The 288,358-nt window shown below is 45.3% G+C and overlaps 1 protein-coding gene and 1 long non-coding RNA gene across 3 annotated transcripts; one reads left to right on the top strand and one right to left on the bottom strand.

Annotated features, from left to right (window-relative positions):
• The first annotated feature begins 48,333 nt into the window (after positions 1-48,333).
• Positions 48,334-176,737, top strand: FBXW9 (F-box and WD repeat domain containing 9). Of its 2 annotated transcripts, none has more exons than XM_085654456.1 (11): positions 48,334-48,418; positions 89,872-90,307; positions 91,109-91,248; positions 100,606-100,734; positions 100,941-101,053; positions 101,791-101,882; positions 124,843-124,991; positions 125,776-125,889; positions 145,092-145,181; positions 147,337-147,402; positions 173,794-176,737. In XM_085654456.1, exons 2-11 carry the CDS (start codon positions 89,878-89,880, stop codon positions 173,866-173,868), a joined length of 1,398 nt encoding a protein of 465 aa, XP_085510582.1. In that variant the 5' UTR covers positions 48,334-48,418; positions 89,872-89,877; the 3' UTR covers positions 173,869-176,737. The 2 variants fall into 2 exon arrangements, with proteins under 2 accessions (XP_085510582.1, XP_085510581.1); XM_085654455.1 differs by lacking the exon at positions 48,334-48,418 and adding an exon at positions 73,797-73,916.
• A 57,598-nt stretch (positions 176,738-234,335) lies between these two features.
• On the bottom strand, positions 234,336-267,555 carry LOC146856345 (uncharacterized). Its single transcript, XR_014981468.1, has 3 exons — positions 267,367-267,555; positions 259,914-260,034; positions 234,336-241,305 (listed from the first exon to the last, which is right to left on the bottom strand). It is a non-coding gene; the product is annotated as an uncharacterized LOC146856345 (long non-coding RNA).
• Positions 267,556-288,358: the final 20,803 nt, after the last annotated feature.

The raw sequence follows: 288,358 nt of genomic DNA, 5'->3' as shown, positions 1-288,358 counted from the left end.
ATTAGATCTGTGATCAGTTTGGTGACAGTCTGGCCATTGTCTCGACCTCCAGGGATCCCAACAAAGTACAAATTGAAATGGCAAGATCTATTTTCAACATCTTCAAGTTTGAACTGTAGCTCAACTAATTAGGATTGGAGCTTCAGAGTTGTGGAGTCTTGAATATTCTTAGAGTCTTCTAGATCTGAGACTCTTTGCTTTACTTGTGTGACCTGTGAGCTGAGAAGCTGAATGTTTGAATTGATCTGACCCAGTCGGTTGTTTGTCTCTTTATGAGCCTTCTCCTGTGAGACTTTCAGCTCCCTAATTTTGCCAAATATTTGCTGCAAGATCTCCTCAATTGAGGGGATCGGCCTAGGAATGGCAAGTGCAATTGGTCCACTCACGTTGGCTGGGCCTGAAGAGGTGTTGGGCCCGAAAATGAAGCTTTGCTTCTCCCACAAGAAAGTTCCACTGCCTTCAATGGAATCATTCTCTCCTGAGGATTTTATAGAGCATCAGTAGTAGAACATATACCGTACAGACAACTAGAAGGAGCTAGAGATTGAGCCTTTCCTCACTCTCCCAAGTAAACACTTGAACTCACTCTGCGAGAAGGTCTATAAGGCCTCCCCACAACTAGGCAGCAAAAAAGGGGAAGAACCTTACTGGGAAACCCATAGGGTTGTTAAAATTGGCCTCACCCACTGGATAGTGGCATGCTTCATCATATGGCCGCTGACTCACCCTCGCGCAGACCAACGCTCAGGAGGGAGTGCATGTTTTAAGAATTGTTTTCACTTGAGGGATCCCTATTGCAGAGAGAGAAAAATAAATAAAACTATCTAAGTGAGTATCCCCGTATTTTTATTATGGGCCCCCCTTGGCAGGATTACAAAAGTGATAGAGTATATTAGAGAAACAACATCTCCATTACCCTGCCTGCATGTACCGACATGTTTCAGCCTTTACCAAATGCCCAACTGGGTCTATGGCCTTCCTCAGAATAAAAATAGCTTATATTTTGATCCTTCCTCGTTATTGACTATATGGTAGGGATAGGTATTTGTCAATACTAGCCCTTGGTAGACACACTCCAAAGGCGTACCTAAATATCCAATTGTTATGAACTCATCTTCCATCAGTAAGGATCGCCCCTCAACTATAACATCATTATTCAGATTGTGATTTAGTGGTAGACTCATACTTAGTTGAAAAAGGAATTATTTTGAGTATATCACATTTCACAGAGTGTTGGGTGCCATCCCCGGCTGAGAGCTCAATATGGAAGTGGACCACTAAAAGACACTGCAGCTCCCCAATGTAATGTAGCACTGGAGCTTTGACACTCAATTTTGAGTTTTGAAGGCCTTCCAGAGACTCTTTAGCTTTGCAGACCCTCTGACTCCTTACACTCTTTCCACTGCTCACCGCTACGGCCCGCTAGCTTCTGCTCCAAAATTAAACCTGCACCGTGTGCCATACTATGCCCATGCCATCTGCATAGGGGTACAGAACTTTTTGCTTAGCAAGCACATTAGCTTAGCTCACATCTTTATCATTGGCCCCCTTTCAGCAGCCACCACCTTTTGGCGCGCAGGGGTACTGCTATCAAAAAATCTTCCGGATCCAGCATGACGCCTGGAAGTTCACAGGTAAGGAATCTGTGGTTAGAGCATGTCTCTACCACATAAAGCGTTACTGAAGGTAAGTAACTTGTCCTACAGGTAGTGTATATACCAACTATTATGAGTCTGTACTTGAGTAGTGTATGGACTCTGAAGGAACAGTAATAACCCCTGACACTTTAGAAACTGAACACCAATAAGGGTCCAGGGTGGTGTAACTTGCATCATCCCACTCACTTACTTGCAATTATACATTTTCCTATCATTTCAGTGGCTGATCAAATCAGGGACCATACAAACTTTGCATTGTCCCTGATTTGATCAGTTACTGTTGGTGGGACTAGGCTCTATAAACAAATTAAGGGGAGTGAATAGGTGCTGTAGAGCATGGGCTAAACCTCCTCTGACACAGAACTTTACACAAACTACAGAGCCCAGCTCGATTGGATCAATATAAGAACCCTCCCGTCCACCTAAAGAGAAAATAATCCTTTTGCTTTAAAGAACTGTCACCCTCCAGGGGTGCCCTGTGGTGGCATGCTTCATCATAGAATTCCTTCTTGTTCCAGAGCATGGAGTGCTACAACCAATCAGATGCACTGGAACACTTTGGCCCTACTTACGATGTCGGTCGGATGAGTGTCCGACCGACATCGTAGCTGAAACGGGACCGCCTGACAAGGTTGGCGCTCCTGCTTCCATCATTACGATGCAACTGCCTCCACGGCGGTCGGAAAGTGTATATTTTCTTTTGAGGCTTGTGAGGGGGCTGCAGCACAAGCCTCAATAGAAAACATACACTTTGAAAACATCCCATGCCCCCTGTAGCAGGCACCATGTGGTGCCTGCCGCAAGGGACATTGATGGTTGGGGAAGCACAACAGGTGCCCCCCATCCCTCATAGCGGAGGCGACGGGGGATGAGGGTCCTGCTAGGGGCCACCAAAGTCACTTTCTGACAACCTTTCCATGTCGGAAAGGCTAACATGGAAAGGCTGTCGGAAACGGACGACATGATCCCGACGCCGGTGCCTCGCTGGGTTGGAAGATCCCTGCACTACCCCCTTCAGGTTCACACCCCAATGCCTCCTCAGACACCCTGGTGATGTCTTCCTGGGGTAAATATACTTCTAGCTCCTGTGAAGCTTCTGGTATGCTGCCACCAGTGTCCTCGCTGGACACACTCATCTGGAGGGCACGCAGCTTCATCTCTTTCAGTCTTATCTCATGAGCCATCCTCTGTTTCTCCGTCTCATGAGCCATCCTTTTCTCCTCCATCTCTTTCTCCAGCCTTGCTAAGTCCCATGTGAGCTGTCTTTCCTCCCTCCGGTCTGTTAACTTCACTTTAGACAAGCCACCGCTAGAGGCACTGCTGCCCTTCCTAGAAAGTGTCCTGGGCCCTGCTGACAGGTTCCCCACCTCAGGTTGGTACATCTCGCCCACTCAGGTTAGAGGACAGGTTTTGTGTAGTAACAATGTAGGGGGGTACCTTTAGTAATACCTCCTCCCACCACCAGAGTAAATTTGGAAAAAACAAAAACCCACAATTAGGAAGGCCGCTGTGAGAAAACTCCCGGTGTAGGCCTATGGACTACCCACAGTTATTGTTGAGTATATGTAGGCACAGCTCTATCCCACCACTGAACACCAATTTATGTTGGAAACTGCCCACTCCCACTCCGCAGGGTGGTGGTGGACCTTCCCGACACAATGGGGTAGCTTGGCTCGAGTGGTCAGGAAACAGGCGCAGTGCTAAGCATACAGTATACCCATACAATAACCATGCGTGCATCCGTTCCAAAAACGACTCTACACCGTAAAAATTATGAAAATATTCTTTCTTTATCTTTCTTCTCTTAGTTGCTGATTGGGAAAATAAATAACAATCACAATATACAAATTCTTAAATAGAGCAGGTCAAATAAATATTGGCTGTTTGTTGAAATAAATAGGGGTGATCATAAATAGCAGGGCATAAATACAAGTGCAATATATACAGACAATTAAATACTTTGAGGCAATAAATACTGTATCAATAAATATTGTACACCAACCAGTCCTGTGGACCTATAAATATAGTGCAGCAATAAATAGATAAAAATTCAATAAATACAGTATCCCCAATAAATAATTACAAGTATACAGCACCCCTCATATAATCAGATGACACTTCACTTCTTAAGGGCTGATTTGGCCCAGGCACAGCTTGTAGGGTTGTGGAAGGCTTGAGGGGGGGAGGCTACTCCCTGGCTGGGACAAGGCTGAGGCCTAAACTGAGGTAGATCAAAGGGGGGAATACCAATGCCCTGGCTTTCCTTCTCCACACAACCTCTCTAGGTTAGTCCCAGTTCACCCCAGGCACAGTCAGGTGGGTTTCAGCACCTCCCTAGCCCCTTAGAGCAGTCTCTCAGGTCTCCACAGGGCCTTAGGCGCCCTCTACTCCACTTACTGCCCTTTTCTGATGTTCCGACGCCGCTGGAGTCGTGTCGACGCCGTGAGGCGGTTCCGGTTCGGTCTCGGCGGCCTCGGCACAATGTCAGTTCCTTGACGACGCCGGCAGGCGGTTCCGGTCCGATGTCGGTGGCCTCGGTTCGATCTCGACCTCCGATTCGACGGCGTCGGGCAGTCTCCTCACGATGTCGACTTCGGGCGGCTCCGGTCCGATGGCGCTCTCGGCTCCGATGACGTCGGCCGGCCTGGCCTCGATGTCGACTTCCGGCGACTCCGGGGTGCGATCCTCACCCCCGACCTCCGGTGCTCCTCCTCACAGGCTCCGGGCGACTCCGGAGTGCGATCCTCACTCCCGACCTCCGGTGCTCCTCTACCTCGGTCTCCGACGACTCCGGAGGGCGGACTTCACTCCTCCGATGACGCCGCTCGCTCGACCTCGGTTCACTTCCTCCTCGACCTCTGGTATTCCTCACGACCTCCGTCGGCGCCCTCTCACGACCTCAGGCGGCTCCGGGTACGACGTCTGCTACTTCAGTCAGCGCCGCTTCTCCACCTCGGGCTCCAGGTCTCAGGCTACACGACGCCGGACTCCAGGGAAACCAGTTTCCAGGTCAGGATCTTGCTGCTTTCTTGGTTCTAAGGCCTGTTCCTGCTGTCCAGGTCCTTAGGATAAGTTTCTTCTGTCTTCTTCCCACACAGGGCTATAGGCTGGGATCCATCAGTAGGGACAAGTATCAAGGGTGGGTTTATGGACCCCACTCCAGGCACAAGTTTCCACCCCTGCTGCTTCACTCCTTCCTCCTTCACTGTTGTGCTCCTCTCTCTTCACCAGTCAGGTGCCAACTGCCAGCTCCAACTGCCAACTGCCTCTCTTATCCTCCCAACATTCTAAACGGTCTCCAACTGTCACAGAGTTCTGGAAGCTCCTGGAATGTTCTGGAAGGTGCTGGTAGGTTCCAGTGGATGCTGGTGATGTCACAGGTGGCCACCATTTTGTGCTTCAGGCCCTCAGACAGAAGTTTCAGGGGTAGCTAAAATGGTTCCCTGAATCTGTAGCAACACGAAAAAGTCTGGTGGTTCCCAAAAAGGAAAAATTCAAACAGGGTTTGAGGCAAAAGTGGGACAAAATAAATAATGATGAGGAGGGACCACCCAAAGGGCTGACAGGTCTAACACGCGTCCCCCCCAGCTGAAAGTGGGGAGAGCTACCCAACCCCTTGGGAGTTCTCATCACTAAGGCGGAAATACCTTGAGAGACCGTCTGCATTGGCGTGGTCCACTCCAGGCCGATGTTCCACCTGAAAGTCCATCCCCTGTAGGGAAATAGACCACCTCAACAACTTGGGATTCTCCCCCTTCATTTGCATCAGCCAACGAAGGGGTCTGTGGTCGGTCTGAACAAGGAAGTGCGAGCCAAACAGGTATGGCCGCAGCTTCTTCAGAGCCCATACCACTGCAAAGGCTTCACGCTCTATTGCACTCCACTTCTGTTCCCTGGGAAGTAGTCTCCTGGATAGGAAGACCACGGGTTGATCCAGACCCTCTTCGTTGAGTTGCGATAACACTGCCCCAATGCCATGTTCTGATGCATCTGTCTGGACAATGAACTTCTTGGAAAAGTCTGGGGCCCTTAAGACCGGGGCCTCGCACATGGCTTTCTTCAATTTCTCAAAGGCTTGCTGACAAGCCTCCGTCCAGACTACCCGTCGAGGTTGTTTCTTGGACGTGAGCTCCGTGAGAGGGGCTACGATGGTACCGTACCCCTTCACGAAGCGGCGATAGTATCCCGTGAGGCCCAAAAATGCTCGGACCTCAGTCTGTGTCTTGGGGGGTTCCCAGGCCATGATGGCCTCGATCTTCGCCTGGAGGGGTTGCACCGTTCCCCTACCCACCAAGTGTCCAAGGTACACTACCGACCCCTGCCCGATCTGGCACTTGCTGGCCTTGATCGTCAATCCAGCTTGTCTCAGGGCCTGGAGAACAGCTTGCAGGTGACGCAAGTGATCCTCCCAGCTGTTACTGAAGACGGCTATGTCATCCAGATAAGCAGCAGAGAAACTCTCCATCCCGGTGAGGATCTGGTTTACCAGGCGCTGAAACGTGGCAGGTGCGTTCTTGAGCCCAAAGGGCATCACACAGAACTGGTAGTGGCCATTGGGCGTGGAGAAGGCTGACCTTTCCCTTGCTCCATCAGTCAAAGAGATCTGCCAGTACCCCGAAGTAAGGTCAAAGGTACTTAGATATTGGGCAGCTCCCAGCCGGTCAATCAATTCATCCGCCCTAGGGATCGGATGAGCATCAGTTTTTGTCACTGAATTCAGTCCCCGGTAGTCCACACAGAACCTCAGTTCCGGTTGGGCACCCGGTGGTGCAGCTTTTGGTACTAGTACCACCGGACTGGACCAGGGGCTGCTAGAAGGTTCGACCACTCCTAGCTCCAGCATCTTAGTGACTTCACTGTGAATGCTGGCCTTCACCTTGTCTGACATCCGGTAGATCTTGGACTTCACAGGTGGGCTGTCTCCTGTGTCCACGTCATGGACGCACAGGTGAGTCCTACCCGGGACAAGGGAGAACAACGAAGAGTACTGCCCCAGGACCTGGCGACAGTCCTCCTGCTGTTCAGGAGTTAGAGATGGGGAGAGAATCACTCCCTCCACCGACCCATCCTTTTCTTGAGACGCAAACAGATCAGGGAGAGGCTCGCTTTCCACGTCCTCTCCTCCGTCAGTCACCATCATCAAGATGACTTCGGGCCTCTCGTGGTGGGGTTTGAGGCGGTTGGCATGCAGCACCCGCAGGGGCTGACGAGGGGTCTTCAGGTCCACCAAGTAGGTAGCCTTTCCCTTCTTCTCCAACACCTCAAAGGGTCCTGACCAGCGATCCTGGAGGGCACTAAGCTCTCCGGGTTCGATCACCCACACCTTCTGGCCAGGCTCCAACTCCACCGGGTGAGCGTTGTGGTCATACCACGCCTTCATTACTGCTTGGCTGGCTTCCAAGTTGTCAGAAGCTTGCTTCCACAACTTAGCCATTTGGCTCCGGAAGGCCAGCATGTAGCTCACCACATCCTGGGGGAGCTTTCTGGGAGTTCTTTCCCATCCGTCTCTCACCAGGTTAAGAGGTCCACGTACAGGGTGCCCATACAGAAGCTCGAAGGGGCTGAAGCCCACTCCCTTCTGTGGCACTTCCCTGTAGGAAAAAAGTAAACAGGGTAGGAGGACGTCCCATTTCCTCCGCAGGCTTTCAGGCAGACTTCTGATCATGCCTTTTAAGGTTTTGTTAAACCTCTCCACCAGACCATTGGTCTGGGGGTGGTAAGGAGTTGTGAACCGGTAGGTCACTCCACACTCCTTCCACATCGCCCGCATATATGCTGACATGAAGTTGGTCCCCCTGTCGGACACAACTTCCTTGGGAAAACCCACTCGGGTAAAGATTCCCATCAGGGCCCTAGCCACAACAGGTGCTGTTATGGTCCTCAGAGGTATTGCCTCTGGGTACCGTGTGGCATGATCCACCAGAACCAGGATAAACCTGTGACCAGCTGTAGTCGGTGGATCTAATGGACCCACAATGTCGATGCCCACCCTTTCAAAGGGGGTGCTAACGACAGGAAGTGGTTCCAGGGGAGCTTTCAGCTTCACCCCTGTTTTCCCACTGGCTTGGCAAGACACACATGTCCGGCAGTAGGTATCGGACGACACTTTCATCTGAGGCCAATAAAAGTGTGGGACAAGACGGGCGAAGGTCTTGTCTTGCCCCAGGTGTCCTGCCAATGGTATCTCATGAGCCAACTCTAAAAGGAAGGCTCGATAACGTTGAGGGACTACCAAGGCTCGTGACGATCCATGTAGGGGTGCCTTGAGTTCACTGTAGAGGAGGCCATCCTCCCAGTAAACACTGTAGTTCCCTTCAACGTTCCCTGCTGCCTGGGCTTCGGCCTGTCGCCTCAGCCCCTCAAGGGTAGGGCACTCCCTCTGGCCCTGGCAGAATTCCTCCCTGGACGGGCCTCCCTCCACGTGCCACTCGGCCGGGATGGGTAGGTCCTCCAGGTTGGTAACGTCCCCCTCCGCAGACTCCTGGTCCACCACCTCCGGTGGCCTATCCGTCCTACGGGGTGGAGACGCCGAGGCAGGCTCCTCCTGTCCTCGGTTCTTCCCTTGACTGGCAGCTGGCTGGGCCTTTGTTCCAGGCTCCAGCCGGAATGAACTCCCTCTTCGGGTAGTCGCGGACCTTGTGCTAACACAGGCCCAGTCAGGTGTACCCAGCATCTCGGTATGAGTCCGGTATTCCACCTCCTTCCAAGCGTTGTGCTCCATGTCATTTCCCAGCAGACAATCGACTGGCACGGCAGGGCTTACGGCAACTCGAAGTGAACCTGCAACCCCCCCCCATTCAAAGGGAACCTCGGCCACTGGATAGTGACCTGTTCTGCCGTCAGCCATCGCGGCTGGGTGGAGTACATCGGGAATTACCTGCTCTGGAGACACCAGTTGGCTACGCACCATAGTCATACTGGCTCCTGTGTCTCTCAGAGCCTCCCCTCTTTGGCCGTTGATGGTGATCCACTGCCCATACTTTGCAGTATTTGCGGGCACCTGGATCTTAGGAACCATCTCCCGTTCTCCCAGGGACACTAAAGTGACACCCGCCCACTCCCTTCCCTTGGTTAAGGGCATCTCCTCCCCGAGCACTACACTAGCTACTCCGGGGAGCTTTCCTCCAGTGGGAGGGGGTGATCGTTTCTGACACTTCGGATCTCCTTTATAGTGTCCAACGCCACCGCACTCGTAGCAATGGACAACCCTTGGCTGCTGACTCTGGCCAGGATTAGGGTTTCTGGGTGGGTTAGCCTTAGAGGTGAATCCTGTTCCCTTCCCTTGGAAGTTATTTTGGGGGCCTTTGGAGAACTCCTTTTTCTTTTCCCCTCCTTCTTTCTTCTGGGGGGCGCCCTGTCCGGCCTTTTGAGTATCCCCTCCAGTCCCCCTTGTGGACACCCGGGTACTAGCCCAAATGTCCGCCTCCTCAGCAAGCTTCCGGGGGCTGGTCAGCTTGCTATCCACCAGGTGTTGCCGCAGTTCAGGGAAACATTTCTCGAGTAGGTGTTCCTTCAGTACTAGGTCAAAAAGCTCCTCGTAGTTCCTTACTTCACTGCCCTGAATCCAACCTTCCAGTGCCTTCTTTGCATAGTCCAGGAAGTCCACCCAATTCTGTGTGCCCAGTTTGTGACTACCCCTGAACTTCTGTCTGTACTTTTCCGGAGTTAGTCCAAACTTCCTGATGAGCGCCAGTTTCATGGTGGGGTAGTGGGTTTGCTCTTCCTCTTCGAGGGCCAATAAAGCATCCCTACCAGCTGGAGGCATGTATTTGTACAATCCCCCCCCCCAATACTTCACTGGAACCCCATGGGCCCTCAATGAGACCTCATAGGCTGCGAGCCACTTGGCGATGTCGTCACCCGCCCCGTAGCTCGCTACAATGTCCTTTGGCAGGTAAGGTTTGGATTCCCTGGTGGACTCTTGGATTTGGCTGCCACCATTGGGAACAGGTTGTGCCCCGATTCGCAAAATCTGAAGATCTATTTCTTTCAGGCGCAATTCATGGGCCATCCTCTGCTCCTCTTTCTCCTTTTCCAGCCTTGCTAAGTCCCATGTGAGCTGTCTCTTCTCTCTCCGGTCTGCTAACTCCACTTCGGATAAGCCCCCACTAGAGACAGTGCTGCCCTTCCTAGAAAGTGTCCTGGGCCCTGCGGACAGGTTCCCCACCTCAGGTTGGTACATCTCAGCCCCCTCGGGGTCAGGCTCTCCATCCCTGTCTTCTTCCTCAGCCTTGCTTTCCCTGCGTGCCTCCCCCCAAGCCCTTAAGCTGGTTTGGAGTGCACCCTTCTTTGCTCCTGGGGGACAGTACACCCCCTCTCGCTGGCAAAACTCCCTGAGTTGGGCCACAGTGTACGTGTCTAGATTTTCAAGAACAAACTCCATCTTGCCCACTCAGGTTAGAGGACAGGTTTTGTGTAGTAACAATGTAGGGGGGTACCTTTAGTACTACCTCCTCCCACCACCAGAGTAAATTTGGAAAAAACAAAAACCCACAATTAGGAAGGCCGCTGTGAGAAAACTCCCGGTGTAGGCCTATGGACTACCCACAGTTATTGTTGAGTATATGTAGGCACAGCTCTATCCCACCACTGAACACCAATTTATGTTGGAAACTGCCCACTCCCACTCCGCAGGGTGGTGGTGGACCTTCCCGACACAATGGGGTAGCTTGGCTCGAGTGGTCAGGAAACAGGCGCAGTGCTAAGCATACAGTATACCCATACAATAACCATGCGTGCATCCGTTCCAAAAACGACTCTACACCGTAAAAATTATGAAAATATTCTTTCTTTATCTTTCTTCTCTTAGTTGCTGATTGGGAAAATAAATAACAATCACAATATACAAATTCTTAAATAGAGCAGGTCAAATAAATATTGGCTGTTTGTTGAAATAAATAGGGGTGATCATAAATAGCAGGGCATAAATACAAGTGCAATATATACAGACAATTAAATACTTTGAGGCAATAAATACTGTATCAATAAATATTGTACACCAACCAGTCCTGTGGACCTATAAATATAGTGCAGCAATAAATAGATAAAAATTCAATAAATACAGTATCCCCAATAAATAATTACAAGTATACAGCACCCCTCATATAATCAGATGACACTTCACTTCTTAAGGGCTGATTTGGCCCAGGCACAGCTTGTAGGGTTGTGGAAGGCTTGAGGGGGGGAGGCTACTCCCTGGCTGGGACAAGGCTGAGGCCTAAACTGAGGTAGATCAAAGGGGGGAATACCAATGCCCTGGCTTTCCTTCTCCACACAACCTCTCTAGGTTAGTCCCAGTTCACCCCAGGCACAGTCAGGTGGGTTTCAGCACCTCCCTAGCCCCTTAGAGCAGTCTCTCAGGTCTCCACAGGGCCTTAGGCGCCCTCTACTCCACTTACTGCCCTTTTCTGATGTTCCGACGCCGCTGGAGTCGTGTCGACGCCGTGAGGCGGTTCCGGTTCGGTCTCGGCGGCCTCGGCACAATGTCAGTTCCTTGACGACGCCGGCAGGCGGTTCCGGTCCGATGTCGGTGGCCTCGGTTCGATCTCGACCTCCGATTCGACGGCGTCGGGCAGTCTCCTCACGATGTCGACTTCGGGCGGCTCCGGTCCGATGGCGCTCTCGGCTCCGATGACGTCGGCCGGCCTGGCCTCGATGTCGACTTCCGGCGACTCCGGGGTGCGATCCTCACCCCCGACCTCCGGTGCTCCTCCTCACAGGCTCCGGGCGACTCCGGAGTGCGATCCTCACTCCCGACCTCCGGTGCTCCTCTACCTCGGTCTCCGACGACTCCGGAGGGCGGACTTCACTCCTCCGATGACGCCGCTCGCTCGACCTCGGTTCACTTCCTCCTCGACCTCTGGTATTCCTCACGACCTCCGTCGGCGCCCTCTCACGACCTCAGGCGGCTCCGGGTACGACGTCTGCTACTTCAGTCAGCGCCGCTTCTCCACCTCGGGCTCCAGGTCTCAGGCTACACGACGCCGGACTCCAGGGAAACCAGTTTCCAGGTCAGGATCTTGCTGCTTTCTTGGTTCTAAGGCCTGTTCCTGCTGTCCAGGTCCTTAGGATAAGTTTCTTCTGTCTTCTTCCCACACAGGGCTATAGGCTGGGATCCATCAGTAGGGACAAGTATCAAGGGTGGGTTTATGGACCCCACTCCAGGCACAAGTTTCCACCCCTGCTGCTTCACTCCTTCCTCCTTCACTGTTGTGCTCCTCTCTCTTCACCAGTCAGGTGCCAACTGCCAGCTCCAACTGCCAACTGCCTCTCTTATCCTCCCAACATTCTAAACGGTCTCCAACTGTCACAGAGTTCTGGAAGCTCCTGGAATGTTCTGGAAGGTGCTGGTAGGTTCCAGTGGATGCTGGTGATGTCACAGGTGGCCACCATTTTGTGCTTCAGGCCCTCAGACAGAAGTTTCAGGGGTAGCTAAAATGGTTCCCTGAATCTGTAGCAACACGAAAAAGTCTGGTGGTTCCCAAAAAGGAAAAATTCAAACAGGGTTTGAGGCAAAAGTGGGACAAAATAAATAATGATGAGGAGGGACCACCCAAAGGGCTGACAGGTCTAACAGGGATTATCTGTCCGACCGACGCCCCGATGGGATCTCCGATCCTGTCATAAGCGTCAGTCTTTCCCCCAGCCTGCAGCGGTCTGACCGACTGCATCGTAATGTGGAGGTCGGACCGCAGCTTCCGATGTCGGGCGGATACCCACCAACAGCCTGTCGGTGATCTGCCCGACATTGTAATTAGGTCCATTGTTGGAAAAGGAATAGGGTAGTGAGTGGTGGTAGAGTTACGCTTTAAAAATAACTGCCTGGTAGCCCTAACGTTTTAATTTGGATGCCAGAAGATATGATTAAAAACAGGAAAAGTTCAAAAGTTCCAGGTCTCTAGTTACCCCTACTTCATCTTGGGGTTTACATCTTTCTGCTACTTTTGTTCCCAAATGCTTGTGGCTTTCGTCAGGACCCATTATACTACATTATATATTTTAGGCAAGTCTCTGTGACAACAGGCTCGCCTCTCCTCTGTGAATCTATGGAGCACTATTAAGTGTCTTAATATATACCCATTTATGGGCACCAAGTCAATGGTTTGGTTCTGCTTGACATATGTATGGTATATTCACCAGTTACATCAGCATTATGGAATAGGTACGGATTGTGGTAGTATAATCGTACCTGACGAAAGCCATGCGATGGACTAGGCTCACCTGCACAATTGGGGTACTGTTTTTATTGGGAGAAGTGTTTGAATGCTGGGTCTTAGGAATTTTCTGGATCTCCACATATTTTGGAAGTTTCTTTCACAAAAATTTGAGGAGAATGAGTGTCTCTAGCTAAAGGTTGAGGTTTGCAGCCCATTGTGGGTAAGAAAAGGTAGAGATATCCACACAAGCTACATCACTGTGGACACCTCTGTGTGTCTGGTTTTCAAAAATGTCTGTATTTGGTAGTTGCCAAGGTGGAGGGCGAGCCCAGGCCCAAAATTTAAAGCTATCCACAATGCAAAAAAGAGGGTTGGTTTTGAGTGCAAAAATTTGAACTTTCCCAGCTGCGTTTTGGAGCCTTTTCTGTTTAAAACACTTGGCCCACCCACACAATTAGGGTACCTTTTTGATTGGGACAAGTGTGGGAAACCTGTGTGTTAGGAATTTTGTGGATACCCGCAGATTCCAGAAGTTTCCACCACAGAAATGTGAGAAAAATGTGTGATTTTAGGTAAAGTTAGAGGTTTGCACGGCATTATGGGTAAAACAATGAGGTGTAATCCACATAAGTCACAACACCCTGGACTCTCCTGGGTGTCTAGTTTTAAAAAATGTCTTGGTTTGGTAGGTTTCTCTGACTAGTGGCTGAGCCAGTTCCAAATACTGCAGCTACCTCCATCGCCAAATCTGGTTATTCTTTTGACAGGAAATGCTGATGTCTCCACGTCGCGTTTTGGGGCCGTTTGTGTCACAGGCACGTACCCAAGCAACACAAGTGGAATATTGTTTTTATTGGGAGAGTATGGAAAAGCTGGGTGGTAGGAATTTTGTGAATCACAGCAGATTCTGAAGTTTCTATTACAGAAATGTGAGGAAAATGTGTGATTGTATCCACAGTTTGAGGTTTGTAGTATATTGTGGATAAGAAAGCCTCATGGGATCCACACAAGGTGCAGCAACCTGGATTCCATTGTGTGTCTAGTTTTAAAAAAATGTCTGGGTTTGGTAAGTTTTCTGTGGTGGCGCCTGAGCCTGGACCCAAAAACTACAGCAACGCTCATCGCCAAAACAGGTAATTTTTTTGAGGAAATGGTGATGCCTCTTCATTGCTTTTTGTGGCTTTTTCTGTCGTGGGTGCTAATCCCAGCCGCACAAGTAGGTTAGTGTTTTTATCTGGAAAAGAACAGGAAATAGACCAGTATAGCATTTCTTATTATGAACTGAATTTCTCTTATTATTTGCTTCCAAATGTAAGCCAGTGCGCAAGAAAGATCACATTTTGCAAATTGTCCTCTGAATCACATTTTGCAGCCAGTTTTATATAACACAAACTCAGCTCAAGGGCATAGGAGCACTTTACATGAGCACCAGATTACATTACACAAGATCATATTCATTTTAATTTGCTTTAGGCATGAGGATATAAAATGATTTGCCCAAAATCATAGGATTTTGAGCTGATGCCAGATGCGAAGCTAGTTCCACAGTTCCACGGAGAGGCCACATCTCCTCTCTACTATATCAATAGTATCAGTAACCCAAATTCAGAGGTTTACAGTTGCCCACTATATTTTAACCGGCCTGGACTTAAAAATACAGGCCAGGTTGGTAAAAAAAATGGCCATGAGGCAACCATACATCCAAAGTCGGGGTGCATACATGCCAACAGACCCGAATCAGGTAGGAAGGTAGGAGATTGCAGTGTTTTATTACTATTTATTGTTATGTTGCATCATAGAGTTCTATATTCTTAAATGTAAAGAAGGTGGAAAGCGAAGGGAGCGACTGGTTAGTTTTCCTGCTGGTTCAACCATGCTTAATAATATATATACTTGTTCACTTCACTACTTGTGTGGAGTAATCATTGCAAATTTGGTGAAAAGCGTTGGACCTGATGAGAGTTATTGGACCCACTGCTGTAACCCACTGCTGTCTACGAAGAGTCACGGTCACTGGATTAAAGTAGTTGCTGTGTTAAGTATTGTATATGGATTAAGGATGTGACACTGGAATTCTTAAACACTGGACAACCTTGTGCACCTACTTTAAGGTAATTGACACTATTGAAAAGTCTAAAATTGTGCAAACCTTGGATTTACCATTGTGTGGTCCGTTGTTGGCGCAGGCAATTTGTCCAACATGAACTTACTTGAAGAAGCGCATCACTTGTGACCAGCGCCATAGCAATCAGTGAGTAGCGTTTACTTCAAGACGCTTTATGGAAAATTAGCTGGGAGCTACCAATGTTGCAGTGCAACGTGTGAGGTCAAATGTGTGACCTAAGTGCCGCCATTTTGTAAATAGTAAACCGCTGTTTTCTTCAGGAACTACCGACACTTAAGCGTGATATTTCCCAGCCATCTTTCTGGTATCTCCACACATCATTGGAGTTTAGATCATATGGTAATTTTGCAGGATTGAACTGGTATATTGATATACGGTACGGTGAACCTTTATTATTATTTTTACTGTACTGCGAAGGAGGTGTTTATTGGTTTGAGCATTATCACATATTGCTTCACTATGAGTGTAAACCAGACTTTAAATCACTCTCCACCTCAACCTTTTATGGTTTCTAGTGATACTCCGTCCATTAAATGGGAAGACTAGAAGCAGTTCTTAAATTACATTCCAACTTTCAAATAGTAAGAACTTAAACATGAAAAGAAACTGAAAATAGTAGTGCATTGCTTAGTTCCTGGAGGGTTGAAAATATACCAGAGAATGGAAAAAAACCTAGGTTGGAGGGACAAGGAAATGTTTTTGATAGTACACTTGAGGACTTGGATTCATACTTCGCCCCTACAATTTTTGTTGCTATTGATCTTCATGATTTTTTCCAAGGGAAAAATGAAACTGGAAAGGACTACATAGCTGCACTGAAAAAGTTAGCCTTAACGTTTAGCTCGACTGGCCGTAGCGGGCACCGGGCGATTCCCCGGTGGGCCGTCAGGTAGGGGGCCGTTTTTGTTACCGGGGGTCAGCAAAACCGTTCCCTGTAACAAAATCAGCCGAAACCGGCCCTCACAAACAGTTCGGCTGCACCTCCCCTAACCCCAGGAGAGGCCTGCCGAGCTGTTTGCCAGGGCCTGTTTCGGTACCCAGTCCAGCCCTATTTGGCAGTCTACATGATGAGTTGATAAAAAATCAGATCATTATGCACACTAATGACAGCAATATTTAGGATTGGTTATGGGTTAATGGTGACTCTTCATTGAAGGATATCATTGCCATAGTGCAAAAAGCAGGAATAGATGTGCCAAGGTGATGGTGGGTGGAAAGGAGAGTAAAGTGGTAGGAAAGCTAAAGTCAAATAAATCTAAAACAAGTGCAGGGTTAAAAAATGTCAATCAAGAAGTAGGAACAAAAGATGGTGTTAATAATAAAAGTGGAGATAAATTGTTTGTGAGGAGGGAAAAAACAAAATGTTTCAGCTGTGGTAGCCTGGATCATGTTGTGTATAGCACAATGTGCCCAGCTATAAAATAAAGATGCTCTGGGAATGTCCCGGTAATGGGGAGAGTTCCAAGTAACATGCCAGGGACCAGTATAAGTGCTCTAAAGAAGTTTACCCCATGTTACATCTGCAACAAGGTGAGCCATTGGAAGCAAGAGTGCCGTTACAATGCAGACTGAAGTATGACAACTCCCCAAGGTGTGAGTCCAGCAAGGCAGGGAGAGCTTCCCCTAATACCTAGACCCCCATGGCCACCCAAAAGTTCCTAAATCTGATGTATTGCCAAATTCCTTCAACCCAATGCAGATGCAGGGAGACATTCCACACCCCCAACTGAACCATACGGTACCCCAAATTCCAATAATGTTCTAAAGTGGTCCAGTCAACATGATTTTCGAGATTCACCTAGATTTCAGCTAGGACCAGTGACAATGCCTGAGGAGGAGTGCATACTTGACGCAGTCCTGGAAGTAGATCAGAGTGGACCATATGTAGATGGAGAGGTTAATAGACATCTTGTATCTTTCCTAATAGACACAGAAGCCACTTGTTCAATTGTTAAAACAGTTGATGGCCCTAACCTACCCCTCTTGGGAAGGGAAGGCCAAGTTGTAGGCATTATAAACCAATAACTTACCAACCAAATTTCTCCCCAGTTCCAGTACAAATAGGAGACATCAGAGAGCAACATCAGTTTCTGATGTGCAATTCTAACCCAGTGAACTTGTTGGGCTGTGATCTTCTCTGCAAACTAAACTTCATCATCTATTGCACGCAGGATGGAGTCGGAATTGAAACCCAATCAGCTGACGCTGAATTTAAATTGCAATCCGTGGATCCTTTTGTCAGGTTATACCCGGCCATTACAAAGGAGGGCCTACCAGCAGGTCAAGAGGGAGACAGTCAGGGAGGATGTCTGGGATTTCACAGAAAGCGACATTGGATTGATAAAAGGTGCTGCACCTATAAAGATCAAGCTCCTGCCCAATGCTGTTTTTCCACAAGCTCGTCCTTATAAAATGACCCCAGAAGCTATCACAGGGATTATTCCCATCATTGAGAGCATGATAGAAAAAGCCATCTTGAACGAAGTTATTAGGAGTTCATGTAACTCCCCAATCATGGCCTTACAGAAAGCAACCAAAAAGTAGAGATCATTGAAGACCTCCGAAAGATTAACCAAATTGTCATTTCATGCTATCCTGTGGTACCGAACTCTGCAGTGATTCTGTTCCAAGTTCCTCCAGAGGCCAAAGGGTTCAAAGTCATTGACCTTTGTCAAGCCTTCTTCTTGGTTCCATTACACAAAGAGAGACAGTTTCTCTTCACGTTCCAGTTCGGAGAAAATACACTTGTGTGGTGTTGTGCTCCATAGGGTATACTGAAATCGCATCCTATTTCAATCAGATATTTAAAAAGAACTTAGTGTCTCTGCAGCTACCATGTTATTCGATCATGATACAATACATTGACGATCTCTTAAGTGCCTCCATGACCAAGGAAGCTTGCAAACAAGACATGAATGCTCTGCTTAACCATTTTGCTGAGAATGGGCATAAGGCTTCTTCTGAGAAATTGTAGTACTGTCAGAGGGAGGTTATGTATCTAGGACATCTCTGGGAGAGAGGGAGTGACACGAGTGTTCCATGAATGCATTGAAACAGTCCTTAGATGAAGTTTGCAACTACCCAGAGAGAAGTTTTAATGTTTTTGGGCATGGTTAGCTATTGCCGACAATGTATCCTGAACTCTTCCTTTGTGGAAAAGCCTTTACTGAGGCTGACGCACACTGATGTCAATGACGCTGCACCAAAGGATGATGAAAGCATGGAGGCCTTTCAGGATCACAAAAATCTGTTTTGTAGTGCACCTGCTCTTGGACTACCAGACTATGTGAAATAATTTGTACTCTTTTGTCATGAAAGAGATGGGTGCGCTCTTTCTGTACTAACACAAGCCCATGGGGAAACTAAGCTACTCATTGTGTACTTCTCAGCTACTATTGACCCGGTGGCAGCAGCGTCGCCTGGTTGTCTGAAAGTGGTTGCAGCGGTGAGCCTTAGCATTCAGCAGACTGACAGGATTGTGATAGGCTATTCCTTAATTGTAATGGTACCCCACTCTATTGAGATCCTCAAGACCCTTACCAGAATTCCACACTTGATGAATAGCCGCTATGAGAGAATCTTTATGGCAGCGGACCATGTTTCCATTTGGATATGTAAGACACTAAATCTTGCTTACCTGTTAACAGACCGGACATATTGGATGTACCCCTTCCAGAATCTGACCATACCCTCTTTGTTGAGAGGTCCTGTTTGGGAGAACAAGGCGGTATTTTAAGAGCCGCTTATGCTGTATATACACTGAGTGGAGTAGTGGAAATGTCTTACTTGTACCATAAAACGTCTGTGTAAGTAGTTGAAATGATTGCCCTTACTAGAGCCTGCTGTACTTCGAAAGGCTTGTGAGTTGCCATTCACACTGACAGCCTGTATGGTTTTGGAGTTGTGCGCGACTTCAGCCAGCTATGGTCAGAGTAAGGATTCTATACCTCTGCTGGCACCCCCATTCAGAATGGCCTGTATGTTTCAAACTAGGTCGATGCTTTGCAAATGCCATGGGAAATTGCTGTAGGGAAGTGTGCTGCGCACAAAATGGCAGTGATTTTGTTACCAGAGGCAACTATTACGCAGATGAAATTGCTTGATATTGTGGTCTTGAGTACAGCACGTTCAATTTCGATGAACCATGTAATACAGAAGGAGAAACTATATTGAACATGTTACTAAATACTGTACACACCTTCTGTGGACTGAGGAAACTGCAACATACTGCCCCATAGCTACAGAAAGACAAATGGGAAAAGATGGGATGTGAAAGGGATGCCTGTGACATTTGGGTATCCAGCGAGGGAAAGCCAGTTCTTCCTGATTCTCTCCTGCCCGCGAAGGTACAACACAAGTACGGTGCAACACATGCAGGCAGGGATGGACTGGTGTTCACCTTCCGAATATATTTGTATAACCCCCATTTCAGATCACTGGCTGACAATTTGTGCCAGCGCTTTGATACCTGACAAATTCAAAATGTGAGCTAAAGAGTAGTGGTGACCATAAGTCACACTGGAAAGTCTGATGGTCCGTTCAACCAACACTAAATTGATTTTGCGGTGATGCACGATGTAAACAACTGAGGTATATCCTTGTCATCGTGTGCCTGTTATCGTGGTGGGTTGAGGCATATTCTACCCAAAGATGTGACAGCCTAACATTCGCCAAACTATTGCTGCTGGAGTTGATACCATGATTCGGGATGCCAGTCCATCTTGAATCAGATCAAGGAACTCACTTTAACAGTGAGATAATGCAGCTGCTGTGCATAGCCCTAGGATTTGCCAGCGAATCCACTGTAGCTACAGGCCTGAGGCATCAGGTGTCGTAGAGTGACTGAATGGGATATTCAAATCTAAATTGGCTAAAGCCTGTGACTCCACATCACTCAAATGGCCTGATACCCTTCCTTGGTGCTAATGAGCATTCAAAGTATGCTTTGTAAGGGAACTGGATTGTCCCCTTATGAGGTGCTGATGGGGAGAGCTATGTGAATTCCTTCCATCCTAGCAGCTGCTCTTCTGAATATCACAGATGACCTGGTCCTCGAGTACTGCAAAAGATTATCTGTGAGTTATATCACTCATCAGTTCAACACAGTGCCTCCAGCTGTCCAAGGTTCTCCAGGACACGATATGAACCCTGGTGATTGGGTTCACATCAAGAAGCACGTCCGCAAGTCTTGCTTAGAGGAACGCTGGAGAGGGCCCTATCAGGTGATCCTAGTCACCAACACGGCTGTCTAGTGTGCCGGTCTACCAAATTTGATACACGCCTCCCATACCAAGAGGGCAAGGCACAAACTGGAAGAGGCAGAGCCGACATCCATGGATTCCTCGAGTCACCCCAGGTTGGAAGATGTTTGAGGTCTCAAAAGAAGACGAGGTAGACTAGGCGGGGATCAACAGTCTCCATAAGATGAGCATCATCCGGAGCAAGGGACTGATGAGAGTGCTGTGGTTCTAGTGACCACTGTGATACCGACCTCTGGATTGAGAATACGCTTCCACCAGGACAGCGAAAACTCATGGAAGGCTGAAACAAATCTATTGCAGCTGAGGCCACAAGAAGTAGAGATTGGTGCGGGACAAGGAAGCTCCACCTCAGAGAGCGAATCAACTTCATCAGAACCAGAGTTTGCAAGCACCTTCAAAGACAAAGGTCTAGGGGAGGAAAGCTGGCTCAAAACTACAACTGCTGAAAAAACTGTTGATGGCTAAAAAGAGACCACACATGATTAGGGAAGATAGTGAGTTAAAAGAACCGGTGCAGGCTGACCAAACTACATTGTATATGAGAGATTGGACTTAGTCAGTACCAAACAACCAAAGATGGGAGAGAAAGAAAAATCGGAAGTATTCAGTCCCAGACTGTCCGAATCTTGAGAAAATCAAGTTTGACTCTGATAATTGCCACACTGACATTAAAAAGCCTCCCTGAAGACTAATACAAGCCATAATAAGAACCTATTCACATTGAGCTACTGACAAATGTTGAAAGACTGTTGCGAGAGCTAGGATAATGATCAGAGGATGCAAGATCCTTTAGGCCTCCAGTCGACACAGAATAAAAATCCTAGTAGCATTCGAGGTAGGGCAGCAACAATTGAGTAGCAGCTAGAGAAGTAACTGGTATTTATTTAAGATTGCCTTCATCTGATTTAACTTAACGTGGTGCAGCAACGCTGCAAACGTTTTCTTGTAAGCCTGGCAGTCACCATTCTGTTTTCATGTTTGAATGGATGTTGGTTGTTTATGTTTTTGGAAGAAGATATCCCTCATATTCCGACAAACTCCACTCTTGAGCCTGCAATAAGACCTTCCCCACTCAAGAGTAAGGTGTCACGTGTTCCTTAGCATGAGAGTGTGTATAGTTATAATGTATATTATCAAACGTTAGCTGAATATATGAAAGTTATGGAAGTAGAGAATTGCTTTGTCTGCTCTTATCTTCCAGCCTCTCCAGCCAATGGAGCAGCACATTTTGACTTATTCTTTCTCCTCCACTGTCTTCTTAAATATTTTCTATCAGCAGGATTCAATCAAAATGTTTTATCCCAACTTTGATGATTCATTAAAAAATGTGTAAATTGCCATTGGGGACAATCTGTATTTGTGGGCCACTAAGTTTCTCATTCTTACAAAGGGTTTAAATCAAGGGAGTAGCCAGAAAATTTAAATACCTCCCACATAAAACCAAATCTCCAAAGACACCAACACAGTGAAGCAAGTGAGCTTCAACTGCTCTAGAAAAGCTCCCTTCTCTCTTACTTCCAAGCCTCTATCTATTAATCTTTTCACCCTTCCATTTACCCGTTGATATCAACCATTTCACCTACACATTCTGCCATCTATTCATTCTTTCATTCATAATTAAATATTTCACCATTCCATCCATCCATTGGCCATCTCATCCATCCATTCACACATCCATCATCTACGCAAACATCCATCCATACATCTATTCACCCATACATCCATAATTTGACTTAACCATCCATCAATTGATCCTTTTGTTTGTTAATTCTTCCATCCATCCAGCCTCTCAGATTTCCATTTACTTTTTCATCCATCCATACTTTCAGATTTACATTTACTATGCCATCCATCCACCCTCTCAGATTTACATTTACTCTGCTGTCCTTTCACACACTCACCCATCCATCCATTCCCTCTGATTTCCGTTTGCTCTAATGTCCTTTCACCCATTTACCCACCCATCCATCTGTCCTCTCAGATTTCCATTTACTTTGCCATCTATCTATACCCTCAGATTTCCATTTACTCTGCCATCCTTTCATCCACCCATTCATTGATCCATTGTCTCTTCCTATTTACTCTTCTGTACTCCCATCCATTCATCCTCTAAGTTTTCAGTTCACTCTACAATCCTTTACCCCCACCCAGCCATCCATTCTCTTAGATTCCATTTCCTCTTATCTTTTCATCCAACCACTCATCCATCCATCCTCTCACATTTCCATTTAGTCTGCCATCGTTTTACCCACCCATCCATCCTATGAGTTTTTCATTCACTCTTCCATCCTTTCACTCACCTACCCATCCATCTATCCTCTTAGATTTCAGTTTACTATGCCATCCTTTCACTCCCCCATCTATCCTCTCAAATTTCCATTTACTCTGCCATCCTTTCACCCATGCCCATATCCATCCATCCATCCAGTCAGATTTCTATTAGTTCTCAGTACTTATGATCTATATATTTGCTGCTAATTTACTGATGGCATCTTTAATATAATCGCCTATAAATTATTTTCATAAAGTCTTGAGACAATAAACCTTGTCTGTCATTTTTACAAGAATGTTGCAACTTCTGTTATTGAAGCCAACCTATTTGCAATAGATACGGATTCAATCGGGGAGCACCAAAGTCTGCATAGGAATTACACTACTCCCAGCCTTAACAGTTGGCGTGCCCCAATGAGCTGCATTTTATGATAAATGTGCCCAAAATGTTTTGTGAGGTATTGTGTGATGTGTGAGGATGCTGACAAGTCACAAGTTACTTCCGACCTCCGCTGGTTTCTATCAAATGTCCTAATAAGCCTTGGGAAAAGGGGGTAGTTGACATCATGGGCCTTATTTGGCATGAGATAAGGGTAACACCTATGCTACTTTTATGGTTGATGTTATTTCAAAATGCCCTGAGGTGGAGTTTGTTAATAATGTGGATGTAAATGTGGCTTAGCATTTTTTGGATAGGGTTTTTTTGAGGCAAGGTCTAGCTAAACTGGTAGCCAGTGGTAATGGGCCACATTTTGTATCTAATCTTGTTCAGGAGTTTTTTTAAAGCAATGGTATCTTGCACAAAACTACATCTAATTATCATCCAGAAGACAATGGCAGTGTGGAGCGATTTAATAAAGTGATCAACGGAATTATACAATGGGGCAGGAGTAATAACTTGGAATGGAGACGGGAGTTTTTGAAGATAATTTGGACCCAAATAGTCCTGCCTAGTGTGGTCATGCGTTATAGTTCATTTTTACTCATGAAGGGAAGGACACCCCTGATGAAAGATAATGTAGGGTGGATATCGGAGTCTAAACAGGTTAAATGGTCAAAAGAAAAGGTGAAGGAGAACATTGGAAAATCGCAAATGAGCTATAAGAGTAGATATGATTTTAAACATGGAGTGAAAAAAGTTGATCTGAGGTTTGATGAATGGGTGAGAGTCAAGAAGAGTAATGTGTAGAAGAAAGTAAAAAAGAGATTCATGGAAGATATGATTGTGAAGGATTTATTTTGCAACTCCACACGGTTGAGTGATGCCAAGCTATGGCATCTGGGAATGTTAGCCAAATGCAGAATGAACGTGCAGGGAGCATACATGCCAACATTTAAAAAAAGGAAATTGGGAGGTTTTAAAAAATAATTGAAATAATATATTTCTCCTATAGACCTGAATCGGGTCTTTTGTTGTGTTGGACTTGCAAGTGTGCTGCTGCTGGATCAGATAGCAGAAATGCAAATGTATGTTCTATTTTCTCTTACCTGTTAGGAACACTGAGAAACCACATTCAAAACCGGCTCCTTCCCCGACTACTGGAAACGCGCAGAAGTCAGGCCCCTGCTCAAGAAGTCCTCAGCAGACCCGACGGACCTCAAGAAATACCGGCCCATCTCGCTCCTCCCTTTAGCAGCTAGATTCGCTGAGAAGACCATCAATGCAGAACTGTCAAGGTTTATCAAAGACAACGCCATCCTCGACCCCTCCCGATCCGGTTTCAGAAGCAGCCACAACACCGAGATCACCCTACTCGCCGCCACTGACGATATCCGCTCCCTCCTCGACCAAGGCCACACCGCGGCCCTGATTCTACTCGACCTGTCAGCAGCCTTTGACCCGGTCCCTACCGCACACTCACAGACAGGCTCCACAATGCCAGCATACAAGGTGCCGCCCTCGGCTGGATCAGATCGTTCCTCACCGGCAGAAGCCAAAGGATCAGACTGCCACCCTTCCTCTCCCAACCCACTGAAATCAACTGCGAAGTCCCACAGGGATCATCACTCAGCCCTACCCTTTTCAACGTCTACATGGCCCCCCTCGCACGCCACCATCCGATGGCACGGCCTCAGCACAGTCTCCTACGCTGACGATACCCAGCTCATACTATCCCTCACCAAGGGCCCCACCACCAGACTCAACTTCCAGGAAAGAATGCAGGACGTCGCTGCCTGGATGAACAACAGCTGCTTAAAACTCAACTCAGAGAAGACAGAAGTCCTCGTCCTCTTAAACACCCCTTCGGTGTGGAACAACACCTGGTGGCCCACTGTCCTCGGCAGCCCCCCGACCCCAAGAGACCATGCCAGGAACCTCGGCATCATACTCGACTCCTCCCTCTCCATGAATTGACAGACGTGAAAGAGACACGTTAGTGATAGATTCCTTACCTTAGAATGTCCCCAGGCGTCAGACTGGATCCGGAAAGTTTTCGTCAGCAGTACCCCTGCGCGTTGGTCAGTGTCGTCGTACGGCTCCGTGTACGTCGCTGGCGTCGTAGCTGCTGAGACTACGTCATCGGAGCTACTTAGACATGCCCACGCGCGCTGACGTCAGTTCTTTTTCTGCGCAGCAGCGCAGATCCGAGAGAGAGTGGTACCCCTAGTTAAAAGTTTTAACTTGGTTTCTGACAACTTGTTTTGTCGAGTACTCGACTCCTGGTGCAGTAGGAATGCCCGGGTTTAAGTCCTGCAGGGCCTGCCGCTGGAACATGTCGGTAGCGGACCCGCACTATGTGTGTCTCTTTTGCTTGGAGCATGCCCATGACCCCGAGGCGTGCCCCGATTGTCGGGCCATGGCGCTGAAAGCTTTGCGGGAGTGTTCCTGAAAGTTGTTGGAGGCCCGGCAATCGGTTCCGTGCCGATCGAGGTCCCGCTCCCGTGGGAGGTCGAGGAACCGGCCGCGGAGCCATCAGCATCGCTCACCGGAATCGGGGACAGGTAGGTCACGGCAACATAAAAAGTCAAAGAAGCGACGTCGCTCTTCTATCCCTCACCGGTCGCGGGACACGGTGGAAGGGGTGGTCGGTCACTCCCCAGCGGCTCCGTTAGAGCCTCCGTTGTTGCCTGTGGCCTACCCACCCTTTCCAGGCCCGCACGCGACTTTGTACGAGGTACAGGCCTTCGTGTCGGCCTTGCGCCATTTGTTTGCCCCATCGGGTCCCTCCGGAGCGCCTTCGAGCCCCGCGGACCGTTGGGTGGGTCTGCCCCCGTGTCGACACCTTTGGCCTCGGCTACGCCGGCACCATACACTGCAGCACCGCCGGCTCTGGCCTCAGCACCGCTGCCGGCGCCGGGCGCTGCGCTGCTGCTGAGGCCGGACGGCACCGAACCAGGATTGGTCTCTTACCCCCCGATTCCCTTTCTTGGTGGGGAATTTGTCCCGTTTCCCCGGGCACTTCGTCCTTACCGGCCTCCACCATAACAGGTGGATGAAGGGGAGTACTGGGAGGGGTCTGAAGACCCTCTTGCAGCTCAATGCGAGGATGAGCCTGATTGGGAAGGCGACATGGAGGGTCCAGTGGATCTGGATTTTTCTCCACACCCTGGTACACTGTCCCCCTTCTTCCGTGGCTACGGAGAAGGTTGGGACTTTTTCAGTGGTGTTGCGTAGGGCGGCTGAGGCTCTTAACCTCAAGCTCTCTTCTGTGCCTATCAGGACGAATCTCCTGACTGAGGTGCTGCAGCCACCGTCCTCCGTGGAACCGCTGCTGCCCTTCAACGAGGCATTTACTGACATCCTTTTGAGCACCTGGACCAAACCTAACTCAGGGGTTCCTGTAGATAAGGGTGTGGCATGCCGCCATCGCCCGACTCCGGGCGACCCCAGCTTTCTCACACAGCACCCGACGCCTGAGAGTCTGGTTGTCTAGGCTTCTGCCTCGCCGAGCGCATTTTCTTCTGTTCCTCCAGACAAGGAATCTAGGAAACTGGAGCAGTTTGGGAAAAAGATTTTCACTTCTGCCAGTTCCGGGTTGTGAGCGGTGAATACTGCGAGCCTGTTGGGCCGCTATTCCAATTCTGTGGGACAGGTGCTGCCTCAGTGCCCTGTGGAAGCACGGGCGATTCTCTCCCAGGCCATTACCGAAGTGAGGGATGCTGCTAAATTTACTATACGTTGTGGGCTTGACACGGCCGATTCCCTCAGCAGGGCACTTTCCACAACAGTGGTGCTCCGCCGTTACACTTGGCTAAGAACTACTGGCTTCTCCGGGGATGTCCAGAACACTTTGTTGGACATGCCCTTTGATGGCACTCGCCTCTTTGGTGACAAGGCGGATAGCACCCTGGAACGCTTTAAGGACTCTCGGGCTACGACCCAGTCCTTGGGTCTCGCCACCACGTGTACTCCCTCGGTGTCCACTTTTCGCTCCTTTCGAGGTCAGGGTCGAGGTGCCCAAGTGTGTTCCTTTCAGACCCGCAAGCCTGCGCAGCCGCAATCTCAGCACAGCCGTGGATGTGGGACCGGCCGTGGTGGGTCCCGAGGGCAGTGGGCAGGTCAATCCACCACGCACCTGCCACCGCCGCCTCAAAACCTTCCTAGTCCGGTGTTTCAGGCCCACCTGACGCCAGTGGGTGGCAGGATTCGCCATCACCTTCCCCACTGGCGCACCTCGGACAGGTGGGTTCTGCAAATAGTCCGAAGGGGCTACTCCCTTCCCTTCGAGCCATGCCACCTCAGTACCACCGCATGTCGGGGGATCACTTTCCACTTCTCCAGCAGGAAGTTGCGGCCCTCTTGGCCAAGGGGGCCATCGAGTGCGTTCCGATGCCAGAAGTAGTTTGTGGTTGTTATTCCCACTACTTCCTGGTTCCAAAGAAGTACAAGGGCTTGCGTCCTATCTTAGACATCCGGAACATCAATTACTTCCTCCGGAAGGAGAAGTTCAAGATGCTCACGCTTGCTCAGGTCTTGTCTGCCCTAGGCCCGCAAGATTGGCTGGTAGCGCAGGACTTGCAGGATGCTTACTTTCGTATACCCATCCTGCCGGCCCACCGGCGTTACCTAAGGTTCACGGTAGGCCACAAGCATTTTCAGTTCACCGTGCTCCCTTTTGGCCTTACCAGTGCCCCTCGGGTGTTCACGAAAGTGATGGCGGTGGTCGCAGCTCATCTGTGCAGATCAGGGGTTTCAGTCTTCCCCTATCTCGACGACTGGCTGTTGAAGGCGGGCTTGCCCCAGGCAGTCGTCTCCCATCTCCAGACTACGGCCGACCTCCTGTATTTGCTGGGGTTTTCCTTCAACGTGCTGAAGTCGCACCTGATTCCCTCTCAGAAGCTCCTCTTCATTGGAGCGCTTCTGCATACAGCGCAGTTTCGGGTTTATCCTCCCGAACAGCGAGTCTGGGACATTTGGGCTATGATTCCGATCTTTCTGCCCTGGTCCTGGGTTTCGGTCAGGAAGATCCTGAGGCTGCTGGGCCTCATGGCCTCCTGCATCCTGCTGATCTATCATGCCAGATGGCATATGCGGGCTCTGCAGTGGGACCTGAAGTTCCAGTGGACGCAGCATCGAGGGAACCTGTCCGACTACGTCCAGATCTCGGAGGGCACTGCACAGGACTTGCAGTGGTAGCTCACGAACCAGCGTTGGGTCAGTGGCATATCCCTCTCCCTTCCCCAACCAGAGCACACAGTAGTGACGGACGCGTCCCTCCTGGGATGGGGCGGCCACATGGGAGAGGCGGAGATCAGAGGGCTCTGGTCTCCGGCGGCGGAGTCCAAGCTCCATATCAATCTTTTGGAGCTCAGGGCGATCCTACTTGCACTGAAAGCATTCCTTCCCTCTGTCAAGGGGAGAGTAGTGCAGGTGTTCACAGACAACACCACCGCCATGTGGTACTGCAACAAACAGGGCGGGGTGGGGTCGTGGACCCTATGTCAGGAGGCTCTACGTCTCTGGACGTGGCTGGAACGTCAAGGCATTTCCTTGGTGGTTCAACACCTGGCAGGTACACTGAACACCAGGGCGGCCGAACTCAGCCGCAGGTGCATGTTGGATCACGAATGGCATCTTCACTCGGAGGTGGTGCAGGGTCTCTTTTAGCAGTGGGGAGAACCTTGGTTAGATCTATTCGCCACTGAAGAGAATGCGCAATGTCAGCAGCTCTGCGTGTTGGAGTTTCCAAGGCGGCACTCGCTCGGAGACGCTTTTCGTCGCGAGTGGAGTTGCGGTCTATTGTACGCCTTTCCGCCTATACCACTTTTGCCCAGAGTGCTGAAGAAGATCAGACGCGACCGGGCCCAAGTCATTCTTGTGGCGCCGGACTGGGCTCGAAGAGCTTGGTATCCCGAGCTATTCAGTATGAGCGTAGATCCCCCGATCCGACTGCCTCTTCGGGAGGATCTCCTGTCGCAGCAACAGGGGACGGTCCTCCACCCGAACCTGTCCAGCCTCCACCTCCTTGTGTGGAGATTGAGCGGCGACAGCTGATTCCATTTGACTTGCCTCCTGAAGTCTGTAATGTAATTCTGGCAGCCAGGCGTCCCTCCACTAAAACGGTATACGCCTGTCGGTGGAAATAATTTGTGGCATGGTGCACGGCGAAAGCTGTAGATCCTCTTGCTGTCCCTCTTTCTGAGGTCCTATTGTTCCTTCTTTCTGCTCTGGGCACTAACAAGGGCTACCTTTCTGCTCTTTCAGCCTTTCTTAGGCTACCTGATCAGCCCTCTCTTTTCAAGTCCCCGGTTGTCAATAGATTTCTCAAAGGCCTTACTCACCTTTTCCCTCCTATTCCTTTTGTAATGCCTCAATGGGACTTGAGCCTGATTCTCACATACTTGATGTGCACTCCCTTTGAACCTCTTCATAACTGTCCTTTGCAGTTATTAACCTTGAAAACTGTCTTCCTGGTGGCCATCACCTCCGCTCGGCGGGTGAGTGAACTCCAGGCTCTTTTCTGTAAACCTCCTTTCCTGGCGATTCATCCGGACAAGGTTGCGCTTCGACTACGTCCCTCCTTTCTACCAAAAGTAGTCTCTGTCTTTCATCTCGGGCAAACTGTCACTCTGCCCACTTTCTTTCCGCCTCCGCACCCTTCAAGAGAAGAGGAGAGGCTCCACTGTGTGGACCCAAAACGTGCGCTTTCGTTCTATTTCAACCACACACAACAGTTCCGGGTGGATTACCAGCTCTTTGTTGGCTACGTGGGTGCCAAGAAAGGTCGGGCTGTACACAAGCGGACTATCTCCCGATGGGTTGTCTTGTGCATTAAAGCCTGTTACTCTCTGGCTAAAAAGGAACCTCTGGTTGGGCTATGCGCCCATTCTACCAGGGCGACAGCAGCTACTACAGCATTGGGATGCGTTGTCCTCCTGCAAGACATCTGTCAGGCAGCCACTTGGGCCTCGGTGCATACTTTCACTAAGCACTATTGCCTTGTCAGTCAGGTCCGGAGAGACGTCTTCTTTGGCCGTTCGGTTCTCCATGACTTTCTGGTGTAATCTCACGTCGCAGACCCACCACAGGGGTTGGTATTGCTTGGGCATTTATTCTAAGGCAGTGGTTCCCAAACTTTTGACTCCTAAGGACCCCACTGAGTCACCACTGGAACTCGTGGACCCCCAAGCAATTTGTATGATTTAAATTTCAAACGTTAAAACAGTAATTCGAAAAAATAAACACGTGTGCACACAAAACATATGCTCGAAATACTAAGGATTTTAGGCGCATATTTACAAACCCCTACCACCATGGAAACATCACTTTTTGTAACGTTTGCGTGTCGATAGGGGCTTCGCCTTATTTGTAAGGCAGCAGTAAGCCACTTAATATGGCTTAATGCTGCCTTGTAAATAAGGCCACCTTTCGCGCAATGCTTAGCGTGAAAGGGGTGGGTAGTGGGTTTAGCAGTCGGCATTCCACCGCAAAACCCATGGATTTTGATGCTGCCCCCTATTCACAGGGGCAGCGTAAATAGGAGGCAGCGCCAAAATTAACACCAGGGAAAACCAGGTCTTAAGTTGGCGAAACGAGGAGGAATGCTTTATTTCTCCTCATTTTTGCTTTTTCCATGTGTGCTGCCTTGTGCAGCACACATGGAAAAAGCAAAACCCCTTGGATTGTTTATGTTCAGGAAGGGGACCCTTCCTGCACATAAACAATCATTAAAAAAAATGGCATTGTGTAACTTCCATGTGTGCTGCATTAAGCAGCACACACACAAGTGACAAAACCCCATTTCAAGATTGTTTATGTGCAGGAAGGGGGGGGCCTTCCTTTACATAAACAATCTTCCCCTGCACACAGACACCCTTGCACTGTGTTGCAAGGGTGCCTGCGTTGGCACTACACTGCTAAGTGTAGCACCAGCACAGGGCAAAATGTAGGGCTGCACCATATTCTTGTAAATATGGTGCAGCCCTGCGTTTCTGAAGTGGCGGCGCGTGTCGTTAAGCCACAGAGGCTAACGACACGCTCCACCACTTCTTTTGTAAATATCCCCCTTAGTATTTTATATTGAAAGAATTTGCAAAAAACTAAATTTTAATGGGAAGGTTGGTGTTGCATCTCTGTGACTAACTTTTAAATGGTTGGTTTTATTTCGCAGTACGAGGCTCCTGCTCCTGCCAGGGCCAGACTGGAAACCCAAAGCAACTCTGGCAAATGTTCTCAGACCAGTCCCCATACAGTGCACACCAAGTGCATTGAGTGTGCCTGACCACTACAAAGGGGGCTTTGGGAGGCTCTCTCCCAAAGAAATTTAGGAAACAATGGTGCAGTCTACAACACGTTTATCACTTTACATCACACACATATAGAGACAATTAATCATAAGTGTAAATCAGTGTATAGAAAATGTTACATAAGGCAAAGAGGACTACAAGGTGTAGGATTCACATGTCATTTATACTGGTAGTCATTTTTAAAGAGTGCTTGGTCTGGAGAAGCACAAACAACTCGGGATTCAGAACATAAGACAGTGGTTAGCATTAACTTTAATAATAAAAATGTATTTCCACCCTAATAAACATTTTTAGCAGCATTGGGATAATGAAAGACAGGGAAAAAACATAAGTTACTAACTTGTACCATGCAATTTGCAAGCAGCTCTTAGATGACAGTTTATAGGTCACTGTGCTAGATTACGGTTGTCACTTATGTACTGCACAGTAACAAAATAATCTTTGTGACAAAAGCAGTAACCCACTCGCCTATGCACATAAAATACTGTTATTTAAAATGCACAGTACACGTTCTTTGCAATAGGCAAATTAACCCTCTGTGCTACATTAGATAACTCAAAGCTGCCACAGGACAAAACTCTCATCTCTCTCCAGCAGGTACAATAATCACTGGTGTTATCTTGGCACTTTTATTGTTGCTGGAAAACTGCTAATTATACAAGTGCAGTGCTTTTTAAACTGCTGTCCGCGGACCCCCTGGGAAAGTGTCAGGGACGCCTGGGGGTCCCCGGACCACAGTTTGGGAAACACTGTTCTAAGGTAAGGAATCTATCACTAACATGTCTCTTTCAGCTGCACAAGTTACTTGTGTAACGATATATCTGTAAGAGACGTTAGTTAGTGATAGATTCCTTACCGCCCGCCCATCCTCCCCGTTCTGTGAACTGTTCTCTAGGGTTCAGGTCATCCCTTTCGGGGCCCTAGTTCTATTACACCAGTAGTCGGTCTCTGGCATGGCTCTGCGCTCCTGGCGCGGAAAAGTTGTGTACAGAACTGACTTCAGCGCACGTGGGTGCGTCTAAGTAGCTCCGACGACGTCATCTCGGCGGCTACGACGCCAGCGATGTATGCGGAGCTGTATGACGACGCCTACCGATGCGCAGGGGTACTGCTGACAAAAACTTTCTGGATCCAGTCTGATGCCTGAGGATATTCTAAGGTAAGGAATCTATCACTAACTAATGTCTCTTACAGATATATCGTTACACAAGTAAGTAACTTGTGCGTCAATGCCATGACCTCCAGCTGCTTCAACACCCTCTGCATCCTCCATAAGACCTTCAAATGGATCCCACCTGAGGCAAAGAAGACAGTCACCCACGCACTCATCACCAGCAGGCTGGACTACGGAAACGCCCTCTATGCCAGTATCAACAAGTCCGTACCCCTCAAGCACCAGACAATACAGAACACTACCGCCAGACTCGTGCTCGGGGTCCCTCGATGCGAACACATCAGCCAACACCTATGCAAGCTCCACTGGCTCCCCATCAAGAAAAGAATCACTTTCATGATACTCACCTACGCCTACAAATGCCTACACAACACCGGACCCCAATACCTCAATGACAGAATCACCCTCCACGTGCCCAAACGCAACCTCCGCTCTACCAACCTCCTCCTCGCTGAAACCCCACGCATCCGCAGAGCCATAGCAGAGGGAAGATCCTTCTCCTATATCGCAGCCAAGACCTGGAATGAGCTCCCCATCGACATCAGACACGTCCCCTCCCTGAACACCTTCAGGAAGGCGTTGAAGACCTAGCTCTTCGACTGACTTGAAACTGCGAACCCCCTCCCCCCCCAGTGCCTTGAGACCCTCACAGGTGAGTAGTGCGCTAATAATTCTCGGATTGATGGATTGATTGACTATGGCATACAGAGAGAGCGTTACAAAGATGTTGTGAACTAGCCTGCGGGATGCTTGTTAATTCCAGTGCATACTCTGAGTCACACCAGACCAGTCCCTGTCTGCAGAAGCTCACCAAGCATTCGTGTTATTGCCTTCAGGAATCAGGAAGTGGGAGACTAGCCTTGGAATAGGCAGTCTACCACCTGAATTGGGAGGGTTGGCATGTATGATAGAGGTATGTTGTCCAGTTGTAATGGGTATTGTGGTGGGGGCATAATAAGTACTGCGGCCCTTCCGCCTGGCAGGCATACCCTCTGACACAGTGAACCACACCTTACAATGCAGTCGGGCAAAGACCCTGTGCGGTCTAAGACCCTTTTATTTATAACCTCTGGCCACGCCCGACCAAAGGATGCACTGCAATGACATCCAGGGCAGAAGTAACCTACATAGAGCAGGTTGGTTCATTATATCTCTTCCCCACTTGACTCTGAACCACATCCTTGGACATGGCTCACAAAGTCCTTCAACTTTGTGTTCGGCTTTGGGTTCGGTCTTAAATTATACAGCAGATGACATGAGCGGCCAAAACCCACTTCACTGTCTTGATCTTTTTTGGTCTCTCCATTGTCCATTTCTCTGGCCAGAGGTTTCTCCTGGGTTTCTCTTTTCTGGGATTGGCTTATGGGCTCCTCTGCCACAGGGACACCATCGATCCCTGCAGACTTGCCTTCCTCCAGACCATCTAGCTGTTGCACTTTCACCTTCCGGAACCATGACACATTCCAACTTAAAGTATCTCCCCCTTCCGTGCTGTTACCATGGTGCCGTCGACACTCAGCACTGTCCTCACTCCAGGTTCAAACGGCGTCCTGCACCAGCGGATGCAGCATTGCTTGCCTCCTGAGGCTTGCCTTTGTAATGTTCTGCATGTAACGTGCCTGTGTACCCACACAATCATACTCTGGAGGAGTCTGCTCTGGGTGAACTGGGATTGTGTCTCTTCTAGCCCCCTTTAGCATCAGTGACCACTGGGGGCACTAAATGGTGCAGTGTGGTGTTCCTCGATATTTATTCAGGAATCTTTGAAGGCTGAATTCCAGGCTAACCACTTCGACTATAACAATCCAGAGAGACTTATTCAGGGTCCACATGAAGTGTTCAACTTCTCCGTTTGCTTGTGGTCACTGTGATGTAAGGCTGTCATTTCTGATCCGCAGGTCTTAAAGCAGCTCATTCAACTCCGACCCTTGAAGAGGGCAGCCCATTGTCTGTTTTGATTTCTTGTGGCAGGTCAAATAGGGCAAAGTCCTTTTCCAGTGCCAGTGCCACATTCGCAAATGCTGATGACTCTACCAGTTCGACTACAGGGTATTTGGAATGACTGTCCATGATAACCATGGTGGCCCAGCCATCAGGGAGGCTCCTGAAGTCCATGCTGACTTTGGACCATGGTGTGATGAATGGTTCCTCTGTGATTAAAGGTGCCCGGGTTTCCAGCCTGCTAGGAATTTGACAAGCGGGACACTGTCATACCAGGTTGTCTACTACAGCTTCCAGACCTGGAACCCACACCTTTTCACGCATCCTCAACTTCATTTTCACTGTACCTTGATGTCCACCATGGGTTAACACAGCCACTTGATGCTGCAAGCTTTCAGGAATTACCAGCTTGTAGACTCACAGAACCAGCTACTCTTGGGTGGCACTCAGTTTGTCTCAAACTCTCCACATTTGAGTAAGTCTTTCTTTGTCGGCCTGTTCCTATTTTTGGCGTTGCATAGGAAATTGTGCTATGATCCTTGTTGTTGTGCCTCCAATACCCTCATCAGCATCGTGTCTCTGGCCGTCGCTGCTTCAATTTTGCTTAGGCTCAAGGTTCTTGGGCAAGCCTATTAGGACACGATTTGGATGTACTCTTCCATTGGTTGCACCTCTCCTTCCGTCTGGACCTGGATTTGAGGTGGGTGACGTGAAAGGAACTCCGCTGGGTTCTTGGACCCTTGCCAGTAGACAACTTCGGACTGGTAATGTTGCAGCTGAATGACCTAGCTTTCGATGCGAGGTGGCCGATGAGGCTCCATACCCCGGAACAGAGGAACCAATGGTTGATGATCTGTGATTACCCTGAAGGACCTTCAATGGAGGTACACATGGAAATGGCCACATGCCCACTTGATGGACACTGCTTCACTTTTAATCTGGGCATTCCTGGCTTCTGTTGGCGTAAGTGCTTTGTTTGCAAATACTAATGGTGCCCACCTCCTGGGCTCAACCTCCTGCGTGAGCACGGTTCTGAAGCCTACAGGGCGTGCATCAGCCAGCAGTTCTGTCCTTTTTTGTTGGTGAAAGTACGCTATGACTGCTTTACTCGGAAGGGCCATCTTCACTTTCTAGAACGCCTGTTCTTCATTTGAGCCGCACGCCCAGCAAGTATCTACTTTCATCAACACTCTCAGTGGTTCAGCGACAGTTGCTAAGTTGGGGATGAATCTTCCTCAGTACCTGGCCATGTCTAGAAAGCTATGTACTTCCAAGGGGTTTGCCGGTGTGGGAGCCTGCTTGATGAACTGAGACTTCCTGGGGTTGACCTGCACTCCTTCTTGGGAGAAAACATACCCAAAGAATTCTATGGAAGTTTGAAAGAAAGAGCACTTCTCCTTGTAGAGGGTGATACCACGTTCCCACAGTTGTTTCAGTGTGGTTCTCAGGCGCTTGTGATGCTCCTCCAAAGTTCTCTCTTATGGCAACGTAGAAAACTTTGGCTGCTGACGAAATGCCAAAGTTCGAACGTTTGTTCCTGCGCAAGCCTAGGTGTGTTGAAAAAGTAGTTATGTATTGGCTTTCTTCTGACAACCGAAGTTGGTGGTGTTCTGCATTTAAATCCAACTTTGAGAACCACCTGGCTCCATTTAAATCAGCTATAATATCAACCATTGTGGGTGTAATGTGACTCTAGTTTAATGGCCTTTTTCAGAAGGCGCACATCAATGCACAAACACACCTTACCAAGTTGTTTTGGTTTCTCAGCTATTACCATGAGGGACAGCCAGGGCGTTGGCCTGACATCGATTACGCCTGGGCTCTCGAGCTTGTCCAACTCCTGTTCAACCAATGGTCTTAGATGGAACAGCACTCACCAATGATGCATGGTTACTGGTTTGATGCATTTGTCAATGTTCAGCTTGATTGGTGGGGTTCGTAGACACCCCAGGCCAGTGACCAGTTCTGGTAATTGGCTGAGTAACTTGTCTACCTGATGGGCTTACCCTTTCCGGGCAAACAACACTAAACTCCGGTCCTCCACAGTGTGGCTTCCTAGTAGGGTGTCGGCTTCCTTGTCAACCACATGGAAGTAGAAGTTTTTGACCATTTGACCGCACATGCACTTTCAGTCCTGTGAGGGGCAATAGGGTCCGGCCCCCATATGTGTAGATCTTCGAGTGTGTCGGGGATAACATGGGCCTCGGGACGAGGTGTCGATACTATTGTATAGAAGAGGGAACAGAAGAATCCAATGGGAAGAAGACCGGAGCTCAAAGAATACAAGGAGCAACACCAGGGGCCAACAGCCGAGCACGAGCAATATGAAGGACTAGTGGTGAATTTGACAGATATCATTCTCACCACAGATGAACAAACAGTCCTGGAAAAGGGCTTGGGTTTTGTCCCAACTACCCACTTGGACAAATTCCATCTCCGCTGTGAACTGGGGGAGTTTTTCAGAAAGATCCGGTTGAAGACCTTCTTTTTGGGTAATCAAATGGACTGTACTAGAGAAGGTCAAAAACACTGGTAACCAACAGCGCAAACTCCTTGAGCGAGAACAACGATGGGTATATCGATTGAAGACCCATGAGAAGGGCCTTAATGATTGCATACCCTGGAGTCAACTAAATAGGTAAACCTTTTGGACAATATAGAGATTTGCTGCTAGTACATAGCGTTCTATCTGTCCGCCATCAGTTACAGTCTTGTTTCGTACTATCCAAACAGACCTTAATTACTTTATTATAATATTGGGTGAGCACCCTCACTTTTGAGTGATCATCTGTCACGGGAGTTCTAACATCAAGACCCCATGAGTACCGCAGGGCTCTACGCCGCTTATTTGATTTATAATTAGTTATGTTCTCTCACATCAAGCAACATTAATACCTTCACTGTCAGGTTTTTTCGACACTCTTTACATTAGTGAAAGTGGTCTTAGTATTCGGACCCATATTTGTGTTTCCCATGATGTTTTCAAGGATACTTATATTCCGTGGTATGATCCACCTGGAACGTATCCCCTTTGGTAACGCTATGTTTTCCTTTTAAACCACCTCTTTTTACGGGACTCACTACACTTCCCATGATTCTGTTGACGCGATTACGTCACGCGCCATGCGCCATAGAGGATCAATTTCCTCTTTGCCGCGCAATATGGAAGTACAATCCACCGATGACCAATCTAGCGGTGCATAAGCCGGGGATCGGAACCAACTAGGTGGACAGGCGGGGCAGGACTCTTGACGAAGTAAGTTTGGGGCATGCAGATAGGGTTTTGGACACGCACGCGTATGGGATGCCACCATTGATTACACCCGCTTAGCCCCTTTTTCGTTACGCCGCATTTTCCAAATTTCTCTCCTACTCCGGGGGTCCAACGTTAGGGTTTGACTATAGAGCTACCCCTACAAGCCCTGCGGTCCCCTGAGAAACGGGAAATCTCCGAATTTCGGGTAAGGATACATGTATATGTGCACTTGTTATACCTCTAATATGTGTGTTCAGAACTATCGCACATGTCTGTTTGTTTTATGTTCATTCACGGATACGGTATGAGTGGTACACGCGAGTGAGATACGGAGATGTTTACTTTGGAAGTACGCACAAACTGGCAGGAATCACCAGTCAGTATGCGAGCAAAATCGCCACCACACGATATATCTGTCATGTTCACTAATTGTGTACATATACGGATACGAGTGGCACACGTTTGGAAAGAGTAGCACACCACAATGTCATAGACTCACTTGGCACATGTAGGTGTTCTCTTTCCAAAGCACGATTAAGGGACACAGTACTTTGGAATTACCACGGAGCAAGCATACAAATATATGTTGTTGTTTTGTTGTTTCTGTTCTCTTTTTCAGATGGAGTACGACGTGTGACAGATTAAATAATCGGCCACTTTCACAAGGAGCAGCTACTCTGCCCTTGTCTCACAGACAGGATAGGGAATTCCCTCTTCTGTCACCCAGGGTGGCCTACTTTGCCCTGACGAAAGTCCTGGACCTTTACGGCCTTGCACGGACTGAAACATGTTGGCACTAGGGTCTTAGGACCATAACACTCCCAAGAAGACCCATATTTTTAAGCAGACTTTTTATTTAACCCAGACAGACCCAAAAATAAAGGGAAACTGGGGATCTGCCTGAGGTTTTTTAATCTTTCAGCCCCCCCTGGTCTCCAATTTCTTCAAAGAGCTCCCAACACTGTGGTCGAGCCCACCCCGACTTATAGGCGTCGGGGTGACCTGATGATGAAGCATGACACCACTAGGGTGTAACTAAACCAAAAGGAATTTTTTCCTTGCTCACCTATTGGTGAAGTTAAACATTCCCTTACTATAACCTTCATATCTTCCCATCAAAGTGCACTTACACCGACCACTGGATGGTTAGTTAGAGTAATTTGTGTGTGATTAATAGAATTGGGAGGAATTACTCTGACTCAGAATCCTCTCCACCCTCTAGGCAATTAAAAAAAATTTCAATAGCCTCTTGTGTATACATAACTAGCGCAGCGCACAGCTGTAGGGTTTACTCACAGTATTTTCCTGTAGAAGGACTCACTATATTGCCTTAGTATCTCTTTTATTCTCTCATTCTCGCGCGACACTTTTTACCGTCTTCAGAGCAAACATAATAAACGCCCTATTTTGCATAAATATGGCAGAACAATTCGGGATTGGCTACTCTGATGATGTAGCATCCGCCATACTAGCAGGACCATCCCTTTTATCTGATACAAATATCAACCAGAGTCTTACCCAAGCCCAAAATTGGGATGAACTTAAAGAACTTAAACGATGCCAAATGAAAATCCTATTACACGGAGCGATTATGACAGAATACCTCCTTGGCAACACAGCACCCACAGGATTACTAATGACTAATGCACCAAGGATCTTCCTCGATGACCCACAATTTAAGAAAGAGTGGTCTTTAATCGCGTGGAGATGTTCACGGGATTGGCTTATTCTAATAATTAATACAGCCAAACACCTTTCTGATGCGCTAATGGTAAAAATCAAAATCAGTGAGGACTCACTGATAACAGAGATTAAACTAACCCTATACAAAAAGAAACTTGAAGAGGTGAACAAGGAAATAAGTGAACACAAGGATTACCTTATGCAGAGTAAAATTAACAAATTACAAAAAGATCTGAAGAAATTCAGTCACGAGAAGGTATATCCTTATATTAGAGACGATTACAAAAGTCAGGAACATTCTGACTCAGGATCACCACTCAGTGAACAAACAGCATTGTCTGACTCTGAATATGATGACTGGTCAAGTGACGGATCAAACAAAAGTCAGCGAGGAAGGGCAAGAAGACCACAAAGAGGAAATTACAACCAAAGATACGGACATCAGCAGATGTATCCCTGGCCCGGCTCTTTCGGCCCAATCAAATTTCATGGTCCCCCCCAATTTCCCACAGGCCCATACTATCAGCCCGACTTTAACCAGCATTTTTTAGGTCAGGGCGGAAGGAGAGGCAGACGAGGAAGAAGAGGGAACAGAAGAATCCAATGGGAAGAAGACCGGAGCTCAATGAATACAAGGAGCAACACCAGGGGCCAATAGCCGAGCACGAGCAATATGAAGGACTAGTGGTGAATTTGACAGATATCATTCTCACCACAGATGAACAAACAGTCCTGGAAAAGGGCTTGGGTTTTGTCCCAACTACCCACTTGGACAAATTCCATCTCCGCTGTGAACTGGGGGAGTTTTTCAGAAAGATCCGGTTGAAGACCTTCTTTTTTGGTAAAGAAAGACCCACGGAAGATGATACCCATACCGACTTAAGACCAAAATCAACTTTCCCCCCCCCACCAACATGATGCCCCCTGAGGTACTCTCATTTGAAGAGGCAGTGACCAAGGAAGTTGAGTTACTCCAACCCAGAAAAGATGGGTTCAATAACCTGAGTAACAAAGAACGCACGGCCATGGTAACCCTTCAATCCAGAACTGACATAGTCATCAAACCAGCAGATAAGGGTGGGGCCACGGTCATTCAAAGCACCAATGCATACAGGACTGCTTGCTTGAACCTACTAGCAGACACGAGATATTACAAAAAGATCAACAGAGATCCAACATCACGGATCAAGACAACTATCATGGCACTCACAGCAGATGCCTTGACTAAAGAATGGATCACCAAAAAGGAACACGACTTTCTGAACCAAGAGGATCCTAGAACCCCTCTGTTCTATACGATCCCGAAAATACACAAAGGAAAGATTCCTCCACCAGGCAGACCCATTATCTCTGGCATTGGGTCTGTCCTGGCACCACTATCAAAATATACTGACTGGTTCTTACGTCCTTTGGTGACGAGTATCAAATCCTACGTCCAAGACACCAAACACCTCTTTAATCTCCTGACGCAGGTTGAATATATTCCAGAGGAGAATATTCTGGTATGTCTGGACGTAGAAGCGTTGTATACAAATATACCTCAGACAGAAAGCATCAGAGTGGTTCAAGAAATTCTCAAACAAGAGGATTGGATGTGGGCAGCGCCAATTGAGTGGATCATTACACTCATACACTTGGCACTCACAGAAAATTTCTTTAAATTTGAAGATCAATTATATCTACAGGTACACGGTACTTCAATGGGCAGTACATTTGCCCCAAGTCTGGCCTGTTTGTATGTTAATTTCTTTGAAGACCAATATATATGGACACCCAACCCATTCAGTACCAATATATGTAAATGGTACAGATACATCGATGATGTTCTGATGATTTGGAAGGGAGACATGACTAGTCTCGACAACTTCAAAATATGGATCAACACCCTGAATCCTCACCTTTATTTCACTATGAATATGCATAAAGAAAGAATCTCCTTTCTGGATGTTACCTTTACAGCTAAAGGAGGTACCCTTGAAAGCTCCCTGTACACAAAACCTACGGATAAAAACAGCTTGTTAAGATTTGATAGCGCACATCCACGCTCTTTAAGGGAAAACCTCCCAGTAGGTCAATTCTTGAGGGAACTCAAACAAAAGAAATACCCTATCAGAATTATAGAGAGAGCCAACAAAAGAGCACGCAACACACCAAGAGAGGCCCTTTTAGAAACGCATGTAAAAGAACAACCCGACCACTTAATATGCGTCACCACATACAATTCTTCATCAAATGACCTAAAAAAGATAATAAACAAGAAATGGTCAATATTGACATCTAATAAACTACCTTTCGAGAAACCAATGTTTTCATTCAGAAAAAAACACAAGTTTGAGAGACGCCCTAGTACATACCAACACATTTACACCCAGAACCACGAATCAGATGACACTATGGGGAACTCCATCTGTCACGGGACATTATCCCTGCGGATCAAGTGTGGCCTGCCCATTCACAGAACACACAAAGACATTAGAACTAGGCTTACACTCACCGTGGGAACAGAGATCACATACTAATTGTAACTCTGAGTCAGTGATCTACTTGATCAAATGCCCGTGTAATATGATGTACATCGGAATGACGAGTCGCAAAGTTAAAGTTTGCATTAGCGAACATAGAAGTACTATACGACGAGCAGTAATAGCAACTAGACTCACAGCACACTATCATGAGAAAAATCACAAAGACACAGAAATCAAATGGACTGTAATAGAGAAGGTCAAAAACACTGGTAACCAACAGCGCAAACTCCTTGAGCGAGAACAACGATGGGTATATCGATTGAAGACCCATGAGAAGGTCCTTAATGATTGCATACCCTGGAGTCAACTAAATAGGTAAACCATTTGGACAAATAGAGATTCGCTGCTAGTACATAGCGTTCTATCTGTCCGCCATCAGTTACAGTCTTGTGTCGTACTATCCAAACAGACCTTAATTACTTTATTATAATATTGGGTGAGCACCCTCACTTTTGAGTGATCATCTATCACGGGAGTTCTAACATCAAGACCCCATGAGTACCGTAGGCCTCTACGCCGCTTATTCGATTTAGAATTAGTTATGTTCTCTCACATCAAGCAACATTAATACTTTCACTGTCAGGTTTTCTCGACACTCTTTACATTAGTGAAAGTGGTCTTAGTATTCGGACCCATATTTGTGTTTCCCATGATGTTTTCAAGGATACTTATATTCCGTGGTATGATCCACCCGGAACGTTTCCCCTTTGGTAACGCTATGTTTTCCTTTTAAACCACCTCTTTTTACGGGATGCACTACACTTCCCATGATTCTATGGGAAGTCTGTTGACGCGATTACGTCACGCGCCATGCGCCATAGAGGATCACTTTCCTCTTTGCCGCGCAATACGGAAGTACAAATCTACCGATGACCGATCTAGCGGTGCACAAGCCGGGGATCGGAACCAACTAGGTGGACAGGCGGGGCAGGACTCTTGACAAAGTAAGTTTGGGGCACGCAGACAGGGTTTTGGACACGCACGCGTCCCTTTACATATGGGATGCCACCATTGATTACACCCGCTTAGCTCCTTTTTCCTTACGCCGCATTGTCCAAATTTCTCTCCTACTCCGGGGGTCCAACGTTAGGGTTTGACTATAGTGCTACCCCTACAAGCCCTGCGGTCCCCTGAGAAACGGGAAATCTCCGAATTTCGGGAAAGGATACATGTATATGTGCACATGTTATATCTCTAATATGTGTGTTCAGAACTATCGCACATGTCTGTTTGTTTTATGTTCATTCACGGATACGGTATGAGTGGTACACGCGAGTGAGATACGGAGATGTTTACTTTGGTAGTACGCACCAACTGGCAGGAATCACCAGTCAGTATGCGAGCAAAATCGCCACCACACGATATATCTGTCACGTTCACTAATTGTGTACAGATACGGATACGAGTGGCACACGTTTGGAAAGAGTAGCACACCACAATGTCATAGACCAGGGGTACTCATATTACGGCCCGCGGCCCGGCAAGCCTTCCTTGGCGGCCCGCGGACCTTGCAGACATCGTATCTGTGCAAGCACCGCCGGTTGCAGCAGCGCGGAGCTATGGGGGCCGGGCGATTCTTTTAAAAGCCATTCACTTGTTAATAAGGCTTTGTTGTATTTCACCTCTTCTTTAGCGCCCCTGCATCTCCCCTCTGAATGAGTGGAGATGCAGGGGCGCTAAGAAGTAGTGAAATACAACAAAGCCTCATTAACAAGTGAATGGTCTTTAAAAGACCTGTGAAGTACTTGGGTGCGGCGGCTGAGCGTTCCAGGGAAGCTGACTCAGCGCGGGGTGAGGTGACGGACAGGGGGGGGTGGCAGGTGTACAACTGAAACCTATTTTAACTTACCACTTTTGAGATCCGAGGGGTTCGAATCCGACGGGGACTACTTTGCCGTTTAGCCTTTTTATGTTGATGAATAGGATACTCTTGCGTTTGGTAAAACGAAGCTTAGTAAGTTATTCTGGAGCACCGACTAACCAGAACAGTGGCAGCGAACGCCATGTTAAAAAACATCTTATGATACGGTCACTCCCACGTGTATGCAGTTATAAATGAAAAGGGTAAAATGTTCTCGCACGCAGTAGTTCTGTACTTTGTGCTCCTCACCCGGAAGCGCAGCCCATGTCTCCACTGTGGTGAAATGACTGCTCATATCTAAGAAGCTCAACCTGGTGCTCCTGGGGAAGAAGGGTGCACGCCGGGGCAGAAAGATCATGGGCAATTGATTGATGGGTGGGTTTGGGGGGAGGTATTGGCATGAGGTAGAATTTAAAACACTAGGCTTAACACGGTTGATTAGTGTAGGCTTATGAAACGCATCTTAGCAGGAAAAGGGATGCGATTCTACTCTGAGTCGTTCTGTTTTTGCATTGGCAGCGTGACACTGTTTCAAGGAGCAGAAAGGAAAACTTACCCATCCGGACCATGTGAACAGAATGTGTCTTTGCAGTGTCATGTGTGCTCCCTCTTCAATCTAGCACCTCTTTCCTGCCTCCTTCGCCCTACCCATCCTATTTATTATTCTATTTGGGTCATTCATTAGGGTTGGAGAGTATGTCTTCCAGTTCAAAGTTTGCAAAAAGCAAGGAAAATTCTAGCCAGAGTTGGGCGGACTTCTTGTTTTTCTAAAGAACATGTTGCCCTTGCTGCTGTTAAGTTTGGATTTACGACGAACACTGCCTGTGCTGTATTAGTCTGTTGAAACAGATCCAATAGGGTGAAATGCTAGCAGTACACTGAATCTCATGGAGGGTGAGTGTTGATCCATCCCTTGTTGTTGGCTTGAAACCACGAATTCCATTCTGCGTTGATATCGCCAATACAATACAACTGAAAGGGCACACAGTGGCAAGAGAACTTTCCAGCTCTTAGAACACACATCCAGGACCAACCTCGTGTGGTACTTCTCCTAGATTGCTTAGATAGGGAACCCCAGGGAAAGCGAAAGCAAACTGGTGCAGCCTTCCTGCAACTTATAACTGCACACCAGCTTTCCTAGGTGACAACAACACTGTTCATATTCGTGGGCACGGCGTGTGAAACGTGCTGGACACGCGGGTTCTTTTATGCCTCTTCTCAACAACTGCAGAGAATGAGTGAGCTGCAGAGCACAGGGGAGAGCCACAGATAGGAATGAGGGACTGATTGAGAGAGAGGGAGGGAGACAGGGAGAGAGAGAGGGAAGGAGAGAGAGGGAGGGAGGGAGAGAGAGGCAGACGGAGAGGGAGGGAGAGAGAGAGAGGGAAGGAGGGAGACAGGGGGAGGGAGGGAGACAGGGAGGGAGACAGAGAGGGAGGGAGACAAACGCAGTGAGTGAGGCAGAGGCAGAGGGAGAGAGAGAGGGAGAGGGAGGGGGAGAGGGAGACAGAGAGAGAGGGAGACAGAGGGAGACAGAGAGAGAGGGAGACAGAGGGAGACAGAGAGAGAGGGAGACAAACAAAGTGAGTGAGACAGGGAGGGTGGGAGACCGAGAGGGAGGGAGGGAGACAGAGAGAGAGGGAGGGAGACAGAGAGAGAGAGAGGGAGGAAGACGGAGAGAGAGGGAGGGAGACAGAGAGAGAGGGAGGGAGACAGAGAGAGGGAAGGAGACAAGAGGGAGACAGACAGACAAGAGGGAGGGAGACAGACAGACAAGAGGGAGGGAGACAGACAGACAAGAAGGAAGGAGACAAGAGGGAGACAGAGAGGGAGGGAGACAGAGAGGGAGGGAGACAGAGAGGGAGGGAGACAGAGAGGGAGGGAGACAGAGGGAGGGAGACACAGAGGGAGGGAGACACAGAGGGAGGGAGACAGAGGGAGATAGAGGGAGGGAGATAGAGGGAGGGAGAGGGAGGGAGGGAGGGACTGAGACAGAGAGAGGGAGGGAGACAGAGTGAGTGAGACAGAGGGAGACAGAGACTGAGGGAGGGAGAGAGAAAGGGAGACAGAGGGAGAGAGAGAGAAATAGATAGAGAGAGAGGGAGAGTGATAGAGGGAGATTGATAGAGGGAGGGAGGGAGGGAGACAGAGCTAGATAGATAGATAGATAGATAGATAGATAGATAGATAGATAGATAGATAGATAGATAGATAGAGATGTGTGAATGCCGGGTCTGGTGGCTCAGTGGACGAAGGCGTCTGCTGCAGGGGCCTGTGTTCAACCTCATGGTCACAGGTTTTTTTTTTGCTCTAGCCCCGCCCCCTCCCCCACTGCCCCCGCCCCCAACGGTGCGGCCCTCGGCCACAAACCACACTGTAAATTTGGCCCCCGAGAGAAAGTTTGTGAGTACCCCTGTCATAGACTCACTTGGCACATGTAGGTGTTCTCTTTCCAAAGCACGATTAAGGGACACCGTACTTTGGAATTACCACGGAGCAAGCATACAAATATATGTTGTTGTTTTGTTGTTTCTGTTCTCTTTTTCAGATGGAGTACAACGTGTGACAGATTAAATAATCGGTCACTTTCACAAGGAGCAGCTACTCTGCCCTTGTCTCACAGACAGGATAGGGAATTTCCTCTTCTGTCACCCAGGGTGGCCTACTTTGCCCTGACGAAAGTCCTGGACCTTTACGGCCTTGCATGGATTGAAGCATGTTGGCACTAGGGTCTTAGGACCATAACACTCCCAAGAAGACCCATATTTTTAAGTAGACTTTTTATTTAACCCAGACAGACCCAAAAATAAAGGGAAACTGGGGATCTGCCTGAGGTTTTTTAATCTTTCAGCCCCCCCTGGTCTCCAATTTCTTCAAAGAGCTCCCAACACTGTGGTCGAGCCCACCCCGACTTATATGCGTCGGGGTGACCCGACGATGAAGCATGACACCACTAGGGTGTGTGAGGGTAACTAAACCAAAAGGAATTTTTTCCTTGCTCACCTATTGGTGAAGTTAAACATTCCCTTACTATAACCTTCACATCTTCCCATCAAAGTGCACTTACACCGACCACTGGATGGTTAGTTATTGTAATTTGTGTGTGATTAATAGAATTGGGAGGAATTACTCTGACTCAGAATCCTCTCCACCCTCTAGGCAATGATTTTTTTTTTCAATAGCCTCTTGTGTATACACGATACTATTGTATGCCCATCACATTTACTGATGCCCTGGTGTCGATAAGGGCTGACTTCAGACCCAGCGATCTCAACTACATACATGGGATACGGTCTTCTGTGTTGCTGCAGGTCTCCTGCAAACGAGATGAGGAAGACTTCTTCTTCTTCCTCCAATGGTGACACTTGTTGCCATCATCCGCTCAACCATTTGTGTTTGCCTGTATTGCACTGCTCCTGATTGCTCAAGGACAGCTGCTGCACAGCCTTCGCGGGAATCCACCTCAAGTGGCGTCCTCTTCCTCTCAGACCACTGTGACACACCTTCGCGAAGTAGTTGATATTTCAACAGTTTGAGTATGTGTGCCCTTGCACTGGACAGTTGTCTAGGGAGTGGTCCTCCTGGCCACAATATTTACAGTGAATCCCAGCCCCTGAAAGTGTGTTGGTCCCTTGGACTTGAACGCTTTTGCTTTCATGCACACAGAATCTGCACATTCTAGTTTCAGGATACGTTTTTTTTTTTTACTGTTTTACTGGTGCTTGGGTAATTGCAATATCCATCTCTGTAGCTCTTGCAGCAGATAAGTCATGAGATCTGGCCATGATTTGGATATCACCCAGGCAAATGTTCAGCTGCCATAAAATGAGATCTCCAAGAGTCTTGTTCCGGCACCCTTGAATCATCTGTGCTCTTAATTCTTTGGGCTGGTCATCTGCCATGCATGTGCTGGCTAGCTCACGGAGGCATTCATAGAAGGAGACAATGGAATCACCCTCATACTGGCTAGCCAAAAGAAGCATTATGCTGATGATTGTGCTTTGTTTCGTCAAAAGGGAAGGGACTCCAAATATTCAAACCTTCCACCACACTTCTAATCAGAGGCGCAACTAGAGCCAAATTTCGGGGGGGGGGGGCTAAGAAAAATTTTGGTGGGGGGCTGAATCTTTAAGAAATAAGCAGAGTGGAGCGGGGCTCTTAGAAGGGGTGAAACAACAGCGAGGCCTCATTAACATGCAAATGGTCTTTTAAAAACCTGTGAAGTGCTCGGGTGCGGCTGTGTATGCGCCGGGAAGCTATCTCATCCCGGGCTGCCACACACGACGGTGGGGGGGGCTGAAGCCCTGTGAGTCCAATGGGTGTTGCGCGCCTCCTTGTAATAGTCACACTGTGGATACTTGTACAGGTTAGTAAGGCCTGCCTGACCAGATAGTATGTTTACTAATCATGTGTTTGATTGCATTTTTTTTTTAAAACAACAGAACGTAACTGCAATGTCATATTTAAACATTGCCAATTTAATAAATAATTGTGAACAATTCTGAGGGAGGCCCGATGATTTTTTCCCCCCACTGGAGTGGTTGGGGGTGCAGGGGGGCGGCATTAAATTGTTTAAAGACCGCTACTCTAACTAGTGTTAAATGTTGTCGAGTATTAAGGAGTACAGTGATGCTCCACTTCTCTCTAGTCCAAGATGGCGTTTTCTAATGCTTATCATCTCCCCGATCCAAAATGGCTACATTGGCGTAGGGTTACGTGACGTCATCATACCGTGTCGGAAGCGTTGAGCTCCCTTTTCTAGCCGGTATCCTTAGCGACGCGAAGCTATTGGGGAGGAGGCAAGACGAGCGGCTGAAAGGTATTTATGTGGAAAAGAAAAAGGGAGTGTGTGTAATACGGGACTGTCGGCTTTGAGAAGTCAGAGACAATTTGGATGATGAGGAGGGATCTAAGACATGACCGGAGGTTAAGTAGAGGAACAGTCCTAAATCAGGATGAAGAGCACCACTACCCCAGAATATTGAGATATGACACATTTGGATATTCTCGTGGTATTTTGGCCCGTCAAAATATAGTGCATGTGGGTATTCTGCTTTCAAAGCTACTGTGTTGATGGACAGTAGATGTTAAGTATTCTCTGGTGCCTAGAAGGCATTACGTGTAGAAAAAAACTGTGCTTCACTCTTTAACGAACTCGCGCATTTACCATTCCACAATCAAAAGCATATTTGTTTTCTAAAAACATAGGCTGATCTGTTACGCAGAGCATCAGTTTAACACACCACTACTTCATTAACTTACAGAGTACCCCTTCACACTTTTTCACAAAACATCCTGTCTCTCACCTCCCTTCATACACTTATTGAGCACCTTTTTCTCTCTTCTGTCTCGCACAAAATACTTGTTATACTCTCGTGCATTTTGCACAACACCAATTTCCTATTGACCTAGATGCCACAGTGATCTACGCTTTGAATGTTCAGGATTCTCCATCGATGTCTATTCGTATTTTTGTTTTAGTCTGGACGACTCACTGAGTTTACCCGATGTTGGGCTGTCATAGACGAATTTCAGACTTAATGAGTCCGGACTCAGTGAAAATACATTGTCTCAATAATGAATTATACGCGGGGTCAAAGGATATAGCAAGAGGTGTAATATGGGGGTGTAGTAGCTGCTTCACATAGATCACGCAATCCAAAAATAAACAGGAGCCACGTTGTAGTTAGATTAATAATCCCTTAATGAAAAAGACCTACGACCGCCTCAACTACCGACAGGTCCAAAGAACAGCAGGCAACACTGGCAAAAGGCTGAAGTTCCAGAACCAATACAGCACTTGATATCATCATCGTTCCCAGAAGGAATGCCTATGACATACCAGACAACAATATAAAGAAAGCATATTCTACTTTTCTCAGATGCACATTCTTATGCCAAATACTACATCACTTCCTTTCCTTACATCACCACCTTTCCTTAACCAAAAACAAGATTTAAGACATAATGTAATCACACAATTCGGAGGGTAATTTAACTATATGAGAACTAAATGTGTATACAGGTTCCTGTTTTGTGTTCTCCACTATCACGTTCGTCAGGATTGTTGTCAACACACAACTTCTCAGCAGACCTGGGAAACCAACCACAATCTTTGTCACTAGTCACAGTGGTAGTAGAGTTAGCATCACTACCATTACTGTTTCCATTCACTAGAGCCCTGCATGAAGAACTGTTTTTGCTGGTTTGAGAATTGAACTGCCTGGTAGTCTGTGCACAGGGTGATGAATTCTCCTTTATTTATCCAGAATATTTTTTTTAATCAGAAACCAGTCATTCACATTGTAGGACACTGGCTCTTTATATAGTGCACTAAAATGAAGTACACTGTGCTGAGAGTCCAGCGGATCCCCAGTAGATGTGCAGAGGTAAAAGCAGATAATTCTAATGCTCTTTTTGTGGTAGTGTGGGCAAACAGTTGGGCAAGCAGCATTTCGCTCAGCAGCAGGCTTATCATTAATAGTTTTAAAACCAAAAGGCAGTCAGTAAGTAATGATTTAATTTTGGTAACATGCGCTAGTAGTGTGATGCAAGTATGTCTTGTTCAATGGTTGAGGTTGCTGCCCGGAAAACTGCAACCTCTCATTTCTTGTGCTTGTTTTTATGTAAAAGTAGCGTGGGTTCGTTTGCAAATTCCATTACAGATGACCTGCCGTACAATCCTGATTGCCGGGCTACTCAAGTGATAATAAATAATGTGTCTGCGTGCTATTACAACAGCAGCCAGGTTTCCAGCTGCCTGCCCTCTTTCATTTCTTGATCCAAACCATGATGTGTTCTTTCTTCCTGTATTTAGCAGACATCTGAAAAAGCACGCTGAGCCGAGAGGTAGGGCTTTCTAAACATGAATAGAAAGTGAAACCAATGGTGATAGGGGACGAGGAGGATGAGTTTGCTTGAAATGTGGATGCTGGAGATTGCAGTGGTTGTGACACAAGGATGTAAATTACTAAACAATAAACCCCATCATAATTGCAGTTAATGTTTGAACTATGCCCATAAAAGAATTATATTACATTGTAATAAACAATACACACAATTACTAGACATGAGTGCTTTAGAGTATGTAAAAAATGTGTCTTGAAATCGGTTTATTGAAATCGCAGCTCAATACAGGGCGAATGTAATAAATTCTAAGCACAATAACTTCCACTTTGCGATCAGGAATTAAGCTTCAGAATGAAAAAACTCCTGCTTTACAGTGTCCGGTGTAGTATAGTTACCAAGGAAGTGTTTTCTCCAGCAATGGTAACCACGTTAAAAATGTTCCCCAAGCTATTCTCGTTGCTCATTCACCAATTCTAAATTTTGGAAAGGTGGGCAACTGGTTCGATCACGAACATCTGATCGAATGAACCTGCTTTCTTCCATGAGGCCCACAGTGCTCAGAGGCATGGCTGAGGCATTCATACAGTTCAATGCGTGGCCCATGTGTAGGAGATTTGGATGACATCTTGAAACTTGTGAGACAAGACTCCCACCTTGGATTTTGTTTAACATCACATTGCATTCTGGGGTCTGTAGTCTTGGTTTACTTTAATTTAATTATACCCCTTGTACTAAAATGAGATTACACAGTTAACTGAAACTAAAGCACATGACTGGATTCGCCTGTTCCTAATGAGGAAGAGCCATGAAGTTAATGCACAACTGCGTCCCTTCAGATGGCTTTTTAGCAGCACCAGTAAAGTACCTTGGTTTCCATGGGTGGCGTGGGGGTGATTTGTCCCTGCGATTAAGGCAACCCATCAATTGATCTGCCCATCAACATTTGCTCCATACAAAACCAGAGCGCACCACATCATGAGCATCATTGTTTACTTTTAACCAGCATTTCACCGGAGCAAAAAGGGCATCAACATTCTTTACAAAAATGTTGTTATTGGCAAAACAATAAATATCTTTCCACTCCATTCCTGTTTATCCGCCCCTTCTTTACTTTTTTTGTCCATCCACTTGTGTCCATATGTCATTCTATGCTGGCTCAGCTTTCCCCAACTTCCATTTTTTCCGACAGATGTACTCAATTTCCCTCTTTTTAGATCCTCTTCCTCTTTCTTCCATATGTCTCTATCTCTCTCTTTTGCTTGCCCCCTTCATAGCACTCGCTTTCTCTTCATGCATCTCATCACCTCGATTTCTTTCTGTTCTTTTTGTTTGTCTCTCTCTATTAGGCTCTGTCTTCTTCTCTCTCTCTTAATCTCTATTCGCATTCTGTGCTTCCACCTCGTTCATCTCACTCATTCTGTCCCCTTTATTTCATTCCATCCCCTTCTGGCTCCCTTTAATTCATTTTCCCGCCCTACATTTTGCTTCCTGTTTTGCTTTTTGTTCCGCGGTACACATCTTTGTATCCTCTTACATTAATTGTACTTTCAGGTACCTGTTCTGGTGCACATGCTGTTGAAGCTCTTTCAGCAGCACTACACCTTCAGAGTCAGAAACCCTTGGCCTACCCAGCAGCAGAGACGTTTTAAGGCAAAACACCTTAGAAATCAGTGAAGCCATCATTGAGCTAGGAAACTCGTGTTAATGAGTATCCTGCCCATGAACTCTTTATGGATTACCTGTTCACTTAGAACATCACAGAATAGGTGGACATTGTAGGGGCCTATCGGCTCATGCAGATAGGCCCACGCATAGGCTATAATGCACCCTGCCTTAGGGCTGAAGGCCTGCAGTATGGGTGGCTTACCTATACCATAAGCAGTGCATGGGAGGAATGCCACACAGGACTGCGTGCCATATCCACTCTTTGGATTTTCCTGCACCAAGACATGCAGTGCATGGCTTTGGTGAGGTGGTCCCGGGGTGGCACAATAGCGCTGCAGCCCCAGAGGGCCTTTTTTTCAGCACCCATGCCCTAGGTACCAGGGGTACCATTTACTCTGGCCTTATAGGGGTGCTGAAGTTGTGCCAATCAATATACAGTTTTGGGGAAAGAGATCTAGCACTGGAAACCTGGTTAGCAGGGGCCAAGTGCACTTCCAGTTCGAAATCACACCAGGCACCAAGCAAAAAGTGGGGGCTAACCATACAAAGAGAGTCCCTTTTCTAAACACATTCATTTGGACAATCTCAACACATTTCCTGTTGTCATAATAGTTTTTCGTGCTTGTTGTTTATCCAACGCTGTATGTTTCAATAGAGTCATGTCATTACTCTTAGCTACACTAGGTCTGCCCACCAAAATCTCAGACAACAAGACTGGTACTAGTTTGGTCCTGGCATCCCTACCCGAGAGAAGCTTAAAAGGGGTCACTCCAGTTGTAGAATGTGCAGTAGTGAGATACACCCACATTTTATCTTGAAGAAACTGAGCAACATCAATATTGGCTTCTATCGTAGTTTGAATACAATCCTTCAAAATGCGATTAGCCCTCTCAACCAAACCATTGAATGACGGGCTATATAAAGCCATTTGAAAATGTTTAATATTTCATGTTTTCATAAATTCAGTAATTTATCTAGACACAAAATGCATCCCATTGTCAGTGACAATACTACACAGGGATCCCTCTAACAAGTAAATACTTTCCAGGAAAGCAATGAGTGTATCAGAATTGGCAGCTTCCACAAAAGAATAATAGATGCATTTTGAAAAAGAATAGCCACTATTAGATACCTCTTGTCTTTGGGCAACAAACTAAATGGGCCTGAAAAATCCAAGGATAGTTTTCCCCAGGCTTTTTCTGAAAAAGGAACTGTGAACAAAGGTTTGGTAGAGGTTATCCAATGTTAATCGGAAACTATGCAATGTGAGTATCAATATAGTTAGATACTTGTTTGTCTAAACCTGGCCATCAGTACATCTGCCTTCACTTCTTGCAAGTAGCAGAGACATCCATGTGTCCCTCATTAGCAATTCTTATAATTCTGTCTCTAACTTCAGAAGGTGGAACAAACACACACCCTCTTAAACAAATATTGTTCTTGTGCAACAGTTGCATGGCTATTTCACCAAAACTCCGGAGTTCTCCTGTGAGATTTTTCTCAGCAGGCCAACCCGTCTTTATAAAATGAAGTTCCTACAACAAATCTTCATCTTTAGCCATAGCCTCATTCTAATGTGTGATGCTCCGATTACAAGCCAATATATTTTTGCCCCCTTTTTATATACTTGACAACCAAATAATATTCCTTCAGTTTTGACAGCAAATGTATTAAGCATGCAGATGCTTTACCCAAACCATTACCACTCAAAAGATACACCAAAGGTTTATGGTCTGTCTAAACATCACAAGTGGTACCTCAAATGTAAGTTTTACATTTCTGGACGGCCAATGTACATGCTAAAGACTCCCTTTCTATTGTACTGTAACTACTTTCAAGTCAAGTCAAATATAGCTTTATTTCAATATAAATATCATAAAAGCATCACATTTCTACAATATTTCAAGAGAGATAGGAAGAAATACAATTTGTTACATTAAAATTGTTGAACTGTGGCAATACGATACGATCAAACGGTTAAAAGGGTTAAAATATAAAGCTGATTTCTGCTTATAAAAATTTCATTTTGATGAATGCAAATTAAAACAATGAAATATGATTAAAGTGAGGTATATGGTATTCCCTGCATGGGACAGAGTGTAACATTGCAACTACGATTATCCTGTATAGATGCTCGTGGGCGTTCTAAATCAATTTTGGGTCGTCCTACGTATAGCCCTGCGCCTGATTAGCCAGGCTCGGCCCAGAAACTTGGCAACTCCGCAAACATAAGTGGTACTTGGATCAGTTCTCCGTATACGTAAGGCGACTCGGTGGTCAAGAGTGCCTAATTGTTTGCAGATTGGTGTAAGCCAACAGGACCTAGCACTTATGTAAGCAGGGCAAACGAACATGAGGTGTGCAATACTTTCTTTTAGAGCCCCGCAGGATGGGCATTCTGCAGTAGTCTGATGGGAGGAACGCCACTTTGCAGTGAATTCATGAACTGGGAGTGAGCCAAATCTGAATTGAGTATATAGTGCCCTATCCCTAGGGATCTGGATTATGTCCAGGTACGGTTTGAGGCCTCTAGATTGTTTGTGTTGGAAGAATTCTTCCGTAAGCCTTCCTGCATTTGGGGTGCTGAGGTCTCTAACATCTATCCAATCCCAATAGATGCTTTTGAGTTCCGCTTTACTTGGTGGGTTGTGAGTGTCCCATAAATCTGTAAGACCAAGAGTTTTCATTAATGCCTTGACATTTGCGATCCATTTTATCCTCTTGCAGGTGTCTAGCCCCATTACTTCTTCAAAAGCCTCCGCATAATTAGCAAGTTCGGGAGTACTCCTTAGGCGTGCCCAGTAGAGCAGTGGGCGAAGTTTGGCCAGGTCTTTAATGTGGCGCCTGTCTAGATCATATATCAAGGGAGTTAAGGGGGTGCCCTGAGGTAACACAATCAGGTCCCTAAAGAATTTGTGTTCTGATCTACTAATCTCATCGAGATTGTCGAAACCCCACAATTCGGCTCCGTAAAGAGCTGAGCTAAATTACTTTCAGCATCCGACAACGTTCTAGATGCAAATACAACTGTGTTCTCCAGCCCCTTAACCCACTGAAAAAAAAACAACTTCAAGACCTCTGAGACTGGCATCAGCTCTTATAAACTATTTTCCCAATTGTAAAACTGGGGCAGTGAATACTAACCCTTTGATTTTCTCAAATGCTGTACTAACTTGACTGTTCCACTCAAACGTGTTACCTTTTTTTTAGCAGTGCTCTCAAAGGTTGCACAGTCAAAGCATAACCAGGTGCAAATCTGGCATAGTATTCACAGAGCCCCTGAAAATAACGCAGGGCATCTTTACTACTAGGCAGGTGAGCATTAATAATAGCTTCCAAGTTACAAAACATAGGTTTTATGCCATACTCCGTAATCATGTGGCCTAAGTACTCCACATCTCTCAGCAAAAGCTCACACTTATAAGGTTTCGCTGTCATACCCCTGGACTATAAAACTTGCAACACTCATTCCAATGCTTGCATGCGTTCTTTAGTTTAATTGAAAACCGATATATCCTCCTAGAAGGCTTGGACATGAGGCATATCACAGAACAGGGCGTCTATCATTTTCTGAAAGAAGCTCGCCGTGTATGCAAGCCTGAATGTTGGGTGTAAATATTTGAAAGCACCATACAGAGTTACAGTTGTGTGTCACATTAGTAATCATCTCCTGTGTGTGAGGAAGGGGATGACAATCCACCAAAATATTCTGATTGAAGGAGCTCAAGTCCACACACAATGTCGGGTTTACGGACCTTTTTTTAGTAAGAACAATAGGAGAAACCCATTCAGAGGAATCTGTTGGACCAATAATATCCTGTGAAAAATGGTGCAAAGGATCTCAATTTTTGGGAAGGGCAATGTTTAAAAAAAATTGTAAAATACCCCTCATACACTGATACCTGATTCAGTGTCATGCTTCATCATTGGGGTCTTCCCGCCCCTCTACGGGACGGGGCGTGCTACGACTTACGTAGACGCAGGAGCACTTTATTCAGTGATTGGTGAGTATGTGTAGTGCGTGGGATCGTGAAAAGAAAATGTGAGATGGTTAAAAATTCTCTGGCTAGTGGAACGAAAATACTTTATTGTCTTCCCTGGCTGAGAATAGTAAAAGTGGGGAGGTGTAGATGGTGTACTATAATGAGTCACCTCCTACAAGGTCGACATGTTTCAGAAGCCATCCCCTTGGCTTTCTTCCTCAGGACCAAAAAAACGATCCCTGTTACACCTCAATGGGTGATAGAATAAATGTACATATGCCTGATAGTCACAAACACTGTCCTTTGTTCCCTGTTATGGGAGTAGAAAAATATACCACTTGTATATCTTAAGAACTTTAGAATTTTATCGTTATCGCTCCATGAGCTCACACGAGCGGTGTTGGGCGCCTTCAAATAGACAATGCTGGAAGGAGTGCGATCACCAAAGGAAGTACCTTCTCGTGGCTCGTCGGAATTGTGGTGTGTTCTAAGGTGATTTTACCATGTGAAAAAGCCTTCTGCTGGGATATCATGAATCATGTTTGAGAGAAAACTATTTTCTCATGCTTTTCCCACAGAGGTTTGGAAGGTGATCTATAAGCTAAACTGAGAGCATATTTTCTGTAAATTCACATTATCTTTCTCAGCCATGTGAGAATGAAGTCTGACATTCTCAGTAAAACATGTACATCCAACAAGGGCAGAGACTGTCAGTTGATTCCTTTGTGTTCTACTGCAGCTTCCCAGAGTGTTCTAAAGAACAACTAGAGCGCTAACAGTCCTACTTATGACAAACGTATGGCACACCTGAAGCCATCTTGATTGGAATAAAGTGGTAACTCTTAAAACATTTAATTTAAAAAGGAACAACATGAGTAGGTTCATTTTGCCATAGAAATTATGATTAGTGCTGAAAAAAGAAAAATTAGGGCACATTTTGACTTCTCAAATCCTCTTCTATTTCATTAAAAGATTCTGACATGCAGACTGAAACATGCACTTTCAATACCAGCAGCAGACTTCCCTGGTGAGCAGTAGCTTTACTACAGTGATCTAATGAGCAACTAGAGTGCTAACATTCTGAATTTATGGCAAATGTGTGACATATCTGAATGCCTTCATGATGGAATCAAAGTAAAAAACTGAAACTATTTCCTACTGAGGAGACTGTAGTAAATGAGGAAGTTGGGAAACTTCATAACAAATAAGTCTCCCAAGATGGCCACCAGAGACAAAAGAGCCCAAATGTAGCACAAATATCACCCAGATGTAGCCCAAGTATAGCCCAATGACAGAATGTCCCAGAGTGTTCTAAAGTACAACTTGAGCGCTAACAGTCTTACTTATGACAAAAGTATGGCACACCTGAAGCCATCTTGATTGGAATAAAGTGGTAACACTTAAAACATTTAATTTGCAAAGGAACAAAATGAGGGGGTTCATTTTGCCATAGAAATTATGATTAGTGCTGCAGAAAGAAAAATTAGGGCACATTTTGACTTCTCAAATCCTCTTCTATTTCATTAAAAAATTCTGACATGCAGACTGAAACATGCACTTTCAATACCAGCGGCAGACTTCCCAGGTGAGCAGTAGCTTTACTACAGTGATCTAATGAGCAACTAGAGTGCTAACATTCAGAATTTATGGCAAATGTGTGACACATCTGAATGCCTTCTTGATGGAACCAAAGTAAACAAGCATTGAAAATGCAATAGGTCTCGCCCTCGTTTAAGTTAAAGCAATTCTGTTTGTAATTGGGTGGCTTTTTAGCTATGCTTGTATTAGTGTTTTTCAAGCTTTCATGTACATAACATGCATATGTATGCATATATATATGCATGCATTTATATTTGTATTTATATAGATATGCAGATTATATATATATGTTTATGTATGTATATATATAGATATACACATATATAAATGGATATGCATATATATGCATATATGTATGTGCATATGTGTGCGTGTAGAGAGAGGTAGAGGTGTAGAGGTAGAGGTGGAGAGATAGAGGTGTAGAGAGGTAGAGGTGAAGAGAGGTAGAGAGAGGTAGAGAGTAGAGAGTGAGTAGTAGAGAGTAGCAGAGAGTAGCAGAGAGTGAGTAGTAGAGAGTAGTAGTGAGTGAGTAGTAGAGTAGTAGAGAGTGAGTAGCAGAGTGAGAGTAGTAGAGAGTAGTAGAGTGAGTAGTAGTGAGTAGTAGAGTAGTGACTAGTAGAGTGAGTAGTAGAGAGTTGTAGAGAGGGAATAGTAGAGAGAGAGTAGTAGAGAGTAGTAGAGTGAGTAGTAAAGAGTAGTGAGTAGTAGAGTGAGTAGTAGAGAGCGAATAGTAGAGAGCAATTAGTAGAGTGTGTAGTAGAGAGTGATTAGAAGAGAGTGAGTAGAAGAGAATGGCAGAGAGTGAGTAGTAGAGAGAGTAGTAGAGAGTGAGAAGTAGAGAGAGCAGTAGAGAGTAGTAGAGTAGTAGAGAGTGAGTAGTAGAGTGAGTAGTAGAGTGAGTAGTAGAGAGTAGTTGAGAGCGAGTAGTTGAGAGCGAGTAGTGGAGAGTGAGTAGTGGAGTGTGAGTAGTAGAGAGTATTAGAGAGTGAGTATTAGAGAGAGTATTAGAGAGTGAGTAGTAGAGAGTGAGCAGTAGAGTAGTAGAGAGTGAGTGGTAGAGAGTAGTAGAGTGAGTAGTAGAGAGTAGTAGAGAGCGGATAGTAGAGAGCAATTAGTAGAGTGTGTAGTAGAGAGTGAGTAGAAGAGAGTGAGTAGAAGAGAATAGCAGAGAGTGAGTAGTAGAGAGAGTAGTAGAGAGTGAGAAGTAGAGAGAGTAGTAGAGAGTGAGTAGTAGAGAGTGAGTAGTGGAGAGTGAGTAGTGGAGAGTAGTAGAGAGTGAGTAGTAGAGTAGTAGAGTGAATAGTAGAGAGAGAGTAGTAGTTGAGAGTAGCAGAGAGTAAGTGGTAGAGAGTAGTAGAGGTAGAGAGAGGTGTATATGTAGAGGTGTAGAGAGGTAGAGGTGTAGAGAGGTAGAGAGTAGAGATTGAGTAGGAGAGAGTAGCAGAGAGCGAGTAGTAGAGAGCGAGTAGTAGAGAGTGAGTAGTAGAGAGTGAGTAGTAGAGAGCAGTAGAGAGTAGTAGAGAGTAGTAGAGAGTGAGTAGCAGAGAGAGAGAGTAGTAGAGAGTAGTAGAGAGTGAGTGGTAGAGAGTAGTAGAGAGTGAGTTGCAGAGAGTGAGTTGCAGAGTGAGAGAGTAGTAGAGAGTGAGTAGTAGATAGAGAGAGAGAGAGTAGAGAGTAGTAGAAAGTGAGTAGTAGAGAGTGAGTAGTAGAGAGTAGTAGAGAGTGAGTAGCAGAGAGAGAGTAGTAGAGAGTGAGTAATAGAGAGTTGTAGAGAGTGAGTAGTAGAGAGTGAGTAGTAGAGAGTGAGTAGTAGAGAGTGAGTAGTAGTAGAGTGAGTAGTAGAGAGTGAGTAGTAGAGAGTGAGTAGTAGAGAGTGAGTTGTAGAGAGTAGTAGAGAGTGAGTAGTAGAGAGTGAGTTGTAGAATAGTAGAGAGTAGTCAATCAGTGTCAGTCAGTGTCAGTCAGTCAGTGTCAGTCAGTCAGTGTCAGCTAGAGCAGCTCTGCTGACCTGGCTCTCTGGCTCTAAAGCAGCTCTGCTGACCTAAAGCAGCTCTGCTGACCTGGTTCTCTCCCTCTAAAGCAGCTCTTCTGACCTGGTTTCTCTGGCTCCACAGCAGGTCTGCTGACCTGGTTCTCTGGCACTAGAGCTGCTCTGCTGACCCGGTTCTATGGCTCTAAAGCAGTTCTGCTGACATGGCTGTCTGGCTCTACAACAGCTCTGCTGACCTGGTTCTCTGGCTCTAAAGCAGCTTTGCTGACCCGGTTCTATGGCTCTAAAGCAGTTCTGCTGACATGGTTGTCTGGTTCTAGAGCAGCTCTGCTGACCTATTTCTCTGGCTCTAAAGCAGCCTTGCTGATCTGGTTCTCTGGCTCTAAAGCAGATCTGCTGGCCTGGTATTCTGGCTCTAAAGTAGCTCTGCTGATCTGGTTCTCTCCCTCTAAAGCAGCTCTGCTGACCTGGTTTCTCTGGCTCTACAGCAGGTCTGCTGACCTGGTTCTCTGGCTCTAGAGCTGCTCTGCTGACCTAGTTCTAGGCTACAGAGCAGCTCTGCTGATCTGGTTCTCTGGCTCTACAACAGATCTGCTGACCTGGTTATCCGGCTCTAAAGCAGCTCTGCTGACCCGGTTCTATGGTTCTAAAGCAGTTCTGCTGACATGGTTGTCTGGCTCTAGAGCAGCTCTGCTGACCTGTTTCTCTCCCTCTAGAGCGGATCTGCTGACCTGGTTCTCTCCCTCTAGAGTGGCTCTGCTGACCTGGTTCTCTCCCTCTAAAGCAGCTCTACTGACCTGGTTTCTCTGGCTCTACAGCAGCTCTGCTGACCTGGTTCTCTGGCTCTAGAGCAGCTCTGCTGACCTGGTTCTCTGGCTCTAGAGCAGCTCTGCTGACCTGGTTCTCTGGCTCTAAAGCAGCTCTGCTGACCTGGTTCTATGGCTCTAAAGCAGCTCTGCTGACTTGGTTTTCTGGCTCTAAAGCAACTCTGCTGATCTGGTTCTCTCCCTCTAAAGCAGCTCTCCTGACCTGGTTTCTCTGGCTCTACAGCAGGTCTGCTGACCTGGTTCTCTGGCTCTAGAGCTGCTCTGCTGACCTAGTTCTAGGCTATAGAGCAGCTCTGCTGATCTGGTTCTCTGGCTCTACAACAGCTCTGCTGACCAGGTACTTTGGCTCTAAAGCAGCTCTGCTGACCCGGTTCTATGGCTCTAAAGCAGTTCTGCTGACATGGTTGTCTGGCTCTAGAGCAGCTCTGCTGACCTGGTTCTCTCCCTCTAGAGCGGCTCTGCTGACCTGGTTCTCTGGCTCTAGAGCAGCTCTGCTGACCTGGTTCTCTGGCTCTAAAGCAGCTCTGCTGACCTGGTTCTATGGCTCTAAAGCAGCTCTGCTGACCTGGTTCTCTGGCTCTAAAGCAGCTGTGCTGACCTGGTTCTCTGGCTCTAAAGCAGATCTGCTGGCCTGGTTTTCTGGCTCTAAAGTAGCTCTGCTGACCTGGTTTCTCTGGCTCTACAGCAGCTCTGCTGACCTGGTTCTCTGGCTCTAGAGCAGCTCTGCTGACATAGTTCTTAGGCTCTAGAGCAGCTCTGCTGACCTGGTTCTCTGGCTCTACAACAGCTCCTCAGACCTGGTTTTCTGGCTCTAAAGCAGCTCTGCTGACCCGGTTCTATGGCTCTAAAGCAGTTCTGCTGACCTGGTTCCCTGGCTCTAGACCAGCTCTGCTGACCTGGTCCCTTGGCTCTAAAGCAGCTCTGCTGACCTGGTTCTCTCCCTCTAAAGCAGCTCTGCTGACCTGGTTCTCTCGCTCTAAAGCAGCTTTACTGACCTGGTTTCTCTGGCTCTACAGCAGCTCTGCTGACCTGGTTCTCTGGCTCTACAGCAGCTCTCCTGACCTGATTCTTAGGCTCTAGAGCAGCTCTGTTGACCTGGTTCTCTGGCTCTAAAGCAGCTCTGCTAACCTGGTTCTATGGCTCTAAAGCAGTTCTGCTCACCTGGTTCTCTGGATCTAGAGTAGCTCTGCTGACCTGGTTCTCTGGCTCCAAAGCAGCTCTGCTGGCCTGGTTCTCTCCCTCTAAATCAGCTCTGCTGACCTGGTTATCTGCCTCTAGAGCAGCTCCGCTGACCTGGTTCTCTCCCTCTAAAGCAGCTCTGCTGACCTGGTTCTCTGCCTCTAGAGCAGCTCTGTTGACCTGGTTCTCTGCCTCTAGAGCAGCTCTGCTGACCTGGTTCTCTGGCTCTAAAGCAGCTCTGCTGACCTGGTTCTCCGGCTCTAAAGCAGCTCAGTTGACCTGGTTCTCTCCCTCTAAAGAGCTCTGCTGACCTGGTTCTCTGGCTCTAAAGCAGTTCTGCTGACCTGGTTCTCTGCCTCTAGAGCAGCTCTGCTGACCTGGTTCTATGGCTCTAAAGCAGCTCTGCTGACCTGGTTTTCTGGCTCTAAAGCAGCTCTGCTGACCTGGTTCTTTGTCTCTAGAGCAGCTCTGCTGAGCTGGTTCTCTGGCTCTAAAGCAACTCTGCTGACCTGGTTCTCTGGCTCTAAAGCAGCTCCGTTGACCTGGTTCTCTCCCTCTAAAGAGCTCTGCTGACCTGGTTCTCCGGCTCTGAAGCAGTTCTGCTGACCTGGTTCTCTGGCTCTAGAGCAGCTCTGCTGACCTGGTTCTCTGGCTCTAGAGCAGCTCTGCTGACCTGGTTCTCTGGCTCTAAAGCAGCTCTGCTGACCTGGTTCTATGGCTCTAAAGCAGCTCTGCTGACTTGGTTCTCTGGCTGTAGAGCAGCTCTGCTGACCTGGTTCTCCGGCTCTAAAGCAGCTCTGCTGGCCTGGTTTTTTGGCTCTAAAGCAGCTCTGCTGATCTGGTTCTCTCCCTCTAAAGCAGCTCTTCTGACCTGGTTTCTCTGGCTCTACAGCAGGTCTGCTGACCTGGTTCTCTGGCTCTAGAGCTGCTCTGCTGACCTAGTTCTAGGCTATAGAGCAGCTCTGCTGATCTGGTTCTCTGGCTCTACAACAGCTCTGCTGACCAGGTTCTCTGGCTCTAAAGCAGCTCTGCTGACCCGGTTCTATGGCTCTAAAGCAGTTCTGCTGACATGGTTGTCTGGCTCTAGAGCAGCTCTGCTGACCTGGTTCTCTCCCTCTAGAGCGGCTCTGCTGACCTGGTTCTCTGGCTCTAGAGAAGCTCTGCTGACCTGGTTCTCTGGCTCTAAAGCAGCTCTGCTGACCTGGTTCTATGGCTCTAAAGCAGCTCTGCTGACCTGGTTCTCTGGCTCTAGAGCAGCTCTGCTGACCTGGTTCTCTGGCTCTAGAGCAGCTCTGCTGACATAGTTCTTAGGCTCTAGAGCAGCTCTGCTGACCTGGTTCTCTGGCTCTACAACAGCTCTGCAGACCTGGTTCTCTGGCTCTAAAGCAGCTCTGCTGACCCGGTTCTATGTCTCTAAAGCAGTTCTGCTGACCTGGTTCTCTGGCTCTAGACCAGCTCTGCTGACCTGGTCCCTTGGCTCTAAAGCAGCTCTGCTGACCTGGTTCTCTCCCTCTAAAGCAGCTCTGCTGACCTGGTTCTCTCGCTCTAAAGCAGCTTTACTGACCTGGTTTCTCTGGCTCTACAGCAGCTCTGCTGACCTGGTTCTCTGGCTCTACAGCAGCTCTCCTGACCTGATTCTTAGGCTCTAGAGCAGCTCTGTTGACCTGGTTCTCTGGCTCTAAAGCAGCTCTGCTAACCTGGTTCTATGGCTCTAAAGCAGCTCTGCTCACCTGGTTCTCTGGCTCTAGAGTAGCTTTGCTGACCTGGTTCTCTGGCTCCAAAGCAGCTCTGCTGGCCTGACTCTCTCCCTCTAAATCAGCTCTACTGACCTGGTTATCTGCCTCTAGAGCAGCTCTGCTGACCTGGTTCTATGGCTCTAAAGCAGCTCTGCTGACCTGGTTCTCTGGCTCTAGAGCAGCTCTGCTGACCTGGTTCTCTGGCTCTAAAGCAGCTCTGCTGACCTGGTTCTATGGCTCTAAAGCAGCTCTGCTGACCTGGTTCTCTGGCTCTAGAGCAGCTCTGCTGACCTGGTTCTCTGGCTCTAGAGCAGCTCTGCTGACATAGTTCTTAGGCTCTAGAGCAGCTCTGCTGACCTGGTTCTCTGGCTCTACAACAGCTCTGCAGCCCTGGTTCTCTGGCTCTAAAGCAGCTCTGCTGACCCGGTTCTATGTCTCTAAAGCAGTTCTGCTGACCTGGTTCTCTGGCTCTAGACCAGCTCTGCTGACCTGGCCCCTTGGCTCTAAAGCAGCTCTGCTGACCTGGTTCTCTCCCTCTAAAGCAGCTCTGCTGACCTGGTTCTCTCGCTCTAAAGCAGCTTTACTGACCTGGTTTCTCTGGCTCTACAGCAGCTCTGCTGACCTGGTTCTCTGGCTCTACAGCAGCTCTCCTGACCTGATTCTTAGGCTCTAGAGCAGCTCTGTTGACCTGGTTCTCTGGCTCTAAAGCAGCTCTGCTAACCTGGTTCTATGGCTCTAAAGCAGCTCTGCTCACCTGGTTCTCTGGCTCTAGAGTAGCTTTGCTGACCTGGTTCTCTGGCTCCAAAGCAGCTCTGCTGGCCTGACTCTCTCCCTCTAAATCAGCTCTACTGACCTGGTTATCTGCCTCTAGAGCAGCTCTGCTGACCTGGTTCTATGGCTCTAAAGCAGCTCTGCTGACCTGGTTCTCTAGCTCTAGAGCAGCTCTGCTGACGTGGTTCTCTGGCTCTAAAGCAGCTCCGCTGACCTGGTTCTCTCCCTCTAGAGCAGCTCTGCTGACCTGGTTCTCTGCCTCTAGAGCAGCTCTGCTGACCTGGTTCTCTGGCTCTAAAGCAGCTCTGCTGACCTGGTGGTTCTATGGCTCTAAAGCAGCTCTGCTGACCTGGTTCTCTGGCTTTAAAGCAGCTCTGCTGACCTGGTTCTATGGCTCTAAAGCAGCTCCGTTGACCTGGTTCTCTCCCTCTAAAGAGCTCTGCTGACCTGGTTCTCCGGCTCTAAAGCAGTTCTGCTGACCTGGTTCTATGCCTCTAGAGCAGCTCTGCTGACCTGGTTCTATGGCTCTAAAGCAGCTCTGCGGACCTGGTTCTCTGGCTCTAAAGCAGCTCGGCTGAGCTGGTTCTCTGGCTCTAGAGCAGCTCTGCTGAGCTGGTTCTCTGGCTCTAAAGCAGCTCTGCTGACCTGGTTCTCGGCCTCTAGAGCAGCTCTGCTGACCTGGGTCTCTGGCTCTAGAGCAGCTCTGCTGACCTGGGTCTCTGGTTCTAGAGCAGCTCTGCTGACCTGGGTCTCTGGCTCTAGAGCAGCTCTGCTGACCTGGGTCTCTGGTTCTAGAGCAGCTCTGCTGACCTGGTTCTCTGGCTCTACAATGGCTCTGCTGACCTGGTTTCTCTGGCTCTACAGCAGCTCTGCTGACCTGGTTCTCTGCGCTCACGATGCACGGACCCGACTTCGCAAAAATATATTTAAAAATAATATGTTTATTAGAAGTACAAATATAATATTTTTAGGAATATCTTAGATAATCTCTTGCTCTAATATGTATATTAAAGACACATACATATCATTTTGGAACATACATTTTTTTTGCGGGAGTCACGCACCCAGCGCGCCCCTGCGTGTATATGAAGTCACGCGGGACCCGCCACCGCGCAAGCATCTCGTACTGTAATGTGCTTGTGTCGCAAATGCGCGGGAGCAGGAGTCGCGGATTGGTCGCATACCAATCGTGCACATCACGTAATATTAAATGTATATGATGTAACTGAAAAACACGCAGCCGTCGCACACCGTACGCGGATCCTTCACAACTTTTCTAAAATGGCGGCTAGAATCCACGCACCCACCGTGATGTGTACGCTTTGAGTGCGCGACTCCGAAAAAAAATTGCTAACATTTAAAAAAAAAAAGAAAATAATATAAATATATTAAAATAAACATAAAATGTATCAATATTTCAGTTTGAATGTTTTTAAAAATTAAATTTTTTGAAATTTTCTGAAAAATATATAATGTTATAATAATGAATAAAATATTTATAAATAAACAGTTAAAAAACTATAGAAAATCAGTACAAAAAAATAGGTATAGCTACTATCACACTTAAAAATTAACATTTAAAAAAGCTTTGAAATTCACTGAAAAAAAACATAGGTTTCAGAGACGTTATAGTTAGAAATTAGCATTTAAAAAAGCTTTGAAATTCACTGAAAAAACCATAGGTTTCAGAGACGTTATAGTTAGAAATTAGCATTTAAAAAACCTTAGAAATTCACAGGAAAAAAACATAGGTTTCAGAGGTGTTATAGTTACCTGGCCATTTCACTCGTACAAAACCATAGAAATTCCTCCGTTATAGTTAGTTCTGCTAACTATAACTCGCGCGCCCGCAATGCACTGCTGATGATGTCACATATTGCATCATTCATTACATGGTCAGTGGCATCACTGATGACATCACTGATGACATCACTGATGACATCTCAAATGACATCACTGATGACATTATCCACGTGAGAATCTGATACACCTCATCTTACACTAATATAACCTTTCATCACTCACTGTAAAATACAGATTGCCATATTTGAAACCATTGACACACCAATACCAGTTACTACATACCCACTCACTGATTCCTAAGTCTACACACACAACTCCCCATTCAACAACAGAATCATTTATACATGCAGTCACTAATTAATAGAACACTATCAAATGCACTTATACACATATATAGACATTGACACATCAGCAGTCATCTTAGTCGGTTATGTAGTCATCCTACTCACTCATGAAAAAAATTAATCACACTTACATTTACTCACTTACACAATTATCCAACAACACCTCATTTATTAAAACACATAGTAACTCATAGTTAATATGTTAAAAAATCACCATTACAATTATACACTCATTCATATAGTTACTCTCACAATCACTGACTCTTACACATACTTATTTATATACACCAACTCTCACATACAATGCCTTTTATTTTTTTATTTTGTTGAAAATGTACAACTAAAAAATATATTCGCTCACCAACACACAAATAAATACGCTCAGTCACCCAAACAACTGTTTCCACAGGCACTCTTAAACCTATACACCCAGTCAAACAACCATTCACACATCTATGCATAGAATTACACACACCCCATCCAACCACACACAAACTCAGTGTCCCATACAAATACTCACCCAACTAATCAATAACTAATATACACACACATGTAGTTAGTGACCAACTGATGCAGCATGTTATACAACAACAGAGACAGTGATGCACATATTCACATAGTTTAGTTACTAATCCATGTATCAAGTGAGACACTTTTAATTACTCACTTAAACAGACGGTCAGACAGCTACTAAATCCTCCATCCAGACAGTTATATATCCACTCAAGCTTCAATACAGATTGGTATATATAATACATATTTAAATTTCAAACTAAACCAAATTCACTGGATGATGTCATCAGTGATGTCATTTGAGATGTCATCATTGATGTCACTGACCATGTCATGAATGATGCAATATGTGACATAATCAGCAGTGCATTGCGGGCGCGCGAGTTATAGTTAGCAGATCTAACTATAGCGGAGGAATTTCTATGGTTTTGTACGAGTGAAATGGCCAGCTAACTATAACACCCCTGAAACCTATGCTTTTTTCTGTGGATTTCTAAGGTTTTTTAAATGCTAATTTCTAACTATAAAGTCTCTGAAACCTATGTTTTTTTCAGTGAATATATATATATATATATTTTTTTTTGACGATAGTAGTGTTTCCCTACCGTGACAAAGGCTGCAAAGCCGAAACGCGTCGGTTGACAGATAGGCTCTGTTCTTGGAATAAAAAGTGTAAAAAGTAAGGATTGGTGTGTGCGACTAAACTTTGTTGAAAAATTGATTTTTGGCCCCTGATCTGGCCCGTAGTCTGCACCCGCTGCTGAGCGATCTGGCGATCCGACCACATTGTTGTTGAAACTTAAATTCAGCCAGAGGCGCCCGACCGAGAGAACGTGGGATTGACGCGGAAGGAAATCGAAAACTCACCAGGTAGAGCGCTGACGGTCGGAGCGGAACTGCCCCACCCGGACAGGAGTCTCCCTGAGGTGAGTGAAGCTACCTGAGCGTTAACTTTTTTCTCTCGCACGAAGCGACTTGAGTGGGAAACAAAAGAAACCCAAACCATGACGACAGCTTGGCATATGGTGTTTTCCCCAAAGTACCAATCCCTCCTATGCCTAAAATCAATTTGAATTGAGAGCCTGTAAACATTTGTGAAAAACTTTGCATTTGGGGTCAAAACAACTACAAAACTAATGGAAGCGCGAAAAGCAAAGCGGGCTCAGAAACTCGCCACAATGTTTCAGCCTGCCACAGGTGAATGCACAGAAGCCATTGAAATAGCCGATAAACAGCGCGATGAAAATCCCTCGCTGAAATATCTCTTCTTACAACTTGAGAAACAATATAAAAAGGAAACTAGCAAAAGTTGGGAAATTATGGCCCTGAATAAATATCTTGAAATAGATAGAATTCCCAGAGGTTTACGTATCTTTACATTGCCAACACACCCAGATACAAGAACGGACATGTTGGAAGAATGGGGCCAGAATAACATGGAGTGTTCAAAAAACATGTTACGAATCCTCATAAAATATGCAGAAATTGATTTGGAAGAGGCACATGCTCAGATCAAAGAATTGGAAACTAAGATTGGAATATTGAACAAAGATGAAGTAACAAAGCTAAGAAAAGAGATGGAAACACGACTAGAAAAATATGAGGATGAGGTACAGGAGCGAAAGCACAGGAAGTTCATCAGAGATGAAAATGATTACAAACAAGGCAAAATTCTAACGTTTGCTAAACGCTTCGACAATTTGAAAATAAACTACCAAAGAAATCCACAAAAGAGAACAGGAGAAACTACAAGTGAATCAGACATCAGCGAAAATGAAACAGCCACCAACACAGATGTCATCAAAAAGACCAATTTTTTAGAGGAGATGCGTTTGGTGAATTTGGATCAAACCTTGTCAAGGAATCGGGCCCAAGGAAGAGGCAGAGGGCGTGGAAGAGGCAATATAAAATCTATACCAGCACCAGAAAAACCAGAAGATCCAAACGCAAAAAGGCAATATCCTTTAAGGAACAGAACATTCAAGAAATAGATGAAACAAACGAAAAAAGAGAAGAAAAAAATCTAATCATAAACCTCTCAAATTATGCTTTATCTAAAGACGAATGTTTAGTACTAAACAAAGGACTGTCATTCTGCCCTGAAAGACATTTGAATTACACCGATACAAAAATCGACATATACAAATATTTACGAAAATTAAAATTAACAAAGATACATGTTGGAAAGCCCAAAAAATTAGAAATTGAAAAAAACAATGAGGGAGAAATGACATCAAATCCCGAACTAACAAGTGAACAAATACAAGATGTAAAAAATCTTTTTGATCTAGCACACAATTTGTATGAAGAGGAATATACAGCAAATCAAGTTCTGGATGAATTGGGAATAGAAACATCACAGTATGTAAGAAGTGGACTCAAGAACAAGTCCAAATATTGTCCTCAGCTAACTCCGGGAAACAAAATCAACTTATTTTCTGAAGCAGTTATGAAAGAACTAGAAGGAATACAAAAAACACGAAACAATAAAAAGAAAGAAAATCTTACGAGAAAGGAAAATCAAGCAATAACAAGTCTAAAAGATAATCCCCTAATAATGATAAAACCTGCAGACAAGGGGGGAAATATAGTCATTCAAAATACATCGGACTATATCAAAGAAGCGCAAAAACAACTAGGTGACAATACTAAATACAGAAAACTGACTTCGAATCCTATCAATAAAATGATTGTGGACCTCAGAAAAAACCTGGATGAATGGCAGATACAAAATTTGATCAATGAGGAAGAACGACAATATTTGTTTAAAGAGTACCCTACAATACCAACGATTTACTTTTTACCTAAAATTCACAAAACTTTAATGAACCCTCCAGGGAGACCAATAGTATCATCCTGTGACTCTTTATACGAAAATATGTCAACATATGTTGACTATTTCTTGGCACCTATTGTGAAAAATCTAAGTTCATACATACAAGACACGGGGGAGTTCTTAAGAACACTTGCACACATCACATGGAACCCGAATTTTATCATGGCCACGATTGATGTCGTGTCACTATATACCTCTATAAAGCATGACATAGGCCTACAAGCATGTGCATATTTCCTAAAGCAAAGAAAGATTACGGAACTTCAACACTCAGCCATGTTGCTGACAATGATTAAAACATGTCTAAGTAACAACATTCTTCTCTTCGACCACCAATTATACCAACAGCTCTGCGGTACTGCCATGGGCATTTCCTTTTCCCCAAATTTTGCTAATCTCACGATGGGATGGTGGGACAAGGAAATAGCTTGGGGTCCTGAGAATCATCTATCTTTGGAGAAAATCGTATTATGGATACGATATATAGATGATTTATTCATAATTTGAGACGGAAGAAAGGAAGACTTCATGAAATATTTTAACCAACTGAATGAAAATCAAATAGGATTATCCTTCACTTGCACAACGAGCAAAACAAGGATAAACTTCCTAGACACCACAGTGTATATAGATGAAGGAAAAATACAAACTACCTTACATCGAAAGAAAACAGCCACAAATAGCATTTTACATGCTAAGAGCTTCAATCACCACCCCCTTTTGTACCGCTTTGTTCGCCATAAGTTGGCAGGGTATGCTCAGACGTGAGTCCCTTGCTCACTTTGCCACTGGGTTCAAGCAAGCCTGGCTGAAGACGGCTGAAATGCCAGAAACCGGTCCTAGGAAGCTTGTTTCCGGTCCAGGGGAGGCATGGCTTGGCAGTTCGGGCTGGACTGTTCCCATGAGGCACAGGGTCAGACTGATTTGCACATGGCCATGTCTGAACTGGGGTGGCAGAGTGGGCTAAAGAACGGTGATGAATCAAACCCAGATCTGTTGACTGGGTGTGAGTGTTTGATTGGTTCTGATGCTCCGTCCATCACCACCCCCTTTTGTACCGCTTTGTTCGCTATAAGTTGGCAGGGTATGCTCAGTCGTGAGTCCCTTGCTCACTTTGCCACTGGGTTCAAGCAAGCCTGGCTGAAGACGGCTGAAATGCCAGAAACCGGTCCTAGGAAGCTTGTTTCCGGTCCAGGGAAGGCATTTTGTAGCCTGAATATTTCCGTGACCTCACCCTCACGTTCCAGCGGAAGATTAGCACCCGCCACGAGTTCAGCAGATCAAGGGTGAGACCTGGAGCCACAATTTAATCACTGCTAGAACCACCGAGTGAAAAAATGAGTAAGCATCCTACCAGCGCTGCTGACAATTATTTAAATGGAAGATAGAAGTAATACATACCGAATCCTGTAGGACGTTGTAACATTTGAGACCCTGGCCGGCGAGGGATGGCAATATCACATCATGGCATTGACAATTGGAGGCACCATGGCCGGATTAATTCTGAGGGGCTGTATAAGCCATGCAGCGTGAAAGTGACATTGCATATCACATCCAAGCAATCGTACATGGGAACTTTGAATAACAAAAACGAAATGCTTTCCATCAGGCTGTGAAGAAAGTAACACGCAAACATGGCAGCCAAGAAGAAAGGTATTTGACCCTGAACTGCGTTTGTCCCTCATCTCTGGCTATGAATATGTGCCTCTCCAATGAGATTGTTTCAAAAAGTATTTAAACCTGCGCAATGTTTAATGCCAAGTTGACATGCACTGAAGAAGGCTAGATGTCGAAATGCATTTGCAATAAATTATTTCAACTGACTGCATCCTGTGAGTGCTCCGCATTTTGTAGCCTGAATATTTCCGTGACCTCACCCTCACGTTCCAGCGGAAGATTAGCACCCGCCACGAGTTCAGCAGATCAAGGGTGAGACCTGGAGCCACAATTTAATCACTGCTAGAACCACCGAGTGAAAAATGAGTAAGCATCCTACCAGCGCTGCTGACAATTATTTAATTGGAGGATAGAAGTAATACATACCGAATCCTGTAGGACGTTGCAACATTTGAGACCCTGGCAGGCGAGGGATGGCAATATCACATCATGGCAATGACAATTGGAGGCACCATGGCTGGATTAATTCTGAGGGGCTGTATAAGCCATGCAGCGTGAAAGTGACATTGCATATCACATCCAAGCAATCGTACATGGGAACTTTGAATAACAAAAACAAAATGCTTTCCATCAGGCTGTGAAGAAAGTAACACGCAAACATGGCAGCCAAGAAGAAAGGTATTTGACCCTGAACTGCGTTTGTCCCTCATCTCTGGCTATGAATATGTGCCTCTCCAATGAGATCGTTTCAAAAAGTATTTAAACCTGCGCAATGTTTAATGCCAAGTTGACATGCACTGAAGAAGGCTAGATGCCGAAATGCATTTGCAATAAATTATTTCAACTGACTGCATCCCGTGAGTGCTCCGCATTTTGTAGCCTGAATATTTCCGTGACCTCACCCTCACGTTCCAGCGGAAGATTAGCACCCGCCACGAGTTCAGCAGATCAAGGGTGAGACCTGGAGCCACAATTTAATCACTGCTAGAACCACCGAGTGAAAAATGAGTAAGCATCCTACCAGCGCTGCTGACAATTATTTAATTGGAGGATAGAAGTAATACATACCGAATCCTGTAGGACGTTGCAACATTTGAGACCCTGGCAGGCGATGGATGGCAATATCACATCATGGCATTGACAATTGGAGGCACCATGGCCGGATTAATTCTGAGGGGCTGTATAAGCCATGCAGCGTGAAAGTGACATTGCATATCACATCCAAGCAATCGTACATGGGAACTTTGAATAACAAAAACGAAATGCTTTCCATCAGGCTGTGAAGAAAGTAACACGCAAACATGGCAGCCAAGAAGAAAGGTATTTGACCCTGAACTGCGTTTGTCCCTCATCTCTGGCTATGAATATGTGCCTCTCCAATGAGATCGTTTCAAAAAGTATTTAAACCTGCGCAATGTTTAATGCCAAGTTGACATGCACTGAAGAAGGCTAGATGCCGAAATGCATTTGCAATAAATTATTTCAACTGACTGCATCCCGTGAGTGCTCCGCATTTTGTAGCCTGAATATTTCCGTGACCTCACCCTCACGTTCCAGCGGAAGATTAGCACCCGCCACGAGTTCAGCCGATCAAGGGTGAGACCTGGAGCCACAATTTAATCACTGCTAGAACCACCGAGTGAAAAAATGAGTAAGCATCCTACCAGCGCTGCTGACAATTATTTAATTGGAGGATAGAAGTAATACATACCGAATCCTGTAGGACGTTGCAATATTTGAGACCCTGGCAGGCGAGGGATGGCAATATCACATCATGGCATTGACAATTGGAGGCACCATGGCCGGATTAATTCTGAGGGGCTGTATAAGCCATGCAGCGTGAAAGTGACATTGCATATCACATCCAAGCAATCGTACATGGGAACTTTGAATAACAAAAACAAAATGCTTTCCATCAGGCTGTGAAGAAAGTAACACGCAAACATGGCAGCCAAGAAGAAAGGTATTTGACCCTGAACTGCGTTTGTCCCTCATCTCTGGCTATGAATATGTGCCTCTCCAATGAGATCGTTTCAAAAAGTATTTAAACCTGCGCAATGTTTAATGCCAAGTTGACATGCACTGAAGAAGGCTAGATGCCGAAATGCATTTGCAATAAATTATTTCAACTGACTGCATCCCGTGAGTGCTCCGCATTTTGTAGCCTGAATATTTCCGTGACCTCACCCTCACGTTCCAGCGGAAGATTAGCACCCGCCACGAGTTCAGCAGATCAAGGGTGAGACCTGGAGCCACAATTTAATCACTGCTAGAACCACCGAGTGAAAAATGAGTAAGCATCCTACCAGCGCTGCTGACAATTATTTAATTGGAGGATAGAAGTAATACATACCGAATCCTGTAGGACGTTGCAACATTTGAGACCCTGGCAGGCGATGGATGGCAATATCACATCATGGCATTGACAATTGGAGGCACCATGGCCGGATTAATTCTGAGGGGCTGTATAAGCCATGCAGCGTGAAAGTGACATTGCATATCACATCCAAGCAATCGTACATGGGAACTTTGAATAACAAAAACGAAATGCTTTCCATCAGGCTGTGAAGAAAGTAACACGCAAACATGGCAGCCAAGAAGAAAGGTATTTGACCCTGAACTGCGTTTGTCCCTCATCTCTGGCTATGAATATGTGCCTCTCCAATGAGATCGTTTCAAAAAGTATTTAAACCTGCGCAATGTTTAATGCCAAGTTGACATGCACTGAAGAAGGCTAGATGCCGAAATGCATTTGCAATAAATTATTTCAACTGACTGCATCCCGTGAGTGCTCCGCATTTTGTAGCCTGAATATTTCCGTGACCTCACCCTCACGTTCCAGCGGAAGATTAGCACCCGCCACGAGTTCAGCAGATCAAGGGTGAGACCTGGAGCCACAATATATATATATATATATATATATATATATATATATATATATATATATATATATATATATATATATATATATATACATATATATATATACATTTTCACTGAAAAAACCATAGGTTTCACACACGCTATAGTTAGGAATTAGCATTTAAAAAACCTTGCAAATTCACTTAAAAAATCATAGGTTTCACACATGTTCTAGTTAGCTGGACATTTCACTCGTAAAAAACCAATGAAATTCCCCCGTTATAGTTAGTGCAGGCAACTATAACTCACGCGACCGCAATCCTCTGCTGATGACGTCAGATATTACATCACTGTATTTACCCATGTCTTCTTCCATTAATCTTTAGCTATACATATATTACAAATATTTATTTTTCATAAAGACACATATGTCATCAGTGATGTAATATCTGACGTCATCAGCAGAGGATTGCGGTCGCGTGAGTTATAGTTGCCTGCACTAACTATAACGGGGGAATTTCATTGGTGTTTTACGAGTGAAATGTCCAGCTAACTATAACATGTGTGAAACCTATGGTTTTTTCAGTGAATTTGTACGGTTTTTTAAATGCTAAGTTATGTATTTATAATTTTTTTTTTTTTTTCAGGTTTTTCACCGAAAATCACTCAATAAACACAAGGGCGCTTTTTAGAGCCACCTAATATCTAAACACTTAAACTTGATTTTTATTTCTATTTTATGTAATGTTTTTTTTCGGGTGCGCGCAGAGTGCGCGCACCTCGCGATGTTTTTAAAAAAAATTAAAATCCTTTTTTTTGCCCTTCGTGGTCCTACTGTGACCCCCTGACAATGGCTAGGGGGTCAAGAACTCCCTACTCTGCCCCCTATTCACGTTCTCCACCTTTCCTTTTCAGTGCGACAGACAAAATGGCGGCCGACACTTCCTGATTTCGACCGATTCGAATGTTTACTGACATCTAACAACCAATCAGAATTACGCTCGCGCACGGCAGGGTGCGCGCACAGGGCTTGCACAGTGCACGCACCCTGCGCGCGTATAGATATTGATATGCTTTTAAATGCTATTTTCTCAGGAAATACTGAACAGATTTACACCATCCCTGCGAAAGGCACTTCCTTGACCTTATGGCTACCTCTCTGCCAAATTTCAAGTAATTCTGTTCAGCCGTTCGGGCTGTAGCTGCGACTAAAGGTCCTATGGAAAAATGCATGGGGAAAACGCGTTTTGGGACCCCCCCTTTTTCTCGGCCCCCGCTTGACGAATCACCCCGAGACTTTCAGGGTAGGAGCTGAGCGGACCGCCCCATTAGTTTTGAAAATTTCGCGAGGATTCGTCAACCGGCGCCAAAGTTATTCAAAATAGAATTTTGAGATTTCCTATGGAAACACGGTCCTAACTATAACTATCTACTGGCGACCGCCAGTAGATAATATATATATACTCCACTCGTGCCTCGGTGAACCCACCACCTCCAGAACGAAGGGCACGTCGGCGTTACGGACCTCCGAGACTCGGTCCAAATATGCCACAAGATCCCAAAAAAGGAGAGTCGACGCCCTGTCGTTCAGTTAATCCGCTTTAATGTCAGCTGTTGATGTTAGACGCGTTTCGCCTGTCCAGCAGGCTTGTTCACTAACATTTCAATAAAGTTTTTCCTTCATTTTAACTGAAACTTTTGCGTGTCATGTGAGAACTACACAAACATAAAGGGTGAAGACAGACTTGTAGTTTTGACTCAAACTTCGTCATTTTACCAAACAGTATCGAGCCTTCAACAAATTATTGATAAAAATCAATCAAACAATACGAATGCAAGTGCCATCGATGTCTTAACTTCAGTACAACCCACATAATAAATACTGGATTATTGGCATTACTTAATTATAAATTTTCTGATCATTTGCGACTTAATTAATTGCGCCGTGCGCGAGCAACATGATTTGTTCATCTATATTTTAGAACTGTTACTAATAATAAAACAACTCCATTCACTGCCCCAGTGGGCGATATGTCAGTTATTCATTGTCAACATGCAACGGTCACGTGACCGAATCACCGTTGTTGCTTAATTTATCCACAAATAATTTCATTTTGTTGCCCAACACCTGGCCATATTGAAACCAAATATTGTATTAGTATAACCCCAGTGGGCTGATATTGAATTCCAAAATTGGGTGTACTTTAAATTGTATGCAAGAAACTGATCTTTACAATACCTATTTGCTGTCTGTTTCTACCCTCTTGTGCATAATGTGAAGAAAATAAAACAGTTAAAAAGAATGATAGAATCGAAAGGATGGTTACAGATATGTATGGAGATCTTCTTCTATGTTCAGCCCCATTGGGGTCTTCGTATTGAGTTTTATAATGTAGCTAGATTCTAGCCTGCGAAGTGCTTTTTGGCGATCGCCTCCCCTGATGTTCACTGGTACAGCATCGATCACGAAGTATGACAACCCTTTTGTGTCACTGTTATGGCATCTCTCAAAGTGACGAGCAACTGGATAAGCTTTATCCACATTTTTAATTGCTCGTATGTGTTGCAACACTCTCTTGTGTACTTGAAGAATGGTGCTGCCTACGTACTTCAGGCCACAAGGGCACTGAAGCACATAGACAGCGAACTCAGTTTTACAAGAAAATTGACCTTTCATTTTCTGTTCTTTCTTCATAAAACTTGGAGTATAACTATAGGTGTTCTTTCCAAAGGTACATGCCTTGCATTTTGTGCACTTAAGGAACCCGTTTTTTCTGACTAGCCATGATTTGCTCGTTGTCGTCTGAGTTTTAGTAGTTAGTGTATTACTGACTAGAGCCTGTTTGAGGGAACGAGCCCTTCTGAAGGTAATAAGGGGCCTTCTTTGCACAAATTTTTTCAAGATTGGATCATTGCGAATGATGTGCCAATGCTTTTGCAGGATGCGTCTCAAGTCATTTTGTTGGTTATTGAATGTAGTAATCATCCTGCATTGAGAATTCTCATTCTTTTTGTTATTATTTTTGCTAGGGTTAAAGAGTATTTCTTCCCTAGATTTTTGAGTTGCCTTCCTCATTGCTTCTTGAATACACTCTTGGGAATATCCTCTTGTAGAGAATCTTATTTTAAGGCACTCCAATTCTGCGTCCAAATCTTTTTTCGTGCTACAATTTCTCATTGCTCTAAGACATTCCCCATAGGGGATACTCCTGACTAGATTGGCCGGATGGAAACTCGATGCATGAAGCAGCGTGTTCCCATCTGTCGGTTTGCGGAACAGTTTTGTATGCAATTTTCCTTGGTGGGTGTAGACTGTTAGATCTAAGAAGTTCACCTCTGAGCTGCTAATGACACTGGTGAACTTCAAATTCAACTGATTGATCTGAAGCTTGTTGACAAAGTTTTGGGCACTATTTTCATCACCCTTCCATATAATGAAAAGGTCGTCGATGAATCGACTCCACATGATTATATTTTCCTGCTCTTCATATTGGAAATGGGATTGGACCACCTGCTCCTCCCACCAGCCCATATGCAAATTAGCATAGCTGGGGGCGAAGCAGGTGCCCATAGCTGTCCCACAGAGTTGATGCTAAAGATCACCATTAAAAAAGAAAAAGTTGTTTTCTAAGCACATGGTGATCATAGTGAGTAGCATCTGTGTATGGTGCCAAAACTTAGCTGGTCTGCTACCTAGGAAATGCTTAACAGCATTCAGCCCGTCCTTGTGCCGAATGCTGGTATACAAAGTTGTAACGTCGACAGTCATTAAAAGGAAATCAGATTCCCATGGCACATCATATACTCTTCGTAAAAAATCCCCTGTATCCTGAATGAAATAAGGAAGCTTGCTAGCCAGAGGACACAAAAAAGAGTCAACAAATTTAGATGTATGTTCGAATGCACTGTTGATTGCTGAAATAATAGGACGACCTGGAGGGTTTATGATGTCCTTGTGGACTTTGGGGATTAGATAGAACACTGGGGTGGTGGGATTCAAAATTGTTAAATAAGACAGTTCATCTTGGCCAATAAGGCCCTGTCTGCGCCACTCTAGTAATTGTGTATTATATATGTCAAAACTCTTGATCATCACCTCTTTTTGTACCTTGACATAATTACCTTTGTTCCCTAGCTGTTTGTAGGCTTCAGTGAGGTATTGCTGCCTACCCCACAGGACTACATTGCCCCCTTATCAGCGTTCCGTACAATGCAATCATCATTATTAGACAGTTTCTCAACCAGCCTGTAATAATCTCTAGCTTGTTTCGTGCATGGATTTTTCTTTGCATTTATAAGTGTACATAATTCTTTCACCTCATTGATAACCAAATCATTAAAGACATCCACAGAGTCCCTTGCTGTTATAGGTATGAATTTAGAAGGCATCTTGAACTTTGTCAATTCACTGCTGTCAATTTGAATTGCTTCAGAAACTGCCAATTGTGTAACTTTACTGGATGTGTTTGGTGGAGCTTGAGTGGTTGTATTGGCATAGCTCGCATCATTTTCCGATTGCAGTTCTTGTAAGTCAATCATTAAGTTAAAATCACTCACAGCAAAAGTCTCTTCTCCATCACTCACAGCACTTGTTGTTGACTCTGTTGTACTTTTAGGAGTGACTGCAAAAAACTTTTTCAGTTTAAGAGACCTTACAAATTTAAACACATCTACTCTCGTGGTGGTATAGTCCATGTCGATTTGTGGACAGTAGGAAAGACCTAATCGTAAAATCTTTTCTTCTTCATTAGAGAGACTAATATTAGTTAAGTTCACAATGGTTACGTTTTCTTCTTCATTTACTTGTTGCCTTTGAATTTGGGTTTCTCTCCTAATGTTGCATAGCTTTGCACCTTTGCGCCTCTACCTCCTCTGCCTCTTGCTCTTTGAGGTCTGGAGTTGACTGGGGGTCTTGGACGCAGATTGAAACGTCTCTCTTCCCTTAAAAAATCAAATTCATCGATTACTGATGGAATTGATGTTGGTCTGTATTAGGCGCTCCCTCCTCAAGATCGGTATCGAGTTCAGAACTCTGTATACTACTGAGATCCGATTGTTGAGCCTGTGTTTCTTGACCACTGATGTTCATCCTTTGTCTCCTCATGTTGTCAAATTTATTGGCAAAAGTATATATTTGTCCCCGATCCTAATCAATTTTATCTCGTAGAAATGTTTGCGCCTTTCTCTCTTTGATGGTAGCCTCCAACTTCCTCAATCGATCTTTCATTTCATTCATGAATTTCATGATTGATTCTTGTTCGCTCTCTTTGCTGAGCATATCTACAATTTGTTGGATCTCTTCCATAATTTTGGCGCGATCTATTTCCGCGTATTTGATCAGAATCAATAGCATTCTACTGGAGGACTCTTGATTATTGTCAGCCTATTCGGGTTAGGGTCTTTATATGTGGGGGCCACCAATATTCTAAGTCCCCGTGGAATTCTCTTGACTTCCAGATATCGATTTAAAGACTTTGCCTCCCACCACTTTGATAATTCTGCCCGCTTCAACTTCTCCAAGCGTTTCAAGCGGGATGTTACATCACTTGATTTGGTGTTTACACTTGTTGCCGCCGTTCTCTTACTGTGACTGGGAACATTATCATTGAATATTGATAGTGCTGCTTCCTCACGATCCTTTAATTCGGCAGCTGACATGATGTTTTGAAAAATGCAAGCTTGTTGATTAAATGCTCTGAACGAACCGCCAGTTACCGCATCTGGTCAATGCCTGCGGTGAACAAGGTTTCACTGGCTTTCCCTTCTCCCCACTTCCATATAAACAGGCGCTTACCTCAGCACTGTCCACGTACTCCCCGGGTCCTCCGACTCGACGGTGTGCGCAGAAAGGCTTTCCGGCAGTCTTGCGCTACTCTTCCAGATTCCGTTGTCGCTTTCCTGCAACCATGGCTGGGGGGTTGGTGGTATCAAGTAAACTCCACTCGTGCCTCGGTGAACCCACCACCTCCAGAACGAAGGGCGCGTCGGCGTTACGGACCACCGAGACTCGGTCCAAATATGCCACAAGATCCCAAACAAGCATTTACAATGCAACGGTCTCGGCATTGTTAAAGTTAGAGCTATTGGAATTGCTCATGACATTATTTTTGTTTATGTTTTTAAAACATGTAAAGAAACGGCATTGTTATTTACAATGTCAATAGCTTAATCTGTGTGTGGGTGCAAATGCAATAGGTCTTGCATTGGAGAGTGATTAAGCTATTGACATTGTAAATAACAATGCCGTTTCTTTAAATGTTTTAAAAACAAAAACATAAACAAAAATAATGTCATGAGCAATGCCAATAGCTCTAACTTTACCAATGCCGAGACCATTGCATTGTAAATGCTTGTTTTAAACACCCACCTGGCTGCCAGTGACTCAGCCCTGGGCACGCCCGCCTGGTTACAGAAAGACTGCACTCTGTGCTACGGCTAAGGGTTGAACTGTGCACACGGGAGCCAAGTTCATAAAATATTTGGTGGGGTCCGGTTGATCCAATTTTTAATATAATTTTGGTGAAACCTGCAAGTGAGACCGAGGCAGGCTCATACATTTATTGTAGGTTTGCAATTTGGTCCATTTTTAAAACTGACCTTGCCTTTAACTTTATTTCCAGATCTCTGCTCCTTCCCCGCAGTGCTTAATTTAAGCCGGTGGTTTCCGGTGCTCGGCACTTATGACATCCTGCTGCTTGGTGGTGCTCTTTGTCTCATTTAGAGATGAGCGTAACAACAGTGGTTTATTAATTCAATGCACTTTAAAAAAAAGACTAATGCCTGCGCCAAAGCCATTCGTATAGCTTTGGGGGTCTGGAATAGTCAGAATTGTCAAACTCGCATGTGTGTGATAGTTAGTAGTTGAGTTGTTCCTGTTATTGGCAGCACTGGCAACGGCAATGGGCGGTGCAAGCGGAAGTGGCCTCCTGAAGTGGGCCCGGACACCAATTGTACAAATTAAGTACTGCCTGCTTGTGTGCTCCCACACTACCCTTCCACCTCTGCAGTCTCTGAACACTCAGCCCCCCCTGCTCTTTAACCCTTCAGCTCACAAACGATCCCCTCTGCTCACAGCTGGAAGAGAGTTAACGCAGCGTGCACAGTGCACACTCGCACTCGTAACCTTTTCTAAGCGCCTGGCAGGAGTGTCTGACTTGAATGTTCAGTCATCCGAATTCGTTCAAAACAAGACAAGCGAGCGTGGCTGGATGGGGTGGAGGGGAGAGGGCAGAGAGCCCAGGCTCTGATTACAGTACAGTATATCGATGTTTTTGCAACATTAATCAATGTTCTAATAATGTATACTTTGCAGTGTGTATGCAGTTCTGGGATGAAAGTTAATAGCTCACTATTCTATATTAGGATTTTAAGTTATAAATTGCAAGTAACAAAAAAGATGTATCTTTTGAAAGCAGTAACCTGCTGATCTGTTTACATCATACGCACTCTGTAATCTACTTGGTACACGTTCTTTGCAGCAGGCATATTAACCCTCTGCACTAACTTCACCAAAGTCAAAACCTCAACTATACAAAATGCTCATCTCTCTCCAGGAAGATAATTAATCACACAAGTTATCTTGACATTTATGTCGGGCCTGGTAATTGCCGGGGGAAAGAAACGCTGCAGCAGGTGCTCAAAAGCATAATAAACTTTCAAACACGGCGCCTCCAGGAAGCCAGCACCCGGTGCGGTGGCACCGGTCGCACCGCCCTAAAGCCGACCCTGTTCTGGAGCTTGTAGCTTCAACTTTGCTTTACTAGTGAAAGCCTACTACTAGCCCCAGAATGCAGAACGGTAGTTACTACAAACTGTGAGCGGCTAAAAGATGAATTTAGCACACTTGGCCCATGGATAGGTTCCGCCAGAGAAAGTTTACAACAAGACTCCGTTGTCACCTGGGACACCACGTTCCATTTCCTCAAAAAACATAGAAATTAATTCTAATGGATTCAATTGAGAGGCAGAACCACAACTCCCAGAGTACACTGGGTTGTTAAGGGAGAGAGTGCATTATTGGCCGAAAGGTACTAGGCAACGTAAAGTTCCTAGGGTGACTTGATGAAAGAGCACACTACGGGGGCGCACGCGCACCCCAGAGACAGCAGGCCCCTAAAGGGGGAGGGGAGGGGAGTGGCGGAGGGGAGGGGAGGGGAGTGGCGGCGAGAGGGGGTGCAGTGTGCACAGACGGCCTTTCTGCTAAAAGTCCGACGACTTCCCACCAGGGCGCTCACAGAGGCCGGTCCGAGAGCCTTTCAGCGCCGTCGGCTCCTTTCCTCGCTCCCGTGTTGTCGCACAAAGAAGTCATGTCGCATTTCTTGGACAGAAAGACACAAAAAAGAAAAAAAAACACCAGAACAAACCAAATCCTTCAGAGACTCCTCTCGTGAGAAGGGGGTCAAGGGATGGATAATTGAGGGAAAAGATTGGGTTGTTCTGACAACCTCACTGACGACAACGTTATCCTGAAGTGGAGCCGGGCGCTGCATTTCGCCCCTCCCCCCCGGCAGCTCTGCACATTGTGGAGACTTCCATCATCTTTCCTGGATTCGACTTTGGCATCCTGGGATCCCATGTTTTTAAACACCCACCTGGCTGCCAGTGACTCAGCCCTGGGCACGCCCGCCTGGTTACAGAAAGACTGCACTCTGTGCTACGGCTAAGGGTTGAACTGTGCACACGGGAGCCAAGTTCATAAAATATTTGGTGGGGTCCGGTTGATCCAATTTTGAATATAATTTTGGTGAAACCTGCAAGTGAGACCGAGGCAGGCTCATACATTTATTGTAGGTTTGCAATTTGGTCCATTTTTAAAACTGACCTTGCCTTTAACTTTATTTCCAGATCTCTGCTCCTTCCCCGCAGTGCTTAATTTAAGCCGGTGGTTTCCGGTGCTCGGCACTTATGACATCCTGCTGCTTGGTGGTGCTCTTTGTCTCATTTAGAGATGAGCGTAACAACAGTGGTTTATTAATTCAATGCACTTTAAAAAAAAAGACTAATGCCTGCGCCAAAGCCATTCGTATAGCTTTGGGGGTCTGGAATAGTCAGAATTGTCAAACTCGCATGTGTGTGATAGTTAGTAGTTGTGTTGTTCCTGTTATTGGCAGCACTGGCAACGGCAATGGGCGGTGCAAGCGGAAGTGGCCTCCTGAAGAGGGCCCGGACACCAATTGTACAAATTAAGCACTGCCTGCTTGTGTGCTCCCACACTACCCTTTCACCTCTGCAGTCTCTGAACACTCAGCCCCCCCTGCTCTTTAACCCTTCAGCTCACAAACGATCCCCTCTGCTCACAGCTGGAAGAGAGTTAACGCAGCGTGCACAGCGCACACTCGCACTCGTAACCTTTTCTAAGCGCCTGGCAGGAGTGTCTGACTTGAATGTTCAGTCATCCGAATTCGTTCAAAACAAGACAAGCGAGCGTGGCTGGATGGGGTGGAGGAGAGAGGGCAGAGAGCCCAGGCTCTGATTACAGTAGATCGATGTTTGCCTTCGTTGAGCTGCAGAGGAGAAACTGCTCCTCGTCCCAGCAGAGGTTCCTGAGGCCCAGCTGATGCCTACAAGCCGTGGGCACCGGAAGACACCACCGCCTTTCTCCGAGGCAGAGCAGATGCCTCGGAGAAAGGCAGCCTCCTTTTCGGATTCGGGGGCGTGTTTTGCTGTTGTGTCCTCCTTGAGACTTTTCGCAAAAAACACGCCCCCCGATCCGAAAAGGACGGGGCATGATTGGAGTGACGGGCCCTTTTCTCCAATGGCTGGCCAGCATTTACGAGGCCAGCCAATGGAGAACAGGGGAGAAGAGGGGCGGGTTCAAGCCCCTCTTCTCCCAAGTCATTAAATCTCCGGACTTCCGGTCTGCCGACCGGATGGTCCCGAGACCTAAAAAGGAGAGTCGACGCCGTGTCGTTCAGTTAATCCGCTTTAATGTCAGCTGCTGATGTTAGACGCGTTTCGCCTGTCCAGCAGGCTTGTTCACTAACATTTCAATAAAGTTTTTCCTTCATTTTAACTGAAACGTTTGCATGTCATGTGAGAACTACACAAACATAAAGGGTGAAGACAGACTTGTAGTTTTGACTCAAACTTCGTCATTTTACCAAACAGTATCGAGCCTTCAACAAATTATTGATAAAAATCAATCAAACAATACGAATTCAAGTGCCATCGATGTCTTAACTTCAGTACAACCCACATAATAAATACTGGATTATTGGCATTACTTAATTATAAATTTTCTGATCATTTGCGACTTAATTAATTGCGCCGTACGCGAGCAACATGATTTGTTCATCTATATTTTAGAACTGTTACTAATAATATAATTTAATAATAAAACAACTCCATATACTTTGGCACCGATTGACGAATATATCTATATTTATATTTACGAAACTGATGTTTAGCAGCTAATACCCGTAATGTGGCTATATATTCTTCTACTGTCTCATCACGTTAGTGCTGGAATAGGAGGTAATTTGTCAAAAACACATTGACCGGCAACTCCCAAATGATTGAACTGAAGTGCGATTTTCCTAATAGGTTCATACCGATTCGCTTTCATTGCTGTGAGATAGTTCTCAAAAATATGCAACCACTCACACCACTTTATCTCTGGTTTTCCTGCTTTTTAAAGAAATGGCGGAGGTTAAACAACCCTTTGATTTTTGTTCATGGCAAAGTAAGTAGTTCAAACAGAACAGCAAAGTACTGCGGGACAGCCGAGTACTGCCAATTGTGGCCGAAAAAAATAATAAGGATACCCAAACTCCAAGGTAGAACGCAGCCCTTAAAACAATAAATATAGGTAGACACTCTTTCCCGCACAGCATCGCAGCTGCAGTTACCTGGTGACTTCAAATTCAAGTCCCACAGGTCACTGTGGGACGAGCGCTCTGCGCCACACATGCAGAAACCTCAGTTAAAGGTAGGAGGCATGATGTGCTCCAAAAGAAACCCAGCAGGATTCCGGGTGATGGACACTAAACACAGCGCTCGTGAACACTCACACTGAAGCGCGAATATTGAATGCGCTTCAGAAAAATGCAAGATGGCCACCTGGAACGTGACACAGTGATGTCACGCGCCCACTCTACCCCTGGATACAGTGAGCCATAACACAGAACATGATGGTGTTAGGATCCTCTGTGCCACTGCTATCACGCCTAGCCCAACGCGTCTCCTAAACAACGACCGGCAAGCTATGGGCCGCGGGATAAGATGATGACATTCCAGCCATACCAGGGCCAGCATAGTGCAACGACGTTTCTGCAGTTACCCAGGTAATCAGCAACTGTTGCTTCTTGCCGTTAAAGCCAGGACAGTGTAGATTTAACAGGAAACCCACTGAAAAGCCCTGACACATAGGACCAGATCAGGAAACAGTTTCCCACAAAACGCAAATTCTGTAGGCACATGTGCCCTCAAAATGAATTTCCCAGCGTTATTGGTGGGTCCTCAAAACGGCTCAGTAACCCCACTCCTGGTACCAAAATGTAGTAGCCGCTTCAGAGAGGTCACCCGATCCACACAGGCAATCCAAAGATGAGCGGCGGCCATGTTGTAGCTAGATGAACAATCCTTTTAATGAAAAGGAACCACGACTGCATTAACCACCGACCGGTCTAAAGAACAGCAGGCAACTTAGTAAAGCCTGACTTTCCAGAACCAGTACAGCACTTGATGTCATTGTGGTTCTAAAAAGGAATGCGTATGACATCATAGGCAGCAATATAAAGAAAGCATAATTTACTTTTGCAAATACACATACTTATTCCTCATACTACAGAGGGCAAGAGGAGGATGGTTTTCACGTTTCTCTAGTCTATGCATAAGTAGCTTTGACAGTCCAGGGCTGGTCTTTGCAGTCTTGTCCTTGTGGTCCCTGATTTATATTTGTATTCACAGCACCACAAGACCTAGGAAGCTTGAGACGTCTGAAGCAGACACTGAGAGGGGCTAGTTGACTAATAAAGGTAGGCAAACTAAACTAAGAGGAATTAAAGGGGTAATTTGACCACATGTAGGATATACTGGGTGTGGTTAAAATAGTAATAAGAGAATTAAACAAATAATACATTTGCCCGGTTAGGGGCATTTTAATACCCTATAGCAAGAGGTAGGCAGAAGAGAAAGTGTGATAGAATGTACGACAGCGGTACTGAAGCAAGGGGAAAGGTTGATTGTTTAAGAGATGGGGAAATAGGTTACTTTGGGAGTAATAAAGTGGTTACATGCATTCACAACCCTAGAGAGTGAAGAAGAATAGGACTGAAATGGTTATGTTAGTTCAAGTAACGAGAGCATAGAAGGATATTGTTAAAGGACCTAAAGTGATATATCGACCACCAGAGCTGGGGAGGGTGTTGCGGGTAGAAAGATGGTGCTAGGGAGTTTATGGTTGTCATTGTCCTAGGTACTAGGGGCTTCTTGGAGGACAAATGCATCAGAGTTCAGGAGCAAAGCCCTCTATGGGGAATTAAACAAACTCTGCATTCTCCTAGTCCTGAGTAGCCTGGTCTAGGCTACCAGAACTGTAGCCGTTACCACATGCTGTTGAGGTGCTGCTCTGGTGAGGCTCAAGTTGTGTAGGCCCACTGATGTTTGTGTCTGCATTGGCCACATTCAAATACGCATTTATCCTCCAGTACTTGAAAACCTTCACCATTTGACTTCACTGGGCTTGTCTGCTGTTCTATGAGCAAAAGAATGAAAAGGTCAGAATACACCCAAAGGCAAGTTGACACATAGGCAGGGGATACTCTTCAAGGAACTAGAACAAGTGTGGGAAAGGGATAAGTGAACTGGAATGGTGATTGAAGTGTGTGTAGTTATGATAAATAGGTATGAAGAGAGGCCCAAAGTAGGGCGAGTAAACAGTGCAATTTATTTTAATTCTAGATGAATGTTTTTAGCTTCGTTTTGCATGACCCTGCCACCTTTGGTCTGCTTCAAGATATTTCAAAGTCTTGGAGAAACAAGCATTGGCAAAGCCAATAGGTCTCGCTTTTGGGACCTTATAAGTATTTAGTTATGCAGCACAATATCCTATAACTGTTGCATGGCTAAACACTTATAAGGTCCCAAAGGCGAGACCTATTGGCTATGCCAATGCTTGTTTCGATATGAGACCTTAATTCACTTTCCCAGTCTGGCGTCAAGTTTCGTGTCATAAACTACCTACCCACTGCCTGGCAAAAAACTTGTCTTCTTCACATGTCGCATTGAAGAATCACAGGGAATGGCAGGAAATAAAATTACGGCCTACTGTGGTATCGGTTCACATTTAAAGGAGAAAATGTACATGCGTGTGTTAAGTGTTTTCTTGTGAAAGGCAGTCCACAGAGGACGATATCTGTGTACTGTTAAAATGTCATAGAGGCAAAGGGTACATACTCAATCAATAGCACTCACGGTTTAGTACATCACCCTGTACTGGCCGTGCAAGTAGCCAGTAAAGATACTCAGACACAGAATTTTGAAGACTGCAATGCAGCCCGATTAGTTCATGGGTCAGCTGCATAAGTCTCTTACTGTTACTGTTTACAGACAGCCAGTGGCAGAACATTTGCTCTGCATTCCTGTATCGAGCTTTATGGCGAGGGCATTATAAACTACCAGCACAGTCCTCCATCTCCGACCACCTGGCTGCGCTGGGAGGTAGGCGTAACCTGGAGTCCCGTGACTGATTGGAAGGGAGGGGGGGAGAGCAGACTGAGTGGGATGAAGGGGAGATAAGACAGTGAAAGCAAGAGCGCTGGGCCGATACAAAGACCTCCTAGTAAGAGCCCATGCGTGCTGTTCTTCCCGAGACCAGAACCAGTCCACGATCGGGGCACAGACTGCATCCACCTCCAACATGCACACGCACCAGCTTGCATCCTTAAGCAAGCTAGTTGTTGGTGTTATTAGCCTGTCATTCTAAGTGCCGACTGGATGTGGGCGAAAGTCCACACGGGCCAGTGTTAATTAGAATAATTACATGCTGTTAACCAAGGTGACCTCCTAACAGTGAGTGAGACCTGCTAACTGTGCTTTTGTTATGCGAAACACACTGCTGCCCTTTTCCTGGCACACATTTGCCAGCGCCACATCCAGTCTAGCACCTCTAGCTGTCTGGCTTTTAAAAGTGAACATGAGGTGTATATTGTGCGTGCTTTAAGTCTGGCTGATGTGTTGCCTCAACAGGAGTCAGTCTCTGACAGGACTAGACTGGGAGGTAAAAGCAGCCCGGTCAGATATTCGTACAACTGCACCACTTTGCACAGCGTGAGCGAGGGCACCCGCTTGAAACGTAATGTGTTTAGAGGCAGGCGCCCCCACTCCCCAAGTTTGTTTACAACATATGACCATTCATTGTATAGCATAGTTTTTTCAAATAAATTAAAGACTAAAATGCAGTTTAGAAGAGAAACTCGTGAAAAACGGAATTCTACAGGTCTGTCAGTGTACTTAGGAGCATTCTTTCTCTGTAGCAGCAAATCTTGTATGCACCTGTAAAAAGTCTGTGTGCTGGTCCATCGGACATGCTTTTCGGGTGGTGTGAGCTGAGATGCCATCTGTCCGTCCAGCCATGGCAACTGCTGAAACGTGGTCCCTGCAGGAGGGGCAGGGGTGTATTATTTTGCGTTAAACGGACCACTGCATGACAGCAGAAAGCTGGCCCACAAGCCTCAGAAATTTCCGCCTGCAGGTCGTTAGCCGTAGACTTTCTGCAATGAAAGAAGGCTATGTGTAGGGGGCACTCCAGTAGCCAAGATTATTTAATCGTCACCCTACTCTGGGAGTGGCTAGTAATTTAACCTACATACCTGTGACCTTCTCAGCTTGAGTCCTGCATTTCAATTCAACAAAACGTAAGGGGTATCGTGAGTGACAGTCTGTCGGCAGTGTTGTGACGCTTCATGTATAGCAAGGCAGTACCACACCTGCCCTGAATGCCCCGGGCGGAGGAGCGGAACATTCTTTTAGAAAGCAACGAAAAATGCTTCCAAATGGTTATAAGCACGTACAAACACGAGCATTTGGGGTGGTTTTTTTTACATTAAAATAGCGAGGGAAGCAAATGCAGTCCTATGTAGAGCTAGCGCGCAAGAATGCCCTCTAGGCCCTGCTAATTGAAGCACACACTCGCCCATACTAACATTCAGCCTGCCCTGGGGCACATCTGAGTAGGGTGGGGTGTTAAAGGACTTCCCATGATCATTTCGCGGCCGCTTTGATGTCCTCAGTGGCCGCGCGGCTCACTGAGAACATCAAAGCGGCCGCAAAATGATCACGCAGGCTGCCAAATGGTGCGCGCGCCCGGCGCACATGCACTGTATTTGGAGGCCTGAAAGCACTGGTTTGCACTTTCAAATCCCCCTTTTACAAAAGCTCTCGCGAGAGCAGCGCTAAAGCGCCGGCTCAGGCGAGACCTAAAAAGGGAGGTTGGAAGCAAAGATGGAGGGTCTGGGGAGAATGGTAAAGGAAACGGTTTAAATGAAAATATCTAGAGTGGAAAAGGGTAGAGAGTTTTTTAGGACTCTTCAGTGTTAAGCAGTGACAGCTGAAAGGTAATGGGGTGCAGAAGGAAAAGTTTGACAACGGAGAAGAAAATATCAAGGGTTGGAGGTAAAATATGGGGAGCAAACAAAAAGTATGCCTTTATATATACTGGTCTGCTTCTTAGATGTACTGATTTTTGTTTGACATTTTAGGGTATCATGATGGATGGTGCACCAGAACTGCATGACAATGCCCAGGGGTCTGACAATGACTCTGACTCTGAGCTCAGCGGTGACCCGGATGCACAAGCCCAAGAATACCTCAGCCGCGTGCGTGGCTTCAACCACAGTGAGAGGGTGTGCCCAAACGTTCCTGGATTCCTTCCTGTTTCTGGGCGCCTCCAGGCGCTAGACCCCAGCTCTGCAATGGATATGAAGAAGTCTCCAGCCAGTGAGGATGCCGGGGCCTCTCCATTATTGCTCCTTCCACTAGAGTTGATTTTGGAGATTTTTAGCCACCTGCATGCTAGGTTTGTCTTGAGTGTTTTGCCATTGGTGTGCCGGACATTGAGGGACATTGTGCAGGACAAAGTGACCTGGAGAATTCGGGTCCAGAAGAGGGTCCATGGCTACTATCCTGTGGTGGAAGGTAAGTAAGTGCCTTTCACCTGGAGCACAGCACTTGGCTGCCCAGCGGTAGGCATAGTCCCTACAGGCTTGAGCGTTGGTGACCATCTGGTCACCTAATACTCTATATCCTACTCTGAGTACTGACTTGCTTCATTGTATCTGTTTAACCAACTTGCTTGCGGTCACACTCTCCAAACTCTTCAAATGCACTAATGACATGACATGCTTTCTTTCAGTCGTTTGGGCTCTCTCTTCCGTACAGTCTTTAATTGTTAGCACTTTCTTGTTTTCTCCATCCTTCATGTTCTTTCTCCCCCACTGCCCATTCCTTTTTCTGTCCCTCAATTTTGTTCTCTTCTTTTCTCCCTTTTAGTGTCTCTTCGTTATGGTTTAGCACTTTTCATTCACAATTTTGAGCAACTGTACTTCCCTAGTTTACTTTTTGTGTTGCTCCTGTATCTCTAACATGACAAAATAAAAATGTGATTATGTCCATTATTGTACATTCTTCTATGGCGTTTACCTCAGTGGTATGCGAGCACCTGCTATGCCTTTTTGTATATTGAATTGGACCAGACTAACCTAACTGCTGTCAGTGACTTGACTGTCATTCGCATGATTGTGAACATCCGTTGTCTATCTCCACAGCCTTAAGTCAGCACTTTCCTTCCATTCCTGGGCTAGCTAGTTCAAGATGGTTAAGGGCAGGACTGGGCACAGGTTTTACTTTGTGGTGTGTGTTGCTTTGCTAAGTGTGATACTGGAGTGGGTTCACATAAAGGGATTTCTTAGCTAATAGTTCTTGCCCCCTTCTCTGCAGATGCAGATTTGGACTGGGCAGCTGCCTGTTTGGATTTGGAAGAGTTGCTGGATCACTGGGCAGATGGCAAAAAGAAAGCAGAGCATTTCTCTTTGGCAGATGGGCACTACGCCTCGGTGGACTCTGTGCTTCTACTGAAAGTAAGATCCCCTTTTTGTAAGGCATAGCACATTTATTTAATTTTTATGAAGCACTCATGCTTCCTCGTACAGCTTCAAGGCACTGTACCTGTAAGGGAATCAGCAGAGAGATTTTACTTTTGTATCTTGGCATCTACATCTTATCCATTACTTTTGTTTAGTCGGATCCCAACCTACTTTTAAAATATTTAAAATCTGAAGTAAGTTTACAAAATGAAAATTAAACTATAAACTTTTTCTTTTCTTTAAAGAAATAAGGAACTAGTTGTCTGCTTTTTAATGAGGCGAGGGTTTATGCACCAAAAAAGTCTTGCCCCAGTCAAGTCAATCACTTCTATTTTCAGCTTCACCTGGGAAGCTCTGCATTCAGACCTTGCTTTTGCCTGGACCTGTTGCCCCCTTTTTTCTGCCTTTTGCCTTCAACTTTTTAAAAGTATTCCCATGTTTAAAAACTTGAAAAGTGCTCATAAGATCTGCAGACAGGGTGACAACTCCCAGTTCCTTTTCTGCCTTTCTCAGACCGTGTAAATACTACAAAGAAGCGAAAAATAAAACTACTAGAGAAGATAGGCTCTCCATCATAGAATGAGCCACCTCTGAGAGAAGTTCAACCGAATTAGCTACGGCAAATTAGTAAATAAAAGATGAGCTCAAAGCCCAGCCACCTGCCAAGAAACCAAGCCATAACTCATCCCTAGTCTTGTTTTCTACTGAGTCTCCTTGTACATAAAAGTACCGCTAAAGAGTGTCATTAGCTCGTCAGTTGCAATTGTCTTCAATCTACGTTGGGGCATCTTAATCAACAAGACCACCTTCAGCACTGAGAACAGCTGTGCAGCAACCTTCTACGCTGATCAGGTATTCACCATCTAGAGGCTCATTTTCTGCATTGGCACCCTTATGCTCCTGGTTGAATTACACAGATAAACCGATTTACACCCAGAAAACAGCCACACTTGAGGGTTCCAGTTGCAGTGAAAGCAATTCTTCACATTTTACAGTCCCTCCAGGCAACATAACTGAGACTTTTAGACACCTTGGGACAATATCTAAGTTTTTTTTAACAGAATTAGACTACAACCAAGAAGGGTTCCCTCTTTTCTTTTCTGCCTCCTAAATTTGAAGTTCCCGTTGGATCTGGCTTTTCTTTATCTGCAAGTCATGCAAAGTTACAGAAGCCCGAAGAGAGTCCAGTCAGTCTTCTTTTTTGGAGTGTAGGAGAAATTTATAAAGAAAAAGTGTGAACGAGTTTAATCAGATGTAGGGAGGGACTTCTTAGCTTGAATTACTGTTTCACTGTTTGTTAGAAGGAACGTCTTTTTAAGTAAGGCTCCTATTTTTGTCACTATTTTCTGTTGGGATTTTAGATTCTGAGCACGGATAGACTACTGAACATCCCCATAGTGCATGCACTGTGATCCCAACATCATCGTGCAACCTTGGCACTCCCTGGAAACGACAGGGGGAGGCCTGTGTCTCCTAGTAAGAGAAGGGGGGGGGGGGGTCTGTCTTCACAACCAGCCAGGGTTGGATTTCCAGGTGAGAAAGGTTTACCAACCTCTGGGAGGGCAGAGGGAGATTTACCCAGAGCGAAATATACTCTGACATCTTTAAAGATCCATGAATGGTGAATTCTAGAATAGATTTGCAGCTAAGCAACAGGAACTACTGTATAAAAAAGTCTGGTTTTACTGTGATAAAGTTTAGTGATGGGATTAGGAGCCATCCCCAGCCACTGGCTGGTAGTCATTGAAATGGAAGTTTCCCAGCACCAGCTCCTCAGAAATGAACTGGACTTGGAGCAGGACTTAAAGAGGGAGGAACTGTTGTCCATGTGTTTGCGGGAGTATGTAGGCTGGGTTTGTTGCCCACTTATACTCTGGGACTACAAGGTATTTACAAGGGTCAAACTAGCCTACCTCCTGTAACCCCATGGATCGAAAAGGCATAGAAGTGCACCTTGGAAGAAGAAGTAGCCGAAACTTGTCACTGGCATCTGAGCTAAGCCATTGCTGGAGTAAGTTGTTGACAACAACACAGAAAGAGCCCTTTAGGCAAAAGTATATGTGTGTATTCATGGAAACAAAAGGTGAAAAGATCCCAAAAGAGCATAAACACTAATGGAAAGGAATGTGGGGAAAATAAGAGGAAAATGCATACTCCAAATAGTGCTATTCATTATCTAAAAATAGTAAATATATAATTCATACTTCAATATTAAGACTCTATTCCCACTAAAATATCAACCCTTATATACAAAACACAGATCACAAAATAGACCTTGACCAGACATAGGCAGTGAGCAAATTCCTCGAGATCCTTTCACAAGGACGCCCAGAGAGATATTCACACCACTAGCTCAACCCTTTCAGTGATCTAATATGTCGAGTATTCGGTCCAATTTAGGTAGTACATAAATGCGTATATATAAGTCAAGGGGCTCTGTTTTTGTTATACGTATCACCTCAGCCAGTTCTTGTCACTAGGGAACATTCTATGTTTTGTATTTAGATGGAGTTAGTGGTTGAGCCTTCCTTCTACTGTTTTCTCTGGGCTGGTATTTTAGCAGCTTCCGCTGGAAGTCGAGGAGCTTTGGGTGAAGAAGATATTCCGCAACTGGAGAATTTCAGGAAGTTTGAATATAATTGTCTTCTAGATAACTGGCCTTGTCCTTTCTTCCTGTGTTAAGTAGAACAGCTGGCTTGTAAATATATTTGTTTTTAGTGCAAGAGTGCCCTCTGATGGTTGCTTTTGGGAATACACATATCCACTTGGCAGTTTCTTGGTGGTTTTTGATGTATACTTTCTAAAATCTTTAGGAGCTTATATTTTTGTGTTGATTTTTAATTGACTTAAAACAATAATGGCATAAAGAATGGCCTGTAGAAAGCCTTCTTGGCTAGGGAGGCGGTCCGACAAGTACATATTACCTCAGCAGTGAGTAAACAAACAGCCAAAGAGCAAGGTAAAGAAGCCAGAAAGGGTAGTACAGGTGCAAGAGTAGTCTTGAAGTAGAACTTAAAAGGATTCCTCAACTACACCATTCAGGGCTGCGTGCAGTGTGTTAGTGCACAACATGCCCTCTGGAGTGTTAAGGCAATCAGTAGGGATTTTGTGCATCCACTCAAATTCTGGAACTTTCCCTCACAGAAATGGGAGGAAAATGCTTTTTATTGCAAATGTTTGAGGTTTGAAGTGCATTGTGAGTAAGAAAACAATATAGAATGCACACAGGGCAAATTACACCTTGTGTGCATTTACACCAATGGGACCTTGCAGAACTCAAAATGTTGTCTAGTCTTCAGAAATGTATAGCTTCCTTGGTTCACTGATGAGTTTCGCACCTTTTTCCACCACAAATTACATGTAGGTTGGAACAGTAAAAAATAGGAGCAATGACTTGCCAGTTAGAAAAATTAAAAATAGTGTTTCTTGTACTTATGTTTAGTTCAGGCAAATGCCCATAAAACACATCAAGCATCATAAAAGATACATCACATAGAGCAAGTTATCAAATAAATGTTCCCACTAAAAACATCCCACAGTATAATATAGATTCTATAAATCAAGTAATAAAAATGCAGTGGCAACAAAAATTCCATAAAAATAATCATACAATTTTCAGAGCATAGCACCCATCATTTTATAGTATAGTGATATATAGCAGCCCAGAAACAAGGCATAAAAATAGTGCATACCGTATTTAAAACTTAACTTCCGACTTTTTCCTGTATAAGCAAACTGCATATAAGTATCGGCTGATTCCTAATGTCTGCAAAATTTGATAAGCCTCCCTATATTGTCTCATACCAATAGAAATGCATAAATGTTTGAGCCAACTCTGCCTAGGCCTATCTTACTTAGGGCAAAATAAGTGTGCAACATCTTCTCTTACATGATTACAAAATACACAAGCTGCCGCGGTAAATTGGTGGGATTTCCAACTATTTGTAACTTTATTGGCGAATAGCGTGCCCATCTTAAATTGTGTGAATAATGTGCGAGCTATCATGTGGTTGAAGCATGTCTAAGTACATTTCTCTTGCAGTGGTGGGCTTAAGAGATAAGACATTTTCCACCAGACCCCCGGATTTAGCCTTGAGACGGCTCCCAATAACATTTTTATTTCAAAAGGCAGCCATAACGCTGCCCTTGGCTCCAATAGCATTTGTTGATGGATTGCTCCAGTACACACCCAGGCCTTGGTCATTAAGATGGAATGTGACATAGTCAAACCAGGGTGAGAGCTGCGATTTACCCAGGCTCAAAGCTTCAGCTGTTGCCAGCCTATAATGATGAAACTCTGGGGTGGACCACAGCCTAACCCAACATAAAAGGAGTTTCAGCGACTCCAAATCACCCACCCCTTTAAGGCCTGTATCAAAAAACAGCGGTAACATAGGGGTGCTCTATGGTAGGCTGAATAAAGATCTCAAAAAGAATTTTCTTTTGTGGTCAGACTTTGGTGTTTACAATCCTCAAAACGTCTGCCTCATAGAGTCCCTCAGCCTGAGCTTTTGCCCTATAAACCTCAACGGCAGGGGATGCTGTTTTGGGGGTAATTGCCGTGAATCTCTTAGTAATTGCTGAGGCTGAGTCTAACAACACTATTTCACTTTTCTTCTGATTTCCAAATTCTGCTCTTATCAGTTCGGATCCCCAGATAAGAGGCATCCCCTTCAATGAAAATTTACCGTAGCAACTTCTATGTGGGTCAAAAATCATAATCTTGTTTTTTTTAGTATTCACCTGAAGGTCACGGATATCACAGAACTCAGAGTTTGACGCCCAGATGGGGTTCGAGAAAGTAAAAGAGTATTGTGGGGATGGAACAACCACCTAGCCTTGGGGAATCATGAACACAGTCGTTTATGTACAGTGAGAACAGTGTTGGCGCAAGTACACGCCCATGGCGCACCCCTCGCTGCAAAGCAATGTGATCAGTTAGGTCACCGCCCAGCCCCCACCTGACCTGTGCAATGGTACTATCATGTAATCTAATGAGTAGGTTCAACAAAGTATGATCCAACCCCATAGCCGCTAAAGACGACCAAAGGTGCTGCATAGGCACTAAATCAAAGGCTGCCTAAGGTCTAAAGAGGCCATATATAGGTGGTCCCTAGAGATCCTGAGATATTTTGCAACAATAAGCTCAAAGCAGAAGATTTAATCTATTATGCTCATCTTGGAGCGAAAACCAGCCTGTAACGGGGACAGGATAAGAGGCATTGTCAATCTAATCCAGTAATCTAACCAGATCTTGGCAACAGAAAACCTTCTGGAGGTTATCTGTCAGCTAACAGGCTGATAATTATTTGGGACTTCTCTATCATCCTTTTTGTAAACTGGGATAATCTCGGCATTTTTCCAAGAGTCTGGGACTTTCATGCCTGCCAGGAACTTATTACATGGTACCAGAGGCGTAACTAGAGCCAAATGTCAGGGGGGGGCTACTAAATATTTAGCGGGGGGCGAGTGGAGATGAAGGGGTGAAAAACCAACAAAGCCTCGTTAACACGTAAATGGTCTGTGTGTGTGCCCGGGAAGCTGTCTCAGCCCGGGCTTACACACACGATGGGAGGGGGGGGGCTGAAGCCCTTTGAGCCGAATGGGATTGCGCGCCTGCAAGGTACATTTATATATGGCCCCCATACAGATGGTTCAGATCGAAACAAGTCACTGAGAACTCTTCCAGGGCCAGGTGTCCTTCCCAGGCTGCATAGCCTGGATAGCTCCAAGGGTTTCTTGAAGAGAAAAACAAATTGGGGTGATTACAGTAACGTTCTCCAAGTCGAGCACTTTTGTCACAGGTACAACCAACTCTGTACTAGGTTGAGCTTAAATTGCAGAAAAATGTTCCACCGACTATTGTGGTTATATTATTAATTCTACACGGTTGTGGGATCAAGGGTAGCCGTGTGCAAAGATGTGGCAAAATGTCTGGGGAACTTTATTTTTTGTTGCCTTGACCAGACCAAGTAGGGTCTACCAGCTCTGTTTGGTGGAAACAATAGTACGATTGTAGTGCGTACGAGCAGCACAAATTTCCTCACAGGCTCCCTATTTGACAGCTCCCATTAGTTGGCCTTTCACCTTACGACACTCCTTGGAATACCATACCGGAGACTGCTGAAAAGGGTCTTTTTTACCGTTTTGGGCCTTAGTACAGTGGAACCTCAGAGCAAGGGCAATAAATAAATCAGCGTGATGGTCCAACAATAAAGATGTATCCCAAGGATATTCAGTTAATGATTTAAAAGTATTGTGAAAAGCATGATCAATATCTTTTAGAGTTCCCATATCAAGACACAGTTTAGACCATTTGATTGATTTCCTGTTATTGCCCAAGGTTACAATTGTCTCTGACTTAGGACCCAGGGTGGTAGGGTTCCTCAAAAAAAGACTACCCAGTGTAAGCCTCATTGCATTTTGATCACTACATAGTGCCTGATTTAAATCTCAGCAGACGAGTTACGCCGTCACAACGGATATGGATATCCCATCCGCCGAAATATAAGTGCCATAGGATATCATGGGATTTATATTTCGGCGGACGGGATATCCGTCCCCTTCGTGACGGAGTAACCCGTCCGCCAAGATGTAAATCAGGCCCATAATCAAGTCTACTTTGTAAAAGGCCTCGGACAAATCTATAAGCACACATTGTATCAGACAAAAACCTCCCATTTCATGCACGCATACCATAATTCAATATTATTGACAAGATGTGTAGCTACAGCTGGCCAGGATGATACCAGTTTGCTCTCTAATAAGGGCATGCCTCTAGCTTCATCTTCTAAACCAAATACAGAGGCTAAACCCTCTAACGGCTCAGAGGTGGTATTAAAATTACCAGCATTTATGAGTGGTGAACTACCTACTCTTATGGCAAGATGATGGGCGAGTAAATGTAATGTAGGAGATTCTGTACTGAGTGGTTGTAAACATTATAAGGATCTTCTACCATTTTTACCCCAGAGGGGCAGTCCTAAGATGTCATTACCATTAATATCCATTTTTTTTTATAGTTAGGTCTGGTATGTTTTTAATCCATATTAGAAGACCACCTGACGGACACCCGGCTTTAGAGGGTACAGCTTCAATACTGACATGAGAATAACCAAACAGAAAAAAAAATTCCACAGCCTATCTTTCTTGCAGAAGTGCGATATTGTGTCAATTGATGAACGGTCCCCCCTCGGGATTAATAACTTTCCCCTTCAAACCCACAACATTCCACGACAATAACCAAAAAGGGGACACAAGTTCATTTGGAGTTGCGCCCAGCTCATTAGGGGGAATAAGTGGAGTTAGCTTCTCACAAATAAAATGAGCAATATGCTCGTGATCAGGAGGGTTTGGTACACGTGGCATGAGGGGCAGTAATAATGGGAGTCAAAATTGGGCTTTCTGGATCATACTCTGTTAGCATAAAGTTTCTCTCTAGTTGAGCACCCTCACCACCCTTGCCTTCATTCATCCCTTCAAGCATAAGTCTCCTGAGAAGTATCAATTTGGGCTGGCTCCGAACAAACAAGGTCTCTCTCCGAATTGTTTTCTTTTACAACTTCGCTTATCCTTGAAAGCTGGCAAGATGGTGATATTGGCACTGCATACCTTTAGTTGATGCCATATTTTAGGGGAAAAAACACATTCTTTATTGCACAGCACATTTTTCCAACAAGAAACAACATTTGGCTGCAGAGGTAAAATATTTGGCTACAGATCATAAGGTTATGATGCCATCCTCAAAAGAGCGTGATTGTTATTGTATTTCTTTTTAAATTGTTATTTTTTTTTATATATGAAATATTATCTGCTCTATTGTGCTTTGTTGATGTCTTTTGAGGTCCAATCCATACCAAAAAAGTAAATTTGAATAAACAGCATACAAGATGTTTTTTCTTTCTTCTTTTTTTATGCAAGACTTGGAACTTAAGATCAAGAGACAAGACTGACCTGTGAGGGTGCAGAAGGCTTGGGAATGACAAAAAACATATGTTTTCACAGCTTGAATGCATGAAAGGCTTTGGCTGCTTTGGTGCAGGCAAAAACTGTGCGAGGTCATGCAAAAAAGGTCCTGCGACAGAAGCAGTACGAAATAAGGAATTGCAACATTGAAAACCTTATCTGTGTGTTGAGGAGTCTACTTGGGCAAGACAAGGGTCATATTTTCTGTTCCTGGATATCTTTTACTCTCCTCATATTCATATTTCTGATTATTTACTTTTGCTATGGAGTAGGATATGGTATTGAGAATAGATGCACTGCTGCAGAACACCGGGCAGTTTGCTGTTGCTTTGACAGTGCAAGAAAAGCTGTAACATATTGTAGAATTTAACATGAGTGCAGGCACTGGTGCAGCACATTAAGGAATTGATTGTTGTTTTAAGAGTGCAGACAACGTTGCAACACAGAATGATGTTCGTTGTAGCTTTAAAAGTGCCAGCACCTGTGCAGCACAGAATACAATTTGCCATGGTTCTGAGAGTACATGCTCCATGAGCCACAGCATGGAACCGGCCCTGGTTTCAGTCTAAGCACCGGCCCAACAGTGTGGAATTGCCAATGGTTTTGAGAATACACTCACCATTGTAGGGCAGTATGGTTGTGGCTGTGGTTTTGAGAGTGCCCGCTCCAGCGCACCACTGCATGGTGTTGGCTATGTGTTTGCGAGTGCCAGTACCAGTGCGTCACAATATGGTGTTGCCAGTGTTTTGAGAGTGTCTGCACCAGAACAGCACAGTATGGCTTTGGCAATGGTTTTGAGAGTGCAAGCACCAGTGCAGCACAGTGGGGCGTTACCTGTGGTTTTGCTAGCACAGTCGTAATGACACACAGTATGCAACTGGCCATAGCATTGAGATTGCAGATACCTATGCAGCAGAATATTGAATTGGCTTTAGGTTTGAGAGTGCAGGCTCCTTTGTAGCACAGTGTGGGGCTGCATGAGGGTCAGAGTGGACCAGGCATACACCGGTGTAGCAGTGACTTCTGGTCATTCCTTAGGAGGTTAACATTGGCTGAGGTGCTGAAGAATAATACATATTGATCCTGCACTGACTCCTGGTAGCTACTCCATGTATAGTACTGGAAAAGGGCTTGGTGAGCTTCAGTACTCTTGCACTTTGCAGGGCAAGTTACTGTGCTGGCCATCTCTTCTGTCTGAAGGAGACATTGCCCAATGGCCCAGCAGAGAGTAATAACGTGCTGGAACAGACGGCCTGTTTCTGATCCCTGTCATCTGCTACCAAACTACAGGGTCACAAATGAAATAAAGTGAACAATACTGCCTGAGCTTTAACTCATGATTGTTGCTGTTGTAGTTTCTCACATTGTTTCATTCTCTTCTTCCAGGGAGGAACACTCTGTGTTTCAGGTTCGAGGGATCGAAATGTCAGCGTCTGGGATCTGAGGAAGTTGGGCCGGGATGGAGAGAAAGTCCTGGTGAAAGCCCTAGGTGCCAAGAGTAGTGGTACCCACAAGGTACAGTATTAACTACTAGAGTGTCTCTGGTATTGGGTGTTTCAGTTCCATGAGAGGGCGGGGAAAGAGGTCTGTTAATTCCCAGGGGCATCAGACTCATCCTTTCGCCTCTGAAGGCCTTCCTTCAGAGGTACACTGCACATAGTTTATCACCTATGGCACCATGAACCAATAGGTGTGACCTCCTTTCCTCTCCTTGTTCCTAGGGCTGGGTGTGGTCTCTGGCATCACGTGAGAACAATCTGTGCTCAGGCTCGTGGGACAGCACCATCAAGCTCTGGGACATGGGGGCAGAGGGTCAGCTGTCTAGGGAGATCAGGTAACTGCACATTGGCACGTCCCTTTGATACCCCACTCCCTTTATAGCTAAACCTCGGCACCTAGGGGAGTCTCCAGTGATCCCTGACCTAAGGCAGGGTCTACTCTTGACGAAATTGCTTTGTGAGGTTGGCTTGACTCATTTCCCAGTGTACCCCAAAGTGCTGGACTTCAGTCAGTGTGCTCATCTCTAACTGGCTTTAGTACTGTACCTTAAATTCTAGAAGCAGACGCTGGCTTATTAGGTAATTAGACAGGTTGGGCCCATTCAGTGGCCTGTGGTTATTTTGCTCAGATTAAATTATTTCTATACATTTAATATACTTATTATTTCATACAACTTGTGTGGCCAGAGTCTCTTTGTGTTCCTATACCATATTATGTCTCTGCATTTGGGCAATGAGGCCCTAACTCACTGCACATATTAACATCCTCCTTGTTATTGAACATCCATTTGCCCAAACTGGGATTGGATCTTTCCATTTAAGGAAGCGGAGAAACTCTGCTCCTCTGTGTTCAAAACATAGTGAGGAATGGAAGCTACATTGATGGAAGGTGAGATTTTAAACCAGAGTTGGAGGGCAAATAGGGAGGAAGGAGTTTTTCTGTGCATGATTAAAGTACTCCATTCACCAAGAAGGGATGTTTTCCAGTCATGCAGAGCAGGTATTCTATGCTCGGAGGATAGGATGTTCTCCATTCCAATCTGATGTTCTTCTCTCTTCTGCGACTTTTTAGAGGGAAAACTGCTGTGCTGTGCCTGTCGTACCAGCCGGATATCCTGGTAGCAGGTTCTTATGATAAGCGGGTCACTGTGTATGACCCCCGAGGTGAGGCTTTTTACTTTCCAGTGCTGTAAGTTTAAAAGACCACAAATTGTTTGAAACGGAGCAACTTGTTTGAAAGATAACACCTCCTAAAACTGAAATGTTAACCTAAAGCTCCTCTCTGACCAGCTAGCTGTGGGCGACGACATGTGTATTTCAGATCAATAAAGAGTTAAACCATAAATGTAATACTCCTGAATACCTCCACATTCACTGGTGGTGATTCTTGCCAGAGGAGTGCTTGAGTGCATAAACCCTCTTGGATCCTTCTGTAATAAAACATTCTTGTCCAGATATGCTTAGCGTTTCTACTTCCATTTTTAAAAGTCATAATAGCAGCTGGGGTATCCACTTAGCAACAGTCTGCCTGACTTGGAAGTGTCCCTCTGCACATCTTGCTAATTTAACCCAATGAAACTGTGATTTCTTGGGCTTGCTCTGTCACCATTATATTTCAGAAAGAGAAGCAACCCTAATGGTCTGTGTCCTGTCAAAAAGTTAATTGCCATGTTCACCTCGGAGCTGGCTGTTCCAGTGAGCTGAAAAACATGGCAGGAGGTAGTCTAATGTGTACTTTCTGTTCAACAAGCCTCAGTCACACAGTATTGTGAATCTGTGGAACTTTAAAAAAAGACAGAAAATCTTATTAACCTTTATATTGTGAGCCCCACTTTAAAAATTTAACACCCTTTTATATTTTTACTTCGCACCTTCACAGAAAAAAACGGTGACTGGTCAATACATATTATATTTTACACCAAGCACTCTGTTGCCACCGTATTTTGCTGTCATGATAAAATGTAGGGCGAATGTCTGGTCGACCAGTCTAGAGCTGACCTAGAGAAAAGGCCTCTGCTATCTATACCCCATGTCCCAGCATATCATTGATGGTTAAACATTTACAGTTCAGATAAGACACTGGTGTAATGTATTGCTTTTTATAGTACATTGGTTCAACAATTGGTATGCAAGAATTGTGCTTTTATTAGAAAAATGCAACTGAAGGTTTTCTGTTTTTGTTAAAGAAAAAATCAAATTGGACATTTGTTACAGGAGAGTAAGTGGTATTACTGATGCTTTTTGTGGGTTAATGACCTATTGGCTAATTGTGTTATGCAAATTTCTTGAACTATGGCTCAGGCTATTGAGATACATGGTGTTCAAGATGTGGGGAACATACACCACTGATCTATTGCATCATAAGAACATTGCAAATCGAGTTAAGCCCTGACGTTATTTTCAGGGCCCCTGGACTTATAGTGGAGGACCACATATTTGACAGGGTTGACTAAATTATCCTGTAAGAAAAAGAAAAGTATGTGTCCTTCTGCGGCTGATTTTTTTTTTTACCAATATTATCTTATTATTTTGTCTTAATAACAACATAGATACAAAAGGGATCCCAAACGTTATCCAAAATGCAAAGGTTTTTTAATTAAGAAAAGTATGCAATTTATTTTATGCATCGCCCATACTTACAACTGTATATGTCATAAGGCCATGCTTTACTTTCTGTGTGCCTATGACTGGAGTGATTGGTGAGCCCTCATTTTGTTGTCTAAATCCATTTAATCATCTAATGATTATTCTCATCTGTTCTTTTAGATTTGCAAACTGATTTTCCCTACTGTTTATAGGGTGAAAACAAATCCCCAAATACCCATGCTCCTTTATTTGGTCAACAGGTCTGTCCACAGTGGAGCACACAAATGTATTTAAGACTTTCTTTTTAGTTTTTTTAAGTATTGATCTTGAATGTGTTAGCATGAGTTAAGCATTCGAACACTGAAAGTAAGTATTGGAGCCCACTGGCACTAAGCACAAATATGAGAACCCCCAAACTTGAAGGGAAACTGGGACTAAGTCTACCCCCTTCTGCCCTTAATCGGGTTGTATCGATATTGTGAGATTATGCATAGTGTTGTTTTATCCCATTGTCTGTTGGTTTTTGGAATACAGCTGACAACCTTTGCTCAACCATCACCTAGCATAGGTATCACAAGGCAACTTGATTAATAGTGATTAATAGCGGCAGGTGCAAGTGATGCAAGATCGTTGAACTTTGAACTTCATTTGGCACTGGGTTAACACACATTATTGTATTACTTTTTTAATAACATATCTTATTACGGTTTTTCATTTTTTAAAAAAAACTTTACAGAATGCTAGATACATGTGTAGCAATAATCATATAAAAACAAGCATGCTGATCAATGCAAATGCATAGATTATTTAAATGCATGCAGGCCGGTTCACCATGGATGAACAAGGTATTGTGACTGTTCTTCTTCTCTTATTTGCCATCAGTTACAATCAATAACAACCTGTCTGCATAGAGATCATTCCAATTTCTCTAGCTGTATCTAAAAGGGCCTACGTTTCATTTTCTGTTCATACTTTTCTCTGTTCAAGTCTGTAATGATTCCCATCCTATTTGCTGCCTGTGTTACTTGTTGGTAGAGAGCAACCCATAAAATTATTAAGGGTGAAAGCATCTTTACCCGACCTGGTTTTGACCATAGGAATAGGTCACAGTTGTCGTTCTACAGACCACATGCTCAGTGCTCTTTTCAGAATGTGCATACAGTGTATTGTTTCTTGATGAAAATGGGTAACACATTGGCAATTATTATAAACGAAATAAGTTTATGGCTTAGTCCAGGGGTCTCCAACCTTTTCTGTAGTGAGAGCTACTTCTGGTCAATCAAATTCATCGTGAGCTACTAAAGGCCCAGCAACTCGCGAATTTTTCCAAGAGACCCCCACGCCCAGTTGTAAGGAGACTACACTAGTGTTTGAACTACAGTTGGCTGCGCAACCGCTAAGTGTAGTTTGTGTATTGATGAGGGCAGGAGGTTTATATTTGTACTGACATGAATATAATAATATCCTGCCTAGCCAAGTGACTTAATATCGGTTGTAACACTTTCAGACAGTTCAGGCTTTTAGATAAAGTTTTGCATGGCGACATTTAGCGCCCAAAATTCCAATCCAAAAAGCACATAAACAAGGCCCACAATGCAATGTTCTATTGCGCAGAAAGCCAAGATTGGTTGAGAGCTGCATGTGACGTGTCCACTGGCATCTCTGGAAATGGAAGATGGACATTTATTTTTATTAAGACTCATTTACACGTTGCTCTTCCAGCCTTTGTATTAGTGTGCTACTTAAATTACATTTGTGATTCAAAACTTTCCTAATTTAAAATAAAGTATCCCTCTTCAAAACTGTTTTGTGCATTATCACACTCGGCCAGCTACCCTCACTGCAGAGAATGGGCACGTTTTTGCATGATGTGCATTGTACACCCTGTCAGCACACACACTTGGTACATAATGGATGCAGAGAGAACACCCACCAGCATCAAGAACACTTGGTACATAATGGATCATGATGCAACTTCCCTCCACGTGATGGACACTTTTTGACGTTCTTACAAGCATTGCATCACCAAATTATCTGCCATGAGACGGAATGTCAACACAGCAGCAAGCATGCCTAATGTTTTATTTAAGTGAGCCTTAGAAAGTGACACTCATAAGAAACACTGTTTTATAACATTTCAGGTAAACCTGGTAATTTGAGCACGTATCCTCTTTTATGCAATTGAAGTATTTCTCTGCAAATTAAGAATTGTATGTATATGATTTTAATGATTTGCATTTAACATTGTTAAGCTCTTGAAGCGGAAAACAAAACTGTTTTCAGTTTCATTTCAGTGTGCAAACATGAAGCTCAATTCAAACACGAGAAAGATCATAAATAGGATCTATATTACAAGGCAGCGTTTTAATCTGTTTTTTTATGGTTTCATGTGCCCTGGACTGCAAGGAGTATCCAAGGGGGCACGCATCTGCGCGCCCTTCTGTAGCACTGCTAGATCAGAACATTTCCTTAATCTTTTAACACATTCTTCTTTTCTTTATGCAATCATCCTTAAACAATCCTAAAATGCAAAAACTAATCCCATCCCTCCAGCTTAATCTCGCATGTGCTTAAATTAAAAGGAAACCCCAAAACTGTTTTCTCAGCTATGACTGCGTCCCGCTTTCAACCAGCTACTAAATCACTCTTTTGCAGATAAGTCACTTTTCTTGCCTCCTAATCTCTGAACAAATGGATAAACACATAAATCACTTACAAAGCCGCAACCGGCAACCTCATCATCATGTGCACTTCCATTCCCTGCTGCCAGCATTACGTCTTGTTCAAACCACTCCTGTGCGTTATTTTAAAGCCAGGGTAGGGGCTCGCTACGGGTGTGGAGCTGATCAGGCCTGCGCAGGGCTCATTAAGCTTACCTGTTGCTCCGGTCGACCTGGTGGCAGGCTGAACAAGGCAGGCGCCACAGGGCCCAGTAGCAGTTTAATACTGCCTGCGCCACCTGCACGCTTTCCAGCACCGGCCGCTCCGCTCTGCCATACCTGCTGCTGTGCACCGGCACTCGACGCGCAGGAAGAAAAACGCGCCTCCAGGGTTTGAAAGGCAGGTGGCGGCTGCGCAGAGACTAATGGAGGAACAACCAATCCTTTTTGGCCCGCCCCTCCCAGCTACATTCAATTTGAGCAGCTGGTTTGGGTGAGGGCGGGTAACGTCGCCATAAAAAAAGGCCGAAATGTTACAACGATGTAAATAGGCTACTAAATTGTGACGCTACCAGCGCGAGCTACTTACGGGGCCTTGGCGAGCTACCAGTAGCTCGCGATCGACCGGTTGGAGACCCCTGGCTTAGTCAATTAAAATCATTACAATTGCGATTCACCATGACTAGAGAATCTGGATTTCATTAAAGACACGAAGGCTAACATTATGCATGTTTCTTTTCATGTGTACTCCAAGCAGCCACTTGAAAGCACACATCATAAAGAGGAAAGTTCCAGAACAGAACATTAAGAACATAGTCATGAACACAGAACAGTCTGCTTCTTTTAAATGTGGTGAAGTAAATAAGTCAAATAATTTAAATCTTCTATACTCTTCTTTTAAAACCAGTATAAAATGAAAGATACTGATGTATAAGGAAGGATCCAAAGGTCAGACTTCCGGTATTTATGAAAGGTTATCTGAAAAGGAAAGAGATGTAAGTAATCCAAGGAGTAGAAAGTCAAAGAATGCAGCACTATACAATAGACAATGAATGCAGAACTAAACAATACAATAATATAATTTATTAATTTATGATATAATCTTTAAAACATTTCAAGACATTTTCTTTTAAAGATACTTAAATATGAAAGTAAATATAAGGTAAAGTTTAACCATCCAAGGGAAGGGATGGGTGGGATAATGTTAGCCTCCGTCTCTTTAATGAAATCCAGATTCTCTAGTCATGGTAATAGGAGAATCGCAATTTCATTACAAGACCGGAGGCTACCATTATGTATGTTGGTAGCCTTGTAAGACCACATCAGACATGTGCTCTATTGGTTTGCAGTAATGTTGTGCAAAGATGTTAGCATTAGACCAGTTGGCCGCTTTAAGAATATCGTCTAACTTACCTCCTGACCAGAAAGACTTACTGGCCATAGCACCTCTAAGGGAATGTGCCTGGAATTTCTTTAGATCAATACCAGCTAGATTCATAACAGATTTAACCCATCTGGCAATAGAAGCAGAAGTTCTAGCTTTGTAAGGTTTAACAAAGGATATAAGTATTTGGTTCACAGCATGAGCACGAAGACTATTCATTCTGCAATCGTACTCCTTCATGCAATCTACCACACAAAGTTTTTTGCATAAATCAAAACGTGGGTAAAAGATTGAATCAGACATAGTCTTGGTTCTTCTAATTATTTCAAATTTAACTCCAAACATGTTATAAGATCTATTTGTGATTCCAAGAGCTTTGACATCAGAAACCCTTCTGCAAGAAATTAAACATAGCAAGGTTGCAAGATTAATGGATATGTTTATTCTATTCGAATGGATATTTTCCGGCCAATTAGTGAAAAGATCTAATACTAGTTTAACGACCCAAAGAGACTCGTATTTGGGTTTAGGAGGTCTCCTAAGTCTAATACTCTACAAACAATGACATTCTTACCTACAGTCTTTCCGTTGACCAGGGCGTGGCCTTCAGAAATCGCGGGTCTATAACAATTGATTATTCTACAACTGAGGCCCTTATCAAACTGTTCTACGAGAAAATTAACTACGTGGACGATAGGAGCCTCCACGGATTCCAGGTTCCTCTCCAGGCACCAACGTACCCAGCTTCTCCAAATGTTGTTATACCTGTAGTGAGTGCCTGGGGCCCAAGCCTCTCCGAGGAGAGTTGCAGCTGTCGACGAAAGTTCAGAGACTTCATTGGATTTCCCGACACTCTCCAGGCAAGAAGGTTCAAATTCCTGGCCTGTACCAGGGTATGATCTCTTCCATCTACGTCTGTTAGAAGTTCCGGCTGGGTTGGAATTAAAAGGGGGATGTTGCAAGCTAGCTACAGAGTAGTGGGGAACCAGGCCTGAGATGGCCAGAAGGGAGTTATTAGTACAAGGGAGCATTGGTCTTGTCTGACTTTCTGTAGAACTCTCTGTATCATTGCAAAAGGAGGAAATGCGTATGCTTTGACTTCTTTCCTGCATTGGAGAAAGGCGTTCACTGCAAGAGCACCCAGGTCTGGCATCCAGCTGAAGTATTTCTCCAATTGGAAGGTTAGTCTGCTCGCAAAGAGATCTATTTCTAGTGGGCCCTATATTTTGTTGAGGGCCCTGAAAACGGATACATTGAGTTTCCAGTCGCTGTGATCTAAAAAGGAATCTCGAGTTCCAATCCACAGAAATGTTTATTTTCCCTGGAAGATATTCTGCGATCTTGTGCTCCAGACAGAACATCCAAAGTTTCCTCTCTAAATTCGAGAGGTCAGCAGATTTTGTGTCCCCCCCCCCCCAGACGATTTATATAAGCTACTGCAGACATAATGTCCATCTCTAGAATGACTGATCTGCCTTGTAGAGAATGTCTGAAGCTCCTCAATGCATAAAGACCACTGGTCAAATCTAGGTAATTATATGACGAGAAGACTCTTCTTGAGACCAATCACCGCCTGTGTTCTGATCGAGAAGGCAGGCACGCCAGCCATGAAGGCATGCATCTGGTTCCAAAATAAATTCTGGTGTTGAACCAAAAATTGCCCTACCATTCCATGCATCTAAATTCTCTAGCCACCTAGTCAGTTCTGCTTTGACCTCTTGATCTAAGGATATCCGATCTCCATACGAAAGGCCAGATCTTAGAGCTCTCGCTTTTACCCTTTGAAGAGCTCGATAATTCAGAGGACCGGGGAAGATGGCTTGAATAGAAGAAGAGAGGAGGCCTAGTAATCTCGCTAGTTCTCTCAGAGTTAGGCTTTCTTGCTTCAGGACAAGTTTTATTTCCTTTTTGATCTTGATTATTTTCTTAGATGGGAGTAGAAGTAGACATTTTGTTGTATCTAGGGTGAATCCTAAGAATTTCAGGGTTCTGGAGGGAGATAGTATTGATTTTTCTTTGTTTATAATGAATCCTAAGCTTTCGAATAGATCCATCACTGTCTTCAGATCTTGAATTAACTGTGAGTGGTCTTGGGTAATTATGAGGATGTCATCTAGGTATATGATTAGTCGATTACCTCTTTCTCTCAGGAGTGAGGCAATTGTCCTGATTACTTTGGTGGAACACCAGGGGGCAGATGATAGGCCGAAAGGGAGGGTTTGAAATTGGAACAGATGGTTGTTCCAAATGAACTGGAGGAAGGGTTGGTGAATTTTGGCCATCGGGATGGTGAAGTAGGCATCTTTTAAATCTAGTTTGACTAACCAGTCTCCCTCTAGTAACAAATCCCTCAGGAGATGAATGCCCTCCATTTTGAAATGTCTGTAAACTAGGTATTTGTTTAGTTCCCTTTGGTTTATAACGGGTCTCCAACCCTGTGCTTTTTCTGGACGAGAAAAAGAGTACTTACAAATCTCAACGCTTCCAATGGTACTTCTATTATTGTCCCTTTCTGATGCATTGAGGATATTTCTTCCTCTACAATTTTTTGTTGATCTCTTGTGAGTGGGATGTCTTTCGGGAAAGAAGTTTGTGTAGGAGTTTCCACAAAATCTATCAGGAAGCCCCTGACCGTATTTAATACCCATGGGTCTTGAGTGATTAATTTCCAATTCTGATAGAAGAATTTGAGTCTGCCTCCCACCTTTTGGGGGGGAAGAAGGAAGAGGAAGTAGAAGGGTGCTCACTCTGAAGATTGTTGTTACTGGAGACTCCAGGCGATCCGAACCCTCTGTTGCGGGCGCCTCTCACTCGTTGGGGGTAAAAATGGGGAGGGTTGGAAGGTTGATAACCTCTTCCACAACTTTTGAATCTCGAATAAGGCCTTTGACTGAAGTAGCCGGAAGAGAGGCCCCTTCTTCCGACCCGACCAAGAAGGTTTGGATTAAAAACGCTCCTCATATTTTGTTGGGCTTTGTCTAGAGCCATGAACGTTGAGACGTATTTTCCGATGGTCTTTATTAAATCCTCTCCGAAAAGTAAACCTTTGGGATTCTGAGAAGGTTCTCTATCTGTCATGTCACTCAATTTTGGGTTTATTTTGGTAAGTACTACCCTTCTCCTTTCTGTGTTGAGGCTGGCATTCGCGTTTCCTAAGAGTATCATAGATCTTTGGCTCCAACCCCTGATTAGTTCGGTATCTAGGGGCTTTCTTCAGAAGTATCAATAATCATGACCAAAGGGCCCAGAACGTCTAGAATGCGGTCTTGAGACGCCTTGAGGGATCTTTCCACCCCTTTCCTCAGGTCTCTCTCGAGTTTAAAAAGGAATTTAATTAATTTGGGATCAAGATTATGTGTTTGGCATATTTTATCTTGAATGGAGGGTCTTGAGCACTCAGCTCTAAATATGTTGTGAGTATCTTTTTCAAGAAGGTTTCTAAGCCATTTTTTAATAAATTGGGCTGCATGGTCCTGTGGCCACCATTCCGAGCTTCTAGGATGTTTGATGTTAATGGGTGAGAACATTTCCTCCCCCAGAGGATTAAGCATATTGTCCTTAGAAGAAGACGGGAGATCGTCCTTGTTAGGTTGACTAATGAACTCCTGATCGTCTTCATCCAAGTCTAAAACATATTCATCGAATATGTTAGAGGTTTCATCATCTTGTAATTGGTTATTGGAGAAGTCATATTGAGCACCTTGATAATTTGTTCCGCCAAGGACAGCTGTATGTTTTGTGCTGCTGTGGACACCTGTATAGGTTGAGCCGCTAAGGACACCTGATGACTTTGAGGTGTGAGAACCTCCATTATTAGTTGAGGTGCTAAGACCTCCCATATTATTTGAGGTGCTAGGACCTCCCATCGTGCTCCTGGGGGTTGTATATTAGACATGTTTGTTTTTCTTTAGTCTTTTCCCTCTGATCTCGCTGGGGTCATCAATGACCTGTAAGCCCTGGCTTCCTGTAGTATCGTCCTCCTCAGTAGGAGGAATCTCTTTGAAGCCATAACTTTATTTAGAGTTTCTAACATGCAGGACTTCATTTCCCTCTGGAGACTTTTGCTAAAGGCTTCGTTATCTAAAGTTTAAGTAGAATAATCTGAAATAAGTATTATTCAAAAACGTGATCGGAGGGATGAGCCCTTGTTATTAATTAAGAAAGAAGTAAGGAAAGGGAGATGGTGAAAGAAAGGTCTCCGAAAATTGGAGATCGGTAAGAAAGCAGTGGGAAGGATGTTGGGTCAGTCCCATATGAAATTAATAGTATAACTATGAAGTAATTAACGCTAATATATTAGTAAGTTAGTCAAAACAAGAGCAAGTAATAAAGGTTGAACTTATCTGCTTGGCGCCTCATTTAAAAGAGGCAGACTATTCTGTGCTCATGACTATTGTATGTTCTTAATGTTCTGTTCTGGAATTTTCCTCTTTATGATGTGTGCTTTCAAGTGGCTGCTTGGAGTACACATTAAAAGAAACATGCATAATGGTAGCCTCCGGTCTTGTAATGAAATTCTGGAATAACCTAATCAAGGATACGCAGGTGTCACAATGATTGTAATAGCAGCCCAAAAGAAAAACCTTCTGCATACAACCCCAGTAGAAAAGGTAATGTTGGGCTTGAACCTGTCTGTAGGGTCACCCCAGATTATTGCCTTAATGCTGAACACGTTTTTGTTGGCTTTTAAGACTCTCTGCACTTTACTTCTGCTAGTGGTAAAGTGCATGTGCTCTCCCTTGAAAACATGGTAAAATTTGTATACACCTGATTGGTACCTTTAATTTCCTTATAAGTCCCTAGTGTATGATACTACATGTACCCAGGTCTTGTAAAACAAGTACTACTAGTGGGTAGAAGCAATCGTTGTGCCCTTCACTAAAGTAGGCCTGTAAAACTTGTCTCAATCAGACCTGCCACTGCAGGCTGTAGTGCAGTTTTAAACTGCCATTTATACTTGGCAAAATAGAAGTTTTCACCAGGCCGAACCGTTATTCTTTATATTTACACCTAAGGAAGGCCCGTAAAGCTCATATTTATGTAATGTTTGATAAACATGTTCTGCAAGGATACGCACTCCTGTACGCATTGTGATTTTAAGTGTGTAGTAGTTCTATAGACGTTTTTAGGTATTATGTGTTTTGCGAAGATTTTAATTACTCATTCAAATATAGATTATTCATTATTCATTTCTTAAAGCTCACAGGGCAGGGTGCATGATATTTATAATTTAAGAAATGTGTGCTTAATAGTAAAGTTGAATTTTAAGTTACTAATCTGAAAATGCCGCTTTTAGAAAGTTAAAGTAGACGAAAACAGTGATAATGGAATGCTTGAATTAATCTCATATACAAGTCAGTCTTGACCCTGCTCCAATGAGAACAGTCCAGCCCAAACCACTCGGCCAGGTCCTCCCTGAACTAGAACAGAAGCAACCCAGGACCAGTTTCACCCTATTTAGGGTAGCCAGGTATAGCTTGGTTCCAGTAACACAGTGTGCATGAGACCCACCTCTGGGCTTACCTGTGCCACTTGGATCGACATAGCTAAAGTTCACAAAAAGAAGTCGATGGATTGCATGAATTAATCTCAGTCACTGGTAATCTCTCAGGCCGCTTCCCCTTCCATCGTTATTTTGTAAACCATGCCTCCCCAGTTTGGACACAGCCATATTTGTAAACTTTTCGAAGACTGGCATTTTTCTTCTTAAACAAAATCTGCCTGCCCTGCCACTGACAAAGGCAGCTCACACCTAGGCCTGCCTGCCTTTGTCCCCCTAGATAGATTGGAGCCAAACCGAGGAAAGGGGGAGGTTAGACAGAATGGGGCATTCCCCACCCACAGGCTGGCACTAAGTATAAGAATAATACCCTCAGAACCACTCATCAGAACACTCTTGAACTGTGAAAGATTCAGAAAAAGAACTGCCATGCTGTCTGAGGAAAGAAGACTGAACCTGCTTCTTGCTCAAACCCAGGATCCACAGAAGTGACTCCAAGGGTCAGTTAGCTGACCTGCTGTTTCAGCTATAGAAACACAACAAGTTCCAGAGGGCATCCTACAACTGCCAAGCTGACCCGTTCCAACTGGACTTGCAGGAGCCCTGCTGCTGGCCTCTGTTAAAGTGAGTCGTGATCCCCAAGAGGTGCCCCACCACGTCCTGGACCCTTGGCTAGCATCAGAGTGTACTCCTCCTACTCAAGACTGCAACTACAGATGAAAATCCAGACGTTTGGGTCTGTTCGCGACCTCGAGCGGGCTCCTCATGTCAGCAATGATCTCTGCATCTCCCTCTTCCTACCAAAAGTCTCCTGCCAACGCGAAGTTTCAGCGGCAACATGCTCCTCGCGTCGACAACGATCTCCTTGTGGCCTTTGCCAACGTGAAGCTCCAGCTAAGGCTACTCGCCTGGACCTGGATGGAGAGAAGGTAAACTCTCCACGGGCCGAACATGACCCCTGTATCCAACCGTTGTAACTCAACTTGTGACTTTGACCCGGTGCAGCGCGATCAGCTAACCACAAGTGGTGCTTTGTGGCACTATTTTTACCAGGAACATTAAAAATCCATAACTCTGGTTTTACTTGTTGGAGTCTTGTCATTTTGGTGTCATTGTATTTATCAAAATGTACTCTTGTCTAAATTGGATTGGGATTATACTTGTGTGGTGTTTTGACGTTATTATTGTTTGAGTGCTGCATAAATACTATACATGTCTCTAAAATCTGGAAATATCAAAATCTTAAAGTCCCTGGTTGTTAAGTATCTTATTTTAGCCACTCCACGGATCACAGCCTCTTGGCATGAAGAGCATGTCAAATCAACAGTGATGGTATTAGCACCTGCAACCTTCAACCCAGGTCCTCTTATCTGGATACTGTGTACCTTGTGGATCTCCAAAGGACCACAGGGTTAGCTGCTATGACATCAAATTTCCGGAGGTGGACAAGTGAGGCCCTGGTTGGCATTGTCTGACATATGTATAGGGGGAACTCCAGCTACTTTTATCTCAGTTGCTCTCACCATATTTTCAAAGTGTTCAACTTTTCTTTCCGCATAAGCGATAGAGGTTATAACACAGTCCTTAAAGGTGTCATGTTGCAGTCTCAAATCAAGGCCTTCAGCACTTTTAATGAAACAAGCACCTTTCACCCAGTGTTCAGTCTTGGGACGGAGTCATGCTCAGGATTCAAAATTTAAGACAGTGGTCTTCAGCAATGGGGCAAAAAAGTGTCCTGGCGGGAATGCCACGCCTGTCTTCTTGATTGAGGCCAGTATTTCGAGCTCTCTCCGATGCCACAACAGGCATGTGTTCACTGGCCAAGCCCTGCTGTTTCAACTCACTGCAGGGTATATATTGTGTCCTTTGAGGCCGAGTCCAGCAGGCACAGTCTTGAGTATAGCCTGTGAGCGGAAGACTGGGGAATGTAAATCACTCTATTTTCCTGAAACGGAATGTGGAGGAAAACCTCCCAATCACCCCTTCCCCCTCCACGTACACCAGTGATTCTGCTACATAAAACCTCACACTGATCGCATTCATGTTTCTTACTGCTATGCCTGATCCTGGAAAGTTAGGCTCTGAGAAGTTGCAATCTGCAAGCAGTGTCAAGATTTCCAGTTCCAAGTATATTTAAGAATTGATTGCGGTATCGGCATATCTACTCTCAATTGTTTTCTGAAATTTCTTTTAACTGTCCTCAACTAAATAATGGTTTTAAAAACAGAATATGTGTTATTAATCTACTAGGTATTAAATTACCAGATATTGCCTCCCCTCATCATTACACACCAATATTTATTTATTTAGTTTTGATCTTTCGAAAACGTTTCTTAGTGTTATAGAATGATGTATTTGACTGGCTGTATGTCTTGCACAGAGGCAAGTGAATGAGAAAAGCCAGCTTTTCAGTGAATTCCTGAATTTAATCAGAGTTTTCAGAATGGATTTCGAAGGGGAGTTACTTCCACAATTAAAGCCCTTAAACACAGGAGGCTCGACCTCCACATTTAAAGTTATTTGGCCAATGAAATATCCAAATTGGCGGTATTCTGTGATCTTTGATCAAGGGTCTGAACATGTGTACTGATTTTTTATTTTATTTATTTATTTTGCCAAGACTTTTAGGCATCATTTTGTGAAAGTTTTTATATTTAGAGCAAGCTGACTTGAAAATGATGGATATCTGCACAGGTAGAAAGTAAAATTGAATCAGTCACAGGCAATGTGTTAGGTTAAACTGGCATCTTGTTAAAGCAGGTTTGATTATTTGATTTTTGCATTGATAGATGCTCTTTGGAAGGCCGAGATAGGTGTAATTGCCATAGTTTCTCTAAGACTGTATGAGTTTATTGGGGATGATAATTTTGTTAGAGAAGGCTAGAAAGGTGAAAATTCAGCAGAGAGCCCATAGTTGATAGATGCATGTCTTTCTAACGGCTCAATTTGCTTTTCAAGACATAATCTGGTATCCAGTAACACGCCTAGATTTCTGACTGTAGGGACTGGGTTGGGGCATTGTCCTATTGGCAGGCTAGGGTGGAGGTGGGGAGAAAGTTGAGTCCCAGTGATTGAATTTGTATTTTAATATTTGAATTTCAGAATGCAATGGTTTGATGTGAGGTAGTTTTGAGTCCACTGGAACTGACAGCAAGCTAGTCCAGCGGATCGGCTGCCGGGGTCCTCCTTTAAGTTTATAATTAGTTGTGTGTCATCTGATCAAAAGTGATCAAATTGAGCTGATGCAAAAGCGAAGCTAAGTTTTTAAATAAATGTTGAACAATAGTGGAGGCAGGGTCGACCACTGTGGGACTCCTCAACAGGGAGCAAACATAGCAGAATAAAAGAGCATAATTGTATTTGTTGAGTTTTGTTGGTAGTAAAAGATTTAAGCCAAAGGAGGGCTGTGTCTTTTGTGGCCAAACGTTTTGGGCGACACAGTAGGGTGCAGTGGTCAAGGGTGCCAAAGACAGGGGTTAAATCAAGGAGTATCATTACTCATCATTCACTGCTATTTGCTGGCATACGAAGATTGTCAGTGACCGAAACTAAGGCTGGTTGGGTTCCAAAAACTGTTCCTAAGCCTGCCTGAGGTTTAGCTAATTGTTTTTTTTTTCTTGAAACAGCGTTTACACTTCCTTCAGTGCCTCTTGTGGATTAGTTGTTATTACCGCAAGGTCATCTGCGTAGGCCAATATCTTTGTATCCCCACCAATACATCGAACAGCCAAAATCCTATTGTTCTCTACTATTTTATTAATTAGCGGATCTATGTAAAGCGCGAAAGCAGTGGGGAGCATGGGCACCCCTGCCGCGTACCACGAGTAATCTTAATTATATCGGATAAAGTATTCATCAAACTTATCCTGGCAACAGATGCTAAATACATAGATTTAATTGCCCTAATAAAACCTTTACCAAGGCCTTTCCTCTCCATAATCAGCCATACAAAGGGCCAGGAGACCCTATCAAACGCTTTTTCAGCGTCCAAAAATATTGCAGCCATAGGGTCTCCTGTCTCCTTTGTATAATCAAAAAGAGTAATTATACGCCGGATATGCTCGGTTGTCCCCCTCCCAGGTACAAATCCGTGCTGAAAGGGAGAGACCAATTTTAAAATAACCGAGGCTAACCTTTTCGCTAGTATTTTAGAATAAATTTTAACATCACTATTAACCAAGGTAATTGGTCGATACGACCCCAATTCCATGGCAGGTTTCCCTTTTTTCTGAAAAACTATAATATTAGCACTTTTCCAAGAATCTGGGACAGCTAGTTCAAATTGTGCTCTATGAAATACCTCCATCATAAGCCCCAAAAGTTGAGTCCTAAATTTCTTATAAAATTCCCCTGGTATCAAATCACATCCAGTGGCTTTACCCATCGGAAGGGTATCTATAGCCTCGGCTATTTCATCTATTGTAATTGGCGCATCCAGACCAGCTCTCTCCTCAGTAGAGAGTTGATCAAAGATTTGACCCCTCAAATAATATTCCATTGCCTGGTGGTCAACCAGCACATCCTCCGTATATAGTCCCTGATAAAAGCTTTGAAATGAGGCGAGAATAGCATCTGGTTCGCTTATCAAACCAACCCCCGGATCTCTAATTTCCCTAATCCGTGTTTGTGCCATTTTCTCCCTTGTGCGAACAGCCAGCATATGGCCCACTCTCTCATTGTTCTCATAGACCCTACTTCTCCAAGCAATATATTTACCAGCCGCCTTTTTTAGTGATAGCTCTGTGATAGCGGATCTTGCAATAGTAATCTTTAATTGTGCCGCCACAGCATCCCCCCCTATATTTAATATCTCGATCAAATCACTTTCTGCCTTACCCAGATTCTCATATAATGATTGTAGCAGAGTTCTGTCCTTTTTCTGCACCTCCCAGCCATACCTAGAAGTTTCTCCTCTAATTCCTGCCTTTAGTGTATCCCATACTATACCCAAACTAGTACTCCCTAGATTCTCCTCAATAAACTTCGGAATCCATTCCTTCAATTGCCGTTCATACCCCTCATCACTTAGTAAGGTCCTGTTAAATGTCCAGCGTGTCTGTAAGGGTTGTCCACCCATTTCTAACTCAATCACCAGGGGATTATGGTCTGACATGACTTTCGGAAATTTACTTATCAAACACCTACCTAAAAGTTCGAATGATACAAAAGAATAATCCAATCTAGCATGCATTAAATGTGGTGCAGAAAAATATGTAAAATCTGGATCAGACCCCTTTGTCTCTGCCCAGACATCCACTAGCCCGTGCAATAACTCAAGTTGTTGAAATGATTTAAAAACTCTGGGTTTCCGCCCTTGATACATACACCTGTGGGTAGAAACCTCACAGCTCATATTAATATTTAAATCCCCGCATAATATCAGGGGAAGAGGCCAACCCACCAGTTCCACTTTCAGCCAATCATACAGTGTAGGATCATCCAACACAGACCCATACACTGTACAAAGAGTGTACATTTTATTATCCAGGTCCATTTGTACAATGGCCCATCTTCCCATTTTATCAGTGAGAACACGTGGATACCTTTCCATGCCTTTCTTAACTAAAATTGCGACTCCCCTCGTCCGAGTTTCTTGAGTTGTGTACGCAACAAGTTGATACCCTTCCATCTCTAAAGCCCCTTTCCTACTGCCCTCAATATGGGTTTCTTGGAGGCATAGGATATCTGCTTTCAAAAATCGGACATCCAGGCTAATTCGCGTTTCTTTTTTGGGGATTATTTAATCCACATATATTGATTGATGCGATTCTAATTTTCCTCATTAAGCCAGAAAAAACTAATTTCCATCTATTTCCAAGCCAAACCAAAAGCACCAAAAATTACCAGACATTAAACCATGTGCATATCCCATACAAAAAAAAGAAAACTCCATCCCCCCCTTGAGCCCGCCTCCCCCCCCACCCCAATCAAAAAGGCAAAATAGGTCAAAGACCCTTGTGATGCCTCCTGCATGGTGTTGTGTGTGCCCCTAGCCGCCTCCTACCAGCAGAAAAAACCCCAAAAAATAGAAATGTCCAAAAGAAGAGAAGAGAGAAAAAAAAAGGAAAAGGCAGTTCATTTCTTAAAGGAACACCTTACACCAGTTCTTCAAGGTATTCCTGTGCCTTAATCTCTGATGTAAATACCCTAGTCGAATCTTTATGCACGACTTTAAGTTTGGCCGGATTCATTAAAAACACTTCACATCCAGATTTCTGAAATGGAGTGATTAATTGACGAAGCCGCCATCTTCTCTCCACAGTTGAGTGGCAGAAATCGGGCCGTACGAAGAATGAATGTTCAGCTACTGTCCTCCTTGCATCGGGTCTGGCCTTTTCAAAAATAGATTGCCATAAAAGAAAATTGCCCAAAAAAATAAGAGTAGCTCTAGGTTTATCATCTTGACCTGCCCTTCTCTTGAGCATTAGGGGAAACCGATGTACCCTTTGGACCTCTGAGTCCCAGTTCCAGTGTGCTAACTCAGGGAATGCTTCCCTAAGAAGCCTCAAAGTAAATCCGCGGATATCGTCCCCTTCGGCTTTTTCTGCAACACCCAGAAGTCGCAAATTATTCCGGCGCTGCTTGTTTTCAAAATCCTAAAGCTTCCAAAGAACATCAGTCATCCTGCTCTCATGGGAGGTCGTCTGTTGTTCCGAGCTTTCCACAGTGGCCTCTAATAGCACAATACGCTCTTCCAGTGCATTGGTGCGCTCCGCAATCTCTGAGCAAGTTTTATTCACTTTTCGCACTGCACCCTGCAACTTTTTAGTTGCCAAGTGGGCCCTCTTATGCTCTTGACATGCCTCCATTTGAATTTGTTTTAATGTAGCATATATTAGTTCCATCGAAGGAGCTGATGCCTAGCCCACTATATTGTTACGAGCATATACGTTAGTTTCTGGGTTCAGCGTAGGAGTATTTTGGTCATCCTCCATTCTTCTATTGAAGTGGGACTCATAATAATCCCATTTCATCAAACTTGACTGGCTATTATGAGATGTAATACCATTATCCTTATCCTTATCCTTATCCTTGTCATATCCCTTCACACTCTTCTTCTTTGTACGGCATGATTTACGTTTCTGGGTGTCCGGCTTCACTGAGGGGCTACTGCTATCTTCTGTAAGATCATCCTCCGTCTTATCTTTACTGCTGTTAGAAGATACATCAGAATCATCGGTCAGCGAAAAGAACTTGTCACCTTCCGGTGTCCCTAGAATTGTGCCTTCATCCGGAGTGGGGCCTCCATGTGTCTTTTTAGAGACTGGGGTCTTAATAAGCGTGAAAGGGGCCTGCATTGTAATATTATTCCCCCCTGCTGGGATATATCCGTCTCTTGAGGCAGCTCCTCTATGGCTCCCTGTGTGGCTGCATCCAAAATATCTGGGCCCCCAAAATCACATCCAATGGTAATAGACTCCTCACACCCAGGGGAGACCTCATCACAAGGCCCATAATTTAATGATGTTCCTGCTGGAGCCTTTGTACTACCGCTGCCATTATTCTTTAAGGCATTGATACTTTTACCTTTGGGTGACTCCGCTCCCACAGAAGCAGACAATGGACCTCGCCCCGAAAACATCCCTGGAACTGTCGGTTGTTTGAGTCGGGTGGTCTTTTCAGGCCTCTTTTCCTTTGGCTCGGTATCACACGGTATTTTCTCGGACGCTCCGCTCTTACAGAGTCCTGCCTGTAGAGCGCTATTTGCAGCCTGACTCAAAATCGGATTCAGGCTTCTCCCCTCTGCAGCTGCACGCAGAGTCATCGATGCTCCTCTGGCTCCTCCAGACGCGCTTGACTCCTTCTGCAGATTTCTTCCTTTCGGCGGCATCACAGCAATAGCAACAGCAGAATTTCTCTGTTCCGTAGGAATACCAAGCGAAGCCCTTTTAGATACAATGTATCGGCGTGTAGTCACGAACGCCGCCGCTGTCAAAAGGCGTCTTAAAGCCTGCACCGCGAAGAAACCAGCCTCTGTCAGCAGCCTCATCGATTTCCCCCAGTCAAAGACAGCCGAGAGTAAATATTTAAAGTTTAAATTGTCAGATTTCTCTTGACTTCATAGCCTTATAAGTACTGGTAGAGAGACGGCTACCCGCAACACTCAAGCAGCTGCCATCTTGCCCCGAACACAGTCGTGTTACACAACACAGTCGTGGAAAGAGAGGCTGAAGAGTTTGGTAACATTTCAGGGTATTTTCTTAATAAAAACAAGACAATGATCATTAAAAATGATAAGGTGTGCCTGGAGGATACACTCATTGTGGGAAATGCCAGATATCTAGGGGTTGAGATCTCCTCTAATGTGGATGAGATAGTACAAATTAACTTGGAATCACTGCTACAAAAGACTAGGGGCGACTCTAACAGAATGAATGGCTTGCATCTTACGCTTCTAGGGAGATACAATATTATAAAGATGCTGTTTTTGCCCAGAATATTGTATTTTTTTAGAGCCATTCCTGTAGAAATAAATAAGACCTGGTTCTCTGCTTTTAATCATTTAATCTCTAAATTTCTGTGGGCAGGGAAACACCCTCGTAGAGTGCTTAAGTATATGACGCTGCCTAAAGATAGGGGGGGTGGTCAGTTCCCAATCTTCAGATTTATTATTGGGCTGTCGCTATACAACATATGTCGGTATTACTGGGAAAGGAGGAAGTAGTATTAGAGAAAAATTTGTACACCTCAATATTTAGCTTGGCAATGGGGGCAGAGGCCAATGGCTGTCTTCTGCGCCATATTGATTACGCCTACTTTAAACGAGTAAAATTTAAAATTATGATAGGTGCATTTAAGATCTGGACGGCTGTTAGGAAAAAACTTAAGATGAATAGGATTCATAGATATACTCCTATTGCAAGTAACGATTTATTGCCAGAAATTTTTCAGGATGGTTATATGAAGGTATGGATCTCTAGGAGAATTAGGCACATAGGTGATCTTATGATGGAGAATGCTATGTGTTCGTTCGACATAATTAAAGAGAAATATGGATTTGGCAATAACTACTTCTTCAAATTTTTACAAGTGAGGGATTATCTATCTAAAAAAGCAATTACGGGGCATAAAGTTCCTTTAATGGAGCTTATTTTAGGGGCTTCCTCGCCAATTTCGAAATCTTATAAATTACTTATTAATGAGATCGAGGATGATCTTATAAAACACACTGATCGTTGGCAGGAACTGCTGCAAGCAGGGGCCGGGGAGTGTGAGGATTCTTTATTAATGAGCCAGACTGTGGTTGTCTCAGCCAATTTGCAAGTGCAATGCTTTAAAACGTGGCTGAATCTATATATCACTCCAGCGAGAATTTCTAAATGGGGAGGTTCCTCTGGGATAAATTGTCCCTGCTGTCATTGTTTTGCTGCAGATATTTTGCATATGTTTGCTACATGCCCTAGTTTGTCAATCATGCTGTGTGAAGTGGGTAAATATATTGAGAATATGTTTGGCTTTGAGGTAGCCCTTACCCCGCAAGTTATTATACTGGGAGTAAGTAATCAGGAGATGTTAGCTTCTAAACGGGCTTTGCTTTTTGCTGCAATGGCAGTCTATAGGATATGTATAGCTACTGTATGGTTAGACAATGAACCCCCCTCAGTTCATTGTTGGCTGGGTAAGCTTTTAGCCACCTATCGCTGGGAGAGAGCAGTTTTTTTACATTCTGGTGTTAAAGCAAAGAAAAGGGGGCTTGAAATGTGGGGACCAATAACTAATTGGATTAATGATGCCTCAGTTTGATATAATTTAATTTAAATTGGTACAGCCAAACCACTCAGTGAAACCTTAATGATTATGAATTAAGTATTGCCTTGTATGCATCAAACTAAGCAGATTTATTCTCTCTTGGGTCCATGGGAGGGACGGGGTGGGAGGGTTTTAAAGTTGAAAATCGACACGTTATGTAGTTTATGCACTTTTTGCATATTTGTTTAATATGCACATTACAGAAATGATTATGTGATGGGGTCTGAATAAAGATAAGAAAAAAAAGAAAAAAAAAGAAACAGCGTTTACAATGCTGCTTTTACCACGCAGGTAGGTAACAATGCGGTTGTTACAACGACCGCGTTGTATCATGCGTGGCTTTACACTGCAAGTCGTTTCTACGACTTGCGCTAGGTGGCGTGCAACACCAACACATTCCCTGCTGTTGCACTAACTGGAGTGGGAATAGTAATTTATACTATTCCTAAGTCCAGCGCGCCATCTAGTACAAGTCGTAGGAACGACATGAGATGTAAAGCAATGCGTGTTAACAACGCGGTCTTTGTAACGACCGTGTTGTAACCTACCGCGTGGTATTTGCTCGCATTGTAACATCATACATTTCTTTTTTCCCATAGATGCCCACCTTTTCTAGGAGTTTTGTCAACTAAGGTAGCAACCATATGGGGTGGTAATTGGCAGGGTCCTTAGCATTGTGGGAAGGTTTTTTCAGTATAGGATGCACATCTGCTGATTAAAATTTTGGGGGCCTCTCCGGTCATTAGTGATGTATTAATAATTTTCGTGATGGCAGAGGTAATAATTTAGTTAGAAGATTTTATTCTTTCAGTTTATCAAGCATGGAACCAGAGGGTTTAATGGAAGCTATAATCCCCAAACAATAGAGGTGTGGCAAAGGAAATTGCTACAGAAGTTAGATGACTGCTTATCTACTTTCCTTGTGAATGGATATATTGGATATTAGGTTATTCCTAATTTTACTCACTTTATCGTGGAAGAACGTACATAAAGTGTCCTAGTTTTTGGGAGTGGGCAATATCATTGCTGGCGGCAGCTGTAATACTCAGGAATTCTAAAGTTTTGAATCATTCTTGCAATTAATTCTTTGCTAAGAGTATCTTTACTGAGTGAGAGGATTGTTTGTTCATCTCATTATTTGGTAATATCTATACATTTATTTAGTGAATTCAGGATTGTCCATAGGAATATAAGTTTTGCACAAGGGTCTTTAAAGTGTTTCAGCATTATCTCTTCGGCTTTGAGAGTCTGTGAAAATCAGGGGTAGATATTGTGTTTGGGTTTTACCTTATTTGTTTCCAATGGGATGCCTTGTGTGGCCACTTCATCAAATTTCTCATTAGATGCCTTTGGAGTTATTGTTTTCCGATTTCAAGTTTTAATGGAACTTGAGATGGGTTGGTCACCATTAGTGCTTTCAGTTTGCGTGAAATGTAAAAAGATTATATAATGACCAGTCCTGGGTAATTCATTTTTTTATCTATCACTTGTATCCCCTGGTCTCTCTGCCCACGATCAGGAAGGCAGAATGGAGGTAAATTCTCCAGTCTCCCCCTCACGGGCAAAATGAGGAAAAAGACTGTGGGGGCTTTTAAGGATTAAAAGTTGGGCTTACTTAAAAAACAAGAAAACATATTCGGTGGGTCTAGTGGAATTTTTTCCCCTCAAGAGGGGTAGATTGGAGGTAAACCCACGACTGAGAGGCCATTTGGGTGGGGGGTAAGGCCTGATTCCTAGACACATCTTTTAAAAATAATATCCATGTTTTCTAGTGGACTTTCTGCCCCCAGTGGTGGCGGGCATCAGACTGTGGGGCGCTTTTGGAGTGAAGGTCAGTCCTGGTGCCAAGGTGGGTCCTGCCAGCCAATTTTTTAAAGCCATTCTTTGTGGGCTAGTGGGCTTTCTGGAGTTATGGTAGGTAAGGGATATCCCATCCATGTTTCGATTAAGTATAGTATTTCAAGGTGATCATTGGTATTTAGTGCATTAATTAGTGCACCAGTTTTAGCCTGCTTTGACCCCTGGGTTGACTTTCATTTTGTTGCTAATATAAATATAAAACATTGTGGACTGTGGCCACTTTGTAGGCGATTTACTGTTGCCTCCAATTTATATTGTGAAAACTGTGTTAATAATTCATGAAGGTATAATCTATGTAATCTGTAATTGAACAAGTAAAAGGTGATGGATGTGTATAAAGCGCTGGTGAGACAGAGATAACTTGACCATTCTTTTCTCACGCAGCCACCCAGCCTTTAGTAAAAAGCCGTAAGGTCCACTCCAGCGCTGTGCTTTCCGTGTCAGCTGATGAATATTACATCCTGTCAAGCAGTGAAGACAGGACCTTAGTTGTCTTTGATCGGCGGGCCAACAGCGTGCTGCAGCGGCTCCAGGTACAGTAATGGCCTGCTTTTTTCAGCAGTTGCTTGGTGAGTTTCTGTAACCTTAATATTGTCTTTAAGGCCTCTTCTTTATATTTTACTAATGTCCCATGGTTAACCTGTTGTGCTTGTTCATACTGCAAGAGCAGATGGAATAAGAGTAAAATCCTGCAGCTCAAACTAAGGAGTCTAACTCATCAAAAACCGAAGTGGTGCTAATGGCCATTCTGAACTCTACATTTCAGACTTAAAAAACTTGATTTCTCCTTTGTGCTGACATATGTATACAACTTCCTCTTATATTATTTATTTTTTGATTGTATTGTTTCTCTTGGTAACTGAAATAAAAAGTATTAACAATATTCCACACCTGCCTATAAGTTGCCATTGTGTCGCCAGGTATTTGCTGTTAGGGTGTCTCATTTGTGCGTATGTATGGATGGAGGCCAGAAGTAATATGTGCCATTGCTGGGTTCTGGCTCATATACAGAGATAGAAAATGTTTATGATTTTAATTAAACTACCCATGCCAGTTTCCCCATTGGAGTGCCTTCCACAATCTAAAATGTTGTTGTCAATTTTTCTTTGGGTCAGGTTCTGTTTTATTTCTCACTCTATATGTATGTGCGGGTGTGTTTTTACTTCATAGTTTGACATATGGTAACTGCTTTGACCAAGAGGTCTGCAGGATTATTTCATGTATCAATTGCTCGATGAAGAGGAAGTTCTGCCATTTTTGCCTAACGTGGTCTCGATATTGATGCAAGCCTTCTTACTTTCTGACTTTAATTTTCAGCTGGAGTCCTATCTGCTGTCTATGTCCTACCAGTCACCAGAGATCTGGGCAGGTGATAATCGCGGACTTATCCACGTCTTTGAGAACAGGGCGGGCAGCTTCCAGATAATCAGGGTTTGTATAGGCACCTCATAGATATTCTGACTTAAGCACCTGCATATTTATTTACAGAATAGTCTAGCTGTCATGTACATATTTTCCCAAGAGCCACTCACTTTGGTATTTAATTTTGGAGAAGTGTATTTCTTCGAACAAATGTAGTTAATTGAGCTACTCCCAAAGATGGGTTCCCCTTATCTTGTTTTTCTGGAATTTGTTTCTGGCCCAAAGTCTGCCTTTTAGGATTTTTGTTTTCAATTGTGGTGTGTTTGGAAAGGCAAAAAGCAAATTAATAATGTACTGCTTGCTCTGTGATTTCCTGTCCCCTGTACAGTACTAGCTACTCTGCCCCTGACTCTTTTGGACTTTGATTTCATGTCCCCCCGCCTCCTTGCACCTCATGACTTCCTATCTAGTGGGGATATGTGCTGACCAACTGCTATTGGGTTAGAGCTAAGACATATTTGTATATGTTTGATTCTGTCCTGTGATAACACTCCACGCTGTCCTCGTCAGGGAGTAATCAATTGATCAATCAGGTGGATCTTGTATGTTATGTTATGTTATGTTAAAAAGTATTTGTAACGCGCGCTATCACCATTGGTTTCTTGGCGCTCAAATTGACAGATGGCGTGATCCAGGATGAGAGGTTTAGTCAAACGCAGAATGGAAAAGCAGAGTTTTTAAAAGTCTGCGAAAACAGTCATACTGTGGGCAGAGACGGAGTGAGGGTGGCAGAGAGTTCCAGGTAGAGGAAGCCTGAACCGAAAAACTCAAGCCACCATGCTTTTTCCTTTTAAATTTGGGGACCTCAAGAAGATTGAGAGAAGCTGAACGGAGAGCCCTAGAAGGGGTGTAGCGGATCAAGCACGAAGAGATGAACGCAGGGGCGGCATTGGAGAGGGCCTTGAAAGTAGAACATGCCAGTTTGTGGATGCAACGTTTGGAGATAGGGAGCCAGTGCAAACTATGAAGGAGAGGAGTGACGTGCTGATGTTTGGGCTGGTGGAAAACCAGGCGAGCTGCTTGATTCTGCACCAGCTGTAGTCGGTGAAGGAGACAGGCCGGGATACCCGCATACAGCATGTTGGCGTAGTCTAGCCTTGAGGTGATGAGTGCAATAACAACTTGGGTCAGGGCGTCTTTGGTAAGAAACCTGCTGATCTTACGGATCCGCCTGAGGTGGAAAAAGCAGGCTGAAGTGACCGAGTTGATTTGCGGTTTCATCGAGAGATCTTCAGATATGATCACCCCTAGGCTTTTGACTGAGCGCACGGGAGTGGGTGCTGTCCCCAGAGATGTTGGCCAGTAGGTGGAATTCCATGGGTGATTGGGACCTCCTACCAAGACGAGCTCAGTTTTGGTAGGGTTCAGTTTTAAGTGGCTGTGAAACATCCACTCCGCAATGGTCAACATGGTGGTCTGGAAATTAACGCGGGAAGAAGGAAGGGAATCTATAGGAAAAATTAACTGGAGGTCGTCCGCATAGTTAAAGATTGTGACCTGGGAGTTGCGAAGGGAGGCTAATAGGGGTTGGAGATACAAATTAAAAAGAAGCGGGGATAGTGCAGAGCCCTGAGGGACTCCGCAAGAAAGGGATGTGTAGGGTGCGGACAGAGTGGAGAGATGGACAGACTGTGATCGCTGGTGGAGGAAAGATCGCAGCCAGTCGAGGGCCACTCCCTGAATGCCGGCATTGTAGACACGGTCGATCAGGGTGGTATGATCGACCGTGTCGAATGCCGCCGAGAGATCTAGTAGGACAAGGGCCTGAGGGATGTTATTGTCAGCGCCCTTCCTAAGGGTGTCCAAGACTGCTACTGTGACCGCCTCGGTGGAATGGAGGGGTCTGAAACCCGCTTGCTGAGGATCCAGATAGGAGGATTTCTCTATAAAAGAGCTCAAGCAGCGGGTAACGTAGGTCTCCAGGATCTTTCCTAGGTAGGGGAGGAGGGAAATAGGTCTGTAGTTGCTGAGTATGGTAGGATCTACGTTGGCTTTCTTCAGGATAGGTAGGATGGCAGCTTGCTTGAAGGAGAGAGGGACCTCCCCCATTGCAAGAGAGTTGTTGAGCAGAGCCAGGGGGGGGCCTGGACATGCAAGGAAGGCCTCTCTCAAAATCTGCGGGGGGCAACAATCATTGGGGGAACCTGACTTGACTTTGAGAAGGAGTGAGGCGAATTCTTGGAGAGAGATAGGTGGAAACTCCGACAGAGTACTAGTGTTTCTGGGAGGGAGAAGTGGAGAAATAGAAGATGCCGGGTTCGGGATATTGTTCCTGATGATTGTTATTTTCTCTATGAAATAGGAGTTTAACGAATCACAGAGGGTTTGGGTTGGCTGGGGCTGAGGGGTGACCCTGTCCGGCAGGGAAAGCTCATTTACAATTGAGAAAATGTCTTTCGATTTGTTATTGGAGTCCAGGATTAGTTGTGAGAAGTATGCCGTCTTGGCTGTTAGGATCGATTGTTTATAGGATTTTAAAGCCCCAGTATAAACAAGTTTTAGCTGTGGGTCATAGTGGCGGCGCCAGCGGCGTTCAGCTTGCCGCAAAGCGAGTTTGTCTGCTTTAAGTTGGTCCGTAAACCATCGTTGTGCGTCGTGGGGGCGCTTAGTTTTGATCTTGTTTAGAGGGGCTACTTTGTCACTGGCCTGTCGTAACCATTCATCAAGATTGTCTGCTTGTCCCTCCAGAGAGGTCAGCGATGTGGGAGCAGTAGAGACTAGAGTGTCATAAAATTCAGACAGGTTGGCTCTTTTCCAATTTCGGGCCATAAGATTCTTAATGCGAGGGGGAGGACACAGTATGTGCAAATGAAGGTAGAAGGAGATGAAGTAGTGATCAGACCAGGAGCAAGGGAAGACTAAAGGAGATGAAATGTCAAGGTCGGATGTCCAGACTTGGTCGAGGATATGGCCTTTTTGATGAGTGGGGGTATGAATGTGTTGGGAGAGATTCATGCCTTTTAAAAGGTCAGTGAATTCGACCGACAGTTGGCTTTCATGAACATCAGAAGGCCAATAATTAAAATCACCAATCACCACAAGGTTGGCGTGGTTAATTGCTAATTGGGCAACAGAATCACTAAAGAGTTTGGGAAAGAGAGGCATATAATCGGGAGGTCGATATACAAGAACACAGGTAAAAGACGACTTAGGGGAAGTGAATTTTAATGCCAAGTGATCTGTTTTAGGGATAGCAGTCGCCGTGACCTCGGAGAAAGTATGTGCCGAGCGGATGATGGCCGCCACTCCACCACCTGTCTTCCCCGCAGGCCGGTTTGTGTGCATAATATAGTATCCCATAGGGATTGCTGCAAGAATGTCCGGGGCTGAATCTTCAGTGATCCAGGTCTCTGCTAAGAGAAGGATATCTATGGTGCTTTGATGCAGTAATTGAAATATCTCAAGCTGATGGCGGATAAGGGAACGGGTGTTTAGATAGTAAATTAGTAAGGAGGTGGAGGTCTGCGGCGGTGGGGGGGAAGGGTCGTACAAAGAATCAGATGCCGAGAAGTCAGACGGAACAAAAATGCCACATGCCTGAGCCGCTCTGACAGCACGGGCGGGAATGGGTCCTGAGGATTTGAAACTCATGAGATCGGAGGAGGAATAAGTCACAGATTGGGCATTATGGCAGGGCCATGGGCCTGGTCGGCCGCGGACGGGCGCAGACGGGCTTGACTTGTGCGCGACTTCGGCGCGAAGACGGCGCTCCCGCTGCGCTCGTCCGCTGCGCTCGTCCGCTGCGCTTCCGCCATATTGCCATTATATACTTGAGGCGAGGGAAAACTAGACCGCTAACCTGCGAAGATGACGTGCAGGGCGGAAGTGGTTTTGCGAGCAGGGAGTGAGATTCCTCGAACTGACCCTCCGCACAAACGGCACAAAGCCGGGACGGAACGGGGTCACGAGGTAGCGAAAAACAGGTCAGTACACAAAATGCAATACACTGTTTTAAAAATGCTTTTCCAACGTGCTCATTAAAATCATCAGCAGAGTACAATTTGCATAAGCAGAGTCCACATCGACAAACAACACGCAGCCTAGGTCGCCGCGTTAGTCAATGGGCAGGGAACTGCAAACGGAGTCTAAATACTCCTCAGGCTCGGCAGCACTAGAACGCTAACCTGCGAAGATGACGTGCAGGGCGGAAGTGGTTTTGCGAGCAGGGAGTGAGATTCCTCGAACTGACCCTCCGCACAAACGGCACAAAGCCGGGACGGAACGGGGTCACGAGGTAGCGAAAAACAGGTCAGTACACAAAATGCAATACACTGTTTTAAAAATGCTTTTCCAACGTGCTCATTAAAATCATCAGCAGAGTACAATTTGCATAAGCAGAGTCCACATCGACAAACAACACGCAGCCTAGGTCGCCGCGTTAGTCAATGGGCAGGGAACTGCAAACGGAGTCTAAATACTCCTCAGGCTCGGCAGCACTAGAACGCTAACCTGCGAAGATGACGTGCAGGGCGGAAGTGGTTTTGCGAGCAGGGAGTGAGATTCCTCGAACTGACCCTCCGCACAAACGGCACAAAGCCGGGACGGAACGGGGTCACGAGGTAGCGAAAAACAGGTCAGTACACAAAATGCAATACACTGTTTTAAAAATGCTTTTCCAACGTGCTCATTAAAATCATCAGCAGAGTACAATTTGCATAAGCAGAGTCCACATCGACAAACAACACGCAGCCTAGGTCGCCGCGTTAGTCAATGGGCAGGGAACTGCAAACGGAGTCTAAATACTCCTCAGGCTCGGCAGCACTAGAACGCTAACCTGCGAAGATGACGTGCAGGGCGGAAGTGGTTTTGCGAGCAGGGAGTGAGATTCCTCGAACTGACCCTCTGCACAAACGGCACAAAGCCGGGACGGAACGGGGTCACGAGGTAGCGAAAAACAGGTCAGTACACAAAATGCAATACACTGTTTTAAAAATGCTTTTCCAACGTGCTCAAAAATCATCATAGCATAGCACTGCTAATCACCCGAGAGGATATGCAGGTGCTGTGCTGCGGTGTCATTGTGGAAAAGAACAATGGTTCGGGTTGGCCTGAGAAGGTCCAGTGACATGAACAAGCCCTTAGGAGGGCGAAATGATTTGGTATAGGTACAAGGACTCACAATTGGAGAATGATACTTAATATAGAGGAACAAGGGACAAGGGGGGTCAGTGTATGACACTTATTTATTGAATAAAGATTGAATTCAAAGTGCTCACATATTTAGTGACAAGAAAGCGTGACATGCAGGTGAGGGTGGGGTCTTTAAAAGAGAACATCGCATTGGCAACAATTTAGAACCATTTTAAAATTAAATTAGTACAAAATAGGTTCGAGTTGCATAGGGTCGACGGCGTTTCGAACTCAGTTATTTGAGTTCATCATCAGGACAAAATGTGAGCATATGAACTCTAAAGGTGAGAAAATTACAGAAAAAACAAATCAATAACAAATAATCAAAACATAAATTAGTCCCTGGACTTTAACAAAAATCACAAGCAATTAATGAGCGTTACATAGTGTTCTCCAAAAAAGTGATGCAATTACACAAAAAATGAAAAAACGGTAACCTGGCAGAGTCAGCAGGGTAATGGAACTGAGCAGTTTAATTGCCTTGAAGGAATGCGCAATTACATGAATAGGATGTGAGGAACTCCGAGCTCAAAGTGACGAAGTAACTATTAGCGCTAGGGGCGGAGATGGGGGCATCTTAACGCGCGCATGAAGTGAAACACTTACTGAGTATATGAGCGGTAGAGTGAATGGGTAGTCGTCAGCGAAAAACGAGTTCGTCGCGGGAGTGGACGTCTTGATTTTAAAGCATTAGTCTAGAAAAATGGGGTGACTATTGGTTACAGCTGGACAAGGCACTTGGTGATTGAAGTAAGAATACCGCGTGGTGTCAGGGTAGTATAGACACTTACTGGAGTGATAGAATGGGTCCAGACTTCTCAATGAATGGAAGCGCGGTGTCAGTGCCGAAACATATTCAAGCAGGTATCAGGAGGAAGTTGCCTGAAGGAAAGGGGGGTTGTTAAGGGGGTGTGTACATGTAGTTACGGGCCGGTGTCAAACTTTTAGAACGAAGACACTTACTTGAGTTAAGATTGTAATCATGCCTGCTCTGCGAGTTTAGGCGAGTTATTTCGTTGCCGAGGAATATAATCTGTAGGGGAGGATGCGGGAGGTTACCTTCAGGCGGATAATAGGGCCGCGAGCAAGTGTAGGGAGGGGGTGTAGTTAGAAAAGTACTTACTTAATCCAAACGGCACTCGGTGCAATCAATGGGGGTCACGGGGAGTGGAGCGAATCCTGTGTGCGTGTGGTTACGCGCAGCGACTGGTCAGGTGGTGGGAGGGGGGAGGTTTTTAAGGGGCACGGTTGCCATTGGTTACTCAAGGCGTCCGCAGCTGCGCTGATCGCAGGGTGTGAGGACCCAACAAGGGTAGTAGGCTCAATGGGTGCCTGTACGCAAATAAAACGCTAGCATGAATGGGACTGCTGGAGTTACTAGTTAATGTCGTGGAGTATGATTCCATAGCGTGGGGCAACCCATGTTGAGAAGACATAAGTCTGGGGTAAATACTAACGGGCCAAGGGGGATGTGTGTTGGGTGGAGCAGTGACTTAAAATGCAGCATTAATATCGTAAAAACGGCGTAGGTGTTCAAATACTTGCCCGCTTAGTCTACATTCAACTATATTCAACTATATACAATTAGTACAGTAGGGAACAGAGAGGTTGCTTTACATACACAAGTACAGAAGTCTCAGGGTTGGCAAGAAGAGACTGGATTTTTACAGGAGTCAAAAGCATGTTTGAACACAGTAGGTGGTTACAGAATGGTTCTGTATTCGTCCAAAGTGTTAAGTCCTTGTTCAATGGAGCGGCATTTAAAAATCCATTTACATTCCATGCGGTTAAGGATTTGCTGTTGATTTCCTCCTCTGTGGTTGTGTTGTAAGCTGTCAATCACTTGCCATGTGAAGTCAGATTCAGAGTGTCCTTTGGCCAGAAAATGTTCCACAAGTGGTGCTGTTTGTATTTTGCAGCGGATCCTGCTCCTATGTTGCGAGATCCTGGTCTTGATTTTCTGCGTGGTTTGCCCGATATAGAGTAGTTGGCAGGGACATTTTATACAGTAGATCACATTTTGTGAGTTACAATTAGAGAAAAATTGTAAAGTGTGACTGGTGCCATTATATTCAAAAGACTGGGTGTTACAGGTGGAATCACACGACAGACAGTTGTTACATTTGTAGTGGCCTTGTAGAGGAGGGAGGCCAAGGAAAGAATGAAGTGTATTGTCCTTGTGCACTGGTTTCTGGGCTCTAACTAGGTGGTCCTTAATATTACGTCCTCTCTTGAAGGCAAAAAGTGGAGTGCCTGTATTGAGTTCCAATGGGCCTAGTACTGACCAGTGTTTCTTTATCATTTTGGTTAGTTTATTGCTAACCGGACAGAAGGTAGTGACGCATGTGATTTTGTTGAGGGATGTCTTTTCTTTGGGTTGCAGCAGGAATTCACGATGTGAGTACCATGCTCGTTTCATTGACCTCTTTACTAGACGTCTAGGGTAACCCCGATCGGTCAGTTTTTTGCATAGGATTTCAGCCTCTTGGAAGAAATCCTCTTTGAACTTGCAATTTCTGCGGATGCGGAGGAATTGACCGTAGGGTAGGCCATCTCTCAGTGCCCTTGGATGACAGCTATCGTACTGTAGGAGGGTGTTGCGCTCTGTAGGTTTAAGAGGGTAGTGTAGAGTTCACCTTCGGACGTTTTGACCGTGACGTCTAGGTAGTCAATTTTGTTTTTATTGAAATTGTAGGTAAATTTTAGGTCCGGCTGGGTGTTATTGAGCCATGCACTAAATAGTTGGAGTTCAGTTTCAGTGCCTGACCAAATCATGAAGACGTCATCTATGTACCTTCGCCATACGCGAATTTTGTTAAAGAAGGGGTTGTTATTGTTGAGGATGAACTTGTTTTCAATATCATCAACAAAGAGTATGGCAAAATTAGGAGCGAAAATGGCCCCCATTGAAGTGCCTTTACATTGCCTGTAATACTGGTCTTCAAACATAAAATAGTTTCTTGTGAGGGCTATTTTCAGAAGTGAGGTGATGAATTCTGTAGGGACCCGATGAGGTGCTGGGCGTAGATTGAGGTGTTTAGTGATAACTTCTATGCCTTTGTCTTGGGGAATGTTGGTGTATAGCGACTCGATGTCCAGAGTGACCAGGAGTTCAGTTTGGGGGTCAAAAGGCTGGGATTCAATTAGATTGATAAAGTGAGTGGTGTCCTTAACATAGGTGGCGGTGTCTTGTACCATATCCTTTATAAAAAAGTCAATGTAGCTCCCTAAGGGTTCTAGAATGGAACCGCAGCCAGAGAGGATGGGTCTGCCTGGTGGAGTTTCCAGATTCTTATGGATCTTGGGAAGAGTATATAGGACAGGAGTCCTAGGGTTTTTATTGTTTAGGAAGGAAAATTCGTGTTTGCTGATGTAGCCTTCTTCTAGAGCCATTTTGGTAGTAGTGAGGATGAGGTCACTGATGTCTTGAAGAGGATTGCGCATAAGGCGTTCATAATGTGACGTGTTCCTGAGTTGGCGTTGGATTTCATTGTCGTAGGCGGTTTTGTCCTGTAGGACGATCCCACCTCCCTTGTCACAGGGTTTTATCACCACGTCATCTAGGTTTTTCAGAGCGTTGAGACTGTGTCTTTCTTCAAGGCTAACATTGAAGGGAGTGAACCTGTAGTTAGTTTTTATGTTGTTGAAGTCTTTAAGTACGAGATGTTCGAAGGCAATAACTTCCGGGGGCATCGAACCAGTGGGTGGGTTGAATGTGGATTTGGGTCGTAGTCCTGTGATATCATTTCTAGTGGTTGTCTCTTTATCTTGGAAAAATACATTGAGTCTTACTTTCCTAAAGAATTGGAGAATTTCGGTGTGGATGTCAAACCAGTTCGGTTTTTCCGTGATGACAAAGGAAAGTCCTCTACTAAGTAGGGCTAGTGCTGCGGTGTCAGTCAAAGAGCCAGGTCTTGAGTCCTTTCCTGAAGTGGGTCAGCGAGGGTGAAGTGCGGAGGTGGAGGCGTTGGGTGTTTAGGACTTGGCTGCAAGGTGGGTGAAGGAGTGTCCTCCTGTGCGGAAGTGGTGGATGTGTGGTATCTGGGTGAGGTAAGTGGAGGTTCCTGGGAGTAAGGTGGTTCATGTAGGCGGGTTCTTGGTTGTGATGGGCTTTGTAGGCATAGGTCAGGAGCTTGAATTTGCATCTTTCTAGATGGGGAACCAGTGGAGGTCTTTCAGGTGTGTTGTGATGTGGGTCCACTTAGGCAGGTTGAGGATCAGTCTGGCTGCTGCGTTCTAGATCATCTAGAGTCTTCTCAGAAGTTCGGCGGAGGTGCCTCTTTAAAGTGCATTGCCGTAGTCCAGCCAGTTGGTGATGAGGACCCGCGTCAGTTTTCCTGGTGCTGATGGGGATCCACTTGAAGACTTTGCGGAACATGTGGAGAATGTGGAAGCAGGCTGAAGAGACAGCGTTGACCTGATGTTACATGGAGAGTTCGCTGTCCGGGATGATGCGGAGGGTGCAGTCCTGATCTTTCAGGGTGGGGGCAGGTCCGAGTTCTGATGGCCACGAGAGTCGTTCCAGAGGGAGGTATGTCTGCCGAAGATCAGTACTTCAGTTTTGGCTATGTTGAGCTTCAGGCAGTTCTTCATCCACACTGAGACTTTTTTCATACAGTTGTGAAGTTGGTCTTCGTTGTGGTGTGGTCAGCTGAGAGCGAGAGGAGGAGCTGTGTTTTGTCGACGTAGGAGACTATGTTGATGTGTGGGTTCTGATGATGTCCACGAGTGATGACATGTAGATGTTGAAGAGGGTTAGACTGAGGGATGATCCTTGAGGGACGCCACAGATGGTGTGCTTGGGTTGAGAGGTGAAGGGAGGGAGGGAGATGAATCCACTGGGTACGCCCGGTGAGAAAGGAGCCCATCCATTTAAAGGCATCATCTGTGATTCCAATCTGGTGTAGTTGGTCAATGAATGTGTTGTGTCAGATGGTGTGGAAGGCTGCAGAGAGTTCAAGCAGGATCGGGGAGGCTGATTCTACTCTGTGGAGTAGGGTGAGTGCTAGAAATTTGATTTCTGTTTGGCTAAGGCTTGCGCCAAAGCCAGGCAGATAACCCCTGCTCACCCCCTTGGTAGCTTAGCACAAGCAGTCAGGCTTATCCCAGAGGTAATGTGTAAAGCGTTTGAGCAACACACACAGAGCAGCAACACACTAGGCACACCACAAAAGAAACTCCACACAAGGTTATATATAAAAATAGGCTTTGTATTATCCAAAACACTTTAGAATAGTAACCACACAATATACACTGTGCCAACTGGCACTAGGCAATATTTACAGGGGATTATATACACATGACCGGGCCAATTGGGCCACTGTCAGAACCATCACAAAGCACAAATGGTAAATGTAGAACACAACCAGTAATTACTGGCAAAATACTGTACTCCGTATTATATCCTGCAACATAAATCTCATTATGCAATCAGCATCACCTTAGGCGTAAAACACATTAGGCCCAAAACTCATTAGCATAGACACATTACGCATTAGGCCTCACCAGCATAAACACATTATGCAATAACCTCATAAGCATAAACATCAGAGGCCTAAATCGTGGTGCATAAATCACATTAGGGTCTTGTGCCCTACCAACCTACCACTGACCCCCTGGCTAACTGGCCTTCTCTCTGGGGCCCAATGCCCTTGTGTCCAGAATGTCAGGGCTTGGCTGCCAATGCAGCAAAATCAAAGTGCGCAATTTCGCTGGGGCGTGGGGTGCAACTCACCCCTGTCTCCAAAATGCCCCCCCCTCAAAGAAGGGAATGGCGCTGGCACTACTGTGACTCCTAGGTCCCCACTGGGACTTTACAAAACAAATGTGCCCCAAGTTGCAGCTGCCCGTGCTGGTGTGGTGCAGCTGTGGAAAATAAACAAGCACTGGCACCACTGTGCCTCCGGAGTCCCCACTTGGACTCTACAAACAAATGTGCCCGCTGTTGCAGCTGACCGCGCTGGTGTGGTGTAGCTGGGAAAAAGGCCTGGCACCACTGTGCCGCCTGAGCCCCACTCCGGGACTCTTGAAAACAAATGCCCCCAACGTTGGAGCGGCCCGCTCTCCTGCGGGACCCCTCAGAAAACCAGGCACCGACGGTGTGCAAAGCAAAGCCCTCACTCAACTTGCTCTCTGGTGGACACATCCGCTCTCCTCTGGTGCCACTTCTGGCACCCGGAAGGCTTTGTGGAGCCCCCTTTCACCGGGGATCTCCTCTGGACTCCGCAGGGCTGGGGAAGGGCACCGGCAGTGTGCCTTGATCGGCCCCACTCCCGGGGGCCTTTCTTCCCTTCTCCCGGTCTCCTCTGGTCTCTGGGCTGCCTGTGAGGCTCTACTCCAGTCACGGGAGCCCCGTCTTCCAGCACACCAGCTCACCTGAGTTCCTGCCGCTGGAGCTCACGGAACTCACGGAGGCATGGTAGGCTCCCGTCCTCCCGCCGGCACTACCGCTCTGCCGCCACTCCGCCCAGAGTCAGGCGGACGCGCTTGACTTCCGGTTTTCGCCAGATTCTGCGGCTTCTTTACTCGGCGGGGTTGGCACCTGCTTTGAATAAAAGCAATTGCGGGGTGGGCATCCGCTCTTCCATTGAAACGCGGGGTGGGCTCCCGCTGTAATTAAAGACCAAAAGCAGGGTGGGCACCCGCTGTAAATATAAGCAATTGCAGGGTGGGTACCCGCTCGAAATTCACCAATGCGGGGTGGGCTCCTGCTCCAACAAACAGCGCAGGGGGAATCCCACACGCCGGGGTTCCCTCACAGCCACGCGCTGCGGCCACCAACGTTCCTGGAAAGGTGAATAGGGCGCCCACGAGACGCTAAGGCCCCCACAGGTCCAAGGCAAAGTTCTAGGGGTATAAGGCTGGGCCCAGGCAGGCCAGCTCACGGGGCCCTCCAGCAGGGAGGCAGTCCCTCGTGGCGGTTCCTCCTGGGGCCCAGCAGCAGCGAGCCCCCAGCACAAGAACAAGCACAACATTTTCATGGGGTCACAGCCCCAGTATTTATACACATTTTCTCTTTGTCTGCAGCACAGGGCTTTGGGGGAACCAGATGCAACTAGTTCAGGGGAGATTTGGAGAACTTTGTTTTCCAAGCACCTCTTCCCCTTTGTCAGGTGGGGGCTAGGTGATCAGACGCACCACAGGGGGCGGAGCCAGCATTGTACAGGCTGGGCACAGTCCTATTCAGAGTCAGGGGATTACTCCTCCCACTACTCCCAGCACAGATGTCCCTTTCAGCCTAGTGCTGACTAACCCGCCCCTCCTGGAGCCACACACACCTCCCAGCCCCTGTCCCTCACAAGCCAGACATGCAATTCACATCAGGCAGGCAGACACATAGCACACAGAAATGCCAACTTCTAAAATTGGCATTTCTAAAATAACCATAATAAATCTGCACACACCATTGCACAGCATTTATTACTACAATTCCAACTATACTAAACTTGACCACACTGCTCCTCTCATAACAGGAATTACCACTAACACACTCATCAGGGAACCCCTCAATGCATTCCTATGGAAGGGCAGGCCAATCTCACCAAATGTAACACACAGCACACACTCACTTTACACTGGACAGCAGCAGTAAAGTGCCTAGAGTCCTAAAATCACTACCACCATGTTGGAAAAAAGGCTAGGAGAAAGCCAAAAAGTTTAGGGATGACGCTGCAAAAAGGGCCAAGTCCAACAGTGAGGATTTTGTCTCTTGCAGCGATCAGGGCTGTCTCTGTGCTGTGATTGGCTCTGAATCCTGATTGGGAAGGATCCAACAGGTTGTTTCTCTCCAGATGTGCGGTGAGTTGAAGGTTAATGGCCTTCTTCAGGACTTTGGCAGGAAACAGGAGCAGTGAGATGGGACAGTAGTTCTTGAGCTCGCTGGGGTCTGCAGAGTGTTTCTTGAGGAGGAGGTCTGACCTCTGCATGTTTCCAGGTGTCGGGAAACATGGCTGTGGCGATGGAAGTGTTGAGGATGGTGGTGAGCTAGCGGCTGATTTCGTCTCTTCTGAGGTTGAAAAGTTGGTGGGGCATTGGTCAATGGGTGCTCCTAAGTGGATAGAGTTCATTTGAGTTTTTGTGTTGAATGTACTGAGCTGCTCCCATGTGGTGTGCGGGTGCTCCGCAGCAGTGGTCGATGGATTGGGGATCGAAGTTTCTGTATATGATTGCTATCTTGTTGTGGAAGTGGTCGGCGAGGGCGTCGCAGAGTTCCTCTGAGGAGGGGATCGAGATTAGGGTGGCTGACGGGCAGCTGAACTCTCTGACAATGGTGAAGAGTTCCTTGGTTTGGTTGGTGCTGGTCTCGATCTGGTGCGTCAGGGCCTCCTTTTTCACAGCTTTGAGGTGTTGGTGGTAGTTTTTGAGGGCCGACTTGAAGGTGGCTTTGCTAGATATGCCATTCAGTGGTTCCTGCCTTTTTTGGTGAGAGGGCAGATTTGGCCCTGGAGGGACTCCGAGTCATGTCACAGATAACTCCTTAGGTCTTTCCACACCTGCCAGGAAGTTCCCGCAACAATTTTGTCTTTTTCGGGGACACACCAGGGGTTAGGCATATTGAGAACGTCAGACTTCGCCACTAGTGCAATAAGCCCCTCAACACATTCAAGGTTGAGGGTGTGGCTCCCAAATGCAATTTGCAGAACATCAGGGACAATGCACAGGTCATACCGCCATCCCTCTGTTAACAACTTCAAAACCGCTTTAGTGTGTCCTTTTCAGCCCACATCCATCTGTTAGGAGGTAGGCTCTGCCATTTTATCTAGTGGGGTGGCAGGACATCACTTCTGACAGATGGGTCCTCCTGATCATCCAACGGGGCAACGCCCTCCCATTTATTTCTACCCTGCACCACCCACCTCTGTTAGGGCCGACAAGCACTTGTCTGTTTTGCAGCAGGAGGTGCAAGTCCTTTTGTAAAGGGGCCATTGAGAGGGTTCCAAAAGGGGCCATTGAGAGGGTTCCAGCCACAGAAGTAGGAGCTGGGTGTTATTCCTTGTGCCGAAGAAGGGCGGAGGCGGTCATTCTATTTAATATCTTTCCCTCTCAACGCCATCTTGCAAAAGGAAGGGACTTGGACAGAACAAAGAACTTTTAGAAGTCCAATCAACCACTGATTGGATTTTCATGCTGCACATACACAATACATTATTGCCTGTATTGCAATGGCACCTCTTTTGAAATGGATTTCAACCTGGTTAAACCCCGAACTAGAACTGAATCGTGAAGTTATGAGAGATTGTTTGGCTCTAGATCAAGTGAGTCGTATCCACTGGCTGAGTCACGTTAAAAGGCTGGCAGCGAAATTGGGACAGCCAGAGCTATTTAATTCCCCAGATAAACTAGTAAAGGGTGATAGGCAAGTGGACGAAGCAATCTTATTTATATATGGGTTCTACGGAAAGAGAAGAAAGGGAGTTGGTAAAATCAACTGTACGCGCCCACCGATTGCTAAAAACGTCTTGCGCAATCGAACCCTATCTCAATGCAGCCGCGGTCGGTAGTAGGAGTAACTGCAGGGCGGTGACGTGGGGAGGGGGAGGGGCAGGGTGGGGGGTAGTAAACTATGGATTACAGAGCTTTACAGGTAAGTTAACATATAAATTAGTAAAACGAATTTCGTTGCGTGCACTGAATCCCCAAATGCAATGCAGTGCACGCCACGAAATTCGTTTTATTAATTTATGTTAACTTACCTGTAAACCTCCGTAATCCATAGTTTACTACCCCCCACCCTGCCCCTCCCCCTCCCCACGTCACCGCCCTGCAGTTACTCCTACTACCGACCGCGGCTGTCTGAATGTGCTATTTAATCCTAACCACCGCTTTCTCCTGGTAAGATTCAGGCTGAATCAGCTACACTTTCTTCTTGCTGACCCTCCGGGATGGAGAAGGGTGGAGGATTTCTGTGTATGTTCATGTGACAACTTTTCCACTCAGGACACATTGAATTTTCTTTTCTTTTGTGAGCATTTTTTTTGCACATTCAGAAGCGTTTTATCCTCCCAATTCTAAAAGACAAAGGTTTTTTACAGGTAAAACCAGCACTTATGTATTTACAGTTGCTGTCCAATGTCTGGGAGACTTTTAGCATAGCAAGCTTTCCTACTGCAGCAGTTAGAATAAGGAGGAAAAAATGAGAGCGATTTTTATGATCTAGCTTGTATTAATGGATTTTAATGAATCAAGGGTTTTTATAATGTTACATTTTTGATTGTCTGTCCCTGATGATTCAATGTTTATAAACAGTGTAATATCTTTGTTGCTAATTAATGTTATAGAATAAGGAGGAAAAAATGAGTGATTTTTATGATCTAGCTTATTTTAATTGATCTTAACGAATCCAGGTTTTTCACAATGTTGCACTTTAGATTGTCGGTCCCTGATTATTTAATGTTTACAATTAGTGTAATATTTTTGCTGCTAATTAATGTTCTATTAATTTAAATTTTGTGTATGGAATGCTTTTATGGTTTTAATTAACCGAATAAAGTCCTTTTGACTGACTGACTGCCTGTATTGCCACTGCCTACACAGAGCCCGCATCGGCGCTTCAACATCTCTTTCAATATGATGAATCTTTTTTCCCCACCATCTTCTATAGCTAAAAAAAATGGTACGATGTTCTTCATGCTATTCTGACACAAGCATTTAATTCTATGAACGATTCAATACAGGAGAAAAAAAAGTTTTATCCTTATAACTACAGTTCAGTTTATGTTGTGCCCAGTTGAGTTTTACACTTATCGTGTAGTCTTGCAGGTGTAGTATAAGTATAAACCAAAAGCAAAAGGTTACTTATCTGTAACTACAGTTCTCCAGTGCTAGTATATTTCATATATTCACATGCCTATATCTCTCTCCATTGCCAAAGTGGGAGGTCCAGTGTACTCTGAAAATAGCAGGTGAAAGAGAAGGCATGCATATAAAGGCTTGGCAGTGTCACTTTAGTTGCACACTCGCCTCTCCTCCAGCCATTTAAGTGAGAGTGCACTGAACTCCACTCCCCTTGAGGCCACCAAACAGCAGATTTTAGCATGAGCTTGAAAGGTAATAACAGAATTAGATATAGTGAGACCCAATCTTGGTGAGGAAGGAGATTTGCATGTGAATTTATGAAAGACACCAGTGCAGGAGAATCAACGAGGAAGGCTATTCTCATTCTGCCAGGTATTACCAGAGTGCTTTACTACTTGGATTTGGTGCATGAGCTGATAAGGACCAAAAACTCCTAGTTCTCGCATCCTCTCAAGCGCTAGATTTTGGAGCGGACTCTTTACTTTCTTGAAGAATTGGCAGCCACTTCCTGAAGGCACATTCTCTCTACAGTAGCATAGGGTGCAGATGGGCACACTCTGGAAGGAAAGTTATGTCTAAAATAACCGTACGAAAAAAAAGACAAAGGCATAAAAACGTTTTCTATGTTCCTTGCTTTGCACAACACATCCAGTGTGTGTATATACATATATCAGGGCTAGAGCAGTAGTAGACAATCAAGAATGAAAAGCACGGACCATAGTACAAAGATCAGTCCTGTAGTGAAGAACTCAGTGGCCTGAGAGAGCAAACTGTAGGAGGTCGGATGTTGTGAATCACATCTCTAAGAAGGCCACAAAAGAGGAGCCACTCAATCAGAAGAGACATATGGCCTAGCAGCCATAATAGCTTAGTCCTGATTCATTTGGTGTCAGGTACTCAATGGCATGAATGTACAAGATGTGGTTTATGAAAACATGAATTACACTCCAGGCCCAAACGCCATGTTGAGGGAAACCATAAGAGTCCTCACCATTACACCCTATGAGCCCAAGCTTCCACTCTACCTCAACTGCTCCCAGCTGGACTGAACACCAGTGAGCGGTGCAGGCACTTCAAGTAAGTACACAAATGCGCTGCCATTCATTGAATGTTCCCAGCATGTGTGGGTGCAGGTGCTCGGTCTGCTAGTGCGGAGCCCCCACGTACATGTGCAGGGCAAGTGAATCAGTGTAATTCTGCATCTATAATCAAAGTGAAGGTAGCCAAGAATATCACTAGTACTAGTGGGCAAAGAATAGGCCAAGGAGTGACTCCATTTATCACCTCACATCAAAACTTGGTAACAGGAACAGTTTTGATTTCTTGGCAACTCTGTGCTAGATTATTTCCTGGCCATAACTACCATGTTATCCAAGAGTTCCTGTCCCTCACCTACTGTGTGGGCCTTCCTTTCCTGTGCTCCACCCGTTTGTGATTTTTCATATTCCTTTTGTGCCCCTTCACACTTGGCCATCTGAACCTCAACCCATTCATGCTCTCTGTATCTTGTTCCTCACACATCTTTGCACTTTGGTGGCACACCCTAAAACCCTTTCGGATTCCTTGTGATCCGCTCCTGCGGTAGAAGTTGAGATGCAGTAGTAGAATTGTGCACTGTGGAATTCCAAAACCTGGACTCTAATCTCAGCAATCACACCTGCACAAAGTGTGTGGTTCTGGGCAAAATCCTTCCTCCCTAACGGTCAATTTTCATGTCCTCGAAAACCTAGTGAACCAAAAACTGAATAAACATCCGGCTGAATGTCATTGAATATGCCTGTTGATTTTTCTTTATGTATTAATATTTGTATTAATCGGTGGTGAGCAATCGGAGGCCTCTATGTACCCAATGGCCACATGCTCCTGACTTAACAGATCTAAGGACTCACTTTGCTGCTGCTGCTGCTTTTGCGCCAAAGCTACCTTTATTTTATGGGCTATGTTTGTAGTCAGGGGATTCAGTGCCATTTAATAGCAGAATTATTTTAAACAAACGGGACAATCAACAGCTTATAAAGTGCACATCTTTTATGTTATAAAATACCCTCATTTTAGACCTCATATCTGATTTGGAAAAGCCTAAAGGCCTGAAATAGAGAAGCAAACAAGAACACAAGCTTCAGATAAACAGGCATGTTTGAAATGTGTATTCTGAAGCCAGCAGTGCTACTTTATGTTTTATTTTCTGTTTGTAATTCATGCTTTTTCTTGTTTTCTGTTTCCCTTGTGTGTCTAGATTACAGATACTAATACAAAAGCTGTATAATTTGAATTTGCATTATGGGCAGGGGAAATGTTGGCTCAGCTGTATCTTTTTTTCGGGCACTAATTAAGCACACAGCATGTTCTCGTGGTAGCGTTCCATTTGCAGCTTACAACAATCAACACACATGTTTAAAACGTTTTGTACCAACGTGTGAGTGTGTATGTATAATCTTGGCAGTTGGGAGGGATGTGGGAGCGCCATGGTGCATGAAAGTTCTATAATTTAAGTCAGTGATACTCAAAGTACGGCCCGGGGCCCTCTTTACCTTTACATGCGGCCCCCCTGGTGAACAGCAGCACAAGCTGCTGTTTAGTTGCTCAGCACTAATATTCAGAACATTTTTTTAAATAAACAGGCAAGCATTTATTAACCTGCAAATAAATGCTTTCCCGTCTATTTAACATGTTTTTTAGACCTCCTTACATTTTTATTTTTTTTATTTTACAGAGTTTTTTTTATATAGCATGGACTTGACCCGAATCTGGTATCAGAGCGCTTTACATAGCACCAGTTGCATTACATGAGGACGCATTCATTTTTGTTAGGCACGGGGAGATAAAGTTATTTGCCCAGAATCACATGATATTCAGCGTCATTGCTGAGACACAGACCCAGTTCCCCAGATTCGAGGTCGACCGCCCTAGCCGGTAGGCCAACTCCTCTCCCTAATCCCCGAACCACCCAGACCCCCTACCGCACCCCTGCTGGTATCAGTGCGGCCCTCAATCACACTACAGATAGTACTTTGTGGCCCCATGACAAATGTTTGTGAGTACCCATGATTTAAGTTGAACCTAGTGTAAAATATATGACACGAAATTGTCAAAAAACATATGCTTCCCCTCCGGCCCTAAGCACTCTTTTCAAGAACATGTTGGGCAATTCAATAGTCTTCTTGGTGGGCTTTTACCTGAAACTCTGTAATGCTTGTTACTCTGAAAATTAAAATGATAAAAAATGTTTAGTAACAAAAAAAAGGCAATAACTCTGCCCTTTGACCTACTGACCGTAACTCTTGCAGTGTTTTGATGTTGGACATGGGTCACAGATCACGGGAATTCGACATTCACTGGGAGCCTTGTATACTACATCCACAGACAAGACCATCAAGGTGAGATGGGTGCACAGGTTGGTAAGGCGTGTTCCCAGCTTGACACTCTTTTGGTGAATATGTTGTACAATTGTCTGTATTTCTGTGTATCCCTTGAAGGTGCAGAGACTCAGGCCACCCTCTCCTTTGCTCAGTTTGAAAGAATGTTGTACAGAATAGACTCTTTGCTAGCACTTACAATCTGTGTAGTAATGTACACATTCCCAATAATCACTTCTGTGTGTGTAGAGTGAAATAGCTTGAAATGTGCTCTTGGTGGGAGGGGAGTAAGAGTGCTTCCGCCACGCTTTCTTCTTGCAGGGAGAGTGACTTGGTTGTCTTGCTACTCTTTCCCAATGGTGGGATAGTATGGTGACTTATAAAACGTTCTCTTTGGGGGCGCTAGTAGGATATCTTCCAGCCTTCTCTCCTGGGTGGGAGAGAGAAGAATGACTTCTATCACTCTCTCAAGAATGAGGGAGAATGACTTTCATTGGTCTCTTAGTTGACAGCGTGGGATAGTTGCTACTACGCTGTGCTTGCCAGAGCTAGCTTTCCCTCACCTATGGAGGTCCAACATCTGTGAATAGCCCGTGCAAGTTATCTTGTGCTGCTGGCACCCACATCAGTTTTTCAGAATCCAAAGCAGCTCAAAGTATGTACTTTAGATGTAGAGTAGACTGGGATCCCTTGTAAATGTTTCCTTTTATGCTGTACAGCACAGGTATGACAACTAGATAACAGTGGCATTTAGAAGTAAACATCTCAAACAAGCCTATTTGTAGGTGTTAGCCTACTAGACAGCACAAATGTCTAGTTGCGAAAGACATGTTGATGACATGCAAAAGCTGACCCAAGAATGCATTCCATCCTTTGCTTCCCATTGGCTTTGGTTCTTATCATTCACATTTGTTTGTCTTCTATTTACTAGCTTTGTCTTTTTTAGCCCCTACAGTTTGTGTTTGCCCGTCTCGTGGAGCGCAGCCTCTTTACCACTTCTCTCTTCGGTAGCTCCTATTCTTCCAGGAGTGTTTGCTCTCCAGGAACTATTTTTGCAATTACTCAATGAGTGTCTATGTGTTTTCTATCTCTCACTTGTGTTTTTCCCCCTGCTAAATCGGACACACTGTGCTTTGTGTTGCAGCTGTTATCTCATTTTTTTCAGCTTCGGTTTGCTTTGGTTTCATGCTTGTTTTGCACAGTAAGTGTCTTTGTTGCTGTGTACATTTATAACTTTCTTTCATTATAAGCATAGCACTACACTCTATATTATTTCCTTATAACACTGCTTAAAGACATATTAATTTTTTGTCATCATTCAGACTTTTATACATATTAATGTTTTTTTTTTAATGTTCAGTCTCGTAGCAACAACATTCTTTTTCTAAATATGCATCCTTTTTTATAGTTTTATTTAAATACTTTTAATAACCACTCTTTCAGATTACAAGCGCCCCTGTACGCTGTGTCTGTTTTTAACATACTGCTTTAGCATTAATTCCTGTATGTTAAAGTCCTGCAATGCACACAATATCAGGCTTTGTCATCTTTTATATCAACAGCAATAAATGCAGTATTTTAAGACACAGCACATTTTGTTTCCACGCTTGCATACAATTGGTTGGTTTTATTGTCACTAATTTGTTTGCTTCTTATTCTGTAAATAAAGCAAGCATGCACAAACAAAATGACTTGGCTGCATCCTTGCACCTCCCCCCCCCCCTTCCTTTTGTTCACGCTGTATGGTGTACAACATAGAAAAAAGGCATTGGCAGCGCTAGTAGGTCTCAAAGGCAAAATCTATTGACTTTGCCAATGCTCATTTATTTAAACTTCCTTTTGTCAGAGCTAGGTCACTTAGGGTCCACTTGCTCATTAGAGCACCCTTCCATGCCAGTCTAGTGTTCAGTACTAAAACACAAGCATTAGTTTAAATATATTTGCAAATGCTGCTCTGTAAACACTTCAAATAGATGCAGAGTTTCGATCAAATCAATTAAAACTACAAATTGCGATTTATCAAGGATTTCATTTGCTTTTTCCAAGTCCTAACTCGCTCTAAAATTTACTCTGTAATTTCTTCCCCTTCCCTCATTACCTTGTGCTATCACACTCCCCTTTGCTCCACTCCCAGGCCCCATGAAATGGAATAATCTCCGTTTTGTCTCATTTACAGGTTCATATTCCAACAGACCCTCCGCGGACGCTTTACTCCCGGGAGCACTGTGACGTGATGAATGGGGTAAGAGTTGCATAATGAAGAGAAAGCAGGGATCCTAGGGTGATTGAAAGCACTCACTGCAGTTTTCACCTGCGGGATGAGATGTGTCCTGGGTGAACCTGAGCCCCACAAGGACTCAACATGATTTAGTGTCAGGTGCTTGATACCAGCCTCTGACTGTAGTGTCATGGACAAGAGTCCAGATTAAAGCCTTATCGGTCATGGGCTCACTGCAAGGTCAGTTTCTTTTCGGCTGTGGTCACACTGTTCGCACAGGCTATGATCTGATATCATGTTTATTTGGGTGTGGCTAGTTGCCATGGAAAAGTTAACTTTGTTTTAAACTGGGAAATGTTTATTCAAAGCAGCAAGTAAAAAAAACTGTACTACACTGGTTGTCTGTAGTAAAAATAATATATTTTAACATGCAATTAAGAGAGAATAGTTTTGGGGGGGGAATACTATGTTAAGGAACACATTTTGTCTGTGGATGTCTGATATTCAAAACTGCTGCCTGCATGGTGCAACGAACAGTGAACCCTCATTGCACTACGAATGTTCATTTTTTGATGCCTATCATGAAGAGGATGCTGATTAAACCAAAGATAGTAGTTTCTTTTCATGTTGCAGCCAGCCAATCAGAGTGCGAGCTTCCGTGGGACTTGCAGGAGCTTCTCACTCCTGCGAGAGTGAGGCAACCGACAGGTGGAAAAAAAACCTCGACTGATGAGATTGTGGTATTTTTTTAAGTTGTGGGCCAGCGGGACTTCCACAGGACAGCTGTGACCCCAGCCGTCCAGATGTCTATACATTTTGAACCTTAAATTCTCATTTCTGCCAAATGCAGTGTAATTCCATTTAGCTGTTTTGGCTGTAGCGGTGTTTAAAATTCCCTAAGGAAACTGCATAAGGAAATTTTGTTTTGGGATCCCACCCCTTTTTCTCAGCCCCCACTTGACGTTTTATGCCAAAACTGTCCAGGAAGGAGGTGAGGTGGTAAAGATTCGGCAAATGACAATTAAGTTATTAGCTAAACAAAAATACAATTTTACACACAGTGGCATTTATCACTGATCCTCTGCTGGGATGTGATAAACCTCATAAGGGTTGTTGAAGGTGCTACAGAAGCTAAATGACTGCACATTTAAAAAAAATTCACACTATCTTCCCCTGATACGTTACGATAAAGTCTGATGATCTGAACAAAGTGTACTTCCAACAGCAGCAGCAATCTGTTAGTTAACTTCATACACAGAGTTCATTTAACAACTGAAGCTCTAAAATTCAGAATTCATGACAAAAGTGTGGCATACCTGAACGGCATCTTGATGGAATCAAAGCTGTAAAACAGAAACGGTATTTCCTACATTGGATACAGAAGTAAACAAAGAAAAACAAGGGGATTCTTTTTGTCATATAAATTATGTTTAGTGCGCTATAAAGCTAGAATGAGGTCACATTTTCTATGAGTTCTCAAATATCTTTCTCATCCGTTTCATTCAAACGTTTTGACATGCAGAGCAAAACGTACTTCCAACACCAAATGCTGTCTGTCAGCTAACCCCCTAGTAATTGTTAAGTTGTTGTAGTCATCATAAATTACCACAGGGAGATGGTAGATAGGTAAAAGAAGTGGAGTCTTTATTCGCCAATACACGCAGCCCAGGAAACCGTGGCGATCAGGTCCGGAGATCCCAGCACAACTGTCGACCTCCGAACCTGAACACCAGAACCTGGAACCTACATACAAGAGTATTCTAATAGAGAATACAACACATCTTCCCTCTTAACACCAAACACAAAAGCTCCCAAAATATATAATAATAAGCTAAAATAAACAAACCCAAAACAAATAATAATAACAACAAGAAAACCTGCCGGCAATGGGGAACAGAAAATAAACTTGCGTTATCATCTGACAATTTGAACTGAACAAAATTAAATCAATGTAATACATAGTCTTTCAAGTAATAAGGAACACGAGTGACTCTTGTGCTACCTCTAATATCTTGAGCTGAAGATGGAACCTCCAAACTCTCCTCTCTTTCCGGAAACAAAACATCTGAATTATTGCACACATTAGACTGCTCATCAAAAACATTATCTTGTGCCACAACATAGTCATTAGTGCTCATATTACTTTGGCCAATAGAGCGATTTGAAAAATGCAGATTAGGAGAAAATTTTTCATTATTGTGATTCTCACCAGTAGACTCACACTGAACATCATTCTTTACTAACACCACATTCCTTTTGCTCCACCATTTGCCATTTTCGACTAGAACTGCATGTTTGGAAACTTTGACAATGCGAGTATAAGGAAAAAACTTAGACTTGCTATTTTTTGAACCAAGTGGTCTTCTAACCTTAATCAAATCCCCTTCATAAAATCAAGATCTGTCACCTTTTTATTTGCATCATAATCCAGTTTCATTTTAGTTTGAGCCTTTTCTACAGAGGAACGTACTTGGTTGATATCTGGTAAGTTACTAGCAGAATTGGTTTGATCCAAAACCCAGCAAGGTGACAATTTAGACGACCCATAACGTCCTTTAAGAAGAACAAAGGGTGGTATACCTGTGACGGAGTGGGGAGTATTGTGATAACTCCATAATCTTTCTTGAATTGCTTCATTTATGTTGTCTCCTTGCAAAGACGCAAGCTGGATGGTTTCTTTAATCATTTTGTTGACCCTTTCCACCATCCCATTACCTTGCGGACTGTACAAAGCAACAGTCAGATGTTTAATTCCTAAATTTTCCAAGAAGTGTGAAACAACTTGCGATTTAAACTGGACACCATTATCTGAAATTAAGCTCTTAGGAATTCCCTCCCGACGAAATAGATCCTTGAGTAACTCAATTACAGCTAACGTAGAAGGTTGAGGAAGGAATTTGCACTCTACCCATTTTGAGAAATAATCTACTACAACTAAAGCATATCTTAAATTGGAATCAATATTATACATGGGACCAATAAAATCAATGCCTAACTTTTCCCATGGACCATCCGGGAATACAACAGGGTGAAGAGGTGTGTTCCGCACTTTTAAGGACTTGTCAGACATAGAACAACTAGTACAATGACCAACAAAAGTTTCTACCTCAACATCCATCCCAGGCCACCAATAAAATAGTCTTAATCGTTTTTTGGTGCCTGTCATACCCAGATGACCCTGGTGAGCAAAATTGATTAACCTGAGCCTTAGTTTAGCAGGAGGAATTAGAAGATTCCCTCTCAAAACAATATCACCTTCAATGGTGAGATCCTCTTTTACTTTATGAAAAGGTCTTAAACCTTCACATAACATTCTTTCATGTGACCAACCATTCACAATGAATTTTTTAATTAAACACTGTAGATCATCTGACAGAGAGCATTGAATCCATTCAGAATGAGTAATGGCCCCTTCTAATACCACTAACCCATCTATTAACCCCACAACACATTCGTTGTCGTCAATCAAATTGCATGAAGATTCTTCAAACAAAGGACACCTAGAGAGGAAGTCAGCACGTGTATTTTTCCCTCCAGGAATGTGCTTGATTAAACCATCTACCATCTCCCTGTGGTAATTTATGATGACTACAACAACTTAACATTTGGCGACGACTGGGATTTCGCCAATCACCTTTGCAGCATTCCGTTTTTCATTCTTGTCGACATAACAACCTAACTTTGCCGTTGTAAACATTTGAAAATAATGAAGAAGAAAAACGATCGGAAGCTACCTACGGATTAAGTGGATCCTGGTGACAGGTCGTATTTCACGTTCTTCCCCTGTTTTGTGGGTGCGTATAACCCTGCACGGCAACCGCATTTCCTCGAGCGTTAGCGCGAGCGTTTTCACACGCGCGCTCCTCTCACACGCTCTCCTCTGGAATTCTGTCGATTCAACGTCAGTGTCATATTGGAGGTCACGGTACGTAACCTTGCGTGCCTCCATTTTGAAAGTAATCTTCACGCTGGGTCCTAGTGCGATAAAGCGCACTCCAGTCTATGTTAATTTAGCCAATAATCAGCGCTGTGACGCGCACACCATTTATATTTGACTCTGAGTATTTGAAGACATGATTTCAGCGCAAGAGTATTCTAATAGAGAATACAACAGTAATCAACTATAACATTACCACAGAGAACAACTAGAGCGCCCACATTTTATATTCAAGACAAAATTGAGGCACACCTGAATGCCATCTTGCCGGAATAGGAGCTGTTCAATTAAAAGCCTTGCCTGAGGATTAGACTGAAGTAAAACCAGGGGGTTAAAAATATGAGGAGAGTTACTGGTTTTTAGTTATTTGAGGCATAATGTATTTTTGAAGGGGGTCAAAATAGTTAAAGAGCAAGGCAAGCGCAAAAGTATAGCATCTTCTTTCCACATTGCTTAGTCAGCCTACCCATCTTTTCAGTCTCGTAACAGCTCCATAATTATAAGATAGTAACATAAATATATTTTGAAAAAAACAAAGGTTAAAGTGACTTTGGAATGAGGCAAACGCTAATGTAAAAAAACACCAAATCACTGAGTATGCTATTTATAGTTTAGTGAACTAGCTATAATTGCACCCCCATCATGCACTGCTTATGACCTCACATGTTACATCACTCGTGACATGTTAATTTAAATCATTGATGGCATCACTGGTGACATCACAAATGAAATCTGGGCAGGTGCCTATGTTAACTAGTTAAATAATAAAGTGGCGCAGACAAATTATCTGTAACAAGGACATACATAAACTGTTGACGTTTATTCCCAGAACTTCTTTGAGGATTTTGAAGCCACTGTGTATATCTAAAGTCTGTGCATGGTGGGTGTTGGCCGCTTGTGGCAGGGTGGGTGCAGACACTTAACACAGGGTAAGCCTTGTGTCAGACGTGTCCTATGTATGGCTTAAGAGGTTTCCTGCTTGAGGAGTGTTGAATGTAGGTTGCGGGGACGGCAGAGACTAGGCACTGAGTCCAGGTTCTGGTGCAGATTGGATGTAAGTACTTTAGTAAAATACACTACACTCATTCCTGAGATTAGCATAATGGTAAACACGCTTAGAGCCATAATTGCATCACTGTGAGTTAAACCACCTCTGAGTGGGTCACCCCTACATTCTAAAATAATCTGCACTGCCTCCAAATCTTGGAAGGCTTTTGAGTATCACATCCTCATATGATGACTGTGCCCATGCCACAAAGCACAAGAAAAGTAAATGCACTCCAAAGAGAAAGGCAGAAGACTACATAATACAGAACAGTTGTGCAAATAGCTGTCCTTGATTCACTGCTAGATCTCGGTTTAAAGGTCAGGTTGCACTCAGAAAAAGTTAACGTGTTCTGAAATAGCAAAGCCAACATGGACTCTGCCTCAACTGGTTTCAGGTGTTGTAATTGAAGTGCATACTAAGTTGTTGCTTAGGACAGTATATGGAGTAATAACAGAGTAAAGTGGGCATAAATCAATTGATACAAGATCTGGGGGTCCCCAAAGCTGCAGGTGTTGGGTTTCTAACCCTCTAATGCAAGGACTTAGTTCAATGCATCAACAATGAATTAGAAAGCCAGCTGGACCACAGCATTGACGCTAGCCTGCTGAGCAACACTGTACAAGCAGTGTTTTCAGGTTACTATTAGTTCTTATAGATGAGTTCTGGGACATAGTTGCAATCAAAACTATCTTTCATTTATGAATAACACACTCAAAGATGGGACTAAGACATGTGGACATGAAGTTTAAAATATTTATTTCGAAATCCTCAGTCTAGTGTATAGAATATGCATGGCAACCAAACAGAATTCAAAAATAAATTTAGTTTAGCATGTAACTATCAGCAAAAACAAGATAAATGTTTCTAACATTGTAATCAAGTTTCTGAAATCCTAACATCATAATACTTTTTCCAAATACTATGCTAAACCTCAGCTACTGCATTAAATAGCAAAGCCTGCCCTGTGAGTTTCATAGGCTAGATCCTGCAGCATACTTATGAATAGCTGGTTGCGGATATTCCTTATCAGAGCACTTCCGCAGAAGCCTGTGCTCTAGGTGAAAGACGCCTTCAGTATGGCTTCTTTAATCAACTCTGACTGAGAGCAGGGGCTTGGCAATCTGGTGTTACCTCTTGCGTTATTTCTTTTGCAAATACCTCTCCTAATCACTGGTCAAATACTGGGGTTTTTGTACCATTTGGCCATTGATTTTATGACCTATTTACAAAATAAAACCGGTTTTGGAGACACTGAACCAACTAAACTAATGTAGTGCAAAATGCTGAGCTCGATCCACATGCTGATAGTAAGCATCCATCTTTGTAACAAACAACAGCAAGTTGTCGGTCATGAAGATATCAGCACATTTTAATAACGCTAAAGAAATTCGGGATAGACACGCAATAATGGAGGTGGCAAGTGCAGACAGGATGACATAAACCTCCGGGCCAACTAGAATAGTGTGTGTAAGTGGTGTGCCCAGACCCGAAGATGTAATTGTAACCCTCATTATACTGCTCGGCCTTTCGCTCTGTGTTATCTTTGGTGCTCCTGATGGATTGCAGGTTATATTGGAATACTAAAATGCTTGTATCTCCAGCTGAGATGTCTATGTAATGCCATTACCGCTGCAGTTCTGTTTCTAATAAAAATTGTTAAAAAAATAAAATAACGCTAAAGAAAAGCTCACAGGAAGCACGGAATGAAAACAAACTAACAGTGAGCACTGTCACAGAGTTTATAACAATCTCCAGATTTTGGGTTGAGCTAGACTAATTTTTAGTCCTAGACTATACTAAAAGCATTACATATAATACATTATTTCTCTCAAACACCATATAAAAAAAATTGCACATGAACAAATTTGGATAAAACGTTGAACTGCATAAAAAGACATTTGAATAACATTTTGCATATAGTAGCATTATATATGAAAGCATTTTAGGAAGATTTGAATAAATGTATTTATTTTATTTTTAAATTTTATTGTAGATCAATTTTCAGTTAGCGTTTCAAACATAATAACAATTAAAGGAGCGGCTATCTAACTCCAATAACACTATTCACATCAATCTCATTTAGTCTTGCACTATATGCATGACCTGTCATGTAATCGTCGGAGTCCTCTGAATTCCAAAGGGATTCTTGCCCTTGTGGCCCAACGGGTGATACATCTTCTTGTGCCAAGAACATCCGGAGGGGTTCCCATATGTCATTGGGCCTAGAAATTAAGGGCTGCAGTTCAGCATATATCTCTGATCGTTTGTTACATATGTTCAAATCTTATATCCAATAATATTTCTTAGGAATATGCATTCCCCCCAGTGTAGGGCTACCCTACATTTGCCAGTAGCAAAACCACTGCTGCAAACCTCCTACAGGTCTGTGGTATTATTTGGACATAGCTTAACTAAGCCACCAACGGATCAGGTTCTACTGTGATTCCTGTCACACAAGATAAGGATATAAAAATGTCACCCAAAACTTTTCGTGTCAGCCCGCTTAGCCATTCTAGATGTATAAAATCTGCATGTTCTGCTTGACAGTGGGGCAGGGATGTGATCTTCTCGAATCTAACCTGTATTGTTTTGCTGGTGTGAAGTAGGCCCAGCATAGGATTTATAATACGACCCATATGCCTATATTTAAGGGTTACCAGCTGAATTTGCCAATAGCAATATTCCCATATTTTTTCAGAACGTTCAATCCCAAAGTCAGTCTCCCTTGCCTGCTTATACCTCCCGGAACACGCTGTAGCATCTGAGGTCCTCGCAATCTATGTCAGATGTGTAAGTTCTTGCAGCTCTGTTGGGAATCTTGGCTGTCTGTCTTGTGCATTGTATCTCAGCCTATGATATGTAAAAATGTCTAAGGGGGAATGCATCACACCCATTCTTGAAGTGGTCTATAGTCATGAACTACCCCTTTATGTATAGATTACCCATCTCAGTCAGGCCGGCCTTCCAGAGGGATTCTATAACTTTACTTTCGCTAGTCAGCTGTAAAGTAGGGTTACTCAACAATAGTGGCACGGGTGAATACAAGTACGGGACCCCAGTCTTTCTTTCCAATGCCTTTCCAGGCCCAGCATGCCGATCGTGCCATAAGAACCTCCGCTTCAAACCAGTTGGCAATAAGAACATCACGGGCATCATATCTGTCTGTTCTTTTCAAATCTACCTAATCCGCGTCTCTGACAAAAAATAAGATGTTGTCTGCATACATGGAATGGAGCAGCCCATCAGCCCAAGAACTCAGTCCTCTGTGTATGTGATGTTCCTGCAGATGCCGGGCCAGTGGGTCAATATCCAACACAAATAGTAGAGGTGAAAGTGGGTAGCTCTGCCTTGAGCCCGTAAACACATCGAATGTTAGCCCAATAGCCCAAACCCTGGCTACCGGCTGCATGTAACATAGCATCAGCACCTTAAGGAACTATCCAGATATTCCATATTGTGCCAATATCGTTTTGAGAAAGGACTACTTCAGACAGTCAAATTCTTTTTCTGGGTCCAGTAGGGAGCTGCCTCCCTCTCAGGATTTAATTAACACAAACCAGAGAAGACCATGCGCAGATTGTTCGCGATCGAACTGTGTGTCATAAACCAGTTTTTCCATTGGTTGTGAGAGGTGATTCACCAGTACCTTGGCCATTAGTTTAGTGTCTAGATTTACCAACCTTTCAGCAAAGAGGTAATGAGAAGTCAAATGTACAGGTTTGCTCCACTTCCAGTTGCTTCAAACCATAATATCAAAGGCGAGAGAACTTGTATTGCTAAGTAATTAGCCTTCCTCTCAGAAAAATAATAACGGGGTGGGGAAAGAAACCTCTTTATTTAAAAGGACCCTTACCCAGCAGTTAAACACGTGGTATGCTTCATCCTCTGATGCTTTCTGGGCTAGATAGATGTCACACTTCACAGGAAGTCATCACTAGGCAGGAGGGGACCTGGTAGCCCATTGGCTAGTAGTTGCTGCATCCCCCTAGGGCACAAACTGGGCATACAAGGAATGCTTGCAGTTTGTCTAACCACTGGCAATTGCTCAGGTAGCATTCCAACCCATGTTTTTTTTTTGCCCACCTGCCACCTCCGTTTGGACCCAGTTGTATGCAAATCTGTCTTGACCCTACTCCCAATAGAAGCAGTCCAGCCCAAACTGACAGGCCAGCTCCTCCCCAAACCGTAACACAAGCTACCAAAGACTGGTTTTGCCCTGATTGGGGCTCTTTAGTCGGGTGTAGCCTGGTTCCAGTGGCAGAGTGAGCACAGAAATCCATACCTTGGCATTCCCCTGCCACTTAAGGGGGTACATCAAAACACACAAAAGGTGATGGGAGGAATGCTTGCAATTGGGTGGTTAGACAAATTGCAAGCATGCCTCCTATCACCTATTATGTATTTGATCCTTCTTTCTGCACCATCTAGAGGTATGATCTGGCAATCTATTTCTTCCATCAGTCTATCCAGCTATGTAGTGACAGAGCCAGTTTATGGTCAATTGATGTAAGACTAGCATTCAGATCTTTCAGAATGGCATCTGTGGTGGAGCTAGGGCCTGCGGATTCACCTCCCCCTCCTTCTGCCACAGTTAAAAGATTCAAACATGGTGCTTTCATTGAGAAGCTGCCAGGGTACTCTTCCAGACTGTAATGTCCGCAGTGACCATTTAAGCTGTGTAATTGCTCTCAAGTGAGCCAGTCCATGTATCAGGAGACAAAAGTCCTCTTTTAGGAGATCAAGGGCTGAAGACAATATATTGTTTAAGGAATATACTCTTTTTAAGCGCATTTGTATGCCATTGTCTATTACTTTGTGTCATTTATCGAATTTCTCTGTCCGCTTGTCTAATTCTTACTGCAGCGTCTTTCTCTTAGTATTTTTGCCATTCATTTTATATCTCATAACCTGCTGCAACTATGAAATTTCACTGGATGTGGACCTAGGAGGAAATCATTGAAATTCATATTTTCACGAATTGTGGACAGGTGCTCTTTCCTAGTTGTTGAGCTGAAATGTGCTAGCCATCGTTGGCACAGCGTACCCACACTGTACTTAGTAAAACTTACAGGTGTATATGTCTTTAATACCTGGGGTCTGGGTGATCTACTGAAGGACCAGGAGTTTTGGAAATAAATCGATGCATGCATATTTCTGAATCAGTAGGCCACAGGGCTATACTTTCAGAATGTAATTTGGTTGAGTGATACATATTGTTTTGAATTTCATCATTTAATTCAGCATCTGTGATATTTTATGTCCTCTGCCAATTTGGAAATTGTGTTGAGTACATTTTTGGAATAGAGGGTGTTTTTAAGTCCCCTGTGGTCACAAATTCCCGACCGGCGTTCTACTGTATTGTTTCATTCAGGAAAATTATTTCTCTAGGTCTTATGCATGCTCAGAATAAGGCTTCTTTACCTTGAATATGCCAACATTGTGTTTTCCCTAAATACTTTGTCATCAATATATTCTTTTACTAATAGCCTTGTATTTCGAGGTTTTAAATAACCTTGAGAATAAATCAGTTTGTTATTGGTAATAAGGTTCCTTTAGAGCCGTTCTTGCCCCTCTGAATAAAGTTTAAGGATCTGTCCTGTCAGCATTGTTGAAATAATGGAATTTCTTTAAGAAATTCAGGTGACTATTCAAAGGCGGTTCCTGCTACTGTTACCATGTGTGTAATTGTATCTGGTGCATAAGTAGTTCTGTGTTTCTGTGTATGTAGTGTTGGCAGTACATTTATCCATAATTATCAGCATATAAATAAGGATCCTCATTATCAGGGACTGTACAGGCCTGAAGGTGTTACATCATAAGTTTATCTGATTTGCTGTCCCATGCACCTGAAAAGAACCAGGCATTATTATATCATCCATGGAAATGTTTAAAACGTAGAAGATCTGCAAGAGTTCCGTAGCTCCCTCTAGTTGATAAGGAACTTTTCCCCACACCATTCCATCCGGCACAGGATATGCGGTGGTATGCAAAGCTTGATGATCTCGTCGTGCTTTGTGAGAAGAAAAATGTGGGTACAGTTCTCTAACCATAGGTAAATTCACAGTTTTAGTGGGAATGTAATGTCTATTTAACAAAAGTAAAACAACAGTCAGCATGAAGAGCCACATTAGATGAAAGAAGACTCCAGTAGCAATCCAGTAATAGGATCACAGTGGTATTAGATACCTGCCACGAAACCAATAGTAAGCTTAAAGTAATCTATGATATCGAGTGCCTTGGAGTGTGTTGGTAAATCAGCTTTTTCAAAGTAAGAATCATTTTCATAAAGGGTTATTTTTTGCAAGAGCATCATTTCAACTAATGCCTGCTCAGTTGGGGCTTCGTAATAAACCAACGCAGTAGATGAGGCTGTTGCCAAAATTGCAGCTTCTGGTTTCTCTGTGGAATCTGGCACTTTGTGTAAAGCTGGCGACACAGCAGTCTAGTGGGTCCTTGGATTAGGAATTAATTGATCAGCATGGCTGTATGTTTCTTGGAGTAGCTCCTTCGGAGTAGGGAGGTTTTATGAGGCTCTGTCCAGAGGCTTCTTGCTGTCAGAAGTGGTATGGTGAACAGAATCGGCCACATGGTGCTTTTTAATGTGATCGATTGACCTTTCTGTTTTTGTTGGAACCAGGCATTGGAGGCAAAATTAAAATGTGTTTGCTTTCTGAATAAAGAACGTAAATGGGTGGGCTTATAGGATGGCCTAAATACTTGTTTATCTGGGATTTTCATCTTGAACCAGATCCCCTAGTTTGGGGATCCACCTGTCTGCAGATTTAACAACCTTCTCGTCACCCGTGGCAGAGTCAAAGACTTTAAATTAGAGAGCTTGTCTTTGACCTCTTGGACACTGTGAGACAGTCAAATGCCTAGGTCAAAATGTTGTACTTCCTCCAGGATTATCTTGGTCTGGTACATAGATACTGCAAAGAGCATCTTGTACAGGGTGCGACCACCTAATACTCATCTAGGCAGATTATTTAATATTCTTTAGATTCCGTAAAGAATATGTGGCCAACTCAAGCCTGTACCTAACACCACGTTGGTCAAGACTTGTTTAATCATACCATTTACGTTGCTCTGTGCACTAAAGGGCTGCGAGTAATGCAGACTTACTCTCAGAGCATACATAGCATCCCTGAACGCCTTTGTGATGAACGCAGGATCATTGCCTGAATGGAAAGTATGAACAGCCCCATGACTACTAGCACTGCAAGTCTTTCATAACTGCTCAAGCATGAGCATCTTTGTTGCTAAGCCCATAGGAATTGGAAGCTTGAATTAATCACAACCAATATATATTTAGACCGATCAGCTGATATTATTGGTCCACTATGATTTGAGATAAATTGCACCAAACAGGCGATCTGAGATAAGGGAGTCTGCGCTGGCCTTCAAATAGTGGAATGTTTCATTTGTTGGCAAATATTGCATTGCCGCACATAGTTTTTAGCTTGTTTAGAGAAATACGGTCACTAGTATCTCTGCTGTAGCATAGGTACAATAGCACTTGTGCCAGCTTGGGCAGACACTAACCTCTCATGAGATGTTTTAATTAGTTCTAGTCTAACCTGCTCATTATGTATTACTCTGGCTCCCATTCCAGGCAGGAATGCCGTTGGAGAGTTAAAAAGTTATGTGAACTAAAAGTGTTAGAATATTTACAGGGCAAGCCATCTGGAGGCTTTTCCCCTTTAGCTTTTGTTTGTATTGTTGCCAAAATGCCTGTGTCAACCTTCATTTGAGATCTGCTTACTGTTTTATGAACCACTGTCTTTGCGGCCAAGTCTTCTGCACAATTCCTTTTGAGTGAACTCCCTTACTTTTATGGCCATGATATGTTGAACATGGAACAAAGGAAACTTGTCTTGTAGGACATCCACCTTTCCACAGAGCCGTCTATTGTTTTATTGGTTTTCCTTTTGAATCTCTGATTCTGTTCAGGCGCCAATATGCTAAATCAACATATGAGAGAGGAGTTGGCCTAACTGCTAGGGCGGTCGACCTCGAGTCTAGGGAACCGGGTTCGAGTCTGCAATGACGTTGAACATCCTGTGATTCTTGGCAAATCACTTAATCTCCCCGTGCCTAAAAACAATAGAATCTGTCCACATGTAACGCAACTGGTGCTATGTAAAGTGCTCTGATACCCGATACTGAGTCAAGTTCGCGCTATATAAAACTCTGTAAAATAAAAGAATAAAAAGATTGAACAAATGATGGACAGAATGTTGAACAAATCTAACATTCACCCCCCAGTCACAGATCTGGGTATAATCCATCATTTTCTTTGGCTCACTACGCCCCCCCAGTTTGGACACAGCCATTTGCAAATCAGTCTTGACCCTGTTCCTCATGGGAACAGTCCAGCCGGAACTGCCAGGCCAGGACCTCCCTGGACCGGAAACAAGCATCCTGGGACCAGTTTCAGGGTATCACCCCTCATCAGCCAGGCTGGCTTGAATCTTGTGGCACATCAAGCAAGGGACCCGTGTCTGGGCATACCCTTCCCACTTAGTGGGACAAAAGCAAAAAGAACAAATGATGGATGGTATTCTGAACAAATCAAACATTCTCCCCCAGTCATATGGCTGGGTCCAAACTGGGGTGGCGTAGTGAGCAATGAAAGAAAGGATTAAACCCAAATCTGTGACTCAGGTAAATGTTTGATTTGTTCAGTATTTTGTCATCATTTGTTTTTTTGTCTTTTTGCTTTTGTCGCCCTAAGTGGGAATGATATGCCCAGACGTGGGTCCCGTGCTCACTGTGCCACTGGATTCAAGCTAGCTAGGTGGATGAGGAGTGATACCCTGAAACCGGTCCCAGGATGCTTGTTTCTGGTCCAGGAAGAACCTGGCCTGCCAGTTTGGGCTGGACTGTTCCCATGAAGAGCAGGATCAAGACTGATATGCATATGGCTGGGTCCAAACTGGAGTGGCATTGTGAGCAAAAAAACAATGGATTAAACAGAGATCTGTGACTCAGGTGAATGTTTGATTTGTTAAGCATTCCAGCCATCATTTGTTCTTTTTGCGCTTTTGATACCCTACGTGGGAAGGGTATGCCTAGACGTTAGTTCCGTGCTCACTGTGTCACTGCATTCAAGGTGGCCTGGCTGATACGGGGTAATACCCCGAACCCTGTTCCAGGATTCTTGTTTCTGGTCCAGGGAGGACCTGGCCTGGCAGTTCGGGCTGGACTGTTCCCATGAGGAGCAGGGTCAAGATTGATTTGCATATGGTTGGGTCCAAACTGGGGAAGTGTTGTGAACAAAACAACGATGAATTAAGCCCAGATCTGTGACTGGGGTGAATGTTTTATTTGTTCAGCATTCCATCGTCCCTTGTTCTTTTTGCTTATAATTTTTTCTTTACCCTCAACCTCCTCTTTTGTTTTGAGGTACAGTTTGACTTCTTGTGATCCCAGAGTGTCACAGCCCACAGATGTAATGTTTCCAAATAATTTTTTGTAACTTCTATTTACGCTCTTGAAGAGGAATCCCTGCAAGTCTTTAAGTGCTTTAAGGACAGCAGGGCCACCGCCTGATCGCTGCAACTCTCCATGGTTCCACGACTTCCCCACTCTGCCTTTCGTCCCATCCATTGCAATGGTAGGGGCTAACAACTGCATTCATTCAGGCCCAACCACCGTGGCATACAGGCTACCCAGTCCTTTTTGTGGCTGTGGACTCAGTTCCCACAAGCCCCGTTGGACCCAAGCCCAGAGTTCTGTCCTTTCGCCCCACCCCCCCTCCCAGGAACCACAGCCTCTAAAAACGTTTACTATGCATTCTCACTATCACGGGCAACCAATAGGCAGCAGGATCAGGCACCACCTATCTCAATGGCACTCTATAACCTCAGACAAATGGGTGCTCCAAATTTATCAGTAGGTTTACACCCTCCAATTCACAGAAACCCCGCAGCCCATGTCACCATAATCAGACCAGCTGACGGAGGCCCATTTTTCTCTGCTGCGTCAGGAAGTGTAGGCTGCTTTGGCGAAAGGAGCCATTGAGAGAGTGCCGACAGTTTGTGGTTGCTATTGTCGCTACCTTCTGGTGCCAAAAAAGGATGGAGGCTTCCACCCTGTACTAGACCCGCACCCTCTTAAATTCTTCCTGAAGAAAGAGAAATTCAAAATGCTCAGGTCCTGTCTGCCCTGGAGACTGAATGGCAGCGTTGGATCTGCAAGACGCCTATTTTCACATATCCATCCTGCCGGCACACAGACATTACCTGCAGTTCTTAGTGGGCCACCAGCACTTTCAGTCCGCTGGTCTTTCCTTGGGCCTTACTCACGCTCCACCTTCATAAAGGTGATGGCGACAGTCGCTGCCGATCTGCAGAGGTCCGGGGTTCCAGACTTCCCTACCTCAATAACTTCCTGTTGAAGGTGGGCTCATCCCAGGCAGTCGCCTCCCACCTCTAGACTACTGTTGACCTCCTGCATTGACTGGGGTTTACTGTCAACGTGCCGAAGTCACACCTGAGTCCCCTCAGATGTTCCCTTTCATCGAAGCCCTTTTGGACAGAGTGTAGTTTTGGGCCTATCCTCCAGAATGGTGAGTCCAGGATATTCAGGCTATGATTTCAATGTTTGAGCCTCTATCCTGGATTTCAGTGAGACTGACTCTGAGGCTGCTGGGACTCATGGACTCCTGCATCATACTGGTCACATATGCGCGCTGGCATATGTCAGCTCTGCATTGGGACCTGAAGTCCCAGTGGGTACAGCATCAGAAGAATCTCTCTGACTTTGTCCATATATCAAAGGGAACTGCAAATGATCTACAGTGGTGGCTGACGAACCACAATTGGGTCAGTGGCAGACCCCTCTCCCTTCCCCGCCCAAGTTTACAGTGGTGACACGCCTGGTTTGGGGGTGGCTGTCTGGGAGAGGTAAAGATCAGAGAACCCGGGTCTGCGGCAGAGTCTCAGCTCCAGAGGCCTTGAGTCTGTGGACATGGCTGGAATGTCAGAATATTTCTCTAGTGGTTCAACACCTGGCGGGATCTCTGAACACCACAGCAGATCAACTCAGCCGTAAATGCCTCACGGATCATGAATGGCATCTCCTTAGGTGGTGCAAAATCTCTCTGTGACTGGGCCAAATCTTGTTCTACTCGCCACAACTGAGAACGCACAATGTAACCACTTCTGCGCACTGAAGTTTCCAAGGCAGCTTTCGCTCTGACACACATTTTGTCTTGAGTAGAACTCTGGCCTCCCGTACACCTTCCCCCTGATGCCATTTCTGCAGAGAATTATCAAGAGGATTAGGAACAACTGGGCCCAAGTCACTCTTGTGGCTTCAAATTGGGAACAGAGAGTATGCTATCCCAAACTCCTGAACATGAGCATCGGTCCTCCTATCAGGATGCCCGTTTGGGAGGAACTCCGGTCGCAGCAACATGGAAGGGTTCCACACCCAAACCTGTGCACTGTCCGCCTTCATGCATGGAGATTGACAGTCAGCTGCTGACAGTCTTTGGTCTCCCTTTGGAAGTCTGTGAAGTCATTCTGGTAGCCAGGCGTCCCTCAACAATGACCATATGCTTTGCATTGGGGACAAGTTGATGCACTGGCACCCATGTTGATCCTCTCTCTGCACCTTCGTCCGAGGTATTGTTTTTTTTTATTGTTAGCCCTGTAAGGCTTTGTTTTGGGCACAGTTAAAGGGTATCTTTCGGCCATATCGGCTTTTTTACCATTGCCGGATCTGCCCTCCAAGTTCAAGTAACCAGCTGTGACTTGTTTCCTTTAAGGACTTGAGCACATGTTTCTGTCAAAACCCTTCAATATGCTCCATGGGGACTTTAAGTTGATTTTAAAGTTTTTGATATCCTCCCCCTTCGAGCCCATGCATAATTGCTCTCTATGACTCTTGACGATCAAAACGGTATTCTTAGTGGTCATTACATTGGCCAGTAGGGTTAGTGAGCTTCAGACACTTTCGGTGCACCCTCCATACACCAACATCTTTCCAGACAAACTGGTTCTCCGCACTTGTGCCTCTTTCTTACCAAAAGTGAAGACGCCTCTCGATGTCAGCTAAAGCATCACACTGCTGGCCTGCTTCGCTCTACGCCACTTTTCCAAGGACGAGGAGAGACTCCATCGTCTGGACCCCCAAAAAATGTTTTTGTTCTACATCGATTGAACTACAGAACACCAGGGGGACGATCAGCTCTTCATTGGATTCGCCAGAGCAAAGAAAGAGAAAGCCATACAGAAGAGGACCATCTCTGGACAGATTGTGCTCAGGAGCAAACCGCCTGAGGGCTTGTGGACTCATTCCACCAGAGCCAAGGCTCGGCCACTGCATCAGCTCACAGAGTCCCCATCCTGGACATCTGTCAGGCTGCTATGAGGGCATCTTTGCACACATTTACTAAACACTACTGTCTTGACTGTGAAGTCCGTCACAACGGGCACTTTGCCTGTTTGGTCCTCCATTACTTATTTGTCTGAACCTGTTCACAGACCCACCTCCTTCCAAGGTAAGGAATCTGCGGCTAGAAGGTACTGTCAGGAAGACAAGTTACTTACCCTTGGTAACACCTTATCTGGTAGAGAGTCTAACCGCAGATTGCTTACTGACCATCCCATCCTCCAGTCTCTGCAAGCGTTTTTCTATCTAGGAAGGTCCCTTTAGGACCTCAGTGTCTACACACTGGTTCATCTTAATTCTGTTGTGGCTTTGTGCTTCTCAGGCAGAAATGTCATAAAAAGAAACAAATGCCAGTATGCTATGGTGGCGTCTATATAGGCTCTGCGCATGTGACTTCCGGCGTGGCAGATGTGGAGCCAATCGACACTACCTACTGGCACGTAGAGGTACTGCTCAAGATTTTCCTTGGTCCAGTCTGACTCCTGGGGAATATTCTAAGGTAAGGAATCTGTTGCTGGATTAAGTCTCTACCAGATAAAGCATTATTGAATGTAAGTAACCTGTTCTTTACTTCTATTGGGATAAGAGCTGCCATTTTTATTGAACAGATTCAACAAACATGAGAACAAAATAGTAGAAACAAAGAAACTGGGAAAAAAACTTTTTTTAAAGTCAAGCTTAACAAATTTACAGAAAACATGGGTTTCCTATTCATTCTGAAGGAGGAAACCAATACTACAAAGGGTGTCTCAGTGTATTTGTAATGATTGGTTTTTGAGTGTTCCAACAAAAAATACTCAAAAGTTCAGAAACATCCAAGGCTGGCTTTGAGCTCCAAACTAAAAAAAGATTTTGGGGGTCCACAGAGGCAGGGGTCTGATTTCGAACCCTTTGATGCAGTAGCTTAATTTGATGCCTCAACAATAAATTTAAAAGCTGGTTGGACCACAGTCCTAACAATAACCCACAGAACAATCTTCTGCAAGCAATGTGTTCAGGTTGCTATCAGTCGAGGTAGATGAGATCAGGTAAACAGCGGCAATCTAAATAATCTTGTGTTTATGAATAACAGACTCGTAGACGGCACTAATAACAGACATTTAGTTTAAAATGTTTATTTTAAAATCCTAATTCTACTGCATACAATATGAACGGTAACCACAACTACAACTACAATTGTTACTCAGCCCGTACTTGGCTCTACTTTAGCGGCCGAAAGGGAGGCAGTAAGGGTAGTTGGTAGTCAGGCACAGCTGGATAGCTTTCCCCTTCCGTCTTTTGAGGAGTTTTGCCTGCTGGCTAACAGCATATCCTCTGGTTCTCCTTTAGATCCATTGCCTCACAAATATTGGAAAGTATTCCAGACGGAGCTTTTTCCTCCGCTGTATGCTATCTGTTGCCAGTCTCTTTCTTTGGCACGTGTTCCAAAGTGTTGGAAATTAGCAGTGGTCTCACCTTTGTTGAAGAAGGAAACTTTGGATCCCACCTGTCCAGCGAATTATAGACCTATATCGCTGCTTCCTTTTCCCATTAAGATCTTAGAGAAACTGGTTACTAAACATCTGTCCAGTTTCCTGGAGACCAACTGCTGCTTGGACGCGTCTCAATTTGGCTTCAGACCAGCACATGGCACGGAATCGGCCCTGGTGACCGTGTTGGACGATCTTCGTTCGCGGGCCGACATTGGGCGAGCGGCCTTTTTAGTGCTGCTCGACATGTCGGCCGCTTTTGACACGGTCAACCATGACATCTTGGTCAAAAGACTTGAGGATGCAGGGGTGAAGGGTTCGGCTCGCGATTGGCTGTTTTCTTATTTGGGAGACAGACGCCAGGTAGTGGCCTTGCCACCATTCCAGTCAGAGATTAAAACAGTTGAGCAGGGCGTACCGCAAGGGTCTGCCATCAGCCCTATACTGTTTAATCTTTATCTTCGCCCTCTGGTGAGCTTGGTTAAATCATTTGGCATCTCGGTTATTAACTATGCCGATGATACGCAGCTCATCTTTTCCATCGAGGGCAAAGACGCGGTGTCGCTGGAGACTTTCCATCAATGTATGGCGTCAACTGCGGACTGGTTGAGGCAGAATTCTCTGCAGTTTAACAGCTCTAAAACAGAGGTTCTACACTGCTCACTGGACCACATCCCTCGGCCACTGCCTCCTGATTTTTGGCCTGCCTCCTTCCAGGAAGTTCCTTCTGCAGCAGTATCTGCCAGGAACCTGGGCGTTGTGTTTGGGCCTGATCTTCAACTGGATCTTTTTGTAAATAAAACTGTGTCCACCTGCATGATGCTGCTACGCATGCTGTGGAAGATTCTTCCGATGCTGCCGGCCCACGTTCGCCCAGAAGTGGTTCGCGGTACCATCTTGAGTAGGTTAGACTACTGCAACGCACTACTTCTGGGAGCTCCAAATAAATTGCTGGCCAAGCTACAACGCGTGCAGAATATGGCAGCCAAGCTAGCCCTGTCCCGTCGTCGATCTGACTCTTCATCTACGGCGCTAGCCGATCTTCACTGGCTACCAGTTTCACAGCGAGTCATCTTTAAGGCGCTTTGTTTGGTGTTTAGGGGACTTCATGGGCAAGGACCTGCTCCATTGCAGGAGCTGTTCCAGTGGTATGTGCCCACTCGCTCCCTTAGGTCACTGTCAGCACATCTTGTGGTAGTCCCAAAGGTATTGAGGGCTCGTATGGGCGGCCGAGCCTTCGGTTTCGTGGCGGCCAAACATTGGAATTCTCTCCCTTTATTGTTGAGAAGCTCTGGGGAGTTTCCCTCTTTTAAGAAAGAATTAAAAACGTTTCTCTTCCCTAGGTCTGCTTAATTTCACCTGACTGCCATGTGTGGTGTTGGTATAATTGTCTAAAGCGCCAGGATACCCTTCGGGTGACAGTATGCGCTATACAAATATGCCATACAATACAATACAATACAATACAACCACACAGAATGTGGAAATAAAAGCAGTTATGTGTGTAACGGTCAGCGAAAACAAGATAAATGTTTCTAACATTGTTACTGAGTTTCTGACATTCTAACACCCTAATACTGTTTCTAAATGCTATGCTGTACCTCAGCTACAGAATTAAATAGCAAAACCTGCCGTGTGAGTTTCATAGGATGGATGGCACAGCATACCTTTGAATAACTGGTTGGCGCTTTTCCTTCTCGCATCTCTCCTGCAGAAGCAGGATATGTGCTCTATGTGAAGGATGCCTGCAGCACGGCTTTCGTAATCAACTCCGACTGAGAGCAAGGAACTCGGCGGTAATCTGGTGCGATCTCTGGCGATAGTTCTGGCGCAAAGACCTCTTCTAATCAGTTGTCAAATCCTGGGGTTTTTAGACTATTTGCTGCTGCTTTTTTCTTTTCGTTACAAAATAAAAAAGGTTTTGTAGCTACTAAGCTTACTAAACTAATGTGGCACAAAATGTGCCCGCTTTATCCACATGTTGAAATTAAGCATCCATCTTTGTAAACAATAAGCTTACACTGCAAGGGGGCCATATTGTAATGGCTGGACCCATAACATAAACAAACAAGCATTTACAATGCAATAGGTCTCGCAATGACATTGTTTTGAGCTATTGGCATTGAAAATGTTATTGCTTTTTTTTCCCTTCGTGAAGTAATGGCGTTGTAAATGACAATGACCCCCGAATACAGACATACATAGAAACCGCACTACAAACGGGCACACATGCATGCACACGCTGAGAAACACACACACCCCGTGAGACAGACACACTAATACATAAAGTCACACGGGTGCACCGAAGCACGTGATCACACACGCAGACACACTGAGTCACAGGCACACTGACGCTATGGGTCTGGCAGACTAGCCGACACACCAGACACTGTCACACTGAGTAGAGGCGCACACATGCTGAGAGGGATGTTTTAATTATCAAGCTCAAGGTGCTCACTGTAAAAGTCAAGAGGAGTGGAAGACTGACTTGACATTATAAAGTTGAAACTGAGGGGTTACACACGTCTGCAACATATGTTCAGCTTGCTGAGCTAAATTTGTGTCAAGAACACATACCGAAGACCTTGACCCGATGCACTTCCATTGTGAGCCTGGGGATGCTGATGGTATTTTCTGCACTTTCCAACATCATCCTCAGGCCCGGGGTGGGTGTTGGTAATGATGATATATAGACTCACCATCTGGAAAGGCTGTAAGTGCCCGGGGGAGGTCGTGTAAGTCCCAGAATTCTTCCAGTATTTCTCATTTCTCCATTTATTTTTCCTTCCTCTCCTCTATTCTGATTTCTCTCCAGCTCTAGTTCCTTTCTTTTTTGCCCTCTCTTTCTTTCTCTGCTTTTTTCCTTCGGTTTTTTCCCGTCTTCATTCTTTTTCTACTTGTTTTCAGCCTTATCTTCTTTCCATGTCTTCATTGTTTCTCCTACATTATTCTTTCTCTGTCTTGTTTTCTTGTTGTATTCACTTACTGTACATTCCTCGTTCTTTTTCTCCACTACTCTCCTTTCCTCAATGTTTCTCCTTCTTTGTTTCTTTCATATTTTCTTTTTTGTTCTACTCTTTCTTATCCCATCTCTTGTTTGCCCTTCACTCAATTTTCCTCCTTTTCTCATTTGCTTTTTTCTTGATTTGTTTGCACTAAACCCCTTGAAGCACCTAAATGCAAGTGAACCTTCAATTGCTGAAATAAATTAAGAAATGTACTACTTAAAGCTTCATATTCTTTAGAAAAAACAAAATAATTATGGTTTATCACAAATGGAAATGCTTACAAAATAAATAGTAAACATGGAGTCATATCTGTAATAAATCAGCGAAAGTGACTGCTACATAACACTCCACTCCAGAGATCTCTGGCTGGCAAGGAACTTCTCTAGACACAACAGGGCTGCGGGGCTCTTGTGAGAGAGTTCCGAGTTTCCTCTCTCTTCGTGCAACGAACCCCAGAGCCTCACATTATGCATGGCTGCAGTCCTAAACAATACCCAACATGGCCAGTCCTGCGCCCGTTGCCTCCCCTTTGCCAACCCACTGGCACCCAATCTCCTTGGCAGCGATGAAGCAGCGGGCTTCCACGCCAGCAGAAATGTCTGCTGTGGAGTAGGTTGTGTGGGGACAGCCTCTCTGCACCCTACCCCACCGCAAACCAGACTTCCTTCGGGCACAAAGAAGCGCCTGCCAAACGATTCCGTTCTACAGGGGAGCAAAGCAAGGGGTTTAGTGAAGAGGCAGGGGAGGGGGTATAGAAGGGAATTAGGATTGGGCGGACTGAAAAATGGGAGGAGGAAGCGCACGAGGAAGGGAAGGAGGGAGAGCTAGGAATGGTGTTTAGCGAAGAGGCAGGGGAGGGGGAATAGAAGGAAATTAGGATTGGGCGGACTGAAAAATGGGAGGAGGAAGCACGCGAGGAAGGGAAGGAGGGAGAGCTAGGAATGGTAGCTCCGAGAAGAGGGGCCGTGGGAGGGGAGGAATAGAGGAAAGGGGGAAGGCGGGACAGGGCGTGGGCGGGATAAAGGCAAGAATGGTGAACGCGAGAGGCATGAGTATTCGTGCCCCTTTATCGCACTTTCCCGCCATTTCCCGCCCCCTTCTGTCTGTTCCCTTCCTCCTCCCACCATCACTCAGTGCCCCTCCCTAACCCTGATGCTGTTTCCACTTTTGCTTGTGATGCCGTTGTTTACAGAGCGCGGCTCGGGTGACTTAGAAGCGCACCCGGACAGAGAGGCCCCGCCGCCCCACTCACACCAGTGCATGGGAAATCAATATTTTTGTTTTTGCATCTTTTATATAGCGCGAACTCGACCCGAAGGTATTGGAGCGCTGTACATAAGCACCGTATTTACATTACATATTCAGGCAGGAGGAGATTAAGTGATTTGCCCAGAATCACAGGATGTGGACACGACCCCGAGGCTCGAACCCTGTTTTCCAGCACCAAAGTCGGCAGTCCACACATACAGAGCGGGGCTGAGATGTTCATGGATGAAATGCATACGTGGCAACATTTTAGAGCAGGCAAGTGAGGGGGAAATTCTAACAAGCGCTCCCATGACGTTTTCGTTTCGCTTTTTCTGCCGTCCCACTTGGACGGCCTCGCCTGCTAAAGGGTTTCCTATCTTTATGGGGCCATGTGTTTTGCCCCATAAAGATAAGAAACCTTTCACGACAAAAGGAAGGCAGAGGACCCCGTGCAAATGGGACGGCCCAGAAAGCCGAGCAAATACATCACCAACAGCTCTTTTCCAATGGCTGGTCACCGTTAAGCATAAACGGTGACTCCAGACAATGGAAAAGAGGGGCGGGGCTTAATGCCCTTTACTAAAAAATCCCCATATCATTAAATCTCGACAGCGAGACTGCGCATGCGCGCAGCCTACACTAGCGAGACCTAAAAACATGTCAGCCTGCAGAGTTGTCAGCCATGATGATCTCAGCATTTTTGTTTGTGCACTTAGAACTTCAAACTTTCTATTAACAAACACAGACTACGGAGGAGCCAAGATGGCGACCGGAGCAGACGCTTGAGCGCCCGGCTCCGTCGGCCCTTGGCCCCGGACTATCATCCTGATTCCTATCCTTGCCGATTCTCGAGGTGAAGCGTGTGCGACGACGCGCTGTCCACGCCGCCGCTTCCCCGAAGTCTCAGCCCGCCCGGATGCCGGAGTTCTTGGTGCTTTTGTTCTCCGCCCTGGACCCCTGCTCCATTGTGGCCTTTGCCGGCCCCCTGGAAGCTCCGCAGTCACCGGACCCGCTAGCGCAAACCCGAGCCCCGCGGTCCCGACCTCACCTAACACCACGGACTGTCGCCAGATGAGCCTGGGGAGGGACGACCAGACACCTCCTGCACCCTGCGCCTGAAGGGCTGGGGCTGTAAGGTAAGCCCCGGTGCGGCGGGTCTCCTGCCCCGATCTGTGGACCGCGCTGTGGGAGGCTGCCGACCCCCTTCTTCTATTGCCTAGTCGGCTGCAAAGAGAACCCGAGGGAAGGGAGGCGACTGTTGGCTTTCCCAGTTGCGGTGCAGACCTGAGGGGAACTGACTCCTTGCTACGACCCTCCCCCCTGGCCATTGTACCGTCCGGCGGTAAAACATGGCGTTGTTTGCCTGCTCGCGGCTGGGGGGTGATACTCCGGTCTTGCCCGCTGCCCGCTTCGCCCTCCCTCCACCAGACACCAGCTCCACAGTGCCGTCCCGGATTGCTGCCGATGTGGGGGTGCAGCTTCCGCTGACATGCGGCTCCGTTCTGGCCGTCCTGCGGGACCTTCGTCTACAAATGTGTGCTCGCTTTCAGGCGCTGAGTGAGCAGTTTGACTCCATGCTGTCGGCTGCGGGCCGTGAGCGCTCCGTTTGTCATCAACACGGCGTGGGTCTGCCAGTGCTTTTGTCCTCTTGCGGGGACGCAACGGCTGTGTGTGATCGTGGTACACTGGTGCCTGCATCTGGCTTTCCCGGCACCCAGGATCAGTTGCTCTCCAGCTCAACAGCGGATACTTTGTTTCCCCTTTCATTGCTGCCTGCTTCATTGTTGCCTGCCTCACCGCGTCTGCAAGAGTATCCAGCTGAGCAACACCTAACATCCTCGAGGAATCGTTCACGGTGGCCTACTGCTTCTTTTCTGTGGAACTCCTGTACTCTACATGCCATGTCTGGACTTTATGTGGTGCACAAAGGGACCTCTACAGATGGTCGGTGGCCATTTTGTGATTCTACTTCACCATCTTCTCCTAAGCGGCCATATTGTCTTTGTCTGCACGGGGTGCGGGGCCTTCATGTGGGGGCTGGCTTAATCTCAAGCCCGCGATCGGGCCAGGGCTAGACTGATTTATATCGCCATGGTTTCACGGATGGGCTGGACTGGGACTGGAACTGTATGTATACTTTGTGCGCACTCGTCGCGATCTGTCTTCCTTCATTTAAATTGTTGTGACAATTCATTTTCACACGACCGCTTTTGGTGTAGTGGGTTCTCAGGGTGTGGAAGCAATAGATGGCCGATGGTTTTAGGGCGCTCTGATGATACGCAGGCTCCTCCCCGCTTTCTTCTTTTTGGGAGTTTAGATTAGAATAGTCCTATTCTTTTCTCGCCCCCTTTATCATAGGTGTACTGTTTTCTTATCTTTCTTTACTCTATTCTTACTCTCTTTCTTGTCTATATTTCGGGTTTATTGGGCGACAGGCACTATGCTGGGGGGGGGGCAGGCCGTAGCCTCCGCATTGGTGTAGGGTGGGGGGGTAATTTACTGTTTCTAATTAGTTCTATGGGCCTTTTTTTCTTTGTATGTTTCTGCGCTATACTTGTTTCGATTCTGGGTCCGGGTGTGGGGTTGACTGAGTGGGGGCGGCACTGGAGGGGTGCGTAATTGCTCATGTGACTATCCTGTTATATAACTGCATTGCCTCACTGCCTGAGATTTTACTTCCATTGCTGTTTTAATGATGCTGCTGCTCTCCCGTGTGGTGAAGATATCGTGCGGACTCGAATCTCCTTGGTTCTTATTCTTCACTGACTTTCTCCCTGATAAAATTATTTTGAAAAACTTTAAAATTAACCTTCACTTCTCCTTTCCCTGGGGTCAAGGATCTCTCCAGTGTATAATTCATAAATCGTTGCTAATCTTGACCGTTGAAGCACAGGGGCCGTAATGTTTGTATCAGTGCTTAATCGTACCGTGGCCGGCCTGAAGGTTGTAGGCCCGTATTTGTTCTTTTAATATGCACGAATAAAGGTTTTAAAAAAAAACAAAAAAAAAAAAAACAAACACAGACTAAAAACTGACTACCAGAGTTAGCACTGTCACAGTGTTCATGACACCATGTGCAGTTTGTAGACTACTGAGTTTAAGTGCTGACTGAGCTGGGCACAATTGAGATGTTTATCACTAGATTGCTCTCAGTTACATAGTTGAGTGAATCTACTGCCACAGGGTTTTGCAGCCCTGGACAGATTCTAAGGCGTCATGGTCCTCTGTTGTTGATGTTGAAGTCTAAAATGCCCTTGCGGTGATTTCTAACTTTTAATTCAATATATATACTTATATTTTTTACAGATTAGCGTGGAGGGGAACATAATGGCGGCTGCCTCGGGGGCAATGACTGTTGAGATCTGGAGGATGGCAAACTGACTGGACAAGAAACGGACCTGTCCACAGCGGAATAATGGAAAGGAAACATGCCTGGGAAAGAAAAAAACAAAGGCTATAAATAATAGTGGCTGTCCAGCTCACTTTTTAAATGCCCTTTTATGAACATGGCATTGAGCTGTTGGCGTTGGCTTCACACCGAATTGCGTTTCCTGCCATAGAGACACGTAGCAGCACTGGACATTCCTTTCCAAATGGGCTCTGAACACTTTCCAGGGATAAATCTGGTGTCTGTTGTACGTCCACATGCGTTAACTGAACCATTCCTGTTCAAAAAACATTTCTGATGTTCTTGCAATTTTTCATAATTTTTCTGACTTTATGATCCTGTGCGATTTGTGGCTTCTTCTAACTGTCGTGACAGAGCAAGGCTATCGTGATTTTTTTTTATTGAGAGAAGTGGTTATGCAAACTAGTTTTTTTATTTGTGTAAAAATAGAAAAAGCTCGATAAGCTTTTGCCAAAGTTTTGTACATGCAAGCGAAGATGGTGTAACACTTGCATGCGCACGCCATCATATGTGTAATCCAAAATCAACACATTTTTTTTGTATTGAAAGGCAGCCCATCAACTATTCTCTCCTTACTAAATATCCAGCATTTGCCTTTCGATCTGAGCTCACCACTATTAGCCCAGAAGGAAATAAGAGTCTTACTGTGATAGCTTATGTAAAATAGTTAACACACATACAAGCATTTGTGTGGCAAACCAGGTATGCCAAGGCCGCCATATCTTGCACACAGACCTGCCTCAGTAAAGGTCGACCTTAAATTGCTTTCCACTGGGTCTTTCGGCCTATTAAATTGTTCCTGAAAGAAGGGTGCTTTGTTTTCTTGAAAGCTAGCAACCTAAAGTGTTACTAAATGTAAAAAAGTATCACCTCTACAAAATTGCATGCTGTTAAAAAAGTGGTTGCAGTAGAGGAAAACTTAGATACAAAATCCGCTATTAGCACATATAGCTGTGCTGAAATATGCATGTCCTGTGCTCAATATGTTCATAAGTCACTTAACAATATCATTAATGGGCTTAACTTGCCCTTCTACCGACAGACGTAACAAAAAGAAGGCACTGGCACTCAGGGAGTGTTTGATATTGGATAAAACCTGTTAAAAATAGGATGCCTTAGATCAGAAGCTGGTGTAGGGAAAAAACGGAGTCATGAAATAGAAAAGGGGGCCGAGCTCTGAGGCTGCACCAATTTAGTCAAAGATGGTGGTATTTAGAACTCTTAATCTAAGCAGTTGTGCTGAGGTCAAGGGTGAATACTAGAGGGAGCTAGACCATCCATACCCAAGGCCCAGCTCTGAGTAAGTCTATCCAGATAGACTGATTCTTCATGGGCAAGTTAATGGCTATTGGTCCCCCATAACAGGGCTAGAAACAAGCAAGATAAGGCTCCCAGTCGTCAGTTCTATATGGTTCAGCGTTGTGAGCTTGGAAGCATCCAGACATGACTTTTTCTCATGTTGCAAGCAAACATATTCATTTGCTGTTCCTTATGTATTGAAAACACTAATAAAAAATAATTTAACTCTCAAAAAAGAGTACCATGCTTTAACGAGAATATGTAAATTCAATTCTCACGGGAGGGGCTAGGCAGATATGTATATGAATTATTTATGGCTGTATGACATTATGACGCATTCCTTCACCATGCATTTTTTTTACAATACAGATTTAAAAATGCACTACCACGGATTGACATTCACTCGCATGTGAAATACCTTTACCACACAATCCACTACCACGCATACTTTTACCACGCCTACTGTTAATCCAGTCACAGTCTAACATTGCTGCCTACTGGTAAAAAACTTGACAATAAATCTTAATATGTTATTGTAAACAAACTATATATTTTAAAAAATTATAAATTATGCCGATTACAGGTTTACAACTATTTTTAATTTTATATTTTTGGGGGAGACGCCCCCACTCAAACCACCTTTTTTAATTAACCTTAAAAATATTTAAACTACTTACTACATACTCACCAATGCAAACATATATGCGTTGTAAAGACTTGCGTGGTAAAAGTAATTGTGATATAAAATATGCGTTGCAATTGCATTTCATGGCAAAAACTTTGTGGTAAAGGTTGTTCCCCATTATTTATTACTGTAAATAGTTTGCAGTGTTTTGTTCATGTTGGTAATGGTGAGATTTCAGTCCACAGAGCTAAACCAAGAGTGTGTGTTAATACGGGATTGTGGTGTACACAAAATAATTCTTTCCGGCTGCCTTTTTTATGTATGTGACGGTATCTATCACGTCTGATAAGGAAAGGTTTTACCTTCAAAGGGGCTTGGAGGATTATATGTATATTCCAGAAAACTGCAATATTGAAAATGTTGATTGTCCTATAACTGTCCTCCAGGCCCCTTTTGCAGTACCAAATCAAAGGTGTTAACAATACCAAAAACACTTTGTTCTGTTAACTTTAGAAAACCAAGTTCAGAACGTCATAAGCTCATGCTCGTTGCCACAGTCAGAATACCCACAGTTTTGGCGCACAAGGCAGTACTAATCACAAATACAGTTTTAAATATTAGCACCCTTTGGCATTTTGCTTCCTTTGGAAATAAATTGTTGTTTGGAGACAGATAAAACCACTGCCAAAAATCAAGCAATTACCATAGAAGATATTGACATAATTGTCTTGCATACAAAATATTACTTTGGAAAATTTTGCTGAGCCATTGGAAGAATGGGTGTGCGTACTTAATTTATTGTTAAGAACGGCAATGCGATAGGTTTACCAAGTGGCCAGTGTGTTTTCCTTGTTTCAGGGATTTTGTTTTACGTTGTTGTATGGATTTGTTGACGTTAAACCAAAATTGAAATACAACTCTATTGGTTTTATCCTTTATTTTTGTTAAAGAGCATACACTGGCATATTTGAAGAAGGCACTACTTACGATAAACGAAGTAGATACAATCTTTAAGGGAACAGAAAGATGGATGGGTTAGAATCTGGGTTTAGTGACCTCCAGGTATGTCATACTCCGTTGGGGGGCACGGGGCAGTCATGTGCTATTGAGCTTAAGCTGTGGTGCGATAGGTTGCCACAGATGTTCCAGGGCCCATCCTATCATGGCCCTGCAGACTGGGCCAAGTACAATCCCTTCCACACTTGACTCTCATGGTAGCAGGGAACCAACTGTCAAGGGCTTCTCAGGGAGAATCGGGCTCTCCACTCAAAAATCAAGCAACAGACACAATAATTGCAGTGTCCAGCCCCATGCTTGTCTTTTCAGAAACCGTTCACACAGTTGTACTAAATACTACACAAACCGATGTATTACTTACTAGTCCCTCCAGGGAGCCTCTATCCACTAGTTTCACCCTTTTGGAAAATCAATAAAGTGTGTGTCAAGCACAGGTACAGGGTGTTTGCTAACTCACAGTCAAAGGTGCACTCTTTTCAACAAGTCTTACCCTCTTCAATGATTAGGATAGGCAAAGATTGAATCTTTGTTCATTTCGGCCCACTGGAGGGGCCCCTCTGTGTATTATCGGGGGGGGCATGGTGAATAGGAAGTACACAGGGCTGCTGGGGAAGCTAGGTGAGAGCTGCGTCTGACTATTTACCCACCCACTTTAAGTCTTTCAAGGTTGTGGCGCCGATACAGGTGCAGAGACGGTTGTTGCGTTCTCTAGTAATTGTGGCAATGCTGTCATGCCTAAGCCAGAGATAGTTGTAGCCCGATCAGGCCAAAGGTAGTCACGACGGCAGTTGCAGCCCCCATCGGGCCAGTGGTAGGTGCAGCAACGACCAAGCCTATGGTGCTTTTGGCAGTTGCAGTCCCTGTACAGGCCTACGATGATCACTGCAGTTACACCCACGCCCAATCCGGGTCTGTGATCATCACAGCAGTTGCATCCCCAATCTGGACCTACGATGATCACAGCAGCTGAGCCCTCTTCCAGGCCAGCAATAATCACAACAGTATGGGGCCCCCATATGGGTCCATGATGATCATAGCCGTTGTGGTTCCCATCCGTAACCAGTGTGAGACTCTTTTCACAGGCCGCCCTACCAGCATGCTCTTGGTCAGTTATCTCTCTGGATAGCCCTCTACCACTGGGGACATGCAGGGTGTCACTCCTCCTGATGAGCTGCTCCTCCTGGAAGGCTCCTTCCCTCTCTCAGCAGGCAGGCAAGCTTCTAGGTGCTTCCAGCAGATGCACTCCTCCAGCAGAAAGTGCTGACTTCAGGTGGTGTCCCTTCTCCCCTGAGAGACTGGCTATTTGACACCAGCCTCTGTTGAACAGCAGTTCTTTGAGTACTCTGCGCAGCACTCTTCCATGGTCATAAAGGACTTGAAACTGGAAGAAAAATGGGGTGGTTTGTGTCCCACTTTTTTTTACACAACTTCTATTCATGGGATGTAGGTCCACTGTCTCAAATTGCAGAACTATTCAGGTTGGTTCTTCATTCTAGTGTCCACCTCTGACTGCTCTCCAGACACTACCTGTATGAGTGATGATTCTCATAACAGGTCGCACTGTCTGTCTGCAGCCTGTAGCATCCAAAACAGGCACCTTAGGGTCTGAGGTTTTTGCAGCTGACTATCATCAGGCTAACTGAAGGAGAAATCTGGGATAGACAAAAGGGCAGACCGGACCTAGAAACGTTTTCACCTCACACGAGAGACAGCAGTGCCACCCTTCACCGCTACGATCTACTATAGCAGTGCGCATGAAAACTAAGCAGCGTCACAAAAATCCTCCGAATTTCTATATGTAGCCCTGTCTCCGCCCCCCTCACTTTGGTGTCTGGTTCTCCTCCCTCTGGCTTCAGTAATATAGGCAATACACTTTCAATATCTGTGAGCAGAGTCCCCACCCTACATATTGTGCTATGCAGGCCACAGGCATCCAAAATGGATACCACTGGCACCATTTACTCATGCTCAATCAAACACAGGTTATAACTACTCAGGTGTTAGTTGGACTACACATGTACTTAACTTGCAAAGGGAATGCCAGCATAATGTTCTGGATATACACATAATAGAGGAACTGTAAACAAGTGGGCCAGTATGTCCTATTCCCAGTGCCACAGACAAAAAGATGTAGTCACAGCACTGATCGTTTTTAAAACACGCTATCCTGCCACCTTCACCTTATGAATTATAGCAGGACTGGGTCAGTAGTAGCCCTGTGTCCATAATAAAGGCACTCAGTGCGACTCTCCAAGTCACAGGACTGGTCCAGGATCTCACATAGTCAGGGCAATGCCTAGCCCTCTGCGTACATACTTTGATGCCAGGATCAAAATAAAAAGTCAGAACACCAGATATTCATACAGTTGGGCACTCAGGGCAGGGGAATTGATCCACATAACTTGGGAAGGGGCCTCACCTTTCCAACTAGTTTGGACATATGAAGTTGCTTACCACTGGTGTTCTGGGGCAACACTACTATACGCTCTCAAACTGGATAACCAAATATTCCCCTTTAGCACTTGGCTCTCAAGATGAAAAGGCACATGCCACAAGGCTTACTCATGGAGGTGATGCAGGCTAGAGACTTCGATTCCTGTTTAGACCTTAATACCTACAAAGAAAGTCAATGTCAGGGCAGTGCTCTATTTTTAATCTATTAAATTACTTCAATGCACATAAGGAGGTATATTACACATATACCTGAGTTAAACAGAAAGGCAGGAGTCTCATTGACCTTTTGGGACAGAGTTCTGACCCAAAGACAGGTATAGCAGCATTTTAATGGTACAGAACAATATTGTTTGGAGTCTATGGAGAATGTTACATAGTGCTATCCTTCAAAGCCAAGCACGATATCATTGTTACAGTAGCTGAACCTCAGGTTTTCATTACAGGTCAAAGTTAAACATCAGGAATGCTGGTGGTGAACCGGATATGAAATTCATATAGCTCCAGACTGCCCATTATCCCGCCACCCAATGAAATGCATAGGCCCCACCCTTTTCTTTCCAAGCAACCCATTGTTCCATCAATCAAAGAAATGGAAACCACCCCCCTTTTCTTGGCCAGGCACTGCTCTTGTGGTGCCTTATGTATGGTTAAGGGTGCCCGGTTTCTGGCACGGGTACGGGAGTCCCATTAGTCCAGTGGGCACCGTTCTAACCTTGAGAGTGCCAGCTCACATTGATATACTCCAATGATACAAAGGGGTGGTGGCCTGTAGCTCACTGCCTACTGCTTAGTAAACTATTTCTAATGGTGGGACACCCGCAGGGATAGGGTCACCACTGACCAATTACAAGTAATTACAAATCTGAGGATTATGCAAGTCGTGAGGTTGGGATCCACAGCCAGGTTCCCCACAGCATGGAGGAGGGGGCTGAGGGACAAGGCAGCCTCACCCTCCGGGAGGCTGTGACTGAATTGCTTCCCCTGGGCTCCTAGAGTGCAGTGATGTTACTTGGCCGGAGCACATGTCATCCCTCCGCTGACTGCCAAGCATCCTTGTAGCCAGCTGGGCTTCGCACATGGCTGGGGCGGGTCCTCTGAAAGCAAAGGCACAACTGTCCCTGCAGGCCAACAGGTAGGCCACAGCAGCACTTTCTCGCTTCCTGCTGGTGCAGAATGGTTTCCTGGATTGTCAGGAGAGTGGCAGTCCCTGGAGTTTTCTCTCCTGGATCTTGGTTTTCTCATCCGCATTTGCCATGCCCAAGATGCCTCAGCAAGGCACCACCACAGTTTACAGAGACTACACTAGCCCACCAGTCTGTTCTCGCCCAGTAAAATACACTCCCTCCACACACACTACAGACCGCTTTCACACCACCTGCTGGACGCCCAAAAAACCCAGTTGTGGGAGACGACACAGATTTGCAGGAGGAATCTTGTAGGCCATCCTTGACTATAAATCTACCACAGCCTAGGTGAAGGGGGCAGTAACCACTCTGTAAGAGGGGTGCACTTTGGATGACCCCTCGAAATCAAAGCTATCTCTGATGTCTTAAACCACTTTAAAGGGTAAAACGTCAGTGGGGTCACGATTGTCAAACTCACTGATGGAAAAACAGCGGGCTAGCTACCACCGCCATTACCACAACCGGTTTTCAGACCGTTTGTAAGGGCCTTGCAGACTTGATAGCGGTTTTAGCTGTCAGTCATTCTTCTATCATGATTCTTGAATACTTCATCCTTTTTCCTCTGCTTCCTTCATCTCCACTAGTTACAGTCAAACCTAATAGTCTCGTCAGATGCTATTGCTACTAGTTTCCTAGCTAGTTTTAAGCACCACCAAGCCTTTGATTTTTCCATCTTTCATGTACACAACACGGTCCTCACTCCCTAAACTTGATATGTCCACCACCAACAATACTTCTCCTTCCAGCTGAAGTCAGAACAGATGAAAGAGGCTAACACCAGGGAGGGGTCATGCTGGAGGAAATGTTTCTTGGCTGCCAAGACAAAGCCCTATCTCTCCATGTGAAAATGGTGCACATCTACTGTATGGGCGTGCTAGGCTTGGTACAGTGGATGGGAGCTGCCTTCACCAGCTAAACAAATGAAGATCTACTGTCCCTCATCTCAACATGTTGGTTGTTGGAGCAGCAGCCAATTCTCTGTTTGACTACTGCAACTTCGCTACAGTGTGCTGGTGTCCTAGCTCATCAGATTATCTGTAAAATGCGGCTTTGTCCTAATCTCAGGGTCCATCTGCCAAACTCAGGGAACCTTTCATGGGTTTTGTAGGACGGCCTTCAAAAGAAACACTTGAAATACAGCTGTTTTATGCTCCGTTAGTGTAGAGGATATGGCATACTGGCTAAACTGCTGCGTCTGGGATCTGGGTTCTAATCCAGGATCTGGCACTTGACTGTACAGCATATGATTCTGGGCAAATCACTCAATCACCCTTGCTTAAAACTGTGTAAACCACAATGCAATTGTAAATATGTGATATGTAAGTCATGGCAAAACGCAGTGTGCAAATCCCCAACTTATTTCTCTCTGTTGCTGCCCAGCTGGGTTTGCGCTTTTTAGATATAAATACATGCATGATCCGCACCTTATATTTTTGTTTTAAGACTGTTTAAAGGGGGAATAACATTGTTTTGCTAATTCTTCCCTTTTTGTTTTTAACCTACCTTGACATAAAAACTGCCATATAAGTAAAATACACCCACAAAGCAACCATGGGTAAAATCAGTGAAGGGAAACATGCTGAATACAGTAAGTACTGGTACAGTTTACAGCTTTTTTTTTATCCCTTTGCAGAGTACTCCTACTCAGCAAAGAGATAAAAAAAAAATCCAAGCATCATATCGACCAGACGGTATAGGTGAATGTAGCAAATGGGTTCAGCTAATTTAGTCCACCAGTATTTCTTGCGTATAACTACTCATTTTTGACTTACTGTGAGTGAGTATCACTACCTGCGGCTCACTCACGTCAAATTCATGGTAATTTGACTGAGCATGTTAACCACCAGTGTCTGCCTTTTAAGATAAGGTTGTTGCTGTGCACCTATGACGGACCACATCGTCTCCACATCACCACATCACCTCCTTTGCCGCTCCACTTCGTGGTTTTTTGATTAATGAGAAATTGTTTTCATATCATGGCAGACCGCACTGTGGGAGTTACAGCCTAGGTTTTAACTTAATACCAAGGATAACAGCATTGATACTCTTTCGGCGTTTAGTACACTTTGAAGGCACCACAAGCATTTTTCATTTAGTAAGACACAGGAGTATTGTGCTGTTCAATTTAGTTCTGGACACATTCTCCTGCCGTGGTTTGCTATTGTGTTTTTTAAATCACTCTAATTTTAAATCACTCTAAAATGAAACTTTATGGTTCATAAGCTCTGGAGCACAGGGATCCCTAGTGGCTGGTTCTACAGCTACATTATATGACCTGTAGCAAGTGAAGAAAGACTCAGACAGGCATGATATTGAATTCAAATGCTTTATTGACAACTTGAATATTGAACTATGAATGTTTACCATAATAATGACTGTATATGACTGGTAGTATTTTTTTCATTGATTTGAATGGTGTTATAAGAATGAAACATGACATGTGCCTGACTTTATTAATGTGGTGACACACCAAACTAAGCCAGTAGGCTTGCCTTGTATATGTTGACAAAAGACAAACTGACGTGTGCAGGTTGTCTGCTGAGAAGATCTTGAAGAGGAAGAGAGGGAGGGAGTGAGAGAGGGAGAGGGAGGGAGAGAGAGATTTATGTTTTTTTGTTTCTGAAAAAGGTCCATGTCGAAGCTGGTCAGATCTTCGCCACCAAAGTAAAGCTCTTATGCACATGATTTAGGATCACCTAAACTTGAAGAAGAGTCGAGGGCAGAAAATAAAACATAATTTTTAGTTTCCCACCTGGATTGGGAATGTTGGCGTTTATGATGAGCCATACAATAATAAGCAGCATACATAGATTATAAAAATCTGAAGTAAAAGGGGGTGTAATAGACATGTTATAAATTGCACCAAATATCCAAATTGACATATACAACTAATTTATGGATGAACATGCTGTGACCACACTGAAACACACCTTTACTAAAAAAAAAAAATGGCACATTATCAAACAAACATAGGGATTTGTGTACATGATGAACATTTTTTAATTTTCCAACATTCATGACAAGATTTTACAATTCTATTAAGGACACGGTGGTGAATTTTGCCTCTCTTTCTTTACTTCTTCAAAACAGCAGCCAATCACAATAAAGTTTTAAAACACTACATTTCCCATGACTCCATACTAGTCACCTAATCTATCATAAAGACCCAGCCCTATAGAACCCCTATGTATTTCTTCAGCTTCCTCTTTCTTTGTTCAGTCCAATGAACATATAAACAGTCTGAAACCCAGCAATGAAAGGACACAACCAAAAGTTCAAGACCCTGTAACGACAGGACATCAACCATCATCGAACAGCACCATCTGCCCCAACGGGAGCATGAATTGGAACTCGGTCCAGCGGGACCCGATGGTCTTCTGATGAACCTCAAGAATGTCTCCACCGGAAACGAACTCCCAAACAACCAGGAAAGCTCCACCGCTTCTGAACTCTGTCGATTTGAGAATCACTTGTCACTAGTTTGTAGCAGGGAAGTGAAATAGTAAGCCGTAAATACTGGCCACACCAAAGACATACCGTAATCAGTACAGTGTCAATAGGGAGGGAAAAACAAAGGAATACGTAAAGCATCCAATACCAAAGGAATTATATGTAGGAAAGTAGGATCTTTCTGGCATAGTTATCCCCACATTTTGCATTGTGTCAGTGTGTTTTGACGGTAGTTCGGTGGGATCCTGCTAACCAGTACCTCAGTGGCTATGCACTCTCCTCTACATTTACTGGTACTTTGTACACCCCACAATTGGCATATTGGGGTACAATTATAAGACCCTAGTATAAGGTACTGAGGTACCCGGAGCATTGGTACACCAGGGGTCTCCTATGGGCTGCAGCATGTATTGTGCCACCCGTAGGAGCCCATGCAAACTGTGTCTCCAGAGCAGCCATCGCAGTTTGTGTGACAGGATGCAAGCACCCTTAACATCAGATGTAAGGCTTCCCTTATATCCCGGTCACTGCACTTACAACTTATAAGTCATCCCTAAGGTGGCCCATCAGTCCAAGGGCAGGGTGCATGGTTCTAAGTGTATGGGTACACCTGCATGAGCATGTATACCCCTACCCACCCAGCACTCCATTTTCTGGGCTTTATAAGTGCGGAACAACCATCATAAAGTATGTAGTGGACACAGGCAAGTTAAGATGTCTAACTGCATAATGGCTACCCTGAACCTGATCATCTTTGGTATCAAACATGTTGGAATCATGCAACTACACCAATTCAAGTGTTAGTTGCGTGATTCCATGTACTGGGGGCACCTTAGAGGACCCCCAATACCTACCTGTGTAGCCTTACAGGGTCTGACTGCCAGCCTGTGCTGTTTCTGTCCCTAGCATGTGTTATGCTCCCTGCTGATGAGCTTTAATCGAGCAAGGGAAACTGAACAAAATATTTCCTGTGAAGGAGAGGTGTGACCACCTCTCCTTTAAAAAAAGGTAGGGTGGGGGTGCTTTAGAGCGCCACCAGACTGCATTGAAGGGCACATTTGATGCCCTCCATGCACGAAACCAGTTTTGCCCAGTTCAGAAGCCCTTTGCTCCCGCTCTGGCACAAAACTACACGCAGGACATGGAAGTGACCAACTTGATTCTGTCAAGATGAATCTTGGCCCCTGGAATCATCTGACTGGTTAGGACAGCTAAGTAGTGTCCCTGACCCCCCTCTGATAAGTGGGTCACCAGAGAAGAGGTCCTTCCCCTTTTTAGGGTTACTTAAGGGCTCCCGTGAGGGTGGGTCCTTAGATTCGTCCCAACAACAACTTCTGGAATCGATTGCCTGTCGTCTGAAGATTGTTCAAAGACTCCTCTACTGGTGGACACTGGAACTCTGCTGTTCTTCAATCCAGGACCCACAGCAAGATTGCTCCCAGTAGGAAGATTCCTGCTGCATCTTCGTCCCTGTGCTTTTCCAAAGATCTGCAACTCTGTGGCTGTGCATCCTCCGTGTCACCAAGACCTCAGCCTGCATCCCAGCCAGAAGGAATCTCCCTTGAAGTGAAGGAGTCACTTCCCTGCATCCGCAGGCACCTCGATGACCGGTTAGTTGATCCAGTTGTCCCACGGACATCTCCCAGCTCTGCAACACAGGTTAGTTGGTTCTCCAGAGGCCTGACCAGTATTCCCTCCAAGGTGGGAGACTGTAATCCTTCTCCAGCCAAAGTAGACTGCCTCCCAGTGCACCACGTCTGCTTGTCGTCACCAAAGCTTGTTAGTTTTCTTCACCGAAGATCTTCAAGCTCCAAGTAGCCCTTGCTTCCAACACTGCACAGCTCCAAGCATGTCGTCCTGCCTGCATCCTCTGCATCATGGGGCTTCATCTCCTGTGTGCTGCTGGGGCTTCCTTGCGATCTCCAGTGCCTGCTGCCAGAAGGTCCTCGAGGGGGCTCCACCGATTCCTGCTAGCTCTCCTGTGTGCTGAGTGCTGGCCTTGACTTACCTTTGCTGAGGTAGTCCCACAGACCTTGCTGGTCTGCAACCAAGCATCTTCTCCTGCGAACCGTTGTTTGTGTTTGCCAAGGCTTGTTGGTGGTCCTGCTGTCCACTTACCTGCCTCCACTCGTCCACCGGCGTGGGACAGCTCGTGAAAGGCTCCTGGGCTTCTGCAACATCGCCTGGTCTCTACAGCTGCTGTCTTCACTTCACCGTGGTACAAGAACCTTCACCCGGGGCTGGTATTGTGCTCCTGTGCCTACTGGTCACCTACAGGTGGTTTGGACACTGCCCCCTCTGCTTCTCGTCTGAATTCTTCATCCTGGTTCCACTGGCCTGGTCCAAGAGACGCTGTAGCTGCTGAACTTCCACAACCCTCCATTGGCGCCTACGGAGGTTTCCGACACCACTTCACCCCTATGCACCCGGGCTCCCTGGTGTAGGTATCCATATCTTCTAGGTATCCACAGGTGGGGTGACTCTCCAACCTTCCTTGATCCAAGTGGCTCCTTTGGTGTCCTTTGGGAAGGGTCCTAGAACTGTAATTCTCCAACCGCAACTTACCCTGTGTTGTCCTATGGATGTCTGACCCAGTGTAACCACTCTTCACCCGGGAGCCTTGGGGTCCCTGGCTACTCACCTTAGGGGGTTCCTTGTTTTTATCTGGGGTCCTCCAACCTTGGGTACTAGTCCCATTTAGTAACCATTTCACATTCCACTAATTTAGTATATGGTTTTGCCCCTGGGTGGGGTCCTATGTGTTTATCTATGCTACTTACCTCTTTTCTAAGTATTCCTTGTCTGTAATTGATACCTCCGGGTAGGAGGTATACAAAGTTAGCGTTTAGTAATAAATATAAATTATTTTTCTACTCACCTGGTGTGGTTCTTTCTTGTATGAATAACTTACTGAGTGACTATAGTGGTACATGCAACTGCTTTACACTCCTCCTGGAAAAGCCTTAGCTGCTCTTCACAGCTACCCCTTGAGAACTTTGGTTTTCAGGGACCTAAACACTATCACTAAGGGTTACCTGGACTCAGTGCACAGTGCCTCACCTTCTCACCACAGGTGGACACTATATACCGAGCCAGCCTCCTACAATATGTAATCAAACATAATTGAAAATCCTTGTCATGAATGTTGGAAAATTATGAATTCTATGGCAGGACCGGAGGCTCTGATTATGCTTGTTTAAAGCTGAGCCATTACCACAGAAGCAGCATCCACAATAGGTTTACAGTAAAATGACTTGAACCTATATTCCACTGATCAATCGGCCGCTTAAAGAATGTCAGTTAAACTAGAACTCAAAGCAAACGACTTGGAAGCCATTGCTCCACGAGCCAAGTGAGCGCCAAAAATGGAGGAATCAATTCCTGCCTCACTCATAAGCCAGTGCAACCATCTTGGAAGAGTTACCAAGGCCATTGGGTGAAAGGGCTTCTGCAAAGCAATCAACAACTGTCCCCTCAAATCAGTACGAAATTCAGCAGTACTCACCTCATATGCTTTCAAACATTGCACCACGCAAAGTTTATGATTATCTGGAAAAGTTGGATAGGAAATGGAGGAAGAATTACATTTGGTGCAACGAGAGATTGAGAAAGTAAATCCCTCAGAAGAAAAAATCCTCCATGCGAGATCCAAGGCTCGAACCTCAGACACTTGCTTAAAAGATATGAGACATAAGAACATAGTCAATTTGGCCGACAATAGCTTTCTCAATAGATATTTATTGCCCTGGCCAAGACTCCAAAAACTGTAGGACTGCGGTCACATCCCACAAAACAGAATATTTAGGAAGAGGAGCTCGGACCATAATGATGTCTCTCAACAACTTACAGACAACTTACAGCCCACAAGCTTACCATCAACAGGCAAATGAACTGCTGAAAAAGCAGACGTAAAATTATTAGCAGACCTATACCCCAGACCAGCTGAAGCCAGAGGGGACAAAAAATGTATGACCAAACTGCAATCCGATTCAACGGGATCTGCACCCGTTCACGGGACCAGCCACTCCAGCGTTACCAAGCAGAAGAGTAGAGCTTGTGAGTGCTGGAGGACCAGGTCTGACTGATGAAGTCATTAGCCTCTTGCAAAAGTCCTGGGATGCTCCATCTGTCTAAATATCACAAAAAGAAGAGGGATTGAAAAACTACGTGGAGATGGATAAGTGTGTGGAAATACACCAATTTTGTAAAACTGCCCTCACACACAGCAAGCTGTGCCATGCTTCATCATAGGGCTGCTAACTCACCTCTGCGTGTTCTGCTTGGGTTGTCGGATCAGATAGAACCCGCTCAACAGAGCCTCTCTAACCCAAATCAGAACGTTACCCCCCTCCCTAGGGCCTATTTACAAGAACACACATATATACATGTACCACCTAAGGACAGGGAATTCCTATTATATGGATATATATATATATATATATATATATATATATAGCAGTCTCGCGGTCCCAAACGGACCCAGAACTTCCTGCCCAGACGGCAGCCACAGTCTCGCGGTCCCAAACGGACCCAGAACTTCCTGCCCAGACGGCAGCCACAGTCTCGCGGTCCCAAACGGACCCAGAACTTCCTACCCAGACGGCAGCCACAGTCTCGCGGTCCCAAACGGACCCAGAACTTCCTGCCCAGACGGCAGCCTCAGTCTCGCGGTCCCAAACGGACCCAGAACTTCCTACCCAGACGGCAGCCACAGTCTCGCGGTCCCAAACGGACCCAGAACTTCCTGCCCAGACGGCAGCCACAGTCTCACGGTCCCAAACGGACCCAGAACTTCCTACCCAGACGGCAGCCACAGTCTCGCGGTCCCAAACGGACCCAGAACTTCCTGCCCAGACGGCAGCCACAGTCTCGCGGTCCCAAACGGACCCAGAACTTCCTGCCTAGACGGCAGCCACAGTCTCGCGGTCCCAAACGGACCCAGAACTTCCTGCCTAGACGGCAGCCACAGTCTCGCGGTCCAAAACGGACCCAGAACTTCCTGCCCAGACGGCAGCCTCAGCACGAGTTCATCCTATGAATCAGTATTACTATGCATCAAGGGAATCAGTGTATCAGATCACACAAGAACTGCCAGTTTGAGCATAACCTGTTCTCTGGTTCGAGGGGCTCCTTTCTCCCTTATTCAGTTACCACCTACCTGATCAGGATTAACATCTGTTCATGTTAAGTAACATCTGACTAGAAGAATAGGCTACCCTCTCATGCAAGAGCACATGTTGGTTCACTATAACATCAGATCACACAAAGACTGCTAGTTGAGCACAACCTGTTCTCCAGTTCGAGGGGCTCCTTTCTCCCTCACTCAGTTACCACTTACCTGATCAGGATTAACATCTGTTCATGTCAAGTAACATCTGACTAAAGGAATAGGCTATCCTCCTATACAAAGATACACAACACATGCTAACTCACGACAAGCTAAATACTTTATTTAAATGCCACATGCACATTCACAGAATACATCATATATATAACCTGCAAGGAAAGTAAAAGGTTAAGTTACACACTTCAATAGAAAGGGGTCGACATCACCTTGGTCATATGTAGTCTGTACTCAGAGGTCATCTAGGTTCCCTTCCCATCTGCGCCTCGGCTTCGCCTGGAAGTCACACCTCTGCAGTCACAGATCTACTCCCTTCTCTTTTCTCCGAGTCACTGGGATCTCTTCCTCATCGGCTACTCTCTCCTCTTTAGATTCTTAGGTTTTCTTCTCCTTCAAATTCATCATCTGTCTCCCCTGAAACAAGTAGTAGCTTTTCTGCTAACGGCCAGGTGCCGCCTACGGACTAGAAGCAAGTGCCAGTGTCTGCCTCAGACTTTCACTAATATAGATGTGCATTCTCTCATGGAAATTTCCAGCTCGAAACCTGCCGCCCACCAAATTCCTGTACCTCCCCGTGCCAAGGACACGTTCCCAGCCGGCCGGCCTGATGTAGTGTCTTCGGCATGAAGGAGAATACAATCCTTCGATAAGGGCCGGCCTGAACCGGTTCTCTCCAAGCGAATAACACCTCCTAACTAAAACACTGCCTATGACCTAGAAACTTCCCAAGCTGCCAGAGCAGGAGGAAAGATGGAGTCTCTCCCGTTTAAGGCCTACCAGGCCTAAATGCAGCACAGCTCCATTAGATACCCTCACTACAGAACAGATTACCCCTAATGCTAACGAATCTATCCCCTAGGATATGTATGCAAACCCTGATCTATGGGGAAGAACACAGGATCATGTTGAAGTGCCTAATAAATAGGCTCTACACACTACTCTAACCCTTAGACTTGAATGGAAAGAGACTGAAGTCACATTAGGCCCCCCTTAACACGAAAAGGCCGGGGAAATCGAGCAGTACATTCCACCCTTGACTTCAGTCTATTATACATTCATTAAACAGGACTAACATCGGTGGAAGAATAATATCTCTCCCGTTTAAGGCCTACCAGGCCTGAATTCAGCTCCATGAAATACCCTTACTGCAGAACAGATTACCCCTAATGCTAACGAATCTATCCCCTAGGATATGTATGCAAACCCTGATCTATGGGGAAGAACACAGGATCATGTCGAAGTGCCTAATAACTAGGCTCTATACACTACTCTAACCCCTAGACTTGAATGGAAAGAGACTGAAGTCACATCAATAGCAGTACAACACAATAAGGCCGGAAAGATCGAGCAGTACATTCCACCCTTGACTTCAGTCTATTATACAAAACACAGGATCATGTCGAAGTGCCTAATAACTAGGCTCTATACACTACTCTAACCCCTAGACTTGAATGGAAAGAGACTGAAGTCACATCAATCGCTCTACAACACAATAAGGCCGGAAAGATCGAGCAGTACATTCCACCCTTGACTTCAGTCTATTACACCTAATATGAAACAAAACGAACTGATCTATGTCTAGTACCAAGTGTGCAGAATTGAAGCATTGAAAGAATACACTTGAATAAAGCAACAGATAGAAATCAAAATGCCGATAATAATCAGAATACCTAACAATCGTGTCCATGTTTAAGCAAAAGATAATCAATGGCCGTTCGATTTTGCAAAATGGTCCTACGTTCACCCTGGGCGTCCAATAGCATGTCAGACAGGACTGTAGAAGTATTATTAATGGATTTCACCATCCAGCAGGCCATTTTCTCAATAGATTTGGCATTATAGACTGCCAAAGCAGGAACACCAATAATTCTCATCCACACAACTTACAAGCACCACTGTGCACACAGAGAAGTTTGAAGCAAGGTAGAGTCAAAAAGGCAGAATCACATTAGACCACGTCAAAGCCAATAGGTCAAAATCATAATTCACCTAACCCAAATAACATTATACGCTAAATCCCTCAGTATACAACATTGAGCACATGTGTGCACCACCACCCACAAGACTGCACCTCAACATACCATACCTTCTATTCTTGGAAAGACTATTCCACTAAAAGGCAGAACACACTTAAGTCAGTACAGAATGGTGGTGGTTGAGGGTCACCATAGGGTGTCAGACCACAAGTGGCTGATTCACTACATTGCACCCCATGACCCTTGATCATCACCATTCACATATGTCAAAAACAAAATCTAGCAAATAGCAACTGTATTACATAACTGAAAAGCAAAACGATCATTAAAGTACTGCATATCGCAATGGAAAGCAAAAACCATTGAAAACCACATGTCTAAATTAAAAGTTACAACTACTAAAAAGCACATGTTGAAACAGCAACTCATATTTTGAAGTTGCTACACAAAAATACATAATTCAAAACAAAGCATGACTAAAAAGCAAAAAAAAAAAAAAAACTCATCAAAGGTATGTGATAATCACTTTAGAGCAAATAAAGTCCGCATTCTCCAAACACATGTAGTAGCCACAACTCAGGTGCAGCTAGAAATAGCTCATAGACATCCAGATACATGTTGAATGGATACAGAAAATAAATCAATCAAGCTTTTGAACGCTCCTAATGCTTCTAATGATTAAACTGGAGACTCCACTGTCAAACTCAGATATAGTAGCAACAGCTACAAGTTATTACTGTTCACTAACTTAGAAAATATCAACTCTGAGCGCTGCAAAGCGTCTCTATTGATCTCCATCCCTAAAAAAAAAAAACAGTCCTTCAGTATGAAAAAACACACAGCCGCCTTCCATGGCCTCCTAACTCCACGTCGAGAAGACAGTTCTGGCAAAGCACATCCTGTAATCTCCTCTTATGTCGTTTGTTTTCACCGTCACACAAGCAGTCACCTTGTGTGAAAGGCACACAGCCTTCATGCAAATAAAGTTGGCCTCACGTGAAGGAAACAGTTCCACACTTTGCTGATCCCATTTCGCTTGGAAAGAAGCAGGCCATCATGCTCTCCGGTATACATCAGCAGCTGTATCTTCTTGATAAGGGAGGACCCCATCCAGTCTGGATAGCCACCGGCATCATCTGCCACCGTCTCGTCTGGTGATCACTCCAGGCTTGGGGGGGGGGAGGGAGGGGAAGGGGGGAGGGGGGGGGGAGAGGGAGGGCCCCACTCACACGGGAGAAGGGAGTCCCACTCACACGCGGAGAACTGGGCGAATCTGAAAAAGAAACAAGCATCACTTTTCTTGCAAAGAACATTTTCAAAAGTACACTACTTTCGTCTTGCATTTCCAAAAATACAATATTTTAATTTCTGTCTATATAGGTCTCCTCCAGCTCTGGGGAATCGTGTAAGAATACTACTAACGCTTTAGCCTCTGAAGTCTTGATAAAATCCCTCTTTTTCTATACACAGCAAGAAGGGCTGGGGCAGTCTCCTTCTCTCACTTCTTTCACTGCACCCCTCACAGGTGCTGCCCCCCTTCACAAATCTCCGCGGACACTAAATGGCCCCTTGCCAAACATAACAAGCAGAGGCTTCTCCGGCTGTCTGTAGCTCACACCTTATCTCCTTCAAGGTCGGAGTGAAGTGCACGCCTGCCAACTTTCTTGGACTGTCTGCGACTCTCCTCATGGGAGGGGGGGCCTGCGCCTGTGCAAGCCTCCCAGACATCTATCTCCAGGAAGCTGTCCCTGCCTACGGAGGAGAGGAGCTGAGATGAGATGACCCCTCCCGTAGGAATTCCTTCTCGGACTTCACAGAAAGCCCGAGCCCTGCCCAGCGTTGCTGGATGATCTCACTGCAAGACTCCCAAACAGCAATCTGAAAGACCTGTCAAATGACCCACTTCCAGAACAACTCTTCACAGGTCTGAGAGGAAAAATAGCTGGAACCACCCCTTACCTCCAGCAAGACTGCACATTCCTTAATCTGAAAATGCTCTCCCATAGGCAAACCACATTGCCTCTAACCCTGTTCTGTCCAGTATTTGTTGGGGCGCAAAAGCACAACATGTGTCCAGCATCTGAATTTAAAAGCGACCTATTATTTCCCTGCACTTTCCTGTAACTAAAAAGGGCACATTGCTTTAGAAGTAATTCACGAAATAAATGTTCATGTTAATGAAGTGGCCACATATCAGACTTATTGTACACAATCAGCTGTTCACATCCAAAATCACACTGTTGCAATTCTCTTTTAAAGCAAAATGTATCATACACTGTCATGTCTAATTTATGTCCGCAACCGGTGATCGTGAAGCCTAAAACATTAGTCTGTTTACTTTCATGCACATTCCATTCAGGCTGAGAAAGCTTCTCAGAGGAATTAATTAAAACCGTCTGTGTAGCTCATAGCCTGCCTGCATTCTCGGTTACACTTATCACACCTGAATCATTCTGGCATGACAAAGTGAACAACTTCACAGCCTGGTACGCGTTTAATTTAGTCTGCAAAGATATATTAGCAAACTGGGCATCAACCAGCTCCGTTTTCAACTCACTACGTTCTCATTGCAAATGCCCACATGTGTAATGCATGTTAACCAACACTTGAAAATAACACCGCTGTCTCTCTCCAAAATGTCATTAATCATCTGCTGAATAACACCCTTCATCGCAACTACGGAGACTGGAATTTCAAGGGAGTTCCACGTTTCAGAGTCATGCTCTGAGATCTTACATGCACTTTGCAACTGAAAACATTAGATATGCATTCCTTAACTAACACTTGAAAGGGATCCAGCCCTCTCTGCCTCACGTAGTAAGCTATTTATAAGCACTCTTTACAAGACACGCTGAAACACACACATACCAATTCTAAATCAGCACAATTAGCTCACTTCACGAGCCAGCACATCATACGGTCTGCCCCCATGCAAATAAATCAAGTGATATGTAACAGTCTGCTTCCAATTACTCAGCCCACTCACGGGCTAAGGCTTCACAAGGCAATGAATCCCAGCCGGGAATATCAACGGGCAACTTAAAAGTAGATTAACATTGTCTAGAACAGATCGTGAAAAAGAGAGAAGAAGAAAAAGAAAAGAAAGAAGAAGAAAGGCTAGACACACCAGCATATCACAAAGAATATACAAACAAAACCACGCACACGCCGGCAGCAAACACGATACAACACAACGCACACAGAATACGTAAACGGTTCACCACGCCAAATGTTCTGCTTGGGTTGTCGGATCAGATAGAACCCGCTCAACAGAGCCTCTCTAACCCAAATCAGAACGTTACCCCCCTCCCTAGGGCCTATTTACAAGAACACACATATATACATGTACCACCTAAGGACAGGGAATTCCTATTATATGGATATATATATATATATATATATATATATATAGCAGTCTCGCGGTCCCAAACGGACCCAGAACTTCCTGCCCAGACGGCAGCCACAGTCTCGCGGTCCCAAACGGACCCAGAACTTCCTGCCCAGACGGCAGCCACAGTCTCGCGGTCCCAAACGGACCCAGAACTTCCTACCCAGACGGCAGCCACAGTCTCGCGGTCCCAAACGGACCCAGAACTTCCTGCCCAGACGGCAGCCTCAGTCTCGCAGTCCCAAACGGACCCAGAACTTCCTACCCAGACGGCAGCCACAGTCTCGCGGTCCCAAACGGACCCAGAACTTCCTGCCCAGACGGCAGCCACAGTCTCGCGGTCCCAAACGGACCCAGAACTTCCTACCCAGACGGCAGCCACAGTCTCGCGGTCCCAAACGGACCCAGAACTTCCTGCCCAGACGGCAGCCACAGTCTCGCGGTCCCAAACGGACCCAGAACTTCCTGCCTAGACGGCAGCCACAGTCTCGCGGTCCCAAACGGACCCAGAACTTCCTGCCTAGACGGCAGCCACAGTCTCGCGGTCCAAAACGGACCCAGAACTTCCTGCCCAGACGGCAGCCTCAGCACGAGTTCATCCTATGAATCAGTATTACTATGCATCAAGGGAATCAGTGTATCAGATCACACAAGAACTGCCAGTTTGAGCATAACCTGTTCTCTGGTTCGAGGGGCTCCTTTCTCCCTTATTCAGTTACCACCTACCTGATCAGGATTAACATCTGTTCATGTTAAGTAACATCTGACTAGAAGAATAGGCTACCCTCTCATGCAAGAGCACATGTTGGTTCACTATAACATCAGATCACACAAAGACTGCTAGTTGAGCACAACCTGTTCTCCAGTTCGAGGGGCTCCTTTCTCCCTCACTCAGTTACCACTTACCTGATCAGGATTAACATCTGTTCATGTCAAGTAACATCTGACTAAAGGAATAGGCTATCCTCCTATACAAAGATACACAACACATGCTAACTCACGACAAGCTAAATACTTTATTTAAATGCCACATGCACATTCACAGAATACATCATATATATAACCTGCAAGGAAAGTAAAAGGTTAAGTTACACACTTCAATAGAAAGGGGTCGACATCACCTTGGTCATATGTAGTCTGTACTCAGAGGTCATCTAGGTTCCCTTCCCATCTGCGCCTCGGCTTCGCCTGGAAGTCACACCTCTGCAGTCACAGATCTACTCCCTTCTCTTTTCTCCGAGTCACTGGGATCTCTTCCTCATCGGCTACTCTCTCCTCTTTAGATTCTTAGGTTTTCTTCTCCTTCAAATTCATCATCTGTCTCCCCTGAAACAAGTAGTAGCTTTTCTGCTAACGGCCAGGTGCCGCCTACGGACTAGAAGCAAGTGCCAGTGTCTGCCTCAGACTTTCACTAATATAGATGTGCATTCTCTCATGGAAATTTCCAGCTCGAAACCTGCCGCCCACCAAATTCCTGTACCTCCCCGTGCCAAGGACACGTTCCCAGCCGGCCGGCCTGATGTAGTGTCTTCGGCATGAAGGAGAATACAATCCTTCGATAAGGGCCGGCCTGAACCGGTTCTCTCCAAGCGAATAACACCTCCTAACTAAAACACTGCCTATGACCTAGAAACTTCCCAAGCTGCCAGAGCAGGAGGAAAGATGGAGTCTCTCCCGTTTAAGGCCTACCAGGCCTAAATGCAGCACAGCTCCATTAGATACCCTCACTACAGAACAGATTACCCCTAATGCTAACGAATCTATCCCCTAGGATATGTATGCAAACCCTGATCTATGGGGAAGAACACAGGATCATGTTGAAGTGCCTAATAAATAGGCTCTACACACTACTCTAACCCTTAGACTTGAATGGAAAGAGACTGAAGTCACATTAGGCCCCCCTTAACACGAAAAGGCCGGGGAAATCGAGCAGTACACTGCGTCAGCCAAACGCTGGAGGTGGAGCAATAGGGAGGGGAAGACAAAAAACAAACAATGTGAAAGTGGAATCACAGGTGAGATAACAGTGCAGAACAAGTGATGACAAGTGGTATAAAACTGGTACCAGGGAATCCTTATTCCAATTTTAATGTTCGGTACCCCGTCCAGAATTTAAAACAAAAAACGTAGGTGGTTGGTTGGAGAGCTTATAATGAGATTCCAACCCCCCCCCCCCACTCTGCATAAATGTTGACATGTTTCAGCCAGCACAAAATAATACCCCGGCTTTCCTCAGGACTTCTCACCACTGTAATCCCTAGGTGCAGACCCTTCCTACTGCCAACTTAGAGGAAAAAAGGGAAGTATCACCTTAAGTGGAGCCCCTCGTCTTTAGAGAGGATCCTGTAGTAATTAAAAACAACATAAAAATGAACAAAATATTACTAGTGAAATGTTCTTTATCCCACTATGTATAACAACAAATATCGTTGATACGGTGAATCATACCCAACACACACACAAAAATCTCCACAGAAGCATACTCACACCTCCCCTCAGGGAAGGGTGAGGGTGGTTGCTTCCAATCTTAATGCTCAATAGCTGTTGTAACATACAGCCATGACCTCCATTAGAAAAGTTTTCAAATCAGGAGGTGCGGCTATGTACATTAACGTAACCAATATTACTCAGAGCACCACAAGTGAACCCGGCACCATTCACTGCACCACACTTACCGAGTTTATTAGATTCGTAAACTCGAAATGGTGGGGTAGTGAGAACAGCTGTCTGCACGCACTCTCTGTAAGGAAAAGGAATGCGATAGTAAAATAAAATAATGTAAGTTGCACAATGGTAGAAGTTCTATTCTGAAGAGCCCAGCGTTAGCTTACTCTTCTGATGATTCTAAGTTCATGTACTTTTACCCTATAAAAACTGCCTCTTCGTTAGATTAAAATTTTAACCAAGGACCATCCGTGTTACGGAACACGGCCATGGCTCTGCCACCACCAAGTGGAGTGAGACCAAACTGCCTCAACAGATAAAAATATCCCTCTAATCTAAAAATGCTGACGAGACTAAATCTGTGTGATCGACTTTGGACCCATGTCAAACGCCCCCCGTATAACGAATTTTGTAGTCCAGTTGTAGTATTACAATTTAACAACTACGTGCGCAGCACCTCAATAAGCCCCCTGCACCCCGCTTACTGCTTTCAAGGTCAGCTGTTAGCAGACGTATTTCGTCTCTCCTGCTCCGCCGTGTACGGTATTGCACTGGCGTTCTCTCGATTCTCTTGAGGGCGTCCAGGACATGCCCCTCATGGTGCGTCGCCCCTCGTGACCCACTAGCATTTCAGGCGTCTCAAACAAACACTAGAGCGCTCATACTATGGTGCTTAACTGAAGGACCCCGGTTCGAGGACCCCTCGCCACCCCTACTTCGTGGCTAAGGAAAACAACATTTATGTAGAGATAACGTATCTCCGTTTTTTTATTCATTTATTATATATAGATGTTAAAATTTAAATATATATTTAAATGCTGCAACAACTCTCCACCATTCGGGCACATTAATTGTAATAAGAAAGGAGCCAGACTACAAAATAATTCATTCCAGACGACCACTCACTCTGCCACATAACAAAGACGTGGTGGTAAGGGACAAGAGAAAAAGTAAATTAGTAAATGCTAGGTTTGTAGTGGTTAATATTATTAGTATTACTAGCAACCACACATAAAACCAGGACAACAAAAATTAGTTAAAACCAAGAGAGGCACAATCGGGTTAGATGGAACTGTCTCCACAGAAGGGCCCTAGATGTAGTCAGAGTGCAGGTTGGTCTTCTACCTATCGCACTAGAGATTTAGAAGTCTTATTTTATCCTGTTAGGGCCAGAATCGGAGGAAAAGAGGAAGGGAAGACCATTGATATTGAATACTATTAAATCTAGTATCACAGATGATAACGTCGTATTATGCAGAAATCCTATCTATGGCGGTTCAAGGATTATATAGGCTATTCCAAGGGATATCATCATTTAATCCCCTGATAGAACTCTGTACCCTATAAATCCATTTCTGTTCGCGCAAGAAAAGTGCTCTTTCCGGATTACCACTGCTCATTTTGATGTTCGGTTTGTCTATCACAGTCCAGAAGAAGTCCTCAGCCGAGTGCTTCTTTTCTTTAAAGTGATTGGTCAATCTACTCGTTGTCCGTTGACATCTAAATGTCGACCTGTGCTCCATGATTCTTGTTTTTACCCGTCTAGTAGTCATACCGAGGTACAGTAGATCACAGGGACATTTCAACAAGTAAATTACGTAAGAAGTATTACAATTAGTATGACTCCTTTGTTCCCAAGGGTGGGTCAGCCCTATGTCTTACAAAAATTAGAAAATTGGTGTATTTCCACACACTTATCCATCTCCACGTAGTTTTTCAATCTCTCTTCTTTTTGTGATGTTTAACTATTGAGCGGGAGGTCGAAGAGGGTTTATCCTCTCACCCCTCTGTACTTTGTGTGTTTTTATGCTCCATCTGTCCCCTGAATCCAGAAGCAGATTCCAGCAGAACTGAATCAGAATCGGACGGGCACAGGCTAGCTCCAGAAGAATGGGAAACCATGTCTGCACTCTCCAAAAAACACCAGCTCCACTCATTGACTGCGCAACTGCACCAACACTCTAGGGATCATCAGGAATGGGGAAACCGCAGAGCACAGGCTGGGAGTCAAGTCCTGATGAAAAGCATCCGGGGCCTGAGCTTTCAGATCTGGACGCGAGCTGAAAAGGGTCAGAAGCTGGAGGTTGAGACGAGATGCAAAAAGGTCTACAGGGCAAGTCCCCCACAGGCAATTCAGCACATGGAACACTTGCGGATGGAGCCTCTAGTCGCTGAAATCCCGGAGGTGACGGGACTGCCAATCTGCAACGGAATTGCTCTGGCCATAAAGATACTCTGCTACCACAGAGATCTAATGCTGGAGACAACAATGCCCAAAACTATGCAATCTCTGCCAGAATGCGGGATCTCGTCCCGCCCGCTTCGTTCACATACCGAACTGCTGAGATATTGTCCATACGAAGCAGTATGTAACAATCTGACCTCTCTGGTGAAAGGCTGCGAATCGCAAATGATCCCGCTAGGAGTTCTAAGCAGGTGATGTGGAATGTCAGTTACTCCAGGGACCAACGACCTCCAGTCGAAACAGGGTCAGAACAAGCCCCCAAACGCCAACGACTGGCATTGGACAACAACAAGTTAAGCCAAATATTGCTATGCTATTCCAGGCCCCCATGTGATCTAACCACCATGAAATCTCTGACCTCACCTCTTCCGAGTAAAGAATCTGTTCTGCATAGCTGAGGTCTTTCTGGAGATGTCAAATCTTGAGTCTCTGAAGCGCACGATAATACATGGGACCGGGAATGATGGCCTGAATCAATGAAGCTAACAGGCCCACAACATGAGCTATCGACCTCAAGGATACAGTCTGCTTGCTCAGAGTCGATCTCAATTCTTTCTTGATGCTCCAAACTTTTTTTGGGGGGGGGAGAATCAGCTGGCAAAGCAGAGAATCTCCCTGAAATAACAGAAACTCTATGCACTACAGCTAAGATTTTAGAGAAGGAGTATTGTCCATTTCAAATGAGTGAGAGCCAATCGAGGGCACTGGGCCATGAGAATGATGTTGCCTTAGGAGATAATGAGAAGCACCCTACAAGCTCTCAGGGATTCCATCACCGGCCACGGGACCTTCATATAGCACCAAGGGGCGAAGGAAAGGCCAACCAGGAAAGCCCTGTACTCGTAAGAAAGACCTTGCCAAAGGAACTGAAGAAAGCATCTGTAGTGTGGAAAATGGGAACGGAAAGGTATGCCTCTTTTAAATCTAATCGAACCATCCAATCCCCTTCTTGAAGAAAATCCCTTAGGAGATGGATGCCCTCCATCTTGAAATGGTGTAAACAATCTAACCATTGAAATCTTTGAGATTTAACACCAGAAGAGAACCACCACCCTTTTTTCCACCAGGAAGATGCAATTTAGAAACCCGTGGGGATGAGGGGTCGATACTTCTATTACACCTTTTAGTAGACGAGTTTGAACTTCAGAGGAGATAAGATCATGCTCATGTTGGGAAAAATACATCATGGTGGGGGAAGGGCCTGTGTGGTGGAGCTGTAAAATTCCAGATTGTAACCCTGCATGTTCTCCAGAACCCACACATCCTGTGTAAGAGTCCTGCCCCCAGTATCACATTGGAAAACTGAATTCGTCTCACCTGTGGCACCAGACTCCTGGGAGAAGCCCTGAGATCCTCCATAGTGATCTCTCCGGAAACAAATCTTGTTGGCTCAGGAGCGAGAGGGGTAGAAGGTGGAATTGTTGGAATCCTGGTAAACACTTCTATTTTGTTGGTAGAAACCTCTCTGTGGCCCTTGTTGGTAGCTACAGCTGAATGCTCGCCCTCTGAAATGTCTGGCCCTGCCAAAAAGTGGGCGGAAGAACTTACACAGAGACCCTTGCGCCTTATCCAAGTTACTGAAAGTCGCCACTAATTTGGAAAGTTCTTTCAGAAAAGGTTGGCCAAACAGCAGGCCCTGGGCTACTGGACCTGATTCAGAGGATGCGAGCTCAGTGAACTTTGGGTCGAGCTTAAGGAGGATGGATCAACGCCATTCGTTGGAAATGGTGTAGTTCACGTTACCTAATTTGCAAATAGCCTGTTGCGCCCAGCCGATCAATTAATCAGGATCAATGGACATCGCATATTCCTTAGCCCGGTAGCCCAATTCCAGGATTTTGTGTTACGGACCGGACATGTCCAACAGTTTATTCTGGCAGGATTGCCAGGCGTTATCAATCCCTTTCTTTGGATCCTTAGACTACTTCTTGAGGTAAGTGACGAGGGTAGGATCTGCCTCAGGTGTATCAGTGACCTTGCATGGAAGGTCAGGCCTTAGGCATTCAGAACATAACCGAGCCCGCACATCCTTATCAAAAGCATGCCGGATATGTGAGTAAACATATTCGGCCACTTCCTGCGGAGTGAGCCAAATCTTAGACTTTGGGTTGACAATCTCAGATGGTTCAAAGGTAAGTACTTTAGCTGGGGGGATGGGGTCAACGTGACGCGCCTTGCATTTTCGTTTACTTGGGCCAAGCTCTGGGCAGAGGAAGAGCTGGAATCATCACCTTGAAGTGGATCAGGGCTGAGATAGTGGACGAGGCGTTGTAGTCCTGATCTTTTCCCAATGAACTGGCCAAGCTCTCAAAATCAGTGGCGTGAGGGCCTCTGGGGGTTTTCCTGCTGGTTTTAGCCTGGGAGGATGACTGACCACCATATACAAGCAAAGGCTGTGTAGGCAGCCAACCCTGCTGCTCAGCGTACCCAGAAAGGTGTTGCTTTAGGGGTTCAATGGCTCTCACCCGGACCTTGTTTACTGAATATTGCACCCCAAAGTCCAGAGCGTTCACCAGGCCTTGCTCCAGAGACCCAGCCACGTTCTCGTAGTAATATCCCTCAACATAGTACTCATCCATGGTCTGAGTGTCTCAGGAGGGGAAAAAGACCAAAGGGTAAGAAGAGGAAAATCAGTCCTCAAATAAGGAGCAATCAGGGGGAATAATGAATCAAACCCCAAAGGCCAGTCAAAATAACCATAAGAGTTATGGCACAATTAAAGAGTGGAGTGAGGACCTGCACAAAAAACTGTAGGCAGAGCCTCTGAATATTTTCCAACCCTGCGCTGTTATCAGGAGCCACAGGGCGTAAATTGGGAGCCAAAATACGGAGGGCAGAGACTAGAGAACTTATCTGCATCTAGAGCGTTTTTGCATCTTGAGTTTTCAATTTTAAGTCTCCAATTGTGAGAGGCAAAAAAATGGCAGCCACGCATGCGCGTTGGCCTCTGAACGTAGCAAAACAGAAAGAGGATCGTTCGATAGGCAGTCGCGCGTCCTCGCTCCCTCTCTCCCTCTCCACAGAAAGACGAGGGCAGATGAAAATGCCCGTCTGCAGGATCAAACACTCCCGGTGACCAACAGTGAACTCGAGATCAGGGCGGTAGGGCACACAATGAAAGCTACGACATAAAATATGCTAGCAATGAAAAGACATTGACATGCAAGAAATGTGTGTATCGAGAAAGACACGCCGTAGTTTAAAAGCATATAACAGAGCAATGGACAAATAAATCATATATGAAAAGGGAGGAATTCACTTAACTGGCTGCGAAAGAGGGAGATGAAGTGATGCATAAGGGTTATACAAGGCTGGGTCTCTATGGTTGATCAGCTGACTTGTATGGAGTCATGGAAAATGTAGTGTTTTAAAACTTTATTGTGATTGGCTGCTGTCCAAACTGTAATGCCGTGCAAAGTGAAATTGAAAGCAGCGTCTGCTTCAGCAGAGCCCAGGTCAGAGACACTTGTAAGTTTTGCATTGACCGAGGGTGCCCCCGGGCCTCGCTGGTTGCATCGCAAGGCTGCTGGTGCGTGCAGCAGGAAGACACACCACACACATATGCACTACGTGTGGACTGACCCCGTGCGGTCACGCCCACACATTTATTGGCACGCTCCGCCCTTCCGGCGTGTGGGTGTTACAGTATCCGGCGCAGGCCGGCAGAGTTCAGCTAGACTGTTGACTCATTACATCCCATCCCAACTCAGTCCTTAACTTTTCCTCGGTGGCTCAGCCAGGTATTCACTCACGCAAAGTCTCTTAGTCAGGTGCTCGGCCGAGGATTTTCTCTCAGTTCATATCTGGGGTTTCCGCCTCTGGTGCTGGGGGAGGATCCGGGTCCCTTGGACGTTGACGGTACTACCGGGCCCTTGTTGGCTTCTTCATCACGGAGCATGGCCGGCGGTAGTCGTGCCAGTTGACTTTCCTTTGGTTCGTCGGGCTCAACTTGGGTGGTCTCCCACTCATCCGGGGTCTCGTCAGTCTCTGCACCTGGGGGAGGCTAAGACACCTTTTTGAAATATGAGATGTTTCGTGCCACTGTTCCCCCCCCTTTCTCAGCTGTCACCATGGTCCCTTTGATGCTGACTACTGTCCAGTATCCGGGTTCATAGCGGCTCCAGAACTTCCCTCCTGGCCGCCTGTCCTTTATTACCACCGTGTCTCCTCTTTGCATCTCACGGGACACTGCTCTCCTTGTCTGACTGGAATCAAGGTTTCGCTTTTCCCTCCTCCTCATAGTGCCTTCTTCATCGTAGGGGCTTGGTTCCCACCCCGGGAAGGTGGGGAGGGTATCACGGCGAACTCCATTGAACATGAGTGCCCGCGGTGCTTGGCGTGTGGTACTCTGGGGGGTGCTCCGGTACTCCCGGAGGAACATCTGCAGGTGTCGTTCGGGGTCCACGTTCTCAGCCATAGCAATGCGGAGAGTCTAACCCTTTTAATCTCTCTGTTGGCCTGAGGCCATTGTGGGGTAATGCGACGGTGTGGTATTCCATGATGTAGGAATTCTCTGAACTCACTTCCTTGGAACGGGGGTCCATTGTCACTTTTGATCTCATGCAGGCACCCAAACATTGCGAAGATCTTTTCAAGCACAGGGGTGACTTGGGAGAACACGGTAGAGCTGACAACCTCCACCAGAGGGTACTTCGAGTAGCTGTCGATCAGAGCCAGGGTCGTCCGACCATCTGGGAAACTCCCAAAATTGATGCTCACTTTCTCCCATGGACCTTTTCCGTGTTCTTCTGTCTTGACAGGCGCTGGTCTCTCTGACGTACTGGTTATTTGGCAGGCTGGGCATCTTCAGACGTCCTCTCCGACGCGGGCTTCCAGTCCAGGAAACCAGACCTTTTCCCTCATGTGGGCTTTCATCTTTTCCACCCCTTGGTGCCCTCCATGGGCTTGTTCGGTTGCCTGATGTTGGAGAGATGCCGGGATGATGATCCGAGACCCTCTCAGCAGGATTCCTCTCTGAGTGACACTCAGTTATCTTCGGATCCTCATGAGGCTTTCCTTCTTGGGGCCTTACCAGGAGTTGGTGGACTGCAGTAATTGGTGCCAGTGCCCTCCTTGGACAGCTGCACAGACGTTGGAAATGACCGGGTCTACATCCACTGCTGCGGCTACATCTTCCAATGTCAGCGCCTTAGGGCACGTGATGGAGGAGATCATGTTCAAGTGTGCCTCTATTACCTCTGCGTCTGAATCTTTTCCCCCACTGTCCTGCGGGGTCGGGTGCCTCAAGAGGAAGTCGGCGGGGTTTTTGGCACCGGGCCGATAGGCCACTTCCATCTCGTACTGCTGGAGCCCAATGGCCCACCGTTCAATCCGTGGGGGCGGATGAAGTGCTGAGCCCTTGAACAGCGGCACTAACGGTTGATGGTCTGTGATGACCCTAACTGGTTGGCCACACACATGTAGATTAAAGTAGTGGCATGCCCAGCAGATGACTAGAGCCTCCCTCTCGATTTGCGCATAGCGCCTTTCCGTGGGTGAGAGCGCATTTCTGCCATAGTCTAGGGCTGCCCATCTTCCAGGTTCCTGTTCTTGAGTGAGGACGGCCCAGAGGCCCACGGGGCTGGCATCCACTAGTATCTCAGTTTGCTTGGCAGGGACGAAGTACACCAGCGTGGTGTGGTCAAGGAGGGCGTTCTTGATGGCTTGGAATGCTGTTTCTTCTGCTGTTCCCCATTGCCACATGGCATCAGCGCACATGAGGTTCCGGAGTGGCTCCGCAATGATAGCCAGGTGGGGGATGAATCGGCCACTGTATGTGGCCATCCCGAGGAAGCTTTGTACTTCTGCTACCATCAGTGGGACTGGGGCGTCTTTGATCACCTGGGACTTCCGTGGATCAACCCGGATCCCTTCTTGGTTGAAGGTGTAGCCAAAGAACTCTATTTGCTTCTGGAAGAACAGGCACTTCTCTCCGTGGAGAGTAACGCCATGGTCCTGGAGTCTCTTCAGCGTGGCTCTTAAGTGTTTGTAATGTTCTTCGGCAGTCCTGGAGTGGATGAGAATGTCATCACTTACGTTCAGTATGCCCGGCAGCCCCACCAGGACCTCCTTCACTGCGTCTTGGAATACTTCAGCTGCTGACGATATCCCAAAGTTGAGGCATTTGTATCTTTGGAGTCCCAGGTGGGTACTGAACGTGGTAATATAGCGGCTCTCCTTCGCCAATACCAGCTGGTGGTAACCCGCGGTCAAGTCCAGCTTTGAAAACCATCGGTACCCGTTGAGATCGGCCACTATGTCGTCCGTCGCCGACGTGATGTGGCGTTCGCATCGGATGGCTTTATTAGGGAGGCGCATGTCTATGCACAGTCTGATTTTTCCTGACTGACGGGGTTATTCCGCGATCTCCATAGGGGACACCCATGGTGTAGACCCAGACACTTTCTCAATGACCCCTTGGTCTTCCAGTTTTTGCAGTTCTTGTTCTACGAGGGGTCTGAGGTGAAAAGGGAATCTCCTGTGTCACAGCGCCGTCGGCCTGACAGACGGGTCGATGTGCAGTTTGATGGGAGCCTTTTTTATCCGTCCCAGTCCTTCGAATAGGTTCCCGAAATGGCTCAGCAGTTCCTTCGTTTGGTCCACCTGCACACTCCTCACGAATGTTACCAGCCCCAGATCTTCCGCAGCGTGGCTGCTTAGCAGGGTATCCGCCTCCTGGTTTATGACGTGGATGACTGTGGTGATCTCGTTGTCTTCCGACGGTGTGGGCACGGTCATCTTGCCTCCGAGTGGCAAGGGTGAGTCACTCCCATATGCGAAGATTTTTGTCTTGGAGGGTCTGAGTTTGGGTTTGGGTTTCAACCGGTTGTACTGCTGAATCCCCATGACGTTAACTGACACGCCGGTGTCGATCACCGTGCTCACTTCAGATCCGGCAATGTGCACCGTGCACGTGGGCTGAGGCCTCCTTCGTCTTTTGAGCGCCTGTGTGAAAGAGACTAGGTACGTCTCTCGTTCATCATCTTCTGAGGAGGTGTCGTTGGCTTGGTAGGTGCTGCGCTCGTTCTTTCTTCTTCCCTGGAAGAATGCAAGGGAAACGCTTTACAGCTGTCGCACTAGCTTGCACACAGGCTTTGTTCGTCTCCCGCCCTTCCTCTGTGCCTTTCTCCTGCATACCGCCGCGAAATGATTTGGGATACCGCAGTTAGTGCACGTCTTTCCTTGGGCAGGGCATGATTGGGGCGGGTGTTCTTCATGCCCACAGTATCCGCACTGACCTTTCGGGGTTTGCGGTGGGCGGTCTCTTGGTTTGTTGCTTCTGTCGCATGTCCTGACAGCAAAACCAAAGGAAATGATGGACGGAGTGTTGAACATTGCAAGCACTCACCCCCAGTCAACTGATCTGGGTTTAATCCATCACCATTCTTTAGCCCACTCTGCCACCCCAGTTCAGACATGGCCATATGCAAATCAGTCTGACCCTGTGCCTCATGGGAACAGTCCAGCCCGAACTGTCAAGCCATGTCTTCCCTCGGCCGGAAACAAGCTTCCTAGGACCGGTTTCTGGCATTTCAGCCGTCTTCAGCCAGGCTTGCTTGAATCCAGTGGCAAAGTGAGCAAGGGACTCACGTCTGAGCATACCCTGCCAACTTATGGCGAACAAAGCAAAACCAAAGGAAATGATGGACGGAGTGTTGAACATTGCAAGCACTCACCCCCAGTCAACTGATCTGGGTTTAATCCATCACCATTCTTTAGCCCACTCTGCCACCCCAGTTCAGACATGGCCATATGCAAATCAGTCTGACCCTGTGCCTCATGGGAACAGTCCAGCCCGAACTGTCAAGCCATGTCTTCCCTCGGCCGGAAACAAGCTTCCTAGGACCGGTTTCTGGCATTTCAGCCGTCTTCAGCCAGGCTTGCTTGAATCCAGTGGCAAAGTGAGCAAGGGACTCACGTCTGAGCATACCCTGCCAACTTATGGCGAACAAAGCAAAACCAAAGGAAATGATGGACGGAGTGTTGAACATTGCAAGCACTCACCCCCAGTCAACTGATCTGGGTTTAATCCATCACCATTCTTTAGCCCACTCTGCCACCCCAGTTCAGACATGGCCATATGCAAATCAGTCTGACCCTGTGCCTCATGGGAACAGTCCAGCCCGAACTGTCAAGCCATGTCTTCCCTCGGCCGGAAACAAGCTTCCTAGGACCGGTTTCTGGCATTTCAGCCGTCTTCAGCCAGGCTTGCTTGAATCCAGTGGCAAAGTGAGCAAGGGACTCACGTCTGAGCATACCCTGCCAACTTATGGCGAACAAAGCAAAACCAAAGGAAATGATGGACGGAGTGTTGAACATTGCAAGCACTCACCCCCACTCAACTGATCTGGGTTTAATCCATCACCATTCTTTAGCCCACTCTGCCACCCCAGTTCAGACATGGCCATATGCAAATCAGTCTGACCCTGTGCCTCATGGGAACAGTCCAGCCCGAACTGTCAAGCCATGTCTTCCCTCGGCCGGAAACAAGCTTCCTAGGACCGGTTTCTGGCATTTCAGCCGTCTTCAGCCAGGCTTGCTTGAATCCAGTGGCAAAGTGAGCAAGGGACTCACGTCTGAGCATACCCTGCCAACTTATGGCGAACAAAGCAAAACCAAAGGAAATGATGGACGGAGTGTTGAACATTGCAAGCACTCACCCCCAGTCAACTGATCTGGGTTTAATCCATCACCATTCTTTAGCCCACTCTGCCACCCCAGTTCAGACATGGCCATATGCAAATCAGTCTGACCCTGTGCCTCATGGGAACAGTCCAGCCCGAACTGTCAAGCCATGTCTTCCCTCGGCCGGAAACAAGCTTCCTAGGACCGGTTTCTGGCATTTCAGCCGTCTTCAGCCAGGCTTGCTTGAATCCAGTGGCAAAGTGAGCAAGGGACTCACGTCTGAGCATACCCTGCCAACTTATGGCGAACAAAGCAAAACCAAAGGAAATGATGGACGGAGTGTTGAACATTGCAAGCACTCACCCCCAGTCAACTGATCTGGGTTTAATCCATCACCATTCTTTAGCCCACTCTGCCACCCCAGTTCAGACATGGCCATATGCAAATCAGTCTGACCCTGTGCCTCATGGGAACAGTCCAGCCCGAACTGTCAAGCCATGTCTTCCCTCGGCCGGAAACAAGCTTCCTAGGACCGGTTTCTGGCATTTCAGCCGTCTTCAGCCAGGCTTGCTTGAATCCAGTGGCAAAGTGAGCAAGGGACTCACGTCTGAGCATACCCTGCCAACTTATGGAGAACAAAGCAAAACCAAAGGAAATGATGGACGGAGTGTTGAACATTGCAAGCACTCACCCCCAGTCAACTGATCTGGGTTTAATCCATCACCATTCTTTAGCCCACTCTGCCACCCCAGTTCAGACATGGCCATATGCAAATCAGTCTGACCCTGTGCCTCATGGGAACAGTCCAGCCCGAACTGTCAAGCCATGTCTTCCCTCGGCCGGAAACAAGCTTCCTAGGACCGGTTTCTGGCATTTCAGCCTGTCCTGACAGCGTCTGCTCGTTCCACTTTCACGGTGGCGCTCTTCTCGGTCGTGTGTGTCAGTGCAAGAGCCATCGCGTCAGCCCGAGCGGCTGACAGGTCATGCGACCTTGCCATGACCAGTATGTCGTTCATCGGTATGTTCGACTGTCGCAGTATTCCTTGGATGAGCTGCGCTCTGATTTCTTTGGCCGCTCTTTCATCCACAAGGGGCGTGCTGGCAGGCTCCCTCAGACGCGCGTGGAACGTGTCAATGGACTCCCCTTCTCTTTGTCTGGCTTGTCGCAGCTTGAACTGCTTGAAGTCTGGGTTCATTTGGGGGTCAAAATGCGTGTTGAGCGCAGTCACCGCTGCGTCATAGTCATTAGGGGCTCCGATGTTAGGAAGGTGCTTGAAGAGCAAGTAGACTTCTTCTCCAACGTAGTGGAGCAAGAGCGACTGTTTGACGGCCCCATCCGTCTCCCTGGTAGTGATGAAATCGTTTTCCAGACGGCCCAGCCATGTCTTCTACCTGGGGGATGCTGTGGTGGGGTCCGCTGCCTCACTGAACGGGGGTAGGATGCCAGTGGGAGGGTGTTGTGTCATCACACGGACTGGGGCCTGGTTCTCCTCCGCATTATCCCCCATGTGCCTTAATGGTGGTGTCTGTGCCCGGACAGATGCTGGGTACACAGGCTTTGTGCTGTTCGGTAGTGCTGTGGCCTGCGCTGGCTCTGAGTGCTCAGGTTTGGGGGCTGTGAGCTTCCTCGGTTGTGGCGCCAATCTGCCGAGTGATGCAGGCGCACTGTGGCTGGAAATACACGTGTCTGCTCGGGGGCGTGGCTCTGTTCTACTGCCCGCGCAGGCATCTTCTCAGGTGGCCACGTAGGCGGTCGCTCATGTCTTGCGCTGCGAAGGGGCTAGGCTCGCTGAACGTGCCCTGCCGACTCACCATTCACGTCAGGGGCGTGGTGATATGTTGATCGTGGCTGCCGTGTTGTCATGGCGCGGGCCGCGTGGGTGAACCTTAATGCCGGTGACGTGTGCTGGATGGGGCGTCACTTGGCACTCGTGCAGTCAGTTGCACTCGCCTGGGCGGTACATCCGTTCCCCTGGTTGTGGGGGAATACCGGAGCGGGATCAGTTTCTGCTCCTCGTCGCCAGTGTTGCATCGGCCGGGGGTGACCCCGGGCCTCGCTGGTTGTGTCGCAAGGCTGCTGGTGCGCGCGGCAGGAATACACACCACACACATATGCACTTGGGGTGGACTGACCCCGTGCGGTCACGCCCACACATTTATTGGCGCACTCCGCCCTTCCGGTGGGAGTCCGTGGGTGTTACAGTATCCGGCATGGGCCGGCCGAGTTCAGCTAGATCACTGACTCATTATAGTAAGCAACATTTATTCTTTCATGACATATTGCTAGCCCTGCATTTGGCGTCGGACTATCTCATTGTGTTAAGTCTCTGCATCCTCACAAGGACCAAGTTTGTCACACAATCAACTGAGTGAGTGTTCTTGTCTTTTTCTACATCACGGCTGCCTAGGCAGCACTGGTTGATTGATTTCACTTTAAGACGACTTGCAGGCATGGACACATTCTGGTACTGATTGTTACCAACCAATCAGGGGTGAGAGAGTCAATGCTCACACTGATTGGGTGGTTCTGTGCTTGCTTCTACTGGATATGTAGAATTATAGATGACTAACAGTGAATTACTGGGATGTTTTTCACCCAGGGGTTCTGAGTGACATCAACTAGACAAGGGTTGTTTATGTTGTTACTCCAGTCTCCCGAGGTGAAAAATATCTGCATAATTAAATTTTACCCATCTATAAATGTATGTTATGTAAGGCTGACAAAATCATCTTCCACTACTTTCGACTGCTATGCAGGAGCAGAGGCGTAGTGGGGAAGCCAAGCCTCTACTCCCTGTCTCAAATGTAAAAACAAACAAATACTTGGCTGTCTGCCACCCAACCCTACCATGTTCTGTGCTTTAATTCTATTAACGGAGCTGTGCTCCCTGTTTTCCAGTGCTACTGTGACAGGCTCTGTGAGAGCCCGGCCAGAGCAGTCTGAAATTCCTTTATGACTAGTAGGAGAGGATAACAGCTTTTGTTAACAATTGTTGCTATGTCATAGCAGTGACTTACCACGTGGTTTCATCAAAACTAGTCCCCCCAAATTCAATTCAATTCAAAATCTTTATTCAGATACAAATATATCCATAAAAGCACAGATCAAATAGCAATATTATAATATATTAATCAATTAAAAAGCGCAGTCGATTAAAAAGAGATGCGACCTCATAAAAACATTTTCAAAATAGGGACTTGTAGAATATGTGTGGTTTCTGTCATAAAAAGTAATTTAGATTACATCAATAGACAGGGTTCAGAATATTTTAACAATAATCATAAATAAAATATTAGAATAAAATCAATAAAAACAGCCTTCAGGATGTAGACATTGTATCACGGGCACATACTGCTGCCTTAAAAAAAGAGCCTACACGAAAAATGAATTCATCCTCATCAAGTTCAAGAATTTTCATGTAAGCAGCTTTACAGTGAGTGGTGGCGCTTCTTTTGAAGATTGGCATCAAAAACCATTTGGTGTATTTTAGATGAAAATTACAAAAGAATAAAAAATTTAACATTGTTTGGTTGCTTCGCTCATCACAGGGGCATGGCAAATGATCAAGGTTAACATTATACCCTATGGGAAAACAAAGTAAGAATTTTAATGTACCAGCCCTTAGGCGGAAAAGCAATCCTCTCTCCCATCGGCCTATGGGTTTTTAAAAGATAACTAGATGGCAGATGAGAGGTATCCTCTAAGGACATATACACTGGCAACGGAGGATTTCTGTACCTCCTTTCCATATCTTGCTTTACTATACTGTGCATACAAAGCCTCCTGTAAGACTTTTTTGTTTACACCCTCCGAATCGGTGGGGTTTAGGAAGATGTGCACAAAATGTACGCTATTTAAGCTCTCTCTTACAGCAGCAAGCCAAGGTATATCCCTGCCCTTCTCGCACTTAAGGCAATCTGTTATAATATCTCTAGTGAGGATCGCTGCTGGGTTTTCCAGATTGCAAGCCAGAATATAGCTGGGTGAGCCCTAATATAATCTTCGATATATAGCAGTTTCAGTTCTTTATGACAAACATATTGTGATGAGGAAATCAGAACTCCCAGGAGTCTCCGACAGAATCTATTTTCTTCACCCTGGATGCTGTTGCACTTTGTAAAACCCCAAACCTCTGCGCCATATGTTGCGGTAGGGATGCACTGTGATTTAAACATTTTGTCAATGGCTAAAACCACCTCTGTCTTTTTGGGTTGCGGAAGGCCGAGGATTGAGTTGATAGCATTTGAAAACTTTCTCCTGCTATGCGCCACATGATCAACCCAAGGACCATTTGCTGCAAATACCAGCCCCAGATAGGGAAAAGTGCTAGTGCAATGTAAACGTTCGGAGTCTATGGTGATTGTATTGATGGAGTACTTTTTCGATCCACAAGCCATTAAAAATGATTTTTTTAAATTAGTGCGTAAATCTAAATCCGCCAAAAAATCTACAAAGCCCCGTACTAAAATACGTAGGGCGTTAGGTGTGCGGCCCATTAAGACCGCGTCATCCGCATACAGTAGGGCGGGGAGTATACAGCTGTTAATTCTAGGAACATCATTAGTAAGTGTTGCCAGTGATTTATGCAAGTCATTAATGTATAAAATAAAAAGGAGAGGGGCCAGTACACACCCCTGCCTGGCCCCTCTGCCGATTTTAATGTCTTTTGATACCTCCCCAGCCCTACTGATCCTCACCCGGGCATTCAGGTCCTATGCAAATAGGCTAAAAATGAACTAAAACCTTGTCCAGGCCATATTTTAAAAGAATAGACCATAATCGTGGGCTGTTGACGTAGTCAAAGGCTGAGGTAAGATCCATAAAAGCCAGAGAAACAGGAGATTTTTGGGATATAGTATATTTGACAATAATCAAGTTAAGGTTTAGACACTGTTCAACTGTACCTATTTTACTTCTAAACCCTAACTGGCAAGGTTGTAAAATATGTCTTCCTCAGCCCATGTCCTCATCTTATTGTACAGGATCCTCCCTAAAATTTTCAGTGTATTATTAATCAGGGATATTGGCCGATAACAGCTTGGATTGGATCGGTCACCCTTTTTAAAATTAGGTACAATAATACTTGTAGATCATGTGCTTGGAATCGTAGCATTGGTTAAATTATTAAAAATGTATAATAAAAGGGGCGCCTAGAACTCAGGTTTGTTTTTAATTAGGTCAATGGGCAACACATCAGGGCGGGGTGCTTTGTTTCCTAAACTCTGTTGAATGGCGTCCTCCACTTCTGACAGGGATATCTGAATCCTAGTAGCAGCTTGGTATTCATATGGATCCTCATTTTGACTTGGGGCTACATTGATTTTAGAGAAATGGGCTTCCTATGCCTCGCTGGTTATGTTACAACTAATGGGAGTCAGTGAGTATCCCATAGACCTCATATCTTTAACTGCGGCCCAGAAGCCATTCCCATTCTTTAATGAGGCGGCACATGCGAGGTTGTCCCGGCGCTCTTTTGTAATTTCATCCTTTTGTAGCCGAGTAACTACCTTATATTGTTGCCTCAGCGATTTAATGAGAACCGGGTCTCTGGGGTTCTTTATGAGTCCCTTCCGAAGCTCTCTATTTGCTACGGAGCAATCTCTATTAAACCATCTTGAGCCAGAGTGTGTATTCACTATGGGTCTCGATAGCATGAGTTTAATACCCTCACATAGTTGAACAAAGGCACCAATTGCCTCAGGATTATGATATTTTAGAGACAGGCAGGTGTCGATAAGTGGCGAGTGTTCTCTTACCATATTGAGGAACAAATCATTATTATCTATACCTCGCCAAACTAATCTTAAGTTATCGGTGGAGGGTGATAAGTTCCTTACACCACACTCTTTGGCATAAATTGTCATAGGGGCAATTCTCAATATTATTTTGATGGGATTATGGTCCCCTTGAACAGTTGGTATAACCTCAGCTTTTAGCAAGGAGTCTTCTAAAGTAGCGGAAATAAATATAACATCAATGGTAGAAGCACAGCCCCTGCCTCTATATGTTGCCTCAACGTGCTTGTCCTTACAGGGTACTGCAGCCATTTCCATAACATTCAATAAATTGTTGTTGCATAGGTGATCCAATAATTCTATCCCCCAATTACATGGAGGCACGTTAGTGAAAGAATCCATCACTAATCCATTTTCCCTGGAAATCCTAACGTTAAAATCAACCCCTAAACAAATACCGGCTAAATTGTCGAAACCCTTGTGATTTTGTAGGGTTATAATGAATTTGAACAAATTAATGAAATTCATGTTAGGTATGGTGTGGAAGTCCTTGTTATAAAAATTAATTAGGCAAATAGAAACACCCCTTGTGTAAATAAAAGCCTGAAACTTATAATTTTTTGTATCAAGAGCCCTTGTCCTGCCTCCTGCGGAGATGTTGACCCAAATAGAAAGTTTGCCAGATGGGCGGCCTGCCTTAGGGGTAGGGACAACAGTATTGAAACATTCAAACCCTTCTAAGTGTAAATCGTGTGTAGACCAGGTTTCCAGTAGCATAAGGATGTCCTGTTTTTGGACCATTTCTACAGAGAATAGTAAATTTATTTTAGATGCCAGACCGGCAATATTCCAACTTAATATATTCAGGTCTGAGTCAGTAGCAAGCAAAGTTGGAGTACAATGCCAACAGGGCAGGTGCTCATTTAATACGGGCGTGAGCTCATTTGCTACCAGAGGGGATGACAGTCAGTCCTGGTTATCCAAGACAGATAATGGTAAAAACCTATTCTGCATGGCTAAAGTGAAGACATCATTGGTTTTTAACCCCAGGGTTGGCTTATAAAAGTAACCTAGTGGCAATGATCAAATGTGGGTTAAGTTAATAGTGTTTACCTCCTGTACCATCAGTAATGATATTGCCATTGACGGGTTTTGGAAGTTAATAACTATACAGCCCCCCTCGATGTTCTTCGAAGACAGCCCTACCCAGCCTACTCTACGTACCATGATAATGTCGTTTAAGTTTGACGCACTAAACTCTTTATGTTTTGACAGCCAATCAGCAATTTTGTTACGCAGTTGGTCCCATGACTCTACTTGATTTTTCCTTAGGGGGGGGTACCCCTGCCAGGACCAGAACAAAGGGCCATGATGCCTGTGGTAAACTCAGTACCTCCCTGCTAACCTGCGTGATTTCTATTCTCTCGGGGTCTAAAACCCCTGCTCGGGGCTTAGCACCCCATGGGTTTGCTCTATCTAGGGTACTCCTAGGTGCGCCACAAGGATCAAAGGGCGTGTGTGGGGCTATAACGGGCAGGCTACTGAACCACCAGCATTGGAGGAATTTTCCTGCGTAGTGATGGACACTGATTAAAAACATTATTTAACTTTTCTCCAAGTGCCACAGGACCCGGTGGATGGGGTGGGTGGTATGGGGGTCTGTAAATTACAATTAGATACACAGTTAGATACACCATTAATTGGCAAATTAAGATCCAGCCCCTCGGAAGTAACAGGCTTGATGGTTTTAAGTTGTGAACTTAGCCTGTTTGACAAAGTATCCAAACAATCTAAGCGCTTCCAAAGGGTGGTAAAGTTCTTATTGATTAAGTCTTTAATACGTCCAAAAACTGTGTCCACAATAATGTCAATAAAGGTGTCTCCATGGCTGCTGCAGGTAGAAAAGGGGAGTACAACGTCAGTTTGTGTGCAGATGGATCGGCTCAATTCTTTAATTGAGGTAGTTTCTATGGTCTCAACATCCTGAGTGGTTGGTGGGGCCTGTATCCATGAACTCATGATGGTGCGAGATGAACTAGCACGAGGTGGTTGTTTCCTCTTTGAGCAAATGGGTTTAGTCAACTTCCTTTTACGTTTGGCCCCTAAGGCTGCAGGAGTTGTAGACGGATCCACAGTTAATAAAGATACAACAGTACTTTTGCCATTACGATTCTCATTGGGGAGGTCCTCATTGTTATAACTAGATCCTAAGCACAATAGAGTACTCAGGGTGCTGGCCTTCATATTGCAGAGCGAGGGGAGGGCAACTAAATTGGTTGAGGTCACCCCTATCGCAGGACCAGCCTGGGGTGCCTCAACTCCAAGGGACAGGCGCCTCTCAGTTATTTCAATCTCATTGGCAACTATGTTAGCTGCCCTCTCCAGCATTCTATCTATGCTTGTGGTGACAGGCCGAAGGGGTAATGTCCCCATTGTCAAAATTGACGCAGATTTATCCTTTTCAAATATGGTGGCACTCACCTCTGCAGTCTTCTCCGTTAGCAGATGTTAAAGGGGTAGCCCAGCCCTGACTCTTCCTGGCGCTGACGGGGGCAGACAGGCCTGCCCTGGCGCGGCCTGGGCATGCCCACACGCGTCCCGCGCTGCGGGAGCCCTAAGCAGTTTTTAAGCACCACCGGGTGCGTCCTGGCCGCAGGCGCGGCGTCACTGCCGCTAAGCTTGCTGGGAGGTGTATTCTCCTATTTCCCAGCAGTGAAGGAAATGGTGGCAACGTCAGCAGGGGGAATGAGCACACAGGCTCTGCTGGCTCCCCTGTGGTGGCGGCTGAAGGCTGGCTCGGGCTCCCCAAAGTAAGCAGGTCTGGGACAACTGTAGTCTAAGATCGGTGCACTGATGGGCCTGGCCAGGCCTACAAGAGCAACCGCCACCATTGTCTCCAAGTCCCTCAACACTGTCATCATCCCTGTTGTCACTGCCCGGGGTCGGTACTGCCAGGCGCCAGACCAACAATAATTCAAAACTGACTTTGAAACAGGTGCCTGTGGCGCCCTGCATAGGTATCATTAACTTTTCGGACAAAAACACTGGTCCTTCAGCAACAATGACTGTAAAACCCCTTAAGGTAATCTATGTCGGGGATGCGCATCCTTAATAAAATAAAAGATTTGCTTTTCCATTTCTTTAAAAGCATGGTATGACTTGTATAATGCATACTGAGTCGCTTCTAGACGTCTGGGATATTTCAGCTTGTGAGTGGGTGTTTATGGTCGAGGGCAGTGAGAGTTCTGGAGTACAGGCTCAAGGCAGTGTGAGTTATTCACGGTGCCTGCCAGTGGGTCGTGAAAGCGTTCAGACAGCATGCTCAGCCATTCCTTGGCCTCTCTGCAGAGCGCACACAGTGATGGTCACATGTGCGAATTTCATTTCATTTTTCAATCTTTATTTCGACCATTTGGTCATAAAAGATACACATACATTAAAATCACAAAAATTCTGTCACATTTGATAAAACATCAGTGCGTGATTTAAAAATCCACTTCAAACATTATTAACAATGTTAAAAATAGAGCAATCTACAGACTACCCAGCATTTTTTAAAAGACGATTATGCGTATGCCATACATTTGTAAAAAATTTGGCAAGCGCAAAAACGATTGGGCCGGAAACATCACATTTTAAAATCCTGTACATAGGTATATATTCCCTGCCACCCAAGTTCTTAATCAGAGGCAGCAGCCAGTACTTTCTGGCTGCCTTATATGCTGGGCAGAAAAAGATCACATGTAAGTCATTTTCCTCTTTGTCAGCGCAAAGGGGGCAATACTTAGTGGAAGGGACTTGCGACCAGGTGCTAGAAAAGGAGCGCAAAGGCAATGTACCGTATCTCCACTGGAGAAATAACTTTCTAGTAAGTACGGGATATATGGGATCAAAAGCCTTTTCAAGTGCATAGAGATCCTTATTTTGCAGGAATTTAGAAGAAAGGGACCCCTCTGTCTGGGTGGCTAAAGCCCTTACCCTTTTGTGTTCATGATACAGATTCGCCAAAAATCTCTTAGAGATTCTAGGTGCTGTATCTGCTGGTTTAGTCCACAGTTCGGGGAGCCCCAGATCTGTGCAGGTTGACTGGATATTTTGGACCCAGGGGATACTGAGCGCCTTAGGGTGTTTTAATAGTTCGACCAGTTCCGCCCTATAGTCGGCGAGGTCGTCGCTGCTCCAAAGCCTGCGCCAGAAGGCAATGGGTCTTAGACTTATCTCGTCGGCGAGAGGCCGTAGCCCTAGATCAAGCCTCAAAGGGAGAAGTGGGGTGCTAGAAGGAAGTGCGGTAATTTGTCTTATGAATCTGTTTTCCGTGGATGACAGATTCCGACATGGGGTATGGCCCCACAGTTCAGCCCCATACAGGATCGCCCCCCTGGCCTGTGCTTTATATATCTGAATTAGGGCCCCCAATGGGCGATAGGTCGAACCGGTCATCATCCGGGAGATACCCCCGGTAATTTGTACTAGTTTAAGGTTAGCCCTGGTTTGATGGGTCCCCCAGGTCATATTTTCGTTGAGTGTCACGCCGAGATATTCAAACGTGGCTACTCTTTCCAGCCGTGCTGCTCCCAGCAGGGGGTTCGGGCGCTGTTTGGGGCTTGGATTCAATACCATATATTTGGTTTTTGTGGCATTGATTTCCAGTCCTCTGTCCTGACAGAAGGCCACACGGCATCAAGTATCCTTTGGATGCCCATGGGAGTTTTAGATACCAACAGTGTGTCGTCCGCAAACATTATTGCGGGCACACTGTTGCCATTTAGTTTGGGGGCATCTGTGTAGTCGGTGGCGTTCAGATGAGCGATTACCCCGTTGACAAAGAGGCAAAACAGGGTCGGCGCCAGCACACAGCCCTGTCTTACCCCTCTGCCCACGGGGAATCTGTCAGTCAGCTCCCCCGACCTCCCACACCTCACCTGGGCATAATTGTTATGGTGCAGCCTCTGCAAGGTCAATAAGATGTCTGGTGGTACGCCCATCCCTGCCAGAATGACCCAGAGTTTTCCCCTGGGCACGAGGTCGAAGGCGGCTCGTAGGTCCACGAAAATCGTGTACAAACTGCCACCCTCGAACCGCACTGTCTTCCAGTACACCAGGTTCAATCTAAAGACCTGGTCCACAGTCGATACCCCTTTCCTAAAGCCTGCCTGGTATGGACTGAGGGCGCCTGCCTCCTCGATCCATTCCTGAAGCCTATTCAGGAGAACCCTGCCGAACAACTTCTGCGCTACATCTATCAGGCTGATCGGTCTGTAGTTGGCTGGGAGGAGGGGGGATCCCTTTTTGAAAATCGGGACCACCTCAGCCCCCAGCCAAGTACTAGGGATTTCCATCCCACCGAGGATACCATTAAAAAGAGCAGCGAGGTAGGGCGCCCAGACGGTGGGCTCCTGCTTGTACAGGTCTCCCGGTAGCCCATCCAGCCCAGGGGCCTTCCCCGAAGCCAGGCCTGAAATGGCAGCAGTGACCTCACTCAGTGTTATTTGGTCCACCTGAGAGCCCTGCCTTTCTGGTTCAATTGACACAGGAAGTTCTCCGGACTCAGCGCTGTATAAGGACTGGAAGTGGGCCTGCCACACTCCAGGAGCTATGTTAGGCTCCACTGCCGAATGTAAACTCCCTGATCCCCCGTTCACCATTCTCCAGAACAGGCGTTGATCTTGCACTGCTAGGGCCTTAGTGAGTTCTTCCCACTGGTTTTCCTCCCATTCTATTTTAGCCTGGGCGAGAAGTTTCTTATAGGCTTGCCTATATTGCTTAAGGCGTTCCCCTCCTTTGCCCTCCTTTATTACTCCGAGGAGTTCTGTTTTGGCCCGTCTACAGGCCACATTGTACCATTGGGTTTTGCCTTGGCACCTCTCGCTTGGCTTTCGTACCTTACATGTGAAGTGGGGTGCCGCAACTTTTATAAGTTCCTTGTGGGCATCAGACAATTTGCTCCTTATGTCTATTTTTCTTGCTACACTATCAAGGTCCCCAACAATTTCCAGGATAGGGGTAATCTCTGCATAGAGCAGTGGGAGTTTGTCCTTTTTTGTGACCAGATGCTCCCACCTAATTCTTCTCCTACTGTTGTCTATAAGGAGCGTGGGGTGGTTCCCTTCTTCCTGGGTCACTAAGCCCTGAGGTGCTGGATGAACAAGATCTAACTCGAGGGCATTATGGTCACTATCCAACCTATCTATTACCCTAAAATCCTGTATAGTTGACCACCTCGCTAGTTGGACCAGAATGTAGTCCAAGTGTGACTCTCTTCCCCGGCGGTTGTAGGTATTTTTGCCTGGTGTGTCCGATTTAACTCTCCCATTACACGCTCTAAGTCCATACCTTAAGGTAAGGGCAGTGATTTGCAACGCTAATGGGGTCCAAGCTTTCGGAGATGGAACATCAACCCCTGGTACTGCCCACCTAGCTTCTTCATCTGATAAAAACCCTTCCTGAAGGCCGGGGAGTGGCTCAAAGTGAGAATTAAAATCCCCACCCACCACATAGTATGAATCAGTCGACAGTTCAGATAAAAAGTTCGAGAGTTCATTAAAAGTCGGTGATTCTTTTACCTTTCCCATCGGCCTGGAATAGATGTTAACCAACAAGAGGTTTGCTTTGTTTGGCCATGTTAATGAGACCACCAGGATGTCATCAGAGTTACATGGGAGCCGTGATGCCACACAGCCCAGATGGACAGCAACCCATATCACAAGGCCCCCTGAAGGGCGGCCTTTGCCTTCCCACCTAGCTGGAATAAAGAATGATATGTAGCCTTGGTGTCCATGGTCCTCTCTAGCCCAGGTTTCCTGGAACATGCATATGTCGCCAGTTTCTATATACTTTTCCCAAGTCGGCTCTTCCAATTTGTTTGCTAATCCCGCGATGTTCCAGGAGATTATCCTCAGATGTTCAGAAGTGGGAGGTGTCAAAACGCAAGGGTTGGAAGAGGTAGGTCCTGGCTCCTCTTGTGTTGCAAGGCCTGGAGCGAGAGCAGCGTAAGTTTCATATGGCACGATGGCTCCCCTCTCCCCCTCGCCAACAGGGAGGGGAACCAAAGTTATCCCCTCGGCAGCAACTACTCCATCAGTGGCTAGGTGAGAGAATTCGATTCTGCCATGATCTATGGCAGATGGGTCATTCAATAGGCCAAAACTTGGGCCGGAGGACAAAGTGAAATGCTCCAACGACCCACGAGAACCCAAAACCCCTGGCGCTGTCTTAGTCCAGGTGGAGTCCAGGGAACGGTTCATTCCTCTTCAAATATGTCGAACCGTGCCTGGATCCTTAAAGGTTACCATGATACAGTCCCCCACTATAGTTTTCCTGGTCTTCCCTAGCCATGGGACCCTTCTCACCATGATGATTTCGTTATTATACTGGGGAGGCAAAGGTCGGTTCCAATTGAGCCATTTGATTACCTTTTTCTTAAGTGACTGGTAATCCTCGTTTTCCCCTGATCTTAAGTGAGGGGCATCCGCTTGAACCACCATTAATCTGTTGGCCTCAGGTGGAAGGTCTGGCCTCGGGGGTCTGGGAGTTGGACAAACGGGCGTGAGTGGGGGAACATTGACCTGGCCTTGATGCATTCCAGAGGACTCTATTTGTGAGCTATGTGAGATTAAAGCCGCATGATGAGTAGGTCTGGGGCTTTGGTTGTTGTGCCGTGCCTGAATTTGAATGGCCATAAGGGGTTGCAGAGGGGGAGCAGATGGCATGCTTCTGGGGGGGGCTCTATTGGCATTAATTGCGGCATCTTCTTTGGAGGGTTCCTCAGCCGGGGGAGGGATTTCCACTAACTTTGTCTGCTTACTTACTAGAGTGCTCAGGGTGGTAAGAGAAGTTTCTAGTAAGGTGAGCCTAATCTCGACCTTTTTTAAGCTGTCGGTGATGGGCTGTAGAAGGGAGCGGAGTAGGAATTCAATGTTCCCCTTAGCAGAGAGTGGATTATTTGGATTTGACGTAGTACCCTCTTGTTCTTTGGTGGTGGCAGTGGTTCCGGTGTTTGAGAGCTTAGAAGGAGGCACTATCTCCGTGTGCTTCCCCGGTAGAGCAATATTTGGCCGTTTCTTGCCAAAATCCAGACGGGATATTTTGGGTTTCCCCTGCCCCCCCATTGATTTCCGAGCACGTTTACTGGGTGGGGGCCTATGTAACTCCACCACTACGTTTGTTTTGGGCTTACTCTTATTGACCAATTGGATAGGTGGAATTTGGGTTACCAGGTTGACGGGAGAATGAGAGGTCTCTGGGGGGACTGGCTCTATGTTTTGTACAAGCGCTATCCCTGGGGTGGGGGGGATTTCCCTTAATAGGCCAGGGAAGTCCTCTAGTGTCGAAATATTTAGACTGCTGGATAGCACGCCTCCCTCTTGAGTGATGGGGAAGGGGCTGATGTCGATCAAGGGCCTGTTTTTTATAGATTCAATGGAGCGCCTGCGGTCCGCCCTGCGTTTCTCAAGTGAACCGTCCATGTCCGCCTCACCTTTATTGGGTTTGAAATAGTTATCCAAAGTCCCGGAGCTGGAGGCTCCATCCCTTGAGGGGGTTTCCCGGTGTGTAGGCGAGGGCATTTCCTTGGTTATGGCGCGGGAAGGAATCAAGAGAGAGGGCCCAGCCCGGCCTCCTTCGGCCACTGACGGCCTAGGACGGTCCCGCCCTTGTCCCGGGCTTCTCCCGGCGCCCTCCCGCGCGCTCCCGCGCCGCGGGAGAACTGGCCTCCAGATATGGTAATCACTGGCTAGGGGGGGGAGGGGTCGGGGAGAGCAGCCCAGGTGGTCACAATCAGGCAGGCGGGTGCTCCTGGGAAACAGAGTCCCAGCACCCGCGCTCGCAGCCCCGCCTCGCTCAGTCCACTCCGCCTTGCACGTCCCTCAGCAGTGGCCCCCGGTGTTGGTCAAACTCCCCTTGCGATGCGGGACCCGCGGAGCGGGTACCGCGAGGGGTGGAGGAGAAAGGTGATCAGCCAGAAAGGTAATCTGCAAGGTCCCAGATGCAGCGTCCGTTCTGCATGTGCGAATTGTAATTACTAATTTATGTGAAAGTACATGGCGTGGTACACAGCTGTCAAAATAATGACAGCGTTAACGGGAAAGAAATGCTGTGTGTCTGGGTGAAGACAGAGTAAGTGTGTCAGGGAGAGAGGGGGCACGGAGAAGGGGAGGTGATGCAAGGAGGTATGTGTAGAAGGGTAGAGTGAAAACACAGCGGTGAAGTGAAAAGAGGTGGACGGTGCCCTGGGTCTCCTCCGTCCCTATATTAATGTTTCCGGTTGGATCATGTAATGAACGGAAGTGGGTTTTTAATATAGCATAACAACGTAAGGATCGTTGCAGCTGTGTTAAGGCCTTTTTTTAGACCACTTAATTGCAGAAAAAGGGAGTCCTTTTGGAAATGTATATCGTTACACGGACCTCATTCTTTATTCTACTCTCAGTAAAGTGTCAAACTCAGTTCACTGAAATGTCACACACAACAAAAATGGAAATGTCCCATGTTAGAACCGGGACCCCTATTTGGCTGAGGTTGGTACCTTAGGCCAAGTAGGGACCCTCGCTTCCACGTCAGGGAAAGCAAGGACACCTTCTCAGATAACCCCTGCTCACCCCCTTGGTAGCTTTGCACGAGCAGCCAGTCTTATCTTCAAGGCAAATGTGTAAAGTAACCACGCTCCCAGTGACCCAATGGTGACGCCACAAAAGGACTCCACACGAGTTTCATATAAAAACAAGTATAAGTTTATATAACTAGATATACAATGAGACCACATGATAAAAATCCAACATATGCGTATTTGTAATATACCTCCTTGCCGGTTTTTAGGCCAGCCAGCTCTTGTAAGTTCTGGCGGTATTTAATGAGCAATTCTAGATGATCCTATACCGTCCTAATGCAATGCTATGCAGTTCGTAATGCAAGAATCAGGCACTTTGCAATGTAATAATAATGCAGTTCGTTATGCAAACTAATGTGTCGCTGAGACTCACTTGAGTTCCGGGTGCACACAATCACAGGGCAATCCTCATGAAGGTCTCAGGCTGCACGAAGCACACACACACAGCGTCACTGAGATTCACTTGGACTCCTGGCGCCACCGATCACAGGGCAATTCTGTCGAGGGTCTCAGGCTGCAAAAAGCACACGCACACAGCGTCACTGAGACACTTCTGGAAACTTTTGTGTTCCTGAGTTTCCACAACAGGGAGCCAGCTCACATCGGGCTCTTGGGGTTAAGTTCCTTCAGGACACAGCACAGCAAAGTCCTTTCAAGCAGGGGGACACAGCACACAGCAAAGTCCCTTTAGCATCTCCTTGGTTAAAGCAGCAAACTGCAGGCCAGCCCCAGAACACACAGCAAGGGCCAGTCCTATCCTTCAGTCTATTCAGCTGTTTCTTCCTTGGCAGAGATTTCTCTTGACCACAAAGTAATTTCAATCCTTTACAGTCTTGATCAATCCAACGTTCAGGGTTTTCAGCTCTCATAGTTATACCCCTAAATGTCTTTGAAGTCTTTGTGTTCAGGGTGGCACTGACCCCTGTCTAAACTAGTTCTGGGTGTCTCCCTGCCAGTGACACTTTATACCTTTGATAGTGGGGGGCTGGATCCTTAATCACTCAGCAGGGGATGGAGCCAATGTTTTATGGCGGCAGCCAAGGCCTCTTCACCTCCAGGGGCTACTCCTCCCCCCTACACTCTAGATGCAGGTCAGCCTGTTGCTGTCTCACCTCCTCCCCTGTGTCAAGACATTCCCCAGATCCTATCACTTTCAGATCCAGACAATCAATCCACAACCAGGCAGAGACACACAGAAATGTTAGAGCACAAAAACCCAGCCACTTTTAAAAGAGTGGTTTCTAAACACACAATGCAAAAACTACCTTCACAAAAAGATGTGTTATTGAATTGTGACATACTAAACTTCACCTCTCCATCTTAAGCCTTTGGGAAGACAGGCTGGAAACCTATTACACAGCCTCCCCATTCTGTCCTATAGGCAAGATGGCCTTTCAACTGTGATAAACGAAATGGAGAGTATTTCACTGTCAGGACAGGGTACACACCACAGTACCTGTCCTACCTTTCACATACACTGCACCCTGCCCAGGCGGTACCTTGGGCCTACCAAAGGGGTGTCTGATGTGCATAGAAAGGGAAGGGTAAGGCCTGGCAAGTGGGTGCACTTGTCAGGACAACATAGCAGTTTAACAAACTGCGCGCAGGCACTACAATGGCAGGCCTGAGTTCTCTCTTTAAGGCTACTTGTGTGGGTGGCACAAGCAGCATTTGCATTACCAGGCACACATAGTGCACTTTACTAGGGACTTTACTAGTAAGACAAACATGCCAATTATGGACAACCAATTACCATTACACTTTACACAGGGAGCATTTGCACTTTGACACTGATCAGCAGTGGCAAAGTGCCCAAAGCATCTAAGTTGGCAACACCATGTCAGACAAGCATTGGCCATGCCAATTGGCCTCACCATATTAGTGTTTTATCAAAATATGATAGTAATAATACAGTATGTTCGATATAGTTTTTTTAATAAATGACTGACAGCGCTTTAGTATTTTGAAGTTTTTTTTTATTTTCACTGCAATCGATTTTTTTACTTGATAAAGTATTGAAACATTTATATAGCATAAATGTTTTTCTACAGGCAATATCTGCTAAATAGCTAAGGTTAAAAAATATGTAAACATACTTAATTAAACATGGCCCCACACTTCAGCACACTACAACAGATGAGAAGAACATCAAAGGTTCCCCCAACAACATGAAACAAACAAGTTCCGAAATCTTCACTGTGGTTCGGCCATCAGGGAGTGAGGTGTATACATTGCTGGCCCTAGTTTTTCAAGTTTCTGGGTCTCTTCCCTGCAAACTGCATCATGTAGAATGTGTGAAATTTGGGAGTTACAGCATAGTGTGTCACTGCCACTTGTATAAAATAAAATGCCATTGTTTCACAGTGTGGCAGGGAGTCATGAATAGAGTATCATCACATACATCATGTCAGAGTTGAGATGCATTGGCAGACCTGTGGGAAGGTTTTAGGAATGGATTAGCAAATGATGCTTAAAGTCAGGAATGGGGTGCACGGAGAGTGTGTCGGTCCAAGAACTATATGTTCTGAACTATGCAAGTCCGCGTCTTCTGCATGCCCTGGTCAGAGTACAGAAATATAGTGGTGAGGAATGATGGAAGTCAGACTCGAGGTGAAACGGGAAGGATGTCTGTGAGACCAAGGATTGTTATAGCAATGCGGCCACATGTTGGGATAAAGGGCAGTGACGAATGGGGACCAAAACGGAGCTGCTGGGGGTTCCTTCTTCGCCGACTGTGACTGCTATGTTTCATGCTAGAAAGGGGCGAGTCATTGGGTGTCAGATGAATGGGAAATGGCCAAGGCACAATGGTTGGGGCGTGAGGTGCAGCCGCAGAGAAGAGAGGAGCGACATGTAGAAGAAAACGAGCAGAGACAGAGAGCTGGATGTAAGGTGTGCGGACAGACGGGCACATTGGAGTGAAAGTGATATGGAGAAGGAATGGGGGCACGGGAAGTGAGGTCATGACGGGGAGTAGATCCGTTAGGTAACAGGTCAAGGGCATCCTTTTGAACAATGAATGTCTGTGAGATGTGACAGTTGGGGGTTTCTAACTGCGGCAACGATTTTCGGCAGTCTCATGCCAGGCACACGGAGCATCTCGTTTTCCTACCACAGACTTTAAACTATCTCACAGCGACCAGTGATTATTTTGTATCAGGGCTGCGACTCGCCGTACATTCCCTGGAACTCAAATGCTAAGTTTGAAACATGTTGGCTACAAAATCAAACTGAAACAGCCTTAAGAATTGGGCCTTTGTTCGGCCGTGCATTCCTAGCTCCACTCCCTACAGATTGTAACTCTCTCCTTCCAGGCGAGCCATTCAGTAATCTGCGCCTTCCCAGGCAGACAGCAAAGCATGATTCTGACACCAAGCATTGGGAGCGATGCCAGAAGAAAAAACACAAGCAACTCCAAACCTGTTCTTGTTGACGGCGTATCCTACTCACCATGGCTCCGTCTACAGGGAAAAGGGCCTCCTTCTTTCCGTTCAATGCTGCTAATGCTCCCCGGTCTACGGCAAGCCGGAAATGCGTGTGGTATTTGCAAACACCGGCCTGGGCCTACGGCAAGCTGGACATGCGTGCGGTGTTTTGTTGCGCATGACGAATCAAATAGCAAACAAGCACTGAAAATGCAATAGGACGCGTATTTACGTGAGTCCTATTGCATTTTTAACAGAGGTGCAGACGTAAAAGAAGGCACGAACAGGAGGGGGTGGGAAGGTAATGGTGAGAGGCAGGGGAGTAAAACTGCTTATGAAGTAAAGGGGCCAATAGCCTCGGAAGGGTAAAAATGACGACATGCCCGTCAGGAGGCAGGATTACCAAGCCAACTACCAATCAGAATGCAGAAAATATGATGCAAGCCAATCAAAAATAAGGCTGGAAAGTGGGCGGAGCTTCCCCACTATACTATATACACCATCTCTCGACAAGACAGCGCATGCGCTGCCTAGCCGAGACCTAAAAAAAGGTCTAGGGGGAAAGCAAAACGTTTAAGGAACTTTAGCCAAAAAGGGCCAAGTCCAACATCCAACATAGGCAAAGTGAAAACTTGGCATCTGTGCCTGCTCCCACCAAGGCTCCTCTGTCACCCTTCATGTGGTGAGAATTCTTTCAAAGTTTGCAGGCTTGGTGAAAGAGGCAGGGCGGCCAGGAAGTTCATAATGCCTCCCTAGGCGTTGATTGAAGCCAGCGCTGTGGGCTGCCCTTGGAACCGAGGGCCTTGCCAGAAATCCTGGTGGAGTTGATTGAGGAGGTGTATGGTATCAGGAACATTGGATCTGTGAGCCTCGTTGGAGGAGAGAGTACCCTGTCCCCGAGCAGGGGGAAGAAGTGATCAGCCCTGCCAAGTTCAACGCATCAGGGATTAGTGTAAACATTATGAATACATCACTACATCAGCGGAGTTCAGCTGACAGGGTGTGGTGTCAGCTGATAGAGTGTGGTATCAGCATGTGGGATCATCTGATAGGGTGTTATATCAGCTGAGTTCAGCTGACAGCATGTTGTCATTATCAAAGATATTAAAAACTGTTTCCACAATGTGATAACTCTGCCCTATCTCCCAGATGCCTATCGGAGTCACGTACAGACTCCACAGGATGTTGCTGCATGGACTAAGAAATTGTGTTGCACACTTTTCTTTTTTCTGCGGCACCTTATTTTAGTGTCATTCACAAGTTATGCAATCTTTCACCTTGTGATGGATGCTGGATTGTAGAGATGCAGCTGCTGGTATTCACATTTGATTGAAAAAAAAGATGGTGGACTGCGCAGAAATGACAACGGGTGGTTAAATGACTTAATACATTTTATTTATATAGCGCTTACTACCCCTGATGAGGCGTTGAGGCGCTTTGCGGTGAGTAGAGTTTAATAGTTAGTAGATTAGTAATAAATGTTGTTTTTGTTTCTATATTTTATTCTGCTTGTGTCTTAGTTGTGTTACATTTGTGCTCTTGATTTCTTATGTCTTAGTAGAGTTTCGAGTACGGATACAATGATGGGAATGGATATGAAATGGGAAGTAGTAAGTTGATTTTGTAAGTAGTGGTTGTTTGTGCTTGCTACTTGGGTGGCATGGCTAAAAGTGGATGGAGAAGTTTCAGAAGGATGTTTGGGAGTTCAAAGTAGTCAGAAATGTTTGGGATGAGTGAGAGAGAGGAGGGATGGACATGGAAAAAAAATAGGACTTTGCATGCTCCTCACTTTGGGCGGCAATCTCACAACAGTCCCTCCCTACTCGAGTTCTCAACCAAGACTGCATCCTTTGTTTCACATATTGATATAGGCATATGTGTGTCTATGTGTTTACATCTGTATATTTTCTTGCTTTACACATATATTTCAATTAATATTATTTTACCCTACATTCTTGTAGACATATATGTGTAGATTTATATATATACATTCTATATATTTATTTGTATATTTTCATGCTTTATACATATATTTTATTAATTGTATTCCACCCTACATACTTGTAGACATTTGTGTAGATTTATATATGTACATTCCTTATTCATTCATGTTGAAACCCATTGCTAAAAAGTCTTTAAATAAGCGACAGTAGGTCGTTCCGAATCTAATGTTTTTATGCTTGCCCTTATCTGTCCGACCTGTGGATGTTTCTGTTCATTGGTCTGTTATTCGGCATACAGCCCCATACCCAACAAAATTGCCATAGCTATATTCTGCAGCTATCTTCACCTTTTGCCCTCCCTCCTCACTGCTTCTCTCTCTACTGTTTTGGCGCTACAACTGAAGTTAGGCCCGATACTTTACCACATCTTTGGCCGCTTCTTTATATTGGCTTACCCTCAGTCGTGACCCTCCCCTACTCTCACTAATTTCTTTTCGATCCAATCTCCTACCTTCCAGAGCCCCATCTTACCGTGACCCTCTGCCCCACTCTGGTTATCTCTCACTCTTTACCCAATGTTGACCTCCCTCTTCCACTACTCTTTGGCCTCCGCCACTCGGCGCTCCATTCTTATTTCCCACCCACACACCTTTCCCCCCTACCGGGACTGCCTTAATCCAATTCATCATGCCTCCTCGCACTGACCCCATCATAGCACAGGATCCTCCCCTCACTAAACATGGTCCTAACTCCTGGACCATCCTCTACCCTCATAACCTTTCCAAAAACGCAAAGAAAAACTTTAAGCACAAACTCTTAATACGTCATCAAGAAACCTTGTTCGTGGACAACTACATCAGACTCACCTCCATTATTAAAACAAACTACAACTTCTACTCCAAACGCCCCTCTAAATGGAAAAGCGTCTTCCTCCATCGCCTCCCCATCACGAATTCCTGCAAAATCCCATACGGACTGAAACTATCTACTACCCCTTCCCCTTCTTTCCCAGGTGAAATCGACATCTCCATCTTTAAATAGGGCAATATCCTCATTCAAGCTTCTGATAACCACCTCACCAACTTTGAACAACTTTTCAGTACCTTATCTCACTGCCTATCTAAACCTCCCTCAATCCCCTCTGCCCCAACACAAGATGCCCCATCCCTCTTGCTCCCCCACACTCCAATCCTCCCCCTCCCTGACTCTGTAACCTCCTTAGATATCCCCCTAACACAGCCCTCCACCCTCCCCTGCCATCCCAACTGGACTCTCAATCCCCCAAACACCCTCCTCCCTCTCGATTCTTCCACTCACAACATTAAAGCCATCCCACTCCCCTCAATCTGCCCCCTATCCCCCCTCCCCAATCCCCCCCCATTGCTCTCCCAGCAACTTCAATTTACACCTCATTACCTGATTGCCCACCGCATAGCCAGAATGCCTTCCCACTCCACCTTCCCCCGGCCCTGACACCTCCGCCTTTAACTCCTCCAATTCTTTTTAATGCCCTCCTTCACCCTGAAATACCCCTGCCAGCCTCTACTCTCAATGTCCCCCTCCACCTCCCCTGGGTTCCCTCCCCTTCTTCACCCCAACTCTTCCTCCCGGACCAACTTGGAACATACTCTCCCCCCCCCTGACCTCCCAGCCTCCTTTCCCTTCTCTCTTATAACCATGACCCTTTTCAACATAGAACTTCATCTCTCTACCCAACTTCATCCCTCTACTCTGTCATCGGAACTCGCAGCACGCAGGAAAGACTTTAACACCCTCCTTCACTTACTATCCCCCCAATTTGTCCTGTCCCCAGAAACCGGAGCTGACAGCCACCACAGACCCCCAACCTCTGAGTACTACCCCCCCCCCCACCCTGACCCATTCCGCCTCCACCAACCTCCCTGACCTTGATACCTCATTCCCTCCAATCCCCCAGATTACATACCCTCCTGCCCCCCATGCAACCATCCCAGTGATCCTTGGTACTAGCAGAACCCCTTCCCCCCCAACCTCACCCAGACCACTGTCTGAACTTACAATTATCTATTCTTGCCCTCCCCCCATAAGTAGCCCTAAACCTCTTGCTTGCATGCTGGTTAATTGTCGATCCGCTGCACTTCACACAACTGAAATAGCCCAAACCATCCTGAGTGATGCCATCGACTTCGCCTTCTTAACAGAAACTTGGCTCAATGCCCACTCTTCTTCTATTCTGGACCTGCTCTCCCCTCCTGGCTACTCCATCCTCAGGAAAGATAGGCCGGACAGAATTGGAGGGGGGCTAGCTATTATCTATAAAAAAGATTTACAACTCTCACTTATTAAGAACTCTGATCACTCTACTTACGAATTCCTTGGTGCTGAACCTAATGTTCCAGGATCGCTTCCAATCCGTTTTCACAATATCTACCACCCCCCAGGTGACTCTCTTCCGTTTGTAGAGGAACTATCCGATCTCATTATTTAGTCCTCACTTTCCAACTCTAAAAACGTCCACTGGAACAAAAAGGATGACCCCTATGTTAACCTCCTCTCTGATGTACTCGACATTAATGACCTTATTCAACTTTGCCATTCTCCGATCCACACCAAATGGGCCACTCTAGACGCTATCATTACTTGCAATGACCTGGCCTCCCTTTCAAACATCGTCCCTATTGACTGGTCAGACCATCACCTCATCCTCTTCTCGATCACCAACACAATGCCTCCCCCCCACCAAAACCATTAAACAAAAGAAACTGACTAGAAACCTTCACCTTATTCCCCCAACTGAATTGGAGTCCAAAGTCAAAGAGCAACTGCAGCTCATCCCCTCCTCCCAAAATGCTAATGACCTTACTGAGCATTTTAACAAATCTAGAATGGAGGTCCTTGACCAAATTGCCCCAGAAAAACTAAAAACACAAAACAACACCCCCTCCAAATCTTGGTTCAATGCTGACCTCAACAGAGACAGACGTTGTCTCAGAATGATTGAATGCACCTGGAGACAACACCCGTCCCCCGCAAATCTGACCCTCCTAAGATCTGCAAGGTCCAATTATAAAAACACATTTGTGACGAAAAAAGGCCTCTCTCTTCCGTTCACAACTAGATCAGGCCAAAAATAGACCCATGGAACTGTTCAGCATTGTCAAAAACCAAACAGCTATTGCTCTCCCCAAGTTACTGGCCTCAATCGAGAAATGTGAGGAAATTGCCAACTTCTTCAATGAAAAAATCAACAAAATTGACCAATCCTTCACCTTAACCCCCCTCCCTCTCAATTCCTTACCCCCTTTGACCTTTCCCCCAAAGATTTCCCCATATTTCCTACTCCTCCCGATGCCTCTCTTCCCCCCCTCCTCATACCCACGCCTGATCTCGATCCCACCTTCCCCCCGCTAAAAAATAATGCCGGTTGGCATCATTTCCACTCTGTTACTGAACGTGAAGTCCTTAACATCATTACTAGACTTAAACCTTTCTCCCACACCGCTCCCTGCTAACATTGTTCAAGATTTGAAACACATCATTGACCCCTATTGGATCACCATCATTAATTCTTCATTAGCCATGCACAGGTTGTGTCCCGGTCTCCCTCCAACTTGGACAAATCACCCCATCCTCAAAAATCCTCAAGTAGACCCTAACAACCTTAACAATCTCTGTCCAATCTCTAACCTCCCTGTTCTCTCTAAAGCCCTCAAAAAATGTGTCCTGCTCTAGTTGGACAAACATATCTCCTCTTCTAGCCTGCTGGACCCGTTTCAATCAGGCTTTAGAAAGGGCTGCAGTACTGAAACAGCCATGATTAACGTAATTGATGACATTCACCAATCCCTTGACAAGGGCGAGTCCTCCCTTCTCATCCTCCTTGACCTCTCTGCTGCGTTTGATACTGTCAATCATTCTGCCCTTCTTCGCACTCTCAAAGACAGTTTTGGCCTTAATGGTTCAGTCCTCAAGTGGTTCTCTCCCCATCTCTGTTCAACCTCTTCATGGAACCTCTAACCCTCATTCTTAAGCAATCTGAAATCAACTACCACCTTTACGCCGATGACACCCAAATCTACTACAAGATTAAATCATGGTCTAACATCTTACACCTCAATGACACCCTGATTAAAATGCAATCCTGGTTCCATCGCAACCACCTCAAACTTAACCCTAAAAAAAAATGAAATCATCCTCTTCTCGCCTAAAAACAACCGGCTTCCCATCCAGTCCTGGATCTCGGACCTTAATGCTCTCAACTGTTCTCTCACCTTTTCCAGCTCAGTCAAATCCCTCGGGATCAACATTGACCAGAACCTTAGTCTCATTTCCCACATAAAAAATACAGCAAAGGGTGCTCTCTTCCCACTACATCACCTCAAGAAAATAAAACCCTTCATCCCTGCTGAGGACTTTAAATCTGTTGTCCAATCACTTGTTCTGTCAAAAAACGACTATGGAAACGCCATCCTCATGGGAACACCTAAAATCCACCTAGCCCCAATCAAATCTGTCCTCAACCTTGCTGCTAGGTTTATCACAGATTACAAACGATTCGATCACATCTCTCTGGCCCTCAAATCCCTCAAATGGCTCCCCGTTGAAGGCAGATCCACCTACAAAACCGCTTGCATCACGCATAAAGCCCTTCATCAAAACACCCCACAGTAGCTATCGGAAAAACTCCACAAAGCCGGCAACTCCAGAGATTTAAGGAGCACCGACACTCTCGCTCTCATTCCTCCCCTGTTTAATAAGAAATCTACACAATCACGCTCCTTCTCTGGAAATGTGCCAACCATCTGGAATACTCTCCACATAGAATCATGCTGCAACCCCTCCTACCACAACTTCAAAAATGCCCTGAAATTGCACCTTCTCAACCACTACTGGGGTCCTTAATCCCTGCACTCGACACATGTCCCTACTCAGCGTCTCTCTGTTTTGTTGCACACTCAGCGATCCGCTGACCTCCTCCTCCCCCCATCACAATCTACCCTATCCCACTTCCCTACCCTCCTATTTCGCTAAGTCCTTCTATTGTCTTTGCCCTTATCTCTCTTACCTGGCCTATCCTTACTAATCTCCTGACTGCATCGTCCCCCCTCATCCTACAGCCACACCATTCAATCTCCCTTTCCCCTCTCATTTAGCCCCAGTCCTCACTGACCTAGTGCTTCTTCACCCTCCCCCTTTTTATGGCGCCCCCATCAAAGTTTCCCCCCTCCCCTTTTTCAGCCTGCCCAATACACACTTGCTGTCTTTCCCTATGTACTCGCTATATTATATCGTAATTCCGGATGTCATTAGCCTTAGGTTCTCATGTTTTGTCAGTGTTTTTATTGACCTTATTGTATGTATTGTTTTGCCTTTGAACCAATGTTACCTCACCTCTCTTGCAATACTACTCTTGACGCACTGTAACCTAATGTTTATCTTGATGTAACTTTTTTTTATTTTTTTTTTATTGATTTTCACAGCAGCAAATGAATAGTTGACCAAACACAGTATGTCCAATAAATTACATGAGAACATAAGTAATCAGTTAATTGAGCGACTTTTTTACATGATTAATAACAAAGAACAAGTTTATATAAATTATATTATTAACATTGTGACCAATTATAAATTGGAGCCCATAATTCTAAGCCAAAATTTTTCTTTTTCGTCCCCTTTAAGCAATACACAGCTTTTTCTAGTTGATAGACATTTAACAATTTAGTTTGCCATTGAAAGAATAAGGGGGGATCAGCATCAAGCCAATGAGAGGTGATACAGTATCTATAAATAGACATTGATATAAATAAGAAACCTTCTTCTGCACGTGTATACAACCGGACTGGATTTGCTTGAATGCCAAGTATTACAAGATCAACTGAAAGTACTAAGGGAATATTCATAATTTGGTTTAAGAACATTTGAATTTCGGAAATAAATTGAGATAATTTAGGACATAAGAAAATCATATGAGTAGAATTTGCGCCTAGACATCCACAACGATTACACTTATCTCCAACATTCCCTTTCCATTTTAATAACTTGGCCGGAGTATAATATAAGTCAAAAATACTCATAAAACTTTGACTTTTTAAAGATCCATTACATAATACTTGATCAGACAAAGCTAAAGCATCCAGTATATTAACATTTTCAATACCCATTTCTTTTTGCCATTTTGCATTGTATGATTCAAGATTATCTTCTAAGCCATTAATCATTACCTGATAAATCACCCCAATTCTGTTTTGTTTCCAACAGCATTCTAATACCTCATGTTTCTTAATTCTGTTAGAATTCACTAAATTTTTAGAGTTTAGAAAGCTGCGTATTTGAAGGTATTTAAAGAAATCTGCTTTAGGTAGGTTATATTGTTGTTGAAGATGCGCAAATGTTGCGAATTGTTCATTTGGAAAAAGATCCCCTAGCTGACAAATATTAAGATTTTGCCAACGCTGCATGGTATGATCTGAAAATGTTAATGGCAGCGATGGATTGTCAAATAAGGGCATGTAGAAATTAAAATTGCTGTCCAAACGGAGTCTTCGTTTGCATATTTTCCATATTTGAAAGGCCGTTTCCATTACTTTAAATCTTGTCTTCTTATAGTAGCTTGGTTCTGAAAAACGGACTAGACATCTTTGTGCTTGGCTACCAAGAATCATTGTATATATGGATGGGTATAAAAAATCGTCCAGAGATATCCCTTGAAAAATTAAGATACTCATTAGTCTAAGTGATAGCGCCAAATAATATAAATGAAAATTCGGGATTCCCCAGCCACCTCGAAGCGGAGGTAGAGTACACCAAGTAAGAGACCTCCTTGCTCTTTTATATCCCCATAGAAATCTAGAGATTATCCTATCTAATTTAATGAAAAAACTAGATAGAAAAAGTAAAGGTATGGTCCGAAAAAAATAAAGAAATTTGGGGAAAAAGAGCATCTTAACAACATTGGAGCGACCATACAATGAGAGATGTAAATTATCTAGCCTCGCGAGGGACCTATTTGTGGAGACGAGTAATGGGTCAAGATTAAGCCCCACAATATCTTCTACTTTCGGTGACAAGATCACGCCTAAATACAAAGCCGTCTTAGATAATGTCAGGCCAGTTGGTAAGCCAGCGGCCGAGTGAATCATCTGTGTTTTTGAGATATTTAATTTGTAACCGGAATATGATCCAAATTCAATAGCTGTTTATATAATCTTAGGAAAAGCTTGATTAATATCGGAAGTCACTATCGCAACGTCATCGGCATAAGCCAAAATTTTATACCCTATTTGGTGAATCATCACTGGGGGGATGTTGCCATCTCGCATAATTTTTTGTAGATATGGTTCTATATATAATGCAAATAACAGGGGGGAACAGGGACACCCCTGCCTTGTCCCCCTCGTTATTGATAGTGTTGTAGAGATATCAGAAGCAATTCGTATACTTGCCTTGGGGTCAGTATATAAAGCTTTCAAAGCTGTTATAAATTCGATTGGGAATCCCTTCCAGGCTAGGACAGACCAAAGGAATCCCCAGTCGACCCTATCGAACGCCTTTTCTGCGTCCAGTAGTGCCACACCGACTGGGGATCCCGAAGCCTGAGCCCAGTCTAGAAGGGGGATGATTCTTCTAATATGGTCCGTTGTATCTCTTTTTTTAATAAAACCATGTTGAAATTTTGCAACTAAATTGGGCATAAAGTCTTTCAATCGGTTTGCTAATATTTTGGAAAAAATCTTACTATCAGAGGTTAGTAAAGAAATTGGTCTGTACGACCCTAAATCCAGGGCTTCTTTGCCTTTTTTTTTTAAATACAACTATAGTTGCTAATGACCATGAAGGAGGGGATCGGCCAAAAAAAGCTTCTTGAAAATTTTTTAATAACTCAGATTTCAAAACATTACGAAACTTACGATAAAATTCTAAAGGAATATTGTCCGGACCCATCGCTTTACCCATAGCTAAACCAAGTATAGCTTCTTCTATCTCCTCCCAAGTAATTGGGGCAGATAGTATCATAGTTTGTGCTGCAGTGAGGGAGGAAGAACTATCTAAACTTGAAAGATAATTAAACACATCACTCCTTACACTAGTGCCATCGTTCGACTTGTTGTATAAGGATTGGTAAAAATCCCGAAATGCCCCTAATATGCCAGAAGTAGTCTCTTGAGCCACACCATTTTGGTCAATTATTTTAAAGATTTCAGTAATAGCTGCTTTTTGTTTCAGCCTTTGAGCTAAAATCCTACTATCCTACTAGCCTCCCGTGTCTGTTGATTCACTCCATAGAGGTGGGCCACTGCAACCAGGTCGTGGAGCGCTGTACTTTTGATATTCTCATAAACTGATTACCTGTTTAGGTTAACCATTCCCAGAGCGGAGTGATGCCATGCTGCTTCTGAGCAGTGTTACTCCTATTCCTCGCATGAGCGTGAAGAGAAGGTGGCTGCTGCTCTTTTGTGCTTTTAAGACCATTAAACTACACAAAAGGAAGTAATTTTTAGAAGATGATTTCAGATCAAGGACATACGTCCTTTGCTTCACTCATGATAAAGTGTCACTCAGAGTGTCACACCTGAGGTATTGAAATTTCACACATAAACACACTGCAGCCATGGAAATGTCACACACATGCAAACTGAAAACTTGGCAGCCATGCATTGCTTGTCAGAACGAGCTCAAACCTGTAGAAAGGGCGGCTTTATTCTTTTAACATTTGCTAGTCTTCTGAATCACAGACTTGGGGCCATCAAAGATGACGGGTGTAGAAAAAATGACCCAGCTGCTCTCCTTGCACCTGCTCTGGGTCAGAAATCTCAGTTGACCCCTTAATATTGGTAGTCTCCCCTCAGAGACCCCTTATGGACTCTTAGTCTCTTCCGAATGGCCCTCAGAGGCAGTGATCTCACCATTAGGTGTCCTTAGCTGTCTTTCAAACACACTCAGCTGGTCCTTCAATATCCAATAGAACTTATACCCAGAGACCCTTGACATGTACTCTGACATCCCCAAAAGGCTTTCAGTGATCACTCAGTCATAGAATAAAGACTCTTTTTCTGCCATCAGACAACCCTTAGCCAACTCTCATACACCTCTGATCCACCCACAAATCCCATGTTCCAGCTGTGATCCTCCACATATCCCAAGATTGTCTTTAAACAACCATAGACGCCCCTCAGAAACCCCCAGCACATCATCGTAGACCCCACCTTTCCCAGTTAAGCAGAGATAGCACTTAAACACTCCTGGTCTGCCTTCAGACATTCTTGGGCTGTCCCCAGAAACCTCCAGCATAACCTTAGAGAACACCAGCAGGCCCTCAGTTACTCCCAGCAGGACCTTACACTCCCCTACCTGGCACTCAGGGATCCTTAGTTGGCCCATAGACCACTGTTCCAGTCAAAAGACCGACTAAATGCCTCAGAGACACCCTCAGCTAGGCGCTCAGATATCACCTGTCGATGATCAGCAATCATCAGCTCAACATCAGGCAAAGCTAGCCGGTCAACGGAAGGCAACCTTCCGACAGCCAAAGCCGATTCTTCTGTCTACCCTCAAAGAGGTACAGAGAGCTCCATATTACGTGTAATTGTCTGCATATAGCCCTCAAAGAGCAGCATCTCACCTGCTATGGCCCATTGTTTTTTATCAGACACACACAGCTTGTCCTTCAGCACCCCAAATGGCCCGTAGAGACCTGTGCAATTGTCTCAGAACCACAAACAGGCACTCAGAAACCTCAGCCATGCCGTAGAAATATTTGGCAAGACTGAGACAACTCCCAGTCTACTTGTGAATATCTTCAGCCACCCTAACATTTTATGAACTGATCATTAGTAGTCCTCTACATGCCGTTAGAGACCTTAAGTCTCAAACAGATTCAGCCACCCGTATTTGGGCACAGGCTACCTGAACCACAACTTGACCCACCTTCAGCAGTCACAGCTGGCACTAGATCCCGCCATATCTCACTCCAAGACATTCTGTCTGCATTCAGACATGCCCAGCAGACCTTCGGAGACCCTCAGCCAGCTGCTAGACACCCTCACTCTAAACTAAGACACACCAGACCACACTCAGAAACCCAACTTAGACACCTCCAGTAGGCTGTCAGCTTGTATCTTAAGAACCTCCATTTGGCTCTCAGATACCCCAGATGAATCTCAGCCTTCTTTCAGACAATCTTATCTTTTCTTTTAATCAACCCAGGTGTGCACTCAGAGACCTCTTCTGTGCCATCAGCCACCTCTAGTATGCCTTAAAAAGCTATGAGTGGGCTTGCAGACTGCCCCTCTCCTCAGCTGGGCCTTAAAAGCTCCCAGTTTCCCCCACAAACTTTAGATGTACCATCAGATACCCCAGAAAGATACTATGAGTTTGTCTTCAGTCACCCTAGCTAGTGATAACACTTTCACACTCTGCTGACAGAGGCCATCAGTCGCTCAAGCACCTGCAGCATGTTTCAAGAGATCCTTGTTTTACCCTCAGACACTCTTCTGAGTCTCTTAGCTCGTCTCCAGACACTGCCAACAACTGTTTAGAGAACGGTGCCTTGACTTCACACACACCAATTGAGTGCTTAGACACCATTACGGCTGGCCCTCATCTGGACAAAAATGTCCTGGTATTCTGTGACTGGGGGGAGGTTCTGCCCCGCCATATCCTTCTAGATAACCCCTGCCTCAGACGGTATGTCTAGCCTTGCTCTCAGAACGTACAGGACTTGCCTTGAGACAGTACTTAGGGCCTGATTTTGATCTTGGCGGACAGATTACTCTGTAACAACAGTGACGGATATCCCATCCGCCGAAATGGGAATTATATCTAAATCAGGCTCTGCATTTGTAAATAAAAATAAGTGCACGGATTCAACGTTTTTCTTGCCAGCCCACAGCTGGCTCTGCCAAATGCCAGGGTTTCAAATACCAAGGTCGTCTACTCTGAACACAATCTCACACTACTTTCCTTCACCAACCTACACCCTCTTTCTCTTTAAATACTTTTCCAGATTTAACCAACTGTCTCATCGGTCATCCTTTTCCACCTTTGTATCTTGGGGTAAAAGTATTATGACGAAAAGTAAGTTCAGTCCCACAAAATGAGTGCAGGTGCTCACCGCCTGTAGGCATATGCAGACATTAAGCACTGTGATGATGCAGCTTTCGGAGGATGCCGCACAGCCTTCTCATGGTCTGAGGCAGATTTCTCACAGGATGTTGCAAACCGCTCACAGTATAAAGTTGTCCTCTCCCACAAGATAGGGCAGACTTCACAGGATGGTGCAGGTTTCTCATGGAATAGCGTCGGCCTCTCACAGGAGATAGTGTGTTGTACTCAAATGGTAGTGGAAGCCCCTCCCATGTTGATGTACTCCACTCTCATAGGATGTTCACTCTTCTGTCTCACAGGATGGCGCAGACCCATATCACTCGATGGTAAAAAGATCACTGGATGTGCAGCCTTCAGAGGGTGGTCACTGCTTCTCTTAAAGGATGGTGCTGCTCGCCTCGCTCACGAGATTGCTCGGCCTTCACAGGGTGGTGCACAAGCCTCTGAATGTGGTTAGTCTCACTCAAAAAATGTTGCAGGCTTCGCTCACAAGTTGGTGCAAACTGCCCAGTATTTTGCACTGGAAACTGCAGGAATTTCTCACATGATAGTCTGGGCTCTCACAGGTCGTTGCAATCTTAAAGGTTGTCTCATTGAGTGTAACAGGATCATATATCGCTATAGGAGTCAAAGGAAGGTGCCACACCTTGCTTACAGCTTGGTGCACATCTCTCACGGGTTGGTGCAGGTCTTTCTCATGAATTAGAAAAGGCCTCTCACAGGCAGTTGCAGCCTTGCAGGAGGAGACATACCTCACTGGGTGGCAGAGCGGTGACAGGATGAGGAATGCCTCCCACAGGATATTTCAAAACTCACAGGAAGGTATCATTGCTTAGAAGAGCATTGTGCAGGGCTTACAAGTTGGGGGATAGGGCTCTCATGGGACGACAAAAGGCTCACAGGATTGGATAGACCTCAAATGTATGAGCAGGCTTCTCTAATAGTGTAACAGAGGGTTTGCTGATTGGCACAGGACTCTCTCACATGAAAGTGCAACCAATATAGCGTCCTGTCACCACTGAAGAACAGTGTAGCCCTCACAAGATAATGCAACCCACATTAGAGTGTGCAGTCCCTTTCAAAGGGTGGTGCAGGCTTCTTTCACAGTATGGTGCGGGCCTCAAGAGATGTAGTTCTTGAAGAGTGCGACACTCAGGAGATGGTGCATTCAACATAGGATGTAGGTCCTGAAGAGTGCGGCCCTCAGCGGATGGTGCAGTCCTCACAGGATTGTGCAGGGCTTCTTGTCCTTGAAGGGGTTGGCTGAGGCGGGAACTCTCAACAGCAATCCATCACTCTTCGCGTGCTCTTGGCAAAACTGCAGCAAGTGCTGTGCTGCCCTGGACACCTAGGAAAGAAACAGGGCATGTGAGCATAGTTTTGAGAGAGAGATTATGAAGCAAGCATTACTCAGCAATGTGGAGCACCATGACTGACAGAACGAGATATAATGCTCTCCAGGGCAGGGTGAGTCCTGAAGTCTAAGGAGGTGAAACCCTCATTCCAGGGAGGCCAGGGGAGGCTTGCCAGCTTAGCACTGCAGCCTCACATCTGTATCCTGTCTCTTCCCTCCTTCAGTGTGACCTAGCTCGTCCCTGTAACCACTGTTGAGTCATGTTTGCAGCCATGTTATTGTGGAGATATCCAGCAGATCCCCTTAGCCCCAAAAGGAAATATGCTCTTGAGAAAAGGTGAACCGGCCGGTGTCTCTCCCCTCCTCTCTAGTGAGTTATGCTCCCTTAGACAGGGGGTGTTAGGAGTGGGACAGACATGTCAGTGAATCTCTTATCTGCAGGTGATGAAGAAGCAGAGCCCTGCCCTTTTACCTCAATCGATATGCACATACAATAAGTGCTACTTTACAGTGATATGATTATTAATTGTGCAATATTTGTCTTCAAATCACATGAATCAGAATGGTCATGATGATCAAAATTGACTCAGCAGATAATTTGCAAATCAGTGCAAATGTTAAATACACCCCGAACATACACCACACATCCCTATTCTACTGGGCTCTTTCCTATTTATTGCATCCAAATGTTGTCAATAATTTCTAAAGACAGTGATCCCTAGACAAGGATTAATGAGAGCAAACAATAAATATAGACCCAATCAGTGCTATATTTGACAGCTGTCCAGCCGGACAGGTGTTTTTAATATATGGTTGCTTAAATATACACAAAATTCAGCAAGAAACAAATAATGTGGCACACAAACCTGTATCCAACTTAGTGGGAAGGACGTACAACATGAAACAAAAAGGCTCAGGCAGACTAAATTGTTTGTATGAGACACATTTTGGTAGGACAAACAAACTATAGTGGAGACACCATTACAGGCACACCATTGTTAATGTCATGATGATGATCCTATATCTTTTGTAAAGATCGAAATGCCGTCGACTTGTTGTACCCCATATACACGTCTTTATATAATACTTATTATGTGTAATGGTGTCTCCACTATAATTTGTTTGTCCTACCAAAATGTGTCTCATACAAACAATTTACTCTGCCTGAGCCTTATTGTCTCATGTTGTACGTCCTTCCCACTAAGTTGGATACAGGCTTGTGTCCCACTTTATTTGTTCTTGCTGAATTTTGTGTATATTTAAGCAACTATATATTAAAAACACCTGTCCCGGCTGGACAGCTGTAAAATATAGTACTGATTGGGTCTATATTTATTGTTTGCTCTCATTAATTCTTGTCTAGAGACCACTGTCTTTAGAAATAATTGATTACCCAAGGATCCTGACCAACTTTATTTGGGTTTCCTTGTTCTTCATAACATCCAAATGTTGTCAGGCATCATGGCTGTACTAGTTTAAGAAGAGTTAATTATGTCAAACCATATATTTGTTTCCGCATACCTTCTGCTGACATCAGGTCAGAATCCAGAATTCAGTCCCTCGGCATCTACTCTCAACAAGTGGTCCATGTGCCTAACTCCACCTCTGCACCAGTACTTTATATACCTTTATCATCATTGGTGTTTACAGAGAAAGGAGGGATCACTCGTGCTCTGCTTTCCTAAAAAAAATATGCAAATATACCTCTTTGCTGAAGCATACAGAAGTTATGGAATCTAATGCTATTTCTCTCTAGTTCCTTCCAGGACAGGTCTCCACAAGTACATCTCCCTTCCAACCATGTTACAACATGTGCACCAAGTAGAAAGTTTTCCTCCTCTTTCCTCTTAGCCTGGACATTGTTAAAAACATTGAGGGGCAGATTAACAAGAAACTGATGCATCTCTTCGTTAGAGGAGAGATGCATCAGTTTGTCTGCACCTGCGTGCGGAACCCTTGCGCCACCATGGATGCGTCATATTTACAATACGGCGCACCATGGCGCAAGGATCGACAGATGCGTCAGAAATTCTGATGCATCTATTGGCGCACACGTCCCGCATTGCTGGAATTGTGTCGCAAGAAGGTCGCAACTTCAGCAATGCATGGGAGGCCTATACTTATTGTGCTGCGTCACGCCTTATGCCTGCTCCAAGCAGGAGTAATGTTTTGACGCAGTGGGGGTCCTAGAAGTGGCGTAGTGAAATCGTGTAGATTTCACTGCGTCACTTCTACGAGGCTTTTCTGCGTGGGAACACCCACCCTGCATACATTATACCTGACACAGGTATAATGTGGCGCAGGACTTTACAACGTGACACATCTCCCTAGATGCGTCATGTTGTAAATGGGCTGCAACGTAGTGCATTGTTTACACCGCCGCTGCGTCACAAAAAGTGACGCAGTGGCGGAGCAAATGTGACGCAAGGGGCTTGTAAATCTACCCCTGAGTTTCTGTCCAGAAGATATGGAGATCAACGTACAGTGTTAGCATTACAATTCAAATGATGAGCCTGCTTTTCTGGGCCTTATGCCTGTTACACACGTACCTTAATATTAAATGCAGACACGAAGATATGCAATCAGTCTTGTCTTGCATGTAATATGCATTATCATCATATGAAAGTTATGCCACACAACAGTTCTATGTTACCTATCTCTTCACTCAGACCTGGCTCTTCATCTGACGACTCTTTCTCTTCTTTCCAGTGACTTGTCTCTCCTTCACTGTAACATGGATGTCCTCTCTTTCACTGTTGACTGTCTCTCCTTCATTATGAACTGTGCCTTCAATGAGACCTGTATCTTATTCCCTGTGTCCTATTTCTTCAACCTAAAATACCACTATTCACTGTGAACTTTCTTTCCCCATGACCTTGTTTTTCTCTACTTCCTGGTGCCCTTTTCCTCCCCGACTGTGATTGTTTTCTTCTCTCATTTACCATGATATGTCTCTTCTTCCCTAGTACCACTGTCTTCAATGTGACCTGTAAAGGGCCTGCTCCTGTATCAGACAGCCCACGAAGTACTGGATTTTAACTTTACAATTACTGGTGTTTCTTCCAGCAATCTTGTGAAATCCTCAGGAACTTTTTACCTCTGGGATTTGACCAGTGGCTTTTCGCAGTGGAAAAGAAGGAAAAATAAAATGATAACTCTACGATATCATTTTATTTTTTCTGCTGTGGTGTCTTGTGAGCGGGGTGGGGTGGGGCGGGCAGATCTGCTCCCAGAGCAGGGGGGGCGGGGAGTGGTTGGCACTATGTAAATGTGCATGAATGTTTGACTGGCTCTCTGGGGCCGGCCAAACATTCATGCACACTTTACATGTTCTCCATGTAGGCTACATTGAGAACATCTCCAGTCTCCCATTCCCTGGCTAAGCACCGAACCACGGCGCTCAGACCAGTCACAACGCTGCATTGCAGCGTTGTGATTGGCTTTTGGGGGAGGCTGGGAGCCAGGTGCTTCCTGCTTCCTCTGCAGAGATGAAGCCAGAAAGAGGACACAGGAGAGGCGGCGGCGGCTGGCCAGAAGGCAAGCTGGCTGGCCGGCAGGTATGTTTTTTTTGTTGTTGTTTTCCACCCCCCCCCTCCCGTTCTTCTCCCCTCCCGCCCCACTGCTGCTTTCCGGGAGAAGCCGCGCCTGGTTTTGACAGCACCACTGTCAAGCAGACCTATTGCTTACATTATACATAGATGGCATGTGGGTCCACCCCTTTCAAGCATTACATTTCTTCAACCAGCCTTTTTCAGCCATTAACTTCAGACTGTGGCAAACATGCCTTGGCACAACCCATAGAAGTGTTATCCCTTACTTAATGGTATTGGCTGGGGTTCTGAGAGGGCAGCGGTCAAGTCAACTTATTGTTTGCAATATACCTAGAGTAAGCTTTAGGGTCAACCATTTCAACCATTGGTTTTCTTCGAACAGCCTCTTTCAAGTGTTGGCTTGAAACTGTGTCAATCATGTCTTGGCTCGGCCCGTGGAATATGTATCTTTCACCTAACACTACTGGTTGTTTGGGTGTTTCCTTCTGCCTCCATTCCAGTGCTTGAATTGAACTACGTGAGGGGCTAATGCACAACAAAGGGCACTTCAATACAGTCTGCCAATTATTTCTTGCCTGACTTTTAGGTGATTATGGTGCATGCATTGGCATTTCAAACATAGGCCTATTGGCTTGTCCACTGCTTGTTATTCAAGCCCTCTTGGGAATCTTAATGAGAACGTTTTTCTAAGCGTGTAGTTTTCAGGGTGTATTTCTAAGGAAGTCTTTGTCAGGACATTTTTCTAACAGTGTCTTTTTTAGGCATGCTTCTCAAGGCTTCTTTCTCAGGGTTTTTTTCTAAGGGCATTTTTCTATGGTTGTGTTTCAAGGGATATAATAGAGTGTCTTTCTTGAAATGTTTTTCTAAGGGTATCTTTCTCAGGCCTTCTTTACCAGGTATCTTTCTTTGGGCATCTTTATTTGGGTGTCTTTCTCAGAGCAATTTTCTAAGGGAGCCTTACTTAGGGTGGCTAAGGGAGTCCTTCTAAGGGCATCTTTATCGGACATTTTCTCTGGGTGTCTTTTTTTAGGCATCTTTCTAAGAGCGTCATGCCTGTTTGGGCCTTCTAAGGCCACAGTTAGGGCCAGGGACCAGCCACCATTCCCCATCGGATTCACAGGAATAAAACACATTTACTGAAGCACTGATAATGAACCTTGCAATCACTGTAATTAGCAGCAGCACCATCAATTGTTACCAATTAAGTAGGTAAATACGTTTTGACACATGGGTTACTCTCACAATGTCGTTCATGTACATTGTTTGCTTCAGGTTGATAAGTTGAAGTAATAAGCTACTGTCCACCTTTGCTGTAAACTGTAACGATGATAAAATGAGTTTTTTAACTGCTACCCTGACTTTCACAGTATCTTTCAATGTGTTTTTCAGGTTGAAGCCAACTAGACAGTGCAGCTGTCTGGTTTGCCAACAACTTATTGTGGGCATTCTGAAATGCTTCCCTTAGACTGTATCTCGCCCACTGCATACTATTGGCTTTGTTGTAACTCACATTTGCTTGCTTTCTATTTGTAAAGAAACATAAATAAAAAGCCCTGGCTCGCTCCTTCTGGGGCAATGCCCCCAAAATCTGGAAATCACTACCAGCAGATCTCAGAACCAACCCCTCCTTCATGATCTTTAGGAGAAAGCTATAGGATCTCCTTCTCGATCGCCACCTTAAGCCTCTAGACAGTAAATCATAGCTCATTTTAGCAGCCTACAATCCATTAACGCTCAGATCTGTTATTTACCTTTACTTATGGCTGTCTGTTTGTGTTGCCTATGTAAATGTTGTAAAGCGCTCTGATACCCACGGGTCTTGAAGCGCTATATAAAACTCTCTAAATAAATAAATAAAAATAAAATATTTGCTTTAGGCTGTCCAGCTTGAGTTCATCCCTCCCATGGATCATCTCTTGTTTACTGTATCGTACCAGCTTTCTGTAAACAGGCCTTTTTAAAATTATTTATTATTTCCTAACTATAACGTCCCTGTAACCTTCGTTTTTTCAGTGAATTCCTATGTTTTTTAGAATTATATTCCCTAACTATAAAGTCCCTGGAACCTTTGTTTTTTTCAGTAAATTTCGATGTTTTTTCAAATTTTATTTCCAAACTGTAATCTGTAACCTTTGAGAGAGGGTGTATGAGTGGCAGTATAAGTAGGTGAGTGAGTGGGTGATTTAGTGGGTACGTGAGTGTTTAGTGGGTCTGTGAGTGGTTGTGTGACTATCATAGTGGGTCTGTGAGTGGGTCCATAAGTGTCTGAGTGGGTCTGGGAGTGGTTGCGTGAGTCTCTGAGTGGATCTCTGAGTGGGTGTATGAATCTCTGAGTGGGTCTGTGATTGGGAACATGAGTGTCTGAGTGGGTATGTGAGTGGGTGGATGAGTGTTTGAGTAAGTCTGTGAGAGCGTGCAAGAGTCTCTTAGTGTGTCTATGAGTGGGTGTGTGAGTGTCTAAGTGGATCTGTGAATGGGTGCGTGAGTCTCTGAGTGGGTCTGTGAGTGGGTGGATGAGTGTCTGAGTGGGTCTGTGAGAGTGTGCAAGAGTCTGAGTGTGTCTGTGAGTGTGTGTGTGTGTCTGAGCAGATCCGGGAGTGGGTGCGTGAGTCTGTGAGTGGGTGCATGAGTGAGTGGGTGTGGGAGTGTATGTGTTTTTGTCTCTCAATGGGTCTGTGAGAGGGTGAATGAGTGCTTGAATGTATCTGAGTGGGTGCATGAGTGTCTGAATGTGTCTGTCAGTGGGTGTGTGAGTCTCTGAGTGGGTCTGTGAGTGGGTGTATGAGTGTGTGTGTGGGCCTCTGGGTGGGTGTATCAGTGGGTTTGTCAGTGGGTATGCAGTAAAAAAAGTAGGGGGGCACACAGTGGCAAGTCCTCAAGCTAGCTCCCACTGTGACTGCCCTCCTGTCCATCTTGCCTGCAGTTTGCTACTCTCTGATGTCTTTGTTTTTTTGCTTCCTCTGCTCATTTTCTCCTCGTTTTTCTGCCTCTTCTCTGCTTACTCCTGTCCTCTATGTTGCCTCTTTCGGCTTGTTCTCCCCATTATTTTCAATCAATCAATCAATCATAGGCATTTGTATAGCGCACTGCTCACCCGGAGGGTCTCAAGGCGCTGGGGGGGGGGGGGGGACGCTACTGCTCGAACAGCCAGGTCTTGAGTTGCTTCCTGAAGGCGAGACGGTCTTGCGTTGTCCGGAGGTGGATGGGGAGGGAGTTCCATGTCTTGGCTGCCAGGTAGGAGAAGGATCTACCTCCGGCGGTGGCTCTGCGGATGCGGGGGACGGTGACGGTTGCCTCTTTATGCTTGCTCCTGACCTTTATTCTGCGTCTTCCTGCTCGTTTCTCCTCTTTCTGCTCATTTCTGACCTTTAATCTGCCTCTCTCTGCTCGCTTCTGACCTTTATTTTGCCTCTTTCTGCTCATGTCTGACCTTTATTTTGCCTCTTTCTGCTCATTTCTCACCTTCATCTTTCATCATCCTGCTGGTTTTTTACCTCTATTTTGTCTCTTTCTGCTTGTTCCTGACCTATATTCTGCCTCTTTCTGCTCATTTCTGACCTTAAATCTGCCTCACTCTGCTCGCTTCTGACCTTTATTTTGCCTCTTTCTGGTCATGTCTGACCTTTAGTTTGCCTCTTTCTGCTCATTTCTCACCTTTATCTTTAATCATCCTGCTGGTTTTTTACCTCTATTTTTCCTCTTTCTGCTAGTTTCTGACCTTAATTCTGCCTCTTTCTGCTCCCTTCTGACCTTCCCCGGGACTGTCGGGGGAGCCAAAAGGTCCCTGCTAATCCAGCTGGCTCCCCGCCTCCTGCAGGAGCCAGAATTGCTGCTGCACGGACGGAGCTAATAGAAAGGCAGCTCCCTCCATGCAGGAGAAATCTGTTTTGTCTCTTTCCCTGCCTGCAGGAAAGAGATGAAACCTCTGCTTCCAGCTGGCAGGAGCACTTTGAGAGCTACCGCCCCCTTGAACTGGAGTGTTTGCTTTAGCTTGGCGGGAGATGTCACAGCTCCCACCAAGCTAAAGCAAACATCTATTTCCCGGGGTTGGGCACCCTGGGACATAGGAGGAGCTGGCCCTGGGGAGTGACAGTCCCTAGGGCAAGTATGGCTCCAGGAGGGGGGCTGTGCGGCCCCTGTCCTTTACTTTTCAGGGTTGGCTCTGGGGAGGTGGTGGTCCCAGGGGCCCTATATGGCCCAGGAGGGGCGCCAAGTGGCCCATTTCTCCCATGTTTAAAAAACAAATTGGCCCCAGGAAAGTGGTGATCCCAGGGCCCGGCGGAGTCCACGGGGTACCCCCTTTATGTGTTATTTAGCCCTGGGGAGGTGGTGGACCCCGGGACGTATAGAGCCCATGGAGGGGGTCCTGTGTAGCCCCCTTATTTTTTATCAACAAAATCCCTGGGATGTGGTAGTCCCCGGCTCAGTGAGCCTTAGGAGACGGGCCTCGTGAACCTCCCGCCCTTAAAAAATAAAATGCCCCCGGGATCTGGCCCACCCGGGGGCTCTGATCAAAACAAGCACTGAAGCCTGCACTTGTTTTTTTTTGCTTATGGCCCCTGCTAATCTAGCCGGTTCCCCGCCTCCTGCGGGAGCCAGCATTGCTGCTGCACGGAGGGAGCTACTAGAAAGGCAGCTCCCTCTATGCAGGAGCAATCTGTTTCATCTCTTTCCCTGCCCGCATGTCTGCAGGCAGGGAAAGAGATAAAACCTCTGCTTCCAGAGGGCGGGAGCACTTTGAGAGCACCCGCCCCCTTGAACCAGAGTGTTTGCTCTAGCTTGGCGGGAGATGTCACAGCTCCCACCAAGCTAAAGCAAACATCTATTTCCTGGGGGTGGGAACCCTGGGACATAGCAGGAGCTGGCCCTGGGGAGTGACAGTCCCTAGGGCCATGTAAGGCTCCAGGAGGGGTGCTGTGCGGCCCTTGTCCTTTACTTTTCAGGGTTGACTCTGGGGAGGTGGAGGTCCCAGGGGCCTTTGTGGCCCAGGAGGTGTGCCACATGGACCATTTCTCCCATGTTTAAAAAATATATCTGGCCCCAGGAAGTTGGTGATCCCCAGGGCCTGGGGGAGTCTGCAGGCCCTCCCTTTACATGTTATTTAGCCCTGGGGAAGTGGTGGTCCCCGGGAGTTATGGAGCCCATGAAGGGGAGGCCTGTGTGCCCCCCTCATTTTTTATCAACAAAATCCCCGGGACATGTTAGTCCCCGGGGCTCAATGAGCCTTAGAAGGGAGCCCACTGAGCCCCTCTCCTTTAAAAAAAAATGCCCCTGGGATCTGGCCCACCTGGGAGCTCTGATCAAAACAAGCACTAGAGCCTGCACTTGTGTTTTTTGTTGTTGTTTTTTTTTGCTTTGGATTCTTGCCTCTGTCGTATTTCTGTGGCAATGTTTTTTAAGTGCCTTTTAGCCCTGTTAGTGTCACATTGGACCCCACAACCACAGTTAGGGGGTCAGGGTATTACTACCCTTCCCCCCTTTTCTTTTTTTAAATGTGTTTTGTGGGACTCTGCGAAAGCCGAGTCCCAAGATGGCTGCCACAACTTCCTGGTTGAAGTGTTGGTAGCCAATCAGATTTCAACATGAGGACTGTCGGATGCTCGGATGATCAGCGTCCCTCTCAATACAATTTAAAAAAATATATATATTTCAAAAACTACTGAATGGTTCTTTACCAAATAACAAAAAGCACTCTCTCTGGACCAAGAGCTAACTTTCTGCCAAATTTGGTGTAATTCTGTCCAGCGGTTCGGGCTGTAATCGTGCTCAAAATCCCTATGGGAATCAACATGGGAAAATACTTTAACACCCCCCCCTTTATCTGTGCTCCTGCTTGATGGATCGCCCCAAAACTTTTAATGCACAACAAGATTCACTAGGGCACTCTTTTTGGAAAATTTTGTGAAGATTCGTCAAACGGCGCCAAAGATATAGGCAAGTCAAAAAACACTTTTTCTATGGAAACATGGTCCTAACTATAACTATCTAATGGCGACTGCCAGAAGGTGATATATATATATATATATATATATATATATGCAACTCCTTGAACTCCTCGAACCTCCGCTACAAACACACAGCAGCAGCGGCGAACAGAGTAAACGGACCCCAATTGCTGGCAGGAAGATTTTATTTCTGCTCCTCTGCTTAGTGACGCGTTTCGAGCACAGCCGTGCCCTTGATCACACACAGGTAACAGTTCGCCAAAGCCATTTAAACATGCAGGGTGAGTTCACTTCCTGTGTCAGGTGATCATAGACACAAGAAAAAGACTTGCAAAGAAGACAGATTCTGTACATTCCATTATATAATCGCCATAAATTGCTTAAATGCATCACAAAATTACTAGATGATGTATGCAATATATCTGTATAAATACAAATAAAATTAAAACAGCATCATCGTTAAATGTATATCACTTGATTCACTTTGTGCAATTCAAAGTGAAAATAATGCAAATACATATATAAATTATTTACAACAACACTGGTAATGGATAAAAGAGTGTAACACAATATAAAAACTGTTAATAAATAGGATAAAAATATCACTAATAAAACAGAAAAAATAGTGCCACATAATCCAGCAATGAACCAGCGAAAGTGATACATAACAGCCTGAATGCTAGTGATAGATATAAATATGGCTTGAATGTGGTTATTACATGTCTTAATGCATAATCTGAGGTAGAAATAAATATAAAGTGCCACAATTATGTGCAAAATCATGACCTGATTTATCCTTTCCTTTAAAAAGTTTATTTTCATCTCTATTGAAAAAAGGAAAATCTACAATAAGTAAAACCCATGAAAATTCCCTAAAAGATCCTGAAAGAATCTAAAAAATCTAAAGAACCAAAAATGTGCAAAACGAGCAAAAGCAGCTGGAATTCTATAGTAGTACTGACAAAAAAGACCAAATAGAGCCAATTAGAGGCCCTGCAAGATATTGCGAAGGAGTGAGGGTTGGGTAAGCAAAGATGTGACTAAAACAAATACAAAAATCTGCCAAAACCCGTAAAAAATCCATGAAAATTCATAAAAGCTTGTAAAAACTTTTTATAAAAATTCATAAACAATCCACAAAATAGCAGGTCCAAGAAGAGGTCAGCACAGTGTAATAGGGGGAACAGCCACATATTTCTAAAGGAAGTTGTGCAGATCTTCAGTTGTATTTAACCCATGTGGTGCTTTACTATCCAGTTCTAGAATAATGCGAGATTCTAATTGCCTTAGTTTCTTTTCTTTGTTTCCACCCCTTCTCAAGGGGGGAATCGCATTGATAACAAAGTACGAGAGGCAGCTGAGATCGTTGTTGTGTTCTCGTTTGAAGTGTCTGGCTACAGGATAGGAAGAATCATTATTAACTATAGCCCGAATATGTTGAAGAATTCTGACGTGCACCTGTAGCTTGGTACTGCCAACGTAACGCAAGCCACAGGTACACGCCAAAACATACACCGCAAACTCGGTGCGGCAGTTGTAATTCCCATGAATCATACATTTTTCTTCCGAAAATGGGGTGGTGTAATGTGTAGTATTGACACCAAACTTGCACGCACGACACGTGGAGCATTTGAAAAAACCTTTTCTTGGTTTCAGCCAAGTGCCAGTAGTTCCCGTTTCTGGGCAGCTTTTGACTAACTGGCTCCTCATAGACTTTGCTCTTCTAAAAGTGATAGTAGGAATATCAGGGAGACGAGGACCCAAAACACCATCTCTAAGAACTATGGGCCAATTCTTATTAATAATATTTTTTATCTTTCTCTCCTGTCTACTATATGTAGTGATTAACCTTGGACATGAGTCAGCTTCAGTTACGTCAGTTTCTTTGGCTGTCCCATGTAGAAGGGTGTCTCTAGGTCTGTCTCGTGTTTTCGACACCGCACGGGTCAGGATTTGGTCACTGTACCCTCTTTGTTTTAATCTATGTAACACATCCTTGGTGCATTTGTCAAGTTGTTCCGTTGTACTGCAGATACGTTTGATCCGCAGTAGTTCACCAAACGGAATACTCTCTATTAAATGTTTAGGATGGCTGCTATTAGCATGTAGAGTGCTGTTGCCTGCTGTAGGCTTCCTAAATAAAGTTGTTTCAAGTATATTATCTTCAATCAGCACTCTAACATCTAAAAATTCGACCGTGGTTGTACTGATTTGTGATGTGAAGTGCAAATTCATATGATTCTGGTTGATGGTAGAAATAAAACTAATTGCACTTTCCTCATTTCCTCTCCAAATCACAAAAACATCATCTATATTGCGTAGCCAATGCACCACATGATGATTAAAAATTTCCCAATGTTGTTTTTTAAGGACCTGTTCCTCCCACCAGCCAACATGTGTAAACAGGCATAGCTGGGGGAGAAACAGGATCCCATAGCCACGCCTCTTTGCTGTTTGAAAATGTCATTCCCAAATAAAAAGAAGTTGTTGTTAAGACACCAATTTATCAAGTTGATTAGCATTCTGTTATGAAGAAACAATTCACTCCCCCTTGAGTCAAGGAAATACTTAACAGCATTCAGCCCATCCGTGTGATTGATTCTAGTATATAGCGATTCAATGTCTAGAGCAATCAATAAGAAGTTAGTCTCCCATGTGATGTCTTTGATCTTATTTAAGAAATCACCAGTGTCTTTAATATAGCTGGGAAGTTTTTTTACAAAGTCCTGTAGAAAAAAGTCGATATACTGGGAAACGTGTTCACTGACACTGTTGATGGCAGAAATAATCGGTCTTCCTGGTACTGGTTGAGTTAATTTATGCACCTTTGGGATCAAGTAAAGTGTCGGTATCACAGGGAAGTCCATGTCTAAAAATTTGTATTCGGATGAAGAAATAAGACTCTCCCTTTTGTATTTTAATAATTGCTTCCTCAGTGATTCTTTGGCAAGGTTGTACTCTTTAAGGTTTGATTTACCATAGCATTCTTGATTGTTTAGTTGTCTTTTTGCTTCAGTAATATACTCCTTTTTTGGCCAGAGTACAATGTTGCCACCTTTGTCAGATGCCATAATGATAATTTCATTGTTCTTCCCCAGTTTAGTCATCAGACAATCATATTGGTTGTTCATATAAGATGAATTTTTGGGTTTCTTTTTGGTTTGAATATACAATTTTTTAATATCATCTGTCACACGGTCATGGAATACATCCACTAAGTCTTTGGGCATCATAGGAATGAAGGTGCTCTTTGGTTTAAACGGACTGATCCCAGCTCCATATTGAACAATTCCTTCATTGGACAGTCTGTTTTGGGTGTTAGAACCAGCCTCTGTATCAGGTTGTATCGCCGCTTGTTCATTGCTCAGTTCCTGCATAGTTAAGAGGGTCGGCATATCAGCAGCTTGTAAACCTAGCATGTTTCCAGGCAAGTTGGCTTGCGTTGTTTGACATGTATCCAGGCCAGTTTTAACCGCAAAGAATTTTTTAAATTTTAGTTTGCGAATGAAGCAGAAAATATCAATCCTGGTGTTGGCATAATTGAATGAGCTTTCAGGACAGAAGCTGAGTCCTAGGGAAAGAAGCTGTTTTTCTGCTTTGGATAGTTCGACATTGGACAAATTGATTATTGTTTGTTCAATTATCGCCTCTTTCTCTGCCATTGCTGTTTTTTCTTTTGTGTTGATTTTCCGGCATTTCCGTCTTGCTTTTCTTCTGGCATTCCTCTTTTTTCGTTTGGTTGATTGTTCCGATTCCTCGGTCTCAACGTGTGGCGCCTGTCGATGGCTAAAAAATCAACCTCTTCTCCCAGGCTGTAGACACCTCCATCCATGTTTCTAACCTAAATATCACCTTCTGAGCCAGTATCGCTTGTTAGAGATTCGCCATCTGTCCCTGAGGCTTCATCATCTTTATTCATATCCGTGTGAGTTGGCTGAGGAATTTAATATATATATATATATATATATATATTCACTTAAAAAACCATAGGTTTCACACATGTTATAGTTAGCTGGACATTTCACTCGTAAAAAACCAATGAAATTCCCCCGTTATAGTTAGTGCAGGCAACTATAACTCACGCGACCGCAATCCTCTGCTGATGACGTCAGATATTACATCACTGATGACATATGTGTCTTTATGAAAAATAAATATTTGTAATATATGTATAGCTAAAGATTAATGGAAGAAGACATGGGTAAATAAGTGTCTAAATACAGTGATGTAATATCTGACGTCATCAGCAGAGGATTGCGGTCGCGTGAGTTATAGTTGCCTGCACTAACTATAACGGGGGAATTTCATTGGTTTTTTACGAGTGAAATGTCCAGCTTACTATAACATGTGTGAAACCTATGGTTTTTTAAGTGAATTTGCAAGGTTTTTAAATGCTAATTCGTAACTATAACGTGTGTGAAACCTATGGTTTTTTCAGTGAATATATAAACATATAAATATAATCTGCATATCTATATAAATATAAATTCATGCAAACATATACATATATGCATACATATGCATGGTATGTACATGAAAGTTTGAAAAACTCTAATACAAGCAAAGCTAAAAAGCCACCTAATTACAAACAGAAGTGCTTTAACTTAAACGAGGGCGAGACCTATTGCATTTTCAATGCTTGTTTACTTTGATTCCATCAAGAAGGCATTCAGATGTGTCCCACATTTTCCATAAATACTGAATGGTAGCACTCTAGGTGCTCATTAGATCACTGTAGTAAAGCTACTGCTCACCAGGGAAGTCTGCTGCTGGTATTGAAAGTGCATGTTTCAGTCTGCATGTCAGAATATTTTAATGAAATAGAAGAGGATTTGATAAGTCACTCAAAATGTGCCCTAATTTTTCTTTTTTCCTCACTAATCATAATTTCTATGGCAAAATGAACCTCCTCATTGTGTTCCTTTTAAATTAAACTACTCACTCTCTACTACTCACTCGCTACTACTTTCTACTACTCACTCTCTACTACTCATTTTCTACTACTCTCTACTACTCTACTACTCTCTACTACTCACTCTCTACTACTCACTCTCTACTACTCTCTACCACTCACTCTCTACTACTCTACTACTCACTCTCTACTACTCTCTACTACTCTCTCTCTACTACTCTCTCTCTCTACTACTCCCTCTCTACTGCTCTCTCTACTACTCACTCTCTACTACTCTCTAATACTCACTCTCAACTACTCACTCTACTACTCTCTCTACTACTCACTCTACTACTCACTCTACTACTCACTCTACTACTCACTCTACTACTCTCTACCACTCACTCTCTACTACTCTCTCTCTCTACTACTCACTCTCTACTACTCACTCTACTACTCTCTACTACTCTCTACTACTCTCTCTGCTACTCACTTTCTACTACTCTCTACTACTCACTCTCTACTACTCACTCTCTACTACTCACTCTCTACTACTCTACTACTCTCTACTACTCTCTCTACTACTCACTCTCTACTACTCACCCTCTACTACTCTCTACTACTCTCTCTCTACTACACACTCTCTACTACTTGCTCTCTACTACTCACTCTACTACTCACTCTACTACTCACTCTCTACTACTCCCTACTACTCCCTACTACTCACTCTACTACTCACTCTCTACTACTCTCTACTACTCACTCTCTACTTCTCCACTACTCTCTACTAATCACTCTCTACTACTCACTCTGTACTACTCTCTACTACTCTCTCTACTACTCTCTACTACTCTCTACTACTCACTCTCTCTACTACTCTCTCTCTACTACTCACTCTCTACTACTCACTCTCTACTATTCTCTCTCTACTACTCTCTACTACTCTCTACTACTCACTCTCTACTACTCTCTACTACTCACTCTCTACTACTCTCTACTACTCACTCTACTACTCATTCTACTACTCATTCTCTATTACTCATTCTCTACTACTCTCTCTCTGCAACTCAGTCTCCACTACTCACTCTCTACTACTCTCTACTACTCACTCTCTAATACTCACTCTCTACTACTCCCTCTACTACTCACTCTCTACTACTCTCTAATACACCCTCTACTACTCACTCTCTACTACTCTCTACTACTCTCTACTTCTCACTCGCTACTACTCTCTACTACTCACCCTCTACTACTCACTACTACTCTCTCCTACTCACTCTCTGCTACTCTCTCTACTACTCTCTACTACTTTCTCTACTACTCTCTCTATACTCTCTACTCTCTATTACTCATCCTCTACGCTCTACCTCTCTACCTTTCTCTACCTCTCTCTACTACTCTCTACCTCTCTACCTCTACCTCTCTACCCCTATCTCTCTACCTCTACCTCTCTACCTCTACGTCTCTACCTCTACATCTCTACCTCTCTACCTCTCTCTACCTCTCTCTACACGCACACATATGCACATATATGCATTTATATATATGTATGTGTATATATGTATTTACATACATATATAAACATATATATAATCTGCATATCTATATAAATACAAATATAAAAGCTACCAAGTGCCCACAGGCAAAAGCGCACTCTCCAGCGTCTCGCACATGGCGTTTTCAGGTAAGGTAGAGATTTGCTTCACGATACAAATATAAATGCATGCATACATATACAGATATGCCTGTTATTTACATGAAATTTTGAAAAACACTAATAAAAGCAAAGCTAAAAAGCCACCTAATTACAAACAGAATTGCTTTAACTTAAACGAGGGCGAGACCTATTGCATTTTCAATGCTTGTTTACTTTGGTTCCATCAAGAAGGCATTCAGATGTGACACATTTGCCATAAATTCTGAATGGTAGCACTCTAGTTCCTCATTAGATCACTGTAGTAAAGCTACTGCTCACCAGGGAAGTCTGCTGCTGGTATTCAAAGTGCATGTTTCAGTCTGCATGTCAGAACTTTTTAAGGAAATAGAAGAGGATTTGAGAAGTCAAAATGTGCCCTAAGTTTTCTTTCTGCAGCACTAGTCATAATTTCTATGGCAAAATGAACCTCCTCATTTTGTTCCTTTGCAAATTAAATGTTTTAAATGTTACCACTTTATTCCAATCAAGATGGCTGCAGGTGTGCCATACCTTTGTCATAAGTAAGACTGTTAGCGCTCTAGTTGTTCTTTAAAACACTCTGGGATTTCTGTCATTGGGCTATACTTGGGCTACATCTCGGTGATATTTGTGCTACATTTGGGCTCTTTTGTCTCTGGTGGCCATCTTGGGAGACTTGTTATGAAGTTTCCTAATTTCCTCATTTACTGCAGTCTCCTCAGTAGGCAGACTGTCAGTTTTTTTTACTTTGATTCAATGAACAAGGCATTCAGATGTGTCACACATTTGCCATAAATTCAGAATGTTAGCACTCTAGTTGCTCATTAGATCACTGTAGTAAAGCTACTGCTCACCAGGGAAGTCTGCTGCTGGTATTGAAAGTGCATGTTTCAGTCTGCATGTCAGAATTCTTTAATGAAATAGAAGAGGATTTGAGAAGTCACTCAAAATGTGCCCTAATTTTTCTTTCTGCAGCACTAATCACACATTCTATGGCAAAATGAACCCTCTCATTTTGATCCTTTTTAAATTAAATGTTTTAAATGTTACCACTTTATTCCAATCAAGATGGCTTCAGGTGTGCCATACCTTTGTCATAAGTAAGACTGTTAGCGCTCTAGTTGTTCTTTGGAACACTCTGGGAAGCTGCAGTAGAACACAAAGGAATCAACTGACAGTCTCTGCCCTTGTTGGATGTACATGTTTTACTGAGAATGTCAGACTTCATTCTCACATGACTGAGAAAGATAATGTGAATTTACAGAAAATATGCTCTCAGTTTAGCTTATAGATCATCTTCCAAACCTCTGTGGGAAAAGCATGTGAAAATAGTTTTCTCTCAAACATGATTCATGATATCCCAGCAGAAGGCTTTTTCACATGGTAAAATCACCTTAGAACATACTACAATTCCTAAAATGAGTATGGTACCATCAACAAATGATTTATAATGTAACTAAAGTCTTAAAACCTTCTATTAACTGCAATGCTTTTTAATGAGGTGCTATCATGTATATTGGTCCCAAGATGGCTGCCAACACTTCTTGGATGAAGTGCTGACAGCCAATCAGATCTCACAATGAGATGTGTGGTTAGGCTCCGCCCAGATATGTATATGATTTTACTTTTGATTTTCTCAGGAACTACTGAACGGATTTACACCATATATGCAAAAGGCACATGCCTGACCTGAGGACTACCTCTTTGCCAAATTTCAAGTAATTCTGTTCAGCCGTTCTGGCTGTAGCTGTGTCTAAAGGTCCTATGGAAAAATGCATGGGGAAAACGCGTTTTGGGACCCCCCTTTTTTCTCGGCCCCCGCTTGACGAATCACCCCGAGACTTTCAGGGTAGGAGCTGAACGGAGCGCCCCATTAGTTTTGAAAATTTCGCGAGGATTCGTCAACCGGCGCCAAAGTTATTCAAAATAGAATTTTGAGATTTCCTATGGAAACTAGGTTGTAACTATAACTATCTACTGGCGACCGCCAGTAGATAATATATATACATATATATATATATATATATATATATATATATATATATATATATATATATATATATATATATATATATTCCAAAACAAAACCAAAGGTTACAAATAAGTTATAGTTAGGCCATCTCAAACCACAATTAACTACCCAAACATTTTAAATTGTTAAGTTATAGTTATTCATTACAATAATAATTTAAAAATACATTTCTCATTATTATAAATCACACACATGCATACGCAATTTTCTAAGCATCACCTCAGAGTTCCATAACCTTTGGCCTCATTCCCCTACATGGCTATGGAAGTCCTCGGCGATTTGCAAAATCCTTACAATGCATAGCAGGGGGTTCTTTATCACTGCAATTAGACATTATGTCACTTTATTAACACGGGTAAGTAGTGATGTAATTTTGTTATTACCAGTGAAAAGTGAAGTCACAGACTAATAATAAAGTCCTTTGTACAGGTTTTCCAGAGTACTATGGTGGTGTAGGTCAATTAACGTCCTGTACCCCAATATATATCGATATGTACACCACACCTACCTTGATTCTCTCAATATCAGCCTCCACTCTCAACTGCTCCAGGACCCTCTGGGCCTGCTCAGTGCTGGCAGAGCTGCATGTGGGCATCTGACTGGACATGCTGTTGTGGATGGCGGTACACCTGGAGAAGTGGATGTGCAAATACGGCGTTTATATATACAAAGCACACAGTGGCCATATCCCACTGCCAACTCCCCGAGCATGCTATGCCACACACCGAGCAGTATTCTATGTGTGATATCCCAACTGTGTAACTTGTACATGTGTGTATGTGTATGTGCATGCGCCCACATCAAAAACCCCTGCCATGCATCATACGCATGCTACACCTTCTTGGCAGGCATGTACCATGTGTTTGTCCCTTGCGGTCTAGCAGTAACCCTTGTATCGCCGGAACGTCACTTTTTGTGACGCTGCATGGCGAAGGAGCCTGCTCCATAGTTACAAGGCAGCACTAAGCCACTTTTTTTGGCTTAATGCTGCCTCGTAAATATAATTCTCTTTAACTCAATTTGCAGCGTTAAAGGGGCATGCAATGGGTGTGCTGGGGGAGTTCCCAGCAACATCCATGGCTTTTCGACACTGCCCCAGATCAGGGCCGGCTTTAGGGCGGTGCGATCGGTGCCACAGCACCGGGTGCTGACTTGGGGTGGGACGCCCTGTTTGCAAGCATATTTTCGTTTTAAAAGCACCTGCTGCCGCATTCCTTGCTTACAGCAATTTTCAGCCATCAATAAAAACGTCAAGATCACTCCAGTGATTGTTTCTGCTGGAGAGAGATCCTAGGTATGTCTAGTAGAAGTTTTAACTCATCGTAGGGTAGTGCAGTGGGTTATTGTGCCTATTGCAAAGAATCTGTACCATGCAGATCACAAAGTACATATAATGTAAATAGGTCAGTGGGTTACTGCTTGTGTCCCAGGGATCCTTTGTTACAGTTTATAAGTTAAAATATTAATATAGCACAGTGCGCTATTAACCATCATCAAAGAACTGCATGCAAAATACAAGATATGTATTAGCGTTATATGTCTTTTTGCCCTGTCTTACATTATCCTAAACTCGCAAAAAAGGGTTCAATTGGGTAGAGGAAATCAATTTTTATTATTGAAGAAAACCCCTAACAATTATGTTATATTTTCAAGTCTGAATTTGTGCTTTTCCAGACCAAGGACTCTTAAACTATACTGCCTACCAGTATAGATGACATGTGACTCCTACACCTTGTAGTCCTCTGTCTTATTTAACATTCCTGTACACTGATTTACACATGTATGATTATCTCTGTGCCAATGTGCGTGTGATTTAAAGTGCTCTGGCACCATACACTGGTATGAGTGGTGGTATAAAACTAAAGCAATCTGAGAGAGAGTGGGTATAGAGACTTGCGCTCGGGTTATGCCTCCAATCTGACTCAACCCAGATTTAAATTAAAAACTAAAGGAGGCAGTGCCCTTTCAGTGATTCTTCCACAACTTTGGAATGAGCTACCGGCCAGTCTGAAGGACGATTCACAGCTACTTTCCTTCAGGAAAAAACTTAAGACGTACCTATTTAAAAAGGCAATATTCCCGGCTTAATTAGAGATGGCAGAGGGTATCGAGGTGACAGTATGCTATGTTCTTTCTGTTGAGCGCTTAGAGACCGGCGGTGATAGGCGCTATATAAAAACCTTATAACATAACAACATAACATAACTTGAGGAGCACTGTTAAATAGTGGTGGAGAGGGAATCAGTGGTAGATGTGGTCATTGAGGGCGCCAACAAACATTGTCGCATACGGCGCCACCACTGCTAAAGCCGGCCCTGCCCCAGATTTACGAGAAATCGTAACTCTGAGACAGCGCCAAAAAATTACGCCTCTCAAAGGGAGGCATAAAGGAGGCACAACGAGGAGAAATATCTTTATTTTACCTCATGTTTCCGTTTGTATGTGTGCTGCATTCTGCAGCACACATAAAAAGAGGAAAAAGTCTCTTGTGATTGTTTTTGTGCAGGAAGGTTTCCCTTCCTGCAAAAAATAATCATCCCTGCATCGCAGGCACCTTTACACCATGGTGCAAAGGTGCCTGTGTTGGCGCAAGGCATCCCGTTGTATGGCTGCGCAGGGGAAAAGGACAGGAATGCGCTGTATCTGATAGATACGGCACATTCCTGCCCTTCTCTTTTGCCGTAGGGCAGTGCAGCAGGAAGGCCTGCAACGCTGCCCTACGGCAAAACCTCATAAATGAGGCCCTGTGCTTCTCAGTACTCTGTAGCGATGCATTATGTGAGTATATCAAATACTCAGGCAGACATTTTGTGTCATGTGTTATACAACCCATACATGCACCTTGTGTGCCATACACTCAAACACATACCACCAGCCATAAATCATGTGTTTACCATATCCCTTGGACGTGCTGTATGTGTGGGGCACTGGGGCTGGACCCCAGCAATATCTTAGGTGAGGGGCTCTGAAATCACACCAAAACCTGAGCGCTGTGGCGCACAGAAGCACCAGCAGTGAGTTTTATTTATCATCTTCTCAGTACAGGCCAGTTCACTAGCAGTTGCTGCTGCTACCCAGCATGACCACAGGAGTGCCAGGGGTTGCAGGTGGGGCTATATGTGCCACACCCAATGGGGGCTCTCATTGTGGTAGGTAGTAAAGTTTTTGGCAAGGTCTGTTGTTTTTGAGGAGCTAGAGGTAGTCGGGCTAGCAAATTAACAGGGAGAGCTGAGCCATAGACAAGTTATGGGTATGGTTTGACTCTCAGAGTCAAGCACGAGCCGAGACATGAAGGGGCTTATTTACAAGCCCCTTCCGCCGCCAGTGCTTCACATTGCATGACGCACCGGCGGTGCAACCTGCTGCGTGATGTTTACATATATAAAGAACAATGGTTCCCTTGGGTAGAAACAATGTGTATTGTAGTTAGCCGTAGTTACTTCAGCATAACATATGATACATTTCTGAAAGCAAGAACATTTCTTAAACAAATGGGGGAAGGAACAAGAACACAGAAAGAGGGTTTTTTCATTGATTTATGTATCAGAATTGATAGCATTCGTTATGCGAACCAAATTACATAAAACAAAAATACATTGCAAAACTTTTTGTACTTCCAAATTCATACAGTGATACACAATGGTGAGATAGTGGTGCTCAGTGGTGATATAGATACACAGTGCAGTGAGGTGGTAGTGGGGGGAGGGGGGGGATACGGTTTGTTTTGGAGGGCCAAATTCAAGAAGCAGTAACAAGTAAATTAAACAAATTCTATAGTTGATAACGACTATGTCCTGCAATCTGTGCCAAAATAGAGCGTGATGTTTACAAGCACACTTAAAGCCACCCTGTGTGGCTTTACGTGTGCTTGTGAATATCGACACTTTTCACTCAACACTTCGCGTGTTAGGGGCGTGACATGGGTGTTGCCAGGGCCAGCTTTAGCACTGGTGGTGCTCTGTGCGACAATGTTTGTTGGCGCCCCCCCATGACCCCCTCTGCAATGAATTCCCTCACTAGCACCCTTTAACAGTGCCCCTTAAGTCTCCAAAACCACTGTTCCTCAGATTCATTTAGTTTTATAGCACCACTCATACTAGTGTAAGGTGTCAGAGCACTTTACATAACACACATTGCACAGAGACAACCATATGTGTGTAAATCAGTTTATGGGAAATGTTACATCTGACAAGACTGAAAGGTGTAGTGTAGGAGTACCATGTCATCGATACTGGTAGGCAAGATAGATTAAGGGTCCATATTCTGGAAAAATCCGAATTTAATACTGAACACCATGTTTAGGGGTTCTCTTTAATAATAAGAATGGTTTTCTACCCAAATGAACCCTTTTGGGAAGATTAGGATAATAAAAGACTGGGCCAAAATTCATATTGCTCTAACTATATACCTTGCAGTTTGTACGCATCTCTTTGATGACAGAGTTAATAGCTCAATGTTCTATATTAGGATTTTGATTTATAAACTACAAGTAACAAAAAGAACTCTTTTATAGAAGCAATAACCCACTGCTCTATTTAGATTATACGCACTTTGTGATCTGCATGGTACACGTTCTTAGCAGCAGGCACATTAACCTTCAGCGCAACCTTTCCATGAGTCAAAACTTCCACTAGAAAAACCTCCAGTCTCTTTCCAGGAAGCGATTAATCACCGGAGGTATCTTGACATTTTAATTGATGCCTGAAAATTGCTGAAGGCCAGGAACGCAGCAGCAGGTACTTTCGAAATGTTAATATCCTTTAGAAAATGACGCCCCCACCCCAAGTCAGCGCCCGGTGCCGTGGCACCGATCGCACCGCCCTAGAGCCGGTCCTGGGTGTTGCTGTTTCCATGCAACACCCATGCCCACTGATGCATTTCCAGATGTACGATCAATCATAAACCTGGAAATACGTCAGAAATCTACGCCACCCCTGGGGTGGCATTGCGAGGGGCAACGAGGAAATAATGCTTTCATTTCTCCTTGTTTTTCTTTTTCCTCTTTCAATGCATGCTGAATTCTCTAGCACGCATTAGAAGAGAAAATCACCTCAATTGATTGCTTGTGTGCAGGAAGGTGCCCCTCCTACAGAAACACAATCTCCCCACGACGCAGACATCCTTGCACCATGGTGCAATGGGGCCTACGCCGGCGCATGCCAGCAGTTTGCGTTCCAGACCAGGGAAGAGTACAGAGATGCGACATATTGTTGTAAATATATCACATCCCTGTACTTCAAAACTAATGCAGCGCAGCACAGCAAAATGACTTGCGGCACTGCGCTGCGTTAGTTTCTCGTAAATAGGGCCCGAAGTTTGACATGTAACTAGGCAACATACATCATGCACAAATGTGATAAAGCCTCTTCAAAACTCAAATTTTTAAAACTTCTTTAACATATAGATGCGTTTCACTCTAATACATCAGATTACATCACTACATTTAAAAGGCTTATTAAAAGAGATAGGGGCAGATTTATGAGGGAATTGCGCCCCTTTTACGCCACCGTTGCGTCACTTTTGTGACGCAGCGGCGGCGTAAACCCTGCGCCATGTTGCGCCCCATTTACATCGTGACGCATCTATGGAGATGCGTCACGGTGTAAAGCCCTGCGCCACATGAAACCTGCGTCAGGTTTCATGTAGGCGTTGCTACTCAGGGGGGGCGTTCCGTCGCAGGAACGCCCCTGAAAAGTGACTCAGTGAAATCTATAAGATTTCACTGAGTCACTTTCCCAACGCTGATGCGTCAAAACCCTGCGCCTGCTTGAAGGAGGCGTAAGGCTTGACACACCATGTTAGGGATAGGGTAGGTTGGAACAGTGCTGGAGTTGCGTCGCGCTTGCGACGCAACTTCAGCACTGCGCCAACCTTACGCCGGCAGATGCGTCACGTATCTGCTTGTCCTTGCGCCACGATGCGCCGCATTGTAAATGCGGCGCATCTGCGGTGGCGCAAGGGCAAACTTGCGTGACGCATCTTCCCTGGCGCATCCATGCTGATTTGCAGGGATGCGCCAGGGAACATAAATCTGCCCCATAGTTGTTAAACATGAACTAAGAAACATTCATGCCTCCATGACCAGAGAATAATGACTTTAGTGAACTAAGAGGCAACTCAGTTGTTAAATGCGCCCTATATAAGGTTTATATTCTTATCATAACACATAGAACAACATAGTCTATAATATCAAATGCAAGAGAGAGATTTTCTCAGGATTATACAATTTGGTCAAGCAGTGAAACTGTGATTGATCTCAGGTTTTCCGATTCACATTGTGCAATTCAACCACTGGATGGCTGTCAATTACTCTCTTTTGTTTTATAACAAAGCTTAAGGCTCTGTCTTCAAGTCTTGGTGCATGAGGTTAGAGCGTGGGAGGCAGGCAGAAGGCATATAAAAGTTTGGCTCGTTTTGGGCCTGAGGGTCCAAGATGAGCTCGAGCTGAGCCAGAGTGAGGCATTGGCTTAAGTCTGCCTCAAGTCTTCATTGGATCGCCCACCTCTAAGAAGAGTGGGAAGGATTTCCCATTCTAACTAGCTAAATGCATTTTTTTACAATTTTATTAAGTGGTCTCATCCACCTACAACACTATTTCTGCTGCAAACACAAATAAAACAAAACATTAACCCTGTTCATCTATTTTAAGGAAGGCCACTATTTCATTCACAACACACATGAAAACAGGCAATTGACAACGCCACTGGTTTTGTGTTTTGTATGGTGAGAGAAAATGTTTTTTTACCAAACTACTAGCAGTCAAGACAGACATAGCATGAGCAGCAGCAGTGCAAGGTTTTCTAGCACAACCCAAGCGGTTTGACAAATGTGGTAAAGTACATGTGAGAGTGTGTGAGAGAGTGCGTGTGTGAGAAAGACTGTGGAAGATGAGCTTGTGTGAGAGAAGTGCGCATTTTGCTGCTGTGTCCTTGCACATGGGAGTTAAATCTTGACTGGTAGGGGCTGCACCCTTTGCATATGGGTGGGAGTATTACCTATGTGAATATGCAGGCCCGAGCACCCTGGAGGTCATCTCTAACATATTGCGACAGCCATTGCTAAATGTTGGGGTTTAAGATATTGGAGGTAATTCTAGCCACAAGAGATGGCACCATGGGTACGGAGGCAACCATAGCTAAGTGTTGGAGCTGACATACTACGGGTAATTCTTGCCTGAAAAGAGGGTACCTACGGTGTGGGGCACCCACAGCAAAATGCCAGTCCTCCTCGCATCACTGAGGTCATTTTTGACATAAGGGGGCACCCACGGTATGGGGGGGGGCTCCATGTCAACATTCTGGCACTGGTGCAATGAAGGTAACAAACCCGCCATATTTGGGGGGGGGGGGGGATATGTCAGCTGCTGCTGAAGGCCAGGCCTCCTTGGCACAGCATGACACGACTGTAACTCCCTTTCAGACCCGATGGATTTTTTACCAATGTATGTGTAAAATGTGTTTTAAAGGGCTGTATTGGACCCCGTGTCCCATCTTTGTCTCCATGGGGTGAAACTAGGGTCGTTCTTTGCTCATTTAGCTCCCCCGGCAAAAAGAAAATGTTGTGCCCAATTGCATGGGGTGGGGGTTGGATGGGGCGAGGACGAGGAAGAGGAGAAATGGCAACGGGCGGAAAACCGGCCCATGGTGGAACCGTCACTGCCCTCCAAGGCCCTTGAATACGTCTAGTTTACTCGCCCTCGCTTTCAGGGCACGTATTAAGCTTCACTTGCTTCAGAAACCACCAGCCTCTATTGACTGTTCATATGGGCCAGAGCTTTAAATGAGCAGGTACTCACCGGTACTGAGACCTGCACTTCTTTCATTTGAAAGGGACGGTACCTGCACTTCTTACGCTGCTCCCTTCCCTCCCTGGTCCTTCGAGATGAGTAGAACCCCCTCACTCCCCTCTCTAAACCCCGCTCCGGATTCACAGGTGCGAGGCTCTGTTCCCTTGGCCCGTACCTTCTGTCCTGCGGTTGGGAACCCTCTCTCTCTCACGCATGGAGTCCTTCCTGTTCGCACTGCGGCCTAGTCACGGCGGAGGTTCTGCAGCAGGGACTTCCACGGCCGAGCTCTGTAGCTGCCCCCGCGCATCCGGACATCTCTCTTCTCGCGTCCGTGTCTCCGAAGTGCGCCCCTGGCGCGGCTTCTTTCCGGGTGCCTATGGCATCAGCCGGGGCTTTAAGTAGGGGCGGTGGGCAGCAGGATCTGAAGCTGTCCTCAGCCGCCAAAAGCTTTAAAGGGAGCTCCCTATAGAGCAGCAAAGGTCAGGCTCAGAACGCACAAAGGTCACCTTCCGGGCTGGCTTCACCCATCGACCGAGCCAGCAGGCGGGAGAACTGAACAAAGAGATCCAGGCGGACTGGCACGTGTGAAAGAAGCAGGGGCAAGACTGGTCCACTGTACCCACAAGGCCAGCCGCTCGGCTTACTCCCTAGAGGGAGCTTGGCCCCAGAGGCCACCAAAATGCATTAGTATTAATTAACCAGTGACCTGAATTTAGGCTATATGCGGCTGCGTTATTTTCTGCATGCTGGGTTGCCACATAATCCGGCACCTCATGCAATCCTTTCAGATTTTGACAGAAAATAAATGTTGTTTCTGGATCAAACAGGATCAAAAGTTACTAACAAGCACTGGCAATGCCAAGTAGTCTGCCTTTAAAAACATGTTGTATGGCAATAAGAAGCATTACAAGCACATATTACAGGTATGAATATGTATTTGTGTGGAAGCAAAGAGCTGTAGATTTTTATTGGTATAGGTTTAAAGGTCAGCTGACAGTTTCACGGTCAAGCCAGACCTAAAAATCCACACGTAGGTTAATGACTGCCCTCTTCCCATCAGTGCAGAGAGAGAAAAACAACATAAATTATCTATTTATCCAAGACACTTTAATAGCATTCGAATGTCATGTGTGTGCCCCTGAAAGTTCAAGCGTAGGCAACTAGATATATAAATGATTACAGCTGTGTGGAGAGCGAACACTTTGTTGTGTGAAAGCACACAACTTCTGCACAATCAGACATGTGCTCCTGGCTCCCAACATGTGGGGGGAATCAAAGCCGCTCTCTAGTAATGCTCACATAATTGTCTTGCGACAACTGTGCTGTCAAGCCAGACCATACAAGTGCAATGACACGTTGCTACTCAGTGGAAGGTTCTACGCAAAGTTTGAATGGTCATCTTTCAGTTGCTCATTGATATTTTGGATGTTAAACTGGTACTAATAAGGTGAAACCATTGCCCAGGCAGTTTTAACATCTGTAACAAGCATTGGCAAAACCAATAGTCCCTACCTTCGTGACTTTTTGACTTTGCCAATGGTTTTCAGCCACTCTGCATTGCATCCTGGATGTATTTTCAATTTGCCGAGCTAGTGTAGTTCTCTTCCCTTGCACTCCATGTTGATCTGTGTTGCCTGATTGCTTCTCACTGCACTGGAGAGAAGCAAGGTGAGGACAGGAAGCAAAAGTGACACAGGGGAATTTCGCTGGGAGTAGCCAAAGCAACATGGGAGGGTGGGAGGGACAGGAAAGCAACACAGGGTAAGACGGGAGAGATTGGGAAAAGCACAGAGGGCGTGGATGGAGGCAGCAATACAGAGGGTGCAGGAGGGGGCAACAGGGAGAAGCACATGGGCAAGTGCAACAGGTGGGGTGTGCTGAGAAGCACTCGGACTAGAGAGAGCAGCTAAGAGTGCAAGGGGAGAGAACTACACAAGCTCAACAGTTCGTAAACACATGCACTTTCATGAAGTGCTTAGCCAAAAAGAACAAAGTAATGCTTGAAAAGCAAGCAGTGGATCGGAGTTTTCAGCCAATCAGAGCAACTTTAAAAGGCAATGCTCCGTGGGAGGAACAACCACAAGATTGACAAACTAAGACACAAATATGAAGCTGGCAAATGAGACTGACAGGTAAGCCACCCAATGGTAAGCAATGGATGGGCTCATAATATGCTCAACAAGCAGCATGTGTGCTGTCTAGTAGGGCTGACATAAAAAGTAGTGCTTGAAAAGCAAGCAGTGACAGTAGAGATGCTAGCCAATCAAAGTGACGGCAAAGAGGCAGTGCCCCGTGGGATGGACAAAGACAAGAATGACAAATCAGGATACAAGTAAAGAAGTAGGCATATGAGAATGACAAAGAAAACCGACCAGTGGTAAGCAGTTGGCAGTCTCCAAACACTCTGTCTTCTTGGTCAGCCACAAAAGGGTTACAAACATGAAGCACACAGTAGGCTGGACCTAAAAAGAATACTTTAAAAAAAGTTTCATGCGTTGCATGAGTAGGACAGGGGAAAGCAACGAGAAGTGAGAAGGTGTGGTAAAGCAACAGGAAGTGGGCTGGAGGGGAAATCAATGGCAGTGGGTGTGACAGAGAAGCAACAGGGAATGGTCAGAAGAGTGGAAGCAATAGTGAGTGGGAGGCAAAAGCAGCACACAAAGGAGAAAATCGCATCAAAGAGTGAGCAGTATACAAGAGAGAACGGCATGGACTGTGGGAGGGGGCAGATATTTACCAAAGGGAAATCACGCGAGAGAGAAAGATGGAAAACACATGCACTCTCATGGAGTGATTAATGAAAAAGTTGTTTGCTAAAAGTGAAAGGATAAAATTCAGCCAGTCAAATTGATGATAAAGAGGCTATGCTGCAGGAAAATAAAAGATTAACATGATAGGGCAAGACAAGCCATCAAACAAGCAAGCAAATTGGAGTGACAATAAGCCAAACCAATAGTAAGCAATAGGTGGAGCCTAAGCCCACTGTAAGTTCTTAGTAAACCCACAATAGGTCTTCCACAATGAGACAGCTTGCACTATCAGGCAGTCGAGTTCTAAAAATCCTACTACAGTGAAAACATTTATAATAACTATTTTCCCATACTCCTGAAATAACAATGTGTGATGATTCAGTGCACGTTTGATATGTACAATAGTGCCTCATGCATTACAAAGCAAGTAATCCATAGAAGGCAGAAGAATGCATGAAAAAGTGAATATAATGAGGTAGGAGAGATGTATTCATTTGGGTGGAGCCAGAGCTCACTCAGTGTATATTTTAAAGTATTGATTAAAAATAGGTTTCTTAGGTAGCTCTGTTATCACGTCAAACCTAAAAATGAAACCATCTTTAATGAGTTCTTGCGTGCAATTTCCTCCAGTCATGTAGATGCAACACACCCATCTCAGGCTAGCATCTTTATTCATGAATGTTTTTCATCATGTAGTCACTAAAAAACTTTCTTCAAACAGCACTGCATTGGAGCCTTATAGCAAACTTAGGGCTCTGAATAAGGATACGATTTTTAAAGTCATCATTAGCCCTCTCTTAACCCCTTCAGTGCCCATGACGAGCTGGACTCGTCATGGGCTGCGGTGGCGCTGTGCCCATGACGAGTCCAGCTCGTCATGAACTCCGCCCGCTAATGCAAAGCGCGGCACTGGGCGGGGAAAGGGGCGGGCATGCAAGGGGTTAAAGCTTCTTTGTGCCCTAAGTGTTCAGATGAGTATCTGGGAGACCTGAAGTTGAACATCTTTTCACCAACATCCTACAGTGTGTCCAAGACGAGAACTAAGGCTCAAACTCCAAATCCCAAGAATGAAAGCAGTAACGTCACCACATTTCCTGTCTACCGCTTGGCAGCCTGGACAGACATTGGAAGTGTGGTGGGAAAGGGAAATGATCAGATTGCCTCCTCTTCCTCCAGATAGCACCACAGAGATGAGATTGGCCATTTCAGATTGGCAAACAGTCCATTGGCTTGGTGTAAGGTTTGTAATGAAATGTAGTTCATCTTGCAGAGCTGGCATGTCAGTGTGGGGGTTGTAGGCGAAGTTAAACATAGGAGTGAGGGGAAGGAGGCATTTATTAGGGGGCAGATTGGGCAATCCTGACTGGGCAATATAGATAACCTCTGCAGTACTGAGGTGGAATGCTTGTATCAGTATAGTCTGCTGAAACATTGAAAAGTTGTTTGGGCAACAGGGGAAGCTTGCAACTTTGGTGGCAGAATGTTGGGAATTGGCAACTTTGTCAGGACAGTCTGGGAGATTACTATATAGTTTGGGAAGTATGAGTAAGTGAGTACTGGCAAGTCACTGTGAGAAATGTCAGTGCTGACGTGCACTGCTATGAAGGTATGCACTTCTGGAGAACAGTGCAGAGAAGCTTGTAGAATTCATGATAGAGCATAAAAGCTAGCAAAATGTGATTGAAAGTGAGGTCGTTTCCAGTCTTGGAGATGTGGCCTGGGCAGCACAGAGAAGTGAGGAGTGTGGGAAAGCTTACAGTATTGGGGCTTTGGGGATAAACTTGAAGTAAGGGCCATTGTGGGAAAAACATTAACTATCCTGGGTAGAAGTGGTCCTATGACAATTATTAGAGGGGTGTATTGGCCATCCCCTTTGCCTGACTTAAGTGCCTTGATTGTACTTTAAATGCTGCTGATACATATTTTGAGGTATCTGTATTTTTGTAAAGTAAGCACATGCTTATATAAATATATTCACTAAAAAAACAAAGGTTACAGGAACGTTCTAGTTGGCTCAGGTTTAACTTGTACAAAACCAGTGAAATTCAACAGTTATATCTACCTGGGATAACTATAACTTACACCCTCCACAATGTACTGCTTATGGCCTCACATATTACATCACTCATGACATGGTCAGTGAGATCACTGATGCATCACTAATAACATCTTAAATGACATCACTGATGAAATCATCCACAAAACCACTCACACACCCACTCATACTCCCAACCTACCTCACATACACCGACATACACACCTACACAGTCACATACCTATTCACAGACCCATAGAACCACTCACACATCCACTCACTCATCCATACAGCCACTCACTCACCCAGTCACTCACACATCCACTCACTCACTCACCCATAAATCCACCTACCGACAGCCACTCATCCATACAGCTACTAACAGAGCTACTCACTGGCCCATATAGCCATTCACATACCCATTCAATCACCCACATAACCAATTGCATACCCATTCACATATCCATACAATCACTCAAACACCCACTTACTCACCCATACAACTACTCACAAAGACACATACTCTCCAATACAGCTACTCACTCACCCACTCACTTACCCAAACACCCACTCAAACAGACACTCACCCATACAGTCACTTACACACCAAGTCACTTACCCATACAGCCACTCAGTCACCCCATGTCACTCACACACCACTCACCCACCCACCCATACAACCACTTACTCATCCATATAGTCAATTACACACTCACTCACCCATACAGCCACTCACACACCCACTTACTTACCTATACAGCCACTTGCTCAACCACTCACACATCCCTACAGTCACTCACTCAACCACTCACTTACCCATACAGCCACTCACACACCCACTCACTCATACAGCCATGCACACAGCCACTCACTCACCCACACAACCACTTACATACACATTAACACATCAATACAAACACTCACATGACCACTCACTCACCTATATAGTCACTCATACAGACACTGACAGTGCAATGCAGCCACTCACACACCCACTCACTTACCCATACACACACTCAAAGAGCCACTCACATACTGATACACCCACTTACACACCTAGTCACTGACCATTGAACCACTCATAGAGCCATTCATCCACCCATACAGCCACTTACACCCACTCACCCACCCATAAAGCCATTCACACACCCACCCACCCATGCAGCCACTCAGTCACCAACTTACCTGTGTCTTCTTCTTTAAAAAAATATAAATGCTATTTTATGAAGCATATTGAAGTTTACTTTCCTGGATGATGTCATCAGTGATGCCATTTGAGATGTTATCAGTGATGTCACTTAGAATGTCATGAGTGATGTAATATGTGAGATCATATTGTTATCTCAGGTAACTCTAACTGCTGAATTTCACTGGTTTTGCATGAGTGAAATCTGAGTCTAACTATAACATCCCTGTAACCTCTATTTGTTCAGTGAATTACTAAGGTTTTTTTCATTCTAATTACTAACCATAACGTCCATGTAACCTTTGTTTTTTTAGTGAATTTCAAAGGCTTTTCTAATTTTATTTCCTAACTGTAACTTGTAGCTTTTGAGAGTGGGTGTGACTGGGTGTATAGGCCAGTGAGTGGGTGTGTGAGAAGTTTTATAGATATTGAGTGGGTCTGTGAGTGCCTGTGTGGGTGTGCGAGTGGTTGAGTGGGTCTGTGAATGGGCCTGTGAGTCTATGTGTGGAACTGCAAGTGGGTCTGTGAGTGCCTGTGTGGGTCTGTGAGTGGGTCTATGAATGCCTGTGTGGGTCTGTGAGTGGCTGTGAGTGGGTGCACAAGTGTCTGAGTGGGTCTGTAACTCGGTGCATTAGTGTGTGAGTGGGTCTGTGAGTGGGTACATGAGTGTCGCAGTGGGTGCTTGAATGGGTGCATAAGTCTCTCAGTGGGTGCATGAGTGTTTGAGTGGGTCTGTGAGTGGGATTGACAGTGTCTGTGTGGATCTATGACTGGGTGTGTGAGTAGCTGAATAGGTGTATGAGTGGGTATCTGAGTGTCTGTGTGGGTGTGTTAGTAGCTGTGTGAGTGACTGAGCCAGAACAGAACACCACCTTCCCCTTTATCGATCAAGAGTCCACAATTTTGCACACAATATCTACCCAACTGTGGTACTTTCTTCTAGTTAATTACTAACTGCTACCTCGTTGGGTAAATGTTCAGTGCATATTCTACACTACATCTACGCAATGGGCCATGAGGAAATGGTTCCAGTGACCTTGTGTGCATTTCGGCAATGTGATTGTTCCTTATGCTTTTTTATCCAGAAATCTGTGATAACATGAATCATCCTGTACATAACAATACAAAGAGATACATTTCCGTCAAACAATGGTCCTCCATCTTAACTATATGAACTATGTGCTTCTTTGTTTTGTGGAGATGTCCTAATATTCCTCAGCATCAAGAAGGCATGACCAAAATTGACAGGAAATGCTTTGGAGGTCTTTTGGTGAGCTGCCCATCATACTGGCAAAAGGCAGGAAAACCTTTGCATAGTACTACAGTGGACGGGGCGGGGTCAAAAGGACGGTGCTTCCAGGTGATTTGCACTTTTGCATGCTCGTAGTATTTAAAGGCAGTACCATGGACTCTCCTCTCACCAGGAGAGGACAAGAAGGAGAACCCCTCCTTACTACATAGGGGAGGGGGGCCACATGCCCCCCTCCCTGGGCTGAATTTTGCCCCTGGGACCCTATCCACTGGGGCCCAGCATCTTGCTTCTGGGTGCCCTGGAGCCCACCCAAGACACCAAGTGTACTATGTTGGGGACCGCATGGGGAGCCTCAATGCCCCCATGGTCCCTGCTGGCTCCCCGCCTCCAGCAGGAGCCAGCATTGCTCCCACACGTAGGAACCAGAAAAAAACTGCTGCTCCCTGCGTGTAGGAGCAATTCTTTCATCTGCTTTCTGAAAACAGATGAAAGCTCTGCTCCCAGAGAGCAGGAGCAGTTTGTCTGCACCCTCCCTCTAGGAGCAGACTTACTGGTTGCTCTCGCTTGGCCGGAGCTGTCAAAGCTCTTGACAACTGAGAACAAACAGCTATGTCCTGGGGGGTGGGCACCCCGGGAGATAGGGAGGTGACCCTGGGGGGTGGCAGTCCCCAGGGCCAATAGTGGCTCCATGAGGGGGACCGAGTGGACCCCATCCTTTCTGTTTGAAGGGCCTGACCCGTGGAGGTGGTGGTCTCCAGGGCCAAGAATGGCCCAGGAGAGGGCTGTGTGGACCCCTCTCCTTTTGCTTATATTGGTGTCCGCAGGGCCCTCCTGCACCAAGGAGGAGGGTCCATGTGCCCCCCCTTCATTTTACTAGTGAAACCCCGGAGAAGGTGGCGCTCCACTGAGCTCTTTTAAGCTCTATGGGGGAGGGGGAAGCGGCCAACCTCCTAATATTGAAGCCTTGGGGAAGTGGTGGCCCCTGGGCCCTTTAAAGAATACAGGAGGGGGGATGCGTGGCCCTCCTCCCTTTGTTTTTTAAAATGAACCCCAGGGAGGTGGTGGTTCCTGGGCTTTAACTGCCCTTGGGGAGGGGGGCCACATGAGCCCCCCTCTACCTTTTTCTTAAATAAACGCTTGTACCCGGGACCAGGCCGCTGTTTAAACAAGTTTGAAAAACCGTGCTTGTTTTTTTTCTTTTTAGATTTTTGCTGGTAGTGAACAATAATTGTGCAATGGAAGGACAATGCCCATTCAGGGCGATATAATCATGAACATCACCCGCATTAATAATGTATTGAATTAATTATTGCACCATACCAAGATGACGTTGAATTTTGATTGTCGAGAACAAGGAACTAAAAGTGGTCTGTTTTCCATGTTGACTCAATTTTATGTCAGTCAAAGCTTTTATTTCGGTAAAATACCATAAAAAGACATAAATAGAAATATACATTAAAACAAGATTAAATAAACATTGTGTAGAGTGTAATCCATTAAAACATTAAAATTGTTACATAAAAATACACAGTAAAGGAACGTGGTTTTTCCACAGGGACAAATTGTTAAAAATTGTATCCAGGGCCAAAGATATACTCACTACACCTCAAAGTACTATAGTGGCAATGTAGGTAATACTAAAATCAGGGGAGGTGGGTAGCAGAAATCATAAATTTGGACCTTGTAAACCACATTGAGAGGAGAAATTTGGCCATTGCAAACACTATCAGTGGGGTAGTATCATATTTCAAAATTCTAAACACCTCCTTGTGGTCCCTGAGACCCCTAGACTTGCATAACTGGACGATCCACTTTTTTCTTGCAATGATATATAAAGGGCAGAAAAGGACAACATGCAACTCTGTTTCACAGGTAACAGTACATAAAGGACACGTGCTTACGGGATCCGAAACATTGGACCATCTATGTGTGAGATCCCTCAGCGGTAGCGAGCCGTGTCTGAACTGGATGTAGTGTTTCTTTGCCAAAGGTGGTTGGATAACGTCCAGGAAAACTTCAAACTGGGGACTAAACTTAATATCCAGAAAGGTGTCAGTAAGCCTACCCAGAGAGGAGTGGAATAGAATTCCCTTCCGATATGCTTTCAAGACCTCCCGTAATGAATTCTTCGAAAGTGCACGGCAGGTCTCTTCCGGGGCGGACCATAGGTTCCCCATCCCAATTAAGTAGCAGAGGTTCTTTATATGGGTAAGCCAAGGGATCTTATCCGATTTTCCCCTTGCCAATATATCACCAAGATCATACCTATAGCTTACCAACTCAGGCGTTGACCAGAGACGCCTCCAGAACTGGAGAGGACGGTTCAGGGCAATCTCTTCTATGGGGACCAGACCCAGATCCCATCTCAAGGGGGTTAATGGAGTGCTGACGGGTAGTTTCAGCAATCTCCTAATAAAGGAATTTTCAGTAGAAGAGAGGGAAGCGGGAATGGAATATCCCCATAGCTCAGCGCCATAGAGCGCTCCTCCTCTAGCTTGCGATTTATAAATTTCCATGGGGGGGCCCAAAGGTTTAAAAGAGGTATTGTTAAACACCTTCAGGATACCCCCCACTGATTGAGCTAATTTCAAATTGGCCTTTGCCAAATGGGACCCCCAATTCATTTTATCATTTAGGGTCACCCCCAGGTACTCAAAAGTGGCAACCCTATCCAGCTCAACATCTCCCAGCTTAGGGTGGGGGCAATTAAATGAGTTGGAACCGAAAACCATAAATTTAGTTTTGGAAAGATTCAGTTCCAGATCCCTGATTTGACAGAAGGAGCAGAAGGCCTCTAATGTACGCTGGATGCCCATATAAGATTTAGATAACAAAAGCGTGTCATCCGCGAACATTAGGGCCGGGACCTTACGCCCCGCCAATACAGGGGAATCCAAGTTAGCGGTGCGCAAGAGATACTCAATCAACCCGTTGATAAAAAGGGAGAAAAGAGTGGGGACCAGGACACAGCCCTGCCTCACACCCTTTTCAACCGGGAATGGCCCAGAAATTTCCCCACATCTCCCATATCTCACCCTAGCATAGGTGCCAGAGTGGAGGCGTTTAAATAAGTGGCAAAGGTAGGGGGGAGCACCCATCTCTAACAAAAGGGCCCATAGTTTTTCCCTTTGGACCATGTCAAAAGCGGACCGAAGGTCCACAAAAATCAAATAAAGGTTACCAGCACCCATGCTGACTGACTTCCAATAGATCAATAGTAATCTAAATAATTGATCGATGGTGGAAACCTTTGCACGGAACCCCGCCTGGAGGGAGGTTAGAATTTGTTGATCCTCCATCCAGGACTGCAATCTGGATAAAAGGACACGGGCAAACAGCTTCTGTAGAACATCAATCAAGCTTATGGGGCGGTAATTGGCTGGATCCAACGGGGAAGATTTTTTGGGGATGGGTATAATTTCTGCACCCAACCAGGTCTCCGGGATTTCAAGGCCCTGCAAAATGGCATTGAAATACACACAAATATAAGGGGCCCAGATTTTTACATCACTTCTGTACAAGTCACCGGGGATCCTGTCAAGCCCCGGGGCTTTCCCTACTGAAAGGGAGTTGAGGGCCAATTCTATTTCTGAAAGAGAGAAGGATCGGCTCTCAAGTTCTTCCTGGCCCTGCTGGTCCATTGCAATATCAATCCTCGAGGTGCCCGGATCGGGGCCACCTCTGGAATTACTGACCGAAAAGAGGGGTTGGAAATGGGCAAGCCAGACCTCCTCGCTAAGATTAGGAATAATTGCAGGGCTGCTGGCTACCGTACCCGTTCGAACAATGTTCCAAAACGCCCTCGAATCGCGGTCTACTAAGGCTTGCAATAAATTTTGCCACCTTTGATCCTCCCACTCGGATTTTGGCTCCTTGATCAGGTTTTTGTAGGTGGCCCTCGCCGCCCGGATACTAGACTGGGTGCCCTCTTTTACTTCTTTTATCAAGGCAGTCTTAGCCCGCCTACAAGAACCATTAAACCAGTGCTCGGGCCTAAGGGGCCTGGGTTTTGAGGCAGTAGGACTATAAAAGAAGCCAGCCAAGCTGCCAAGGAGATCCTCATGAATGTTCTGGAAATCGAGGAGGCGGGTCTGCGGAATATCCCCAGTGGGACTCAAGAGGTGGGAGACTGCTTCCAAGGAGCAAGTCACACTGCTATATATAGCTGCAAGCTTTAAGTCATCGGACGCTACCCTTGCCCACCTGATCCGTCTACCACCTGCCGCTAACACCAGATTCTCACTATTTGATGGTGATTGGAGCTTATGAATTCCACTGCCACCGATCTTGTTGACCAATTCCAGTGACAGTAGGTTATGATCACTATCGACCCGTGGAATAACAGAAAAGGCAGCCAAATGGCCCCAAAATTCCACGTTCACCAGAAGATAGTCGATAGTCGAACAGCTCCGGGGTCTATTAAAGGTAAAAGACCCCGGCACGTCCGGGCAGAGTCTACCATTGCAAGCCCTCAGAGAATGTGCAATGGTAAGCTTATTAATCTCGAGAGCTAGAGGGGAAAGACGTTTGGCGGGATAAATAATAGGGTCTGGGATTAGATAACTTTCATCCTCGTCACAGGTGGGAGAGGGGATCCCAGAAAGGGGTTCGAAGTGACAATTAAGATCTGCACCAATTAGTTTATGGGACGCAGGTGGAAGAGAGTGTAATACATCTTCCAGGGCGCCCAGAATCGACAGACCCAACTGTACCGGGTGGGGACGCAGGTAGACATTTATTACTACCAGCGAATAAGAAGCAGGAAAAGTAAGTATCAAACACAAAATGTCGGGGGACTTTGAGTCTAATAACTTTACTGAGCACCCCAAGTGTGTTGCAACCCATACTACTAACCCCCCCGAAGGTCTGCCTCTCGCCCCTTGAACTGCTGGGGCCGAAAACGATGCATAGCCCACCCTCCATGGTATGGACCGTAACCATGTTTCTTGGAATATGCAGATATCGTAGTTGTCCATTAGCTCTCCCCATTCGGGGTCAGAGAGTTTGGACTCCAATCCAGCCACATTCCAAGACCCAACTAGAGGTCTTCGAGTGAGTGTACGGGGAGGGCTATCAGCCAGAGGGAGGGAGGAGGGGGGGCGGTGGGAAGCAGAATGCTCAATGGGGCCCAACACGGGGCGTCCCTCCATGGCACTGGAGATCGGGGATGAAAGAGGAGTGGGCCCAGAACCACTCTCCGTGCCAAATGCAGCCGAGGGGAGAGCCGTCTCCACACCAATATCATCCCTGGCCTGAATCCCCCCCGAAGGCATATACCCTCCCTTGCTGAGCCTCAGGGGTGATGGTCAGTCCACAGTGTTGAGCACATCGAAACGGTTTTCAACCGGGATGTTAAAGCAAGTATTATGAGAAGCCTGATGAAAATACGGTAATTCCACCGGGTTCAAAGTATTGGGGATGGAGTAAAAGTACCCCAAATGCGATGTGTCAATAGCTCCTGATTTGTGGTGCCCACCCTGCTCCAGTATGTGTCCTACTACTCTAGGGTCCCTAAAATTAATCAGGACACAATCCCCACCGATGTCCTTTGGGCGGGTCCCCAGCCAACTAACCCTCCGAACAAAGAGGATCTCCCTTCTCCCTGCTCCCTCCAATGGTCTATTTTTGGACAACCAATGGATGACTTTGTTTTTTAATTCAGAGTAAGATTCCCCCCTACCATTCGTTAGTGGAGGAACTCCGGTAAGCACAGTCACATAGGGAGCTGCCTCAGGGGGAAGCTGTACAAGAGGAGGGGAACTTTCCGGGCACCGTAGAACTCGGTTCCCCCCCCCAGGAGGAAGGATCCTATCCCCATCCGGACTCCGAAGGGCTGGGTCCCTGCAACTAAGGGACTGTTCTCGTGTTGAAACAACAATAGGGGCTCGGGGCAAAGTCGGGGGCCTACGGGGACCAGCAGGGAGTGAAGGGGCAGTTGGCTGCACCAACGGAGGCTGGACTAAGACTGTAGCTGCATGGTTTGAGGGTGAAATTGTCTGGCTTAGGGGGGTAGGCTTGTTATGCGTTACTTGAATACCAGCACCCTCCGTATTACCCAAGTTATGCAATAGATCGTAGTTTATCTGCATCTTCCCGATACCTTTGGTATTAACTAGAGATACCAACCTGTCAATTTTGGATGACAGGGTTTTTAAAAGGAGGTTTAGGGACTGATCTATGTGTGACTGTAAGTCAGTTAATAAAGTAGTCACCCAGGTCGGAGGGATAGAAGTAGGAGAGTGATGGGTCAAGGCCGAGAGAGCAGGGCTGTCTGCAGGGGGGGCTGGTAAAAAACTCCTTTTTCTGGATTTCTGTTTTTTTTTCTTGGCTTTACCTGCTTCATGGGGGCCACTATGGAAACGAAAGAGGATGATGATGGGCCAGCTTCCTCTTGTTCAGGCTCATCTATTTGTGCCTGAGCGCACGGTAATTGGGTAAACGAGGGCAGCATAGATGACATAGCATCAGGATCCACCTGATATGAAGATAAGTCAGCCAATCCATCAGGGGGGGGGGGCCATATTAAATGCCGGAGTAATCGACAACCGTCTTTCGGTGTTTTCAATGGCTGTAGCCACCACCCCAATTGTCTTCTGCAGCATTTTATCTATCGCTGTGAGACTAGGGATCTGCGGATTGGAATTGGCTAGCTGTCTAGTCATAGGGCGACTTGCTGTAGGTTTAGAATGCTTCCCCATGATTCCAATGAAACCAACAGCGATTGTATTTCAGTAAGGAACCCCTAACACAAATACCTAAAATCCAACCAGTATAGGATAAAAGAACACACTCTATGCACAGCGTAAGACTGACAAATACAAATTAAAATGTCAATGACGAATGGAGGTTAGTTCAGACTGACCCAAAATCCACAGCTTAGAGGTGTGGCCCAGCCCGGCCTCCTTTGGCCCCTGACGGCCACAGACGGCCCGCCCTTTGCCCGGGCTTAGTTCGGCGCCGCCCGCGCGCGTCCCGCGACGCGGGGGCTGAGTTCAAATTTAAGCGCCTCCGTGCGCGATAATGACGAAAGCGGACTTCCGCCGCTGAGGCTCCTGGGGGCTGTAGTCCCTCCTACGCTCTGCGGCCGCGGGCAAATGAGAGTGCGGCAGCGGCAGGAGGGCTGCGTAGATGGCCAGCAACAGCACCGGGACCAGGTAGGGAGAAAATCACCAATTGTGGCAGGATACCGCTAAGTTCAGAGGACGCCCGCTCTGCGGGGGCTGAGTTCAAATTTAAGCGCCTCCGTGCGCGATAATGACGAAAGCGGACTTCCGCCGCTGAGGCTCCTGGGGGCTGTAGTCCCTCCTACGCTCTGCGGCCGCGGTGAAATGAGAGTGCGGCGGCGGCAGGAGGGCTGCGTAGATGGCCAGCAACAGCACCGGGACCAGGTAGGGAGAAAATCACCAATTGTGGCAGGATACCGCTAAGTTCAGAGGACGCCCGCTCTGCCGGGGCTGAGTTCAAATTTAAGCGCCTCCGTGCGCGATAATGACGAAAGCGGACTTCCGCCGCTGAGGCTCCTGGGGGCTGTAGTCCCTCCTACGCTCTGCGGCCGCGGTGAAATGAGAGTGCGGCGGCGGCAGGAGGGCTGCGTAGATGGCCAGCAACAGCACCGGGACCAGGTAGGGAGAAAATCACCAATTGTGGCAGGATACCGCTAAGTTCAGAGGACGCCCCAATTTTATGTAAAATCACAACTTTTTCCGGCGCCTGATGACACCGAAGAAGGCGGTTGCCGAAACGCGTTTGTTTTGCACAAGTGAATAAATAATTTGAAAACTCACCTGAGAGTGCTCCCTATTCAGGAAATGAATTCCTCCTGATACTGTGCAGCATGAATGAATCAACACGGGTACTCCCCCGCGATCGAAGCAACTGTCTGCGAGTGCACTGGCAAAAGGTGAAAAGCAGCAGATATATATATATATATATATGAGAACGCTCATTCCTTCTTCCCTTTCTCAATCAGGAAAAGCACTCACAGGGGTCTTTAGTTTGGCAGAGTTTTTAATTCATGCAATCCATAAATAACATGACGCGTTTCGGCTACTGCCTTTTTCCAATGTTACAAAATTACGCGCCAAACACCGACACTTTAAAAGAGATCGTCAATATCCGGTCACATGATGCGAGTCAAAGCAAGATCAAAATCAAAATCGACATAGGACCATACTCTCACTGTTCTAATACAGGCGCCATCTTGGAACATATATCGGTAGGTTAAATCCAAATGTCCAACGCAAAATAAGCCTTCTAATGTAAGTACTATATAGTACTTTCAATGATTATCATTAGACATATTGTGTAATGAAATCAGGACATTAACATGATTTAAACAGATTGCGCTAATTACAATTTAGCCGTATATCGGCATCTTTACGCAAACATCTCCTTTAATCTCCAAGACCAGGGCGTGTCTATAGTACAATCATGCCGTGTATCGGCAAAGTCCCTTCTATGCTTAGTTGATTACATGCATCAAAAGACCGTCAAATCAATAAATCACATAGCATGTTTGCAAGACTACACAAAATAAATTAAAATTACAGTTGCAAATGTCTTTCTTTCAAATCATACCCAGAAAGCCTTAGAATTCCTGATAGCATAAGGTCTCAGATCTAATCACCCAAATGTACAGCTAATTCTTCCCCTATATTCATTCCCTTGGGGGTCTTGGTTTCTAGGTCGATAATGTACCTAGATTCAAGTCTGCGCAACCTTCTAATCCTGTCCCCACCTCTAATACTGGCGACGATCATATCTAAGCCATAATAACGCAACAGATCCCTGTTACTATTGTGCTTTTCCGCATAATGCCTCGCGACTGGATAGGTCTCATCTTTTTTGGCTATCGCCCTCATATGTTCCAACGCCCTTATCTTTATAGGGTGTATGGTGCTGCCAATGTATTTCAATCCGCAAGGACATTCCAATCAATATACCACATAGGTAGTATTGCATGTAATAAATTTCTTTATGGTTCTAGATATCTTTGAGTCTGTAACTTCATATGTAAGAGTTCTTCTACTTCCTATACAGGCCTTACATCTGCCGCAAGGATAAAAACCCCTAAGCTCCCTTAGGGTCCCACTAGTACTTGGTCTAGTATAGAAGTGGCTTTGGACTAGACTATCCCTCAATGATCTCGCCTTCCTGTATGTTATTAAAGGGCCGGCTGGAATGTCTGAACCTATCACATTATCAGTTTTGAGTATATGCCAGTTCTTTTTCATAATTTGTCTTAAATTATTGGCTTCATTAGAAAAAGTAGTTATCATCCTGAACTTATTATCTCCTGTCTTTACTTTGTTATCCTTTTTCTCATTTGACAGGAGTGTTTCTCTTGGTATGTTGTTCACCCTATTTAGAGTTACCTCTAGGAAGTCCCTGTTATAACCCCTAATGACAAATCTATTCAGACTGGCCTTGGCTGCTACTTCAAAATCCGAATTCCTTGTGCTGTTACGCTTTAGCCTTAAGAATTCACCGTACGGGATACTTCTGATCAATCTTGATGGATGATTGCTAGCCGCGTGTAATAAGGAATTCCCAGCTGTGGGTTTTCGGTATAGTGACACATTAGGTTTGTTGTCTATGATGGTTATCTTTAAATCTAAGAAGTTTACCGTATTGGGACTAACCTCTCCACTGAACTCTAGATTTACCACATTGTGATTCAGATTCACAATAAGCTCATTAGCTGACTCTATTGAGCCGTTCCACACAATGCACAGATCGTCGATATAACGGTACCAGGAAACTACCCTACTCATATCGATAGTTTCCTGTGCTTTGGACACCTGCTCCTCCCACCAGCCTACGAACAAGTTCGAATAGCTGGGGGCAAAGCAGGTGCCCATCGCAGTACCGGAGATCTGTTGGTAATAATCTTCACCAAATACGAAGATGTTATTTGTCAAACAAAATTCCGTAAATTGTAAGATCATTTTGTTATGTTCTGTAAACTTCAAAGGTTTTTTATTCAAAAAATGTGCCACCGCTTCCAGACCATGCTCATGATTTATACGGGTATGGAGACTTGTAATGTCCAGGACAATTAATTTATACTCTGAGTCCCATGATTGATTTTCAATGGGGCGGCCCCCAGATACATACCAGAGGTCTGGACACGAGGGACGATTTGCTTACATAGAGAGGAGGTGAGCGACTGCAATTGAACTCCAGGGTCGGGGGGGCACATCAAGGGTGAAATGGGGGACAGGGGCGCACTGACATAGGGGGGGGAGGGGGGGACGAGTTGGGATTGGGAGGGGGGCTGCTTTTACGGCACGCGGGAACCAGTGATGTAATGAACAGTTGTTGTTGATTTGGAAACTAATAAAAAATGTTTCAACAACAAAAAAAAATGATTGATTTTCAATGCGGTTCAGAAAGTCTCGCGAGTCTTTGATATATGCTGGTAGTTCCTTAACGAAAGGAAAGAGGAAAAAATCAACAAAAATTGATAAATGTTCCGTGAGTCCCCCTTGTGAGGAGACAATTGGTCTTCCCAGAGGTTTTTCACAATCTTTATGTATCTTCGGAATGTGGTAAAAAGTAGGCACCACCGGATTTAAACATCGAAGAAAAAGGAATTCGTCTATATTCAGCATAGATTTGTCAAACCACATCTTGATAAGGTCATGATATCTTTGGACACTTTCCAAATAGGTATTCCTATTGGTTTTCCGATAGTTGTTACTGTCTGATAACTGTCTTTGTGCTTCTTTATTATAGTCCTCTCTCATTTGAAGAACTATATTACCTCCTTTGTCTGAGGGTTTACATATGATCTCAGTATCCTCACACAAATTCTTGATCGCTTCCCGTTGTTCTTTCGTTATATTCTGGGTTTTGAATCCCATTTGTCGTTTTCTGAGCGTTAGAAGATCTTTAGTCACTGCCTCAGAGAAGACATCGATCGCATCCGGAGATAATTGAGGTAGATACTGGGAGGTGGGTTTGAACGGACTCTCATCCCTTTCTTGTTCAAAGCCCAGTTGAACTGTTCTTTGAACCTGATCTAATGTGGGATTAATGTCTTGCTGGTTATCGAGTCTGAGTGATTGCATCACCTCTAAAGCCGTGAGATAATTTCCTGTTAAAGCATCAGTTACCAGGTTCAGATTAGGTTGTGTCTTACGTTTCAAAAAGTTAGGTTTGGTCTTAAAGTACTTGTGAAGTTTGAGTTTACGAGTTAATTTGAAAAGGTCAATCCGTGTTTGAGCATACTCCCATTTATTCGAAGGACAGAACGTAAGTCCCAATCTCAAGACTTGCTGTTCCGCAGTTGTTAGAACTTTTGATGTTAAATTAACTATGGTTAAATTTTCTAGTTCCATTTCTTCGTTTTCCTGTTGCGAGTAACTCTTTTTTGCACGTTTGACCCTTCTGCTCCAGCCCCCCCTCCTTGTTTTTCTTTTGCTGATTCCGGGGGCCTGGTTTTTCCTCCTCTCAGCCAGGTTTGTCTCAGGATGCGGAATTCCTCCTGAAAAGGGGTTTTCCCGAATGTTAGATTCCTTGCCCCTTCATCCGAAGACTCTCCACCTGTTAAGTCTGACTCCGAGGTTTCAATTCTGGCCGGCTCAGGCCCGCTCTCCTTGGCTCTTAACTCTTTGCGCGGTGCATCAAATTTCCTTGCAAAGGTGAGAACTCTACCCTGAGCATAGTCATGTTCGTCCCGTTCAAATTTCCCTTTTTTCCTTTGTTTGATTTTGGCTTCATACTTCACAAGTCGTTTCTTCATTTGCTCTTTAAGCTCCTCTATTTTGCTCTTGTCGTCTTCCTTATCGATTTCCGCCTCTGCTCTTTCTATCACCAATAATGCTTTATCCCTGTCACTCCAAGCGAATTTGACAAGGATAAGTAGCATACCTTTGCTTGACTCTGCCGTGTGCGCTGCCCATTCATCAAGTAATTTAGGATCAGGGTTCTCATATGTGGGAATCGTATAGATGCGTAAACCTCTAGGTACGCGATCTACGTCTATATAGCTTTGTAATGATGTAGCTTCCCACCATTTTCTTTGTTCGCGTTCATAGAGTCTTTCTAACGCCATGAATTTCGATGTCAAATTTGTAATCGCTGGTGGTATATTGCTACCTAATTGTTGAGAATCCATTTGGGTAGCCTTCTTAAACATGCCTTGTGCCGCTTCGCGTTGCTCTGATACGTTGAACATGATTATGGATTGCTGTCCTTTAAACCCTTGATAAAGCCCCTTCATCCTGCCTTATATGCATGGGAACCGCGAGTAATAAATTAAACTCGCTTACCCGGCCGTCGTTACTGCTCTCCAGGCGTCCTCCGACACTCCAAACCACAGTTTCTCTCGATCGGGCGTCCCTCAGGCGGTGCGTTGGAATTAATAAATTCAGCTCCACTGCACCTTGGGCCAGCGCACTCACGGACGGGTGCTATAACGCGGAGGTGCAACCGCGTACAATGTGAACGCTCATTCCTTCTTCCCTTTCTCAATCAGGAAAAGCACTCACAGGGGTCTTTAGTTTGGCAGATTGGTATATTGCTTGGAATGTCCTTGCGGATTGAAATACATTGGCAGCACCATACACCCTATAAAGATAAAGGTGTTGGAACATATGAGGGCGATAGCCAAAAAAGATGAGACCTATCCAGTCGCGAGGCATTATGCGGAAAAGCACAATAGTAACAGGGATCGGTTGCGTTATTATGGCTTAGATATGATCGTCGCCAGTATTAGAAGTGGGGACAGGATTAGAAGGTTGCGCAGACTTGAATCTAGGTACATTATCGACCTAGAAACCAAGACCCCCAAGGGAATGAATATAGGGGAAGAATTAGCTGTACATTTGGGTGATTAGATCTGAGACCTTATGCTATCAGGAATTCTAAGGCTTTCTGGGTATGATTTGAAAGAAAGACATTTGCAACTGTAATTTTAATTTATTTTGTGTAGTCTTGCAAACATGCTATGTGATTTATTGATTTGACGGTCTTTTGATGCATGTAATCAACTAAGCATAGAAGGGACTTTGCCGATACACGGCATGATTGTACTATAGACACGCCCTGGTCTTGGAGATTAAAGGAGATGTTTGCGTAAAGATGCCGATATACGGCTAAATTGTAATTAGCGCAATCTGTTTAAATCATGTTAATGTCCTGATTTCATTACACAATATGTCTAATGATAATCATTGAAAGTACTATATAGTACTTACATTAGAAGGCTTATTTTGCGTTGGACATTTGGATTTAACCTCCCGATATATGTTCCAAGATGGCGCCTGTATTAGAACAGTGAGAGTATGGTCCTATGTCGATTTTGATTTTGATCTTGCTTTGACTCGCATCATGTGACCGGATATTGACGATCTCTTTTAAAGTGTCGGTGTTTGGCGCGTAATTTTGTAACATTGGAAAAAGGCAGTAGCCGAAACGCGTCATGTTATTTATGGATTGCATGAATTAAAAACTCTGCCAAACTAAAGACCCCTGTGAGTGCTTTTCCTGATTGAGAAAGGGAAGAAGGAATGAGCGTTCACATTGTACGCGGTTGCACCTCCGCGTTATAGCACCCGTCCGTGAGTGCGCTGGCCCAAGGTGCAGTGGAGCTGAATATATACTGTGGACCACAGTTGCTTTGGACTTGTTTGAAAGGCGACGGCGCCCGATGGTAATGGACACTTATGGAAACACGGGGAAATACGATATTTCCTGCGGTATGCACTCAGCTTCTGAAGACTGCAACAGAATGTTTAAAACTTCGGAATACTGCCGTGCGTGTCTCCGTTAATGTGACTGCCTCGTCTGTGTTTAAACGGTGAGGAAGTGCCCCATACAAGTACCTACGTCGATGTGGCTTGTTTAAAAAGTGGAGGAAAGGCGCAGAGATGCACACAGATCGATTTCATTATGATGATAATGCCGAAATCATTGAAAGACTTTGCATATGGGATACGA

This window comes from Triturus cristatus, chromosome 4_1 (assembly GCF_964204655.1).
Source record: "Triturus cristatus chromosome 4_1, aTriCri1.1, whole genome shotgun sequence".
Lineage (NCBI taxonomy): Eukaryota > Metazoa > Chordata > Amphibia > Caudata > Salamandridae > Triturus > Triturus cristatus.
Note: the sequence above shows the minus strand (reverse complement) of the source record. Positions and strands in the feature narration are given on the sequence as shown.

Excerpts from the sequence above, each read along its gene's own strand:
- FBXW9 (XM_085654456.1), top strand. The coding sequence starts at position 89,878 with ATGATGGATGGTGCACCAGAACTGCATGACAATGCCCAGGGGTCTGAC. Across the intron at positions 90,308-91,108 it reads CTACTATCCTGTGGTGGAAG|ATGCAGATTTGGACTGGGCA; the intron begins GTAAGTAAGTGC and ends CCTTCTCTGCAG. Across the intron at positions 145,182-147,336 it reads CCACAGACAAGACCATCAAG|GTTCATATTCCAACAGACCC; the intron begins GTGAGATGGGTG and ends TCTCATTTACAG.